This window comes from Excalfactoria chinensis, chromosome 2, assembly GCF_039878825.1.
Source record: "Excalfactoria chinensis isolate bCotChi1 chromosome 2, bCotChi1.hap2, whole genome shotgun sequence".
NCBI lineage: Eukaryota > Metazoa > Chordata > Aves > Galliformes > Phasianidae > Excalfactoria > Excalfactoria chinensis.
Window position 1 is genome coordinate 117,654,559 of NC_092826.1, and position 225,905 is coordinate 117,880,463.

Sequence of the window (225,905 nt, forward strand, 5' to 3'; positions counted from 1 at the left end):
ATCCGTTAAGAACCCAGACCGAAGCTTTTCTGTCTGTGAGACAGCAGCCAGAAGCCCTCCCCTTGGCGATTTTCTGGTATTGGCGCATCTTGCCTTCACACTGGTACTTTCTGCCAGGACACGGGCAGCACTCCTCCTTCCAGACTCGAGCAATACTCATTCGGAGCGCTTAACTCCCATTACGACCCCAACACCCGCCTCACTTGACCCGTCCCGCAGCACCCCCGGAGCGGGCGGGCTGCCCCTCCCCGCGGCAGGGCTGGGCCATGAGGTAATGGCCGCCGGGGGTTGCGCTGCGGCCGCCCCTCGGTGCCCGCCCACCGAGGACGCCGCGCGGCCCGGCTGCATGCCGCCGGCGGGAGGGGTTTGCGGCGGTCTGCGGGCGCCGTGCGAGAGCGGGCGGCTGGAGAGGCGGAGAGAGCCGGCAGCGGCGGAGGGCTCATGAGGCGCCGGCGGACGGAGGGCGAACCAGCAGCCGCAGCAGCGCGCCGGCCCCAGCAGCCCCCGCGCCCTGCCCGCGCCGCTGAGGGGCCGCGGGCCGCGGGCGGGCCGTGAGGGACGAAGCGGTCCGGCAGTGGCCGCCGCCGGCAGCCAGGCTCCCCCCGCCGGCGGGGGCGCCGCCGCCCGCGTCCCGCCGCCCAGGGGGCCCGCAGCGGGGTGAGTGCGCGGGGCGCGACGAGCGGCTGCGGCCGGTAGGGGGGTGGGGGGAGACGACGCAGTGACCGCAGGTGAGCGAGCGGGACCAGCTCCTTTGGCCGGGCGGCGAAGTGGGTCACCGAGCGGGACGACGCGGCTCCCGCTCCCCGCTGCACCGGCGACCTTCACAGCTGGCTGGAGGCGGGCGGGCGCCGGGCTGTGCCGACCGCGTGTGCTCTTTTGTCCCCTCTGGCCGCTGACAGGACGGGACGGCCGGGTCCGGCTGCTCACCGAGGGTCAGGGATCGCTTGTTAAACCGGACCTGTAAATTATTGACGGGTACGGTGCTGCCGTCGTCGGCCGGGAGGACCCCCCTAAGAGCTTTCCTAGCCGCTGGGGAGGACTTTAAATATTGACTTGGTTTCCTTAGTGTCGAGGATTACAGATAGCTTTCAGAGGTGGACTTCTATTTAAAATGACTAAAATATTCCATTATATTTTTAGCAAGGCTGAAGTCTCAGCGTCCGCTGATTTGCAGCTGGCTGCTTTGAACTTCATGTTTAGATAAGCTCATGTTTTGTGTAAAATTAGGAAGCAGGAGGAAATGTACAAGGAATGGAGCATCTGTCAGTGGGTGGAAGGCCAGACTTCTTCTCCTGTGCTCACAGTTCTTTGTGAGAAGCTGCCGCGCGGACGCTGCCTTGGCAGCTGTAGCCTTATTTGAAGTGTTCAGTCCACTGAGATTAAATCACAGGTGTAAAGACTTTCGGAGAGAAACAGTGACAAAAAGCAACAGTTCTGATGATGGGGTGCATACTTTACTGTTGTACGTTACACAGTTTCATGTGCTGTGAGTGAGGCCCTTGCTTCTGTCCATACTGGAGCTGTTTAATGGCTGTGTCTGGGGAGGGTTAGGTGGGGTTAGGGACAAGGTCTGCATGGAACAGGCTGCCCAGGTCAGTGGGCACAGCCCCAAGTGCTGGAGTTCAGGTTGTGTTTGGACAACGCTGTCAGACATGGGGTCTGAATTGTGGCTGGTGCTGTGTGGAGCCAGGGGTTGGACTCTGTGATCCGTCTTGGTCCCTTCCCTTTTGGGAATATTCTATGATCCTATGTTGCTTCTGTTAACAGCTCTTCTGGAGCTTCCACAAGAAGTGCGATGGAAAGCGTGTTCTTTCTCACCCCAGAAGGTGGATGCTCAAAGTTGTGCCTTCTCTTAGGCACTGTAACCTGTTATAATTGAGCCTGATGTCAACAGATAAGAATCATTTCAGCAGCACATATGAACATGATATTAAACCGTGATTACAGCTGTTTGTCTTCTGTTTTCCAGTGAACATCACTGTGAAGAAGCATAAACAGAAGTGTAAATATCCTAATGGAAAGCAGAGTTTTCAGTTTTTAGTGTGAGCCACTTTGTTAAGAGGAGCCCAGGCAGCTGAATACATGGATAGAGTTTGCATCTCTGTTGAAGTAAAACAGAAGTTTCTGTCAGTTGCATGCATGGGTTCTCACTTGACAGAAGAGTTAACCACATGGTGGATGACAGCAGTAGATCTAACTCTGGATGTAGGGCAAAAAGACTCAGGAAACCAATCAACAGAACTTTGTAAGAAGTTGGTTCTAGAGCAGGGGATGGTGCAGCAGTGTGTTGAGGAAGCGTTAACGTCATTTGGCACGTATGTAAACGTGTTTGGTGTTCCGTGTTTGTTATGTGTATGCCTAAAATCTCAGTGAAATGTGAAGCTATTGCTGCATTGTCCAGTCTGGCTTAATCCAGATTTCTAGCTAGTGAAGCAATACTGGCATGTCATCTGCAAGTTTTGCACTGTATTTTAATGGATGTTAACTTAGGACTTCATCAGCTTTTGGAATGCAGATGGGAGTTGGTGAAGTTGCCTGCGGCAGGGAGTGAGATCAGATGGAAGAGATTGTTGTCTGGAGTGGTTTGGATGTCCTACCTGCAGGTTCATTGTGGTCTTCTATGCTGCAGCCCCCAGCTGAGCTCATTGCTGCTTCACGTGTTCTCTGTCCTGTAGGAGTGCCAGTTGCTTTTATAGCAGTAACGTGATCATTGCTTTCCCATGTCCTCTAACAGTTTCCTTTTGCATTCTGAAATATCTAGCCAATCCATGTAGGAGTAGAAGAGTGAGACTAGAATTGGACTAATTAGTAAAGGTTAAATATTTTTGATTGAAACTAGCATTTTGTACTGTTTTCACTGTATGAGTTTGAAGCCATTACAAGGAAAAATGCTGAAGCTTCCCACTATATCTGCCATGGAAGTACATTAATGCAAGATTTGTTGATTTTTAATAGCTTAGTGGAAAGCATTCTCAGAACAAGTGCAGTATCTGCATTGTTTAAGGGCAAGAAGTTAAGAACAAAGCTTTCACTCTGATAGCTGTGCACAATGATTCCCTATGTTCTTTAAACCTTCCCTTGGGAGGGGGGAAGTAAAAACACAAGTTACACTTTTCTTCTTTCTTTGCTTTCTTGTTTTTTATAAATGCATTTCTTTGCTGATAATAAATATCTTTAACTTCCAAAAGTGAGGTGGTTTAGCAGTCCTGCTACTAGCGATTTGTATCACGCCTTTTGTTTAGTGTTACCTGGATGTTGTGCATTGTGCTACTCAGGGTTAGTGCAGCATTTCCTGTTGTTATAAAATGTTATTTGCTTCAGATTTTGGAGGAAGCATTTTTCTCTCTTCCCCAGTAATACTGTTCTGTTCACAATAACTGGTGCTTCCTCTAGCAAGTCTCCAGTTCTAGGCCACAGTGACGTCATTGGTATGACTTCTGGAATGACCCCCATTTTAATTCTTACAAAACTGGTCAGTAGCCTTTATGTGCTGTTTAGTTCCATAACACTTCCAGATGAATGCAAGAACAGATAGAGGAAGTCTCATTCCAGACCATGGAATTAGGAGCTGTATTTTAGCTTGTTGATCAGAGAACTATTGCCTTTTTGTAACCGATTCTGTTTCCTTTCTGAGCTGTTCATGTTTCCAAATGTGCAATAAGTTCTGCTGCTGTAGAAAGCTTAGTGATGCTACCGTGATCACAATTAAGGAATAAATAACTCTCAGACTGCTTGTAAAGTGACCGAAGGCATAGTGCCATGATGACTGTTCTGTTCCTCGTTTCTGCTTTGAATGAGACTCACTTCTGTGTAGTGTAAGGGCCATTAAGAGGAATAGACTCCAGTACCGTTTGCCAAGTGTCTTTCAGAGCCATCGTAAAAATGTAATAGATAGGATGCTTTCTAGCCTCTATACACATCCGAGTTGTAGGCAGTGCACCTAATGTAGTCAGCTTTGTAATTCTGGGACTGTAGAACTGGTTTGTGTTTTACCATGCCTGTGCAGTGAAGGTACGTGTTTCTGAGTCATGTTTGTGTCATTGAAATTCCATGAGCAATACCATTGCCTTCTTGGAATGCTGCACTTGTGTGGAGGGGTCAACTTTGTGGATTCAGTTGTGGGCTCAGGGTAACTGGGAGAGAGAAAAACATGGAAAACTAACTTTCTGTTAATGCAGGCCCTCTGAGTTGCCACATGCTGTCTGATTTGAAGCTTACCTGCTTGCCTGGTTTGATTGAGATAACTATGCAAGTTCCCAAGCACTCTTATTTTACTTTATTGTGAATAACGTGCTGTCAGCTAAACAAATTTCAGGCGTTCACCATTAATATTCTTTGTTTAAAACTGTCCTTTATTTGAACTTTGATTCATCATTTGCATTGATTACAGTGCAAAAAGTCATGCCCTATGGTCATCCTGCTTACGATTGTCTGGCTAAGAGGCTTATCGATGGCACAAACAGATTAGCTCAGAGACTTAGATTCTATTATGTTGGCAGATTTGCTTTAGTTAAATTAGTTAGTGACTGGAGTCGATTCTTTGCCCTTCTTACTGCTTCTCTGGACAGGACTGTTGTCTAACCTTGCAACTTGCAATCCATTAGATGCTGTAAACCTAAACAGTACTGTGGCTTGTAGCTGTCCTATTGCCTGGAGATCTCTTTTTTTCCTTTCTTTTCTTACCCCTGTCCATCCCCCCCCCCCCCCCCCCCCCCTTTTTGTTTTTCTTTTTAAAGTATTCTGATGTATACTAGAGCTCTTCTGAGTCCTAAAATCATAGAATAGCTTAGGTTGGAAGGGACCTTAAAGATCATCTTGTTCCAGCCTCCTCCTGTGGGCAGAGCTGCCGGTCCACCAGCTCAGGCTGCTCAGGGTCCCATCCAGCCTGACCTTGAACGCCTTCAGGGAAGAGGCATTCACAGTCTCTCTGGGCAGCCTGTTCCAATTGGTTTTGGCATTTACAGCAGAACTTCAGAGCACTGTAGGAGTCAGAGAAATAGAAGAAAATGTGTAAAAGCTCTTGCAAAGTTTTGTTACTGGCTTGTTGTGACACAAGACCATATTGCTGCCTATTGGGGCAATCTGACTGTGGATTCCCTTTCCCACCTCCTCCTTTGTCATGGTGCTGGGAAGCAACTCCATGGTTTAGTTGAGAGCTGGTGGTTATTTGGTTTTTTGTTGTTGTTGTTAAGGTTAGTTTTTAATAGGATTGTCTGTCTGATCTGACCCAATCCTTTGGGCAGCTGAGCACATCTTAGCAGTGAGGCAAAGGAAGCAATGAGAGTAAATGGCTGAGGCTTTGGTGTCAGGTGAGAAAGCCCTCTGAGCATAAGCTGATTGTGAAACTGCTACACCCTAAGCTCTAGTATAATCAAAACCAGTTACATATTGGTACGTGAGGTTTTACTTTTGATACTAAGACTGACTAACCAGCATGCATTTGTGTGCTTATGAAGTAATCTTAACTCCCAACGTCTATATGAACAGAAGGGGGAAATACTGAGCAGTCAAAGTTTTTAGGGTATACACATATATTTTCCTTTGTGATATGGAATGAGAGCAGGCTTAAAAATTAATTTGAGTATTTCCATTCCAGTAATTTTCAGTTCAGTCTGTGTTTCTGAGTACTTTTTTCTGAGCAAGGTGCCCACAAATTATATTCTCTATTGCAAGTAATATTATCCTCAAACTTAATGTGTAAAATGTTTTAAATGTATGTAGTACACGCAGACTAACTGAAAGACTGATTTCTTTATGCCTTCTTCATTGATTTGTTCTTAGCAAACTTCCCTGGAAAGACCTTAAAATTCAGACAAAATTGGCAGAGCATTTTTCTTTGATCTTATGAAGAATAGTACCAACCTGTGGATGTTACAAAGCCAGAAAGAACTAAGAGGTGACTATCGAAACTGTGTGTCTATGACTCTGTGCTGGAGTGTTTTGGCGTGAGTTAAGACTTCTATATGGTTGTTTAGCACTCTGAGGAAAAATTGTCCCAGTACTACTAATTAAACATGAAATATCCTAAGGAATCAGACATTCCTGCTGGCTCGCAGCATAGTTGAACATATTATTTGCCCCGTTGTTCATATCATTAACTGAGATGTTAAATGAACTTGGACTAGTATTGATCCTTGTAATACTGGCCTACCAGAAGCAGCTGTGTTCAGCCATTCTGAAGCTGAGGGAAGTTTTCCACTGATAGACTTCTGAGAAATATTGTAAAGTGAAAAGCAGTCCTGAAAATGCTCCTCAAACAATATGTGTAAACAATAGAGGGATGCAGAGAATGCCTAAGATTAGACTTCAGAAATGTTAGCATTGTTCATTTACTTTTATAGATAAACTTGTCATCTGGTTTCCTATCTGTGATACAGGAGAGGGACCACACCCCCCTCCTCCTCCAGTGAAATAATTGCGGTGTAATAATTGCAGTGCTTCAGCAGGGAAAAACTGCTTATCATCAGCATTCAGTGCAGTTCATAATAACACTACTTTGATTTATCTCATCCTTTAATAGAAACCAAATCTTAGGAGATGTTCAGAAAGTGGAATCATTTATAGATGGCAGGGGGGAAACAATGAAAACTGTGGATACGTTAAAGTAATTCTCTGCACCTCTTAGAGGCAGTCGGGTAGTTGCAGTAAGTTGTGATCACCCACTGAACATCTGCATGCTTTGCAAGGAGGGCACCTTCTGCTCTGCTGCAGTGAGCAGAAACATTGCAGTTCTGATTTGCAGCAATCAAACCCTAAAGCCCAAGAGATATAGAGCAGGTATGTTTATTCCGGTTCAAACCCCTAAAAAGCACACTGCCCCAGTAATACTTGGACAGTAAACAGAGCTGGAAAATGCCAAAGTACTGTCAAAATCCTCCAACTATTTTTGGTATTGTTTTGGATCTCTCTTGAATGGAATATCTTTCTGTGCGGCTCTGATTGTCTAGAGTAGCTGTATTTCTGAGGGTGCATAGACATAGATTTGAGGTGATGAGGAAGAAATCAGGTTTTCTGATATTGTCATTTCTTATTCGGAAACTTCTCCTGTAGCAGCGTAGCCACAGATTGCCCTGCATTCACCAAGTGATAGACTTTTCCTTTCATTCCTCCTGTGGTAATAAAACATTGATGATCATTTCCAGGAAGGAAAGGAATGATTACTACATGGAAGGGATGGTGATCAGTGTTTACCAAAACCATTGCTTTCTTTAAGGCCTTGGTCCTGTAAGAAATTCTGTGTGCCCGCAAGTGTGAAGGTCACAGCAAGAGCAGTGCTTTTATAGCTGCATTTCCTGAACGTTATGTAATCTCGTCAGGTGGTAGATAAGCACTTATGGTTTGACCTGGTGACTTGTGGCTGAGCTGAGAGCCATAAATTTCCAGTGTAAGGTGATCTGAACTGAAAATACTGCTTCTGACCATTTGAAATGTCTGTAACCTTTGATTATTTTCATATTCCTTCCTTGAATATTTGTCCATAGCGGCTGTCTCCATAATCATGTTTTGCAAGATAACTGTGCTAGAATAAAAAGCCTGAGAAAGGTTGGATGCTGCACTCACAAGGCAGAATGGAATTCCTTTGGACTTTGGGGTGGGACTGTATTTTTACTGTAATCCAGTTGGGTAATTGTTATGCTGTCATTTTCTTCTTTAGAGAACATGAACTTTTCTGTGGCAGTCGTGTGTACTGATTTCATCAAATAACCAGGATTTTGTTTAGAAACTGCTGCAACTTTCTTAAATGCTTGGTTCTTTTGCTTTGTGGAAGCTACAAAGTATTCAACTCAAAGTAAGTACTCGCAGGTCAACAAAGTTAGTCTTCTCTCACTTTGCAAGGGATGATGGGGTCAGCAAGATCAAAACACTTGACCAAGGTTCAGGAGTCAGTGCCAGTACTAGATCCGTTTCTTGTCACTTAGTTCAGTATGTTGGCATGTTCTTTCTGCTGTTGGTGCTTTTGGATCTGTCCTAGTGGAGTGTCTGAGCCAGGTGGCCTCAGCGGACAAGAGAAATGAACAAGACAGCTACACCTGGCTTTTCATTACACTAGTGAAATTGGTAGCATGTACTACTAATTTCTTCTACAACAGAAAAAACTCTAGGTAGTTTGTTCTCTTCTCTGAAGAGCATACGAGTTGTTCAGGCAATGGAAAGCATTTTACAGAAGCTTGAAACAACTTATGTTCTTTGGGATAAGGCAGTGCTTGTGTTATGGTAGTGATTTTAGTGAAATGTATATGGGAAGCTAACCTGGGGGCTGTATTGCTCTGAAAAAGACCAGTGTTCCAAATGAGAGGCTGAGATTTTCAGATGCTAAGAACGCAGCACATCCAGGACAGAGTGCCGTCTTGCTTTGCTTGCTGTTGGCTGTTCTGTGTAAGTCAGCCTCATAGCTTTTTTGACCTCATTACTTCTCCCTTCCAGAGGTAAACACAGCACCCATTCTGTTCCATTCTGTTTATTAGCTTCTGGGGGATACCTGCTACACGTTGACATTATAACAAAGCTTTCAATTTTATTTCATTTAGTGCCTCCCTGTGCTGATGTACTGCATAGGAGGAAAGAGAAGGGATTTTGTTTTTTACTTGAAGTGTCTGTAGCTAAACATCTGAGCCTTGGTGGGGCAGGCAGCTTGATGCCATTATGGGTGTGGATGCTGAATATACCTCCTGAAAATAGAGTGAATTTCTTAAATTCAACATTCATTATTTTATTATGATCTTAGCTCATTCACTGGGAGTTATTTGGATTCTCATTCTATTCCCAGGCTGTTGTTGATGATACTTGATGGCAGAAAATCTATACTAGTATACACTTAAATGTGTTTGGTTTTTTTAATTGAAAAATATAGTAGGGATGCAAATGTTCACGTGTTACTGTATGTGAACAGAGTAAGAATTAAGAACTGGAATGACTCCATCCCACCAGGGATTTCTATTCTCTCCTTAGTGAAGCATGGAAGAAAACTCTGCAGCAGCACCAATATGAAAATCCTCAAAGCTTCATATTAACTTTGGGAGGTGACTGTCAAGAAAAAGAAGCAAAGCCAAGAGTGGTTTAGGCGTTGGACTCTTTTAAGAATTGTGGTTTCCTGATAAGCTGTGGAAGCTGAAGAAGAGGGCAGGCCTTCCTTCTTTCCCATCCACACTACTTGTTTAAGCATTGGTTCTTTTATGGCCTTGCACAGTGGGCCAGCTCAGTTAGCTGAAAACTGCTTTAAACCAGCCTGGTTGAAACAGGAAGAGGGCAGAAAGCGTGGTTTGCTTTCTGCCCTCTTCCTGTTTCAACCAGATTTTTTTCATTCACAAGCACACCAGTGTTTGTATGAGGAAAAAGGAGTGATGGGAATGTAGAGCTTACTGGTTGGTGGTTGCTAAGACAGGGGTGTGCCTTCAGGACAGCCTGTGCTAACTCGAGCCCGAGATGGCTGGGGAAGTGTATGCCAGGAGGCTGGGCCTGTGCAGTTGGGTCTCACAGCTTGTTGCCTCTGCTGGAGATAGTCCTGCCCTCCTTTGTCCCTTTACTGCTTTGTCCTCTTGTATGCTTACATGCATGTGCATTTGTGTATATACACAGACACACACGTGTATAAGAATGCAGTAAACATCATTTAATAATCTTGATTAGGGGAATTCCTCAGGGAAAATTGAATACTTGGTCCTGTTTCTGTTATGTGAGATGGTAGACTAGCACTAATTACCTCATCAAGAAGGCTGAAGAGGAAATTCCTCAGTACACCTAGCAGCAGGCTTATTGTTTTGATCCTGTGACCAACGGGAAGGACTTGATGATAAAGACATGATATAATATCGTAGCAAGAGAAATGAGTAAGAGGAAATAGGAGGGGCTGCGTGGTCAGGATTGGCTCATGGCATAGTCTGTTATAGCAGATGGAGTACTGTGTTCTATTTGTTTCTCAGACTTTTATCTGAAAGAGAGAAGATAAGCAAGCAGTTGTTTCAATGTGGGTAGTAAAAGATTTTATTTATTTATTTATTTATTTTTGACTTAGCAAACTCAGACTGAACAGCTATAGAATACTTACTTCTAACTGCAGAAATCTGGAAGGTGTGAGATAAGAGGGCTTCAGCCTCTTCTGGTTCTGATTTGAATCAGAATTCTGCTGAATCCTGCAGCAGTTAATTCATTTTTTCTTCTGAATAGGACCTGGTTGTTATTGTCCTGATTTCTAACTGGGAACTGTTGTTTGTTTCATGGCAAAAAGCTAAGAATGCAGTGGTGTGGCAACTTGGAACTGGCTGTATGTGAAGCTGAAGAATAGCCTTGGGGGAACTGTTTTTGTCGCAGTTCTTTGGGTGGTTTAGTTATCACTGGAGATGCCAAAGGATTTTGAGATCTTACAGTGTCTAACTGAACATCAATTATGAGAAGCAGAGGACAGCCCTGTAACTCAGGAATGCTTCCTTGAGTAAATCCTAGATTGCTGTGTATTACCAGCTACGTTTATTTATTTGTTCTGCATTTTTAGTTTTCACACCTATCTTTTGGGAACTGACTGCAGGAGCCAACCAAGTGAGCCTGGCTGCAGAATTTGCACTCTAGAAGGGAAAAAGCAGGCTTTGAATCCCAGTGACTCATTCGGTTGTTACTTGCTTCTTTTTTGTGTGAGGATCAACCATAATGTGCCTGCTGTGAAAAGGCTGGAGAATGAAAAAGGAATGTAGTCAAAATCCTTCTCTGTGGTGGTGGGTTTTTATGTGGGATGGGGGAGGGGGAGCGGAGAGTGAAATTTAGGAAGATCAATTACATTGTAAAGTTGTGACATTTGTATCCGGATGGTTGGGGTTTTGTCTAGGGAACCTGTAATGTGTATCTGCACTGTTTTACTTTTTATATTCTTAAAAAACCAACTTCAGTTGCTATTGCTGGATACAGTAATGCATCTGGCTAAATATAGTTAGTATCTACAGTACCTCAGCTGTGGAGGCAGAAGAGTCTAGAATCCCTCATGCCTTGGATGTATCTCTAAATCACAGTGTCTTGGATCTTGCACCCTGCAATGCATGGACCCGATCAAAATGTCAGCAGCTGCTTGCACATTTATAGTGCTGACAATATGACCTTCAGGTTAAGAGATCTCCACTGACGTGAGCTTTGCCTGGGGTGTGTTTATTTTGCTGTGTATTGAGTTTTTGTAGTTGCATTCTTCCAAGTGACCACAAAGCAAATGGGAGTATGAAACAGCTCTGTTTTGTGCACTTGTGAATGGCTGTTGTAGGGCTCCTGTACTGACACTTGCACTTTTTCATGGTGCCCTGGGGTATGGTAATTTGTGGTAAAGTATGCGGACAACTTAAATGAGAAGAAAGCATGAAAAAAAGGAAATGCATTTCTTGGCAGCTCCAACACTAGTTGGATCAGCTTCTGCTTGCACCTAGATGGGTGAGTTTGCAAACGTGGGAGTTTGCTTAAGAGATGGCGTAGATAGGAGGGCAGAGTTGGTCTGTCATCCTGTCTCGTCTCATTGCTGGTAAACGCAATTGGGTATAGCAATGCTGTCTTGGATATTTTGTCCAAGTTTTTTCTTTTGTCTACAGAGCATGCCCTGCTCAGAAATCATTAGGAAGCTGTAACAATGCGGATGTGCTCACCGCTTCAGTTAAATATTATTTTGTTGGTTTTTCAAGATGATGCTGTCAGATGACATGGGACTCAGACACAGTGAAATAGCTGATTAATAACTCATAGGGTTTGTTACTCTGGGCTAAGTTTAGCCAAGTGACTTGAACTAGAGCCTATCGCCTCTTTATGTAAGTGCTCAGCTAATGTGAATCAAACTGCAGCAGCTCTGAATATTAAGGTTCTGTGAGGGGGAACTTTCCTGTTGCCAAGCTCAGTTGTGGCTTAGAAGGCCCCTGGACTACTCTGGCTGCACATGCTTGTGATCTTGTGTGATTTATGAGCTTTGTGATTACAGCTTTAAAACTGCTCCTGCATCTACCCTCAGTCATCCACGTGTGGAGGAAAAGACAACGTTTTGGCAGTACTGTTGGTGAGGTATGTTCACAAATATGGGAATTGTGCCAAGCCGGAATTATTACAGGTTACGGTAACTCTACCTATCAATGAGTGTACTCTGCAGTTATACAGTGTTTGCATTGTCTGTCTTTGTTCCTTTACGTATTTGACTTGCATGCCAGCCTTCTGATTTTTCAGTTTCTTAAGTAGCAAATGGCAAGTCCTATCAGGACAGCAGCTGAATAAGGTACATGTTAAGGTACTTTGGAAGGGAAGCTTTTTTGCTCAGAAAATTTAGAATCCTAGAGATGGTCAGGAATGTGGGCAGGTTAAGATTCCTGTTATCTTCCAGTCGTTGCCTTCATCCTGTAAGTGAAGTAAAGCTGAGTATTTGTAAATTGTATACAGATGCTGTTGTATTGAGTGAAATAATGTGAGTACAGTGTAGATGGTTAAGGGCAGTTGCAGTCTCTTTGAAATGTGGAAGTGCTAGACCACTTGCAAGAGCTCCTTGTTTTTGCCCACCTTCTCCCACACAGGTTTTGATGGAGCTGCTGCATGTGGCACCAGAGAGAAGGGAAAAGAGCTGGGACCTATTGGAAGCAAGAAAATAGTTGTGTCTGCTCTGAGCCAGTATGAGCTTAGTCCTTTTTTTTCTTCACACTGTGCTGGGGACATTACAGAATCATAAATTGTTTGAGTTGGGAGGGACCTTTAAGGGTCATCTGGTCCAACTCCCCTGTGTCTGCAGTAGGATCATATTGCTCAGATCCCCGTCCAGCCTGACCTTGAATGTTTCCAGGGATGGAGCACTCACCACCTCTCTAGGCAACCTGTTCCTGTGCCTCACCACCCATATTGTAAAAAACAAATAAACAAAAAAGCCAAACTCACTTATGTCCAATCTGTTTTTCTCCTCTTTTAGTTTAAAACTGTTTGCCCTTATCCTATCACAACAGATCCTGATAAAGAGTCTATTCCCTTCTTTCTTACAGCTGCCCCATGATATTAAAAGGCCACTTTGAGTTCACCCCGGAGCCTTTTCTTCTCCAGGCTGAACAACCCCATCTCTCTCAGCCTGTCCTCACAGGGGAAGTGTTCCATTTCTTAGGTCATTTTTGTGGCCCTCCTCTGGATGCACTCCAGGAGGTCCATGTCTCTCCTCTACTGAGGACTCCACATCTGGATGCAGTACTCCAGGCGACACCTCACCAGCACAGAGCAGAGGGGCAGGATCATCTCCCTTGCCCTGCTGGCCATGCTTCTTTGGATGCAGCCCAGGATACAGTTGGCTTTCTGGGCTGTGAGAGCACATTGCTGCCTCATGTCTAGTTTGCCATCCACCGGTACCCCCAGGTCCTTTCTGGCAGGACTGTGCTCCATCCTTTTGTTTGTCAGTCAGTATTGACATTGAGGTTGCTGCAAGCCAGGTGCAAGACCTTGCACTTGAGGAAACTATTCAGAAGCAGTTGCCCTTCACAAAACAAGCAAAGTTAAAGGGCAGCAGGTATCTTATTTATGGTTACTGTATCTGTTACACAAGCAGCAGCACAGCTACAGACTTCTTGCATGTGTCTGATGTCAAATTTATTTTTACAAAGCAGTGTTATTCTCTGGTGCCAACCTTTGCTACATCCAGACTCAGCACTTGTGAAGCAGCTTTTGCTGCTGTGGCTCCTAATTGTTTAAGACTGAGATGAAATGGTTTTCCTTCACTTGTTCTGTCACACCTCTACAGTGTGACACATTCAGTGTTCTATGAATGTCTAGAACTAGACAGTGGCGTTGTGCAACTGCCGGTATTGTAACAAATGTTAAATTTTGAATGAAAAGGTACAATAGTTTACTCAGTTCCTTAAAGTGCTTTTTTTTTTTTCTCCAATGTGAAGTCAGAAATAAGAGCGTGTGTAGTTTAATAAACTTACTTCTGAGACTTGAGGAAAAAATGCTACCTAAAATCCATCCTGATTGTCATGGCTCTGGGAATAATAACAAGTATGAGGTACAGGGCATGTGACTGTAAGTATGTATGTCACAGCCAAACTGATAGCTGCAATGGGACTCATCTTCTGTATAGCCTTGCTCAGGTCTCGGCACTTCATACAAACCAAAATATAACTTGTTCTGTGTTTTCAGTTCTTCTCTTTGTTGTGCAGCGATGTGATGAAAATAAGTCATCTGCCAAATGGCTCTTACTTTAGAATAAGCCAATATTGTTGGATAGTGTGGGAATGTATCTGCTTTTGTGTTCATCTCCTCTGTCCCTTGTGGGAAACAAGAATGAAAACATTCTTAAAGGAGGATGTTAGTGTCACATATGGGTGTTTTATAGCAAACTGATTAAATGAGTTAGACTTGGAATTTGGAGCTCAGTATTCAGCCTCTTGTTACTGTGGATACAGCAGTTTTCTTCTTTCTTTTTAACATTTTCCATATGTCACCATTGCTAAAGCTGCTGTTAGTTCCTAACTTACAACTCAGCATTATTTTATGAAACCAGCAGGGTAAACAGGGGTGGCTTTTTTTGTTTGTTTGGTAACTGGGAATGATCCGCACCTGCAGCTTCAGTCTCTGGTGGGGGGGAGGAAATGAAGTTACTGCAGTGCAATGGCAGCTTTGGGGTGTTTCTGTTGTCTGGGTTATGTTTCTTTCAGGTAAAAATAAATATTCCAATCATCCCAGCAGTAAGATCCTGTGCCTGTATGCAGTTAGAGAATTCAGGGGGATAAAAGAAGCTTGCATAGCAGTGTGCTCTGTAAAGCGTACTAACCTGTTAGTTTGTGATGCACGTTGTATGAAAAACTAGTTGCAAATTTTATGTGACTCCTCAGTAAGGAATCTAGGGCTTGATTCTTACAGAAAACCATGAAACTGATGTTAGAACTGTTGCTTCTACTTCTTTTTGAGGGACAAAATACAGATCCAATCTGAGATGTCACCATTAAATAAATGAGTGACTAAAAGGACATGACAACTGAAACAACTTATTATTCAAATATTTTATCTCCAGAACTAATAAATAGATAAATGGGTAAATATACCTGAGAACAGAGATATATTACTCAAACTTCTTTCCAGAGCTGTTTATGAGCTCTCAACTCACAAACCTGTAACTGGTGCTGCTGTCCCCTCTGCATGGGGTGCCAGCCCATCCCCTGCATGTGCCTGGTGAGAGCTGCAGGTGCCAATGGGGCAGGATGGGGCTGCCTGTCAGGTGGCACCAGCATGGTTGCTGCCAGCATGGCCTCTGCAGGGGTTGGAGAGGAGAGCCTGAGGAGCTGCTTCTCTGCTGCCTGGGGGTGCCAGGGGAGCTCCTGCTGTGCTGGGCTGGCTGTAAATTTAGGTCATGTGTGAGGTGGAGGAGCAGAAGCAGCAGCTGAGGGAAAGTGCCAGAGGCTGGCATGTTTCCCTCTGTGCTGCTGCAGCAGGTCTGGCAGGGTTGCAGCAGCACTGGCTTGGGTGGTAGCTTGAGTTGCTGGCTTTGCTCTCCGCAGAAGAAATGTGAGGGGAAACATTTGGTTTGTCCTTCATCAGAAAAATCTAGCAAATCCTTTTCTTCCTTCATCTCTGCTGGAAGAAGGAGAGCCTTGAGGACACAACCAGCTTCTCTAGCTCAGAGGCAGAAGACCTTTTGGATTCAGACATCTCCATTTTAATTTTTCTTGTCTCAGTTTGATGGAAGTTCTCAGATGGAGGCATTTCTGTGTTGAGCCAGTCTTTGCCCTGTTCTGTACATGGGAGTGGGGTGGGGAAATCCGTTTCCCAAACAACATTAAGAAAACGGCAATCTCTTCCCAGTTTGTCTGCATTTCTTGCAAATGCTCCATGGTTTCGTTAGCGTGGCTTCTGCAAGGCAGTAGCTGCATACCCAGGTGGTGCTCTGCCATGTCAGTGGTCTCCCAGAGGCTGCTCTGTAGGTCAGGTGGGCGTTAGGGAAAAATTCTGCACCAGAGAGCAGTGGGCATGGCACCAAGTGCTGGAATACAAGAAAGCATTCGGACAGTGCTCTCAGACATAGGGAGGTGCTGTGTGGAGTCAGGATTTTTCTTTTTCTTCGTAATACAGCTTTTATCCTCTGTAAAACAGCTTTCGAACATCCTTAAAAGAAGGCAGTTAGAAATATTGGTTTGGAAGTTTCCTAAATGTACAGGAACAGAGGGGCAATCCATGAGCTTAAAGGAATGGATGGAACAGATAATGGCTCTGTAATACAGTTAAGTGCAATTAAAGCATTTTGTTTCTCACCCTACGTCACTGAGATTGCAGTTGTTTTCTTGAGTAGCTTCATCTTTTGAAATATGGAATGTTCCATCAAACAGGGGCGTAATGAAAGGAGCATGGGAAAATCCCATGGAAATGGTGAGCGTTGTTAAGCCACTTGAAACGTCAGCATTTCAAGTGTTCATTGGTGAAATGCAAATTGAGTTGGGAATGAATGAAGGTGTCCAACTGTGGAGCAGTTCTGGGCTCAGGCTGGGCAGAGGGCAGTGTCAGGAATGTCACATGAGTCTGTGCTGAGGTCGTTAGGCTGGGGACACCAGCTGTGCTATTATTAGGGGTTTTAAAGTCTGTGGCAGATGTTCCTAGGCTCTCTTCCAGTCTCCAAATGTGGTGCAGTAGAATACATGGAAAAAGAAACATCTGACTAATTGTTTTTCCATGCAACAAACAGATTTTCTTCCCATGCCTCTGAGCAAGATATTCTACATTAAGTTGCGTGTATCAAAAATAGTTTGAAGTGTTTGAAGCAGAGGAATGAAAAAAGCGATCTGTCAAAATAAATCCAAGTGCTGTGTTTGGAGAGTATGAGTCAGGGGACCAGCCAGGACTCAAGGTCTTAGGTGCGCATGTTCTACCACTTGTGCTTGGTTTTGTTTTCTTTGATGCTCCTGTTTAGGTGGGGAACATTGTTGTGTTGCATTTTCTATTATGCATACACGATAAACTGTAACACTGTATTGTGCACAGGGAAAGAGGTATTCACAATGTTGTGATTAAAATATGTATACAGAACTGCTGTTATGGTGATAGAGCACAGAGCAATCAGAGAAACCTTTGTGTTTGTGTATGGTAGGAAAAGCATATGCATGTCTTGTTTCGTTTGTTCCCTCTGGAAGTCAGATAAGCAGTTTAAAAACCCTGGATATATAAATCCCAGGCTGCTTAGCATTGTATGGATTTCTGATGTGCTTGTGTGGTAGAGAATGCAAAAGGGAGGTATCTATCAAGACTGATTAAATGGCTAATTAAATGGCAAAATAAAGGTATGTGAAGATGAAAAATGCTACTTTTTTATGGTAGGTAACAAATATGTCCCCTCCATTTCTTGTAATATGGATTGCTTTGACCCTGTAAGCACATTGTTACTGAGCATGACAATGTATGTTTAGACAGTTCCCCAGCATCTTCTTTTCCTTTTTATCATTAGCGTTTGTGGGTCTTTTTGAGCAGAAGCAGCTCAGTGGTGTCCTGTGTTAAATGTGAAATCTTGTTTTCTTCTCTTTGTATGTCTTCTATCTCCTAACTCAAATCAGAATTCTTTCATGCAGAGTCTTTTTTCCTGTGATTAAAAATAGTGGTAGCCAAAGTAAGTGATGTAACATGGAATTCTTGTAGAGGCTCTCATGTGTTTTTCCATGTGGTTTTGGTAGGCACGTTCCTTTCTGTTTGTTACAGGTACAGATCATTCAGTTGATCATCTAAATAGAAAATCTATTCTAATTAAATAAAATAGATTAAATCTAGAAAATCTAAATAGCCATTTTCCATCTTTTATCTGATACTGAAAAAACAATGACGCAAAGCTGAAGTGTTTTTGCTGTTGTTTTCCTCTTTTTAAGACATTGAACTGGGCACTCAGTCAAGTGCCAGGACCATTTGTAGATACACGTTTCTGGCAGTAGGCTGGCTGTATAACTGCACCCAAAGTAAGTAAGCTGCTCTGTGCTGCAGCCTGGGTGCTGATTGCTTGGATGGGCAGCAGGGAGGAATCAGCTGCTAGTTCAGTAAGGCTGTGGGAGTCCACCCAGCCACTGTAGCTCCTGTGAAAAGAACAGTGCCTCTGGTGTTACTGAGATTATAATGCGGGACTCAGAGAAAATTTAAGAGGATTAGTCATGGCATATTGCGTTAAGCCTGACTGCTTAATCAGAAGGACTTTTTGGTTTTTTTTTTCCCCCTGAAAATTTTGTTGGCAAAACGGAGAAAATCAGGATCTTGATCTGCAGGGGCTTATTCTGAAGGCCTGGAGCAAGTGCAGTCACAATGTGCTAACACAGCTGGTTAGAACATGTCTTCCCAGGGAAGGGATGAGCTGTCAGCTCTGCACAATGGGAGGAGGCCCTGCTAAATGTGCTTGGGATTGCTGTACTTGAAAGCAATTCTTTGTTGGGAGTTAGTCCTTGTTTGACTGGAATCCAGTGTTTATGTATCCTCTTACAGTATCAACAACTTTCTGACTGGGAAATAATTGCTTGGATTAAAGTACTCAAGTCTTGCACTGAGAGTATTAAGCCCTAGACAGAGCCCCCCTTCCACCCTACCATGTTCTGAACTTAAGCAACCTATCCAGTTCCCTCCATGTGAGTAAGAGGGCCAGGGAGAAGAGGATTTGCTTATAGCAAGCTCTAGAAGTTTCAGAAGCATGTTTTCTCTCTAGTCCTTCACCTCACCCAAAGATGTACTAGAGGAAATGGTCATCCTTGCTAAACCCTAAATGCTGGGCTCTGTGCAGCTCCAGCGATGCCAGCAGTGGTGCAGCAGTTAGGTCTTCTGGCAAAAGATGCTTCTCCTGCAATTAGTCCAAGTTAAACAGCTGCCAGTTACATTCTGACTTGTCTGTAAATGTATCATGTTTAAAATGTGGAGATTCTCATGTGAGTGTGCATTTTCCTGGGAAGATGGATCAACCTTTCACAGATGAAGTTTCATCTTCTCACTGAGCATATGTCCTAAATCTCTTCTGGGAGAATGTATGGAATTCTGCTGGCCCATTTCTCTTCCTCTTCAGCCTTAATCAATACATTATAAATAGCTTAGGAAAAACCTCTTGGTGTGTATGTATTTAGTTATTGAAGGCTAATTTAGTTAACTGGCAGACGGATAGGTTAATACATGCTCCTTCTCCTTGGGAGTGTTGAAGGCAGGCTGTGATTTATTATTACTAATTTAATTTCTTTAAGCATGACTCTTTTGTTGATATCTTACAGTACAGCCCATGTTCTTGCTTCAGGTCAGCAATAAAAAGATAAGTTTAAGTTCTGAATGGAGCATATCTCTTGCTCTCTCCCTCCTAGGTTAAAATCAGGTCTGCTGGCCTCACAGAAGGGCCTTGAGTATCTTGCCTGCTTTCCAACTGCCAAGCAGAGGCTGTAGTCATGCTGAACAAAGCAGCAGCATTCCTGGATCCTTTTAATGATGTATTCAGAACTTTGTTGCCTCCTGATTTAATGAGTACAGTGAATGTATTCACGACTAACAAGAGCGTGCTCATTAAACAGCAGTAAGTTAACTGTCCTATTCTCTTCTTGCAATCTGGTTCATAATTAAACGGTGCCGTGTCTGAATATGACACTGGTTTGCCAAATGGAGAAGGTAGACGTTTTGAGAGCATGCATGGTTAGATAGGATTGTTATAGTCTAAGTAATTTGGCACAGCTTGCCTCACTGATAGGGCTAGTTTCCTTGGTGGGGGCCTTGTATTTTTCCAACCAACCGAAACATTTAGACTTAAGCAGTTAGCCAAAACATTAATTTCAGTAGCCTTCTAGTTGGTAAAGCTTTAAGTTCCGTATTCTACTGTGTTGTACTGTTGCTGCTGTGTAAATCCAAGGTAGCATGTCTGGAATTACTAGGGCGTGAGTGAGAGCAGAGCTGGACACTTGGTTTGCTTCAGACTGATGTATAAAGCCAGTCTTGGAGTCCTGATGGTAAAGCTGCAACATTTAAGAATAAAGAGACAGTCTTGATGTTTGTGGTTGATGGATGCATGCTGAGTGAAAGGCTGTGCTGCCCAGAAGCAAGGCGTGTGTTGGAATTGCCCTCAGTGGTGTTGAAATAGAAGGAATAAGTGCTTATAGAAGTCATCTTCCCCTCAAAAGTGTACTTATTTTGATTTTTTTCATGGAACTAAGGGTGAAAACATAAGTACAGACTATTTATCTTTGCTCTTATTCTGATGCCTGTTCTGAAATATTTTGACTTAAGTAATGGTAAGAATTACTGAAGAAGAAGTGTGGAGGCAGAAGGAATCTGAGGCTGTGAGAGAGACAATGTGTACGTTCTGCTTTTTTACTGGTCACCTCCTGACACTGTTTTGGGGGCTTTTAGCATAATCAGAATGACACCGAGAAAGTTCTCATTTTAGAAACAGCTTTCAATCTAGTCTGCTTGTGTTTTCTTTTATCCTTCACGTTGACTTCATAAGAAAGGCCTCTCAGGCTCTGGTACCTGTTTGCCATATGGAACAGCAGGCTCCCGTGAGGATGGGGGCAGATGTCTGATGCAGCCGGCTGCAGCTGCTGCCTCTTTCTGCAGGCAGTCTGTGCATGACTTGATCTGTACTCTCCATCCAGGGAACACAGATCCCTGCAGGTCGCTGCCTTGGGAACCCATCAAAGCCTAGCAAACATATGCTGAGTTTTCTAATAATCATTAGTTTTGTCTTTTCATTTTTCCTTAGAAGCTGTTTTCATTCAGATACACTGAGTAGGCAGCCTTGTTTCTCCTTTTTATCAGTCCTTTTACATTAACAAGAATGGTAGGGTTCCTTTTTAGATGCAGACTTAATGTTTTGTTCATGCTGGTATATGTCATACAATCAGTGTACAAAGTAATTCAAAGTAAAATGACTTCTGCACATTCAGGAGTATGGAAGAACATGTTCTTTCCATCATTAGATGAGAATGAGCCACAGTGATTGATTCAATCTGGAAACCACTTGTTTACATGGAGTTTCGTGTGGAGATACGCTCATAGCCACCGGTGGCTTGTGCAACTTGGGGAGGTGCAGTGAGTTACTACTGTGTGTACAGAAAGAGGCAGGTGGGGGCGAGATGTCAGGGTTTCTTTGGGTTGTTCTCAGTTCCCAGTAGAACTTCCCTGCTGCCGTGTGAAATGGGTGAGTTGGGTTATGGGGTGTCTCTTCTGTCTTGATGGTGGAGGTGAAGTGGGGTGTGTCGTGGGGATGTCATACAAAATGGAGCACGGAGTGATGTTTTGTGATTTGTGGTGCTCTACTTCTGGCCCCAGTGTGTCTGTCTATATTATGCAGATTGGCAAAAGGCCTGGGTGGTTTTTCCCTTGTGGTGTTGATGGCAAAAAAAGATTATTTCAGGAACAAGTTGCTTTTATTTTGTTCTTATTTTTGACCTTGAAAAGCTTGAACTTAATAAATACTGGACCACAAATGTACATTAGGGAAGCAGGAAGAAAGTGGAAGCAGTTCCTCCAACTATTTACAGTGCTCACTGCTACTTTTTGTAAGATCTTTCAAAAAGCATCCCCAACATTGCCTGCATTATGGCTTCTGATTTTCATACAACAGCATATCACTCACTTTATACCTCTGGTGTTAAGGCAGCCTGCTGCTCTGCCACCTTGCTCAGAGAATCTGTTTACTGACTGTGCCTGGGGATTGGAGAAGCTGGTAAACATTCTACATGTTCTAACTCTGAATAATAATTTCTCCTGCCTACATACAGAGCTTTCAGAGAAGCTGCATTGAATTCATTTTTGCTTGTGTGGGTGTGAAATGTCTGTGTAGGGGATATTCTTCTCTGGAAAATGATGCACCACTCTCTCTTTAAGCTTTCTTGCCACATCTGTTCAGTTTGGATCTTCATATCCACTGTATTTAATAATAGGACATAGAAGACACTGAAGTTACCTTGCATTAGTAATGGAGGCACCAAGTGTTACCACTGACAAGATATCCTCTTCTTCAACCTCTCATTAGGTTATTTTCAAAAGTCAAGGACCTTTTACTTCCTCACTACCCTACTGGTGGGCTGAAACAGTGCTGAAAGTGATATTAAAGCTTATCAAATGAAATAGTTTAGAAAGGTTGAGTTAAAATCCGCTTCAGGAAATCAGAAAAGCTTGTGCTTTGCATGTAGGGCTTCTTATGAGGACTGTATCATTATTGTTATTATTATTATTGCATTGCATTGCAAGTGGACTATGAAAGAATCCATGTGCCAGAGAATAGATGTGGTCACTGCAGAGGTATTCGAATAAACCCATGAAGAAGGTCTCGAGGATACGCAGTGAGTGTAGGTCAAGTAGTCCTGGATTGTTTCTTCTGTGGCAGCATAATGTATTATGGGTACACAAGAGACAACAAATGAATCATTTAAAGATGAATGGAACAGATTGTCTGTATGATGTGAGGTGTATAGTTCTGGCAATTCACATCCACTGTTGTGTAAGAGCTCCTTGTGCACAGAGCTGCTCAGAATACATAGGAAGCAATGGCTAGTATTTCAAAATAAACTCTTCCAAATCCTGCAGCTTCTGTAAGTTGCTTGGATTTGTTAGGCAGTCAGTTGCAGAGTTAAATCCTAATTTATCCTACTGAATATTTAACAATGTCACAGTCTGGCAAAGGATAAATAGTCTTATTGTCTGTTCATTTGTGATGATAGTGTCAGCAAATCTTCATGCTGTTAAAGATGCATGGGAAAGACAGATGGAAGATGGCAATTACACATATGTGTTGGAAAACTGGAAGAGCAAAAAGCGCTGGCTGGAAAAATCCTTATTCTCAGGGAAAAAAGTTACATAACTGAAAAATGAATGAGAATGAAAAATGGATTTTCATTAGATATTTTATCTGCTGGGCTTTCAGAGAGATGTGGAAATCCCAGCTCGCATGCAGAAGATATGAACAGGAAATCTTTCTTCTTAGTTTTGCATGGAGATAGAAAGAAAAACACTTTTCTCTTAAATGTGAGCCTTAAAAAGAATAGGAATGTTCCCTTCCCCTCTGTTCCCTGAGCACTGATGTGCTGCATTTATATAAATATTGCTGCATATAAATGGAGATAGGAAGATGTCTTCTTTGAAACTTGAAACAGCTGTATGAAATACTTTCACTCATGATTACTTTAAACCTTGTTGCTTCATTATTTGGCTTGAATTTTATTTCTCCTGTTTCAGGGATTTGCCTTCAAGCTTCTGATGGTGCATAGAAATACTCACAAGAACAAAGTTATATCTGCAATTCTAAATTACCTGATGAAATCTACCATTCACCATATGGTCGATTTCAGTCTCCTGTAATGTCAGTCTGATGCTCATAACAGCCCTTGCGCTTCAGTACAGCTGCATGAGTCAGGGTTGTCATGAAGCAGGAAGCAGTGGTGTGAAAAGGCACTGGGAATATCAGCAGCTCTGTGCTGATGAAGTAAGTGATGGCTTTCCTGTCTTAAAGGCTGGATTTTGTCCAGGCATGTGGTTATGTTCAGTCTTTAACAGAAGTATAATGGAATGATTGTAGATCAGCCTGAAAAACACGCGTGAGTGTGAAGGATTGATATGTTAAGAAGACAGTATAAAATGAGGATTTTTTTTGTTTAAACTGAAGTTGCATAGTCAGCATTCAAAGGCTGTTGTCATAGGAAGCACTGTAAATAACCACTGGTGTAGGTGTGAGCCTTTTTGAGTAATTACAGATGAATTTTACCAAAAATCTGGATAGCTAGACAAGATGGGAAGGAGAACTGTGCAGTGAGTAGGAGCAGTTGAGAAATGCTTCAAATCTGGGTTATGCTGGGAGGGAATTGCATTCCATATCTACAGTGATTTGAATGCCTGTTACTGGTGTGGACCTCCCCTAGGAACACCAAGTTTATGCATCCTTTGTTTAGAAGCAAAGAGCTGGATCAGGCCACCAGGAGAAATGCTGCTAGATGTGGCTGCAGACTTGTTCTGGATGTGAGCAGACAGGAGGTGGGCTGAGAGGAGCAGTCGCGATCCGTTTTTGTATGAGATCTGACCAAGTTAAATTTGTCATTCCTTTTGAAAATTACAAAGCGGTTATTTCCGAATTCTTCAAACTCAGAACTTGCAGTGGCACTGCTCACATATTATATACAAACAGCATTTTGAGAGGGGCAGAGCTGATGTTTCTCTGTCCTGTGGAGTGTAAACTCAGCGCACCAGGGCTTACTTTGTGGGAGTACTTGTGCAATTGCCAGATGAGCTCATGGCTCAGTTGGTCCACTGGTGTGTCTGGACTTGCAGCAGAAGCCGTTGTCTGTTGAACTGCGCGCAGTCCTGAAGTATTACTTTAGTCTGTAGTTAAATGTTACCAACTCTGTGAAGACACCGTGGAAACATTTTGTGGTGTATTCGTGATGGTATACATTACCTTGTTTTTGCTTACGGTGTTTATAAAGAGAAGACTGCTAACCTCTGTTCCATTCAGAGGGTGTTTGGCATACAGCTGCCTGTACTACTGCATGCTGAAACTAGACATTTTGGACATGATTAAGAACGTAGATATTGTAAAGATCACAGTTCTGGTGCAGCAGACTGAAGAGAGGAGTAGTCTGAGCCTTTCTCTTTGACTCAGTTTGGTAGTTCAAGTAACTGCTCAGCCAAGAGAGGGCGAGGAAACTTGTGCGGGAGCCAAAGTTACAATAGCATTCAAATGACCTTACAGCATCAAGAGCTCTTCGTGTGGGGAAAACGCAAATAGAACCGGCAGTTAAAGCAAGCGTGCTGGCCTAATGGTGAAGTTCCGGAAGGGGAAAGCAGACTCGGGGAAGGAGGAACGCTACGCAGATGATCAGGAGCACAAAGGGCAGGAGAGCAGGTACAGCAGTGGCTGTTGTGGAGTTGCAGTTATCTGATGCTGTTTGTGAGTTTCATAGAGCTCGACTTTGAGTGTAGTATGTATGCAATGTGTTTGCAGAAACATCGCTAGCTGTGTTTTCAATCAGCTCAGACAGAGAGGGCATGCAAGTGCTGCTTTTGTGCTTTTCAGATTCCCTTAGTCTGCAGTTCAGCTGAATATTGTTTTTTGGCTGTTGTGCTGGATTTTACTGCCTGGCCTCTTACTCCAGTAATGCTGAGCTGCTGTTGTACTGTCACACTCAGCTTTTGAACTGGGGGGGAAGGAGGAAAGGCTTATGCTTTGGTAGGCGAAAGCAGGGCATCAACAGTGCATGGGTGCTTGGAGGGGCCCAGGTTTGCTTTTTGTTCTGTGTTCTCCAAATTGAAGTTGTACTTCAGAGTCTGAAGTTAGCCCTAGGAAAATGCCACGCTATCTCAAATGCTGCCACCCTAAAGTTGGTTGATTTGTTTGTTTGCTGAGAATAAAACAGTAGAAATCTGAGTTACCTAGGACTTTAAGGTCTGCTAATGGAACTGCTTTGGGCATCAGTTATCTGAAGCCATGGTGTTATTATTAAACAATTGCTGTGACAGCAGCAGATAAATCCATGGAAATTTACAGTCTTTGGGTTTCAAAGAAGTTGCAGTTATTTGGGATACCCACAGGATAATTTGTTTGTCACCTTCCAGGATCAGCAACAGAAGAGAAGGACAGCAAACATGTTAGTGTGTGCGTGTGTGTATGTATGCGTATATATACTCTAACAGATATTTTGGTAACTTCAAGCCTCATGTCATGGTTTTGCATTATTAAAGTAATGCCTGCTGGACTTTGTTCTCCTATTAACATGGAATTAGATGACCTGTACTGGGGTTTGCATCATTTTATTAAGCTCCTTTGACTTTGATTTTCTTGTTTGTAGTTAAATTTGAAACCAGAACTATCAAAGAGGAAGGTAAAAAAAAGAAACCAAAAAAACCAAAATGGTTACAAATTACTGCATGAATTTCTAAGTTGTCAGTTATTTTTCATAGAGCTAAATTATTTGAAGAATAACAGCTTAAATCTTGATGGATCTGAAAAACTTAATTGCTGTTGGAGAGTTAAGTGCCTGCATTCTGGGGGGGAAAAATAGGTAGAATTATTTTCCCCCTAACAAGCATAGTTACTGTGAACTTAAATTTCACAGTAACTGCATTTAAAATGTAATAAATAGGGGAAAAGAATATATAGTACATAGTATAGTATATATAATACTATATAGTATAGTATGTAGTGTATATATAATTCCCTGTTTCTTTTTATTACTCCACAGTTTGGCCATCTGAACTCTGTTAAAAGAATGGGTGTACTTAGGGAATCTGTAAAAAATGGCAACTGCTTCTAGTCAAGTGAAGGCAGGAATTAAGTTTAACTTCTTTTTTTTTTCACATGTTCTTTGTTACAAAACCCATTTAATCTCTGTGCCAAAACAATTTAAAGGGCCTTTGCATGTCTGGGAGCTTTTTAGCTTTGGAACAGAGCTTTTTCACTCTGTGATTGGCTGACTTGAGGAAAGCTGAAATTCCTTCATCAAAAGCCTTATATTTACCAACTTCATAGAAATGCAGCCAGCCGGCATTACCTGCAGTGCTTAAAGTCCTTAACGCTTACAATATCTCAGTGCTGATCTTAGGCATCTGCAGGAGAGCAAAGGGAAGGAAATGAAGAATTTTTGTCAAGTTGTTAGCATCTGTAATACAACTTTGTAAGTTATGGGAGTGCGATGATAGTTGGATGGAGATAGAGTCTGTATCAGGCAGAAAGAATGCCTTTCTTCTTAGCTCCTTTTATACTCCTCTTTCCCAGTCCCTAATAGTTCAGGTAGAAATATGCAGCAACCAGAGCGCTTACATTCTTGTAGGAGCTCTTGTCTATAGGGAGTAGACTGAAAGAAAAAAGAAGGTATTATTGAGTGGAATACATTGGACAGATTTACCTGATCATTTTATGTGACTCACTTTCCTCTTGTAAATTCCTGTTTTGCTCTGATAATGTTTAGGCGTTGTTAATTCAGAGTTGCTATTTGCCCTGTGCACTTACCTTACCTGTGCTTACTGTTCCTTTCCACTGAGTGTACTTCCTGTGGGGCTTCTAATTCATCCCACAGCAGTTCACAGTTTGTTCTCTTTATGGAAGAGCACTTCTCTTGCACTGGTGTTGAATGCTAAAACAAGAGATTTTCAACAGATGTTGATATAAATCCCCTCCTCAACGTATTCTGGGTGTTGCGGTTTGATATATCTACATCTATACTGTGGACTACTATGGAAATATTTTTTTCTGGTGAACTGCATCCCAGAATGTGTCATTAACACAGACTGTAAGAAGGAGGCAGAGGAAACTACATGGAAGGTGCCATTAGGAACTGCCCAGAGAGTGGGCTTGAGGTTTTGTTTAATGAAACTGGTTCTGAATGCATGAAGGTGGCGTGGATAAAAGCAGAGGTCTGCAGCAAAACCTGCAGTCTTTGCGGCCTAGAAGGAGAGCTGAATAAATTCTAATGCAGTCTTTTAAAGAGAACTGGAAGTACTGGAACTAATTTATAATACATTTACTAGTCTTTCTAATGAGGATTTTAATGTGGATTATTCTGGGACAAGCAATATCTAAAATGAAATTGGAGATGGATATGTGGCCCTTTAGAGCATGTCTTTAGATTATTGCTAGTCATTATGGGGCTGTACAGCAATTACTGGGAAAATGTGAGGATTAGAAGGGAGAGGAGTGTATTTCACATTGTGGTTTGTGTTATGTTTTTAAACATCGAAACTCTACTTCATCTGTGCTGCTGTTCCCTCTGCTCACCTCTCATCCTGAAAACCTCTCACTCTAAAAGAGATGAAGTGTGGTTCCTGACGTCATTTGTTTTCACATGCACAAGGTTTCATCACAGACCTGAAACTGGAGTTGAAAAATGTAGTTGTCAAGGAAACTTTCAGGCAGAGGGAATCACTGCCTAGTTAGGCTCAGAAAATCATGTGAACTTGAAAGCCACTCAGGAGCTTAATTTAGTGGAAGTCTGGCCTGAGCAGCTTAATATAGATAGCTCAGATGTCATGTGGAAATTCTAATTTAGACGTGTATTGATATGAGAGACCTTAGGATTATTTTCACTCATTCCTGGCTGGATTGCTTGTGTGTTTCCTTCCCTTTACCCTACTCATTATTCTCAGGAAATACAATAAGTTGGCAACTGGTAATGCACAGCTACAGCAAACTGTGACAGGGAAAGTGAAGGGAAATGGGCCTTCCAGCACTGGTGATTTTTCTGTGTCAGCCAGTGCTCAGTGAATTCTTCAAGCTGTTTGGTCTTCAATAAACTTGTTTGGTACTGCTCCCAGTAACTTTGACATAGAAAGTAAAATGAGACATTTATCTGGTAAGGATGTCCTTCAGCATGATAAGAAGTATTGGTGACTTCTGATCTGGGCTTTTCCTTCTAGTAAGTAAAGCTCTTGAAGTGATGAAAGGGAACGTAGGTGGTAGGGATAACACCTAAAAGTTGGGAGGAAGGTAGGTATGTTTAGATGTACAACTCAGCCTCATCCTTCCAATGGAAAACAAAAGAAATTTGAAAGGTTTATCCTGAAGTGGTGGCTTGTTTGGTTTTTAATTGTAGGTAACTGGTGGTTTACTTGCATGTTTCCCAATGCTTTCACTTCACATCACAGCTATCAGCATCAAGAGCAAAGTACTTTTTAACCAGGCCCTGCAAATTTGGTTTCTGGCATGGTCGTTAACATAACATCAATAGGAAGGTCATAGTGCAGCTGATGAGACTTGCCCTCCAATGCAAATGTCATGGGAAAAACAAATGGATGAATGGGCTTCCTCTGTATCTCTTGCAGCCATGGAAAATTCTGCTTAAGAATGCTTAAGTCTGAGTCTTAAGAAGGAAAAAAAATGCACTTTACTTAAAAATAATGTTGATGTTTTGTTATGTTTTGAAGTATCACTTCAACTCTACACGGGAATTCATTTGGGATAAAACTGTCCTGTTGGTCTGGTAGCACTGGGGATTGTAGCCGCACAAGGAAAAATAGAGCACGTGTTCAGTGTGGAGTAACTGCTGGTATCACTGCCAGGCTTCTTAAAATTACAGCTCTTAATGCAATCGCAGCTTATGACACGTGGCTGTGCTGATGGATGTATAGCTTCTAAAAGGGTGAGTTACTCTGGGAGGTGACAGTGGGAAGGTTACTGTTCTTTTCCGCATGAAGAATTAAAATGCCTCAATGCTTCTGTCTGAAGTAAAACATCTCAAATACAGATGTTGTGAGTCGAGTTGATTTTGTTTTTACAGACACCTTGAACATTTTGGATGGCACTTGAGCATAGTTGTGCAGTGCGGAACATAATCTCATGCAGCGTCTGAAGATGAGCTGCTCACACACACAGAATCACACAGAATTTTCAGGTTGGAAAAGACCTAGAAGATCATCTAGTCCTACCATTACCAATACTTCCCAGCTAAACCATATTCCTCAACGCAACATCCAAACGTTTCTTGAACACTCCCATGGTCGGTGACTCTACCACCTCCCTGGGCAGTGAATTCCAATGCCTGACTACCCTTTCTGAGAAGTAATACTTCCTAATGTCCAGCCTGAACCTCCCCTGTCGCAGCTTGAAACCATTCCCTCTAGTTCTATCACTGTCTACACGAGAGAAAAGGCCAACCCCCAGCTCACCACAACCTCCCTTCAGGAAGTTATAGAGAGCTATAAGGTCTTCCTGAGCCTCCTCTTCTCCAGGCTGAACAATCCCAGTTCCCTCAGCCGCTCCTCATAAGGCTGTGCTCCAGACCCCTCACCAGCTTCGTAGCCCTCCTCTGAGCACGTTCCAGGGCCTCCATGCTCCTTAGCATGTCTCTTTTATTTGTGTTTACCATAAAATTGAACAGAATCTGTCAGTTAACGTAAAACTGACTTTTTGAAGGGGGAAACAGGGAAATAGTTATGTTACAGCTTTACTGAACAATATTGTGTTGATACTGATTAGAAATAGTTTCCTCAGATTTTTGAGAACATCTGTGTGGAGGACAGCCTCTGTTTCAGTCTGAAAGATTAGTGTGGAGGAAGGGCAATGCGGGAATGTAACACCAAAGGAACCAGCATGGATAGGATAGTATTTCACAGGAAAGTAAATGTGCTTACCTGTCTCCAACGATCTAGGCTCATAGAAAGGACTCCACAAGGGAGAGATCTCCAACCAGGCATCCTTCCCCAGAGGCAGTCAGCCCTTAAATGGGGTCTAGTAGAGGTGCAGCCAGGCTCCTTCCCTTCCAGTTGTGCAGCTGAATTACCTTCATCTGTGCTCCCAGGGCTGACCCGTCTTTTCCCCAGGTGCTCAATCAGTGATTCAGGTCGTGGCTCAACAGTTCCCATCCAGCTTCCATCTTTGATTCATTTGCATTAGAAATAGATTTGCTTAAAATACAAATGTCATTGTTCCGTTAAATACATGTTATTAAACAGAACTCTTTTTCCAAAGGTAGGAAGGAAAATAAGCAACTATTTTTTGATGCTAATGCATTCTTACATTTTATGCAGGGCTATCGAAATTCTCCCATCCTCAATTCAGACAGAAACGTGCCCCACGCTGCTTTCTCTTCTGTGGCTCAGAACTTTGGATGATGAAGGATCTCGTGGTTTTTCCTTGGAGTAGCGATCATAGCATGCAATGAAATAACACTTGTGGCACAGGTACCACACAGAAGTGACCTGGAGAAAGCTTTTAACCCCTGCTTGTTTTAGTACCATTTTATAGTGAGGAAAATAACTCTCGAAATGTTGAGTGTTTCCCCTGGTTTACCAAGTACTGTATACTTCATTACACAATACTTATATACATCCAGAGAGAGACTCATAGAGGGCTGCAGAATTGCCATCTAATGTATATGTGAAGTGTACTGGAAGCAGTTGGTGGGTTTGAATTCCAATTCAATTTGTTGAAGCTGCTTGTGAGGCATCCACCACCATGAGAAAAAATATATTTCTATTGTTCTGTCTGCAATATGCATACAGTAAAGGCTTCCTGACTCAACAAACAGTTCTTCACTGCCTCTTTGGTCTCTCCGTCATCACGCTGAGCTGAGGGGCTGCTGCAAGGCCTGTGTGAATGTTTTCAGCTGATAATGTGTATGTCTTGTAGCTGAGGCTGTTTTTAGCAGTCTGGTTAAATGCTCAGAGACGCTGAGGGACAGTCCTGCGGGGAGCTTTGAAAGGGAGCTGCCCATAGTTAGCAATGGGAAGGAGGAAAAAGGTTCCTTTCATTCCCAACTGTTTTGTCTATTTTTGACTCTTCATATTTCCTGATAACTTGCAAAGAAAATACAGGTTTCTCAGGTTTGTTAGCTCAAGAAAGAGAGCATATATTGAGCTAGGAATAATCTCCATGTTATTGAGGGAGAATTGCATGAAAAATTCCTTCTTGATTGTAGTGAGGGTTATAGATCTTATGAAATGCAGACCTTTTAGCTAGAGTGAATATCAGAGCTCTTCATGCTTTAGTGGAAAGGCTCTGACCTGAGGTGTTTTGGTTGAAGTGGGAGTGACAGTCATTTGTGTACTGCATTTGCTTATGCACAAGGCTTTTCTGGCTGTACACTTAACTAGAGAAGGATGGTACAGATCATGCCACAAAAAAAAGGAATCGGTTAGAAGTGGTGGAAATAATCAGCTATATGCAGTCTTTTAATGTTTAAAAATAGATACATTAAAAATTGATATTAAAAAAATAAAAGACACTAATGAACTTCAGTATGGTCTTTCATACTCACAGAACTACTGTACAAGATAGCACAGAGTGCAGGAGGGCCCAACGGTAAGCACATCTCTGTCCTCCATTCTGAACTTGAGTCAGGACAGCTGCTGATTTTTCCTGGTGGAGAAACAGTTAGATTCCCATGAATACATTGCCATGCTTTCCCTGCCTCCTGCCTTTCAACTTCTAATGTGTATTTTGATTTAGAACAGAGAGAATAAAGTCAAAGGTTCCCCCAGTGTTTTGATCTCCATGTGCGTGGCTGAGTGAATGTGCTTTTCTTGGCTTTCCTATTTATCTTTGCAAATAAAATGTGCAGGTAGGGAATTCAAAATAGAATTCCAGGCTGTTAGAGGCTTCTCTAAATGACATATCTGGGAACGCTGCCACATAGCAGAAACATTTTGGTGATGTGTATTTCATTGCTACGGGGACACAAAAGATAAAGTAAGCCATGTCAGTTGCTACCGTGCTTCATAAAGTTCCATGAAACTGAACATGTATATGTGTGCTGAAGTAAAAGATTGCCTGGCTCTCTTTCTCTGGTTTATTGATAAGTTTTCTATGTGCTGTTACACTGTCCCTTCACATCAGGGATACTATCATCTACCTGGTATGAAGTGCTTTTTTCCTTCTTTCTCTCAAGTGAAAATATCATTTCAAATGTATATCTTCTTGTCTCCCTAAACCAGTCTGGATGTGTTTGGGCTGTGTGTCATCTTCCTTCCTTTTGACTGGCAGGCACTGGCTATGCTCAGACTCCTGTGTGGGAGCTGACTTCTGTGCTATTTATGCTGTCTTGCTTGTTTTGTTGGGCCTAATCTAGTTGTGCAACTCTGCCTCTGCAACATGTTTAATTCTAGTAACTTGAGTTTTATTTTTACAGCTATTTGTAATGTGTCTGAAGAGCACAGACCATAGTTAAAACCCAGTGGCTACAGTGGTGCCTTATGCCTTGCAGCTAGAGGAACTGATGATAAATGCAAACTATACTATGGTAGCTAGGCATTAAACATCAGGTTGAAGGCTGCTGACATTCATATCTCTCACTGAGCTTAGTGACTGACCTTGGGAACAGACTTTCTTCCCGTCTCTGTAGGAGTGCTTTATCACTGTGCTCTGATGTGCATCTGAATTACTGGAACTGAGGTTTTTAAATAAATAAAGAGTGGAATTAAAAACACGGTAACCAAGAACTGAGCAGAACAGATCAGTGACATAGTTGAGATATATGACTGTAGAAAGAAGCTTCCTAATAAACAGGACTAAACTTGTGCAAGGGGAAAGAAGAAAAATATTGTCAGAATCTGGAAACCCTCTGCAGCAGCTAAATATGCCCTTAAATCATATGTGGGTTTCAATAGCAAGAAAATAGTCTTTTGTGATATCTATCTCCTTGGGTTTTATGTGGTTTCTTGATGGCACAGTAAGTTTGTGCCTCTCTATAAAGGCCTTTGAGAAGTTGATGAATGGCTCTGTTCTTCGCTTGTTCAGTACATGTAGGTCTGAACACAATGTAAAGCTCAAGGCAGAATGGAAACCTTTGAAATGACATATAATGCAAAAGTCAGGAGGAGAAAAGGTGCATGAATAACCCCCAAAATATGGTACCAGCTGTTAAGTGATCTCTTATCTGCTGTCAGATTTGTCCTGTGTTGCTGCTTCATGCCTCGCTGTAGATAGGCTTCGCCTTAGCTGAAATGAATGTAAGCTGTAAAAAAACTTTGTTTGTTATCAACATGTTAGCACTTGTTTCCCAATAGGACTCTGTGGGAGAGCTTACAGGTGCGTGCCGTATTGTTTCTTGCAATTTCATGGTGTGACTGGGGAAACTGTTCTTATCTCACCCTTTTGGCTCCTGTGCAAGTGATCTTAGCCTAGAAAACCACAGATACGAGTCAAATTGGTGACCTTTTCCTTCTGTTTACTAATAGACTTTCTTGTTTCTGTGATGGTGTAGACAGAGAGAGACAGAGGAAGGGGGCATTTCAGCAGTGGTTCATCTGTCAGAAAGCAGCAGCAGAGTGTCTCACTCGGATAGCAGGGGTTGTTTGTGCTGTGGGCAGGTACCAACACATCCAGCTCAGAGAGGCAGTGCTAGATTTAGTGCTGCTTAAAAGCTGGCTGCTCTCTTTAACCATAGGAGAGTGGCTGGTTTTGGCCTTGGCATGTCTGTTGTTGGAGATAGTGGGACTTTACACGGGAGTTATTGAATCAGTGAGTCACGGGAAACTGCTGCTGTTCTTCCTCTTCCTCCCAGGGAGAAGTTCACTAACCAAATGACCTACCCGTATTTTTATTCCAGAGAAGGGCAGTGAAGCTGTGAGGGGTCTGGAGCACAAGTCTTATGGGGAGCAGCTGAGGGAGCTGGGATTGTTCAGTCTGGAGAAGAAGATGCTCAGAGGAGACCTGATTGCTCTCTACAGCTGCCTGAAGGGAGGCTGTGCCAAGGTGGGGGTCGGCCTCTTCTCCCAGATAACAGTGATAGGATAGGAGGGAATGGCCTCCAGTTGTGCCGGGGGAGGTTCGTATTTGGATATTAGGGAAGGTTTATTCTCTGAAAGAGTGGTGATGCAGCGGCACAGGTCAGAGGTGGTGCAGTCACCATCCCTGGAGGTGTTAAGAACTGTGTGGATGTGGTCAGTAGGCATGGTGGGGGTGGGTTGGCAGATTGGACTTTGTGATCTTAGAGGGCTTTTCCAGCCTTTATGATTCTCCATTTAATAATATAAACAGGTACGCGCACTTTTTTCCCTCTTTCCTCAGTGAAGGACAGGCATGTGAAAACTGAGCTTTTCTATGGTTGCCGATGGTTCATTAGGGACAGAAGAGCCCATAGAAAAACACAGCACAATTCTGAATTGATGGCAGAATGCTCTGCTGAGAAAATCCAGAAGAATGAGGGAGGTAGGGGTGATCTAGTGTGCCAGGCTTCTACTTTGTAGTAGGAATAGCTATAATGTTTAACTTCCTGTATCTTGCTTGGGGGGGGGGGAAGGCAATTTTTATTTTGGAATACAGTCTCTACTTTTGCTGGAACTGGTGTATGATGGTTTGTACTCTGATATCTTTCTGACTGAAGGGATGCCCAGTAATTTGTTAAACAAATCCCTGGCTGCTAGTTGTTAGGGGGGAAGTGAGAGCCTGGAGATCTCTACTGCTATTGGACATGTTTTGTAATGGCAATTCAGTATTTCTTGTGGGGAATTCTTAGTTCTTAGACCTCAAAATCTCAGGTGGATGCTCAATAATACATCAACTCGCTTGTGCTTAATGCGTGGCTGTGTTTGGATTGAAAGATCTTTTTTCCATGTGAACTGTAGAAGGAGTTAAATGAGTTGACTTCATTTCAGGGAAGGCAGTGTCCATAGAGAATACAGAAGTATTCTTCTGGAAGTGCTGTTTCAGTGATATGATGTGCAGCTGTTTCCAATTGAGCTCATTCTTCCTGGTCCAGCCTAACCTGGTTAGGTTGCAGGGAGGTGCTCTCCAGGCCCTGTTCAATCATGTGGAAAGTTTCATATTCTCTCCTCTTAGTGGAAGTGAAGCAGTAAAGCCTTGATGTCTGTTTCTAGAATGCAGTAGACAGAGAACAGATGGAATTAATGAGGGCTAAGTAATGAAATTTGGGGTGCTCTCTCTCAAAGCACTTTTAAATGTGTTTGGCTTCAGCTGTAAATCTTGGCCACATTTCTACCTGTTTTCAATCAGTGAAGAGTTTGTATGCCAAATGAGCAACCTTCATGGAGAATTTACAGGGTAGGTGAAGTGATCTGTTCCTCTCAGGAAATCCTGTGTTTATCCTCAGGATTGGACATGCAGGCCTGGCTTTCCATTTTGCTTGTTGGTCTGGATTTTGTTTTGTTCCTTTCTGTCACCATGCAAAGATTGTTTGTGGTACTGTACTGAAAATGGCTTTTCAGAGGAATTTCAGTCTCCCAGTGGAGTTGTAAAGCACACATAGCAGAAGATGCTGAGCGCAGGAATAACGTGTCCATCAAAGAACTTCTCCTGGCTAAGAACTGGCTTGGTTGCTTGCCTGAGGCTATTGGTATACTCAGAATGCTTTCTGTCTGGGTGCTAAGATAAGTCATCAGGCATGCTGGTAAGTGAGAAACTGAATTGACTGACTGGTGAATAGTCAGCTTGCCTGTATTACAGCAGTTCAGTTCTTCCTCCATCAGCAGAGGTTTGCCATGGAGGTAAGTGGGAGGCAGTTGGGCTCAGTGCTTGCTTGCTGCCTGTACTGTGACTAGTGAGTAAGGAAAATCCCATGTCCAGAGCTACCCCTGGTGTACTCTGGAGAATATATATGTGTATATAGGAATGTACCCAAGGGTGTCTTCAAAAACAAAACATAAACAAAACCTCTCAAGTGCATTATTGCACTTACTTTCCGAAATCAGTTTCCAGACTTATGGAAAAATGTGATCCATCTCTATTTAGTGACTTCAGATTCTTGTCATTGTGATCCTTTGGGAAAACCACAGTGCTGGCTTTCAACGACATTACATAATTCAGAAAGACAGTATATTCTTGAAGTGAAGCAAAACTTACTACATTTAACTTGCATTTTTACCTCTTAGCTTGTGCTTTTGTGTTGTTCCCCCATCCCTCCGTAAGGAGATGTTGTGTATAAAGGCTATATTGCAGTGTTGCTATTGTCGTGTTCATTTAATGCCCCTGGAATTTTCTTAACATGCTGTTGGGAACTCTGCTAGCGTAACTTTGACTTTAATGGCACTAAGCCACAGATGCATTGGCCCAGTTTCCTAAAATTCCACAGCCTGTTGTTAAGATAAACAATTCTGGGTTCCCAAGAATACAGATGCATGTATATGGTAATACACTGGGTATACAGAGCAACCTTTAAACAACCATCTGTTATTTGCCTCTTTCATTTTTCCTATTTCATTTTTGGTGCTTGAGCACAAGCTTAGTAAGCAGGAAAACGACTTGAGAGAATAATTGTGCCGGTTTCTAAGTGATGTTTTGAGAACAGCTGTTGGGTTTCTCCCTTCTGCTGCTGACTTGTATGGAGGCTGAAGGAAGGCGGTCTCACAGAGATGGTTGTGCTGAGATGCACCCTGGTTAGTCAGCAGCTCGTGTCCCAGTGCCGGGAAATCCACATGACCAGAGCTCGGGTAGGAGGCCAAGGATTGCTGGTTGCTTAGGTTATTTGTGGTCTTGTTGTGTCTATCCTCAGCACTTGTACCTAAGATGCTTTAAGGCCTGTGCATCCACAAGGGTTGGAAGTCTGGCTTTGTACTCCTTCAAGAGGGCATCAATCTGCATTTCTTCCCAGCCCACAGCTTTGGAGATGGGCTGTAATTACAGAGCTTCTGCTGGAGCTGGGTTCAGTTCACACACGCCCTCTAAAACATGTTATCCTGTGTGGTTGAAAATACTGCTCTCATACCTAACTACATGAGAAAAGACAGCAAAAGAGGATGAATATGAGACGCTTTAACAGCCAGTTAGGAAGCTGTGGTGCAGCTTCCGAACAACTATTTGCATGTTTAGGGTTATAGGGAAACCTCAGAGAGTGCGGGAGGTTCTCAGTGCACAGTTCCAGTTGCTGGAGCACAGGGAGAGCCTTGCTGCCTGTGAATGTGGGTCTCTGAAGCTAGCAGATCTTCTTAGTGTCCTGTGCAGAGCAGGAGGAGTTGGTGGTATGGCCTGTCTTCTTGGTAAGCATCCAGATTGGCTTTGCCAAAATGGCTGCTGGCAGAAGTAAGAAACTTCTGGTGTAAAACAGTACCTTTCTTGTTGTCATGTTTTTAATTACATCAACACTACACAAACTCTTAAATTTTGCCACTTTCCACAATGATTTGAGGAAAAAAAAATACAAAAAAACCAACTCATTTAGTAGGAGAAGAACGATTGTAATGCAAAACCAGATTAAAATCCACCCCCTCTGGTTTTAAATCACAATAAATATCTGGTTTGAGTCAGTCTGTTCATTGTTTGGACTTACTCAACTAAAACTGTGCCTTTGACTAAAGCTGTTGGCAGTTGGGTTTGTGGTATCTTTGTTTAAATAGGATCTGCCTGGGGGAACCACCATTATAGTCGGGTCTTTCAGCTGTTTTCACTCTTTTCATTGGTGCTCTCACATCCTGAGGAAGAAGAGTTTTGTCTTGGAATGGTAATGTATTTTAATGTGAATACCTCTACATACAGTTTGCAGTCCTAGGCCCAGGTGTTGTTCAGTAGGGTTGCTGGTGGTTTGTGTTTGCTTTGCTTTCTCCTTTACTGTTAGCTAGTTGGTGTGTATTTGTGGCTCTCTTCTGGTCAAGTGCTCTTGCTCCTCCTTCCTGTGGGGAGGAAATGGGTCCAGGCAGTGTTTTGCTCTTCTGCTGTATTTTGGACTGGCCCTCTCTCCTTCTTGCCTTCTCCCAGCTAGTGGAAGAGGAGTAGTGAGTACTTCTGTGGTCTTTGAGGTTTGTGGAGCAGCAGGGAACTGGGAAATGTTATTCTCCTTTGGTGTATAAGCAGCGCTTTTTGGGCTTTTGTTGACACTATTCCTCTTATATTTTTTGAAGACCTGGTTTGCTGCTGGTGTAATAGTTTCCATTGTACACGAGCTGTTTGACAGGTCTTTGATACGTGTACTTTTTAAGTAGTATTGGGAGATGTGCTGTTGGGCAGAATGTGTTAATGCACTGAAGCATTGCAGTGGAGGTTGCATTTTTGTTGTGTGTGGGGCAGGAATTCATGCGTGCTAAATATGGCAGCAGCCTAATCCCAAATGATTCAGTGCTTTTGTGGATGGTGATGGTAGTGGATTTTTTTTGTCAGTCATTAGGTTCTTTTCCTTCAGCAAGCATTGTGTTGTGTCCCTTGAGCCATGCCCATCTTGCCTTATTCTAACTCAGTAAGGACACTGCGTATCCAGGAGTGTGAATAAAAAATACATGTCCGTGGTGTTGAAAGCTTGCAGTGTTGTGCCTCCAAGCTCTGTATTGTAACCTGATGGGTTCTTCCTCACTACAGACCAGGTGGGCAGCATGTCTGGCTAAGGTCTCCCAGCCAGCAACGTGACACATTGCAAGAAAGGAGGTGTATTGTTTTTTTGTTGTTGTTGTTTGTTTTTAAAACTGTTTTCAGTTTATTTGCTCACTAATCAGGAGGGGGAAAAGGGGAGGACAAGTTTGGTGGCCTACATGAAATAAAAAGAGACTGGGCCGTACAAAGCTCCTGATGTAACATGAGACTTAGACAAGGAAAAACTATTTATAGAGCCCTGCAGCATTTGCCTCGAGGAACTTTAGAGGGGGCAGCGTGTATGGAGAGGCTGAGCACAGGCGTGAGCACTCACAGCTGCCAAGGTCACAGAAGAGTTTGTCCTACAGAGCACTTCCACTTTCCCTTGCCCTGAGGGAAACAGGCTTATGGGCTCATTCTGAAGGCCGAGTCCTGGTGGTGAGAAACTGGTTTGTGGAGAACCGCGGGGGTTTTCAGTTATTTTTTTCCCCTTTTTCTAGCTTTTTATTTGCAGTATTTTAGCTTGTATTACTTTTTGAGAAAACATGACTCAGTCTTGGTGACTTCTTAGTCAACAAGGCCAAACAAGGTCACAGAAGCAGCTTTGAAGAGACAGAGATTAAGGTTTTATGCTTTACGTGTTTGTTTTCACTGAGGCATCTTTTTGGTTATTGTTGTTGGTATTCTGGCTTTTGCTTTAATGCTTACTTATTTTTAATTCTAAATGACACTGCCATATGATTGTTAATCAGATATCAATTTCCTTTTTTTTTTTTCTTTTTTATGCCTTCATATGCTTAATCCTTGCTGGTTATGAGACTTGTATTTAAAAAAGAAATAAAAGGACTCTAGATGCCTTCAAGGCTTCAGCTTTAAAAACGTTCTTTAGTGGTTTCGTATGAGTAGTCATGGTAGGCAGGTGAAGTCCCCGGTGACTGGAAGAAAGACAACATCGCACCCACTTCTAAGAATGATAGAAAGGGTGACCCAAAGAACTACTGACCTGTTTGCCCTGTTACCTCAGTGCTGGCGAAGATCATGGAGCAGGTCCTTCTGCAAGCTATGCTAATGCATATGGAATAGAGGGAGGTGTTATGGTATAACCAGATGGCTTCACCAAGGACTGGTTTTGCCTGACCAACCCTGTCCCATTTTATGATGGTGTAAACACGTCAGCGGACAAGAGAAGAGAAGAGTCACTGATGTGATCTGTCTGGATGTAAGCCTTTGACAGTCTCCTATAACATCCTTCTCTCCAGATTAGAAAGACATGAATTCGAACTGTTCTGTGGATGAGGAACTGGTTATGAGATCATACTCGGAGAGGTGGTAATCAATGGCTCAGTGTTTGGATGGAGATCAGTGATGAACAGTGTCTTTCAGGGGTTGGTTCTGGGACAGATGCTTTTCAGTATCTTCATCAGTGACAACGAGGTTGAGTGCGCACTCAGCAAGACTGCAGATGACATCAAGCTGTGGGGTGCACCTGACATGGCCAAGGGATGGGATGCCATCCAGAGGGACCTAGACAGGCTGGGGCAGTGGGCCCAGGAGAACCTCATGAGGTTTGACACAGTCTTGCACCTGGGTTATGGCAACACCAACTGTCAGTACAAGTTGGAGGATGTAAGGATGGAGCACAGCTCTGCGAAAAAGGACCTTGAGATACTGTTGGACTGTAAGCTGGACCTGAGGAAGCAATCTGTCTTTGCAACCCAGAAAGCCAACCGTATTCTGGGCTGCATCCAAAGACGCATGGCCAGCAGGGCAGGGGAGGTGATCCTACCCCTCTGCTCTGCACTGATGAGGCCTCACCTGGAGTACTGTGTCTGGATGAGGAGTCCTCAGCACAGGAGAGACATGAACCTGTTGGAGTGCATCCAGAGGAGGGCCACAAAAACAACATAAGAAATAGAATGCCTCCCCTGTGAGGACAGGCTGAGAGAGCTGGGGCCGTTCAGCTTGGAGAAGAGAAGGCTATTAAGGAGGGGGGGGGGGGGAGGAGGGGAAGGGAAGCGACATTATCTCCAGGGAAATATATGAAAGACTTTTCATTGAAAGGTTCTCAAGTGGCTTTGACACTTTGGATAATGGTATAGTCTAAAGTTTTCCAGGGTGGTTGTCCCTTTAATCTGCTGTAAAATTGATCAGTCTATTCTGACATCAGAAATGCAGAACTTCAGTTTTGTGCAGGTTGCTGGATGGTAAAAAAACTGCTTGTCTTTCTATCACTGACAAGTAACACTTTGACTGTTTGTGTCTCTCTGGTTGTGTCTGAGCAGTCAGCATTCTACATGCATACTTAAAAGCTTCTCAGTGGAAAATAAAACCTAACTTATTATATTAGCTTATATAATAAAGCACAAGACTAAATCAACTTATTCTCAACAAATTATTTGGGATCAAATTCAGTCTTTAACTAAAGTGAGTCTACATCTTAAAGTCAGTTCTATTGCAAATAGTTGAGTTTTTATGGTCTGGAAAAGTGCATTTAAATGGGTATAGGCATTTAAGCCCACCCACTCACTTAGGTAGGAAATAAGATAGGAAATACTACACACATGCAAAAAACAAAACAGCAAAAACTTCTGTAGGTGTTCCTTTATTTACTAACTTGTATCTTGCAAGCAGGTTGTTTGAATCTCATTAAGTTGCTTTGGTCAACACAACCATTATTTCTGAAGCACAGACCAAGGGGTTCATTCTGAATTACAGGGGGATGTGAGCATGTTAATCTATTTCACGATTGGAAGGACATCAAAACTGGCTTTGATTCACTCCAGTGTCTGGATGGGGTGTTTTGCATCAGAAGAAAGTTTTTCATGTAAATAAGAAGTTTGAGGGTTCTTCTTTAAAGATCTTAGTGAAACTTAGCAGGCTTAGTAAAATAAGTTATTTATTGAATTTACGAAACAGTGTACAAAACAGGGGAAAACCTTTCTGGTGGGACTCTTGCAAGTACATGAAAGGGAGAAATCTGCACAGCCCTAAGGCCTCTGAAGTACGCATTCATATACGCTGAATGCTCCCACTGTCTGTGCAGCCTGAAGCTTTCTGGAGGAGAGCAGTATTGTAGGTATGCGCTCAGATGGCCTAGCAATGATGTAGCCTGTATAGTTATTTGTAGCATCATCATGTTCCTGTTTGGTAGGAGGTTGTATATGAAACATGTGCTGTGGCTGAGTTTTCAGGTTCCACACATGAATGGAGTTCACGTGAACTGAAGTTGTTCTGAGAAACCAACTAGCTTGATAGTAAATGCTTCAAAACTTTGCTCTTGCTCTAAACTAACAGATGGAGTATGAGAGTATGTAGAGCAAGCGGATTACCTGGGAGAAGTGGGGACATTTTGTTAGAAACTCTAGAAAGATACTTCTCGCCTTTTTAAAGAGAGTATTTATCTGAATTTGCAGTTGTTTGATCAAGCTGACTAAAAAATGTTCCAAGCTGAATAATCAGCACAAAGGCAGTCAGTGGCTTTTGGACAGCACGTTGGTGGTAGGTGTTCCTGTTTTGTGGCTACAGTCAGTTGCTGTCATTGCAATCCAAGGCGGTAATGAGACTAATGTTACAAATTCTGCATGGCTGGCATTGCTGGTCTCTGGATAGTCACAGCACAGAATAATTTGATCTCTTTTGTGGCTCTTGGGGAAAGAACTACATTAACTCATTTGCGTCATTAGATTTGAAGCTTGGATATGTTCAATCCTGGCTGCAGGAAAACTTTAAGCCACTTGCTGTTCTGCACTCATTTGACATATTTCACTTATGTTTATATTAAATACATGCTGTATGAGGCTCCACCGCCTTCCCCTGAAACACTTTGCAAATGATCAAGGATTTTTTTCTAATAGCCGAAACCTGGGAACTGCTAACTGACATGGAGAATTGTTTTTTATTTTACACAGAACTGCTCAATTTTGGTTGTTCTCTGATGAAACTGTGTCTCAGCCTTGAACTGTTTTGCCCCAGTAGTTAGAGCTGGCTAACTTCTTCAATGCAGAGTGCAGTTCTGGCTAACCACAAGTCAGTTTGGATCTGTTTTTTCCCCTTTTGTATGCTACCACAAGTACACTGCAGTCTTCTTTTTGGTTAAGTCTTCGTTACCCTGCAGTCATGTAGAATTCAGGCATTTCATATAGCTAGTCTTGTGAACTTTGGATTTTAAGCATTTATTGGATTAGGCCGAAATCTGTATGTGATTCACAGGAGGTCTATACGAACAAGTCTTCATGCTTGTGTTGCTGTTCTTTTGAAGTGCAAGTTTTGCAGAGCCACAGAATTGCAGGAGCTGGAAGGGACCTATGAATGTGATTGATCCAATCCCAACCACCTACTACAGCAGATTCCCTACGCTAGATTACACAGGAAAGCATCCACGTGGATTCTGAATATCTCTAGAGAAGGAGTCTCTACAGCCTCCTTGTGCAGCTTGTTCCAGTGCTCTGCCGCCATCACAGCAATGAAGTTTTTCCTCATGTTCAGATGGAATTGTCTAGTAAAATGACACGGTTAAAAACATCCCAATATTAAACTTTGGAGAACTGCAGTCCTTCTGTAAACAAGTTTACAATGAAGAAATAAGTTAATGCATCCCAAATTTAAGTGTTCCTTGAGACCCAGGTCTGTTTATTGACCTCAAACTGTCATTTTGTTTAGACTGGTAGGAATGGTACAATACAAGCACTGAAGCAAAAATTGAGTTAAATCATACTAGGTAGAACAGAGGAGTTAAATTTAAATCCTGTATGCAAACACACATCTTATGCTGCGCTGCTTGCATGCAGAGTAGAAGGAGTTAAATGCATGGGCTTTTCATCAAGAAAATTCACAATTTGGCTTGTAAATTGTGTCCTTGTTTGGCTGTCAGAAGGAGTAAACAGGAAATACTGCAATGACAGTTTTGTTGTACTCTAGTTATGATTGCTGTATGTGCTGTTGGGACCAAATAAAAGAGTACTATTTTTACGTATTTCATGGGTATAGTAGTGTCTTGTCTCCCTTTATGGCTGACTTGGGAGTATGGTAAATAGTGCTAAGCTGTGACTTACCTTTTCTTTTCTGCAACAGGAAAATTTAAAGTTTAAAGGTGAGGTGATGGAGAGTATGCCCTTCATCCAGTAGCTAAGATCTGCCCCGCTGAGGGGGGCATGCAAACAGTGCCTCTATGGACTTCATAGATAAGAGTCCAAACAGCATTTTTCCCACTGTGTGTGGAAACAGAGAATATTCCATGGGATCTGAGAGGGAACAGGAATATGGTTGTACATTCCTGCTTTGTTCCCTTTGTGATATGAGGTCCTCACATCAAGGCAAATTCTCTTCCTTAATCTGGAACCTGACTTTCTCACATCGATTTTACGTGGGCTTCTGCAGCAGACTGGGCAAATGGGAGGGGAGGGATGTAATTTTTATTGTGTCTTTGTATTTGAAGCTCTGTTTGTTTATAGTTTCCGTAAGGACCAACAGTGAAACAAAACAGCTTGTGTGAAGGAAGAGCATGGATGGCTGTTTCTGAATGTCACTCTGTTTATTTGCTCATAACAGTGCAGTTATAAAAGGCAGAAGCTGAGTTGTTGGGGTGTAACCTACAACGGGGGAGGAAGAAGCAGAATCCCATGGCATTTCCACGATGTGGATGTTAACTTGGGTGACAAAACTCATCTGCTGCAAACTTCTGATGCAATTTGCAGTGTTACAATCTGGGTGAATGTTGTTCTAATCAGGACTGTATGGGATGTAGCATCATGAATCCACAGAGATGGTTGGGAATGTCGGGCATGGAACGTCAACATGTCCAGAAAAGTTTCAAGTGAGTTTTGAGAATCTGAGATCTTGTAGACTTCTACACACAGCTTGCACCTCAGTTTATCAGTGGTGTTTCATTTGGTGGTATTTTTATGATGCTGGCTCTCAGGAGTTGCCAAGGCAAGGCATGTGGAGGAGGGGAAAACATGGCAAGAAGAGCATGAACGCTCCTGTTGACATTGGGTTGCCAACTCCCAGCCACGTCCTTGTTCGTGTCAGACTTATCTTAACAATTTCTCAAAACAAATGTGAATCACAGCTGTGTGGTAGCAACAGTGACAAAATGGAGCTCATTTTGTTATTCGGTCCGTGTGTTTCTGGTGTGTTTTCTTGTTTATAGCTTAAACTGTTTCTATCATCAAGCAGAGATAACGAAGCTTTGCATTTTAATTCCAACTTAATTTATACAGCAGATTTTTAATATCTGTAATGGTTCCTCTGGCTCCTAGGGAGCCATTTGAATGGGGACCATTTAGCAGTAATCAGTACCAAGCGACCGCATTGTTCTTCCCAGCGTGTACTTGGGTGGTGCAGGGATAATGGATGCTCTGCAGGGGAACTGTAAGACTTCCTGGTAGAACACTCGAGTGAAGTTTTCCTTCCCACAGCAGCCGAGGTAGAGCGCCATTTGTATGAGTATGGATCATAAATCTATCGTTGGATTTAATCTCTTCCTGCAGCAATTATGATTGTTAGAAAATACAGGTATTGAGCCTCCGAGTATGAGACCCGTTTCCAAGCTATCCAGTGCCATGCAGAAATACATTAATATGTCACTGAGGAAAATCTTCCAGGGTGCCATTTTGTACGCGAGGTTTCATTTTTTTCCTATGGCTCATAGTACCTTCCAGTTTTCCAGTCGTCGTATTCAGATTTCAATGCAAACGAGTCATCACTGAGACTCTCCGAGAGAACAGAATTTTGCTTTGTTGTTCTTATTCTGGCAGTGAAAGGGAGGAAAAGAAAAAGGTTGAGAAAAGGGAGTGTGAAAATTGCTGTAATGATGTAACTTTAGTGCATGATTTCTTTGAAACTTTCCCCCAGAAGGTCTGGAATGCACAGGCTGCGTTGTGGCTGTTTACAGGGAGATGTTCCAGTCTTGCAGAGAGTTTCTAGAAATAGTCATAAATACTTTGGTGAAGCAATAACATTATTTACTGGGAATGCCTGAAAAATAAGATGCCAAACTCCTCAGCATAACTTCAGAAATACATCCAGACCGTGTTAGATGAGAGACTTACTCATATAATACCCCAGACGACTGTTTTATTCCTATTTCTCAGTGAAGCACTAAACAGAACGTATTATGTTGCTGCACATCCATATTGAATTGTATCCATACCATTTGCTTACTGACCACAGCACTTCTGTGATCTTAACTGACTTGCTCTCTGCTTTTCCACTGTAGTCTGAGTGTTCTTCTGTGCCTGTTCCTAAGACACCAATTAAGCTGAGGTTTTGGCAAGGAGTTGCTCCCCTTTTTTCTTTGTTGAATTTCATCTCATTGGGTGCATTGATATCCCTTTTTGAGGGACTTTGTTCCCAGTTTGAGGTGGATGCACTGAGGAGTAGACAGTGTTGTAATGCAGTGCACCTTTACTTCTGTTCCTTTTGTGTAAAGGGAAGAGCAGAGATGGGAACGGAGCAGACAGCTCCAGACTGTGCAAGGTGGCCCGGTGGAGAGAATAAGCCAAGGGGGATAATGAGTCTAAGAATCCTAATCCTTTCTGTATTGTTTGGTAACAACCAATTTTGAATGCTGATGTTTCTGAAATATCAGTAAAGGTATGGTCATGTGCAGCCTTTCTGCTGCATAGGGAGGCTCATGCAGGACGCTGACCTGTGGTTCACAGGGTTCTCTTTCAGCCTGAGTGAGAGAGAGGCAGGTGGTGAATGAGCCAAGATGGCTGGACCAAGTTTATGCCAAGTTGGGTTAGGCAAAATCAGCTGTTGGGAAATAACACTATACAAGGAATAGCACTTTTCTACTCTGTACAACCCTGCAAGGTGCAAAAATAGACAGCTGCTCTATATACTGTATTTCGCCTTCAGTATTTGCTGAATTTGTCAGGTTAAATTAGTGCTTAAGGAAAAGAAAATTATTCTGATTTATGCTGTTTGGAATGGCCTGAATTAAGCACTTGTCCCTTTTATGTTTTGCAGACTTTGTGAAGCCGACTCCAGCATAGAGAAGGAGTTCTATTTCTGCCAGCCAGACCCAGTCTCCAGTGCTGGTCCCCCTGATGGCAGTTTGTACAACCCTCTGAAACCTGCCAAGCTGGACGCCACAGATTTGCACGACTGCACTTTGGCCGCCACTGTGCCTCCCTCGGAGCTGTTGAACCATGCAGTCCCAGCCTGTGACACAGGCATTCATGAAGAGCACTATGTAAGCGAAGCAGTGGAAGATGATGTGCCAGACTGCAGAGAGTACAGAGATGCCTGCACCATTACTGGTAAGCAGTCGTATGTTTTATCATGAGAAGGCTGTGGAGATGCGTAGTTATGCTTCCGTTCTTAAGCTTGTATATGGTACGTGGATGTTGTTGGTGCTGCTGTCCTGCATGCTTTTACTTATTTAGTAGGGGGTTTCACTGGTACCTGAATTTTCAATGCCAACTATTTATAAAGCTTAGGGGTTCTGCAAACAGACTCAACTGATGTTAGCTGTGAAACTAGGGTACTATACTTGAATGCTTGGGAAGTTGAACCATTTAGAGCATGTCTGGAAAGCAAGCCAATAGAGTCAGGAATGAGAGGAAAAGAGGACTGCAGCTTAACATTATGTTCAGCGTAACTAAGATTTTTAGGTTGACATAAGAATTTATTTGTGGGAGAAGGGAATGGGAGAAACCAAATGGAGCATCCAGTGTTTTGACTGTATATCTTTTCACTTTTAAAAGCCATTCTGTTTTTTGTCACGTTAGTCCTGAAACTGTAAAAGTTTATGTATAAGATGGAGCTTCTTTTGCATGTTGTATGAAAAATTAAATGGCTTTTTATCGTACAGTTCCATACAAGTAAGTTTTTAAATACAGTATTTTAAAAGAATTGGCTTCTTAGTTCTTTGGTCAATTAATCCAATTCTTTTGTGCTTGAATAATCACTGTAGCTCAGTTTAGTTGTGAATATGGCCATGAAATAAATGACAGATTCATTCCAAATGCATGGGTTTTAGCTGAGCTGAACTCTGTTAGCTTCAAGTGACCTTGTCAGTTCCAGGGTCTTCTGGGAGCACTTGAGAAATCAGCTGAGTTTTCAAAAAGGAAGAAATATGAGCACTGAAATAAACAAAAGATAAGACCAGGGCCCTTCTAATTGGCTGCCGGATAGCTGTATCCCAGGTAACTTCCAGCCATTTCTAGAATCCTCTGAGGTCAGAGAGCTGGCTTATGAAGTCTCTTGGCAGATATTTCTGTAGTATACCTTAAATTTACTCCACCTATATGCTGTGTAGTTGTGAAGGGTTGATGTTCTCAAGAAAAGAAAGTTAGAAAAGGAGCAATGGTCTGAATACCTCTATTCTTTATGTTCCAGGATGCTGGAGTAGTAATGGCATAAATACCCATGCCATGTGGAGGGGTAAAGTGTGAGGAGATGACAGTTACTGCTTTGTAGGGATGGCTTTAGGGATAACTATCAACAGAACAGTGCAGGCAGCACTTCTATGAATAATAAAAGGAGGCTTGCAGTGCCTGTTAAGGTATAGCAGGTGAAATTCGTGATGACTAGTCCAGAATTTAAGGTGACATACTAATAATTTGGTTAGAATAGCTACTTGTGTTTGAGAAACCTTCTGCTTCATTCTTCAGGATGGTTGCTTTTTGCAGCTAGCCTACCCTCTGGAGTTGCTTGTTCCTGCCATTATAGCCTTTGTTTCCATCATCTTTAAAACACCATTACCGTTCTTTTTGCAGCACACATGCAGGATGTCACATTCAGTCAGATGTGCTTCTGTGTAAAATAAAGTTTTTGGTAAGAAAAGATAGCTCCTCAACCCTGGTTATTTCTCTATGCCATGTTTTCCAGGCTCCGTGTAGAGTTATCTTTTATTTGCAAGTTCTATTGGCCACGTCCTGAACCTCCAACTCTGTTTTACCTCTTTCTAACTTTTCTTTAGCTATTGTTAAATTGAGATCAGTGCGTGTCATCCTACCTCATGCTATTTCAAGCGTGATGTGCTTTCTGAATCTCATCTTTTTCAGTTATCAGCCAAATGTGGTTTGCTGATTGATCCTGTAATGTTTTTATATTGGTTACCTGTTCTGCAGCAGTAAACTTGTACCATTCGTGACCTGGAGAAGATCTGTTGTAGAAATAGTTTGCTGTATATTTTTTTCTTGATTTTTTTTTTTATTTATTATTATTATTATTATTATTATTGAGTTTCAACTCTTTGCTTTGTAAAGGTGTCAAAGGGCAAATACTGGGAGTTGGAAGTTATTCTCGTACTTGCTCTGCAAAATCTCTTCTTGGTCAGTAACACACGCTGGTGTATTTTGTATACATCTGACATTAGGATAGGAAGAATTGTCAGAGGCTTTAATGTGAACTTTTTGTGTAGGCCTGGCAGGTCAGCACCTCTTACATTTTCCCTAATGCTGAGCCTTCACTCAGCCAAGAGCAGACAGTTTCAAATGTAGCAGATGGGGTGATCTGTTTTCTTTTAATCTAAGGTTAACAGCTAGGTTTTATTGTAAAAGTTTTCTTCAAAAGTTCTTGCAAATAAAGGCAAGAACACAGCAAGAAAATCCTGGGGAAATGAGTGGCAGTGTTCTGTGTTGGTACTTTCTCACATGTATAGAATCATAGAATCACAAGGTTGGAAAGGACCTACAAGGTCATCTTGTCCAACCATCCTCCCATTACTCGAGCTACAGCAAACCACTAAACCGTATCTCATAGCTCCTCATTCAAGCACCTCTTGAGCACTGCCAAGGACAGCAACTCCACCACCTCCCTGGGCAGTCATTCCAGTGCCTGACCACTCTCTGAGAGAAGAAGTTCCTTCTTATGTCTAATCTAAACCTCTTCTGGTACAACTTGTGGCCATTTCCTCAGGACCTGTTTGTTGCCTGGGAGAAGAGGCCAAGCCCCTCCTTATCACAGCCTCCCTTCAGGAAGTTGTAAAGTGAAGTGAGATCTTCCCTGAGCCTCCTCTTCTCCAGACTAAACAATCCCAGTTCCCTGAGCTGCTCCTCATAAGACTTGTGCTCCAGACCCCTTACCAGTGAATGTAACCAGTGAATGGCAGGGAATTTGGAGTTGGCCATGATGTATCCTAAGCCTATGAACATGGTATGCTTTTTAATGATCAAGGAGGTTGTAGGTGCACAAAGAGCTTTATATTATTGTAGCTTTCTTTGAATCTGTTCTATCTTCTGGCAGCAGATAGGCAATCCAGTGCTCTGTCTACAGTGTAGTATTTGCTGCATGGGACTTATGGGAAGGTGTGTTGCAGCTGAAGGTACTGAGCATGCTATCTTGGGTACAGGTTTGGCTTAAACATTTCATGTCCTCAGCCTGCCCCAGCAGCATGTGTGCAGATTTTTGTGGGACTGTGATTTCTGAGGTATTTTAGACAGCTGGTTCAGATAGGATTTGTGGAAGAGGTGATGTGGATGTTCCTTACATCTCTGGGCTGCTTCACTCTGTGGCCTAGAAGCAGCTGTGTTGGCATAGCCAAGCAGTGAGAAGAAAAGTTTGTATAAGTTGTTGTCAGCAGTGGTTGGAGGCAACGCCCTCGAAGACTTCTTTCCCACCAGCAGTCCAAAGCTTGTAGTTACTGCAACTGAAGTGTTATGCCTGCACATGTGTATGGTCTGAATGTGTGCTGGTTTGAGCAGAGGCAAATGAAATAGTCCCATTGGTTCATTAAAAAAATTGTTTGTGAATGTTCTAATAGGCACTATTAAAAATATATATGTATTGGTGGATCACTCCCTAAACAGTAGTAGTATTAAACCTGTAAATGGATTCAGTATCTGCTACGTGTAATCAATATTTTGGAATTGTTATTTCTTTTTTTGTTGTTATCACGATGTAAATGAGAAGTTTCACGTTCTGAGGCTGATGGGCAGTGGGACAGCGCTGTATAACATGGAAACATTGCTTTGCTACTACACGTGTGAAGCACCTATCTTGTCCCAGTTGTTTTTTTCCTTTGAACTTTCCTTTTTCTTGCTGCTACCATTACAAAACATAAAGATGCGAACATGAATATAGCACCATCTAGCGTTCTTTTTCCGTAGAAAAGGAACAAAAGTGCTTCTGAAATTGTCTCCCTATAATTTCAGTGCAGGCCTAGAGGCCTCCAGTCAGGTGGGTGTTGACGGTAACTGTACCTTGGTGGTGGGACTTTCCCCTCCATCTAACACCTTTCACCTCTTTATAAAGAGAGGAGGGCTGCAGACTTGATAGGATAAAGCAGAGTGTCACTACTAAGTGTCAGTTGTTAAATAATCCAATTAGTACAGAAGCGTCTTAATCAGATTGCCTTTTCCATGTCCATCATCTGCTGTCAGACAAGTGCTGTCCTTTCAGAAGTGGAGAGTACAATGCAGATGGAAATCTGAAATATCATTGGAGTACAGAATTACTCTTTTGGTGTCTTGGCATCCATCACAATGGATTTCTGACTATTAATTTTTTGTTTGTTTGTTTCTCTTGGTACGTATTTAACACAGGATCATAAACTATCTTCAGTAAGTTAACTTTGGGAGCTTTTTATTATCTGAAGACTTTATTTGCAGTGGTTTGAGCACAGCATACTTTGTAATTCAAGAAGTAGCTATTTAATATGCTGCACAGGTTTTCTTCGTCCTTCTCTGAAAAAGAAGAGAATGAATGGACTGTGATTTAAATTGCCTAGCTCCCTCATTAGTTTGCAAAATTGAATTGTCCATTGTCGGAGTCGGTGGGAGAAATGCAAACGACCAGACCATTATGATCAGCAAATCTCATTTATTGCTTCAGCTACGTGTACATTTATAGTGCAGATAATTAACTCATACATAGTGCAAAAGCAGAGCTCATCATTGGCTCCCAATTACATGTCAGCCCCACCTATCTTTGTACCTTGCAGTTATCGTCCCGATAACTACTCCCATGCTGACTTCCCAAAACCATGGCCAACTTCTCATCACCATCACACATCCCTTTGTTCTCACTGTCCTTGCAGGTGGCACAGCTGATTGGTCAGCTGCACAGTGTCTACATGACCTTTCTCAGCTAGCCAGTTGTCAATAAAACTCTCCACAGCCCATTACACTAATTACTCTTTCTGAAAAGGTATGTGGGAGTATATTCTCTGGCTTTCAAGTTCTGGGCAATTCCCTGAGAGGTCTTGGGAAATGATTGATGGCGATAACCGCTTCTGTGACTTGTTTGTGTTCAGTGCTTCTCAGTAAGCTGTATTCTTACTGAAGAAAAAAAAAATACATCACTAGATAGATCAAACCATATAATCTCTATTTCTCTCATCAGAGAGAAACTTGACCTTGCAGGTCATGTAAGTTCCTCCTTACTCCAATGCTGGACACTCAGCATCCAGAGAAACCAACTTTCTCTTGCTCTCAAGCTCAGCACAAGCTTCTGCCAGCAAAGATTTTCCCTGGATTTTCATCCTTTTTCCTTAATAAGGCTTTAACTATGGTCTGCTATTAAACAAAACTAATGTTTCCTTCCATCAGATGTTGAAAAACTCTTCATGGTAATGACTTGGTCACCTGTCCTATGGTAAGTTGTGTAATTCATTTTTCTTCTGTAGTCATTTCATTCTAAAGGGCATCTCCAGGGACAGGATTTCTTTGCCTAGTTCCCCTGCCTCTGTGACAAAGTTGTGTCTGTCTCTTCCAGCAGCAATTGCAGATGTTGCTATGGAGAGCCCATGTGCAGCTCCTCTCAGTCATTTGTTCTCAGCACATGTATCCCCATCATGCAGAGCTGTTCTAGAGGGTACAGCCCTGACTGGTTCTCTTTGTGCCCACTGGCATTGGTCTCTGTCCATGATTCTTATTCTAAATCCCTTTTGAACCTGCTGATTGCATTACCATGTGAGTGCATGGATTTTACTGGCTATGTACAGTGATGCTCAGACTAATCTCCAACTGGTTTCTGTCTGTTTGTTCTTGTTGTGTAGGGTTTGAATTATCAGTTCTTCATTCAGCTCCTAAGGTTACTTACCAGATCCATGATATGAAAAACCTCTGTCACTTTCACTCGCCATCCTTCTCGTCTCCCATCTCTCAGTTTCTCCTTGAAATAAGAGTTTGGGAATGTGGCCTCTAAACTTCACACAGCTTCTCCTGCTCCTTATTTTACGTCTGCTTTGTATCAGCTGTTTGCCAGTGTTTGTTCCTTGCCAGAATGTAGTGTTCTTCCCGACTCCCTTCCTGTGTTAGGCTGTCACACTATCTCTTAACCTGTATCCCAGGTTTGCACTTTTTTCTTTCAAGTGTTACGCATTTTTTTTTCCAAGCAGTTTGCTGCTGCTGCTTATCCAGCTTCATGCTGGCTTGCATTCTACTAGGAAAAGGGAAGTGTTTTTTAGTATAAATTGTCAATTTTCCCTTTTGTGGTACACATAAATAGTATTGGAAGACTATTTATGTTTATTGAAGCATTTAAATATCAGAAAATACTCTTAATCCACTATTTTGTCTCACTGGCATTCAATCAGAGTGTATCCGTGCACTCCCTGGATACACATGTATGTATGCATCCTAAAGCAACATTTTTTCCTGTTAAAGGCAACATCTGTAAAGAGCAACTTACATAGGAATTAATCCTTGTATTTTTCCTTTGTGATTCCGAAGCATTATTGATAGCTGTTGTGCAGGGGCTGGCACATCTTGTAGCAGGGCTGAAAAACAAGCAAATGCAGTACAATTGCTTTTCGGCATTTTCCGTTCTCAGTGACTTATCAATGGGCTCCTTTGCCCTTTTGAGACATTCTCTGTCTGCCTTGGCGGGGAGGAGATCCTGGTGGTTAATGAATGTGTTTGTTCTTACTGCTGCTGAACAGTGTGCTGCCAGCATGTGTTTGATGCATGAATAGCTTTTGTTCTTGCTCTAGAAGAATGGCTGCCATAGTAGAATTTCCTTTTACGTTTTGTTAAACATGTGCCCTAATATGGCTGCATTTTGTAGGGACTGAAACATTCCCATACTGAAGTAAAATCCTTTTAAGTTGATTCCATTAATGTGCAGTAGAAGGGACCTAATAGTTGAATGGCCTTTCTTCACCGAGATCAGTTTCACTCTGTTACACTCAGCAGGAATGTGTGTGTGGGATGAAACCAAGCAGAGACATTCTAACCTAATAAACAATGATATTCATCACGATGAAACTACAGTTTTTAGAGGTTTTATCTTAGTTAGCTTTGGCATTCCCTGTTTTGTCTCTATTTTTAGCTGTTGTGTTTTGCTCAGCCAAGTTTTTCACAGCTTACCTCTTTAAGATGCTTTCAGTTGCTGGATTTAAGTAGAATTTCCCACCAAGGAAGCTGATGAGCAGGAAATACTAATGCTTTACCTGCACAAAAGTGCAGATACAGGTTGAGTCTGGGGACCTATATGGGAGGGCAATTCTTCAACTTGTCCACTCCACACATGGTCTTGGCCAATGCCTGGTAGGGCAGTGGGGGGGGGTCAATCTCTTCTCTCAGATAACTAGTGATAGCACAAGAGGTAATGGCCTCAAGTTGTACCGGCAGAGGTTGGATACTGGGAATAATTTCTTCACAGAAAGGGTGGTGAGGTACTGGCACAGGCTGCCCAGGGAGGTGGTGGAGTCTAAAGTCTTCCTCCCAAATTCCTGCTCTGTGATTCCAGATGCTCAGAGCTGCCACATAGGCTGCCTGCCCTGTCATTCCGCGGCACGTGCCCCACATGCATGTGGCCCAGTGGGAGCTCTGCATGCAGAGAAGGGGCTGTGCTGCCGTTGAGTTATGCAGGTCAGCTGGAGCATGGCTGTGGCAGCCTGGAAGGGGACTCCTAGAGCCTGGCATGATTTATTTTGGGGGTGATGGGGTGATTTATTTTCCCCTCAGAAATTGAATTTGATGCAGTATTTGCCATGGGTGGAGGAAGAAGAACCACTGTTTAACCAGCTCTGGTTGATGATGTATCAGCACTTGCAATTCTGAAATCCTGTCATGCCAATCAAGTTGCAGAAGCTGCTGGGGTTGCCCGAGGAGGCTGAGTTTTAAAGATATGAGACAGCTTTCTTGTTAAAAAGCTTTTCTTCATGCCGTTTGGCTCTGTGGTCTGCAGTGAAATCTATGATGCTTTGGGTGCTAAAACCATCTTTTTCGTTAGTGAGTTGAGTGGAAGGTGAATTATTAAGAATAAGTTGCTTTCTTTGCCTTAGGAGCTAATGACACCTTAGAAACACAGTATGTTACTTCAGCAGCAGCATTTGTAAGACTTCAGTATAATTAGCCTTATTCGTGTCATCCTTGAATTGAAGAAGAGTAGCCAAATGGTGGATTTGGATTTTTGACCTGTAACAGGTTAATGTGCAGAGTAATGTGTCAAAGACGTGCTTGTAGTTTGGATCCCAATTAGTATTTAATGCCTGTCTCTGAGTGGGCCTTGAGAGTTCAAATAGACAACTACAGGCTGTATTTCTTTCCTTAGCAGACTAGTAAGCAGCCTAACTGCAAGGTTCAAGTTTTTCTAGGCTCTTGCTTCCCATTTGTGTGGGTCTGTTCATGGTACTAATGAGTAGTTCATTCCCAGATGGTCTAAAGTAGTAGGAAGCACCTGAAAAACAATGGTCCCAGGTTGCTTCACACAGCCTGGAATTGGCGGCTGCATTTAGAGAGACCACTTTTCTTGTTTTTTATCCCGGGAATGTGATTAAACTTTAGGCTTGAGTCTTATGACAAAGGAGTATGCTGATGTAGCTACGGCCTCTTAGTTGGCACCCAAGTTAACCAATAAGTTTGATCATTGTGGGGCTGCATATTATTTTAACCTTTTGAAAACGGGGCAGTACAATGTGAACCATAAATGGAGCACTTTCTATTTAAAGAGTAGAAAATAGCATTCTGAGAGGATACACATGGTGTAGAGTTTTGTCATTTTACATATGAGGATACAGAATTCCCAAGTGCTTACTGATCTTTGGATTCTGAGAGCTGAAAACCAAATGGAGCCTGTGTTCCCTGCAAGCATATGTTATTTCAAAACTTGTGGTCAAGATTCACTAGTATTTAGCACGAGATAGGCTCAGGTTGATGGACTTTAATTTCTTGTGTTACATGTGGCTGGACTTTAGTCTCCATGCAGTAGCCCTGTTCTGCAGCGAAGCTTCCTTTTACCTAACTAGAAGGTAGCTGGCACTGGAGTTGACCCATTTTCAGGTATTGTGTGTTTTTAAAGAGAGAAAGAAAGAAAAATTGTTACTTATTGAGGAGCTGTTTTCATACAGTCTTTTAAGTTTGTCTGTTTGAAATGTTTGAGAGCTGTATGTCAAGGAGGAGAATAGCTGGGGGGGGGGTGGAGAATGGATCACAATTGTAGATCAGGAAGAGGAATGGGTAGTTCCAGGAAGTAAAGTGGTGACTTCTTCATGCTTTCTCCAGAGAATTTCCTTGTTTCTCTTATCAATTTTCTTTCTGTTTCTAATCTATTTCATTTTTCTGCAGCCATACAGAAAGGCTGTGACAAGTTAGGAAGTTCTAATTCTCTTGTGGGGAAATGCAAGAATTTGCCTAAGTGCAGCTACTGTATTCTTTATTCCAATTTTTGTATTATTATTTATTCTTCACATTTTGTTTGTTCATTTAGAATTTAGTTTTCCTTTATAAGGAGAGGAAGTTTGGAGTACCCATTCCTGCCTTTGGGCTGAGCATCAGCAGATGGGAGGTGCTGGGATGCAGTGGAATCTTTTGGAAGATGTTTGGGGCAGGTGAATTATACGACCTGCTAACCAAAACTTGTGCTTTGAAGGCTGCCAAGCAGCACAGCAGTTCCCCCAAGGCCAGACCTTGGTGTGGATCTGTTCAACATGCAGCTTCTACACAGCAATTCCTCACTGTTTCCAGAGGAGCCATTTCAGGGTAGCACAGTTGCTCTGAGCTGTTTGCATAGTTTCAACCTCTGTCAGGGCCGCAGATGAGGAGAATGGTGTTCCAGGAATGGTATGGTTTCTGTACAGTTTCTGAGCAGTTTTTTTTGTACTCTCAGAGCCTTTTATGAAGGAAAAAAAAAAAAAAAAAAAAAAAAAAAAAAAAGGTAATCCAGTGGGTACTGCACACAGTTAGTTCTGCAGAACAAATGGTTGTCCATGTGTGGTGAGATAGAACTCTAATGAGAAACAGCAGAACTGTCATCTGCGGTGTTGAGGTACTGGGTAATAAGGCCCTACTTGCACCAGGTGGCAGTATCCACTGCTCAGAGATGCCTTAGTGACCTGGAAGGCCCTTTCACCTTGACAGGAGAGGCTCTGCTTGAAAACAAACCAGTTAAACAGTAAAGACTGAGGACAGTTTGGACTAGAATTCAATAGATCCTAAACTGAACACTTCATATTCAGTCTGTATGGGATAGCTGTAGTGTACTGTTTCTAAAAACAAAGAAAACCAACCAGCAAGTACCAGGCTTTGAGAATCACAGAACTTCCTTTTCTGTGTGTGTATTCGTGTGCGGTTTGTTTGTCTTACTTATCCCTTCTGTTATTTTTCTTCTCTCATTTATCATTGCTTGTTTGTGAAATTGATATTAAATTGAAGAGATATTCCTTGTTCATAAGTCTAGCTAGCTGTTATTTTTACAGTATGATACGTAATTGCCTATTCAGACTAAACTTTGAACAAGTGAAACTCAAAAGCCTGGTAGGGAATGGAGAGTGACAGATCAGCTGCTTTAAAGGAACCATGTTGTTTATAATGAAATCTTTACGTCTGTCCATGTGTATTTCCACAGTCCCTCCACCACCTTTCTCACGTACTTCATCCTTTCTTTTTGTCTTTATATCTATAATTAGTGATAGAGAAGGTAGATATTAAAAGCTAACTCAAGCTGAGGCTGAATTGCCTGGTGACAAGGTGCTGGCATAGTTCTTCCAATCCAGGATGCTCTGAGAAGCAGAGATACCCTGTCAACCAAATGCCAACATCTAAGAAGATATGGAATGTGTTAAGAAAGAAAGAATACGTAAGATAGTTAAGCAGGAAGAAAATATGCAGAATCTAACTCAGCTGGAATGTTCTGTCTGATTTTGAGTCTTCTTTATTGAATGGAAAGATTAGAAACTAAAGCAACAAAACATCAGCAAAAAGTGAGGCCTCTGAAAGAAATTGGTTTAATCTGTTCTAGAAAATATGCAGAGAAAGGGGAGGAGTAATGTCAGAAAATCCTACAAAGCTCACTGGGCAGCTTCCTTGTCCTACAAATCAGATGTGGAGAAGTTAACTTTGTACTAAAAAGAGGTGAGATGGGGTGTTCCTGCATGTGCCACGTCTCAGCTATGAGGATAGCAAAGCAGTGGAGCATGCTACATGCAAAAATAAAACAAAATAGATTTTACAAATTCACAGATTTTCTTTGTTTTTGTATAATTATTCCTATGGAGTAGCATGAACAATAGCCTTCTGCAGTATGCAGGAGCCTTAGCAAATCTTTCTTCATAACTTTTTCCTTTCAAAAGCCAAACCTGCAATGACCCATGCTATGGGAGGCATCATGATTTTATAACTCCCAAGAGAAACATTCAGCTCTTCAGATGGCTTGTAATTTGCTTGTGGAAGTTTCTGTTAGCCAAGATTGTCCAGAACATGACAAATTGAAAGTCATTTAGACTACAGAAAAAATAAATCTGGACAGAGCAACTTCAACTGTGGTTTCTTGAATCATTTATATTAATGAACACTTAATTGGTTTAGGCTCATCGTGCTGTTTAGCTCAGTAGAATGAAGTAACCATGTAGGACAAGAGGAAAAGCTTGAGTATCATAAAGCTTGAATGATATCTCAGGTGCTGAGTGCTTATCTTACTTGTTTATCTTTGCAGTATTAATCAGAACTATTAAGAAAAAATGCCACAATAACAAAGCAATCTGGAAGCCTTTGTACCTACTTGTGACATCAAGTGCCAGCACCTCAAAAAAGCAAGGGGAAGAAGAAGAAAGACTGCATGACTGCGCCACTGAGTGTATTGCCATGATTTAGGCGATGAACTAATGTTTAGTCATACACAGCCTTAATTACTGTGTCCTGTTTTTCCTAAAGAAGCAATTATATCAGAGCCTGCACCTATTTCCTGCTGGTAGATGGATTTTAAAATCACAATAGAAGTTAATAACAGTAGCATCAGAACATGTTGCCTTTGAAGATCTATCTTTTTCAGTTGTTAGGCTTTGAGTTGGGTAGAAACACTCAGGATTTATGATATAGTAAAGCAGAAAAAGTGCCTTGCTTGACTTGTATTACATAATTGACTTGTATTAATTCTCTATTCTATGTCCTTCTGTGTTCACATGGATTTCTTTTCCATGATAAAGCTGTGTGGATTTCTTTTGTGTGTTCATGTGTGTTTTTCTCTCAGATTCGAATGAAAGCTTTTGCTTTTCCTATTTTGCTACATTTTATGACAGAGCAAACTAGTTTCTTCTCTGAACAGAACTACTTGCTTGAAACTGCAAGATCACTCAATTTCTTTTGAGTACCTAAAATTCAGACTTTTTATTATTTTTCTTTTTCATACACTTTTATTTTCCTGTTTGCACGAGGACCACGCTGGTCAGGCTGTGCAGACGTTAATACTTTTGTCAAGAAAAGTAACATTTCAGCAGGAAAAAAAAACAAAAACCAAACAAGAAGGAACAACCTTGTATTCTTGACAGAGAGAGCATTAGGTAATTCAAAGAGATGCAGAAGTCTATATGCACATAGGTTTTACGTATGTATTTGTAAAGATATGTAGAAAAGCATCTTCAGATTGTTTAGTTTACAACAGCAGATTTTTCTTACAATATCAGCTGGCTTCTCTGAACTTAGATGGTTGCAGGCACTAAAGTGGGACATGATCAGCATTTCAGAAGCAGACAGGCAGAAGAAAGGTTTGAACTAGTGCACAGCTGTGGGTGCAGGGGAATGAGTTCTTATTTCTCTGTGTGAATTGGTACTTTCTTAATCTGGTAAGTTGCTGCAGGACCTCTTGAAGTGATGTGTGTGGGCTGACTTGCTCTTTGCACAGAGCTCCACAAAAATAGCAGTGCTGCACATGAATGCTTACTTTTGCTGATCTCTCTCTACATATACTCCTGCAATGAGGCTTGGAGAATGCTTATATATGTCCAAAAGGTAGCAATGGAGTCTTGATGAAAAGCAAAGAGAACACAGATTGGTGGGGACCTCTGGACTTTCTATTCAAATACACCCTTTTAAACTGGGTTCTTAGGGCCTTGGCCAAGTAAGTTCTCATTCTCTCCAAAGATGGAGCTTTTATGGACTCTTCTTCCCATGTTTTACCATCCTCACTGTGGAAAGGTTTTATGTTGAAGTTTCCTACAGTAGAAAATAGTCTCTTTTCCTAAATTTAAATTGCCAGTGTAAATTGCATCATTTTTGCAGTTGTTGATGGCCCTCAGCTTTCATTTTTAATACTGAATGTGAAGTTGATTTTCTTGGGAATGTGAAGGGTTGATCTTACAGAATATATGTTGAGATAGTGTTGAAAGATGCTCTAGAAGTTCTTGCAGACTACCGTGAATCTTCAGTGTGAATTGTGACAGTTTGATATTGCAGCCCCAACTTTCTTCTTGGGAAAAATCTGACAGCAGTGAAGACAAAACTCAATAATACTCAACTGCAATCAAGGATGAAATTAAGGAGAATTATAGAACTTGCAAACTAAGAATAATCTGTCAAGTATAACTTAAAAACGTAAATTCCTGAATGCAGTATCCTTTTTTCCATACCCACAGTTTTACTACTCTCTTGCTCTCTATTTTTCCCCCTTCCCAAAACCATATTCTTCAGCGTATGATTCCCCGCTGAAGGGTTTTTTATCCCAAATAGCAAACCCTTCCATTCTGTGCTAGTAGACATCTAATTTGGGGTAGTCTTGTTTTCTAAATGACATCTAGCTGTTCATGAAGAAAAATCTTTTTGATATCAAATCAAACTGGCATATTTCCTAGCTTATACATATAATACTTGGTTTAAAGTAACTGACAGAAACTGTCTTCTCTTTTTATTTTTATCAGATGTGTGCAATAGTACCAATCTTCCTGAAGTTGAAATCATCAGTCTACTGGAAGAACAGCTGCCTCATTATAAGCTAAGAGCAGATACAATCTATGGTTATGACCACGACGACTGGCTTCATACTCCTCTCATTTCTCCTGATGCTAATATTGACTTAACAACTGAGCAAATAGAAGAGACCTTGAAATACTTCCGTAAGTCAAAAACTTATGAATTGTACTGAAGAATAAATGAAACTCTACTATTTTTGTTACTGCCTCTGAAATATCTGAAATTCTCTTACAGTTGTGAAAAGCAAGAGAAATGTTGGTTTTCAAGTTTTGTGGTGGTTAGTAAAGAAAGGAAATAATCAAAAACAAGAGTTGCATTTGTTAATGTGTCCTTGTGCTTTGTCACAGTACCAAATACTGTGAAACTTCAAGACTTCTTTTTGCTTGTTATCTCTCTGGCAAGAGGCTGAAATCTCTACATTTATACAGTGTAAAAGGCTTAGGCATGTTGCCTTACTTGCTTTTATGAGAATATTCCCTGACTCACTGTAATGCTGTCTGTGCTGCTGTGCGCCTGCATCACAAGATGATGTCAAATCATTTTTCTAGAGCTTGAATTTCTAAGAAAGGCTCGTGAAGAACCAAACACTGAGCATTTAGTGTGAAGACTGTTTGTCCCCTCGTTCTTTCTTTTGTTCATATTCATGCTATTATACAGAACGGTACTGTTTGTGCCCAGAGAGAAAGCTTGTAGTCTTGTGACCTTATGTGTTTTTCATTCTTCTGTTTGAGCTGGTAGATCCTTTTATCATGGTGAATGGATTCGTGTCTCTGTGTTCTTCTGCTGTGGATGTTGACTTAGCTGTACAAGAAGACCAGACAAGCGTGATTCATCCACTAGTTTCTCATTAATCATGTAGTCTATGATTAAATTATTCTTCTCCCCTCCTCCCAGCTTCATGCAAAAATGCAGTTTTGTTACACTTTTAAATGCGTGGCATGTTCAGATAGTCTGCAGAGCATCAAGCTAGTAGGTGACATACTAAAGCTTTAGTAGTTAGACTTGCATAGTGGTGGATTTACATAAATTGTAGAGGTAGGTCGTTTTAGGTAGTTATTGAGGTGCTGTGGAAATCAAAAGATTTGAGTTACAGGGCTTAAAAGAAGCCTTTGGAAATACAGCTTAATTGTATTGTCATTTACCTGGAGAATTTACTTTCTAGTTCTGTAAGCAATTATGAATACAAAGAACTGAGTTACTTCAGTGCCTCAATGAAAGATGTGAAATATAAAATGTCTGCCAGTCATTGAAACTCATTGAGATGTCATTGTGGCCTTCCAGTATTTAGTCTATAAATATGAGGGAAATCAAGTTGTTAAAGATAGGTAGTGATAGGGCAAATAGGAATGGTTTTAAACTAAAGGAGGGATTTCAATTAGGTGTTAGGAGGAAGTTTTTTTTACCAGGAGAGTGATGAGGTGCTGGAACAGGCTGCCCAGAGAGCTTAAGAAGTTGAAAATGGGTGAAGCTGAATTAATCCCTAGGCTGATATCCTGGCAGCTGGGATCAATTCTTTCACCCTTGTTCAGTTGTGAACGACTCATACAATGCTGGAGTGCAAGATCATAAAACTTTGGCATGTTTGGAAGTTACGGCACCGTGCATAAACATTGCTTTATGAAAAACGAACCATGAAAATAAAGATATTAAGTAGGTTGTCACAAAAGTGATTTGTACCATTATCACCCTGCGGTGTATTTTCCAGGGTGTGACTTCTAGCGCTGTGATTCATTTTCAGAGCTGCAATCAGGGCACTCCTTTTGTACACATTTACTTTGTTTTAAAAACCTTGATGGAGGAGCAGAGGGAAGGTGAATATATACTGTAACTTGGCTATGAGAAAATCTTAGGACAGTGTTACAGATTTCCACTTTATTCAGAGCATTAGTCTTAGGGTCTGAGTTCTATGAATGTAGTTACATATAAGGAATAAGGAAATTTATAATCTGTCAGACTTTCTTAAGTGAAGGAAGACTTAATTAATCTTATTGCACCAGAAAAGGATTTCCTGCAAAATAAAGACTATTACCAGAACTAAAGTGTCCTATATGTACAGCTTGTTATGTCTTCCTCAAGCTTTTCAGAAACACTTTGAAGATGAGCAAAATATAATTGATGTTGAGGTCTGAGCTCGTGCAGAATATTTTTAGGTATGAAATGAAATCTTTTCATTGCTTATGGTTCCTAGTATCACAGTATTGACCGGCTTTGAAACCACCAGTATTATGAATAGTTGAGAAGTCAGAATGAAGGGATATGTTGTGACTTTATTCAGGAAACGTTTGCAGACTGGGAAATATTGGACAGAGACAGGGAAGTCTGAACATGTTTTAGTATATGCAAATATTGTGCATAGTTAACATATGCAAATATGTATTTTGTAAGGCTTCCTGTTCTTTATGCAATGAGCTTATCAGGAAGAGCAACATTTTATTACCTGAACTCTCACCACACCAGTTAATTAATGTGTAACTACTTAGTCTGGAAATAATCTGAATAGTAACTTCACTGTTACATACTTCTTCATTCTCCAGTCCCCTGAACTTCTTCAACCTACTTTTCGAATGACATATGGTTAGAGCTGAGTCAAGATCTGACCCATTAAAATAAAAAAAGCATTAAGATTTTGAAGGGTGTTGAATGCGTTTATGCATATGGAGGTGGTGGCTGTCTTGCACCTCTCAATTCTTTACTGACTGTAGAAATCAGTCTCATTTTGTTGGGTGACATAGTACCAGTGTTCTAGGACTGGTTAAATTCAATAGGATTGAGAGAATACACTTCAGTACTTCCAGACTCCACAAAGGGATCTTACTGAAGATTATTCATTATCTGCTTCAGCTTGGTTAGTATTTTCAAAAACGATTTTTGTGTATTTATTGGCCGCTTGCTGAACCCTCAAATGTTTGGCATCTGGATTCTGTTTCCTCAGTGCAGTTTGATATATTAATCAAGTCTGCATGTTGCAAAACTCTCTTAACAGTAGGAAAAATGGACAATAGTTTTCATCTTAGCACTGGGTTTTGTCTGTGTGTTTTAATAAGCCCTAGCAGACTTTTGGACATCTAACAAGGTAGGATTAAGAGCATTCACATTGCCCCTTCTCTTTGTAAAGCTAGACAGGCAAATTCTTAAGCTTGATTTAAGTAGGTACTTGCTTCTTTATATTTGGAGACATCCAAGGCAAGAAAAAGGCAATTATCTGTTCCCCCCATTCTTCATCAATCTTTCTTTATTTAAAATGAATCTAGTAACTTCATTTCTGTGATGGTGCTGTTGTTGATTGAGATCTTAGGTGATACCTCATGTAATCCTCACTCACTGTTCATGGTGACTGCAGCTGTGCAAATCCCTGGCTGTGGGGGGTGCCTGCAGCCTCTCCCTGAGCCTCGGGAGAAATGACCTTCCCTGCAGGTTTACGCCCTTTGCTAAAGGGCTGTGTCACCAAGTGGAGACATTAAGAGGAAGGCAGTAGCATTAGAGAGGATGAAAGACACAGAATCTGAAGAACGGCTGAGGGTTGTGCTGCCATTCAGAAGGACCTTGACAAGCTGGAGCAATGGGGTCAAGAAGAGCCTCATGCAGTCCAACAGAGGGAAGTGCTACATTCTGCACCTGCAGAGGAACTGCTCCAGGCAGCAGGACATGCTGACTGACCAGCTGGAAGGCAGTCTTGCAGAAAAAGACCTTTACTTATTCTTGATAGGCGTATATACATTTGGGTATTCTTTTAAAAAGTGGCATCTTAATGGATAACAAAAACAGTTTTGCAGTTATGTGTTTGAAGATGGCATGAATTTTGACTGCATGCAGATGCAAGTGTATTACTCTTCAGGAATCACCAAACATACCACAGAAAGTAAAAAAGTTTACCTTGGTCCTTTTCGAGGGGAGGGGAGAAATAATCCTATTGTGTGGAAAATCAGTTTTTGTCCTTAAGTAGCTTAATCCGTCTGCTCCTGTTTCACATTAAATTGTCTTGTTTTAGTGAGAGAATACTGAAAAGATTCCTATGAAGCAGAGATTTAGTCTGTACTAGGTGAGGTCGTTGGGCCCTTATGGTGTTTGAATGGGAAGAGGTGTCACTAAGCTTTGTCCCATGTGTAGAAATTGCTTGTACCATTTTGAAGCCTTGGACAATAACTACATTTTGACTAAAGTAATCAAATCTGAAGCACTCATTTATTTTAAATACTGGTTCTGAAAGCTGCTGGTTCAAGGTGTACCAAAGTGTTCTGGTTCCACTCTTTTCAGATGAAGCAGGCCGCTGTGACTTCTTGCTTAAGGAAAATACTACACTGAAAGAGATCATTACCCTAAACTGCAGAGCTGTTTCTGTTATTACTACATGTGCAGTCATGGGAATACTCTTGCTCTCTGTAATTTTAGAAGGTGAAATCCAAGCAACAGTCCACTTCAGTAAATTCCAAAATAACCATATGCCAATCTGTCCTTGAAAATTAGTTGTACTTCTAAATATGCTCTGTTTTCCTTTTCAATGTTCTTTAATAACTTAAAAAAAGAAATAAAAAGAAAGGAAGTGGAAAAAACATCAGCTTGCAAATTTTGCAGCTATTGTGGCAAAGCGTGGTTAGTAGCAATACATGTTGCATAATGGTGGGCTGTACAGCAGTTCCTCTGGCAGAAAGGACTCCAGCTGATGTTAGTGGGATGGGTAGCTTTATCCTGTGTGTTGGTGGCTCTAGAAAATAATGAGAGGAAATTGTGTATCAGGACCTGATTTGATGCTAGAACCAATGGAATAAGTGTGTTCCAGAGGTCATTAAATGGCAGTTAATACACTATTTTACCCACCATGAGTCCGGCATGATGCATCCAGCTCTCATGTTCATTTCACAGGATCTTCCCAGAACTGGGAAAGGTTTGAATAAGAAGGCTGGGAATGACTAAGCATGGGGAGGCATGATTGGTGATGAGGTTTGAGATAAAGATATTATTTGTTTCTTTGCCAGCAGGGATGACTTTATGCGTCTTTGCTCCCTAGCAACATAGTTGTCCACCTTCCTGGGTGTGCTGCTACAGATTTCTTGAGAAGCAATATTTGTAAGTTGAGTAGTTGAAATTATCTTTGTCAAATATTCTCTTTAAAGACAGAAAAGGATTTGTATTGTTTTGTGACCTGGTTAATTTGGGAAGTTCAATTCAGTGTTGGGCTTACGGCATAGATTCGTAACAGCAAAAGGGAAGGAGGAAGAGAGCTCATGAACTTGGCAGTCCAGCTTTTCTGCCTAAATATATCCCTTTGCAACTGCAAAGTATTCAGTCTATTTAGCTTGTCAGTGTTGACTACCAGAATTCCTTGTTAGTCTGTATGTTTTGCTGTCTGGAAAACAAATAAGTTTCTTTGTTTTGTTTAAACACAGAAAAATTGCATAAAATCTAGTAGCTGGAAGGGAAGACAAAACGGATGTGAATAACCATATGTGGATTTGGAATATGAAAAATGTCATTGCTTGTAATCAAAATTTAGTATCTGAAATCTTTCCTAAGCTCAATTATATGATAAGTATTAGGCAAATCACAGTAATACTATAGTCAAATGCAGTGTTACAATACAGAGGTATGAATACAAGGAGGCTTAATGTTAATAGAAGCAGTCCAGCAGAAAATCATACTGTTCTGGTAGATACTTCTTATATAAAGACACTTATCTGTATGAAGTAAAACTGGGCTGCAGACGTTGAAAGATATTTCTGCTGCTATGTGGCTGCTTTGCTGACCTGGCCACACTTTCATTTCCAACCCAGCAGCCCTTCCAGGCTGCCCCTCCTACAACTACGATTTCTTACGTAGTTGAAGGGCTACTTGCATGTGGATACCTGGATTTATAGTATTCTGTCTGGGATGTCTGTCTTTAGGCTGGGAAGGTCACACCATCTTTCCACATATCTTTGAGTATTTCTGAAATCACTTGACTGCACAATTGGTTTTCTCCACAGAAAGATAATGCCTTTCTGGATTTCTAGTTAGCTTTGCAGAATAACACCAATAAAACTGAAAACAAACAAAACCCACCACCAAAACCAAAGAAAGATACAACAACAACAAAAAACAACACTGAAAACAGCATCCCACCTAGCACTACTTTTATCCCCACTGAGTGAAGTGTGTGTGTTGAGACAGGGAGGAAGGAGGAGTGAAAAGAAAATTCCAGCATGTTTAAAAAGATTTCCTTTGTTTAAATTGTCAGGAAATAGAAAGGAAAGAGGCCTTTCAGCAATTGTGATCTGGTAGCCAGCATCCACTCTTTATAAGCTGAATGCAGATTTAATAGCATTACCAACCTTAAATTACCTTTTAGACAAAAATAATACAAGTGGAACAAATTGCTTATGTGCAGAGCAATTGAGTTAATGTTACCACAGAAACCTTTATTTTGTTCTGACAGTTTTTTAACAGCATAGCCTTAACTGCACTTAACAGCAAATCCAGCTCTCACCTTGTGAGCATACAGAACTGAAACTAGAGCTAGAGGGCTGAGCTAGAGCTGAAGTGCCTCTTCACATTCCTCTATTTCAGGATGGCATGTCCAACATGAGGGCAGGTTAATCACATTTGGCAAAATTGCTCACAGCATTCAAAATGTTAATTATTTTTTCAGAGATGTGTGTAAACTTGCATGTCCAAATACTGTTAGTGACTTTTATATATAACCCTTCGCTATTTACTAACCTGAAATTAATACCCACTTATTTTGTTGCTTTCTTATCAGTATGGAGTGTAGAATGCTAAAAAAATAAAAATAAAAAAAAATAAATCAGCAGTATGAAGCCAAAAATAATACAATCCCTGTGAAAACAAAAGTAGGTTTTATTTTTCAGAGCCTTGTTGTCTCTTAATGTGCATCTTGATTTCAAGAGGGCAGAAATAATTTCTGGAGTGGCATCTGTTGGAAAAGAAGAATGATTTTTTTGTGCCTTTCCTGTTGTAAGGCTGGAAGCTATTGGGGCATGATGATTTCCTGGCTTCTGGTTGGTGTGGAGTGGCAGGAGCTGAAGGCAGCAGCTTGGGGGCAAGGTGTCAGTAAATTATTTGGTTAAAGCTCTGCTTCTTTGTTTGGAGGCAGCCTCCCAAGAATGGCAGTGTTTCCAACCTAGAGCAGCGTGGCTGACTTTGCTCAGGTATTACACCAGCTCAGCTGTCCATCAGCAGTATCTAGAATACAGATGTTAGATCTCATTGTCTGGAGCCTGGCTATTCCCCTGACTGAAGAGTGTAGGAGGGAGGATGAAGTACAGGACCATAGGAGTAATGTTACTCAAACCCAGTAATGAGTAACATTACTCCTGAATTGTCCCTGTCCCCCTGTCCCTGAATTGTCTTAGATGAACTCTCTCTAATTTGTCCACATCTCCTACTGAGGAGCCCAAAACTGGACTAAATCCTCACTGAGACTAGTTAGAATCCTATGCACATTGCCAAAAAGGCTACATTATTGTCTTCGTCTCCTACAGATTTATTTATTTATTTTCAGACTGAGAAACACTTTGTTTTCTGGTGAAATAATCTACTTGCACTCAAAGCTGTCTTTGAGTTTGGCCCTGGACTGAGACTTTGGTGATGAGTGAATAACATAATTCATTGCTGCTAGCTGCTGACAGTGTATGTGAACAAATATCTTAGTCTGTGATTCAGCAAACAATATGTAAAAGAATGTGATAATCTCCAAGCTTGAAGTTACTGTAGTGATAATTACTTACAGTAAAACTGAATTGTTAATATGGTCACAGTATTAGCAGTTTACGTTTGCCTCTGTATTGCTTGACAATTCCTTATTTTATTTATTTATTTTCACATTAAAGCTAAGTCGTAACACCTAAGGAGTAGAATAAACAGTAACGATCTGGAATGTAAATGAATGAGGGGAATTTAATAGAAATCTGCCATGAATGAATTAGAAAGGAGAGGGAAAAAGATTGTTTGGTTTACTCAGAGCAGTGAGGCCCTGGCACAGCTGCCCATAAGGAGCTGTGGGTGCCCCATCCTTGGAGGTGCTCAAGGTCAGGTTGGATGGGGCCCTGGGCAGATTGGAACCAGATGGACTTTGAGGTGTCCCTTCCAATCCAAGCTGTTCTGTGATGTCCAGAGCTTGAAGCATAAAATTCAGTAAGAGTGAATTTGAAATCAAAAGGTGTTAGTTACATGCCCTGTAAATAGAAGATATGTGGATCCTTGCAAGAGGATGTTGAAGATACTATAAACATCTCTAGGCTCAAGAACACACAAGGTAAGTCCTTTGAGATCTGCCAGGAGTAGAAATAGCATCTGTGAGAGACTGTCTTCAAAGCTGGAGCTTGGCAGGGCAGCTGAGGGGATGCATTGTCCAGGTTTCCCTTACCTGTTCATGGTTCTTCCTGTGGGTGAATGCAGTCTTTGCTTAGACAGACAATTCCAAGGCTGGACACCTGCATGGCTTACCTTGTGTTATTAACATGTATTGCAACTCAGTCTATCCCAGTGGTTCTACCAGTGTTCACAGTCCCTTAGAAAGAAGAAATGGTTTAAGAGCGAAGCAAAATGGATGAACTCCCTTGGCATCTGTACCTGTACAGGTTCAGGCATGCTCCTTGGATAGCAGTGCTTGATGATGATGATTTAGGGCAGTCTGTTCCTCAGATTGTCTCTTGTTAGCTTTAAGTGCATTAGGTGCTGTGTAAGTGAAGTCTTTTGTTTCATTTCCTAAACGTTCACACTATCCTGCTTGAAGACCTTATGTATTTTTAGAATGAGTGGTGAAAATTCATCCAAACCCCTTCATTTCAGCTTAGATTCTTAAAATGGGGGAAGGTGGAAGGGTCAGTAGTTCATGGAGAAGGCAGAAGCAGATTGGCTTTATTGCAAGAAGAAATGTGTTGCTCTGCCCATCTTTCTAGTTCCTTCGTTTTTTGTTTGCCAGTTTTTGCCATAGCAGTGTGCATGAGGGATTCTATTGTATCAGCCCGCAATAATGTAACGAAGCAATACTGTTTCATTTTCCATGGGGAAGGCAGGCTTTTATCAGTACATGTGGGAGAGAGTAGTAATGGACTGGCTTTTCATTATTAATGTACAACATGTACCCGGTGAATTACGATGGCAGGATGCTGTTCAGCAAGCAGTCAGCAGAGAACTGGATCCTTGTTCTGCACAAGGATTTTCATTTCCAGTATGGAGGGCCACTTCTAGTCTGCAAAGCCAGAAGCAACGAAATGCATTCTCTGCATCTCCTCATCTCTTCTGGAGCCGGCTCATCTCCATGGCAACTCGTTAGGCTGAAGGGGATGTGGAGCCTGGGGAGGGATGGGTTAGAGACATCCGGGCGGTGGTGTGTGCCCCCACGTCAGCGTATCCGCCTCTTGATAGGGCGAGCTCGGTAACACCCAGCTCCTGTACAGAGCTGCTTTATTACAGCAGCCGCCAGGGCATCTCCCTTCTGCATCCTTCTAGATATCTCTCCACATATATATTTCCCCTCCCTCCCCCAAAATTACACCCTATCCTCCCCCACCCCTTGGTTTAGTTGCAGCCTCATTGAAGATGTGCAGCTTATTTCTGGCTTCCCATGAGCTGCCTTGTGATGTGCCGTTTTGCACAGGCAGGAAGGCATGGCTGCATTTCACTTGACCTTAGCAGCGAAGTGCAGTCTCGTCTGTTGCTGAAGGATACTGACTATGCAGAAATTTATTGAAGCAGATTACTATGAACTGGACTGGTATTATGAAGAATGCACGGATGGTAAATCTTTTTGTTTTTTCTCCTCATTTCTTGGTACAGAATCTGAACCTTGTAAGACCTGAGCATTGTTATTAAATGTTTTAAAAATGAAGTACCTTGTAAAAGGCAGCACCTCAGTGTGGCAGAGATGCCTGCATCACTGTTGCACTTCAGCATCTCTTCTGAGCATACTGCAAGAGACTGCTGTAAGGCTTGCTCTATTTCTAAGGGAGTGGCAGAGGAACGTAGGCACTGTACGAGAGCTCCTTGGGCAAGGGGAGAAATATTTGAAATGCTTGCTCTGTGTTTCATAATTGAGCTGCATTTGTCTGTGCATAATATAAGATTCTGAATTGGTTTGTGGTTTAAGGCTTTATATTTTTCTGCAGTGCCAGTACGATGGAATATGCGTGTAGTTAATGTGTTAATAAGCAGCGTGTGTTTTCTCTCTGGTTATTTCTCTATGAAAGATGTTTGTAACATGACTTCTTAAAACTGGAGGAGGTTTACTTCTGGAACTGAAAAAATTACTAACAGTTTTGAAGGTGATTATCCGAGCCCATTGTGATCTGTCTGCTTTTCGCCTGGGTGATTAGTCTTTTATTGGAGCACTTAATATTTTTATCAGATTCCAGATAGAATGCATGTGAGGAAGATGAGGAGCACCCAGAATTGCACTGACTGCAGAGTGGAAAAAATCAAGATTTTTCATCAATGGCACGTGGTAGTTGTATTTAGATTTTATTCTGGCTGGGGAGCTTGGCTTAAAGAAGGCAAAACCAAGCTCACAATGAAACAAGTAACAGTAAGGAGTGTAGCTCTGGGGGGCTGCGGATTATATGTATGTAGTACAGAGAGATATTTTGTAGTGCTTTAACAAGTGCTAAGAGGGGCCAAAAATAGTAAAGGTGTGTGACAGAATTTGATTGGGTTATTGTGGTCTTGTGGGTGGCACATCATTCCCTTTGTGCCTATGTACTGGATTTCTGAGGTGAGTACGGTGTCAGAAGGTTGTTCAACTTGAATTTCACTGTTTCAGTGATTATTCCTGTCCAGATATTGAGGGAGTCAAAGAGCAAAGGTGCATATTTATTTGAAAGGTCCAACTACTTTTAGTAGGACTGAATCCATTATGTAACTTTTATCCTCTCGGTTTAACCCTAGTAAATACTGTAGCATCTGATTAATCTCTGTGATGTAACAGACTGGGTTGGCCTGCTTTTGGAAGCTTGAGAAATACGACAGCTGTACTGTCACTAAAAACAGTAGCATATTTCCAGGTTAAAGGCAGAAGGCCTTCTTTTCATCATTCTTTTTATGATCTTCTATTTGTCTGGTCTAAGTGTCATTATGCAGAAGTTTGACATGTCTGAATAACTGAGCTCCTCTTTTCATTAACTTGGTCATAAGGTGTGTTCTGCACTGGAGAAACCATGGGAGTTCCACAGCCATGGAATACGCAACAGGTATTGGGCAAGCACTGCAATACCTTGTGGGATCAGGGCCTCTAACACCAAGATGGTTGGTCTGATTCTGGGCGGGCAGACAAGTTCTCATGTGAGCACTGGGTCCCCACCCAGCATCTATCTTCAGGGAGCCAAGACCTCCTACAGAAAGTCAGCTAGAGCGTGTGCCAATGTGAGAGAGCACCGCTCTGAGACAGCAGGGCTGGATGTCTGATAGGGAGAAATCTCTCCTGTGGGTAAGGCATAATGCTGCTTTGTTTTCTGTTGTGTTTCTTTTTTTAATTGAAACATTCCTTCTGAAGTGGATGGAGTGATAGTGATAGTGCAGTCCTATCTCAGCCTCTTAGGTGAGTCTCAAGGTTTAATGGAATCTTATTGCTTTTAGCTGTCTTCTCCCTGTTAAATGTGTGAGAGAGTAGTAGAGGATTTGAGAGGTGCAGTGGAAGCTCTTTGGACTTTAGTATTTGTATTTTCATTTGTATTTAAAATAGCATCAGTATTTCCTATTGATGGAGTAAGGTATTCTGATGGTGGTGGGTGACAAAAGGCATTTAAAAAGCGTAGCAGAAAGCAGCTTTTTCAAAGAGCACGTGGTGTCTTATGAGATGCCTATCTCTTGGTGTGTGATTTTCTTGCCATGTATTTGTCGATGCCAGAGTCATCTGCTTGTGATTCCATTTGTATTCAGTAGAGTGACAGGCAGCTGCAGCTCAGCCAAACTGTTTTGAATATCTATTTTAAGACAAAATGAAGCATAGACAGCTTATGGCTCTTCTGTACGTGGACTCTCTGGAGCTCAAATTTGTATGATCCATGTATATCATGGATCCTACCCATTTTACAAGTTCTGGCAAATACATCATTGAAGGAGTCAGTGATACACTGAAAATAATAGAAGACCTTACAAGAGACCATCCTACAGTATTATTGTTTTCTGATGAAATTGTACATTTGCTTTGCAAAAGCTGGTGGGAGTTGGATTTCCATCTAAAAGGTGTGATTTCATGTTAACAATTGAGCTGTGAATTGGTTTCTTGTTCTTCCATAGTCATTCCATAATGATGTCAGCATATAAGGCTTCAGTGCTATTGTTTGACTCAATAGGAAAAGAAGTAATTCTCGCTGTTAGCTCAGATTTAATGAACTTCTGTATGGATTGATACAGTAATGATGTCTTCAACTTGCATTTGGTGGTAGTAACTTTTTTTTTAATGCCTTGCAGAGGCAAATGAACAGAGGCTCAAAATTGACAATTCACAAATCTTTCAGAAGTTCGTAAGGTTAAAATACTGAAATAATACCTTTTATGTAATATCCTTTACAGGGTTTATTTTTGGCAAGAGTAAATGGAATTAGGCAGTGTTAACTAGCATTGCAGTAAATTGAAGCCTATATTAATAAGAAATACTGCACCGTGCTTTTTAGATGCATTTTCCATTATAACATTTTTGTACGGTGTGGCAGTTGCCACCTTATTTGGAATTAATGAAATATGTGCATTGCTCCAAAAGTAATGACTTTTATTTATTTCCATGGAAACAACAACAAAGAGCGCAACAATAAAGCATAATAAAATAGGAGGCATTACTTTCAGAGCAGCCCTGGTAAAGAGTGGAAAGAGCCATGTGTGTAACAGTCGTTACTTTCATAGCAGGCTTTGAGATGGACAGCATTAATGATAAAAGAGGAAAAGGTGACCCCTTTGCAGGCTTGTATCATGAGGGAGAGCAGTATAACTCTCTAGCTTCATCTCAGTTTTTGTTTTGTTTTTGTTTATTGTCTTTTAAACATATGAAATAGATTCTTAAGGAACACAAAACTCAATTTAGGTGGGAAAAAAAATGCAAAAAACTCCCACAGACTCCCAAACAGAAAAGAAGTAGATAAATAGATACCTGTATAAATCTTTATGAATAGCCTTCTCCCGTGCTTCACTTTGGGGCCCGTCTCCTCCACCCTCTCAATGAACAATGCAAGAGAAATCCACATTGACTATGGAACAAGTAATTTTTTCATGTAGTTTCTCTCATTACTCATTTATTTCTAACTGCAAAACTTCTCTTTGGTGCCTGAGAGTTCTATTGCCTGTAATTCCTGGTGACTTTGTGTGTGTGTGTGTGTGTGTGTGTGAGAGAGAGACTGGAACTTTCATTCTCCCTTTGTTGTCCACGAGCTTCAGCAGTTGCTTGTGGAGAAAACAGCATCTTCACCCCTTTTTCCTCACAGCTCCTGTATGTCTCCCATTTGTCTCACACCAAAGCTTCTGTCCTCTTACATGTTTGCCCAATTGACCTCATCTCACTTTTGTGGTCATTCTGGCAATTCTTGCTCTGCTCCGTATCTTTTAACTCCCACCCATGCTTTCTTCCTGCTTGCACAGCAATGTTTTCATCTCTTGTTTTGTCTGCAGATACTGTTTGGTACTCCTCTCTTCTGTTTTTTATTCCATTGTAACTATTATCAACAAGTTCCTGAACTTTCTCTTTCAGCTGGACAATCATTAACAGTGCTAATGTTTGTTCCCCTTGACCTGCCAGCACAGTTACTTATTCCCGTCTTATTTGTAGCAGTATGCCTTTGCAAATGTGAGACGGCATCCTAGTTATCTTCCTTTGTGGCTGCTTCTTTCTTTTTGATCTCTCCTTAAAGGCAGCATTAGGAGAATATTCCCTATTCTGTGCGGCATTTCTAAGTGTTCTTGGATCTCCATGGTTCTTCCTCTGTGCATCTCAGCTACAGGTAACCTCACAAATATCTGCCAGCTCTGTGGTGGCACAGTCAACCTTTTAGCCTGAAATATGGCTTGACCCTTTCTCACTTACAATAGGAGTTCAGCTGATGCTTGAGCATTTCTGAGTACTTATATTGTTTCATAGGTTTGCTTCTTTTATCTTCGTGTCTATGTAACTCTAGTGTTGCTCTGGATGTCATCAGTGAGCATTCCGTCTGCATCTGTGAAAGCCTTACAGATGCTTGTGTTGAAGACTAATTCTAAACAAACTGAACAATCTTTGTGTTAGGTATCAGAAGAATGAATACGTAATATCCTTAACCAGGGCCATCCATCCCAAAGTGGGTAGACTGACTTATCATTGTATTAGATATCAGAAGAATAATTACTTAGTTTCCTTAGTCAGGGTCTCTTCAGTTCCAGTAGGCCTTGAAGGGAAAATTAATTGTCCGGCATACTGCCAGCTTGGCAAGAAAACCCCTAGATCTGTGAATCCTTATAATTGTATGAAAAATAACCAATCATCGTGAGGAGAAAGGTCTGGAAAAGTATTAACATGGCAACTTTTGTGTGTAAATACTGCGTGGTGAGTTTCACGTGTGTGCTTGATTTATGGGAAACCACCGAGCACCCAGGCTTATGCAATGCTGAGATAAATAAGCAGTGTCTCCCCTGGGTGTGTGATTATTGATTACTACACACTGGGCAACGAATCACTTTTCAGACAGTACAAGTAGCACGTAGTCTTGAAAGCAGCCCTTGTCCCCCAGGTATGTGGATAAAATTCTCCTTCAGGTATTTGCTACTTCACCCTCGATAAATGTGGTTCAACCTTGCTGATATGCGTGCAGTCATTGAAATAATTTTCCAATTTCCTTCTTTTGCTGTATTCCTTCCTTTTCTTTATTCTTCTGTTGACTCTATATCTAGTTAGACCTAGGCTACTGCTACTTGTATATCATCATTAAGTGGCTTATTTTTCAGCATAGAGATGTAATTTCCTCTGGAGTCTGCTCAACTGCTGTGTTTATAGATAAGCTCTTTCCTGCTTCATCCCAATTTATTCTTTCCAGAAACATAAGATGCTGCACTTCGGCTGAAGCAATTTAATTGGCTGTGTTTTTTAAGACTGAGAGATGTGCATTATACACAAATGTACATTTTGTAAACAAACATACAAATCTGTATACATTGGAACGATTTAATTTTCTTTGACTGTGTGTCCTAATAGAAAGTACATTTCAGTGGCCAATTTATGCTCACTCCTTGGAAAGCCCACCCCAGAACACCCGTGTTTCTTCATCAGTGTACTTTAGAACCTAGATGCTGCCATTTCAGCCATTGTTTTTTGGACTTGCTTGCCTACGGAGAAGCTTTTTGTTCTAAGTGCAGCATTGTTACTACTGGTTAATTGTGGTGATTATGTGCAAAAGCCTAGATATATTTTATTGATAAAAGAGGTTAGAATGTTTTGTGTGCACCAGAATGAGTCAGGATAAGAGAGTTATATGCATTGTGTCCTGCCTCACCCTTCTTAACTAACTCTGGGTTTGTTTCCTTTTCTGTTGTAAAGTCACCAAAAGTAAGGTCTGTACCTTAATGTAGGAACTGCATTAGAAGTGTGCACGTGTGTTTTAGGCATGCTTATGTAGCAAGCTTCCCAAAAGGAGAGGAATGTTTTCTGCTAACAGTGGGGCCTAAGTGCTAAGTTGATTACAGCTGGTATACTAAATTTACTTTGCAGCAGCAGCCCTTAAAAATGCATATTTGTCCTGGTATGCTATATAAGTCCCTTAAGTCTGTGTTTACAGGAAATATTAAAATCTCTTTTGAATCTTTCCTGATTAGAGTGTGTATTTTCAGAGCCGTGTACAGTTTGGCTTTTTTCTTCTGTCACTGCTTATTGTTTGGTACTTGCTGGAGACTTGGCTCTTAATCTTTGGCACATAAATATTCTTGCGCCAGTAAAAGGGCTTATTGCAAAGTACTGCTAAAAATGAGCTGATAGCCTAAGAGTGCAGTATGCATTACTTCCTCACCAACTACAAGTGTAGATCAGCATATGTAATGTGATTTAACAGTACTAACAGAGTAGATACTGCAACACTTGTTTTTCTTCTGGTTTCTGAAAGTCAGAGTCCATGTTGTTTATATTGTCAGCCACAGTTCAAAAGTCAGCACGTGAGAATATTAATTATATTGCTGTCTATATTGGGCAGCAACATGCATGTTTTTGGTCTGCCACGTGCTATCCTGTTCTCCTTGTGAGTTAACTGGTTAGCTGTGGCAGAACACTTGGCAGGAACAAAAAAGCCACAGAATAGCAGTAGAGTTGGAAAGGGTGGGAGCTTTTGTCCCTAAGATTTGAAAAGTGCTTCTTGTATTCATTCAAAAAGGTGTCTCAGTTTGGTTTACTATTTCCCTGAATTTCCATTCTCTACCTATTAAAGTAGTAAATCAATGCTAGATTGTGGATTATGTTTTATATATATATATATTATTATGTCCTATATATATATGTATATTATTATTTTTACTCCTGGTAATTACAATAGATGTGTTTCATGTCTTATTTAAGCCTTTGTAAATAATGTGTTTCTTAAACCACCCAGTCATGTAAGCCTGCAAAATGGGGCATTTGGCTAAAACCTAATGGCAGGTGGATGTTCAGCTCAGTTGGACACATGTGTAATTCCCATTTCTGAGCAGTGTTGCCGTGTGCAAAAACCCCCACCGTCTTTTCTAAGGAGCAAGTGAAATAGAGCAGCAAACTGTCTATAACGAAACATAACCAAAGGCAGCGTTGCAGAGAAAGGGCTTGGATTTGTTTGTTGCAGAATCTGATTCTGGAAAGATCTGGGGTCTGAATTGGAAAAGGTATTGTCAGCTTTCATATTTGTTACACACTGAGTGAAATTTGTGGATGATCACAAGCCCTGGAACTGATTTGAGGCCAAAGATGCTGGGGGCAAATGGGATTCTTAGTGGCTGGTGGTTGCTGTCGGTGGTGGTTTTAAATTTGATTTATTTTCAAGAGTTATGGTCCACCGTTACAGGAGAGAAATGGAGACAGTAAAGCTTTAAGAATTCAGAGATGGGAAAGAAACTGCATAATATTACTGATAAAATGATATCCTGCAGTCCCCCCACTTGGCTGCCTTTGCCCATGACGCAGGTTGAGGTGTTTTCTGTAGAAGGCAAAGGGCACTGGTCTGCCTCAGGTAATGAGGGAGGCGACTTGGCAAACACTGAGTATCCATAGCTGCAAGAAGTTTAAATAAGAAAGTTAATGCTCCCTGTGTGTGCCGTGAGGTTTAGCAAAAGGTTTTGTTTATTGTTCAAGCAGAGGAGAGACACGCGCGCCCTTGGATACACACCGGGGGTGCTGTACATGGGCTTGAGGTGTTTCATTTCCCATAACATACAGTCAAAATGTGTATGGAAAACCAAGATATTTTGATAGCCAGAGGCTGGGTGGGCTGTGGTGTGAGCAGATGGCCACCACTGCCTGAGAGGGCCAGGGCTGGAGAGATGGCAGTGCCAGGCCTATTGGGGAGGGGCTGTCAACATTGTCATTGCTGTGTCTGAAGCACACTGACAGCAGCCGAGTACAAACTGCCCGCCCTCTGGGCTGGTATAAGGAACAACCTCAGTCTCACGGTAATTATTAGACAGATGGTCTCGTCACTCCTCCACCCTGTCTTCACCAGGCAAAGCTGCTGTGCTGAGGGCACACGCAGTCACTCAGGATCTCCCTGGCTGAGCATGTGAGTGAAGAAAGATGGTACTCTGCTCTGTGGAGCCCTGCTACTGCTCTCCCCAGGGGTACCTCCGTAGGGGGAATGACATCCTGTCACCTGTCAGACTGAGACACTGCACTGCATCTATCTGGGACAGCTTCAGCAATGTCAGGAAACGAAGAGGAAAGCTTTGAATATGACTGCGAGGAGGAAAATGAGAGGGAAAGTGCATTTAACAAGCAGAACCTTGAGATCTTGGAAGAAGGTACTTTCTACCTTTTTGTTTTTAAATCTTTATGTTAGAAATGCATGGCAGTCTGCCGAAGACTTGAGAAATGTTAGTGGATTTAAACCTACTGCATTTTTCAATCCTTTTTAATGCGTACTCGCTGCCTTCAGGTGAAAGAGTGTGTTCTTATAAGAGTAAATAGGCATGTGGGAGTAGAATGTATCTTAACTTAGGTGCATTTCTTAAAGAATACATGCATGATCAACAGATGTCGGCTATGCAATAGATTTTTATATAATAAAACTGGATTAGAGAAATTGCTTTTCTTTAGATATGTAGTGCATTTTTTTTTCATATACGCAGCTCATACACGTATTGTGAGTCTGAGTATGTCAGTTTGTCATTCCCAGCAGGGACTTCTAAAAATGAGCAAAAAAACTAGGTAACTGTCTTGTACTTAACCATGCACTTGAAAGCATGTAGACAGAAATAACCCAAGTTTTGGGTCGTGTGGCTTTGCCTTTTGAGGAAACAAACGGTCCCAAATCTTCTCATATGTTGTGGAAATAATAGGTGTTCGTAGAGCTGCAGATAGGTGGTCTGTTAGGGTGGCAGTGTGAATGTATGCGCGTTGGATATTCTCTGGCTCACCCACTATGAGGACCACGTACCTTCTCATTCAGGGGCTGCTCCCAGCTGCTCTAGCCGTTTTTTCAGGGCATCGGACACTGAAAGCTAAATATACCATATATGTTATTTCATGTCTTGTGAATTTTACTCTAAAACAATGATTTTTGCAGTAGAGGAGTGATACTTCCAAGTATGCTACAGCTGACATAATGATACTTGAAAAAATTGACCCCACTGGAAGCCATGTCCAAAACTTGAAAGTGAAAAGGCTTTTCATGGATGTAACACTCTCATTGAACCTGTTACACAGGACTTGTCTCTAAAGAATTCCCCAGCATGGAGTATTGCACCTGAATTACAGTCATAAGCTGTGTTCCTTCCTTGTTGTGTCTCTGAAGGAATTTAAGACAACTTGCCAATGTGTGTGTAATAAAAGGGTGCTTGAGAGAATACTGGTGATAGAGCAGCTTTAAAATTGGGGTTTGGAATGGAGAGGAAACTATTATCTGATTAGGCAGAAATACTTTGTTTTGTATTTGATTCTTATTTTTTTGGCGGTGAAATGGCTTCTGAAGCATATAATGGTGTTCTTATCCTTCCTGTGTATTTTACCTTTCATGGAGATGTAAGTACATTCTGAGCCTATTCTTGCTGATTTCAAGTGAAAAAGGAACATCGAGTTCTATCTGGGATAAATTTAGTCCTGTGTCTCTTCAGTGCCTACCACTCAGAAGCTCTGTATGTATGTGAAATGTCTTTAAAAGATGCCTCACTCTTCCACCTATATGTTCAGGTCACCTACATGCTTAATGTAGTAGTGATATACATACACAAAAATGATGTCTGATACTTCTAGGTATCTTTTCACATGGCACACTTTTTAATGGCAGTATTTCTGTTGGGGGTGAGCCAATTCATCTGTAAGTAAAGTGGATAGAAACACTAGTTTGTATCCTTTCCCTGTTGAAGAGAAGAGAATCTGGCTGTAAGTCTAGTATAAGAAAAGGGAAAACCAGGGAACATGTTTCACTAATGATTTGCAGTTTTTCTGTTTACTCTGAGTTTCTTAATGTTCTCATGGAAAGGAGGTGGTAAAAATTGTGAACTTGAGACTTCTTAACTGTTGAGCCTATCCCCTGAAGAAGACTTCCTACTTGATTGCTCTATCCATGATCTTTTTGACATAGTGAGTTTTTTTCCTTTCACAGCATTTAAAACTTTTGAGATCAGTCCTGTTTTTAAAACCTCTGTCACAGAACTGGTGTTACATTGGGTGGCATTACAGAATCAGTGCTCCTGATAAGTGTGGGAGGCACCTTCAGATAGGTCTAGGCAGAACAGTCTCAGAGTTAGGGTGCTGCTTTTGAGTTGTAGTTTGCACAACAGCAATGTTTGCTCTTGAGTTGATGGTCTTTGAGCTGACTGTAGAGAAGGGATAATTGTTGACAGCATCTGTTCAGTTTTTGTTGGTTTAAAATAAAACCTTTTGGCTCTACTTGGTTCGTGCACTGCTGGGCCAGCTAATTCTGAAACTGGGTTGTGCTGTGAACCTTTCTTTTGCAGGTAGGACAGGAAGAGGCTATATTCCTTTTTTCAAGACCTGTGATGGTACCCATCATTACTGTTTCAGTTTCAGTAGATTAAAGCCCCTCTTTATCTACCCAAGTTTAATTTTGAGAACTCCTGTGATCACTTATAAAATCTCAACTTCAGGCCCACCTCAGGTCTTGGCTACAGAAAGTGTGAAATTTGTGTTTTATTTTACAAAGATCTTTACTAGAACTGAGGTTATAAAAGGATCTGGAATCTTTGAACGCTAGCAGCTGACAATACATGGTTTTAATCCTGCCTTGTGACTTCATTTCCTGATTTTGAAAAGGTTTTGAGTCCAGATTCTGGTTTAAGCCCTACGCACAAATTAGTCATTTACTGGTTGTAATGACTGCAGTCCAGATATTTCTTGACACGTGAATGAAGGAAGAGAATGTCAAGACAATAATTTAATGAATAGTACTAAAAAAATCCTGTTAGGGGGAAAAAAGAAGTTCACAGAAGAGCTGTGATGGATTCTATCAGTAAATGGTAGGCATTAAGGTGACACGATAAGTCATGGGGCCCAGGCATTGGGGCAGTTTCCTTACTTTTGCTTTATGGTTGTGTTTTCCAAGGTACCACCCTAGATGTGTGTTTAATAGATGGAACACTTATATTGTGTTCTTGTTGTGGGTGGAAATCTGTTGCTGCTGCCTACTGACGATGCTGTTTGTCACGTTGTTATTGCGTAGTTGCTGAGTGAGTCTGTATTGTTCACAACACTGTTCAATGCCCGGCTGCACAATAACCTCCCATCTTCCCTGAGTGCACCTTCCTCCTGCAGAAGGTCGCACTCCTGCCCTGGGAGAGGGAGGGCAAGGCCACAGGCCTGCAGGTGTGCTGTGTGTGAATTAAGGCTCCTGCAAGTCCTGCCTCAGGAGAACGTTTTCCAAGCTCCTGTGACAGAAGTCTCTTAAGATGTTAAGCTGCTCAGGTGAATGTATTCCCAGAAGCCCATCTGGGATGTGACAGACCTTACTGGCCAGAAGCCTTTGCCTTGATTTAGTCAGGGCTGCTAGTAACTTCTCTTTAGTATGGGAGAAGATAAACCTTTCTAGCTTGAGTGATAGCAGAGTTGGTGGAACATTTTATTTCTGAGTTCATTTGAAAGGAAATGCTCTGACACCATTCCAGAATGGCCCAATGCCCATTGCTTGATCAAGGTAGTGCTTGCAGTAACCTGCACATGAGAGTAATGATTAGTGGCTCTGGGGCTGAAACTGTGAGTTTTCATAATTGCACAGAATGCAAAAACTAAACCAGTGTGAGCTGAAGAGTCAGAGCCTGCCACAAGACTGTCTGTCAGACTGTGTTATTATACAGGTCAGTATTATCTGCCTTAAAAGTGGAACTTCACCATAATGTCTTATCTGCCTTCTGTTCGCAGTGATTACAATTGAATGGGAAGAGGAGCAATGAGTAGTGAGCTTCCCTGCTCAACCTTGCTCTCTTAGTTCTTCAGCACAAGAATTAGGAGGGGATGTGTCACAGGGAAGGAGTGCTGGTTCAGATCAGCCAGTGCAGCCAGGGCCAATGACACCTAAGACTGCTGGCTCCTGTGATGTTTTTCCCATTTGGAGAAGAATCATAGAATCATAGAACGGCTTGGGTTGGAAGGGACCTCAAGGATCATCAAGCTCCAACCCCCCTGCAAGGCGACTCAGTACAGCTGTTCCCGATAGTAGCAAGGTTGATCCCCTTCCCCTTCCTGGCTCTTTCCTGTTCCTGGAAAAAGACTTTTCTTTTAAACAGTGTGATGCATGGCTGTTTGGCTTTCAGGGCATCATCTAGGAGGGTATATACTTTCTTCCCTGGGCATCTTCAGCTTGGTAGCTGGTGCTTTAGGCAGTGCAGAAATCAGAGTCCAAAGGAAGCTTCTGGTCATACACTGCGTTAAACGAGTGATGAGAAATAAATGCAAAGTAAATCTTCTCAGTTGTAATCTGATTGGGAAGCACCACAGTGTGAATAACTGTAAATCTACAAGCCTTAAGAGAGAATGAAGATGGTGCTAGGTACTTTAGGGCAGAGGAGGTCTTTGATTTGTCCATTTATGTGCTTGACTTTAAGAAAAACAACACAACAAAGCCAAAAAAAAACTCCACAACTCCACTACCAGTGATCTGTGTTTCGTATGTTTAATACAGTCTTGAAAGTAACATGATAGAAGCGTTCTTTGTTCTTTGTTTTGTTTTGTATCGGTGGCATTAATTTCAAAGCTCAACAGAAATGAAATTCTTTGCTCTACTTTCTATGGATTATTATTTTTTTCTTTTATTTTAATGTTCTGTCTTTATTGCCTAATGGCTTTCTCCATAAACTGTGAGGTGCAAAGTACATTGGATTTGGATGTATGCGTGCATGCATTTAGATACTACAGTTCCTATTGTCCTCAGGCAAAAATAATACTAGTTTGCAAATGAGCAAAAAGAGGTCAGTGAATTGGCACTGCTGGTTTTACATTACAGAGCATTGTCCTTCATATGCTCTTGTTTTATCTACAGTTGTGTTATGAGGCTCTCCTATTCATCAGAAAGCAAAGCAGGCTAGAAGCCTGAGGTGTTTTTTTCCTCTGTGTTTCACTCATCAGAGCACAAAATAACGCATCTTTTTCACTTGGTAGATTTTTTGGACTAGTAAGGAAATAAAAAATCACAGCTCTAGCAGTTGGCCTAGTGTTAACTTAGGAAGATTGACTACATACTTAAGCAGTTTTGAATTTTTCATATACTGCTGCTGAATTGCTTGCTCTCTGTTCTTTCTACCTTCTCTTCCCCTGCTGCCTGTGTTTCAGAGGGGAGGGAACTGTACTTGTTTTTAAGCTTGCCCTCTCGCTTTCCTCTCCCCTAGTCAGTCTGCTGTTTCTGCAGGGTTGCACCTTGAGTGACTGTAGGATGCAGCTGACAGAGGGTTTTATTGTATGCAATCTTTTCCAATTTGTTTCCACTTGGATCCTGAGAAGGATGAATAATGTATCATTTTGGTTTTGAAGCCGTTTCACATTGTCAGTAGTATATGAAGACCTCTGTGTTAACTGTGACCAACAGAATTTCAATGTTAGCTCTGAAATACAACTACAGTTGGCGACCAGATTGCTTCTGCAATACCAGTAATACGTCTGTTGTGATAGCTTCTCTGGTTTGTTGGCAGAAACTGGAAAGGAATATTTGACTTTATCTGCATGTTGGAAGGTCACCTTTCCCTTGAAGCTCAGAAATGTCAATTATACACAAAAGTTAGTGTGAAACTCATTCTAATGTTCCACGTATTGAAATGGCTGTTTAATAACAGCAGGTTATCAGGGCAGCCTGATAAAGATTAAATGGTAAAATCAGAAGGAATAGCTATGTGAGCAGCTAACTGTGCGGTACCAACCTTGATTTCTCTTTTTCCACCCAAGTGACCTTATTCTGTCTGTGGGAGCACTGTCCTTCTATCAGTTAAGGTACACGTACACCTGAATTAAAATAGTGTGGAGTTGGCATAGTCATAATCACTGGTGATTATCAGTATTTATGTCTCAAACGCAACTTTATGGCAGTAAGGGAATGTTGTAACCAAGGGAGCTACTTACTGTGCCGTTGTTTTGGAAAATAAACCCTTGATGTCAAGGCTTCTGATAGGTGTTACTGCACAACCTTTGAACTTGTCATTTTTGTGGTGATGTAAATTAATAGGTATTTTATTCTGAATTGTTTTTTGTAAGCCTCTCCGTTTTCTTAAGGAGCTCTTATGGAAAACTTTTTACCTTCTTTGGTTAACACAGTTGATGTTCTCTTCAAGATACAACAGTTATTTTTTTTCCTGTGGCACCCTGTTTAGTCAAAAGCAGATCACAGAGCTTTTAGCTTACAGATGCTCTGTTATTGTCTGTTGTACAATGCCATAGGGTTTCTTTATATTGCTATGTAATTTTGGTCAGATTACTACTTTGAAGTGTAACCTTTTGTCCCATTTCCACTTTCAGTCATAGTCATTTGGATAAATGTAATTATTTTTTGTGTGTATTTGAATGATTTTTTATGGAATTCCCAGGCAATACTTACATCACTGAAATGTTTTCAGGATTTGTTAATCAAAACCTGAGTTTGAGAAACAGGAAAATAAACAAAATAAATGTAATTCTTGCTTTAGCTTGATTATCTTTCTAATGTTGAAATATGAAAAAACAAAATAAAACATTTCAACGGGTATGAAAGTACTGCTGTACTTGATATATTATTGATGTGCCTTAGTGCTGATAGACTGTATATTTATGTGCAGGTATCTTGTATACTTGTAATTGGGCAGGATTATTTCCTTATTGCTGCATCCAGAGCGCTTTATTTTTTAATCTTATTAGGCCTTGTTTTTGTTTCTCCCAACCCCGCTTGATGCATGCTGAAGTGGCATTAGCCGGATCTATCAGGCTGAGCTTTAACTGACATTGTCAAGGGTAAATCCCCTGAAGAACAATTTGCATTTCAGCAGTCTGCTAGCCAATAGCCAATACAATCAGTTCAACTTTATCGACATTCTGGTTGTGGCTTTTGTTCAGAAGTACAAGGTTTGAGCAGCTGAAAAATGAGAGTAATATGTAAGAATTATGAATGTATGTATATTTAGAAAACTTGCAGATCTCTGGGTAATTTTGTGCAGGTTCTTAAAGGGTAGACCAAGCTTCAGCATACATCCTTCAAGCTAACAAAACTCCCAGCTCCACCTTAGCGTTTTATCACCAACACCCTGTTTTAGTAGACATTATTATGAGTAATACTGTGGCTGTGGTGTTGTAGTCTGAGTGTTATAAAAATGGGCTGTTGTTTTGTATGCATTTTGTGTTGGCTTCGCTGTCTCATACAATAATGCTTAGTTCTTATCAATTTAATATGATGTAATATTGATGGTGAACAATGTTATTAAAGTTACTGGAGTTGCTTATTCATGGAACAGTTCTGCATACAATGCAGCGACTTGCTGACATCACAGAATCTTATTCTTTTGTCCAAGAACATGTATTCACTTCTTTCTTGACTTATTTATTTATTTATTTTTCATGAACTTGAGGCATATTCCTCTTTGGAGAAGAAAATATTAACGTTTCGGCGACTTACACTGCCACCAATGAAAACAAATTCCCATTGCAAAAGAGAAGCAACAGTGTTCTCAGTTTAACTTGGAACACTAACCCGAAAGTTGAATTAAGTAGCTTTAAGATGTAAACTTACATAAATCCATATTCTTTAAAGGATTTACTTTTCTTCAAGTGGTGTTACCAACATAATTAACGTTTTATCTTATTGTCTTACAGTTTTATGTGCTGAAAGAGTGGGCCAGATGACTAAAACATACAATGACATAGATGCTGTTACACGTCTGCTTGAAGAGGCAAGTATTGCATCTCATTAAAGGCCTATACACAGTATGAGAAAATAGTACAGAAATTATATGGTACTAATAGTGACTGCTGGTAGATGTTTTTCAAATGGGGAGGAATAAGTGTATGTAGACTTCATCTCATTGAGTAAGGTAAATAATCTTTTTAAGTAAAGGCCGTTTGTTTACCTCAGTCATATGGACTCATTACTTGTGCTTATTTCTCAAATTAGACCATTGAACTTATTCTTGGCCAAATATTTGCTCAAATGAATGAGAAGAGTACATGTAAAGCCAATATTATTATTATTGCTCGATTATTATTATAAAAAATACATTCACAATTATAACTGTGTTCAGAATTATTATCTCACGTAGTGTCTTTCCAGAGGAATGTATGGACAATTTATTTTATTTTTTAATTTCTAATGCTCTATTCATTGCCAGGCCTTTTTTTGGTAGCGTTACATTTGGTTTTGGTGTTGTTCTGCTGCTTTTACGTAAGTTATTATGACCATAGTCCTTGGTACTCAGAGAATGGCAAAAAGCAGTTGTTGAGACACCGGGATACTTATGTTCAAGAGTACCATGATAAATTGACTGTAATTATCTGTTTTTCTGGAGTAAACTCTAATAGTAGCTTTCCAAATATTGTTTAGGAAGATTTGTTTTGGGTGAGAACGTTTGGAAATGTATTAGTTGATATCTGGGCATAATTTAGTCTTTCAAAGCTATTTGCTTACTTATTGCATTTGCCATGTCAAAAATGGGGTCTGTCTCGCGACAGTACATTTCGTGGTCTCTTTTTCCAGTCCTTCAAGGGGATAAGCACAGGAATGCTCCCATCCCTCACCTACATTTGATAACTCCGATCACAGTGCAAGCCCTTCTTTTTGTGCTTTGAACTGAACTCTCTTAAACAACATTATATGAAATTTCAGTTAAAACTGATGCTTTTCCAGAAAAGCCTTGTTCAGGAATATTCTACTAACTTATAATAACAGACTGTTACCTTTCTGTGTCCTGCTCCTTTTTTCTTATTTGCCTTGGATTTACTTGCATTTGTTTCCATGGCTCCTTCCAGCCGTGATGCAGCAGTTCGACAAATTATTTCCTCCCCAGAGTCCACGTAGCCAAATGTCTATAGATCTAGAAATTACACTTGTGGGAACAATGCTAGGACTTGCTGAGCCAACGTTATGAAGCATTTGATTTACTTTTCCATCTGGATAATAGCAAAGGGAATGTGAAGGAACATGCAACAGGTGAACCTTAAATAAAAACTACATCTATTTTTTCAGTGAGGTTCTTGTTTTAATTGATCATTGTTTCTTTTTCAACCACTTTTCTAGGCAGATGTATACAACTTCCATCTCCTTTCCCTATTCTGTAAATGGCCAACATCACAAGTGACTACATTTGTTTGCAGAAGTTAAGGTTTAACTCTTTCTGCTGCCATGACACAAGCAAGAGAAAAACAAGCCCCAGAGCTACCCCTGTCTTTCTGTTCTTGTTGACAAGCTTCAAAAGAATTTATTATGGTGTTGGCAGGGTGGGAGCATTTTATTGGGGGGCAGACAGGAAAGAGAAGATATCAAAACAATGTGTGCATATAGTTATTCTGAAAACCTGTGTCTCTTGCCCTGAAAGTGAGCAAAAAGGGAGTGTCACCAGCTCTGTCTGGATATGGAGGAGCAGCGAGGGATTCCTCCATGAACCTGCTTTCTTATCTCTCTAATAACTGTTTAAATATCTCTGGCTTTAGTGTTTTTATTACTCATGTTGCTGTAATGCGTCAGTTCCTTAAAACAATAAGAGGCATGACTCCAAAATGAAATTTAGAGCTAAACTGCTAAAAATTGTGTAGGAAACCTAGGGAGGTTAATTAAGGAGCCTGGAAACACTTGCCTTCCTCCACTTCGAGGTCAACAACCCTATTGGTAGATAGTTTTGCCTCTGTAGAGTCAAATATTTTTGTTTTTTGCATTTATGAAGTGAGATAAATTACTGAATAGTAAGTTGTCCCAGCATGTAGACTAAACATTTTTAATAGCTTTGTGGGACCTACTGTTCTGAAAGATTGTCCATAAGATATCAAGAGTTTAGGACTAGGTAATACTAGTGAATTTAATGCACAGAGGAGACTGACCTTCCAAAATCATTTGAAAAATTCTATTTGTAGATACAGGAGCGATCACTAACCCATCTTTTTTATTATTACAAAACTTCCTTTTTTGTGTGTGTGTTATGAAAGCCTCTTCATTCAAATTCATTTACTTCACGTCAGCCACCCACGTTAGCAGCAGCTTTAGGTTTTGTCGACTTTGTCATGATTGTATGCATGTCACAGGGTGGATTTTAGTCATGTAATGTGTATGCCTGTCTCAGGTAGTATTTTCAGTATATATATCTGAAAGGGAAAAAGCTCTTCTTCAAATGATGTTGAAATAAAGGTAAGTTGTACTATTTGCTTTTCCCACTACTTTAGAGTTATAATAACTGAAGAAGAAAATAATCAGTGAAAATGCTTAATGAACATTTCTATGCAGGTTTCTGTTTTTTGTCATCTTGTCCTAGGCAGATTACAACCCAGGGTATAGGTACATGTCATCAATGCAACAGGTCTCTAATTTGTATTGGTACATTTGTATGCTATTTGTATTGGTGGTGTATGGATGGGTTATTTCCAGTTCCCTTGTAGAGATGGATAATGAGCGGGCAAACAGGGAATGAAAATAATCACTTCAGGCAAATTTGGGCCATGTGCAAAAGAGGAGGGGATAGGATTTGATTTTATGGGAAAGAGCTAATGCATGTGCCTGCACAAAGAGGGTTGGAGGCTGGATACTCATTGTGATGGAACTGGCTTCTGCTCCTGCACAGCCTTCTGTTTAAAGGTGAACCAAGTGAAAATGTAAGAGCTCATTGAAGCAACTGAGTTCTTTGGTATTTTTGCTCTGTTTCTGGAGTTCTTAAAATGTGACTTGGGAAGTTCTGTGATTATGTTCTGCAAATCATATACCAAAGTGGTTTCTCAAAGTCATAGTAGAAAACCAAATCTGGTTTAATTTGTGTTGCCTGACATTAGACCTCAAAGCTGTGCTTTCATGTGTATGGGTCAGTAACTCCGTGTGGGTCAGTCTTTTCTGAATATCTGTGTTAAGTAACAGAAAAAGAAAGTTAGCAAAAAACAAAACCCTTACAGAAATGAAAAAGGCTCTTTACTGTCTTAAATACTTGTTTTTTTCCTTCTGTTCCTTCAGAGCATAAAAACAATAATATATTTGCTTTCTTTTCTTAATGCTTCACAGAAAGAACGGGACTTAGAATTAGCTGCTCGGATTGGCCAGTCGCTTTTAAAGAAGAACAAATCACTGACAGAAAGAAATGAGTTCCTTGAGGAGCAAGTAGAACACATCAGGGAGGAGGTATGTTTTTCTTTTTACATCTGACTGATGTGTCTGCAGTGAAGGGAAGAAATTTTTTTTAATCTTTATCCATGCTTAAATTTCCCATGCATCCTAGCTGTAGCTGGTCAACCTGTATTGCAGCAGTTCAGTCGGCCATTTTTGTAGCAAGTACACTTTTAGAACCATGTCCAAAAATGTCATTTGACCCACTAAGTCAAATCAGATAATTGGGGGAAAAAAACACCCAAGACTGAAACTTACTTTGCCGTAGATTTTATTTTCCCCTAAATTCAGCTACTCTTTTGGTTTTGAGTCACTTTACCTACTGTTTTCTTCTACTGATTTTGTCCTTGTTCCCCTATGTGCACTTATATATAATTCCCCTTACTAATCTTCCTTCTTTCCTTTGTGTGCCGCTTCCTCTTTTACTTGTGTCTCTCCTGAATCTTTCTCTCAGTCCTCTGTTTTCCTCTCCGATGGATGTTTAATTTAATTTCTGATGAACGATTTTCTACTTATACTGAATTTTGACATTAGGGCCATAGCATTTGAGTTCTGCCAGTGCTTCCCTTCTCAAATGGAGTATGGCTGGTCTTTTTACTCATGGAGATTCCAGCAATGCACACTCACTGAAATGATGTGCATTCTGCCTTTTTCAAGCTTCTAACTGGGCCAGATCAGAGATAAATAGGCTGGGTTATATTTCAGTGATTGGTCATTATATTCAGTGCACTCTATATGAACTTAGTGGTTAGAAGCGTTGAGTTTTGTTGGGAGGCAAAGGGTGGAACTTATTACCTTGTCTAGATGGAGAAGGTCTTACAGCTTCTTGTCATTTTGCTGTTTCTCTTTTCGGGGAATTGTGGTAGAATCTCTTGAAACATGGATTGTTTGCCTGCTGCAGTACGTACCTTTGAGCTTTTGACTGCACTTGCCTTAGATTTTTGATGAACATGTTTAAAATGTAATGTCATGGAACATGTATTTCTGAATTAGTCTGATCTATAGAAACATAACAGAAAACTTTGACTGAAGTAATGACTTGGGTCTTGCACATATTGTTGTGTTTCTAAGGAAATGTTTATACAATTGACTTTTCTTACCATAGTCCTCTGAATGAGGAGTTGAATGTAATATGAACTGGAAGATAATGAATGAATCTTAGTTGAAACCATACAGGATGCTTTAAAAATGCTTTATCTATAACTCAGTATCACTGTTTAAACTCTGCTGTCTTACTGACTGTCTGTGCTAGAGGCAGATGTTTCTTGTGTTCAGGGACAGTGATCTTAGTGTATGAATCTTGTTCATGTGTAGTCATGAGCAACAGGAAGCAAAATTCCACAGTTGTATATTAGGGATGTATGGTGTTGAATTATACCCCGATTATGCTGATGAATAAAGTGTGGATGGAGAAATTCTGTGTATATAATGGTGCTGAAGTGTGTACAGAGAATTAGCATCTTTCATTGTGGCCATTCTTTTTGGTGAGGCAAATGAATTCTCTTCAGTCCCACACTGTCATTGCTTTTTGCCCAAGTCCCATAATGTGGCAGACATTTATCTGTGTGTTGGTTGATAGGCTTTTACTGAGTGTGCGCGTGACTGGGCAAGGTAGGGAAGGGCATTCACACTCCATACATCCAGAATGGAGAATTTCACAGAATCACAGAATCACAGAATTATAGGGGTTGGAAGGGACCTCTAGAGATCATCGAGTCCAACCCCCCTGCCAAAGCAGGCTCCCTACACCACGTCGCACAGGTAGGCGTCCAGGCGAGTCTTGAATATCTCCAGAGAAGGAGACTCCACCACCTCCCTGGGCAGCCTGTTCCAGTGCTCCGTCACCCTCACTGTAAAGAAGTTCTTGCGCACATTCGTGCGGAACTTCCTATGCTGGAGTTTCAGCCCATTGCCCCTAGTCCTGTCCCCACGCACTACTGAAAAGAGACCAGCCTCGCCACTATAGCTCCCACACCTCAGGTATTTATAAACCTGGATCAAGTCCCCTCTCAGCCTTCTTTTCTCAAGGCTAAACAGACCCAGTTCCCTAAGTCTCTCCTCGTAGGGGAGATGGTCCAGGCCCTTCACCATCTTTGTGGCCCTCCGCTGGACTCTTTCCAAGAGATCCCTGTCTTTTTTGTACTGGGGAGCCCAGAACTGGACACAGTATTCCAGATGAGGCCTCACCAGGGCAGAGTAGAGGGGGAGGATCACCTCCCTTGACCTGCTGGCTACGCTCTTTTTAATGCACCCCAGAATGCCATTGGCCTTTTTGGCTACAAGGGCACACTGCTGGCTCATGGCCAACCTGTCGTCCACCAGGACGCCCAGGTTGATTAAAGAAGATGGGGAGCAGGGAATGGCTTCCTCTGACAGGGCTGACTTAAAATTATTTAGAGGGACTCAGGAGCAGCATTAGAAAAAGGAGAACAAAAAACAACCTTCTTACCAGGTGGCTTGATGTATTCAGAGATATGTTTTATCAGCATCCATCTTTCACACTGTCATTTTGACTCCTTCAGAAATGGATGCTTTTGAGGAAGAGCTCATCAGGCTTTAAACTGATGACGTTCGTATGTTAAAAATCTTTTAGTAATTTCACATCTTCTATTAATGCTGAATTTTGAATATGTGGTAACTAAGGCAACTGTCTCTACAAACAAGGGAGAAGAGAATTGAATAGGAGCTTTTAAAATCCTATGAAAACTACTTAAAATGGTTTGTTTGAAGAATATGTGATTTTCGTTATACAGAGACAGTGATGTGTAATATACATTATTGGTGTGTATGTCATGGTATCAGTAACCTAGGTTGCCCAGGAAGGAGGCTCCACCAGCAATATGGGCAACTTGTGCTACTGCTCTGCCACCCACAGTGTAAAGAAATGCTTCTGGTATTCAGAGAGAGCTTCCTATGCATCATTCAGCTTGTGCCCGTTGTCTCTCGTCCTGCTCCTTTAACAGGACTGGCTCTTTGCCTTCTTTTGAAGAACTGAAATGTTTGAAAATAGAAGCAAAAATAGTGGGCTCAGTTGATTTGATTCATAGAGGAAGAGTATAGAAAAAGCTAGAGATGAGCTAGTGCCCACCCACTGCAATATCTAATTCCTTGCTACTTGAAGAAGCTGAGCTGGAAGGAGGTAGATCTGTTACTTTAGAATGCCTTTTAGCTGTCCCTGAAATAGAGAAAAATGAATCTCCCCAGATGAATATGCTCAATTTGTTTCCTGGCAGAAATGTGGGTTTGTGTTTTTAGAAATGTGCAATTCCTTTTAGAAGCCGTGTCTCAAGAGGACTTTGGTGCCTTCCACAGAGTGTAATTCTGCAGACTTAGTAAAGTAGATGACTTTAGTTAGCTTAAAATTCTGTACAGTTTAAGTGCTTTATTGTATTGTTTCATCTTTTTCTTTATGATAATGCAGCATAAATCTATTTTATTGACCATCTTTTTTTTGCTACTAATAACTAGAAGTATTAATGTGTCTGCGATACAAAAGTAGAAGTCCAATGAAAACAAACGTGCTTTGCAATTTGTGCACTGCAGAGTGGAAACTGAGGACCAAGTCTTGCAAGGAAAGTGGGAGGAGACATCTTTCTGTTTCTGTTACTTATACCTGTGTAAGGGAAAAAGGAAGAACCTCTTAACACTAGTGTCTTAAAATGCAACTTTGCAGTTGCATAAGTGTTACTGTTTAACTGAGCCTTTAAACCAAATCAAAATATGAATTAACCAAGGTTAAGTTTGTGGAATTACAGAAAATGCTAACCACTCAATTAAATTTTGTTCATTTTAATGTCGTGGATGAGACTGTCTCATACCGTTCTACCATGCTCATGTTTTGGAGTCACCAGTGACCCAAACTACACCCAGAAACTGGGTGACAGCCACCTCAGAAGGGCGCCTGCCACTGTGCGTTGTTGTGCAACTCAATAGGCAACTGAGTCCCTAAAGAACCTTACTGCATAAGCACTGTTAATTTTATCCAGTCTCTGTCTGGAAGGTCTGTATCCAGTCCAGATGTTGACAGTCAATATGTCAATTGGAAAGTAGTGATGCTTGGTTTGATTGTGTCACATTTGTTTCTTGCTGTTTCATTTCAGTAAATTTATTTCTTTGAATGTAGATCTGGACTAATGCATTAGTGATTCAGTCTGGACTAATGCATTAGTGATTCTGGATTGCTCGTCTTCCCTTCCTTATTAGCAGCAGGAAATTGTGTTTTTGTATATTTAAAAAAGAAAATGGCTATTTTCTATTTTAAGGGTGTTCTTTCTTTCCTATAAGTAAAGGACTGGTTTCCAATCTGTTCCATTTTAGGCTACTTGATTTAGTCTGAAGGTGGTGCTTGGAGGATGAATAACTAATTGACTGTGAGTTTACTTAACAACGTGTCTAGAAAAGCAAATTACTGATCTGCAAGCTATTTCTTTCTGCAGGTTTCTCAGTTACGGCATGAGCTTTCCATGAAAGATGAGCTGCTTCAGTTCTATACCAGTGCTGCTGAAGAAAGTGAACCAGAGTCCATCTGTTCCACCCCGTAAGTTACCAACCTGCAACACTGAACCTTTGTCTAGTACTAAGCAGAGGTAGTTTGGACATTTTTCATAGCTTTGAATGGTAGTACAATGATCTCTGTATGGCCTGGACCTGTAAATGGAACTCTGAACTTCCTGCATTGCACCAGCTGGAAAGATTTGCATTGCACTATAGCTGGCAATACTGTTGCAAACAAGAGATAGGAGGGGAAAGTAGATAGGAAGGCTGCTGATACAGCACTGTGACTTTCACAGGAACTGTATCACTGTGGATGTGATGCCAACATTGATTCTTTCCATCTATGATACCCCAGTGCTCCACAACCCTTTTGCACACTGTTCTAGAATGTTCCATGTGGGTGAACTTTGTGCTTCAGGAACCTGAGGCCACAGTGAAAAATGCCATGTGGTTTTCAGTAGCAGAAAGAAGAAATTAAGCATGACTTACATTACATGTTCCAGGCAATTAGCTGGCTGAACAACATTGAAGGCTTTGAGGGACTGTCTGCCCTTGCTTGCAGAGTTGTTGCTGCATTCTGGTGAAGCATGTGCAGCATTAATCATGGAGCTATTAAACTGCTATGATAAAGTTGTTTCTTTTCTCATAGTCTTGGTGTATTTAATGTGTTTCTGGCTGTTTCAGACTTCTGCTTAGCCTAATTTCTTGTGAAATGATACAGGTAAAAATGAGCTAAAACTTGCTGTTTTTTTTCTTTTTTCTTTTTAAATCAAGACTGAAGAGGAATGAATCTTCCTCCTCTGTCCAGAACTACTTTCACTTGGACTCTCTTCAGAAGAAACTCAAGGACCTGGAAGAAGAGAATGTTGTACTTAGATCTGAGGTGAAACTGCACACTATGTGTTTTGCTTAATACAATTGTTCATTAAATGCTGGAACACAGGTGGTGAGAAGCGTGTATTAAAAGTTTTGGAAACATCTAATTAAGAGTATGTAATTCCATGAATGGCAGTGATCTCCTTGTAGTTATTTAATCACTATCCTCTATTCTTCCTAAATGAAGGAAAGACTGACACATAGGAGTTCCATGAAGATACATACCTAGCATACTCTGTTGACAAGGAAACTGCTAGGGCGTACAGCATGGATGTCTCACTTTCTGTCTTGCCTGCGCTGCATTGAGTGAAGAGGAATTGTCTAGGGCTCTGTGTAGGAAAACTGCTCTAAAATTAGTGCCTCCTAACTATTTCCATGGAAACTACAACCAGCACAAAGAGCGCAGTAATACTTTTTGATAGAAAATTTTTGGCTGCAAAAGACTTTTTGCAGTATAGTCACCACTGTTATGTATGCATTTTGACCAGTGATGAACAAAAGCCTTTGTGCTGCGCTTGTAACAGTCTGCACCAGCGGAGGTGACCCACTGGTGAGATACACCACCCACTGCCTCACTGTGCTCACATCCACTGTTTAGTCTCCATAAACATTCAGCAAGTGTCAGTGAATGTCACTGGGTGCATTTTTTTTTTATGCATGGAGGAATTAATTTTCACACATTTGCTTCAGACATACTTCCATGTCAGACACCATTTATTTCTTCAGACTGCTCCTCTTGCTGCCATCAGTCACATGGCAACAGCATGTAATGGGGTATTGTTGGAAAGGTTCAGCTTTTACTGCCGTACCACCAACATCCACCTTTGACATCATGGGCCAATATCATAAAACAGGAGCAGTCCTCATAAAATAAATAATATACTTAATGTATATAAGTAAATGTGTATCTTCAATTGTCTTTCAAATCAGGCTGTTAATATTTTAAGATTGTGATTTTCTTGCCTTTTATGCATGATAGAACTGATATCCCTATTTATCAGAAATAACACTCCCTAATTGAATATCTAAACAAGAATTTTATATTAATTTTCAGTACAACCCTTAAACTTTGGGAGCATATTACCATTTTGCAAACATGTAGCGAAGTACAGCAGATAAAATACTTTTGGCCTAAGAACGAGTGTTTAAAAACGTAGTATCTTTACTGTTTTCTACTGCAAATGTAGGGCCCATTGAAAATAGGTAGGTGTCACACCTTTGGATAAGTCACTGCTTATGGAAGTGTGCTGTACTGGGTTGTCACACAAGGAAGATGAGCAGTAGATACAATAAAAGTAGAGTTAGAATTGAAAGGAACACTGCTTCAGGATGTAATAGGAGAGCCTTGTTGTAGAGTAACTTTCCTTATAGAGAAATGCAGTTTGTGCCAGTGAGGCACAGTGTGTGCCAAATCCAAAGTCTCCAAGTCTTTGCAGCTTTCACTGCCTTCTATGTGTCTGTCCATTGGATATACATTACAGGCTCATCAAGGTGGTGCCAGACAGAGCCAGCTGGCTGGAGGGGAAAAGACCAATCAAGAAAGGAGGCCACACTAAGGTTTTAGGTGGAATATACAGTTACAGTGTTGGGAATTTTCAAGTATGGTCTCATGGTTTTCTTATTAATTTCAAGTATTTAAATGGTGCATTTCATTGGATACCTACCTTTGTAAAGATGACCGGATAAAAGCCCTGCATATGTGGCTTTTGTAGGCTTAGGGCTTTTTATTTTTCAAATGTAAAGTACACAGGTGACATCTTGTGGAAATGAGGGGATACTGGTGCAATTTCATGCAGTAGTATCTCTGCAGAGTGTTCACCTGTTCTCTTTATCCATAACATAAAGGAGGACAGGCAAAAACTGTTATTTTTTTCACTGTCTTCTCAGAGGAGTGATTAGAAAAGCTTGTCTTTCTGAAGCAGATGGAAATGCATCAGCATGCTGGCAGAGAACAAACATGGTAATATCACATATTTCTTGTGGATTTCTTGAATAGGCCTGTCAACTGAAGACTGAAACAATAACTTATGAAGAAAAAGAACAACAGCTTGTCAACGACTGTGTCAAAGAGCTAAGTATGTCTTTTTTTTTTTCTTTTTTTCTTTTAAATCTTATTTGAGGTCGTTTGGTTTAAAAAAAAAACCAAACCAACTGTGTCAGATCAGTCAGTCATTTATTCCTGCAACACTGACTGTCATTATATAAATGGTTGTGGGAAGAAAATTTCATCTGATTTATTACAGCTAGAATTTTCTGCTGTAAGATAAATCTTTCTCAAGTGCAAAAGAGTTTTGCATAGAAAATGCTGGTGTTAGGGAAAGGACAGTCTCCTATGCAACGTGAGCACTTTGTGTCTTTCTGGTTTTGTGTCCTACGTTTCTGCATTCTGGGGCAGGATTCTGCTGAGTCAAGTGACATTCTGAAAGAACATCTTTCTTCTTACTTTTCTGCCTTTGCATATTGCAATTGTGATTGTAATCATTTATCTTTAAGGGGATGCAAACATACAGATTGCCAATATCTCCGAAGAGTTAGCAAAGAAAACTGAAGATGCTGCCCGGCAGCAGGAAGAAATCACCCACCTTCTCTCTCAGATCGTCGATCTGCAGAAAAAGGCAAAAGCTGTAAGCAATCCAGTTACAGGATCAATGCTGTGATTTGCTACCGTTGTTAACTGGAAGATAAGTTACAACTTATACATGCTAGAGCCTAAAGGGGATTTTGAACCTCTTTATCTGGATGTCATTGTTTGATATTTAGTATATATCAATCTTGACTAGAAAGCATGTGTATTTTAAAAATGCTTATGTTAAATACCAAATACATTAAGTACATTTATTTTCAGTATTAAATAAAATTCTGCACTGAACTTCAGTACAACAAGAGTATCAGTACATGTATCTCAGTGAGCAGGTAGTCATCAGTAGGTCTTAAGGGATTCATTTAGCAAATTGTACACTTATACTGGGTACACTTGTGTTAACATTTTGTTACACTATGTAAATTTTTTTTAATGAAGTGGTATGGGCTAATATTGCTGCAATGAGAGTCTTAAGAAAAGTTAGAATTTTCCTACTCACTAATTATATATGATATAAATATTAGAAACACTGAGATGTTTTGACCTGCAATAATGTTTCTTGACATATTTTAGTGTGCAGTTGAAAATGAAGAACTTGTTCAGCATTTGGGAGCAGCTAAAGATGCCCAGAGACAGCTCACAGCAGAGGCAAGTACACTGCTTAGTATTAGAATAATTTAGTAGCAGGGCACTGGGTGTTTGCTTTAACATGGGAGTTTTAATGTGAGCTGGATTAGAAGCATTAAAAAATGTTTTGTATATATATGCATATGAATGAAGTAATTTTCCTGTTTCCAGAAGATATCAGAACTTTTTCTTCCTGTTCTTTCCAGCTTAAATGACACATATTTTACAAAACTGAGGCTTATGGGCTGTTTAAGAACACCGCTTATAGTTCTTTTGTAGTTGCAGTGCTCCAGTGGAAAAGAATGAGCTCAATCTTTGTTGAGTCTCTGCTTCTAAGCCAAGTAGTTTATTTTTATGAAACTTGTAGGACTGCAGTATTTCAGGCTTCTGCCTCTTTGCCCAACTTTGTTGAAGTGGCTGGTGAACTGAAAAACCAACTTTGTTGAAGTGGCTGGTAAACTGAAAAACCACAAGGGTATACAGACATCTGCATCTGCACGCAGAGTGATTACATATGGTGTGTTTTCTGAGAAGGTCAAGCTATAAATAAGGCATGGTGTTAGGCTGTTGGAAGTTATATAAATATACATGTAAGTCTTGGTTTAAAAATCCTTTGGTCTTTTGGGTCACTGTGCACTATCTTGTTCTTTTTTCATGCTGTTTGCCACTGTGGTCATCCTGATGATAACCAGGCAAATAAGAACTGCTGCAGATGATCGGACTAAACACACATTTAGTTCCATATTATCTCTTTGACAATGACTTCATCTAGATAGAGAGGAATTGGAGCCACTAATTTCTTCTCCTCCGTTGTTAACCATCAGTCTAAAACTTTACATATTCCCTTTCTGTTACTAATCAATGTTATTCTTGATTTTCAATGATAGGAAATTCACCCTTTGGAGTTGTTTTCTTTTATAATGGGATATTCCTCCTTACACCATTATTCTTACTAGTGTTAAAACATTTTATGGTCTTCTCATGACTATAGTACAGATCACAAGGTCCTAGACTGTTTTCTCTATGTTGTAGTTGCGTGAGCTGGAAGACAAGTATGCAGAGTGCATGGAAATGCTTCATGAGGCTCAAGAAGAGCTGAAAAACCTTAGGAACAAGACTATGCCAAATGCTGTGTCACGTCGGTACCACTCCCTTGGCCTCTTCCCTATGGTAAGCAGATTTAAGGGGGAAAAAAAAACGTGTTTCAGAAAACAACCAAACATATGTGAATGTTTACATCTGAATTATAGCCCCAAGGATGAGATGCAGACAGGAGCATAGGTGAAATATGTATATGTAGTGTTAGAGGATTCCTGGGTGCATACATTCTGCATGCTTTGTTCTGAAACAGTGGTGCTGTACAGTTGGTAGTTTTCTCTGTGGTACTATATGCAGTCTTCAGCTGGCTGGGATATAAATAATGGGTGGTATTAATAGATTGTTTAACAGTATGCATCTTGTGTATGCTGGGGCCTGGTTTTCAGTAGGAGCTTCTTGGTTTTCTTATAAATCCTTGGAGATGTAACTTCTTGATAATGTAACTGGTTGCACATGGTTATGGTATCCTTCTCATCACTTATGCTGTACCCTCTAGTTCTCCAGTAATTGTATAAACTCATAGACATTCAGTTCATTAAAGGAATAGTTGTTGTTAATGTGTATTATGACAGTGTCAGTTATGGAGATCTCACTGGTTTTATCAACATTATTTAATTATTGCATTTGATTATGACAGTGTATGTTTTAAGCATGGAGAATATGCAGTACGCTTAACCAAATGAGAGAGTGGGTAAAAACATCTAGTAATGTTCAGTGCCTAGTTTTATTTGCCTGTTAATAGTTTAATTACTTCTTAAGGCATTGGTACCAATGAAATTTCTTTTGAGTTTCATTAATGTAATTTAACAACAGAATCTAGTCTGCCCTCGTCTTTAGCCATGCCTCATCTTAATCGCTGAGAAAGAACACATATAAATTGGTTTGTGCTCACAAGAAGGAAACTACCTTGCTTTTTCACTATCCTTTTTGAGGTAGAGTTCAAAGTGCAGACCTTTAATACTGCAACAAGTACAGTTGTAAGCTGAGAAAAGTATACTTGTGCTCAGATGTATTTGTGTGTTTTGTATAAAGATGTTTTTTAGATGTTGACTCAGGAAACCTGGCATTTAGACCCTGTACTTCACTACATTTAGGCAGTAATGCAAACTGACCAGCAGTGGAGAACTGATAACCTTTAACCCTGTGGGGGAAGTATATTAATATTTCATTCCAAGAGCGCTCTTTTGTGGTTCAGTGGGTAATGCTGTAAGAGGAAATAATATTTTCTGTTGGTTTTAAACAAAAAAGAAATAACCAAAACACTTTATGTAAAAGGAAGATGTCATTGTGAGGGGAATTTACTCTTAAAAGCTGGATGACCTGGGATCTATTGTTGCTTGTGTTGTTTTTTCAGGATTATTGTCAGATGTTATTATGTCTCCTCAGATGATGAGCACTGTAACAGTATGAAACTGAGCTGTAACTTGTCACCTGTAGAAGTATATTCATTAGTATATTCATTAGTCCTCAAGCTTTTCATTCTATTGTCATTTTTAAACCTTTTTCTTTTTTCTTGGAATGACAATTTACTATTTGTTAGGTATTTTATAGAACTAATCAGTTGTTTTCTGCAGTGGCAACCTGTTAATACTAAGATATTTATTTTACTTTTGTACGTGTCTTTACCAGGATTCCTTGGCAGCAGAGATAGAAGGGTCAATGAGGAAGGAGCTGCATCTAGATGAACCTGACTCTCCTGACTTGGCGTACGACTGAAAAGATCTGTTTCCTAAATGATTGTTTATATCTGGAGCTTAATTAGTTTTGTTATGAAAGGAAATGACAGGATATAGTTGAGTTGAAAGCTTAGAACTAAGTATTTCTGGAAAAACATCAGTGACAGAGGGAAAGAAAAACAAATTATCTGGTTACTAGGATGGTTTAGGATGGTTTTATATATATATATATATATATATATATATAGTTTTGTTTTGGGTTTTTTTTTGTTTTTTTTTGTTAAGCTACCATAAGAAAACCTCCACATAGAGGTTTTTCCTCGTCTCAGAAAATTTTTATATTCATTCTTGAGTGCTAAGATGTGGTTCTGAGAATGAAAAAAGATGGGTTTTTTTGTGTTTTACTGTGCTGGATTTTGTCACTTAATGTTCAGAGGACGAGTTCAGTTCCTTAAATTCTCTTTTCAGGTGTTAAAGCAGGAGCTACAAAGTAATTATTGGTCTAATCCAATTTTTAGAGAGGGAACATCAATGTAGACAGGGATTTGCAGTGGTTATGGCTCCACAGCCTGATCCCAATTACACCTGCGTAAATTAGTTAGCTTGCATTTTGCTAATGCTCTCTTGAATTAAACAAAAGTGGTTTGAAACAAGTTAAGTACTTATTAAGGTCCAAAAGCTAAAGTTAGCTACAGCTTGGCAGAAAAGGCTTTATTGACGTAAGTTGAATGAGTACTCCAACAGGTTTATCTTGCCTAATTGAACAAAGCATGGACTGGTTTATTTGAAACAATTTAATCCTAATCAGGAGGTGTTTTAAAGTTTTTACCTTTTTTGACCTGTCATTTTATGAAGAAAGGACTAGCCACTTCCAAGAAACCTTCCAAGTATATTTACAAGCAGTCTGGCATATACTTAATCATTTCAGAGGAAGAGTCAAGAACTGTAAATGAGGCATTGACAGGGAAATGTTGGTTAGAAAAGTGTAAGGTGGAAAAGATGTGAGCATGCTCAAACTCTGTGGGATCCTTTTGTCCTACCAGACTAATCTAACTTAAAAAGTTAAAAGAAGTTACTTAAATTTCTTTAGGAATTCTTTTATATTGCTATGGATCTACCAAAGAACAACACCTCTTTTAGGTATAATAGCTTTCTTGGGTTTCATTTATTTTCTCAGGAGTGAAAGCTTCATGGGACATTTTATAGATAGATTCTCTTGGGTTCATCCTCTTGCAGACAAACAGCTGTAGGCTTGAAGCCTGCACACGAAGGATGCAACTGTTGAGCAGTCCTGGACAGGATAGAAATTTGAATGACATTGAAAAGTGAAAGGTGTGATGTCGCTGTTATACCACTGCATTGTTACCTCTAAGCTGGAAGGGACGGTCTGTTCTGTTGTTCAACCATTGCTAAAATGTAAAACAAAGCAGTAGTACTTCTCAACCAGGACATAGAGAAAATTTATTTTGTCTGCTGAAGTGTCATCTGATCTTCATCTTGGAGCAGATAATCAGGACAATGGTGATAAAGAAAAAATTGTATAAGTAGGTCAAAAGTTATATTTTCAGCCTTGACAGCATCTAGACTCTTGCTGTGTTGTATTTCTGATTTGTTTTTTGGGTTTTTTTTAATGCTACTTAAGGAGGTGGGAAGGTCCATACAGAATGGAAAGATGCAAGACTTGTTTGTCATAGAATAAATCCAGATTCCCTTTAGAAATGGATTATCCAGCTCATAGTTGAGAATTGAATAAGTGTTAATTTTGGGGTTTTTTTTGAATCTTATTTCCATACAGTGACTTTAAGGGTTTTTTTAGGTACTAAAAATGCTCTTTCACTTAATCTATGCTAATATTTGAGAGTATCCATACACATAATTCTCCAGTAGTCTACCTAAAATATTCTAGCATGATGTTGATAGATTAAATGTGATGGCCAGACTGTAATGAAGATGGGACCCTACATGTACTCTTTTGCAGATCCTATAAATGAAAAGTAGTTAGTGGGGCTGTGGTAGGGTCATTAACAAATTGCTACGTGTTTATCTGGTTGTTTTTAAGGTATTAAGTGATTATTAACTTTGTATGTCTTACCAGTCATCAGAAGCGGGTCTTTGAGACAGTGAGAAATGTTAACCAAGTTGTCAAGCAAAGATCCATGACTCCATCGCCAATGAATATCCCAGGCTCCAACCAGTCTTCTGCGATGAACTCGCTCATTTCCAGCTGTGTCAGCACTCCACGTTCTAGTTTCTATGGGGGAGACATTTCTAACATTGTGATAGACAACAAGACCAACAGCATCATCCTAGAGACAGACGCTGAGAATGGGTCAGTACTGTAGCACTTGGCTTTGCGGGTGTATTTTTTTGTTTTGTTTTTGTTTTGTTCTTAATTCTGACAGAGGCAAGGAGTTTCTGATTTCCTCTTTTCACCTAATATATGCAGCTAGCTTGAATTGTTACTTCTTGCGCTTTTAGTTCTTCAACACTCCTTTTTGAAAGCACTGTGTATCAGTTTCTGCAATTTGCACCTCTTTGGAGATGCATCATCACTTGATGACATAAAACCTCATATTCTCTTTGCAGACGTGGATCAATACTTACATTTACTTACGTTTTCGTAGTTTTACATTAATGTTATGGAGTTCTGACCTAAGTTGCAGCTGCAGCTGACTCTTTTGATCTTAAGTAAAATGGTGGGATGTGTAGGTGGATGTTGGAAACCTACTATGAAAACTTACAAAGGAAACGAGTTAGTAAAGTTAGAACTTTACTTTCCAGCTACTTGTCTCTTCCCTCAGTGTAGCTCCAGGTTATGCTTCATATATGTTATAGAAAAAACTATTTGATTTCTCAAAACAAGCAGTGTTTATCATCATAGTATGCGTGTGTGACTTACTGATTTATTCTTGCAGCATTGTCTCTAAAAGACTTGGCCTTCTCTCTTGAGTTTATATAATTGTAAGAAAGAGACTAGTAAACATCTCTCAGTTCTTACTATGAGGAAGTTCTTAGCTAAAGCGCAGCTTTTCCAGTCAGGAACTGGGATTCAAAATAGTTTTAGTGTAAAAAGAGAGAAAATATTGGCATTTGCCTTACAGCAGCTCGCTTGAAGTGTGGTGAGTTGTTTCCAAGCATGGTAATCTAAAGTTTGAATGTCTTAAAACTATCACTTGATAATGGTTAAGTTTCTCAAATAATCTTTTCCCCATCCCTACCTTCCTTCTCTTTTCTTTTCCCTGTTCCATTATGCTTTAGGAATGAAGACAGAATGAAGAAGCCTGGAACTCCGGGGACACCAGGCTCCAGTGACCTAGAGACTGCCCTTCGCAGGCTGTCCCTTAGGCGGGAGAATTACCTCTCAGAGCGGAAGTTCTTTGAAGAAGAGCAGGAAAGGAAGTTGCGGGAACTGGCAGAAAAGGGTGAACTCCGTAGTGGTTCCATTACTCCCACAGAAAGCATCATGTCTCTGGGAACTCACTCCAGATTTTCAGAATTCACTGGATATTCAGGAATGTCTATCAGCAGTCGCTCCTACCTACCAGAAAAGCTTCAGATTGTGAAACCACTAGAAGGTGATAACAAAGGGCCTCGGCCTTTATCTGTTCTTCTAAGTGACTCTTTGTGGTCTCTTATCCATTATCAGAAAGCAGGAAATCTTTGCAATACGTATTCTTTTTACTTTAGAGACAGCAATCCACGCTGTTGGTTTGAAATCTTCTAGCGACTACATTTTTCTACAAGCCTTAAAAGTTAGGAAACAAATCCAGCCAAGAGAATAAAATATTACAGGCCATATATGCATAAGCAGTACACCCTTACATGTGAGCTAAATCTCAGTGTTGCTGCTTCAAACTTAGAAAAGGAAGATGTTTGTGTATCTGAAAATGAGTGACAGAATATTAGTTCATCCGCTCTCATTTCTGTAGATGTCTGAAAAGACCTTTGCTTTGAATAGACCAGTTGGTTTAATAGGACTACCTTTGTGATTAAAAATGACCTCTGCACTTTAATTGACTGAGTGGCTATACACGAGTCTCTATGGCTTTGGTTTCATGTGTGAAATAGGTTGTTTTAGCCAAATTTCCTCTGCATATTGTTGTCAGGACTAGAGTTTAATTTCAGAGCAAAGCGTGTGCATTTCTGTAGTCTGCCTAACAGAGCTCGTGGTACACAGGAGTAGTATAGTCAGCCTGGCTTTCTTCGGAACTCTCAGGTTGTTGCTGGCATTGAAAACTGAGTAAATTCCTCCAGATTTTAAACAAAAGCCTAAAACACTGCAGAAATAACATTATGTAATGTAGTTTTGGTTTCTTTTTGTTTTGGTCCTTCCCCTCCTCTCTCAGACAGAACTTGTGTGTTATGTTGTCTGCGTCATTTGTTCATCATTTTTGAATTATTTTTTTTTTTGTCTGTATGACATAATACATAAGCATAATACATATTCAGAAGCTTAAACCCACCCTTTTTGTGTCCTGAAGAAAGTATATGCTTTATCTCCTGTTCAAATGAAACTATAGCCATAGCATGAGTCCATGCTGCTTAGCAGATCGTAATAGTTTGTTTACATGATTGCTTTTCAGTGGTCATAAAAAGGCTGTTACATCATGAGAAAGGGGATGATCCAGTTTCATCTAAGTTACTGTTTTGGTACCGCTGTAATAGATTTCTGTCACCATCCCATTATATCTGCTTTTTTTTTCTTCCAATAAACTCTTTAATTCCTTATCATCTTTCTATCTGACTGTTTTGTTGGATTTTGTTTAAATCATTTTGTTTATTATTCACTCCCATGGGGTAATTTTTTTCCTAAAAATTATCTGCCGAAGTACTTCCATTTGGTTTTACATCTCATTGATGGTATGTTTGTCTGCCTGTTTCATAGGTTGATTATTTGTTGTCTTTTATTACACACATGTTAATTATTTTGTTCCTCACTTCAGCATGGTTTCTTTCCCATGTATTTTTCATGAAGTTTAATTCTGGATATTGGGTTTTATTTTTAAACTTCATGCTACTGTGGCAAAATAGCACCAGCAAACTGCTCCCAGTGGTTGTGTTTTTGTTTTGTTTTGTTTTCCTATGGATACTCATGCCCTAAAATGGGGTAAGAAAAACTTGGTTCTGTATTAGTTCAGGTTAGTGCCTTCTACTCCTTTAAAGCAGTTGAGTCCCACAGTAAAATAAATAGTGTGACAGAGGCCCTAGGCAATGAATTAATTTTTCTTTACATCTTTTAAGAATGGAATAGAATGTCCATTCAAATTGACTTGCTTTAGTGACACTCTGGTGAGGTTGTTTTTTGCTCTTTTAACTAAATAACTGTATTTGTAGCTTCTTGTACTTCAAGCACTAAATATCACTCCCTGTGTACTCTAAGAAAATTAATATAACTTGCGAAACTGTCTAGTGGGAGTCTGGGATTGAATACAGGACAAGGACTCCTCCCTTCATTTGGCTTTTTTTTTTTTTTATCTTTCTTTAAGTCAGTTTACAAATGAATGTTCACAACTATAAATTGCTTTTTTCATTAGTGTGAATTTTCTCTATGGAAAAGTTAAAGCTCGATTGCACACATTGTATGAGGTGTAAGTTAAAGTAATAGAGGCCTTTGTGACAATTCAGAAATAAACCAAATGATAGGGATGTTCTTTTCTGTTTTGGTTATTTATTCTGCTACAGTAAAGATCTCTGTCTCTCAAGCCTTAAGGGTACCAAGCAGTCTGAATCCTCCTTTGAATCACTCAAAACTTGCTAAAAAGAAACTGGACCATTATCCAAAGTAGCCCTTCAGGTCCAATTATTCTGTACTGTGGAATCTTTTCATGCTGAGCTAAAAATTGCAGACATCATTGCAACGCTACGCACTGAGCTCAGCTATTGCAAGGGAAGAAGTTTTCTCAGTTAGTTTCCTATTTACAATAAGCTTTCTGTAATGAAATATCCTTGTTGAGAAATTATTTTCATTCAATGGGATTTTTCTTTCAGATGCAAAATAATGGGCATAAGTGCCATTCCTCCCTCCCCTAGGCATTTAAGTGTGTTAGATTTTTACGTATACCATGTAACAAATTGAACATTCTTAGTCTGTTAATGGTGGTGAGATGTTCGTATGTCAGCTTATTGAATGAGTCACTGTTCTGTTTTGGGGAGAGAGGGCAGGAGCAACACAGCAAAGACTGCTCTGATTTGAGCTGACAGAGATGGAAATGAAGATGCTTTGTTAATAAGACATGGAAAGAATAGTTTTAAGCTACGTGTTATATGGTTGTGACTGATAGGCACACATGAGAAAATGCTGACTCTTATAAGTGATGTTTAGTTGGTGTTTGAGGAATCAACCAAGTCCTCCCTCGATCTTGGTATACACCAGTTTAATCTGTTTAATCTCATGTTGAACACTGTATGTTGAATGCTTTTCTCTGGAAAATGCACTCAAAACATTTTTTCTGCCAAGGATGAAGCTGCAGGTATGGTAGCATATAGTTACATAGTAGCTGACTGTGTGTAGTGTAGGGGCCCTGATAGGGTCCATACAAGTATTTGGACTGTATGTATAGCCCAGAAGTCTTACTTGCTTACACGTGCTTGGAGTTGGTGTGGCTTTCTAACACATTAGAATGCTGACGTTGCTGTATCCTCCTGTCAGTGACCAGTAGTAAATACTAGCATGTTCCTAGCACCTTTCTTAGTGTGAGCTTAATGCAGGAGTATATGGTTTATGTTCTTAGAGCTTTCAGTTCAACTCTTAACAATATGAATTTTTTCTGCTCCTGCTTAATCCCATGAATTTAAGGAGATGAGAATATTGATGGGGAGTAGATGTGCATGTGCACAAGTATGCCACGTTCTGCCACCAGGCTTTGCCTAAGTGCTGATGTGATCAATTTATTTCCTGCTTATCTGGAAATGCTGAAGCAGCTTTGCCTTGTAGCATGTCTTCCTAGAAGTATTAAGACTGGTTCTTGGAAGCTCCAAACTAATAATGAGTCTGAGGTTTGGACTTTCTGGATAAATCAAGTGAGATTTTTGGCCTTTTGTATTCTGGATCGATTACTGATTTATTTGTGGTTGTCTTTTGTTCCTTTTCAAGGTTCTGCCACTTTGCATCACTGGCAGCAGCTGGCTCAGCCTCACTTGGGTGGGATCCTGGACCCGAGGCCCGGGGTTGTCACTAAGGGCTTCAGGACCCTGGACCTTGACCTGGATGAAGTGTACTGCCTTAATGACTATGAGGAAGATGAGACAGGTGACATTTCTTACAAGGGCCTAACTACCTCGACGCCAGTTCAGCACACAGAGACCTCAGGTGAGAGGTCACAAGCACAAGTGACTGTTTCAGACAACAAGAATAACCCCCGCCAATCTCAGGCTTTCACAGAGGAGATGCAGGAGTCCACGGCTGACGATGATGAGGGGTCTGGTGAGGGAAACTCATTAAGTCCAGTAAAACTGACATCTTTACAGGATTTTGATTACTGGGCCATTCTCACATCTCTCCAGAACAGCATCCATAATATCGCTTTGTGTGTAGCATCTGCACGGTAATGTGTGCGGTGGTTAGAACATAACCATTCTAACATTGGCTCAAAAATCCTTTCTTTAATGATCCGTTAGTTTGACACTTCTTTTCAGTAACAGAATCCATGGTCAATATTTTACTTTATTTTGATAAGAGAAGGCTGCTAAAAGAAAATGATTTATTCACAAACCTCTTGTGTGGCACGTGTGGGACTTGTATGTGTACTGAGTGCACACTCTCACTTCATTGTGTATTATGTATAGACAATATATATTCTATATGCTTACAGTGTAGATATTATGCTAACTTTTCGTAAAGGGCGATTCCATGCTTTAGGTTTTATATTTGGGGGGGAAAAAGAAAGATGAAATGATGACAAAAGGTGCATCTGAGTTGCCCTCGCTGAAACAAATGGAAGTGCCTTAAAATCAAGCATTTACCTCAGATACAAGTGTCTGGTTTTAAATTTTGGGATAAAACTTAAATTGAGATAAATAACTAAGAGGATGTTTTGGTGCCAGAAATGATGTCTTCCTCACTTCCTGCCCATCATACTATTCTTAACTTCTATCCTTCAAATTTCTACCATATAAAGACATTTTCAAATGATTCAGAACAACGTGAATTATTAGGTACTCTGAACGGACATTCTCGTCCATTACTGTATGTAAAGTTACACATTCTCAGAGTACAGATGTGTTTTGAGTTTGCGTGATTTCTTTCACTGTTGGTTTTGTTTTGTTTTAATAAGCTTCATAGGATTGCTCATTCTTTAAGATTTGCCACTGGTAAAGAACTGTATGTAGTCCTGAAATAGAAAATTACCAGAACTCCCTTCAGACTTGTTTTTACATAACTTTAAACATATACATATACTTTAAATAAGGATGCTTCCTTCACCCTCTATTTTTTTTCTGGAGTAAACCATAACTTATCATTTGACCGATCTTTGAAAAATCAGATGATTTCTCAGGGCTAGACAGCAATATTTCTCTGCTCCTTTTGTGAAGGGTAGAGTATCCATTGCTCTCATCAATGGGGCAGTTCAGTGCTGCCAACCACTGAACATAAGCTATTTTCAGTCAGTTGTAATAAGGCGAAACCTCATCCAAACCCTTCAACTTCCCTTTCTGTTTGCAAAAAAAAAAATGGCTTTACTCTATGAAATTGTTCAAGAATAACAGTGTTCTTAAATTTTTATATTAATGTGGATATAAATAGTGCCTCCACAGATGTGTACAGTTTTCTCCAGATGTTTACCATTTGAAGAGCCTAAATCATAACGGTAGGAAATGCACAAGTTCTAGGAAACGTGGACTGAAATAATCAAAGATGGAAGTAACTGACTTTTTGTTTTGTTTAGAGAAAAAAATATTCAAGAAAAAAAATTGATTTAAAATGTGTTGCTGCAAGGAGGAAGGGGACAAGCAGTTTCTCATGTACTCAAAATAATAGCGTGAAAGTCTATTTGGGTTACACTTTGGGCAAAGAATCTTCCAATTCCAAGAACAGTCAACACAGTAATGTGTCAAAGGTTGTGAAACTTTATTGTTGTGGACTATAGAGAGAGAGGAGTATAGAGAACAGCTTTTTATTCTTATAAGATCAGAAAAACGTCAGTGGCTAAGGATTTGGAAAAGTTCTTTGGAGTACAGTTATAAATCTGGGCCTGTGTGATGGTTACAGATTGGCTGGAAGAGACTTGTATTCATCTCTGTTTCCTTTCTCAGTTACAATTTCAATACTGGTCACTGTAGAACAGGTTATTCCCTAAGGACTACTGATTTTTCCTGGAAAACTTCAGTTATCTCAGACAAGGCTTTTAAGCATATTCCCTACATTATAATTTGGCAAGTGAATAAGATCTTTGAAGTTATGCTTGTAACCTTATTTGAATTGTTTGAGTAATTTTGATACATTACAGAAGTTGATCAAAATGATTAACTTTTGTCTAGAACAAACAAATTGATTGGAAACTTACTTCCTGTTCTTTTTCCTTCATCCAAATTGCCTGGCTGCTTAGGATTTTGAAGTATCCATTCCTACCACATTATGTATTTCATTACTCAAGTGAAGAAAAGATACTGCTGTTTCTGCTTTTTGTTGAAGCAACTTGTCAGGTGGTATACAAGATACACTGGATGTTTTGAGAGTAGGCACTTATTAATGTGTCAGTGCTTTTCTGAATCCACAACCTGTCCACTGAAGAATAATTTATGGAAGCAGGAAGATATATTCCTAGCTTATGACTTGATTTTGCATTGATTTTGTATATTGAGCAACCACTCTCTTGAATAGCCTCCTCAGCATTCTTTGTGCCTATCCTAGTTAAGAATTGCAATACAGGCAAAGGTTTGTATGGGCATGTGTATGGTATCCCAGAAGTTAGCGCCTCATTGCTTGCCTGGTTCCGGGAGCTGTTCTAGGCTGTGGTGTACAGAATGTGTAAAGAATGTGAAAGTAAAATAAAACAAAAAAGGGAATGAGATAAATTTCTTGGATACAGCGCTTGATGGCTTATGATGCAAGATAGATCTGTTGTGGAAAAATCAGATTTAATTGATTCATGGATGGCAGAAAGGAATCTCTACGGATTGCTATTGGAAGACCACACAATGTGTCACTCCAGAGCTACAGCTCTTCTAACCTAGAAACAAAATGTCTTTGGAAATAAACTGCCTATCAGGACCATTTCTAGCAGCTGTAAATCATCTTAGCCTTTTGGGTAGGCACCTGCTCTGTTTGTTTGTTTGCTGTGAAGGTTATATGTTACCCTTTTATCTTCTCTGGTAGAGTACTGTGAGGTCCTGTTCCTTCTGTTAGGCTGTTAGTGTGTAGAGTGCTGCTCCGGGTGACTTGTGAGATGAGCCCAAAACAAAGTCCAGTGTCCAGAGAGAAGAAATTCCTGGTAGTGCCAAAGATGTCTTGCAGCCAAAGTAAACATCTTGGAACAGAAAACCAGTTGTGTCTTGTGGAGTGATAGAATCAGAAATCATTGTGACTAAGTAGGAAAAAGTTACAAAAGCCCTGTTTGGTTTTTTTTTTGTTGTTGTTGTTGTTTTGTCCGAATGTTTAGAAATATAGTATTAATTGACATGTCAAGTAACTTCCTTACCGCCATATACAGATTGTATCCTAATGATGGCACTTAGTATTTCAGAAGAAATTAATATGCATGCAGTGTATGATCTGAAACTACGTATTTTGTGTGGGCTCAGTAAATTGACAGAGGATTGATTATAAATCCTGAATTGCTGACTTTAAAGTTGTTTGAAATTTGGGTATCACTTGAATGGAGACTCTTCGGCATTTTTGGAATGGTAAAGAAGTTACAGGACAAGGAGGCTATAGTAACACCATCTAGGAGAGTTAACTTCTTCAGCACAAGTTTATTATTAACCTCAGAATATTTTTTTATTCTTTGAAACTATAGTATATTTTAAAACTGTGTGAAGTCTGTTTGATGTTTGTTAGTTTGTTGTTTTAATTTGCTGCCTTTCAGTCACGTGTTTCCCTTAAACAAAAAGAAAAACCAACAAAGCAAAACAAGCCATTCAAGCACTTAACATTCTTCAAGTTAAACTATTGTGAATGTTCTTATTTTGGAGTTGAAAGGACTACTTCATTAAAGTTTGGCATGTATGTAATTGAGTGTCAATCTTGGGTGCACAAACTGGTCTTCCAGTACTTTAGGTGCACTGATGGGTTGCTTTGCTTTCAACAGAGTATGAGTACATAACATTACAGGATCAGCCTCCTGTACTTCATTTTTAGACATAAATAATGACGTGGAGATCTTTTCAAATAGATGCCTGAAAATCACAAAAACACATCATGAGTGTCTTATGTTTTAGTTGTTACTATATATGCTAATAGTAAGAGGTTATCATTGTATAGAAAAGTGATAATTTTTGTTACTCTTAGAGCTAAGATATGGATGCATGTTTAAATATATGTATTTTTTCAAATAGCATGAATATGTCACAGATTTATTTTTTTTTTCTTAATCACCATTTGCTGTCTGTGCTGTTAGAAGTCTCTTTACATCTGTACTCCCTGGTTGTGTGAGAAGGAGGCCTGAGTCAAAAGAAAGCTAAAAAAATCCCATCAAAAGGATGTCTGCCTTTTCTGAGGTTTCAGTCTCTCTCTCTTTCCAAAGGCAGAATAATTAGAATGTTTAAAAGTTCAGGAAAAAAGTTCTTTAAGAAACATGACAGTACTAATGTTCTTGGTATAAACATATGTATTCTCAGAGGTTTAGTCAGACTTGTTCCCAAAGACAATGTTTACCAGAGTATATTGTTCTCAGGAGGCATCTAAACCACTTTAGGACAGCCCTATGCACATATCATAGAGCTTTTAGTCTACCACCTAATTCTGTTTTGTTTCTGTAGTTAACCCTGGTATCAGATTCAGCATATCCTATATGTGTGTTTATATATATGTATTTATATATCCTATCAGCCAGGAGGTTTTGGTGCAGGTGGCACTGGGCATCAGAACATTCACCTTCAATTGCCTGTGAGAAAGAACTCTTCAGAACTTACAGAGCACATGAAGCTGCTACCTTGTCCTGTGAATCCAGTTAGATGTTGGCACTCAAGGCCAGGTTGGATGAGGTCCTGGGCAGCCTGATCTGGTGGTGGCTTCCCTGCCCACAGCAGCAGGTTGGAACTGGGTGGGCTTTAAGGTCCCTTCCAAAGCAAGCCATTCTGTGATGTGTGACCTTTTGGAAATTTCAGGTTAGCTGTGGATGAAGTTGTTAGCATAGGCTGATAAAAGCAAAGTCTGTGCTTTTATCTCAAATGGTAACACTTGGAGGAAGGAGGTGCCCACCTAACAGTCCAGGTCTTTGGCTTCCTCCTTTTGCTAAAGCACAAAGAGGGAGAAGATAATTAGAATGGCTTGCTCCAAAGTTGATCTAAAACTTCAGTTCTGTGTCAGTCTGGATCAAATCGAGCTCTAGAGGTTCCTGGGTTTTTTAATTTATTATTTTGTTTTCTAAAAAAGTTCATTCTTGCATAACCCTGTATTAACCCAAACAGATCTTTGTGTGTAATGTAAATACTTAATGGCCACTGTCAGCTCTCTTTTCCTCACTATTCATTTATCACAACAGAGAACTTGAGGTTTAAACCAGCATTGCCAAAGTTAAAGCCATTTTACCGTAGCTCTCCCTTACACATCTCCCTCAAGTTCAATTTGTCTGACACCTTTTTGCGGGTGACAGGGGCCACTAGTTTACCTGTTACCTTTCTCTGCATAATCTAGTTTAAAATCCAGATTATACGGTCTTCTGAGGGATCCCTAAGCAGACGATTGTGTCCTAAAAGCGTTTTTTTTCTTTGCACTGAGCAGATGGCCCGTAATCCCTCAGTGTACTCAGAGTGGATATGAAACAGCCCTGAGTTACAGAAAAATCAACTTTGTGTTTTAAATAGGGAAAGCTGTATTTCACCAGAAGATGGAGCTCTTTACAGACAGGTTCTTGATTAGTATCTGGGTTTGTTTGTTTTTTCTTTGGTGTTTGAAAATGTGTCTTTACTGCAGCATTTGTGTGTACAGGAGAGTTTTTTGAGTTATAATGTTTTGCGTTTCTTCCCAAATGCCTAAGAATTTAGAGAAGAAAGCATAATAAGGTAAAGCATATTGAATTACTGCAAGCCAAAACACAATACAGCTGCAATCTAGGGGTTAGATTTTTAATTTAGGGGAGAACTGTATGTGGTGTTTAGTTTGGGAGTATTCCTAATGGACAAAGTTGCATGATTGTTCTGTAAATTGTGTTAAACATTTACTTACAGTTTGTTTTTTGTGCAGATATGGAACTCGTTAACTGTCTACTTTTTGGAAGAGGAGGGTATAAATAAAAACAGATCTGTTTTCAGCCACAGTCACGTGAAACAGATTTTCCTAGGATCAAACCTATGTAAAACAGATGGAGGAAGAGTTATTCAGATACAGTCTCTTTTAGCCATTGGAATTACAGATGTTTACTGGCAATGCTAGCTTTGTTTATTCTTAAGTCCCTACTTCTGTTATCTTTATCACTCAGTGTTACAGTTTTTGTTGTGTATGTGAAAATAGCCTCATTATAAAATTACATATTACTCAGAAGTTTATACCAATTCAGAATATGACCATTCTTATGAAAAATACTGGGTTAGGAATGAATCGTTTTGTTTCTATTTTATGAACTTCGTTCATTTACAGCAACAGGTTCTCACTCTGTTTGTATTGTGTCCAAAGGATGGAAAGTGCAACAGCAATATGATTCATCCCATTGTTGACTGATGGAGGATGAAGCTGGTACAGAACTTTCTTAGTGGTATTTGTGGATGGAATACATCCTTGGAAATTGATTTTTTGTTGATTGTTTTGATTTGCTTCCTCTTACTGGGGTCAAGTGATTTCTCTACTTTTAGCAGCCTTCTCCTATCTCTGACTCATTAATAACAATGAGTCTTGCTTTTGCTAATACAGCTACATACCTTCAATGCCTGTTTCCAATCTGAGGGAATACCCAATGGATATTATGAATGAGAATGATTCACTTACTGTATTACAGCTGTGTGCTTCTTTGGGTTGAGCTTGCGATCTAAATTGGCGTTGCTTTATTTTTTTCTCTATTCATCATCCAGGGATAACTTTGTTTCTACCTGATTTATGTCACAGTCCTTTGTTTCCTCTAAATAACTAATTTTCTTTCATGTCTAGTTATTTGGGCTCTTTCTCCAGACTTTCTTTTAACTCTCTACAGTATGGAGAGAATCATGATTGCTAGGCTGTGCTCCCTTGTAATAACTTTATAGTGCTCACACTAATCTCTAAAGCAACTGGATTCCTGAAGCGTCATAATTACCATCTCTGGAGGTGAAGTAGAGCTTGTTGTTATGTTATGCTGTGCTAACATTTGAGTGTATTAACCTGACACTCCAGTGGGTTTTTTTTGAGATATCCTTCTTTAATGTACAGCAGTACATCCTGGTACTTATAAGTTAGCTTGAGTCACACGTTGTCATATGCTTAGCCACTTCCGCTTCCACTGTTCACACTCCCCATGCTCTGCCCCTCACACACTGCTTGTGTGTTCCTAAGGAACTACCTAAGTGTGCACACTGTTTTGAGCTGTGATACTTTGTGTATAGAAAAGGGAACACAGCCACAATTTAGACTTGCCTTGCTTCTGCTAAGCATCTCTGGAAATTCAGAATGGTGTCTGATCTGGTTGGTCTGTCTGTTTGTCCTTTGCAGTGTGTTGGGTATTTGTGTACTGTGGTATTAAAATGTGGCTAACTTGGGGGTTCGGTAGAAACAAGAGGGAGGGAGCTCCACACAGTTTCTATTGTGCATGTCTTTTGACCACTGCTAAGTTTGGATATTAAGAGAACCTATGCAATCATGATATCTTTGATGTAATACTTAACTCTGGGTGTTCTTCAATCAGCTTTTCAGATGCATGGCTCTTAAATTTTCTAGTTATTTTGCAATGACCCTGGCTGCATTATACAGCAGATTAATGCATCCACAGAAATATCTCTACCAAGAAGAAGGCAATTGGCCAAAGTCCATTAGCTTTTAAACTATGAGCTTCTTTCCCCAGTTAATGATACTTTAACAGAGGGAAATCTTTACAGACAGTTATGGGGAAAGTACTATTCTGCTTACTATGCTGTTTTAAAACTGCTTTATCGTGCAGCTGAGGACATACATTCTTAAAGAACTTAAACACACGTACAGGGGAAATGTCGCAGATGCACAGTAGTGGATCCAAAAAATTACCACTTTCCTTACCATGGATGTGAGAAGAGAGAAACAGTGCTGTGTGTCCATCCCCTCACTGCCCCAACTTTTTGATCTGTTCCAGTAGCACTAGCAAGCCGGATCCATTACTGAAAAGTGATGGGGATACCTCTTTGTGGATCAATCTCAATGCAGAAGTGTATGAGCATTCAGCAAATCTTAGTGCTCCTTTGCTGCTGGTACTAGAGAATGTTTGTTGTTATTTCCTGTTATTTCCAATGAAAGCTGCTGGTTTAGATAAGGGCTAGCATTTCAAGTGTTGTCTTGTCTAAGTCTGTTTTCAGCAAGACTTTTCTGAAGTGGTATTGATCATGGGGAAACTTCAGAAGAACATTTTAGCACTGGTCTTAGATATGTTTGGAGAACAAGTGTGTTATGACACCATAGCACTTGTATATTTCACTTCTCTTGCATTGATCCTGTCTGAGGTATCTCATCACTTTTTGCATCTGTCTTCACACAGAAGTTCTGTTTTTTTTTGTTTTTATTTTTTTTTTCTGTGTAAAATGCAAAGAATTTGCTTTTTTTTAATTTAGTACCTCATCCTGGGAAGTGCATGTCACAAACCAACTCCACCTTCACCTTCACCACCTGCCGCATTCTGCACCCTTCTGATGAGCTCACACGAGTCACACCAAGGTAAGGGTTTCCCATGATGGCAAAGCCTTCAGCTGTGTCAGAGTTTCACTGTGAGGGAATGTAAAATAATGGCATGAGCAAAAGCATTAGCCACACTGATGAATTACAGTGCACCTCTGAAGTTGTTCCTCCTCTCTTCAGTTGCCTCAAGCTGATTTTATTTGAGAGGCACTTGTAATGTTTTAGACAGCCAGCCAAAACAGCTTAAATATTATTATCTGCAGCTAAAAATATGGAAGGTTCAGAAATAATGTAAGTTTGTTTTCAGCATCCAAAGCTAGTTATCCCAAACTAGTCACAGATGCTATGCACGAATGATCAGAATGTGATATTGACCCATGTGTGCATCTTCTGTCTTCTCTAAAACAAACAAACAACTTGAAGGAGATTTTTCTCTGAAGGACAAACTGAAATCTGTAGAGATTTAGGCCAATAAAAGAGAGATGGGCCAATAAAGAAACGTAGATGCTTCAGTGGTGCCCAGGAGGTACATGAGGAATGGAGGAGGAAACACAACTTAATCAAACCAGGGAGTTGACTACTCTGTTCCTTGGTTAATTGTTGGAAACAAGTTCTTAGCAGCCAGACTCAAAACAATGGACTGGCTTAATAGTAGTAGTTGGTATGTATGGGCAAGCGATTATGGAAGGCATAGAGTTGAGAATTGAGGAGTGGGAATGAATTTAATACCTAAGGAGGGCAGTTTCCTTCCTTAGCAAATCAGAAGTTAAAGTGTATTTTTCTGTTTAGAAGGACAATGCCTCATTGCTTTCTCTGTCCCTTTCAGCTCCTATGGGGGAGTGTACCCCTGTGTAGGTACCCATTCAGAGATGGTGTGTCTAGACTTGTTTAGACATCAGATGGGCACTGGCCACCTAAGGAACGCATGAGAAGTAAGGGTATTAAATATGAACACCTCTGAGGTGATAAATACGTGTAAAGGAAATAGGTGATGATTAACTGTAACTTTTCTGCTTCCCTTTCCAATTGTAGTGAGCTAATCGTGGCCTGGCTCATTTTTCTTTGTTCTCTCTTGTCTTTCTCTCTCCTCAACTCTGCTGCTGAAGAGAACCCCTTTATTTGGCTGCAATTCTATTTTATTCTTTTCATTGTTGAATTGCTGTTAACTGTGGCTGTAATAAACTCTCTGATCGTGCTGGTTACTAAATCTTAACAAATCAGCCATAGCTGACAGCTAAATTCAGTACATCATCAGGTCACGTGATTACTCCAAAATTCGTAACTGGTTCAGGAGGAAAAAGACCAAAATAAACACTGTGATGTGTTCACTGTGTGCGCTGAAGAAAGAGCTCCTCCTTACCAACTGTAAATGATTCTTCACAGGTCATGTGAGAAGAATGAGGAAACTGCATTATGTCACGTTATGCTGAGAGGAGATGTAGGGCAGACACTAGGACCCAGCGTGCAGGGGGTGAGCAACGCTGCCTGTGCTGGCGGGGCCACATGGAAGGAATGCCCATGTTTGTGGCACCAGCTAACCCCAAGAATTCAGATCTCCTGACTGGTTTCATTTGAACCTGGCCTCTAACCCAGGCTCTGCTCTAACCCGACTAAATTTCAGCAGCTCCATGAGGCGCTCGTTTGTTTCTTCTCAGTCTAACTCTGGCACTGTCCCTGGGCTCATTTGCTGAGCCCAGACTGAGCCTGTTTCTGTGTTGCTCTGCAGTGTTGGTCAGTTTGAAGGGTAAAGTAGTTCTTGTTTAAAGTAATACTGTAATGATCAACTAAACAAATAAACAAACAAAAAAATAGCACCTACATAATACCCACTTCCTTACAGGGATGTGTTTTTGTTTTTTTTTAACTGCACCGTAATGCGTACCAGTACTGACAAATTAGTATAAATGCTAATCTAACTACTTCTGAACTTACTGAAATCTGGGGCTGGAGCGGGGAAAAAGCAATTAAAGTGCTGTAGTTTTCACCTCATAGCTAGGACATCTTAGAAGCTTCTTGTCTTGAGTTTCCAAAATGCACTTCATCCTGTCCTGCAGGAAGTCAGTTCACAGAATAAGCTCCCTTCCTCTTTCTGCTCCCTCCCTTATGCTTTTCTTTTGTACTTGCATTAAGGAAGATGCATCACAACCTGCAAGTGCAGCTGTGAAGGTTTAACTCTAATCAGTGCTTATGAGAGGAGCCATGAGCTAACTCTTTGTTTCTGCTCAGCTTTACCTTCAGATAGTGTGTGTGTGGGTGCGTGTGATCTTCGCTTTGCTGGGAGTCCTCCCCTGCCACTGACAGTGAATGTTAAGAGAATTCCTAATTATACTTTCCTGTAGCCCAGCTGCTGTCTGTATGCCTGTACTGACTGCCACAGCCCACAGGGTGGTGTGAGACAACAGATTTTGGGGCAGCTCGGCAAGGCTGATTTTCAAATTACAAATTACCCTACATGTCAGTTCTCTCAAAAGTGTTTCACTGCATTTTACAGGTAGGAACATGTGGGATTCCTCCTGTTGAATTGTAAAAAACAGAACAAAAAGAAAAGAAACAAGCAAAAAAAAACCTTTACAATTGTACTGCTTTCAGTAGATGTTGTTGATGTCAGGCCAATGTTTCATCATTTATGGAGTACCATAGAGATGTTAGTGCTGTTGACTTTCAGGAGATCGGTGGACTAGAGTTCGTTGTATCAAGTCATGTCAGCTGATTGCTGTATGCAGTTAGACAAAGCTCTCGTCAAAAACTCAACAAAACCTCCTAGGATTTCCTATTTCAGCCATAGTAGTGTTGACGTAAGGTTAAATGAGTCTGTGATTACATAGGCCCTTTTGTCCTTGTGGACAAAAAAAGATGCAATTATTTGGCCTGAGACGTATCTACACCTGGAAATCCATCCAGATTGTTTCAATATGGCTATTTGATTCATTCCTTGGTGCAGAGAACCCAACTGCAGTTGAAGTTGCATGCCATGGCTGAACCAATACAACAGCTTGGCTCTTTGGAAAAGAGAAATCCCACCCTTACCCCTATTTCCCACTCCCACCTGCTTAGTTGATCTCTCTCTTGCTTTGGCTTTGGTGCTTGTCTGACTATTTGCTGAGTGTGTTCTACTTGCTAACCTGGCAAGGTAATGGGGAAGATTTCCATCTTTGAGCAGTGCTGAGCCCTCAAGTCAGTAAATTCTTGTTAGCATCAGCTTTTGCATTGTTAAAGACTTTGAGAATGTCACTAGAGGAATGAGTCAATGCTTAAAGTAAAGGAAAGAACTAGATTTGAGAGAAAATTTAGCCATGTTTCAAACTGCAGAAACCACTATTGTAACTGAATTAACAGTAGAATGGCTCTTTGTCATGCTCAGTTTGCTGCTGAGTTATCAGCTACCTGCTAGTCAGTTGATGACCAAGAGTTTGACTGTATTTTTCTGATTTTGTTTGTTTGTTCACACCACTGTGCATCACCATCAAAAGTCAGGTCCCACATCCCTTTCCCTGTAAACGTAAACAAATTCTACGTAAGGGAAGAAGGGCTAGACCTTGCAGAAGTGCATGTTGGTAGTAACAATTCCAAATTCCAGAAACATTGCTACAGATGGCTTCTGTAGCAAATATGTTCCCCTCTTCCCTTAGCTCTGCTGTGACCCAGCTGTACCAAAATGACCAGCAGTTAGGTGTGCTCAGAAGCCACACTAGAAGCCTATTTTACTGTTTCTTTGTCTTGTGGAAGCAAGTAAGAGCTAATAGATTGGGAGGAAAAACTGAAGAAGTTAACACAAACCTGTCAGTTTAATAGTTTACTGGAAGAAATGTTGGGGGTTGTCTGTTGAGAAATGCACTAATCCCTTGGCACTGCCTGCGTAGAGAAGAAATGCATTTTGTAAGAGGTGTTGCTGTATTGCTTACATTTGTGAGGGCCTGGGAAATTTACATCTTCCCATGCGCTCTCATAATGGATGAAAGTCCCTGCTCAAGGCTAAAAATTTTGCTTACAGTTTTAATTCCTTAATGAGAGAATAATTTGACTGCTCCTTTGCTTTCAGCCTTAACGCAGCACCTACTCCAGCTTGTGGCAGCGTTAGCAACTTGAAAGGCACCCCGGTGGCTACTCCCTGTACTCCTCGGCGTCTGAGTTTGGCCGAATCCTTCACAAACCTGCGGGAATCCACGACAACAATGAGCACATCTCTGGGGCTGGTGTGGCTGCTGAAGGAAAGGGGCATCTCAGCAGCAGTGTACAATCCGCAGAGCTGGGACAGAGCCAGCAAAGGCACCCTCCTGAACACATATTCCCCTAAGATGGCAATCATTCCTTCCACTCCACCAAACTCACCTATGCAGACACCTTCTTCTTCCCCTCCGTCTTTTGAGTTCAAGTGCACCAGCCCACCTTATGACAACTTCTTGGCTTCGAAGCCTGCTAGTTCCATCTTGAAGGAGGTGAGGAATAAAAAGAACATCAGGAACAGTGAGAGTCAGACTGACGTGTCTGTTTCCAACCTTAATCTTGTGGACAAGGTCAGGAGGTTTGGTATTGCCAAAGTTGTGAGTTCAGGGCAAGTGCCAGCTCCTCCTTTAACTGATGACCAGGGACCTCTTGTCTGTGGAGCACAAGGACCAGGGAGGGCACTTGTTCCCGGAGGCCTGGCACCAGACACTCTTCCGCTGGGCTGCCCTACTGTGACCAGTGCCATTGGGGGCATCCAGCTGAACACTGGCATCCGAAGGAACCGGAGCTTCCCCACCATGGTGGGTTCCAGCATGCAGATGAAAGGTCCGACATCCCTCACCTCCGGGATCCTCATGGGAACCAAGCTCCCAAAGCAAACTAGCTTACGATGAAGGACTTTTATTTTTACAGCTAGTCTTTTTAAATGGAAATACTTAGATTCTTTCTCCAGTCCTCTTTTCCTCTCCCCACCACCCCTTCATTGCCTCTTGAGTTTGACAAATCAACTTCGTGCCTAATGGGAGAAATGTGTAAACTTTGTATAAAGGTGTAAATATGTACTGGTTCCGTTGTAACTAATCGGATTATTTTACTGTTTGAGTGAGTGCAAAAGGCTCTATGTTATGATTGCTGTATTAGGGTTAACTTGCTAACCTTTTGAAAAGGTTTTTTTTTTTAAGATGCACTGAGGATAAAAGCAAGTACAAAAGAACATAACCAAGATAACTTGACTAGGAAAAACATGAATTCTGTAGCTAGCCTAATTTGAGTTGAAGGTGCATGGGAAGCTGTTGAGTATGTTATGTGAGAACTCGCATTTCATCACTTGAAGCATGGGAGCATTTATGCTTTGATAAAGCACTCGGTTTAACACTTGATAGTTTTGATTTTGCTTTTGTAAATGAGTTGAGCTGAGTTATTGGAGTGCCTGGCTGTTATGCCTGAATGGATGAAACTTTATTCTTTTTCTGTTCCGTATTCTCCTCCTCTTCGATACGATAAACTTGAACTAATACTGTGTAGAGGTCAGCAGGCCTACTGGGTACCTGGAATATTGACATATTTCTACCACTGCTGTCTCATTTGGCATGCTTACGTTCTGTGTGACTTAGTAGTTTTTGTTTTTCAGTGCTGCACTGGGTTGTGGAAGGGGAAAATGCTTTACTATGTGTTGCTGCCACTGAAACACGCCTTGTCAGTGTGCCCAAAGAACAGTTTTCACAACTCGTGAGGTAAACATGGCTCTGACTTCTTAGAAGTTGGAGTTGTGGAATAGATTGACAGATAAGAATGTTATATGAGAACATGTAGCAAAACCAGTGTTAGGAAAAGGTGCGTCCTTGGAACCTCAGCAGAGAACCACATAAACATTTAGTAATGGAATGGTGCAAGCTGGGAAATGCACCTTGCAGGCAATAAGCTGATCTTCAGGTTTTGTGCCCTCAGAGGACCATGGTCTTATAAACAGAGTGAGAACATTTCTTGCCCAGTTTCTGTTTTCTTTTTTCTTGAAGTGACCTTTTTATTCCAAATTTTGACCCTCGAAGAGGTAAAAGTATGTGAAACAATTGATTCTGCAGTGGATTTAAATTAGAAAAAAAATCAACCAACAAAACAACAACAATGAATACAAAAAAAAAAAACAACAAAAAAACAACAACAACAACAACAAAAAAACTTCCTAATGCCAAACCTGTAACTTCAGTTAAGAAACTAAAGACATCACCCACTATTGTGGCCAGACAGTCCTAATCTGACTCGCAGAATTCTTGCCTGTTTCTCCCAAACCTCTGCTGGGTGCTTGTAGAGGGAATTGAAAGGAATGGGAGCAGACTGGAGGGAGCTTGTTTCTACAGCTGAGCAGAGCCCCGGTGTTCTTTTTGAAACAGGTGGGGGGAAAGGAGCCCGTGGGGCTGTTAGCATCTGCTTTCTTCTCCTGGCAGTTCCGGTGCCATCTAAACCAAGCTCCCTGCTTGTTGCCACCGTAATCACACTTCATGTCATTGCCGTGAATTGAATTTGTACCAGACTGTTACTAAATTATTAGCACTGTTAATTTCTTGTATAAATGAAGCTCTTTTAGTCTTTGTGATGAGAGATAGGTGATTTTTTTGTTTTGTTTTTGTTTTTTGAATGAAATAGATATTGCAGTAGTGCTATGGACACTAAGGATATTTTTTTGAGAAAGAAAAAACACATCGGTCAGTTACTGCATGTGTTTGGAGACTTATATTTATTCTATGAACTAAAAATGTTTTAGTAAAATGTCATCAGCTCTCTTTGCTGTTGTATGTGTGCACTTATTGCAAGTAAATTTAAGTACCTTTTTATTTGAATGTATCTTAAAACAGTAGATAGAATAACAGTTGATTCTGGAGGATCACGAACTCAATGGACCATTTTATATACCCAGAGGAAGAGAGCAATACCGTTTGAGAACTTAAATTGTAGACACTAATCATGCAACTGGGAAGCATTATTCAGCCTTTAAATAAGCAGTCAGAGCTGTCGGCCCACCAGATAAAGGAATTGTACCACATCAGAAAGATGAAATTTAAATTTTCTTCACTAATATCAATAAAATAACAAAAAAATAATAATTGCATTGTTGTGCATTATTCAGCTCTTTGCTGTTCTCTTATAGCGATAAATATTCTACCTTCTTCTCCTGCTTTCATCTCACAGTCAAAGCAAAAGGAAGAGGCCATCACTATTTGGTTTTTAAGTTCCTCATTATAGAAATGGCTGAAAAGTTCTGAGACTGGGAGACTGCCAGAACTGATAAAGATCAGGTCAAAACAAAAGCCAGTGAACTAAGTGCTTTTTGTTTCTATTAGAATTCCAAGAAAGCGCAACTAGACATTATGTGGCTTGTGCATATTAACTGGGAGAAGGATGTGAAATCTTCTACTTAAGATGATGGAAAAAAAACCCACAGTGCTGGGTGGGGCTCTGGGCAGCCTGGTCTGGCGGTTGGTGACCCTGCACAAAGCATGGGGGTTGAAACCAGATGATCATTGTGGTCCTTTTCAACCCAGGTCATTCTGTGATGTGTGCAGTGATGGGTAAGGAGGACTTGGTCAGGTTCTGCTGTTAGCTGTGGCGCTGTCCTTGGTACTGAGAGAGAAGCGGCTCACTGAGCTAACTGCCAGGTGATGAGAAAGGAAGGGCTGCCTTGAGGTTGCATAGCTGCTTTCAAATGATTGATCAGAGCTCTTGCAGCATCCCCATCCGCACACAGCTCTCACTTTGCCTCCCTGCCTGATCCCCTTTCACATCCCTCTCAGGCACTGTTGCTTCTTGTGGGGCTGTGCAGGTGCTGTGGCTCCCTGGTGACAGCTGTGGCTCTTGCTGAGCCCTGTATCTCTATATAGCACAGAGAAGCATGTTTTGGGGGGCTACTGCCTTTTCTACATCTTGTCTCCCTCCAAAATTTATAGCTTTTATTTATTCATTTTTTCCCTAACTCGTGTCTACTGGCACAAATGACAGTTTCTGCAGTGACCTAAATCTCTGACTTTGGAAAGAACAAATACACGGGGTTGGCTGCTTGTGTCGTATCATTATTTCCTGACTTTTTACCTGGATACAGGACAGTTCTGCTTCGTGGATTTGTCCCCCAGTGGCTGCAGTGGATTTTGCAGGGTATGGGGCATGCAGAACACCACCCAGTTTCTGCTTCTGTAAACAGTGCTGGTAATGGGAAGGTTTCCTGGTTTCTCACCTCAGGACACCAAATTATGCCAAGGGGTAATGAAGACTGCATGAACCACCTGGAAGCTCAGCCCATCTATTTAATGTGCTTAGGTAATTTCAAAGCAGAACAGAACTACAGCATAAGCTAAGACTCCGAAAGCCAAATGGCTGAAGAATTGCTGCCTCTGCCCAACAGTTCCTTCTCTTTGCAATATTCAAATATCTCAGGAACTTCACTAGATACATCTTCGCTACACCACAGCTGAAAACATGATTGTCTACTTTGGGATGCTGGCTGGGAGGTAAGAGGAGGCTGTTTGCTGAGAACTGATGGAGACAGGGCTGTGGGCATGAATGGTGTTCTCTGGGGAACGTGAGTGATATTTCAGCCTTGTAGGGTTCATTTCTCCTTTCTTTTGCATGTTTCCAAAGCACTGGATACATAACACAGTGATGCACAGATTGAATGCTAGACCTCAGCTTCCTCAGTGCTTTTGTTATCAGCTCCCCACATTGTATCCAAAAATCCAGCACTGCAGTGAGCTGTAAGCTGCACCCTGCTGGTACAGGCAGGACATGATGGCTACAGCTGCATTTGTGCTGAGGGCTTACCTCTGCCCAGCTGTGTGTGCTCTGACATCTCACTGCCCTGCTCAGCCCTCTGGTTCCTCTCAACAAGACAAATGAGTGCACTCAGCAGCAAGAAAATAAGAGAAGAGCTGAAAGTTACCTGAGCTGTAACACAGGCAGTGAGCTTTTATGTGAGGATGGCGCACATTGAGGAAATTAACAATGTTTGTATTTAAAATATAGAGATTTTTGACCCACTAGTCTAAGCTTCAAGCTATGCTTCTGAATTCAACTGCTGCTCCATTGACACAAGCATTTAGGAAAGATTAAAGCTCTAACAAGCCAACAGCCAGATTTTTGCTCTTCAAGAGGAATGTAATGAACTCAGGGGATACAAAAATCAAAGAGGAAGAGAAGCCTTTCACCACTTTGCTAGCTAGTTGCATTTCTCCTGGCCTGTGAATTCCTGCATGGACAGGGAGAAGGAGTGTCTGTTTTTGGCTCAGGGCTGGAGCTGGGCCCTGCAGTGCTCCCCTTGCTGCAGTAAGGATGGAGGATGGGGGCTGCTGAACCTCACTTTGGCTGCCCCTTTCATCCAGCTTCTTTTCACCCCTGAGCAGGCAGGGCCCCAGGCTCTCCCCTGTTCATTTACATGGAGCTTGCAGTGAGCTGCTCTGCTCACAGCTACTTGCCTGGCACCTGTTTGGAAACGTAATTGATAAAGCTCCAGGAGAACCAATTAAATCAATCCCTGGAGAAGCCAAACTGACTTTAAATGCAAAAAGTTATTGGTTTGCTATTTAGCCAGTATTCATTTAGCTTCTATGCAAAGAGTGCTTTCCTTTGGATGTTATGTCTCAGTGCTCAGTGTGGGACCCCCCATTCACCTGCACTGAGTGTCTGAAGCCCTCAGCTGAGAGACAGGAAAAAGAAAGGAAATGACCACTCCAGCAAGGACCCAAAAACAGAAATACCACTGAGCACTCACAGGGGGATCCTAAGGATCTGGGCTAGGGCAGCACATTGAGGTCGAGGAGAGGAGGTGCAGCATTTTAGGAAGACTTTATGTCATTACCTCCTGTATGTCATTAGCCTCCATTTGGATGCCAGGTGAGTCACCACAGGTCCCTTTATTCCCCATGACTGTCCTACACCCTGATGCAGCATAACCATTCAAGCAGGACGGTGACTGAAAAATGAGATGGGGTTTCTCTGAAGCTGCCCAGCACCGAGGCAATGTGCTTCCTTACAGGCATCATGCTGCTGGTTGGCTGGTAAGAAAAATAGAACACTGCTCTCCTAACTGCTTACACAACCAAACTTGCAGTGGTCTAAGAGCAGGATGAGAGGCAATGTTGCTAATGCTTTGGCAGGGGGGGAAGCAGTGTTTTACACACAGAATTTGCTCACCTGCTGGGGATGCAAAAGGTGGTGTCTTTTGAAATGGAGAGGAATGGCATGAAATGTCTTTATTCCTCCATTCGGAGGAATTCCTATTGCCTGTAGGAAATGAGACAGAAAAAAAAGGGAGGAGGTGGGGTTTGTTTGTTTCCGAACGAGAGCATTCTCAGCAATAACATTAAATCCATACTTGCTCCCCACCCCTGGCACCTGGCAATATGACGGTCCTCAATGTGCAGGGACAGAAATGTTTCGAAATGTTGTTTGAATGTTCCTGTCAATAAGTTGAAAGACGGTAAGTTACTTTTAAAGAAACGATCCTTTGGGAAATGCTTTGTTCTATGTGTTTAATTTAGATTAATTTCTATTTTCCTCAGTTAAAAAAATATAAATAGAATTAATATCTTGCTTGGGGTAAAAGTGGCAGAACAGACTGTTTTCCACAGGCAGTGATGAAGACAGGGAGAGGATGCAGCTATTGAGACTCGAAGTATTTGGAGAAGAGCTGAGAAAAGCCAGATGAAGAAGCCTGCAAGGGGCTGTCTGGAAGGAGTATGAGAGAAGGAAAAATGTGTGTGAGAAAGCAGTTTTGTGCTTTCAAGATGAGATCCACAGAAAGGGGAGAATTCTCTGCTACCACTTGTTGAAGCGTCTCTTACACTGCAGGTCTTTGCAGTGCTGTCTGCTCCCTCAGCTTCTGCAAAGAGCAGCTCCTCAAAATGTGATTGCTTCTGCTGTGCTCAGTGCCTCTCACCAGCATCCCTTTCTAACAGTCTGTGATCTGATGGCTCCTGTACCTTGCCCCCTCTGTACAGCTGTCTGTGCCCCTCCCTGAATGAAGGCCTAGCTCACCACACAGCAGGGAATGTTCTCTTTATTCCATGATTCGCAGCCATCAGAACATTCACATTTAGTCCCCAACATAAAATAAATGTGCCAAGGAGGAGAAACACGTTGGTGTCATTCCTCTTTTCCTTCTCCCTTTAGCCCTGGTGGGTACGGACTACAACCACTCAATCCTGCACAGCTGGGGTCAGTGTGAGGATAGCAGGCCTTTTCTGGCAGTACTGTGCTGCTATTTTGGTATTCAGACAAATTCTCCTTAGAGTGTTCACAGCTATTGTGAGTATCACAATATCCCTAAACAGTGGCTCATTTGTCTGAGTACATCACACCTGGAATATAATATTCATTGCAGAATGAAGGTGTTCTCTTGCCTCTCTGTGTAGTGAGATACCCAGTGACACGTGGCGAGGAGGACGAGAAGGGGTAAGTGAAATCATTTTAATATAATATCGGTGTATGAGAAACCACAAAAGAAAGCTTTTTTTTTTTTTTTTTCCTGGAAAATTCTGCATGTGTATATATTGCATTGTCTTACAGACAAATTTACATCAAATACATGATATGTTTTAAAACACTGATTCGAAAGAGGACAACAGATTAATTTTTCTCTTTCTGTACAGACATGGGAGTGTGATTTCTTTCCTGTTGCAATCGTTTGCTGTTCTTTAGGAGGAGTACTCGTATTCTTCAGCACTGCGGCGGCCAAAATCCATCCAGCCCATGTAGTCTCTGTCATTTATCCTGTGCGTGGGATCAATGCTCTGTACCCTGTTTCCTAGGACAGAGAACCTCCCAGTGGAACCTACAGGAAAAGAGCATGTGAGAGGAGAAAGTAAGCAGACACATTTTCATCCATCTCCGATCAGTTTGTATTTGTTAGCAGATGCCTGCACGATGCAGCTGAAACTGCTTGACTTTATAAAGACCACGTAAATCAATCCACTGTCGTCTAACTGAGGAAAACATCTTAGAAACATTGTGGGATTGTCCTGAAAATGTCTTCAATGTTTTTAAATGTAAAATATACAGATTGATTTCTCTCTTCTTTGTCTCCTGGGAAGGAAGAGCCACAGATGCACACGTGGGAGCTCCTACAGTGCAGACTAAGTAACAAAAGGGGTAGAATTAAGAATAATGGTTTTGTAAAAAGTGGGAATAGCCCCCAAATTCATGAAGTTGTGTTTGGAATTCACAGCTAGAGATGTCTATTACTGCAATCGCACAGGGCTTCTCACTACGTCAGCAGCATTTCCACTGCTTTTCTAAATTTTCATAGTGCTTTTCACTGTGGGATGGGATGCTGATCTTTGACCTTGCTTCAGCCTCTCACCCATCCCTGTTTAGGGCATCAAGGAGATCTAAATTATTTGCAGGGAGAATTATTTTGATAATGATAGTAAGTTTGATATCACCACATTATGTAACTACCATTACAGGGGAAGGTAAATTATTTCTCCCTCTGCTCTGCGAAGAAAGCCAAAATGGATACATGCCAGTAATTAGACTAAGCCTGAGCCTTGAGTGAGGAAGAGGGACAAGTCTGACACAGTAACAGTTAATGAGGAGTGAGGCTTGAAGAATGCTTGAACGGAGCAAAAGGAAAAGGAGACCAAACCTCACAAATCCAAATCTACACAGGCCGTTAGTTTTAGAGGAACCCTTGGTGACAGTGTAATGATTTGTAACAACCGTGACTCATTTAAAAACAAAACCAATGGCATTATTTTGTTAATGGCTGTAAAAAGATACAGAGGTAAAAGTACCATAGAGCGAAACCAAACGTGCTTTAGGTATTTTAAATAAGGTAGTAGAAAAGAAAACAACAACAACAAAGCCCCACAAAACAAAAAACGATGATGAACTGTGAAAATATGTTTGTCCACCATTAAACTCTCAATACAGTTAAACCTCTGCAATTCACATACGTAGCTCAAAGTACAAAATTATGTTGATGAGAATGGTTTTCTGGTACCAGAGCTAGGACAGTGCAAAACCATCACTTGGATCTTGCAGCCTGCAGTCACCTGAGGGCTGTAAGCACTCCCCTGGTGCTATTCTGGTCTGGCCTAGCAAGGGCTCCTTAGAGGGTAGCAAATTGCTTGTGTCACTGACTTGTCAGCCACGTTTCTCAATGACATGGTGCCAGATTTATGCTGAAAGCCTGTAGATGAAGTTAATGAAAGCTAGGGGTTACAACTAGCCTAAGAAATTCCCTAGGAACACCTTAATTACTTTCCCTTAAATAACTAGAGATGTCCCTATGGATACTTCAGCATCAACATACACTGAACAGCTTCAGAACTGCAGCAGTCTGGCTACAAGGCTGCCGTCTAGCCCTACCCTCCTGGGAGAATTTAACTCTCACTGTCCAAAATAAGCCTTCCCATTAACCACAACAGCAAAGGCCATCACTGCTGACTGCTAGTGCTAGCAAATGCCCAGCCTCCCCGTCCTCTCAGATGGAATTTTCTAGTGTGCGTTCAGACAAGCTAAAATAGCAGATGTAAATGTCCTGCAGAGATTTCTGAAGCGCTGCCCTGAACTTTCATGTTAAATAAGATATATATATATAATATATAGATATATATCTATATATATCTATATCTATATATAGATATAGATATAGATATCTATATATATCTATATCTATATCTATATCTATTATATATAGATATATATATATATATAAATGGAAAAGCAGTTGATTGGCATTGATATAAATTAATACTGCTTTGTTGTACTGACTCTCTTCTGTACCAGCAAGTACATCTACACACTGGTACTCAGCTAGCTCAGTCATGCTACAAGAATTCCATCATCCTCTCAAGAGTCATTTTGTAGGGTTAAAAATACATACTTATGAACGTGTAGGCAGGCAATTCTCCTTCATAACAGTGCTTACCAAAAGTACATCCTAAGTCTAAACCCTTTTCCTCACCTCACCTGGTTAAGCTATTTGGAAACATCAGGTAGGTAATGGAAGGGAATGTTGTAGCTACACAGGAGAAAGGAAAGGAAGACCTTGTAGACTTTTGCCTGCCTTGTAGACTCTTCCAGCAAGATTCCTTAATGTAATGCTGTGAGGAGAAGTCCCTCCAAATACATCAGAAGTGTTTTTCTGTTGTTTCTGATTCGACCCTCCTCTGTGTACAGGGGTGAATGTGTGCGGCAGCATGTGTAAAGCATAAAATGCAGGTGGCATCTCTTTATTGCAACCACCACCAAAAATAAAGCTGGGACGCTGCCTAGCACAGAGCTCAGCAGTGAGGCTACGGAGAGAGGAGTAAATGTTGAGCACTGTGATTGTATGGAAAGACAGGAGAAGAGAAGGCTCTCAATTTTCAAGCGAATTTCATCCTAAACAAACTTCAGGGCTGGGAGTCAATTAATTTGTCACTCCCTGTATGCCCAAGTATATTCTATTGCAATCTCTTTCCCTGCAGTACAAGGGATAAATGAGAGAAGCCACTGCAAGCAAACAACATCTGCAGAACCCCAAAAGCTATAATGTGTTTTTTTCTTGAGGTTTGCAGTCACATTCCTCCCTTGGTGGCCAGAGCAATTACATTGCCCATGGTGTAACTCAATTCAAATAGGTAACAAGTGTTTCCTCAAGCAATGAATAAATCACACGATAACGGAGAAGCCTTGTGATTCCAGTACTCTACTGGAGCTTCAAGATCCCATTACTGAATGCTGGGAAGGTTCTAATTAATTGCAAGATTCTGTCCCAAGGCAACTGCTATGTAACGATAGGTTTGGGGGTGTTTTTTTTTTTCCCTTCAGTTTTACAGTAAGTGGGAAAGGAAATGGTCTCTACTTCGGGAATAGCCAGGCAAAATCTATTTCCTATCTCCTATAGGAATGCAGGAGTTAATGCTAGATGATGGCAGGGATAGTATGTGGAAACGCCGTGCCACAGGGGCGGCAGACGAGCAGTACCTTTCCGGGCTTGCTGCAGGTACTTGGCCAGCAGCGCACCGATAGCCGCCCTCTGCTCGAAGCTGCCATCCAGCCGCGGTGCGGGTTTCAGCGGCCCCGCCGAGGAGGGTGCACGGGAATGCCGGTGGGGTTCTGTCAGGCTCTGCTGGAGCTCAGCAGCCAGCGGGCTGCCATCGTGTGAGCCCGCGGGTTGCTGGCCGAGGGAGCTCACCGACAGCGCAGCGAGGAGCACGCAGATGCAGATACCGCCGTACATCGCTGGGGAGAGAAAAGGCACGTCAGGGGGTCGGAACGACCAGATGGAGCAAACTAAGCATCACCCCCCAGCCCCGTCTTCTTCGGAGGCTCTGAGTTCTGAGGAAACTTTGTTCTTTTAATGCAGATTAATGCTGCGGGATCTGTATTCATCTAGAAGGTACGTGTGACTATTAACTATCTGTTGGGAAGAGGAGGTAACACCACAGCGAACTGGTTTTATCCCTCCTCGAGTATGTGCTATGCCTCTCCCTTACGCGGTTCTTTTCTGTTTTGGAAGCTGCATTCCAGTAATAACTAAAGGAAACCTACGCAGCTCTGCAAAAACTCGCAGGATCCGGGCAGCCACGTGCTTTGCTGCTGTACCGCAATCTGCTGCTATCACAAATACCCAATTCTGACACGTCCAGCAAAGAGCGTTTACTCCCCCACCCCTCCTTGGTCTGGAATTCAGCACTGAAGAAGCTGTCTCGTACAAGAGAAGAAGGAACTCAGTTGGGCTTCCCCAAAAATCTCACACCACCCCATCACCTGATTTAAGAGCCTGAGCAATGATGTGCACCAGGACTGTGCCCTTCTTCGTGTAAACCACAATTCAAGCAAAACGATTTTTTTGCCACCTCCATAAAGAAACAACGATCGGATGAAACAACCCAGAGGGAAGCAGCACAGTTTGAGCACAGCATCTGAAATAGCACTACTGGAAACGGGGCTAAGAGGAAAAGCGACGCACCCGGCGCTGAACGGCAGGAGGGCAACTTCCCGTCATAAAGACGCGTGCATTATCCCGCGTATGCGAAACCCAGCACCGAGTATCACCTTTTCACTTCGGAAGAGGGGAAAACGAAGTTCGTCCGCTCGCTCGCAACGCACAGAAGCGAAGGGCGGCTTCTGTTCCCCCCCACGGCTGCTCCCGCACCGCCCAGGTGCCGCTCCCTACCTTTCTCCTTCCCTTCCTTCCCCGAGGCCGGAGTGAAGAGGACCACGGAAAGCCGCCGTGCGCCCAAGCGGGATGCTGGGGGCTGCTCCGCCGCGGTCCCTTAAATAGCGGCGGCGGTGTTTGCACAGCTTTGACGCAGCGGGTCCACGGCCGGGCCCCGCCTCGGGGGGAGCGGGGCTCCCTCTTTCCCTCCCGCCCCGCCTTCCTGCTGTATGCGAAGTTCGGACGGGGAGGGCGGCGCGCAGTCGGGCTTGCTTATAAGACTCCCCTGCTCTCCCGGGAGCCGCGTGTGCCGGGCTGGCGCTGCGGGGTCCGCGGGGAGAAAGGGCTCCCGCGGAGGGAACGGCCCTTCCGACCCACTTCGTCACCCCTGCGCGGTGTGCCGCCCGGCTGTGCTCCCTGCCCGTGCCCACTGCCCCGTCCCTGCCCGACGCCAGTCCCGGCTCGAGGGGGCTCCGCTGCTCTTCGAGCGGCGGTCGGCAGAGGGCGGCGGGGTTCCGCCTGGGGCCGCCCAGCACTGCTCCGCAGACCCGAGTATCCCACGGCCCCTTAAGGCGGCCCGACGGCTCCCGAGCTGAGTGATGGGGCGCAGGGAGTGCTGGAAGAGAGAGGGATGGAGCTGTGCAAGCGTTCTCGCCACGTTTCAGCCTCTAACCAGGGGCTCGGTCACTGAAAAGGAGGGCAGAACTGAGCAGCACGGCTGCTTGTCGTCACAGAATCACAGGTATCGGAAGATGCCTCTGGAGGTCGTTTAGTCCGACCCCCTGCTACAGCAGTCCCTCTGTGGTAGGCTGTGTAGGGGAGTGTCCAGGCAGGTCCTGAATATCTCTAGAGGAGAAGCTACACCCTCTCTGGGCAACCTGTTCAGTGCTCTGTCAGCTGCGCAGTAAAGATGTTCTTCCTCATGTCCTTGTGGGATTTCTGTGTTCCAGTTTGTGCCCATTGCTCCTTGTTCTGTTGCTTCATACCACTGAAAAAAAAGTCTGGCTTTATCCACTGACTCCAGCCCATCAGGTATTTATGAGTATTGATAAGATCCCCTCTCAGCCTTCTTTCCTCCATGCTGAACAACCCCTGGTTCCTCAGCCTTTCCTCATAAGGGTGATGCTCCAGACCCACAATCATCTCTGTGGCCCTCATCTCCCACATGAGATGGTATTGGGTGATGTTTCCATCCCGAGGCAGTTAGGAAAAAAAAGGGCGAATCCCAAATCTCCTTTGAGAGCAGGAAATTAAGTTGAAAGCACATTTCCCTGGGAAGGAACAACACTGAAACTGCTCCAGCAGTATCCATCCAAGAACCAGTTTAATGGCTGCCTCTCTCTGGGTAAAAAAAAAACACCCCAACCAAACAACCACACAAAACAAAGCAAAACAAAACAGCCTACAGAACCGGTATTTCTGATTACTCATTTTCACTCTTAGTGGAAAAGATGCTCACGGCTCTTAGACCATTAAATAGTCAACAGCGAATCGAGCCATAGGAGCCTGGGAAAAGTATCACCATCCTTCTGGGAAAGGTGCAGTTGCAATAACAGTTCTGGTAGAGTCACGTCAAGCCTTTGTGAAATGCACTGGAGATAATGAGTTCCCAAGGGGACAGCCCAGAGCTTAATAGAAGGGAAAGACAGAGCGCTTGCTAATGTATGCATATGCATAATTCATGTCAGAGAGGTATAAATATAAAAGCAGCCACTTAAGCCAACATACTTGTCTGGTTGAACGAACACATGCTATAGGAGTTCATTTATGTTCAGCTGATCTTGAATATCGGTTCTGTTATCAATATAACCAGGGCTGCACAAATGGGGTGAGAATTTGTCTGTGTTGATATGTATGTGACAGCCAAATTTACTGTATTTGCTCCCGTGAGCATACAGATGGGCAACAACATACAAAACCAAATAGAGAATGCAGGACTGTCTCTGGACTGTTAATTACATGTATTACCGTGAGAGCTCTGATCCACTTCCAACTTCTCCTTGTACTTCTGAACTGCTCAGATCACTGTGTTTGTAGTGACAAGGTCAGCACAACATGATGTTTTCTGCCTACTCAATCTCATACAATGACTACAAATGGTGTTTTCCTATCTAGCCAGCTTAGTGAATGAAGAAAACTAGTGAGGCTACAGCACGACATTATTAAAGTCAGCAGTAGTGCATTGTCTGTAAGTCTGAATGTACACTGATTTTTCCTCACCAAGTTCCTTAGCACTAATATGCACCGTCCTTGGAGATCCCTTTCTGATTTACTGGCATTTTCTTTGGTGAAAGACGTTTGTAGCTGTTTGACGTTGCCTGCATCATCCAGTCCTTACTGAATAGTTATTAATTATCGGCCTTTTAGTTCTACTTTGGGCAGAGATAGGAGAAGTGAAAGCCTGTTCATCTTCAGTAATAGATAGCAGGACTCTGGTGCAAGTTCCCTGCAGAAGCTTAGGCTGCGTATAACAATTCCAATAGGTAGCACTGGAGTTTCTTTATCCTTTGCTCCATTGCAGCCAAAGTCTCTCTGCTTTCCATTGTTTTCTATGTTTTCCTGCCAAAGTTTTTCTCCCTCGCAGCAGAGGTAGCTAAAGTGTGTGGCTGAACATTTGTTTTATGTTGTTCCAGCACAAAGCTCTGCGCTGGCCTTGAACCGAGAAGGCAGCATGAGGTATGAGGAGTACACACATCATTTCTTGTGTCTGTTCTGTGTGGAGGTGGCTGGTGCCCATAGCAGAGTGCAGCAGGGCATTGTGAGCACTGATACTTCATGCTTTCTCTGCTGTGAGATGAAGCAGAGCTGATCTGTGAGTGTCAGAGAGACAAGGTGCTTGGAGTCGCTCTGCTCTTTCCTACAGCAGTAAGCGTGCATGTGCTGTGCAGTACTTTGTTTCTATCAATGTCCATGGGACTTTTGTCTCTAATACCTTTTTTCTTGGCAATATCTCATGCGGTTTGCAACAGTGTGGTTATCATGTGGACAGCATGGCAACTTATGACATCTGCATTTGATGCCCTTTCTTCACAGCCAAAATTAAAACATACATATGGATTTTACTCACTTTGCATTGTTGTGTGGTTTTGGGTTCCATGCAATATTAAATGAGGAGATGCATACTGCCAAGAGTGAGTACACTGGGAATGTAGAGTAGCAACTGAAAGAACTGGGGCTGTTTAGTCTGGGGAAGAGGAGGCTGTGTGTAGATCTTATTGCTCTCTTCAAAAACCTGAAAGGTGCTTACAGCAAGAGTGGGGCTGGTCTCCTCACTGCTGAAGGTGACAGAATGAGGGGAAATGGCCTCAAGTTGCTCCAGGGGAGATTTAGGTTGGATATCAGGAAACACTTACGGAAAGGGTTGTTAAGCACTGGAATAGGCTCCCCAGAGAGTTGTTTGAGTCACCATCCCTGGATGTGTTTAAACTGTTTGGATGTAGTGCTCAGGGACATGACTGAGCAGAGGGTTGTTAGTTAGGATAGTATGGTTGGGTTGTGGTTGGACTTGATGACCTTTAAGGACTTTTCCAACCTGAGCAATTCTATGATTCAATGATAAAGCCAGGTGGCTGGCTGTCTTGTGGTACTATGGGGCATTGTGTCCAGGAGGGTAACAAGAAAGACACAGTTTTGTCTGTCAGAAGTGTGTTCCTGACATGAACTGTATGCACTAATGTCAATTCATCCATTATCTTGGGATTACACACTGCCTGCATTTGTGTGAAGAAGGAAGTAAGAGGAAAATCCTATTTCCCAGGAGTAGGGTTGGATTGATTAGGAAATCAGATTTCAACTTGTGTCCGATGCAATTCAGACACCTGATATGGAAGCTCCCTACAGATCAAATGGATAACTTACTTGTGTAACATTTCCAAAGATGGTTCCCTGAGGTTTCAAGAGTAAATGGTGATGTGGAACAGAGAAAACTGCAGAATTGCTTCTAGGAATCCACCTCATCCCAAACTGCTTGGTAAATATTTATTTTTTCCCTCTGAAAGACCAAATTGATCTTATGTGGAAGTTGAGCTACCATCTATTTCGTGTATCTGACCACAAGACGGAGGCTTTTGTGCAAGTAGAAGACCAGAAAAGGAAGTCAAATTAGTAGAGAGAGAGAGAGAAAAAAAAAAAATACAAGGTTATGTAACATATTTGTCCCTAATAAATTCTTTGTGATTCCAGCAATACTTTGAGAAGTTTGGTAGAGTTTGAAAAGATGAAGGAAGATGAAGATGATAACACTGACGAGCAGAGAATGCAAGTGCAGTAATTGGACACTTGTGAAGACTGACCATTCTGTTTAACCCTTGCTTTGTGGAATAATCTGCCATTTCATCCTCACCTTTCCTTTTCCTTATTGGCTGTCACATACTTTAGTTATTTTGCCATGTACATTTCAACTAGAAATGAGTGAAAATAAATGATGTGTAACATATTGACATAGAAAAAAGAGGAAAATTGTAACCTATGCTAGTTTAGCCTAAGGTAAATGAATTTATTCACTACGGTGTTCTTCTAATTCCTGCTCCTGTTAGGCATGTGCTCCAGCCCCTGAAAATACAGAAGTTATACAAACTTATGCAAATGTGGTTTGCTAGCTTGAGTGGGCCGACACAACTTGAAATACCTCCCTAACGCTCTCCTGTGACACTAATGAAAGCCTCTTGTTCTTTGAACTGTTTCTTTTGCTATTTTGAGACCTCAGGGCTGTGATCTCCCAGATTTCACGGCATTTTAATGTTTAAAATTCAAGATTTCATTCAGCTCCCCTCACTCACTTTTGCTTTAGATCTGTAGAAAGCATCTCAGGAGAATCCTTGCCCTTCTTCAGTGCAGCAGTTCTGAACAGACTTGTATTGTCTGCCATCAATGCAACTGTTGTTTGTGTTCAAGCTAAAATACGTGTTTACAAGTGCTGGAAACTGTTTGATATTATTGGGATTGTTTACTGTTTTAAACAGTTGTACTTTAATCCGTAACTAATATTTCTTTTTCTGTAGGAGAGACTGCAGTCCCACACATTTCAACATACATATTAATTCATTTAATATAAAAATAGAGCCTAGTACACAAAGGACATCAATGATACCTTTCAAAAGTCTTTTTATTTTTCAGATCTGCTCTCTGCTTTGCCATCTGGATCCAGAGGAAAAGCATCTTTCTTTTTCTCTGTGGTAACAAACAACAGAATACTGCAGGAGATACTGTTTTCCTCTCTTGTGAAAATGGAATGCCATTCTAAGCCACATTTGTCAAACCATCCAAATCCCCAGGAAGGGAGTTCTGTAGATGGCAGGTATGATGTATCAGCTTCTTGTCTTTCCAAACATCTGCGTGTTTCATCTCTGCTTTATCCAGCACCAGAATTTAAAAGGAGCAAACTGATTTGACACTAGTCAGCCAATGGGGTGTTTCTAGTGTCCTTCAGAAGAAAGGGAGGCTTTCTGCTGGAGTCGTAAGTGGATAGGATAGCTGGAGTCTTCTTATTCCACTTCTGCTTTGAAATTATACTTTGTCATGTGGGAAGAAACTGAATTAACCTGGATGCAAAGTATGAATTGTTACTCTGACAAATTCTATTTGAATGGAAATGCCAGAAATGTCCGTAGAAGGCATAGAAGTTACATAGCTATTTTCAGACGCTAGAATGGGGTGAAAAAATACTGTTAGTTTTTCAATAGTAAGCCTAACTGCATTGCAGTAAGCATGTGGAACTTGTTGTAAGAATGCTGTAAACAAGGTCCCAGGGATTTCCCAGAGGATGCAGTTTGACAAGGCTGCTCTTTTACTGATTGCTTGGGAAAATCTCTTAGAAATCTCTTAGAAAATCTCTTAGACTTAGAAGTACCAGAGGAGCATCACCTTCCATGCAGCAGAAAACAGGATGAGCAAAACCCATTAACCGGGCAGCTCCACAGTCTAACTTTTTTGTGGCCTGGTATTTCCATTCTCAGAATGGCTACTCTATGACCATAGCAACCGAATTACAGACTCTAGGAGATCACATTAATTAAATCTGCTCAGTTTATTCAAAAGCTGAGAAGAAAGAGACAGTTAATTCAGAGCTCCGCTTCAAATGCATCTCAGCTGCCCCTTGGTGACTGAGATTTCCCTTAAATGCAGAAGGAGGGTTTCTAAATTAAGCTAGTTTACTGAATCATTAGGTATAAATGCACTTTTAAAGCACTGGGGACCACGAACACACATGATAGAAATGAATTATCACCCAGATAGCATAGTTAAGTCTAAGGGGAATAATTATTTGGAAGCAAGCAAATCTTTCTATATTCTGCTCACTGTTAAAAAATGTTCCCAGCTGTTTGTGTCTAATCCGGGGTTTTCTAATAAAAACAAATATTTACTGTATTCAGAGTGGAGTCAGGAATTACTTTATATCAGCTGTTCTGCACACTGCTGTGCCTTCCGTGACACATTTAATGAGTCATTTAAATTAGTATGTTTTCAGGTTGACTTCCTAAAATTAACAAGACTAATTAGTGGAATTGTCCTGCATGTTAACAGTGTCACTGTTCAATAGTACCGATGTTTATGTTATTTATCAACTTACTAATGTATTATATTTAGCATGCTCTCAGGGGAAATAAGTAAGCTCTATCAAAAGACTTCTCAGGGTCAGAGCTAATGCAAGGTCCCTGTAGTACTGACCTATTATTCCTTACTAATGGAACCAGAATAAAAGCAGTTGGAATGGGATGGCTCTGAGGTCTCTGGCTCAACCTTTCTCTTTTCAGGTGGTAGAGCAAGATTGCTGGTGACTTCAGTGATGTAACATGGTAGCTCATTTACTTACAGTCTACTGTGAGAACCTCATGCAACAGTGAGATGTGAAGTATTTAAAATGAAGCAGGGGTTACAGAGTCTGCATCCTCTTCTTTTCTTCATAGTATTACGGAAGTGCACACTGCTTCCTTTTGTTTTCTATTATTTCTCTTCTCCGTGTACTTCATCTTAGCCTGAAATAAACCATCTAAACTGAAGGGTGTTGTCTGCCATTTGTGCAGTCAATTAAACAGCTCCATCACTGAGCAAGTGGTTTGTGCTTTCAATATAACTTAGTTCAGGGAGGAAAGCAGTAAATGTGGGCTGGTATGAAGTGGGCAGGATGGGTGAGAACTTGCATCTCAAAGCTTAAGCTGAGTGTAGTGGTAAAGGGGTGATAAGACTGGAGATGTAGCTTCAGGGAACAGGTAGGCTCTGTTGGGAACCAGTTGCTGGAAGTGTCCTGACATAAGAGGGTTAGGAACCTGCTGTGATTTGTTTAAAAAAAAAAGTGGACTTAGTGTCCTGTGGTAGAAACACAGAATCACCAGGGTTGGAAAAGATCTCTGAGGTCATCCAGTCCAACCATCGATATTTATATTTATAATACCGCCAATATTTTCCCAATAAACCACATCCCTTGGTACAGCATCTAAATATTTCTTGAACACCTCCAGGTGCATTGACTCTACCAGCTCCCTGGGCAGTCTGTGCCAGTGCCTGACCACTCTTTCAGAGAAGAAATATTTCCTAATGTCCAACCTGAATCTCTCCTGGCACAAATTGAGGCCATTCCCTCTCATCCTATCACTGTTACCTGGAGACAAGGCCGACTCCCAGTACCCACACCACCTTTGTCCTGTCCTTTCCCCACCTGACTGACAGTGGTGGTGGTTGCCTGCATGCTGACATATGTTCAGTACTCATTCACACTGTTCACAAGGATACCAGTGTTCCCTACATGATCTGTCTTAACTGTCTTAAATTTACTTGAAGACAATCAGTGCTTTCTGTTTAAAATAATACTTTAGAAGTTAATTACTGTAAGTACACAATTAATTGAAAACAAGTTTATGCGGATTTATTTTTATTTTGTATTTGGATGCTTTGCACTTCTATTTTTCTCCATGGAATATGCCATGGAATATTCCCTTGACAGGAAATCAAGGATCATCATGTGCGCCCCAACTGTATTTTGTCCTAATTGAGACCCTGAAGCTCACAGGGAGTGTGTAAGTATGAAACAACTAAACTACAGATGTAGTGAAAGTTCCGTTTGCAGTTTGCATGCTCTTTAAGTATTCATATTTCTAAACTGAAAGACCTTTGCTTTTGGTTGAATAAGTTTACAGACATTTGTATTTTTGGTCAGACTCGTTTATTTCAGCAGTTTGGGAGGTTTGGTTATCTTTTTATCCCCTCTGATGTATTAGTTAAGCACACTGGGACAACACACGAGTTGTTGTGGGTTGAATCCATTGATGAAAGCAGTGCCTGAATGCAGAATGCAGAGAGCCAGAATTTGCTCCTGAAGACAGAAGCAAATTGTATTTTTCTGTTTTTAGAGGCAATAGGATCAGCTTTCCATTGAGAGAGGAAAGTGAAACTGGAAACACTCTGTGTGGTGGTCCAAGATGAAGTTAACAGCAAAGTGGGATCTGATGCCTCCTCTACCTGGTTTGTCAGGATAGCAGCAACCACAGTTGTGCAGATCCTTCCTCAACCTGTCTTCATGGTTAGACACTTACGTACCATTTTAAGCTTGCTTTAAAAAGATATTTCTAAAATAAATTACATCTAAGATTTGACCATGCTTTTATTGAGGACCAAATTGTACTCCTTCAGAATACAGGCAAATACAAATATTCAATAACACTAAATAATGGTCTGCACAGATGTGTGGATTCAAAGAAAGGTTGCAACTCAAATTTGCTTGATGCTATGTTTTCTTTTCAGTCCATGAAATACTCATGGGGCTGAATCTGCCTCATCCTTTCTGTTTTTCATCTCAAGCAGGATATTGATAGATGTGTTTTTTCTTTGCCAAAGTGGATTTTCATTTTTACAGAGAGTACAAGATATTTCATATTCAAATGCACTGGAAATGTTTATGGAAATGAGAGCTTTGCAAGCAGGTTGCAGTTTTACAGTCTGCAGTGTTTGATATTAAATAACTTATTCAAAACAAAAGGATGAATCTTCAAGGGAACTTTACTGCTATCATTACTATTTTGACCCGTTGATGTCTGCTACTATATGGCTAAAATAAGTTAACTTTAAGAATGCTCCAGTGAAGTAGGGGCCTACAACCCATCTGCTCCAGTGATGTAAATGTTGGAGTTACGACGCTGATGGTTAAGTGAAAATGGATCTGAAGCTCCTAAATCTTCAAGTTTTTGATCATTTCTGCCTGATTTGGTTTGTCATACTGCTAAAAGCTTACAAGCAGACCTCATCTAAAACCCCACTGTAGGTGTTCTTTATCTTGGAGCTGTTTTTAGTGCTGATGAGGTTTTAGCATGGTTTCAAGAGGCTGCAAACAAACCTTGGATATGTGCAGCAGATATCCCAAAAGGGCATAAGATGTTTGTAACATGATCCCATTGTCTCTCAAGTTGTTGGAGTAACAGTTTTAGCACTGCAAATAGTGAAAAAGAGATGTTGGTTCTACTTTATGTCTTGTCAGGAATATACTATCGAAAGCTATAGTACTAGAAGTGTAGGTCAGCAATAGGTTTGTCGTATACTTTTGTACACTTTTAATTGTACCCGCTGTTCCATTTGCCTGAGGATGCTAATGGTTGAGGTGGGATTTTGGATGTTTTCTTCCAAGTGCAAGGAAAACAAAAAATGTTGTATTCCAAAGACAGACATATAGACAAGAGAGCATTCTCCTAAACAAAATAATTCCTCAGCAACATAGATGCAGTGTAAATAATGTCGTACATTCTGCATTTGGTTTAATATTTTTCTCAGTAGCAATGTAGGAAATCAATATGGCATTTCATTATGCCATTTCTGGAATAAACTAAAACATCTGTTCTGGTCAGCTAATTATCTCTAAGACCATACATTGTGAGGCATAACCACTCATATGCCTTCCTCATAATGTCGCTAAAAGCTGTGTGCTGCAGACACTGTAAAGTCATAGAATATCCCAAATTGGAAGGAACCCACAAGTGTCACTGAGTCCAACTCCTGGCTCCACACAGAAATAGTCAATATACAAACTATATTTCTTTCCCTGGAAAGATCTGAGCATCTCTGAACATGGGAGTTATGAGTCAATAGAAAACGTCAGTGTTTCTGAAGACATTATATTGACATTATATGAGGTCTGTTCTAAAAATAATGCCTCCTACTTTATTATGTTGCCCCATGATGTCAGAGGCAGATGTTGGTGGTATGGTAGTAGAAGTAGAACCTTCTTGCCAGTATTCCATGAAATTCTGTTGCTATGTAACAGGTGGCAGCAGAGAGGCAGTCTGACAATGATCTCTGTGCATATGAAACAAAGGTGTTGAATTGAATTCCTCCATGTGGAACCATCTAACGTCCATTGATGTTTATCAGTGCTTGCTGAACATTGATGGAAACTGGGCAGAGAATGTTAGAACAGTGAATGGCAGTCTATGCTGGCAACATATTCCTCGCAGTTATGCCATCATAGTAGCTGTGAAACAGTGGGTCACCTCCACAGATGCAGATTTTGACAAACATGGCATGCAGGCTCTTGTTCACAGCTTGTGAGAATTCACAGCTAATGGCGCTGGCTACCTTGCAAAATAGTGAAAAAAATCTCAGCTGTAGGTGACAATCTGTTCTACCAAACAGTGTTGTTGTGCTCTTTGTATCTATTGTAGTTTCCCTGGAAATAAATAGGGGGCATTACTTCTGAAGCAATCTATGTAGGTGTAGATAATTTAGTGTGTATCCCCACAGTTCTCTTCTGCAGAGTTCTCATTTTTTCCCTTGATTTATAACAGCTTGGGCTCTTACCCCCAAACCTCTTCTAAAGTCAAATGCCGTGTTTTTTCCACCTTTCTCTCACTTACTATTCAGCTTTATTAAAACCTGGCTAATTAGAGGTAGTTTGACCTCTAATTACCTAACTCTGTGAAGTGTACTAAGTGAGAGAGAATTGTGAGGAATATCTTCTTAGATCTGCTTGATTTTGCTTGTTAGCCCAAGGATTTTGAAGCTGGCTAGGGTTCATCTTCTACCGTAAAAGCAGTGAAGTGTCTCTTTTTAGTCTTGCATAGTTATCTCTCTGTCTAATTAGTAGTGTTTTGCTTTGCCCCTGGTATGGGCTAGAGAACATAATGTTTGACTGTGCTCTCCATTCTTAACTCAAGGAATCTGGATTTATTTGCTAGTAAAAGTTTAAGAGTAGGTATTACTGCCAAATCTAGGCTGTGTACAAACTCTGTGTATATAAAATTGTACATCTGCCTTTGGCATTTTCCCCCTTAGCTGTGCTTCAAAACATGAACTCAGGGCTTTGATAGAAAAAGTCTGGAAGTGGCATCTTTCAGGAGTGGGGTATGGACTCCAGATGATAAACTAAGGTAGATATTTGCCTACAGCCTCAGAAGGAGAAAATTTAAAATACACCCTTTTGTGTACTGACTTCAGATCATTTTCTCCACTTTCTGGTTGCTGGAGATCACTCTTTATGTAAGCTCTGTATGGAAGGTAGTTGTCACACTGAAAATTTAGGTTCTACCCCAGGAAGCAGTAAGCTTTTAGTCAAATTATATTATGAAGCATATTTTCTTTGTTAGCCAAGTCAGTTGTTTTTAGGTCAAGCCCACATTACTTGGCTGAAGACAACAAATGATTCAGGGCAAGTCTGAAGTATGGTTAATTTGAGATTTATCATTCTCCTGTCCTCTCAAGCAATTTGCTTTGCTTAGTTTTTGATAGGGCCTGAAGTAGACAGTAAAAATATCAATGTTTTTTCTGCAACAGGATACGAATGACTGAACATGATAAATAACGGAATTTCTTGTAATTGAATCTACATGAATATTTCATATACTTACAGCTATGAATTTATGCCATGTTTGAAAATCCTCTGAAGTATCTGACAGAGCTTAATTGTTTGATTTTGGTGCATCCCTCTCATACTATTGGCACAAGTTCATGGCTGCTTGAGATCAAATCGCATTTCAAGCCTTCAGCGTGCCCATGCAAGAATGGAAAACCAGGCTGAAGGCTGTGAATTTTCACCCTTTTGTGGCAAAGTATGTAACAGTGGAAGGGGGAGGAAGCAAATAAAATTACTCTTGTCTTTCTATGAAAGTCTGCTTTTTCTTATACAGCAGAGATACAATGGATTGGCTGCAAGTGTTAATTGTAAGTTTCAAAGAGCTCACAGAGGCCACTCATGAGTTCTACTTGGAAACCAACGATGCAGGAACATGCAAGGAATTTCTCAGTGCAGGCATACTCTGAGAGTGAGATATGTTTCAAAACCAAACTAGCTAAAAATATGTATTTTTAACAGTCACTTATTGAGTAGTTGGAAATTAACACAATATATCAAAGGTGTGGATCTGGTCATGAAATTTAAATATTTCTCATCCTCTAGGAAAGGATAAAGGGGAAACAGGAAAAGCAAAGCTGTAGTGTCAAACAGGTAGATTTCAAGAGACTTTGAGCATTTATGGGGTGTTTTGTGAGAGTGAGATCTGAAGGGAAAAAGAAATGAAGATGGCTCACAGCTCCTTGATTAACTAAATTAAGGCTAAAATGTCCTACTGCAATGGAAAGACAAGTGTGATAAGACATCAACTAGACTAAATCCTAAGTTCTTCACTGGCGTTTAGCACAGGAAAGAATATACAAGTTGGAGTGCAAATCAGGTGCCTGGGACAAGTCTGAAAATCCATGTAGTTCACATTTCTAGCCCCGTACATCTCAGAAGTCCCTGTAGTTACAGATGTATGGTTTATTGGCACATTAGCCAACAAGAATACCCAGATGGCACTCTAGAAGAGCTTTCTGGACTGTCTTGTGTAATCAGGTGAAAGTATTAATTTCTCACTGGAGAATTTCTTGCTTTCTTTGATTTTGTCCATGTTTCATGTTACATATTGCCAGTTCAGTTTTAAAAGCAGAGTTTGGTCAGTCACATGCAGTAGCATGTGTTCAGTTTTCCTTGGTGGTAGGCATCCAAAGAATACCAAAGTGTATGTAAAGGGGAAATCTGCATTATCTGATATTGAACAGATGTTATACCAAGCCTATAATGAATGTTTATTAAAGAGAGGAATAAATATTGCATGAGTTTCCTGTCTTATATATACCTATCTCATTCCATTTAATAAGCAGAGGAGCCTTATAGTGTTTTCCCAGCAGTTTCCCAAGATATGTTTTTTACTAGACTTTGTCATGATCATTACTTTATTGTTTCTTGTGTTAAGGTCCAATATTGTCTTGTCTGCTCTCCAGTAGAGATAAATTTGCCCGAAGACCAACTGCTATGAATCAGTGTAACAGTGAAACTGTTATAGCAACATAAATTAACAACAGCTGTAAAGTGGCTTTTGTTCCTCACAAATTGCTAATGTCATTAACTATTCAGAAGCCAAGTTTTAAAACAGAAATATTATTCATCACAGGCAGAAAAGAAGTTCGGCAACTGGATGTATATAAATGGAGGGAAACTGAATATTCTAGGAGAGAGAACATGTCAAATTATAAAGATGTTGAGTAATCTGATGATTAGGATGGCCATCTAAGATTTTAGTGCCCAATGTTTTCAGCCCGTGTTTTGAGCACAAGAGGGATGAGAGCCTCCTCACTGAATTAACTAGCTCTGGAGTTGCTCCAGGTTCCATCCTGTATCTGCTGTGTTTGAATTACAATCAGTAGGTTTGAAAGCTTTCAATTGTTTTGGCATTCATTTTTCTTTATATCGCACAGTCGGTATTTTTTGGGTGAGCTCTAATTTTACTCAGATTGCAGCTGGTATGAGAATGATGTCTTTTGCATGTTGAAGATAAATAAATAAAGGAAGCCAGCTCAGTATCACTTCAGAAGCACAAACGTGGATCCATGGAACATAATATAGATAATGTGCAAATGGCTACATTTAGAGGAGATGCTCTCTGGGCCTTTTTAACTGTACAGTTTATTTACAAGGAGCTCATATAGTTCTTGATGAATGCATCAAGGTCTCTCTATAGTACTATGGTCTCATAAATCCCAATTCCTATGCGATTTTGTCTGCACTGCATTGCAGCAATTGCTTAAACCATTTTTGAGTCTTGCTACTAACAACATCCCCGTGTTATTCTGATTGTTTGAGTCAGTTGTCTGAATGAGACGAAAATGCACTCACAGTTCACACAAAAAGAAAAAGAAAAAAAAAAAGGAATAAATTTCACATGTACATTGAATGAACAACCGGTGAAAACTGTTCTGAATAGAATCCTGGCATTAGACACCACTGAATTTCTAACAAGCCATATATGTTGTTATTTCTAGGCAGTAAATGACTAGCAGCACATCATTTATGTGATTATTCAGGTCTATAGAAATTGTTTTTAAACTGAGGGTGGAATAATATTGTGGAAATATAGCTGAGGTCTTGTTTAAACTAAGGACAGAACATTACTTTGCACATGTAGCTGAGAAAGTAAATTTTTTACCTCTTTTTTTTCTTTTCTTTTCTCCTGTGTGGCTCTTATCTTCCCACACATTAATTCTTCTCACCTTTAGATCTTTATCTTACATATGATTTTGTTACCTACGATTTCTAACCATGCTGGATATTTCAGAGCATTGCCATTTGCACCCAGGTGCCTGTACGAAGTCTGAGTTAATGGAATCTTAAGGCAAATCCATTCCTTGCTGTTGTGAATCTGTATGAGTGTGCTGTGCTGCAGTGCAACAGCCTTTCTCATTATAGTAAAGTCACGAAGGAAGTGTGGCAATCTTTTAGAGAGCTGTCATCTCCTGAATATGAAAAGACATTCCACAGGGTTGATGCAGGGCATGGGAATACAGAAAAGGGAAGCAATGTCACACACAGACCTGGGACTATGTGACTGTATCTTTTCAGTATCAATTTATGGGAAATGAGTACTTGAATATTTGTGTGAAGTGTGGGGAGAGAGAGTTCTTGATGAGCATGAATTTGATTCTGTGACCACGAAGGGCTGACGTAACACATAAGGAAATACATTAATATTAATTAATACATTAATGACAAGTGATAGGATGACGGGAAATGGCCTCAAGTTGTGCCAAGGTAAGCTTAGGTTGGACATTAGGAAACACTTCTTTACAGAAAGGGTAGTTAGGAACTGGAATAGGCTCCCCAGGGAGGTGTTTGAGTCACCATCCCTGGATGTGTTTGAGAGCCATTTGGATGTGGTGCTCAGGATATGATTTAGCAGAGGGTTGTTAGAGTTAGGGTACTATGGTTCAGCTGTGATTGGACTTGAAGATCTTTGAGGTCTTTTCCAACCTGGGTAATTCTATGATTCTAATAGAGGTTTAATTTGTATTGAAATTGCTATTATTACTTCAAGTGCTCACTGATACACTTTTAAAATAGATCATTTTTTGCTTTTGCATCAGGTATCCCAATCGTATGTAGTGGTTGGAAGTCTTTCCTCAAAAAATGTAGTGATCTTCTCATGTCAGCCAGGTGTGTGCTTTCTGCCTCATCTAACTTCACCCAAGAGATGACAGTGGAAGCGTGTGAGTTTTTGAGTTCTCTAGCTGTTATTTTTCATGTATTTGTATGTAATGTATTTATGTGTATTTGTATAAAACGTGGTTACATTCAAATAATCAGTACACGTATATAAATATGCTACTGTGTTTTATGCATATTAAGCATCCCCAGGTTTTGTCAGTTTGTCTAAACAAGCATGTCATCTAATCATGTACAGTCTGTTGTTGGAGAACACAGGCATAAGCTTATTGGTGTGAATCAGTCATTTATTAATATCAAAATTACAAAAATGAGTTCTATCTCTACCTCTGCAGAAGGACTTTGTCCTCCCAGTACTGCATTAATTATGTGATACTTTACACAACAGCATGAGATAGACAGTTTTGTCATCCAACAAGCAGATAATCATCACTTACTGTCATGCTATTATAGATTCAGAGAAATAAATAATGTTACAACATGAATATCTACAGATGCAGATCAGCTAATGCTTATTTTTTTTCTAGTTTGATTTTCAGCTTCCAATATTCTTCCCTCTTTTTCAAGGGAAACCGATGGCAATTTGAAGATTTAAATGCTGTGTTTTGTTAGTAGTGACAATGCCATTTGGGTAACAGGCAAGTGAATGATAATGAAAAGGAGGTATCTTGTATTCTGTAATGAATTCAGTTTGTGGGCATTTTTTATGCTACTGCAACTGCAGAACTGGAAGTGCATTTCCATTTACCTGTAATGAGAGGTAAGTGGCACTTGCTTTCTCAATCTGTCACAGAAAGTGGAAAGCTAATTAACTTATCACTCTAGATCTAAGAGTCAGGATTTACCTGCTGGCTTCATTTCTTTACTCTTCCATTCATTTGCTATCAAGATGAAAGTCACGTTTAGACAAAATGCGTGCTTTCTGTACTTTATAATAGTTTCGAATGTGCTGTGTGTACGTACACAATTTTAGACATTCTTTGCTGGACTGGTTATAAATTGATTCCTTTCTAGTTAGACAATCAGCAAAAGCACTCAGGACTTCATCTGAAATAAAATGAGATCACGAACAAGGAAAAGTTTTGAAACAGATAAGGTGTTCATGGCAGGGACTTTTTGATGAGGACAGTGAAGAATCACTTAGTGTGACCTTTAGCTGTTTTTTCCCAGTTTGGCAAATTTCCAATGCTTGTTAGGCCATAACATATCTACTTCAAAATACTGTCTAAGAGTAACAGAGATCATAAGAGAATCTTCTGCTAATTGTAAACCAAGGCTGAATTCTGTCTTTTGGCTAACTTCAGTTCTGAATCAAGACATTCCCAGGCTTTTTCTTTATAGGCTCACCCTATTTTACCAACTAAGAGTGTAATTTACTGCAGTTCTAATCCTGCACTCACCATTCCGGGAACACTGGAATAGATCCATTCTTCAAATTGCTCAGAGTATAATTAATTCCATTATGTGGTAAGTATAGTTGCTGTTACCATACTGCATAAAAGGAGAAAACGATATGAAAGTGCTTTTGAAATGTAGCATACTTTAAATGGAGAATATAAAATTGTTTTCTTTGTAAACTACGCTGCATGTGTGATATACTTAATCCTGTACTTTAAGTATAAAGGCATGGGAGTGAACAAGGTGCTGATTTCTTTAGCTATAGCCTGATTCAACACTTGATGAAATGCCAATCCAGTCATGTTGCCTTAGGTACTCACTGCATGCTTCTGTTGACCAAAGTGACAGACATCATGCAAAATCATTTCAAAGGACACCATCCTCATGAAGTGCTGCTCCCGGAGTTCCCCTTTTGTGGCTTTACTAAGCCTTGACCTTGAAGATCTTAGCTAGTAGTAGAGTTTGATTAGTATCCTGTGGTACTAAAAGGATCATTTACTTCTCATTGAAACTGATCCTTCCTTTTGTTTCATGAATTTTTGGAGCCATTGCTAATCCTCTACAATGGAAATCATCCTGGGTGATCTCCCTCACCACCACTTCTGGTACTGAAGTACAATGAAATAAATGTCTGCATTGACAGAGAATTATATGATACCATCATATGATATGATTCCATCAATTATCATCTCCTTGCACTCTGCATTAAACTAGCTTTTAAAGCAGTAAGAAGTTGAGTACATTTCAAAGTTAAACTTTTGTAAATACTTCCAGCAAAGAGATGCACAAAGTAACTTGTTTATGAGCTCTGCCAAAAAAATCAAAGCCTTTTCTTCCTTCCTCTGGAGTCAATGAAGAAAGAAGAGTTCTTTTAGAGATTTGCCTTCTGATGCTTCATTTCTGCTTGGGGAAAACTACAACCCCCATGGTGGTGCTCCTACAGCATGAAGCTGCGGATCTGACTTACATGCTCTATGAGGTAGTATGAAGGCTGAGGATGGTGGATAGTAGAATATCATTGGAGGACTGGATAGATGCAATGCTATCCTGGAGCAGCCTTGTCTGCTGTGCCTCCTGGGTGCAATCCCTGGAGTGAATGGTCTCAAGAACCACACACATGTACCAGGACACTTACAGCTAGATCAGGTTGCTCAGAGCCTGGTCTTATCTGACTTTGTATGTCTTCATGGATGGGGCATCCATCACCTCTCTGGGCAGCCTGTTTCTGCTTCACTATCATTATTGAATAAAAGCACTGTTCTTATATCTAGTCTAAATCTCCCCTCTTTAATCACAACATGCCATGCTAATGAATCTGTCCCCTTCCTTCTTACAGACCCCCTTTAGATATTGAAAGGCTGCACTCAGGTCTTCCTGGAGATTTCTCCAGTCTGAACAGCCCCAGTTCTCTCAGCCTGCCCTCACAGGGGAAGTGTTCCATCCTTTGGATCATTTCTGCAGCTGTTGTCTGGACGTGCTCCAGCAGGTCCATGTCTCTCCATATCTGACTCACTAGTGCAGAGCAGAGGGGCAGGGTCATCTCTCTTGTCCTGCTGGCTACACTTCTTGTGATGCAGCCCAGGATACATTTGGCTTTCTGGGCTGCAAGGACATGCTGCTGCCTCATGGCCAGCTTGCAATCCACCAGTACTCCAAAGTCTTTTCATCAGAGCTGTGCTCAATTCTTTCATCCCCCAGCTTGTACTGTTAGAGGGGGTTGCTGTGACCCAGGCACAAGACTTTGCACTTGGCTTTGTTGAACTTTGTGAGGTTTTTCTGGGCCCACTGCAATTAAGCAGGAAACCTTCCTTCCAACCTTCAGCTATTGTGTGATTATATGATTTATACTAGTAAATAAAATGAATCATGGCTAATTCAGTGTCTCTCAGGCAAGTGGTATGGCATAGTCACCTCCACACCAGCTAAATTTTTCCTCCTTTTGAGCACAGTGACATCATCTGAGTACTTGGAGCAATCTCTGCCTTATGCTCCCTTTCAAGAGTTGAAAGTGGCTGCTAGTTGGATGGCACAAGACCATACCTGGCAGTGAAATAATCAGCTATACTGCATCAATGACTCTGTGGGAGCTTGCTTGAGTCTATGGTCCGTATGTATTTCATTTACTAATAAGAATACGGTTTATATGTTAAAGGAAGTCAGCATAGTTACAGGCAGATTTTTAGTATATAGATTTTTTTTTTTCTCTCTTTATTTTCTTCATTCATAGAGATTAGAAGTATTCAACATACGTCTTAGCCTCACAAGTCTCATGGCTTCCCTGCATTAGCCTGACCTTCATGGAGTTTTCCTCATCATGTCCAGGTGGCTTACCTGTGTTTTCACAAATTATCACTTAGTTCAAGAGATTTTTATAGAAGGCTAGTGCTCAAACACTTGCTTTTCTTTCCTTAACAGTTTGCTGAGGCTATGTAGCAGTGCCCTGGGACATACCAGTTGGTTTCTGGTGTGTGGGGAATTGATTGCAAAGATACAAAGGAAGTCAATTACATTCCTAGTGGTGGCCCCATGTAGATGTTAACTGCACTGCTTTCCAGCTGCTGACTTGGCTACAGGAGGAGGAAGGGGAAAAATTGAGAAGAGCAATGAGAAGTAACCATGGGAAAAAGAAGATAAATACTAAAAACAGAAAGAACACATGAAAAAGAAAAAAAAAAAAAAAAAGGATATACTCCAGAAAGAAAACAGCTCTAGAAAGAAGTATAGTGCTAGCAGACTGGAGAATGGAAACTGAGAAATGTGATGGAACGAACATTTTAAAGGGACAAAGGAAACTATGTTTTGTACATTCTTTCTTTACATTAATTTGTCCACCAATACATACTCTGAGCAGTGTGCAAACAGCCGTATCTCTTGACTAGTATTCTGCAGTAGTTCTGCTCTGCACATTTTGTAGCTTTCAGCAGCATTCCAGTTGAATCACAAAAAGCTTGTAACATTTTTCTTCCTTTCTGTCCCCTTGTGCCCTCTCAACATTTCCTACATTCTGCTGACAGTGGGCAGAAGGCTTATTTGGCACCACTCACACTAGACTGAGTGGAAATGCATCTTGGCAGCGGTTCCTAGTAAACTGCGTATGTTTTGTACATGGTTCCTTCTCTGTAAAATTTTCAATAATACTCTGCTAGTTTTCTCTCTCATTTGTGTTTCCTTTCCTGCATGGCCAGACTTTGAGAGCGCACATTGGTATAATGCTTATCTTTTGCTAGTTGACCTTATGTTTAATGTACACCCTTGCTGACCAATGTTTTTGCCTCCCTCTTCTCCTTGTTTGCAGATTTTTTTCTGTTACATGCCACTAGGAGTTTCTGTGCAAGACAACAGATTTTTTACCAAGCACCAAAATAGCCATGACAAAATGGCAATAAATGTTTTCATAGAATCGTGGAATTGTGTGGGTTGGAAGGAATGGTTGCAAGCTACGGCAGGGGAGATTCAAGCTGGACATTAGGAAGTATTACTTCTCAGAAAGGGTGGTCAGGCAGTGGAATGGACTGCCCAGGGAGGTGGTGGAGTCACCGACCCTGGGGGTGTTCAAGGAAAGACTGGATGTTGTGTTGAGGGACATGGTTTAGTGGGAGTTATTGGTAATAGGTGAATGGTTGGACTGGATGATCTTTTAGGTCTTTTCCAACCTTGGTGATTCTATGATTCTATGAACCTTTAAAGATCATCTAGTTATTGGGTTATCCAGTATGAAATTTACAAACTCTGCAATATTTTCACCCTGTCTGTGCACACTTTTCTTCATTTATTTTTTTTCTTCAAGAGTGTACAAGGTTCTGTTTCTTTGAATAAAGGAGAAAACAAAGAGACAACATTTAGGGTTACAGTTCCCAACCTCTCAGCTGATATCCAAAAGCTCTTAGTGCTGATCCAGCCTATTTCTGAAGCTTGCTTCTCAATCTGTTTCTGTGGAATCCCTTTGCTTCTCTCTTGTTCACAGCTCACTTGACCAAAGAACAATCAGTGGAACCCTTTTTCCCATAGTTCAAATCACAGGGGATCCACAGATAAGCAGAGCCTTCAGGGAATCCTTCCTTGTATAATTTCAAACACTGTTACAGAGGTGAAGAACTGATGCTTACAGCTGCAGAGTGATGAACTTCAGTCATTCTGATTGATATTCTCTGTCCCCTAAGCAGCCAGTTCTCGATACACCTTACTTCTAGTGCAGAGAATTCAGAAATCTATGTTTCGATGAGCTACTTCAATCTTACCAGCTTTCTTGTTTATTTGAATTTCATTTAAGTGGTGCTACAGCCTAAAAAGTAATTAAACCTTCTCATTTCCAAGGGCAGCTATTCTTTATGTAACTTCTAAGAGTACTGAGTGAGTATCTGCTGGTAACTCATGGCTTTTGTTGAGAGAACTATTGCAATACTCCTGTAGTTCTAAGATAAATTGTTAGAACAGAACTTCTACGTGTTTAGGCTGTCTTCCCTACACTATCCTGAATAGTCTTCAGGTATCTAACTAGATTTTCTTGTGTGTGTGCGTGCTTTTTTAAAAGGATTGCCTGCTGAACAGGAGATGTGTTTACATCCAGTGTAGTTATTAGCAGCACAGAGAACCCTGCTGCTCTCCTAGTGTAATATTGTGACTTAAACAGATGTAGCAACAACAGAATTACAAGAACCCTGTGTCACTAGTCTGAGCTACAAAAGTGCTCACACTGGCCATGCCCTTAAAGAGTGCAAGGGATGACATTCACTTGTTGTAGTTGCTTTTGTCCAAGTAGCCTGAAGGGAATGAACCGGCCATGCCACTCCTGGTCTTCCATGGGTGACCACAGACACTGTGGCCCATTCTACCCACGTAGCCGAGGGCAATTTGGGAGTGAACTAGCATGAAAGAGAACACTCCAGACTTGCTGCAGTAGATGCTGAGGTGTAGTTAGATTGCCACAAATGCCACGGGGGACACTTGGTAGATGGTTTTTTCTTTTCAAAGAAAATTATACTTATTGGCTTTCTTATATAAATAATCGCACAATTGGGAAACACATATATTTGGCTGATTATCAAAAGCACATGAGTGTTCTGATTCCACTCCCTTTTTGTCAAAGTCCAATCACAACTTCTGCATTTTGTCTGTGCTTCATAAAACTCATTACCTTTTCTAAAGGTAAGGAAAACTCAGTAAATGAAAACTAAAATTCAGTACCTTTTCCTGCTGTGTTTAGATATGGGAAATGTGAATGGAAATTTATAAAGGGGACAGTCATTGATGCCAATAGTTTCCCTCAAATAAAGATTCACAGCAGGAATTCTACCAAGCCTTTGTTAGGCTCATAGGAGACTGCACTGCTCAGCAGTTTTGGTGTTTGAACTGGTTTTGTTTCTATCAGCTACTCCTGTTGCTGTAAAAAGCTATCTGGGATTTGTGTCCTTCCCAGAAAACTTCCTTCCTGGTTCCTATAAGGCACATAAATATCTTTTGTGCTGGATTACTTTCCAAGTCAACACCTTTACAGGAATAACAGCTTCTCTGAAGACTTACAGTAAATGACTGTTCTAGACAAGGTCTGAAGGCAATTAGGAATATGATTATGTGACCAGCCAAAAATGTGCTGTGGCTCAGTGGGAAAATTTGGTGCTACAGCCTGGCTACAGTACCTTATATCTCCTTGTTTTCATCAAGTGTCTCGCTTTGTACAGCTTTTTTTTTTTTTTTTTTAGATCATTACATTTTCTTCAGAAAAAATTGATAGCTGCAGTACTTAAAATGACTTGAAGTAACAAGAATTTTATGATTTCATATTTTTTTGTCTGTATTTATTTTCACAGCATTAACAATATAAGAACATGAGTGAATAATTCATGTGTGTTTTACTGAGGCATTCTCCCCAGCAACCAAAAGCTTTCCTAATGGTTTGCCTTGACAGAGATTCCAGTCTCTGCTTTAAGTGCTTGACGTGAAGTGTCCCACCACTGCATCAATGTGGCTGTCTTTCATAGCTATCTCAGTCATATGAAATTGTTTGCCTACATATTAACTGATGAATAGTTTCCCTTCTTTGGCTTTTTAGATTCATATGAATATTTTAGGCTGCTCTGAGTTGATCCAGATGTTCCCAACAGTGAACACACTTTTCTGACTCAACCACTCTGATATTTAGTCAGCCCTACCATTTTTTAAGAAAACCACAGGCCATTTTGCCTGCATTTTTCTGTTGCAGACAATCCATATATGTTCTTATTAGCTCCGCTGTCATCTACATTACATCACAGTCAACTCATGGTCTTTTAGGCAGATCATGGTTATGGATTTCCTTTACTGAGTATTTACCAACTGCAACCCAGTCTTGCTATTAAAGACCGAGGCAAAGAAGGCATTAAGTGCCTCAACCTTACCCTGATCATTGCCACCGTGTTGAGGTGGCAATGAGGTGAAATTGAGGGAAGGATTGGAAAAACGTAAAAAAGAAAATGAGGCTCACCAAAGTTGGTATGAATCCTGGTTTAATTACTCACCTTGGCTCACCACATTATTACCTCTGTTGTTGTTAATTATGGTGTTAACCTTTGGACAATGTATTTTCAATTGGGTAACCACGATAGTAAAGAACCGATCAGAAGCTCTAAATATAAGACCATAGAACAAGATGATGAAGATAATGAGATATATGCATTAAGCCGGCAGGCACTCCAAAGATTCAATGAACAAAATAAGTTAGTTTAAAGAAAAAGGAGGGATTGTAAAAAGTTGGTGAAAGTTTGTTCATTGTGTTGGGTATGTTGTTGTTGTTGTTGTTGGGGAGGGGGCTGCGCGGAACGGAGTCAAGCGGGCTTCCGGGTTTTGTAAGCGCCCCTGCGGCTCCTGCACTCGCCGCCCCTGTTTCTGCGGCTTCTGTCTACCCGCTCCGTTCGTGCCGCTTCGCCCCCCCCAGATCGGGCGAGCTGGATGAGGAGCGGAGGCACGTGGCAACGAGTGGCGGGAAAGCATGGCGGCGGGGAACAGAGTGGCGGGAAGAATGGGACCAATCAACAAGAAGAGAAAAAACCACTCGGAGCAATACTGCCCGGCAACAAGGGAGCGCAGGCGTAAAGGCCAACACGGCAGCCACTCAGAATACAAAAGAGACTATAAAAGCTGGAGCCAGCAGGGGGAGGGTGCGCCACACGTGCGGAGCTGTGACTCCCGTGGTAGCCCAGCGCGCTGATTTTGTTTGCGGTCGCTTACTCAAGTCAATAAATTATTCATGATTTGAAAACGGATTTGGTCCAATTCATGACACTTCACAATTAATTTAACGACTTTTCAATGAGTCCCGCCAATTCCTGCACTGGGATCCTTTGACCTCCGGAGTTTCCAGCCGCTGAGTCTCCAGCCGCAGCCATCACGCCAGGTGCTGAGCAAATCGCCCCAGGGTCTCGCCTCCCTTCTCCGGCACCATCAGACTCGGGCACTCGCTGCAGCCGCAGGCTTCAACTGCCGCTTCTTCGGGCAGAGACTCCGAGTCACCGCCGTACTTCTCACCGTGCCTTTCTGCCTGCCGCAGACCCCGCTGAGGCACGCCGTCTGGCAGGCGGCCGACAGTCCCACTAGCGGGCAGATTCCAGGCCCCGCGCCCACTGCCGTGCCGTTCCACATCCCGGCCCGGCCAACCGCCGCCCCGCGCCCCGGACGCTCGCCCTGCTCGCTGCGCTCCGCAACGGCTGCTTGGAGGCACGCACGGGGTGCTCCGTCGGACCAGCGCTGCCACGCGGAGGACAACGGCTCCCTGGCCGGGCTGACCGCTCCAGGCGAGGCGATTCCCTGCCGCGGTGCAGAGCGCGTCTGCTCCGTGCCGAGTGCCTCCCCCAAAAGAACGGGAACGGAGCTCGGAAGGACCGCCCAGGCCGCAGCCCTGCTGAAGCGGGTTCCCTGCAGTGGGCTGCCCCGGAAAACGTCCAGGCAGAGCTGCGGTAATTGTTGCCCAGGCTTTGAATTCCACGGAAGGGGACTCTGCGCCCCCTGCGAGCAGCCTGCTCCACTTCTCCGATACCTTCACAGTCAATAAATATTTCCTCCTGTTCGCAGGGCATTTCCAGCGATCCTGCGTGTGCCCGTTGCCCCTTAATGCTGTTACTGGGCAGCAGCGAAAAGAGCCCGGCCCCACCCACTCGACTGCTGCCTGTTCGATATTCATAAGCACTGATGAGATCCCCTATCAGCCTTCCAGGCCCAACGGGCCCAGCTCCCTCAGCCTTTCCCCATAAGGGAGATGCTCCACGCTCTCCTCATCCTTGTGGCCCCAGACTGTGCCCTCACTAGAAGTTCCCTTTTTCTTGAGCTGAGGAGCCCAGAATGGGACACGGTACTCCAGATGCGGCCTCACCAGGGCTAGAGGAGTGGGGAGGATCACCTCCCTCAAACTGCTGAAGGATGATGGAGAGCGGCTCGGCAACCACATCTGCCAACTCCCTCCGCACTGTAGGGTGCAGTCCATCTGGGCCTATGGACTTCTGCACATCCAGCTTTCGGAACAGGTCTTAATGCAAGACCTATTCTGTCCCCCCTCCCTATCTACCAGCACAAGGAGCTGTCTTCCCGGCAAGTAACAAGCCTTTCTATTAAAGACCGAGGCAAAGAAGGCGTTAAGTGCCTCAACTTCACCCTGATCCTTGCCACCGCGTTGCCCTCAGCATCATCCAACAGGGGATGGAGATTCTCCCTAGCCCTCCTCCTGCCGTTGACTTTTTTATAGAAATATTTACTGACGTCCTTCCCCTGAGTGGCCAAGTTCAGTTCTAGCTGGGCTTTTGCTTTTCTAATTTTCTCCCTGCAAAGCTTCACCATGTACTTGGAATAGTTGTAAGCAGCTTGCCCATTCTTCCAAATACATTAAACTTTCCTTTTCTCCCAGACTTCCAGTCAAAGATCTCTGTTCAGCCTGTTTGGCCTTCTTGCCTGTTGGTGCATCTTCTGTGGCTTGGTGATGGTCAGCTCCTGTACCTCTAAAAGAACTTCCTAAAAGTATTCCCAGCCTTCCTGGGCTCCCATGCCCTCCACCACTGCCTCCCAAGGGACCCTCTCAACCACCCTCTGAAAGAGGACAAGGTCTGCCCTCTGGAAGTCCAAGGGGGTACCAGTTCTGCTGAGTCCCACCCGATGGAAACAAACAGCATATGAAGATCACCCTGCGAACTCCCACCCAGCCACTCGCTTGCTCTTCCTACCCAGGAGGAAAGCAAGAGAAAAGGGGATGAAAAAGCACGAGGGTCGAGATAAAGACCGGGAGATCTCTTAACTGTTACTCAGACGCACAAAAGTGATTCAACATGGGAAAAGTTTAAGTAATTTATTTTGAGATAAGCCAATTAGATTTCCCCTAGCCAATTAGATTTCCCCTAGCCAAATAGATTTCCCCAAGCAAGATAGCTTTCCCCTAGCCAGACAGTCTTCCCCTGGCATCGTCGGCACGGGCTGGATCGCCGTGGAGCCTGAACTGATAGACACAGGTGTACTCCGGGTGGCCCCAGTTGCTCAGCACTTGCAGCCTCACGTAACTGATGAACCCAGAGAGCTTGTTCTGCAATGAGAAAAAGAAAAGAAATGCATTTTCCTCTCTTCTCTTTGACCACTGACAATGCGGGAGCGACACAGTCGCACAACATCTTACTTCACGCTGCCCTCCTAGGTCTTTGACACGCTGATGTGCTCCCGTAGCACAATCAAGACATTTCTTACCCTGCTCCACCTCTTTGGCCACATGAGTTTTAAGAAATAAACAGCTACCAAAAGCTGCAGCCAATACGCAGGCAAGTTCTTTGCACTTGCTATAAGTGTGTGTGCATGCACAAAGAATGCAGGGATATTACACTCATTAGCTTCTCTAACGAGTCACCCGGGTAGAATGGCCTCCCTCACGCTGCCTGTTACCAGCAACAACAAAACCCTTGGAAAGCCACACATCCCCAGTGTGAAAGCAGCACACCAACAGTATCGCATACTACAACAGGCAGCCACTTCTGTGCCACTGCAAGCCACTTGGTCCCGGTGGTTTCTGCTGCAAGTGCAACTGACGCTTAGCAGTGCTAAAAGCAGTAGCTCGCACGATTAAAAACCAGATGGAAGCAAAGACAGCACGGCACTCTGGGCATACGCAGGTAGGAAGGAAGTGGCAGCAGAAGAAATGCCAGAGGGCCCCCATACACCTCTGGTTTGGAAGCTTCTGCTCAGCCAACCTGGTTCTCCTCTCCCACACTTCACGTCCCTCTTTGACACCGTACCTTCAGTTGGAAGGTCTGACTGGGAGCCTGGCCTGGAACGAAGGTGAACTCTCCCAGGAAAATTCCTTCCTCGTCATCTTCTGACTTCAGGCCCTACGGGAAGACAGGGGTAGAGAAAACAGAACAATGGGATGTGCTGCCGGACAGGGATCACAGAGCCCCACAGGGACTGGAAGCAGAGGCAGTCTGGGACCATCCACTCTGCCACTTCCCTTTCCCTCCGCCCCTGAAACTACCGACTCGCCCCAAGAGTGGGAAACCTTCTTTGCTGCGCTACACTGGACAAAAAAGAAATGCTGTGGAAATGGAGCAACTCTGAGGAGCTTCTTTCTCTCCCAACGCAGGGAATGACTGCAAGCCACAGTGCTCTTGGAGCCGCAACCACCGTCCACCTCAAACGCTACGCAGAACCCCCACAGCCCAGGGGAATCACTTACATAGACAGCAAAGTCCTTGGGAGCACTGGAGATGCTGTCTGCACGGTACGCTGCTGCTGGAATTCCGTGGTTTATCGTAACCGCTGTGGGAAAGACGGCCATGGGCAGCTTGATGACAGCGTGCCCTTGGCTTCCTGGGAAGGGCCAGCAGTTTCCTGGATAATTGTCAGGCTAAAAAGAGAAGAAGCAACGGTGTTCATGTGCAAAAGAGATTCCTGGCTGGAATTCCTGCCCCAGCATCAGAGGCTCTAGAGGTCTACCAGCCCATCAGCTCTGCTCCGAAGCACAGGCATACGTGCATGGCAGTGAGCTGGGTGCACAACTCGCAGAAGCTCTCAGGCTCCTTCTTTGGAGGAGCAACTTGCCAAAAACAAGGAGGACCTGCAGCAGTTGAGGGGTGCCTGCCAGGGCAAAGAAGGGCTGACCTGCACGAGCCTATCCAGTCCCACCTCCTTCCACCAGCACCAGCCGGGGCTCTGGTTCAGGTAGCTCAGGAGCAGGGCCAGGATGGGCTGGCAAACACAACATGGGGCCCTCCTGCAGTGCACGCCCTCTGTGCCCACCTGGGTCCACTGAGAGCCCCAGCGATCTCGCAGCCCAGATTTCTTGTGGCACCTCATGGGCTCCCCTTCAGTGCCAGCCTGACAGTTCCACGATGGATGGGAAGATAAGCAAGCTAGCCCGGCAGAAGCTTGCACAAGGAGGACTGGGGGCAGTCTGGTGGAAGAAATTCTCAGCGGGGATACACAAGAGGGGACTGGGGCCTTGCAAGAAGACCATAGGTAAGGCAAGCTGGGATGTGAGGGGAAGTTTAAGGAAAGCTTCTAGCAGGGCTTTTGGCTCCCTCCGACCCGAACCATCCTTCTCCTGTTTCTCAGTGTTCATACCTCAAGAATAATCTCAGGAGACCTCATATAAGGTGTCACCAGCAACGACTGCCAAAAGACTTTCCCACTTCCAGTCCAGGAGGGTGAAGTCTTGGAATGAACGATAGCAGCTCCTGCAAATTAAAACACGGGCACAGTGGTCAAGCAAGGCCAGGAGGAATTGAGGCCTGCTGACCCTGTTTTCCACATAAACGGTTGCACAGAGATGCCGGCTGCCCTTGCACTGTCCTCCTGAAAAAAGCTTCTAAGCATAAACTGCCAGCCAGCTGAGCAATCACGTGAGAAACAACATCAAGCAGGAGTAGTGCTTTCCAGATGTGCTTCAGCCCACTGAAGACTCTCTCTGCAAGCACACTCTCAGGGCACAAAGCAGCCGTCCACTCCACCCCTTCTCCCCCACCGCTGCCCAAATGCCCATCCTGTCAAAGCAGACAAGAAGTGCGTTGGAATCCACTTCTGTGGTCTGTCTGTTTCTACAGTGTGATGGCACCTGAAGTCTTGCTGGCATAATTAGGCATCCGGAATGGGCTTTCCTCCAGATTCTCCAGGACTTGATTGATCATGCCTTGAACAGCCTGGGAAGGAAGACAAAAGAGAGAGCTCGTCAGAAGGATTAAGAGGAAAAGAGTTGCCTCCCAGCTTCCCCGCAAAGCCAGCCAAAGCAAACCTGGCTGCTCCACTTGCATGTAAGCAACGCTGGAGCTGCCTGGGAACCACCAGAACTCTACTATGAACATCTGGCACGGGAATGGAGAGGGGCTGCTCACTGCAGTGCTCTGGACACGGATGTGGCAGGAAAGGAAAGGCTTTTTCCTGTCGGGAAGCCCCGTGACAGACAGGCAGCACTGACAGGCAGTCCTCTTACCTCGCCGGTAAAGCCTGGGAGCTCAGTTCTCCTGAAGACCTCGTGGAGAGCACGCACAGTGATGTCCCTTGCTCCCCACTGCAGGAAATGAAGCTGCCGCTGGATCTTATTCCGCTCTTCTTCGCGGGTCGGCATTTCCGGCTTACCACGTGCCAGCCTGGAGACAGCAGGTAATGGAGAGAAGTGAACATGACTCTCTTCTCACAAGCCATGGGACAGTGAGGCAGCGAATGCACCTCACTGCACGTGACAACGGTGTAGCCAAGATTCCGTAGAGACTTGACTACACTGGTTGGCAAGCTCCAAGAGATCCCGACCAAGAAGTTGCTTCCTGAGCACCACGTTCCTGGGGAGCGTGGAGCTGTAGTGGTTTGAAAGAAAGCTGGGAGAGGAGAATGGGAAACGGGAGAAGCACGGGCACTGTGCCATGGAAGTGTGACTTGGGTAAGAAGTGGTCATGGAGAAGGGGCAGAGCTCCTCTAAAGACCGGCCTAGCCAAAGGGAGATGGTTTTGTTTTTTACCTCAGACTCTTTCCTGCCACCGTTCTGACCCCTTCAACAGCGCTTCCAACGCAGTAAACGCCTGTCAGGAATTCCACAAAGCTCTCAATCAACTGTCTGCATAAAGACTTGGCGTTCTGCCTTGGGCTGCCCACTCCCCTGTCCCCGGGCAGAACAAACCATGGGGGGCTTCCTAAAGAAGCATCCTCAAGTCAGAGCTTAACAGAGACTCACCGAAGGGCACCACAGCCACAGTGAACAGCACGAGGGCGACTGTTTGCCAAACCTTAGTTTGCCTACGAAGGAGGAGAAGCGTGGTAAAGAACAGTGAAGCAGGCAGTATCTGTCCAGCTCCAAAGACGGCAACAGAGCAACAGATGTTTTCTTAAAACTCATGAAGGAACCACATCCTTACCAGTCCCCACGCTCGCCTTCACCTTGGCGCTCCATTTCTCTGGAGCGCAGGATCGCAAAGGAGTAAAAAACGCAGCTCGCTAAGGAGTGAGCGAAACCCTCTCCAACAGTGAGCCAAACCCTCTCCAACAGCTACGCTGTCAGGACCGAGAGTGGCGAAGGCGTGGGGACAGGCTGCCTGGGTGCTGAGGGCCCTTTGTGACTTCACAGTGGTCACTGATGTCACCACAGAGGAGGTGGCGCCATGTTCTGAGGGACGGCCCAGCCTGACAGGGAACAGGTTCTCCACCTCCTGCCTGCAGGGGAAAGCTCCTGCATGGTCAGAACACCTCCTGCCAGCAGCCTGCTTGGTAGGATCCTGCTGAAGGGAGACAGGCTGGGAGCCACAAGCCACCTTTTTCGGTCCCTTCTTTTGATGCTCTGTACCTCAGATGTCGCACTCTGGGTACCCAGACTTTTCCAGTGCTTTCCTGTATCCGTCTTCCTTCTGTCAGCCAGCGTTTCATTACAGCCACGGTGCAAGCAGACGTTAAGGACTGCAAACGGCAGTTCATGTAGAAAAGACCATCAGGAAAACACTGCACGTAGTTCTTCCCGCTCGTGAGAATTTCCATGCACTTCAATAAATATATGTTGTTGCCCTGTACAAGATGTCAAGTCATGCCACTGCAAATTTAAAAGTAGCCCACAGGGGAATAGCACGGGGATCACAGAATCACGGCTTGGGTTGGAAGGGACCTGAAGGGTCCTCAGGCTCCAACCCCCCTGCCGCATGCACGGCTGCCAACCTCCTTATCTAACACTAGACCACGTAGCCCAGGGCCCCATCCAACCTGGCCTTGATCATCTCCAGGGATGGGGCATCCACAACATCTCTGGGCCGCCTCCTCCAGCACCTCACCGCTTTCTCTGAAAAGAACTTCCCTGCTATCCAACCCAAATCTCCCCCCTCTCAACTTAAAACCATTTTCTCTTAACCTGCTATTATCTTCCCTTGTAAAGAGCTGGCTGTCCTCCTGCTTATTGGCTCCCTTCAGGAAATGGAGCTTCCCAGGTTGATGTATTTCACACTACGGATAACCACATGAAGTGTTGGAAAGCTAATCCAGTAACAATTCCTGCACGGACTTTGTTGTTCAAAGGATGCCATTTGCAATTCAAGGAGTTAAAAAGGGACTCGTTTAATTTTAGTACTGATTTATCATCAGAAAGGATCATTGTGTAAACATTAAATAATTGATTTATGCATTAACATAAAGGTGATTCTGATGACAAACCAGTCAGACAAACTGAGTATTGTATCTCTTTCAGCCAAAAGTCTACTTTAGCAACACTTGGGACTAGTTATCTAAACTGAAATCTTTCCCTGTTACGATATATCTGTTTAATCCTCTGACTCAGGCACTGCATAAATGATGTTCTTTTCACTTTCTTTGACATAATTTTATACAGCAATGTGTGGTGATATTATGATACTTGCTAAACATTAACTGCTAACATTAACATCATTCTACTTCTAGCTGAGACAGCCATGTAATTTCTACGATGAGTTGAAAACCATATTTTAAAAGGAGATTACTTTCAGAGATCCCTTTAAGGAGTTTGCTGCAGTGGACAAATGAGCTACGTTTGATTGTAGCTATTAAAAAATAAGGTGATGAGTGAAAATGTCCGAAACAAGATATTCTGGTGTTTGCTGCAGGGGAGATCAGATATTCCAGGAACTGCTTATGTTGACTATCTTAGTCATGGTCTTTTCCTGCTGAAAAAGAAGCTTTGCAGATGTTTGTAACTATTGAGGCCTGCAAATCTGATTCTGCCCTTGAATGTATTGGATTGTGAGAATATCCAATGCCTTTCTCATATTCCCATTGGCTCAAATTGAATTTAGGATCTGTCAAGCTACAGATCTAAAGTCTGTCTATCTGCCAACCAAGTTACAGGGCATGAGATTCTATCCAGTGGACAGGCTAAGCCCCAGAGGTAAAGGAATCTTGGTGCATATATCCCTTTTTTGGTGTGAATTTCCAAATGCTTAACAAAGGCTGAGCCAAACAATGATTCAGATGGAAACAGCAACAAAATCAAACTGAACTGAGTCTGCAGAACAATTCTGTATCTTACTTACCTCCTTCTCAGTGAAAGCCAGTCCCTCAGTGACACATTTGTAAACTTGAAACATTACTGGGGCAGAATGAGGTGCCTTAGATGGGACTGCTTCATGCTGTGCTATGGTATGATAGCCAATTGTCCTTTCTGGAATGGAACTGCCTTACCATTGCTTACCAAAAGATACCCCCTGTACTGGCCAGAAAACAGCCAGAGAATGGTTGTCAGCGTTGGAAGCAGTTTGATTCAGTGTTCTGTCTGATTAACTTCACAACTACAATCAGGCATTAGATCTTAAATGCGGGGTTTGAAAATCATCAGAGAACAACTGCTTTTAATGTCTGTGTGAGATAATGGCTTCCTCTGCTTGAAATAGCATAGTTTGACAGCAAGCAAAGGACTAAGGGAAAGGTAAACCGAGCCTTCTTCATAAAAGCAATGCTCCTTGTAGCATTAATATGCTCTAGAAGTCATGGCAGAGGTTTTTAAATCTTCAGCTCACTTCCAAATTACTTCATTTTAATAGTCTGTCCAAACCGATTTGATATTCCTTTTGAGTCCTTCAGGGCATTCAGATTCCACAAGCATTTGTTGTTCTACCCAATTAGTTTGAAAGACTGTGCTTAATCCGAAGAGTAAGTTGATGAAGTTTTACAAAGATTGATCTATGATAACAAAGCTGAAGATTGCTTCAAGTACAGCAAGCATTGGAAGTCACGAATACATTACTTTTCTAAGAGAACTGGTACAAAGGAAATAAATAGGAGTGACCTTTGTTGGGATTGTACCAGATGACCTTTTATATCACAGCAGACTCTTACTTGTAGAAGAAGTTCAAGTTTACTCATTCTGAATATAGTGCAGCCATTAGCCTCCTATCTTACTCTCCTGGACAGATGTGTCAGATGGGGCAAGGGAGCTCTATTTCCTTTCCCAATTAATGTCACCTCATACAGACTAGGAAAGCTTCCAGCATCCCTACCTCACTGGTCTGGACTTCATTTTAGCTTTAACTATGTCTGGTGCCTTTCCCCTTAGCAGATCTTTGGGAATTTTATTAGCTGAATTAGCTTTGAGCTTTCACAGTGGACAGCCTCTGTGCTCACAACTCAGCTGTGACGCAGGTACATACCATGGTATTTGCTGGGGTGCTGTTCTTGTCAAACAGATGAGAGACGTGGTGAAGTGTGTCACATGGCTCCCTTCTGCGTGCCTGCCTCTGCACGCCTTGTGCCTGCCTTGGGCCTTATCTCATACAGGGCTTACTTGACTCCAGAAGGGGGCAAGCATGCACATGTCCTGAAATTTAGGTACGATCAGTGAGAGTTTCCAGCTGAGAACTCTCCAGGTCCTACAGCGCAATGTCCATGGCATCTTTTGGTAGACTCATTGCAACAGCTGAGAACTGAGCTGTCCTCTGCTCCCAAGACATGACATGGTAGATTGGGTTTCCTGTCCACAGATCTGCTCTGTGTTTGTGCAGGAGAACAGCTTGACCCTACTCCATGACAGAGAGGTGCAAACAGGAAGGGAGATAAACACCTCACTGGCTGGAGGCAGAGCCAGAGCAGAGCGATCTAGGCAGGTCTGAAAGCAATATACAAAGTCAGCCAACACCAACATTGCCAGAACAGCCCATAGTGATGAACTGGCTCCAAGATGAAGCTAGGAAGCCAATGCATAAGTCAGGGTTTAAGTGAGTAAGGTACAAGGCTCTGCACAGGCATGGTTGTATTGTGGCTGAGGCAAAGCTCTGTCAGGGCTGAGTGCAAGAATCCCAGCTCCTTCCCAGTGAAAGGGAGGGACCCCCTGCTGAGGCTTCTCAGAAGAGTTCTTTGCAATTAACCTCTGCTGAAACTTCTTGCAACTGAGCTCCAAGGCCACCCAAGGCTTCTCAAATAGCTTTTTGTTCTCAGGAAGCTGACCTTCTGAGCAGGCAGCTCAACTCCAAGGATGGATAGTGTGTGCTCCTGGCCTAGCACCATGCAAGTAGATACTCTCAGCCTTAGACTGGAGTAATATCAGTGCTCTGAGTGACTACTATACCTCAATTGCTCTGCAGAGATTTGCAGAGTCTTCATATTATGTTATTATTTACATTGGTAAAAATAGTGAATATTAATACTAGTGATATGCTGTTTCTTGCCACTCGGCAACCCAATGTTAAGACATTGATTATGGCTGGGTCAACAGAGCTCTAATAGCCCTTAATGACCCTGAGCAGCCTCACCTGGGGCCTCTGCCCATGCTTTTGACCACAGCTCCATTTAGACTTAATCTTAGGCATTCACTTCTAGTCTGATTTATATCACAGGTATGCATATCTATCTATGATTATCCCTGGCCTTGTGACTGTGGGGGGACCTTGGGCCTTTAGTAACTTGTTCCTGGTGCTGCCTCTTGGATGGCTCTTAGACTTATATAATAGTATTTTTTTCTAATCTATCTCTGGTTTTGTTTCCTGCTGCTCCTTCACAGGCCCCTAGTTTAGATGCTGGACTTGGTTCATTACTTTGTTTTAACTGGAGCTGTTAACAAGCTCTTTTATCACGACCATGCTATCTGCCATTGTCACACCCTGCTGTCATCATCTTCAGTTCCTGGCTTGTCACCCTTGAGGAGCAGCTGTGTTATTTTTTTCTCTTCCTCCCTCTTTTGTTTTGTTTTGTTTTTCTTTTTTAAAAATATATTTTACTAGGGTTTTTTTTTTGTTTGTTTGTTTGTTTTTGGGAGGGAGGGGGAGTGAAGGAGAGGGGTTGTTGATTTTTAAACAAAGCTGAAACAAATTAGGATGTTCTCTTATACTGAAAGGACAAGAAAAAAATCTATGGTGAGTATAAAGGAAGAATAATGCTAAAGAAAAAGCATAAACACTTCCAGTTGTTCAGTACTTACCACTCTGAATCTGACCTAGCTTTTATTTGCCTGTGCTAATTGTCTTTGGTGATAGCTTATTGACAACACTGTATCCAACAACCCTTTTCAAACACTATGGATTTTTTTTTGTTGTTGTTGTTGTTCTCTTCAGGTGTGAAGATTTCCCATAAGGAGCATTTCTGAAACCATCTATGGCAGGGATTGAGGGGAACAGAGGAACAAAAGAGCCTTGCAAGTATAAAATAAATGATGGGATACTTGAACCCACTTTCATGAGAGATAATAACACTTATGCTTAAAGGGGATTGCACTATATTGAATTCCTTTTTTTTCCCCAAAGGCTAAAGAGTTGAGTCCATGATAAATAACATCAGTGAACTCACAGCAGATCATAATATAAACATAAAACGCACCACACTCTCATGACTTTTTTATGTCTCAGTGCTGGTAAATTTGAAATGGAAATGGTTTCCTTGAAGCATTTTTTTTTGTCCATGCTGGACTTGCCTGTCTCTCTGTCTTTCAAAACTCAATCTGCATGCAGTTCTGGTACTTATGCCATCAGCTTCCCTTCTTTGACCTGGGGCCAACAGAAAAACAACAGTAGTAAAATCTTGTTTCTGAGTCTGGAGTAACCTCTACTCTTAGAGTGCTGAAAGATAGCTCAAAGATGCTTCATTGGTGTTTTTTGTGACATTGAGCATGAGCACAAATTAACTGAAAAAGAAAATGGTCAAATATCTTACAAAGTATATGCCTAGAAGGTCAACTACTTTGTACCAAAAACTACCCTGAGAGGTTTACAAAGATGCTTAGCATTAGCCTAATAATTGTTTCCAATATGCAAACACTGTTGTTCTCTACTGGCAAAGGGCCGTTACTGGACTCTGAGTTTTGACAGTGATTGTGATATGAAGATAGAAAAATCTCAGTTATTTACTGAATATTTTACTAGTAAAACTGGTGTTGTGTGAGGAAATTCTGCTGCACGTCCCAGTCTCTATGTTGATGTCTATATTAACTACTCTAATGCCAATCTTCAGGGTGATTTGTGTGCAGTGGCTTTACATAAAAGGGAAAAAAATAAGAGACAGAGAAGAACCAAAGGCTCTCCTATGCCTTCTTCTTTAGCAGCTTCAAAGCTGCTCTTAGTGAGAGATTTATTGAGTTGGCAACACTTGAAGTGTCCCAGCAAGGACACTAAAGTCTCCTGATGGACATGAGAAGAAGAGCCCTTGTATGGCGGGTAAAGTGAAAGTTTCTTTCCTATCCATAGTCACAGAGAGGAAATAAAGAACAGCTGATCTGTTTGAGGCATACTGTGTGGCTTTGATGAGAAGGGACAAAATCATGGGAGTGGTGAGCTGTGTGTGGGCAAGAATTAAGAGGTTGCTCAGAAAGACTAATGGGCATGACTGGGTGAATGAGAAGACAAAATGCAGTAAATGGAATCCAACAGAATCGCTGCAAGAGGAGAGGGGGGGGAAAGCAAGGGAACTTCTATAGAGATATATTGAGACCTGGTATGGGAGAAGACAGAGGCACAAACAATGATCCTTCTGAGGATGGTAGGAACAGCCTCAGTTTTTTGTCTGAGAGACCACCAAGGACTGTGATGGAGAGTGCATGAACACAGGGACTTTTCCTTTCAGAAACTGGATTTTAAAATTGGAATTTGGATAAATGTGGTTAATTGAGCACTGATTTTGTTATCTATCAGCTAGGCAATTATCAGTTTATATTTCAGAAGTACATATGGGCAGTTTCAGATCTACAAGTCTAACAATCCAGTTCTTTTATGCCATATCTATCTTAATTGTGTACACAAGAGACTCTTAATTTTGAGCTATTAGAAGCAAATTCATTTACTGTGGACTAAACAAAGAAACGTGCAGGTCAAGGCTTTGAGAGCACTTAAAAACACAGGACTTTGATTCCTAAAATAATCTATAACACTGAAATGATTTTGTTGTAGGGAATCAGCTTTCTGGAATTACCGTAATTTTGGAAGTAAACAAGCTATTGTGAGAGAAAGTAGATTGCTAGAGACTGTTTTGACCAGAAAGTTCATAAGAAGTTGCAATTCTAGGGCTCTGAATACACACCTAGACTTGCTCCAAGATTCAGCAATGGGAGCTGAGGCTGGTTATAGCAGTATTTCAGCTTTCTATATGGGAGAGCCAGAAATACAGAGCAGATCTTCCTTTGTATAGCACATGCTTTCTGTGCATGAACATGTCAAACACAAGGGCTCTGACACAATATTTATTTTCTAAAGTAAATATCTTTATATCTAGACATCTGTATTCTTAATTCTGTTCTCTAATTAAACATCTGCTACCAAATATGTCATGCCATCTTTTTTCTGTTTGTACAGATTCAGATGTTACAATGAAACGGGGAAATAAGAACCTGGATAACTAACTGTTTTGCTTTTATGTTTTGGTTAAATGCTGGAGCAGCTTCATCAGTGCCGGTGGTGCCTCCATGCTTAGAGGTTCACGTTGGAAATGAATGCTAGCTTCACTTGTCACAGGTGCACAAAACTGGAAACACTGATGTTCATTACCTGATCTGGTGAATCTACCTATGGCTAAAATTTCACATGTCTTTGTGTGTTCTGTCCTTGTGATCTGAGGTTAATGCCATATTGTATGTCAGTCAAAAAAGACTGACATTAACATTAGCCTTGTCTTCACAGGATCTCATATTTGCATTGTTCAGTTGACTAGTAACCAAACTGTATCGTGCTTCTTTTTTAAATGTGAAAACAGGATGAAGATCATCTGCCTCCTGTCAGTATGTTTTCTGTGTCATATTCCTTTAAAAGAATTAACTGTGGCTTAATAAATGTGCTCTCTGAATAAATTGTATGCTTGAACTATGCTCTCCTTTTGAACAAATAATGAATGCAAAAAAAGTTCTTGCTATGTAAGGTTATCAGTAGTATTACTGTTTGCTGAAGCATGAAGAGATTTTTCAGTTCTTCTCTCAATTAAATATTCTTCTCAACTGATTGGAACACTAACAGGTGGATGAAATGGAAGTGATAAAATAGAACAGTCAGCAGGAGTTATAAGAGACAGTTTGAAATGTAATGAGAGTGTACTTCGTTAAGCTCATCTTGCATCTCAGCTGCATCAAGGATAACAGTGACAAGAATCAGTCTTATTTCCAGTTTGTTTAAAGGTGGAATCTCTAGAGTCTTCTCATGTTATTCAGATATCGTCCTATTATCAAAGCAGTAGCACTGAGCACTCTGAGGCCACATTTCTCTGCTTCTGGTGTACCACTTAGGCAGCCTCTCCTTGAGGCCTCTTCTATTTCCACTGGTAGATTAGTCTTCTTGAGAACGAGAACGCATCTTCTTGTAGAGCCCCTTGAGCAATCTCTTTCTACAAGTAGGTGGCACTGTTCTCCGTTGACACGAGCATCATAGAAATGTTCTGTACCTGATGATCCCCTTGATTCTTCTGCTCTGGCTTGAATAGTCTTGCTTTGACTGTAAACCATTCCCCACACCAAAGATCACTACTTCCCTATGTTGAGAAATGGAAACTGATAACTGATTCTAATATTTTCTTGTCTTGTTCTGTAGAGAGATTTATATTCCCTAAGGTGTAGTACTTTGAGATATAGTAGAAGTAGCCTCTGAAACTCCACTCTGTCTTCTGGCTCCACTTGACACCAAAAGCCTTTCACCAGCTTGGCTGTGACGTAGCAAACCCCAAAGAATTTCCTTCTTTATGCACCCTGACCACACTCATGGTTGGTGGAACAATTCATTCTAGCTGTGAAAGAAGGAACAGAAGAAAGTTAACATCAAGCCATACTCTCTCTTCTTTCAAAGCGTCCTGTATGGAGAACAGGATATCACAGAATTTTTCTGTTTTTGACTGAAGTTTCCCACCTTTCCTGACAAGTTTCCAGTAGTAGCAGTAGATTTGATCAGTTGGATTTTATGTTCACTAAGAAATCAAAGCTGGACTCAGATGAGCAATTAAGATTCACTTTTGGAGAAAGCGAAGAAAATTTTGTATTAATTAAATTAAATTATTAATTATTAAAATTTTGTATTATCTGCACCACATTTATGAACATCCAAAAACTGCTGAAAATACAAGAATTGTGAGAGTTAATTCCAAGGTAGATCAGACTGTGGCTGAGGCCTTTCAATGAAGCAACTCCTTTGAGGGCATCACTGACAAAAGGACGATCTTTTAGTCAAATTTTAACTATGTACCAAGTAAAGTGTGGGCCCTAAGCATGTGTGATTGACTGCTTGCATGCTTGCTCTTTTTTCATTATTTTCTTCCGTAACTCTTCACCTGTCTACATATCCTTCATTCATATTTTACAACTATAAATGTGCACAGCGTGAATAAAGCAAGCTCTGGTTTACAAAGTCTGTATGCTTGCTGTTGCTTAAGAATTCTTATCAACTGTAGAAAGCCAGCTTTAGATGGATGTCAGTGAAAAAGAATGAAACAGAAAAAGAAATTATTTAGCAAAAGTATACAATGGCATTCAAAACTAACTTCCTGTGGGGATTTTTGTGTTTGTTTCTCTATGTGAAGACATAAACACTAAGGTTCTTCAAGAAACAAGTATTTCAGTGAGATTGTTTCTGATTATTCAAGGGATTTATTTTCTAGTTATTATTTGCTGTCTTCCTATAGAGGCTATTAAAACTCATGGTGAAATCTTGCAGAAACTCGAGGGGAAAAAAAGGTCAGATTTATCATCTCTTCTTTTACAAATGGTTGTTACTGCTTCATGGTATTTTCAACATGTTTAAATATCTGTAAATAGAGTATAGAATTACCACAGAGCCCTGTCCATGGCAGCTTAGTCTTTAGAAGTGGGACTTATTCTTTGAATGCACACAACTTTCAATGAGTCTCACTCTAAATAACATTACTATGCTCTCCTGGTCAAATTCTGTACCACTTTTTCTTCTTAGTGTATCATTCAGTGTAAATTAGACTTAAGACCCTCCTTTGATACTGTCAATTCAAAATGAAAATTGATATTTTATGCCTGTATGTAAAATAGTTATGAGTAAATGTAACCAGAAGTGATTGCCAACCACATTTAGCAGCAGTTAACTGGGAAAGTACCAGATAAGTGGAGGTTGATGCAGGTGACATCCATCTCGGTAATGGAGCAGATAATCCTGAGTACAAATAGCATGTCAAGGACAACCAGGTAATCAGACTCCACTCATCATGGCAGGTTCTGACAAACCGTATCTCATTCTATGAGAACATAACTGTTATAGTGGGTAAGGGAAAGACTGTAGGTGTTGTTAACATGGGCTTAAGAAAGACTGTTTCTTTAGAAAGATACTGTTTTCCATTGTGTTCTCCTCAAGAAACTGTCTGCTCATGTCTTGGATGGATTTTCTATTCACTGGGTAAAAAACTGTCTGGATGGCCAGGCTCAAAGGGTGGCTGTGAATGGAATTAAATCTACCCCGTGGTTGGTCACCAATGATGCTCCCCAGGTTTCAGTACTGGAGCCAGTTTTATTTAACATTTTTATCAGTGTTCTTGATGAGGGGATCAATTGTACCACTGGTAATTCTAGAGACCTTGCTGGGTGAATTCATTGATCTTCTTGAAGGTAGGAAGGTGCTGGAGGGGGACCCAGATGGGCTGGAACAATTGGTTATGTTTAGTTGTATGGCAGTCAACTCTGTTAAGAGCCAGGTACTGTACTTGAGTCATAACAACCATATGCAGTGGTATAGGCTTGGAGGAGAAAGGCTGGAAAGCTGTCTGCAAGAAAGGCCCTGGGGGTGCTGGTTGACAGACAGGTTGATATGAGCCAGCAGTGTGCCCAGGGGCCAAGAAGGCCCAAGGCTTGTATTAGAAATAGTGTGGCCAGCAGGATCAGGGAAGGGATTTCTTTCTCTGTACTTGGCACTAGCAGGACCACACTTTGAGTGCTGTATTCAGTTTTGAGCCTCTCACTACAAGAAGGATTTGCGCTGCTGGAATGTGTGCAGAGAAGAGCAGTTAAGTCAGTGGAGGGCACGAAAACAAGTAGCAGAGAGAGTGGGGGCTGTTCAGTCTGAAGAAGAAAAGGCTGAGAAGGGATCTCATCTCTACAGGTACCCAATGTGAGACTGCAGTGAGGTAGACACTTGTCTCTTGTCAGGTGATAAGTGACAGGATATAAGTGAAAGGCCTATGTCTGTCCAACTCTTTTGGTCTCCTGGTTAACCTATGCAGAGATTACTGTACAGTGCAAGAAAAGGAAAGAGTTTTCCTTCAGGGGTACTGGTTTTGCTCTCATCTGCTGTGCATACTTATCTCCCCTTTGTGCCAAAAACTGACCATAGTAACCCACAGTACATGAAGCGCCAGGATCTACAACAAAAAAAATATATTTACATCAACTCAATTACTATGGCAGCAGTTTTTCCCTGATGTTAGAAATACTTGCAGTAGGGCACAGTTTTCCTTTTCTTGGCATGCTTACCATATTTTACCAGTGCATCCTCTTCTAGCTACACTGACATGATGCTGATAGAGATACTTGGGTATATGACCCCAGTATAGCTGTTCTTTAGACAAATTATATTCAAGAGATGGTCTGGAAAAGCTACATGTCATGTTCCTCAACATGCTTGTCAAGAGAGCAGACAGATCATTGTATCTATTAGATACCTGGCCTTTTTCCAGTGTAGGTTGTGATTTTGCTTTCCATAGTGAATGGCATGGAGAGGATGAAGAGGACTCAGTTCTTCACTGTCTTCTCCAAAACAAAAATTAGAGAGTCAACAGATAAACTAGCCGTTACTAGAGTCAAAGCGAAAGGAGATAACTCTTTATCCAGAGTGAAGCTTAACTGGGAGACTGGAGAAGTCTACTGAACAAAAAGCCAGTAGCTGTAGCTGAATGTATAAAAAAACCACCTCTGTCACAGTAAATATTTAAGCTGCAGACTGTGAGAGAAATTATTCTGAAGAGAATTGCAGCAATATCATTGTCCTGTTATTATATTCTTTGGGCATCAAGTTTAGTCCACTGTCAGAATACTGACAAGATACTGGTCTATTTTTTGGCTAGAGTGGTTCTTAAGACCATGATTAAGATGTTTTACAACATGATCAAGAGACCTTCAGTGTGGCAAAGGTGCTCATAACTCCTAGCTTAATTAAAAAGAATAGAAGATGTTTGTGTGTTTATATATGTGATCTATATCATATGATTTTTATAGTTTATTATTGTTACTATTAATATATTGTTATTTTAAAGGATGATGATCCTTTAAAACTATGCATAGTCAGTAACATATCCACTGTATAACACTTTCTCATAAGCTTCCCAAATACTTAGTTTACATGAATATTACCCAAAGGTAAAGAGTAGTAAATATGAAGTCCAAACAATGTTTAGAACGATGAATCACTGCTAAGACTCCATTTTTTTTCCTGCTAAAACCTACCTAACTTTTGAATTGATTTATGAATCAGTGTGATTCTATGTTTTTCAGATCTGCAGCTCCTCAGAAAAACTCTATTTAGTCTTTGTACCGGTGATAGCTTTTGGCTTGATGAAAGAGATTGTGAATTTTAGGGTTCTGTGATCCTCACCATATGCGGCAGACTTTTGGCAGGGCATATAATGAACACAACAGTTGAACACATAGAGCAAAGCTCTAGAGCAGGAGAAGGGATGGCTTTCCAAAAACAGTTGTGTATCCATCTGGTTAAGGGCACTTCATTTTCTGTGAATGACTTTCATAACCCTCCTGGACTATTTTGCTAAAAAAATTTTAAGGAGAAAAGGCTGATTCTCACAACCTTGAGAGGTAATGCCTTTGTACAAAGTTACAAATACAGCAGAATCCCTGTAGGTTGTTCAAAGCATTGCTTTTATGCAAATTGTAGTCATTGTGTTGACTCCTGTGTGTTTAACTGTGATTTGTCTAAGAGTGAACCTATCACTCCCTAAAGAATCTCAATCTTTAAGCATTTTAACATTAATATTAATACAGTTTTGCTTCTGTGTGAATGAGATATGCAAAGGAAAGTAAGACCCTACTACTGTTTTAGGCTAAATTGGTTTCCATGGTTGGCTTATTGTTCCAACTAATTTTTACAAAGACTTATGTAAACATGGAGCTGACATCTGCCTGCATTCCAACCCACAAATACTCAGTCTCTCACAAAGGCTGAAGAGCAATAAAGCATTCACTAAAAGAATTTTTGGAAGGCTGGAAATCAGCAAATGTTTAAACCCAATTGTAGAGGACATCCTTAGGAATAATTAAATTACAATAATTAGATACAATAATCTTCAGACATATAAAGCAGCTAAGCAGAAACATTAGTACTTCATAATACTATAATACTTCAAAAATGTATTTTTTTTTTCAATATAAATCTATTTCCAATATAAATCTCTTATTTTGATATTTTTGATATTTCTATTTCTCCCTTGACACTTATATTGTTTTGTATTTTCTACACATCCAAAAAGGATTTCAAGATCAAATGTTGTTTCTAAGTTGCTTTTATGCTTCAGTGTGTTGCAACTAAGAAGATCTGGCAGCTTCAGTCACGTTCAGTCATGGATGTTTTGAACCATCTCTGAATGACTGTATGTGGCAGATAGACATGGAACTTATTTTGTTGTTCTCTGTTCCCTCAGAGGACACGCATGTGACCTGTGTGTATTTTACTTGGGTGTTCATGTAAATGCACAGCCTTAGGAAGCAAATGCTTCTTTCTTTGCTCTACTTCTGCATTTTTATAATATTTATAACTGAGTGACCTACCTTACAGGTATCATTATAGCAATATTTTGTGAGGGTCCATAATTGCAAATATCCTATTGCTTTAGGGAAAGGGAACCTCAATCTAGCCCTTATGGTACTTTTTTGTTGGATATATATTTAAAGTTCAGAATTGCTTTTATAAAGAAAGCAGTAACACTTACAGCAACTAAAGGAAAAGATCAATGTTCTAAGTAACTCGCTGAAGAGAGTAAGTGAACAATTACACTCTTAGTGAACCATCATTGCTTCTGACTTGTCAGAAACACTTGACGATCTGAGAGAGAAACCTGACATCATTGCAAACTAAACTGTGGTTCATTATGTGAGCACTGGGCTAAGTGCTTGTCTTAGGTGTTGTTTTGATCTAAAAGGAAACGTCTTCCTTTTACTGCCTTGCTTATTTGACAAAAGAGAGTGATTCTTTGCTTGTTTTCTGTAATTATAAGTGCCCGGGAAACATTCTCTTCAACATAGCATGGTGTTTTCAGTTCAAATTACTGTGCTCTAAATGGTAAGAAAACTCATATTGAAGAATGAAAAAAAAGTTCTAATAGTATCCCAGAATGTTTCTTCAACTCTATTCCAAGAATTTCAGAAAATCGGAACTTTGGAAAGCACTTTTGCTGAAATTTGGATATCCTAGCTTAGTCCTTAAGGTACAGGGCTGCACATCATACATCTTTCAGGGTTATGAGGGCCATTCAGTGTCTCACCACAGGGAGCTCCAGGAGTAGGGAGCCTTCATCAAGGGGTGTTTCTATTACTTGAGCCCAAATCCTCTCCTTCATTTTTGAAGAGAAGCTTAATGCTTTGTTTGACTTTCTCCATCCACTCTTGTATAAGAGGGAAATCAGAACATTTTCTTCCTTTTCTAATCTGCTCATAAGAAATTGTGGGCATGCATCTTTTCTTCTACCAGATAAAGATTTATTGCAGGTACGAGGAATTACAGATGGGGCTGTGTATCTTTTTACAGGCAAAATATGCTCTGTGTTGCTGTTGTCCATTGGTACTTTCATCTTTGAAACTATTCTTCTTTCCGTAAGGAAGAATGTATTCAAGGTGAAAAGAGACTGCTAGATAATTTATTCAGACCTCTTGAGTATATTAGTCCGTAAGTCATCACAAATTAAACTGACTTGAAGATCTTTGTAATAGCATATCCTCCAAACAGTCTCTAGTTGTTGTCAGAATGACTTCTGAAATATAGTCTGACTCCTCTAGGTTACTCTTGGTGTTAATACACTTCACAGACACAAATCTGAGCCTTAAGCTTGATTTTGTAGTCAACTATCTTCTGTCACAGGCAGCAACAATATAGTAGACAAGATATATACTACAGGTCTTTTGCTATGAGCTCTTTAATTTATGACTTTCAGAGATTGTTATGATTTTATTATCTTCTATGTCTTAAAAGAAAAAGAAATCACAATCCTTCATTGTTAATCACCTAACTGATATGTTATACAGAGATAAAACAATTTGCTTGGATCAGAAGGTGAACCTTAAGGTTCTTACAGATCTCCTTTGCCCCAAACATGGTAACAGCTCTGCTCAACTCCTTGTCCAGTTCTCTTCATTTTATTGACCACTATTAAACTTCAATTGGAGGCTGGCATTCCACTAATTTCTAGTTTGTTTCTCCACTATCCAGTTCATTCTTCATATAATACGTTATTTGTTTTTCAGCTTTAGAAACTGGCTGTTGCACAGCACTGTAATTGCTTCACAAGTAACCATTATATGTATGTAATATTCTTTTTATAACTTTTTCTTGCAATTTATGAGTGTTTAACTAATAGAGATGGAGCTTGACCAAAATCCTTTATCAAAATATCAGTGTTACCTATCTTTCTGTGAAGAGGAAGTTAATGGGAGTAAATTTATCACAGTTATTATTACAAATTCAGAATTGCCAGCTGTTTTAACTTGTATGTGGATATTAGTTTCCCAGTGGGAGCTGTATCTGCACATGTACTGCCAAGGATCATATAATGTTTGAGAACAGTGTTATGAGGCAACAGATCATATTGTTAAAGGACAGGGCTTTTACTCTGATACAAATTTATACAAAGGGAAAAAAGGTAAGGAACAGACTGAGTGGGAACCAATGCAAATCTTATATGATCTTTAGGATTTGCAGGATCAGAAGTGAATAAATTCCTATCAAAAACCAGAACACAGTTCTCTAAGGGGAGAGAAGGCACTGGCAGTAGAAGACCACAGACAGTGGGCACAAACAAACAAGGGGAGTTTCCTCTGAACATCAAGAAACACTTTTTCACTATGAGGGTGGCTAAACACTGGCACAGCTTGCCAAAGAGATTATGGAGTATTTTTCCTTGGAGGTCTTCAAAATCTGCCTAGACATGATGGTGGGCAAATGCCTTTGGGTGGTCTTGCTTGAACAGGGGGTTTGGAGCAAATAACCTCCAGAGGTCCTTTCTAACATCAGCTATACAGTGATTCTGTAATATGAGGCATGAAATGGTTGGACTTTGATATCAATGTAATGAAAATGTGATGAAGGATCTTCACTATAGTAGAATAAGTTCTCTTTTTAATATTATATTGAGGTTGCATTTCTAAATGATTTACCAATGACATGGACAAAAAAATAAAAATAAAAATAAAAATAGATATTTCAAACCTGAGCACTACATAATGCATCATTTTCAGGTACAGCAGAACAAATTTACGACAAAGCTGTTGACTTTCTGGACTTTAAAGTCTCTACAAATTGATTAATCATGAAGTTATATTTTAAAGATTTATTAATACTTGTAAAGTATTTATAATTAGGACATTAATATGAAACCAGTTTCCCCTAGCATACTTGGCTGTGGGAGAAGGTATATTGATTTAAGGAATGATTTATTCTATCAGTACATTCAATTAACCTAATATACTGGACTTCAAAAAGTGGAGGAATAGCATGCGATGGAGTGGATACAAAATCACTGCATTTGGGGATGTTCAAATCTAGAGGCAGATATAAATCAGCTTTTGATTGGCATAGGTGGGACTAAACTGGGTAGTGATGTGAAAGCAATGCTGTGAGTCAAGCCCAACTCTTTGTCATGGCAAAGTTGGAACTACATACAACTTCTGGAGCTTCATATGACTCTTCAGACTCATTTACAGGGAGCCCCAGAAGGACATTGTCCTCACTGTATATGGAAAAGAGGATGCGTGCAGCAGTACTAGTACCCAGTGATGACAGCCTTGTCCAGTGTATCCTCATTAGAATAAATTTCTGACAAAAATTAGCACCATCACTGAAATACAGCTTCTGCCTGGTATCATTTAATTCCTATACACCATGCTGGACATTCTAAGCATAAATGCTGCTTGCTGGTGGAGGTTCAAATGCAGAGAAAAATTCTAAGAGCAGAAGGATTGATGTGTTTTGAAGTGTCGGGATCCTTTTTTGCATTTTGCCTAGCTTGGGATGCTTTGCCCACGTAAGAAAAAAGCTGAAAACAAAAGCCCTAGAATATAGTTTTTAATGGTATGGCAGAACTGTTATGCTTTCACAATTGCTTTGTAATTGAAAACAAGGCAGATTTTATCATTAGACTATGGCAGTTTTCTAAATGGGAAATAGCACCAGTATTAACTGCTCAGCATCAATTCAGATAACATGGTGCGCTACAATTACATGCCTGTTTGCTGTGCTGTATCATCTCTTCATCTCAGCTATCTGTGGGTACTCTGGAGATGCCATAATCTGTCCTTTTATGCTGCTTTGACTTGTTTCCTATGCTATCTAGCCAATGTGATAACAGAAAGATGATGTTACATATTTCCAGTATCTGTGTTGTCTAATAAACAGAGTGGGAAAAGCAGCTAACGCAGATAGGTTCCTTGATGTTTTTACAATTCTTGGTTCCTGTAATGGTGAGCGAAGTCCTGATGCCCTGATCTGTTGTAATTCAGACTGTCCTATGAAATAGCTGGTAAAACTGAAGCTTAAAAGAACGATGCAACTAAAGAATCTTTATGCAGGGGCTACCATAAAATGCTCCCTCCTGTACTAGGAATGTAAGTATTAACATATTGAAGCATTCTTCATTGCACTGAAAGGAGCAGCAGGTGGAGAGAAGGCACCTTTGCCCTGGCCAGCTTTCTCATATAGATCTGTGTGCAAACTAGGTCGACAGTGATGCTACCAAAAGGGAAATGCAGTATATGATGCAGCCTTTTCTAATTCCTAAAAAAACCAAACCACCTAATATTCCTATTGTGAGATGTTGCACAGTCTTTTGATAAAGCTTCACATGAATGAACACTGTTGAATATGTTAAACGCTCCTCCTGCTTTTTCTGTGTGAACTTGAACTAAAGAAGACTAAAACCACCACCATTAAAACAGATGAAAAAGCCTCCAGGAGCCCATTTGCTGCTGCTGTAACAAACATTATTAACACTACATTGTGAACTAAGAACAAAGCTATTTTGTGGGTCTGAAAGACATAATGTGTATAGCTCTGAAGCACACTAGCAGCACACTCTGCAGAAACTATTGGTATTCAGGAAGTATCTTTGTTAATGCTTCACATTTATCCTTTTTCTGTCAGCACGGGGGAAATACTGACACTGAATGGAACTACTCAATTGTTAACATATGTGTGGCAAGAGCAACACGAACAATCAAACCTATTTATGAAGGACTTTATCTATTTCTGTGAATCCTTTTACTACTTCACGCGTAGTAGTGCACAGGAGTCTCCACTGTGTCCTTTTGTGGGTCTGAAAAGTACTTTCCTTTGATTCTGGAGACTCAAAAGCTGAGAACATTTTCTCTGTCTCTGTTAGCACTTAATGCCAGGTTCTTCTGTAATTTATCAGGAAAATGTCAACAAAATGGCCCGCTTACTGGAACTTAACAGTGCAGCAATATTGACTATCTAATGGATATGTCAAGTAGGTCTGTTAGTGGACTGTATTTAATCTCCACATCAGAGAAGAAATTCTGTGAGAAGGTCCTACAGGTCTCAGTGGACAACAAATTGAACATAAGCCAGAAATATTCACTGCCATCAATGAAGGCCAGCAGTGTAAGAAAGACATGGAGTTAATGGAGTGAGTTGAGCATAGGGCCATTGAGGTGATTAAAGTACAAGAGTACCTCTTGTATGGCAGAAAGACTGTCAGAGCTGGGATTATTCAGCCTGGAGAAAAGAAGACTTGGAGTGGGGAAATGTTATACCAGATACTTTGTAGTATCTGGTGGGAGGATGTAACAAAGACAGAGCATAACTCCTCCTGGTGCTGCCCAGTGTAAGGACAGTACGTAACAAGAACACAAGAAATACTTTTCTACACTAGGGATGTTTGAACACTGGATCAGATCTCATGGAAAGTTTGTAAAGCCTTCATATTCTCAATATTTTGAGATGCTGAAAAATCTACCTTGACACAGTCCTAGGCAACTTGCTCTTGGTGATCAATCATCGCACAGTGGAGGCTGGACTACATGATATCTAGAGATTCATTCCTACCTCAGCTATTCTATGGGTTTATATGCACCAAGCCCCTGAGGTAAGGCAATATTGGCTGCTTTCCTGACAAGGCGGTGTTTTTCTTCCAGCTTGTTCCAGACTGCCTCTTTCATTTCATCCAGGAAGACTGAATAAGAACATTGCTACAAAAGGCAAAGGGGTGAAATTTCCCCTTTTTGGGTGGAGGTGACATCAGACTGCTAAAGTGGCATACTTCTGTAGGTCTGCCTCTCATTCCCCTCATCTCTGCTGTAAACATTATCCCTAACGTCGCCCTCCTTCTTCCCACCTGTATTTTTCTACAACATTCCTAACTGATGAGCACCCTATGATGCTGAAGAGAGACGTCCAAAGTGTCTTAAAAGTTAAAGTAGTGAACAGAGTAATCAGTGTATTCTATTCATGGGTATTTCTATACTGCACATGTTATGAATCAGAATACCTACTTAAGCAACATATTTAATGATTTAGTACTTTTTAAATACGCGTTACAGTCAGATTGGCAGTGATTAGCGCATTACCTAAAAGATGGGACTACAGAGAAGAAACCTGACAGTCAGTTCTCTAATTTTCTCAGATGCTGCAGTGGTGTTCTAAAGAATAAGAACAACAACAACAACAACAAATGCAATAGTTTTAATGAAATTAAATGGGCTTGAATTTCACTTGGTATCTTTCCAGAATAAAAGACAAAGTAAAGTACCCTACATATGAATGTATGATAGAGCATTCAGGATGAACTGTGATTTACTCTTATTAGGCAGCAACATGAAGTTCTTTGAAATAAAATGAGGACAACATTGTTGGTTCTCTCAAGAGAGCTGTCCCATCACTAGCACTGTAAGTAGCTTCAACAATTTAAACTACTAAATGCAAGAGACTTGTCTTTTTCCTTTAATTAAATCTTGAGCATAAGGGTAGGCTGCCCAGCAAGGGCCTGTTCTTGTCCCAGTTTAACTAAAGTATCCTATTAGCAAGTTCTTTTGGAGAGTTCAGCAATTAAAAAGGACACTGAAATAAATTTTTCTAACATTCGGAAGAAATATTCTAAAAGTAAGAACATACTTGCTGCCTTTCTGCCTATTTCATTTCAAATGCATCAAAGAACTGGAACTTCATATCTGCATCTATTACTTTCAAAGGCGAAGTTTTGATACAGGACAGATGATGAACGGAGTTAAGAAATGGTTTCTCCTTGAAAGACTGTGTATTCTACCGGTCCATGATTAATTCTTCTCCTAGCCTTTTTAACACATTGCTTGTTGTAGAAGTATTTATTCCGGAAAGGGTAGAACTGCACAACCTCATTATCTGACTACATTGAGATAGCAGGCAAAGCTTTTCTACTTGTGTCTGTGATGATCAATATAGGAAAAGTTCATCCGGATAGAATTCTGGTCTAAAAGAGTGTCTTTGCTTTGAGTACCGGAGAGCTGAACTGATCTGTAACTATGTGTAGGTGTTTGAATAAAGCACAGTTTGGGTGTCTGACAGACTGTCTCACTAGGATGCCACGAGTTGCAATTGAATTTGCTATTTTATTGATCATGAATCAAGGCCACTTTCTCACTCAGAATGCCAAGGGCCAATTTTTCCTTCAGATTCATCATTGCTATTCCCACTTGCTTCCACAGAGGCTCCTATTTGTACCATCTTCTGATCAGACTCTTCCATTCCTCTTGTCTCTAAACACCTTTAATGTTAAAGCCTATGCCAGAAGCAATGGAAAATCACCCACTGAAAATACAATTGCAGTATTATTATGCCCTATTCCAAGCAGTGAAAGAGTTAACCAAGGCATAGATTTACATTTACTCAACAGATGCTTCTGATGGCTAAAGATTTAACAGTCATTTGTCCCCACCAAAACTTGTTTGCAGTTGTACTTTTGCTGGAATTTATCACCTCTTCTGTCTCACTGGAAGAAGGGAATTTGCAAGTCTTCCTCACTGATTCTGTGTAAATTTCACCAAATCAGTTTAAGCTGCTGAGAGAGATGGTTTGAGTTAAGCTGTGACGCAACCATTTGCTGATCAAATGTCTTCCTACTGCTGAATTGGGTGATGATTAAGAAGATGAATTGTGCCAATCACAAGCTCTTCTAAAGGGGCTCTGGGTTTAAATCTAACTAAGTTAGTCCTCAAGCCATCCTGAAAATGTATCTATCCTTCAAGAAACTTCAGCTAGGATTCTCTCTGTTGATCTAGTCATCTTAAATGTAACATTATCTTCCAGAATGTTGAAAAATTACTTTCTTAGATGTAGACCAGGTGAGAACAAAATGTCACATAGGATATAGATTGAGAGAAAAAAGGGAAACTTTGTATTCCACATGTTTAAACAAAAAGGATTTTAAAAGAGTCTGCTTCAGCAAGTTGGGAGATATTTGGTGCTTCAAGCGCTGTAAGTAGAGAAAGCTAAAAATTATGTAAGATTGAAAATATTTTTTGTTTCCTTTCTTTGAATAGATTTCTCTACATTATTGGGATAGAAAAGTGTTTATTCCAGCTGAATTTGTTTTACAGTAGTTAAACCAAGAACTGTCAAAAATGGGAGTGTGTAGCTGTATGAATTTTGTCAAGCATCCAGCAGCTTCTATAGAAGATAATGGAAGTTATGTTTTGAAAAAATAACTTATGTCAATGTCTATGTTTGTAGCAAACACTGCTTCAAAACTTCATGCTTTTAAAATTCTTGAACAAACTGGTGAAGTCCTGTTCCTGCCCATAACTAAATGTTTCTCTTACATGGATATCTTCACAAACTGTCTCTAGCTTTTCCCAGCAAATCACAGTCTGTATTTATTTTACATAGTTGATAGTAACCTGTAAGTGTGTGCACAAAGTCCAAATGAAGCTTAAAAACTGTCTGTATTCAAACTGTGAGTGTACGTGCCAGAGTGAAACCACATAGTAACTGATTGCTGGATGTTGATTCTAACACTCTTCCCACACAACGATTTACTGAGAAGAGCTTCCTTATCATGCTGTGTCACTATCAGTCTAGTCAAACTGTGGATAAGTAAGCAAGCAATTCAAAAGGGTCTATAGAGGAGTCATTTGTCATCGTCAGAACAAGCTAATGACATGCAAGGAGGCGTAGAAATTCCTAGTAAATCAAAATGTACAAAAATCCTTTGCCAGTATACAATGCAGTGAAATTTCAAGAGAAGAAGGAATCATCCTCACCCATACTGACAGTATGGAAGGTTAAGCAAGGAAATGATGAAGCTTTAATTGTAGCCATTTTTATCCAATATTATGTGTTGACTGGGCAAGCGAAGGCAAAGAGACTCTGTGTTTTAAGGAAATTAAAAAATATTAATCCATGTTGGCTAAATACTGGCCTTACCAGACCCAGTTTAAGTTGTTACATCAATTCCATGAGTAGAATTTAATGCTATGTGGCTTGCATTTTTTAGAAAATAAGGATAGCTGAAAAAGGCAATTCAACAATGACCTTAAAGGCAAAAAAGCCTCTTTGTAGCCATTGGTCTATGTAACTGTAGTCTTACAGGAACAAATGTTTTTTTCTTTAGTAATTGGCATGTCAGGAAGTTAATGGCAGTTTATGTCATGGTAAGATATAAGAGATGTTGAAATTTTCAAAAAATCTATATCATAATTGACTTCAGAAATGCTTCAAGTTGTCTTGTAAGTAAAAAACATAATATGCCCCAAAATTAAAAACAAAAACAAAAACAAACAAACTAGAGCTCAAAGAGAGCAACTGAATATTTCAGATGTTCTGCATCAGAATTTGTGGTTAATTAATAACAATAACCAGATTAATTAATTAATATTTTCTTTTGAGTCAGGATGATAAAAGCCTGTTAAACAGGATGATGGAAACACTGTAAAACAAAAAGTGTAACTAAGTGAAAATTCCTACCTGTTTTGTATTTCTAAGTGCTATAAGAGGAGCAAGGTCCCACCAAGGGCAGGAACACTATGTGAATGAGTTATGTCATTTGCTACCCCCAGGAAGCCTTTAAGAAGAACAAAGCCAAAATGATGAGCCATACAGTTTGATATCATCAGACCTGACCTGATTTCTGTTAGTAATGCTCTGACTACTGAAGAAAAAGTTGTTGTCCCTGTCTCCAATTAATCCAGAGGCTCGGGGAATTAAAGCACTATAGCTCAAGGGATGACCACAGTTAAAAGATGGAGTTCAGTCTCAGAATTAAGAAAGAATTAAGGTGAGAGAAATGAATAATTTCCATCTTCCAGTCCTGGAACAAAAAGCTGCAAGTAGTTCTTATGGAGCACTGAGAAAGCCTCTAAAGCTGGATTATTTTTAGTGTGAGGGTAAAAGGACTACACAACAGGTAGGTAGAAATAAGGAAATTGATAGAATCTTTTTCTTGTTGTTGTTGAGCAACCAAATAAAGTGGCTATCATGGACAGCTGATAAGCTGGTGACAGGGAAATGGTTTATAGGATGGATTTGGGAGAGGCAGAGTGCAAAGAAAATGAAAAAACAGCTGAACTTAAGGTGGCAGATGAGTCACTAATTTGAGGCTAAGGGGACTTCTGTGCACATTCAGCTACAAAATGTACAGGAGTTCAGAAGAGGCTGACACAAAAAGATGATATCACATCAGTGGATTAGAGTTCTGTCATATCAGTAGGGGGTTGAAAGATCAACTAGACAGAGAGAAAATGCTTAATCCTGAGTGAAAGTGAATGAAGGGAATGGTAATTCCTTGCTGTAGTCCTATGTGGTGTTGAATATAAAATAGTCTATTTTAGTCAAGTTTACTGAGGTTGTTTGTGTCAAAAATAATTGCTTTATTTAAGCCAGTGAAGTATTTGTAGAAACAGCTGCTTGTACTATGTTTTAGTGCTAAGCAAGATGTATGAATCAAGGGTTTATAACCTATTAAGACCAAGACAGTTTGCAGTTACCTTAGCTGTTCTTAAGACTGGGTCTTTATTTATTAGCATCAGCCATCATATTTGCTTCAAGTCCTCCTCAGTGCAGGTGCTTATCCTGGATGATATTTAAAGATTCTTTGAAAACCTACTATTCCTGAAGGAGTGAATAGAATGAAGAATAAAAGAGACTGTGTCACACCATTTTACATAATGTCCTTTTATAAAATTTTCAGAAATAGAAATAAAAATGAAGAAAGTGCAAACAAGGCAATTGTCCAACAGGAGGTACTAAAAATGTTAAAATATAGTCACCCCTGGTGTGAAAACTGTAAATAAATGGTGGTTACCATCATTCTATTTACTCTGAAATTATATCAGTGCAAATGCAAAATTATCCTAATGTGAGCGTGCATACAGAATCCCTCTCTTCTATTTTTTTTTTTTCTCAGAATTATGCAGATTTTCAGTGTATGATAAAATATAGTTCAAACTAAACACTTGCACTTACCTATCCTTTGCAAGAGTGAAAAGCATCAGATAAGCTTCTAAGTGTGCGATTTATTTTCTGGATTGTTAGTAGAGAAATAGGCAAAGTAGGTTCACTAGGCTGATTAAGAAGTGTTGGAGAAGTTTCTCATAATCATCACTAGCCATCTGTTAACTGACCTATATGCTCATGTAGTTCTGGGCCATGTGAGTTGTGAAGCCTTCCTGTTTTATCTTTGTGCTAACTGTTTTCTTGAAAGCCCAAGTGACATGAAAGTTGTAGCACCCTTGTTCATTGAAATGATGCACACAGCAAATGAGGTTTTTACTATTGCTGAAGACCTGCATTTCTCAGTAATAATGTTGCAACCATTAAAACTTTAGAAATAAATTGTTGTGACCCAGAGGAGAAACAGATCAATGCATCAGCTGGGGGAAATTTCCACTCATCATAAATAATTATTGAAGACTGGAAATAAGAAGCAAGACCAATGTAATCTCTTTGTTAGGCATCATCTTCTGGTCAGTGCTAGGCTTCATACAATGTCCTATATTTAGCAGAGCTTGTATCCTGAAGAGTTAAACTATTCTTTGTTTGCCGCATTCAGTGTATTTTCTTGTACTTTAAGACTGAACTGAAATGAAAACTTGTCCTAAAAATACTACATTGTGCTTCTGAAGGTTTCGCTGTGTTTTGACCCAGCAGCAGCAAAATTGAATTCAAGAGCTTTGTCTTGTTGTGAAGTAAACCTGGCATAAACTTACAAAGGAAACTGAATACAAATAAGATTTGCATCAGTTATTATTTTATCACATCATAATTATTTGTTAATGATATTGCAGCATCAGAAATCTCTTGACTTACCAGCCTCTCTGCTGTTCATCAGCACAAAATAATATATTCGTAAAACATACTATTATGGGAGAATTTGACCTTCAGTGGACATGACTCGTTCCATAGAAAGTGTCTGAGCAGAGGATAGCCCGTGAGTAACTCATGGATGTCTACTTTGGAACAGTGGACATCCACACTTTCTTGCAGTCTTTGCATTTTCGTAACAGATTGAAATTAATTTATTGTAGAACCAGGGGAGGATCAGCTTAATGTACATACCTACACGTTCAAGGGACATGAAATAGTTTTATGCTTTTCCAGCATTTTACCAGGAGCATGATACTGACTTCAAATGAAATTGCATAAGAGTCAGACTAAGAAACATTTAATGTCAAAATATTGGGGCAAGAGATGGTGAGTAATCATAGAATCATAGAATTGTAGAATGGCCTGGGTTGAAAAGAACCACAATGATCATCTAGTTTCAACCCCCCTGCTATGTGCAGGGTCACCAACCACCAGACCAGGCTGCCCAGAGCCACATCCAGCCTGGCCTTGAATGCCTCCAGGGATGGGGCATCCGCAGCCTCCTTGGGCAGCCTGTTCCAGTGCGTCACCACCCTCTGTGTGAAAAACTTCCTCCTAATATCTAACCGAAACCTCTCCTGTCTCAGTTTAAAACCATTCCCCCTTGTCCTTTCACTGTCCATCCTCGTAAACAGCCATTCCCCTTCCTTTTTATGTGCTCCCCTGAAGTACTGGAAGGACACAATGAGTTCCCCCTGGAGCCTTCTCTTCTCCAATCTGATCAATCCCAGTCCCTGAACCTTTCCTCATAGATGAAGTGCTCCTCCCATTGTAATGGAAGATGCTGTATAAATGTCACATTACTAGAGTTACACATCTCTTTATGAGAATCTTTTCTACATTAAGGTACAGCTCTGAGTAGGCAACTGTATTGCACTGTAGTTATTTATCTACCCACAGCAACAGAAATAGAACATAAGAGAAAAATTCAGCCAAGATTGTAGCCCTAGGAGTCAGAATCTGGAAATGTTCTGCACAGAATCTCCATCTTACGTATCATCTTGTGATTGTTTCCCATGCTGCATAGGTGAATAGTATTTGATGGATTATTGTTTGTGACAGCCAAAAAATTGTCAGAGAGATAATGAAATTTACTCTCAGTAAGAGTTTTTGACTGATTTTCATTAGAGATTCCAAATGATTGGATAGGTGGTTTTTTTTTTTTTTTTTTTTTTTTTTTTTTTTTTTTTTTTTTTTTTTTTTTTTTTTTTTTGTCTTGAATAATCACTTTCATTGAATGACAGGATCATTTATGTTGGAAAAGGCCCTTAAAATTAACAAGTCCAATCATCTACCTAACACTACAAGTTCATCTCTAAATCTCTAAATACAGGTCCACATATCTCCTGAGCATCTGCAGGGATGGAGGTTCTACCACATCCCTTGGTAGTCTGTTCCAGTGCCTCACCTCCCCTTCTGTGAAGAAATTCTTCCCAACATTCAATCAAAACATCCACTGGTGCAACTTGAGGCCATTGCCTTGCATCTTATCACTTGTCACCTGTGAGTCAATCACTTTAAAAGTTGAAAAGACAGAATAATGAGCCTTATTTAAAAAACAAAACAAAACAAAAAAAAAAACAGAAAGTTGAGACTTTTTCTTTTATCTTATTCTTGAAAATATCTACAACGTACTGCACATAATAAGAAAATGAATAAAGGTTGTTACTCTCAATAAATAAGCTGCTCATATTCATAGTCTATATTGAGAAATGCTCACCTCGGAAATTTTGCACTACCTCGGAGAGGATGATGTGCTATAGCCACATCTTGTATTTGTGTGTACTGCTTAAGCCTGCTGTAAAGTAATACCATTTTCTGTGTAAACAGTATAAATTCTGTTGTAGGCTAACCTGATGCAATGGCAATAGAGACACTTATGATGTTATGATACTACCTGAAATGGATGTGAAAGCTTCCTAGTACGAATGGTGTCTACGGGACTTCAAACTTGGTTTAAACTACTTGAGAACTGATTGTGATATACATTTTTATATTTCTATTAGCCAGACTGTTATCTTCTATGCCTTGCTCTACTGGTGCCATCAGAAAATTCGATCATACTGAAATCAGCAGGTGTATGCAATTAACTTAGGCAGAGTCAGAGGACAGGCAGTATATTGAATCTTTTTGGTTCTGGTTTTGCCTGAGTTTCAGACTCATCTTTGATCAAGAAATGTTCCAGTGTGTCCTGTTGTATTTCATCTGCTTTCCATTTCTCTTGTTACAAAATCTAAATCTGCTTTGATACCACTCTTGGTGTGGATATCAATTGAGCAAGAAAATAATTCATCCTCTAGGCAGCCTATTTGTCTCTGGAAGGCCCCAGCCTGCAGGGCTTTCCTTGGCCTACAATGACACTTTTCTAGTAACAGTCTCTCACATATAATAAGGAAACATCAGGAGTTTCTTAAACCTATGTGAGGTGGATATACTGTGATTCATTAATCTGAGTCCTCTATGACTGTAACATGGATTTACTGAGTACAGTAGAAACTATAATTGGCTAGCTTGTTTTAAGTTTACAGTTTGTTTTTTATTTGCTTGTTTGCAGGTTGTTTTTTATTTGCTTGGAATATAACTTTGAAACATACGCTGTTCTTGCTCTCTGCCTTTCATACACACACATATGCAATTGTTTGTCAGCCCATGTCATCCTTATCTTAACCAGTCTGAAGACTAAAACAGAGGCAAATTTGTAGTGGTAAAGGTCTGTCTCATTCCTTCTGGTAAAAGTGAGCTGTGAAAGGGAAAAAAAATGGTGAAGAAATACAACTGCCTTCTATCCTTCTATCAGATTCTGGCACAGTACTAGTGGGCTCTGTCTCACAGGGGAGGATTAAAGGGTGTTTGGTAATGAGGTAGTGATGAGCTTCAGAAGAAAATATCATCAACACTTTTGGCAGCTGATCAGTAGTACTGACTGGAAGGTGCTAAGTAAGCTGCATGGAGAAGGCACATCATGGATTTTCACCACATAATCATATACAAATTTGCCATTGCAATTTAAAAATTGAGACTAACTCAAAGTGCCTTTGGTTTTAAGTTGTGAGAGTACATTTGGCCTATTCACCTATTTTGACCTAAATTGTCTGTTGATGGTTGTTAGAATGGTTTGGTTTGGGAATTACCTTACAGACCATCTAGCTGTAGCCTGCCTGCCACGGGCAGGACTGCCACCCACCAGCTCAGGCTGCCCAGGGCCCCATCCAGCCTGGCTTTGAGCACCTCCAGGGATGGAGCACCACAGTTTCTCTGGGCAGCTGTGCCAGGGCCTCACCAACCTCTGATTAAAGAATTTCCTCCTGATATTTAACCTAAATCTCTCTTGAGTTTTAAATAATTCCCCTCTGTCCTATCATTATCAGACTGTGTGAAAAGTCAATCTCTTTCCTGTTTGCAAGCTCCATATATGTGCTGAAAAAAACAGAAGACATCTCCTATAGAATACTCTTTAGATGCAGAATGCATCCAAACCAGGTTACTAGGAACCTGCTGTGTGTAAATCGCTTCTTGGATTTAGAGTGAATACATCATCTTACTATAAATGGAGATCACCTCTACGTGGATTGTATAAATGTTCATATCAAATACACAGAAAACAAATAGATCCTTGCTGTTTGCACACCATGAATTCTGTTTGCTGTGGCTATTCTCCTTAATGGAAAGCTACAATTGCAGACATTTTCCATTAAGTATTTTACATAAAGCCCTCATGCTGACTTTGTAGGGCTTTGCACAGTGTGTTTGCCAATAAACAGCACAAGCAAATGTAACCATAATATGTTTCTTTTCCAGGGAACAGTATTTAAATTATTGATTAGAGAGCTAGTGATGAGTTAAAAGGCAAAGGTATTATATAGCAGGTCAAATTTAAGCACTACATAATCCACGTCTAAGTAATTACTTTCTAATTACTTTCATGTGCCTTTTAGTGTTAGATGCCACTTGTGCACTTCAGAATCTTTGAATATTGAAAGAATATCTCATTTTTCTTGGTAATATTCCTCATTACATCTTTTCTTTACTTTTCTTGATCTTATTTCATGCAAGGACTCTCAGAGCTGTTCTCTCTAACTGGTTTCTCATTCCTTTTCTGTCTCCCTTCCTTTGAAGCCTGATGCAGGGCTTTTGGATTGCATAGTCCAGGATCAGTATTCTCTCTGCATCTGTTTCTCATGCCTTCTCTCTCTTTGTTATTTTTATTCTCTTTTTTTCCCTTCTTTCCCCCAAACAGGTCTCTTTTCAGTCAGTCCTCCTCACCTCTTTGTTTCCTTTTTGCCTCCTTCCTTGTTCTCTCTAGCTAGTGAAAAAGGAAGGAGCTGTATGTTAGAAAAAAAGACCACAAGGGTGATGAAGACAGAAGGAGTGGGAATGGGAGAAGGGTTCAAGGCAACAGGCAAGCACTGGACTCACTGTGTAAATTCAGATACTATCTATGTAAGCATATTTACTGCTTTGTTACTATTTACTGGGATGTTCTGAATTCATTTCAATTATTTATTTTTTTAAAAAGGATTTTGCAGGGTGAATCATTGAGAAGTCTCAGAATCAGCCAAGCAGAGATTATGGCATTTTAAATTGGTATAGGTGGGAGTTCCTTTTTTTGAAGTACTGTGAGGTGAAAAAGAGGTGACCACTGTGGTTCTTCCCATAGACATTATTTGCATTTAAATCCATACTGTAGTTTCTGTGTTTTCTTATGGGAATGGTAAGTATAATGGTTTAAAGATGGAGAGCTGAACAGATAGGGCATAGTGATGAAAAAGGGGACAGTGATGTCGACAGCTGCTTGGAGAATACTGGCAGTAACATGCAGGTTTAAACAGATTTTCAGGGAGAAATAGACAAAAGCCTGGAAATTTACCCTTCTTTTGGGTTTTCACAGTGCAAACTCAGCCTCAGTCAGAAGGCCACAGGGTAATCATTTCTAACACCTACATCTTTCTACGATACTTACGTCTGATGGCAACTGCTTTTCTCACCACTTGGGGCAGCAAGCCCTGTACCATTTACTCTGTTTCCTGCAGTTCTAACTTTCTCCAGCTACTTGTCCTTGCAATCCATGGGAGTTTCAAATGGTTTGGGAAGAAATTCAAGCTCAAACAAATAAGGGAAACTTTATTAAGAGTAGGATGTCTGAGGTCATGGAACTATTTGCCCATAAAACAGTGAAAATAACTTCCCATGAATGTGTCTGGATAGATCAGAGCACTAGAAATCAGGGTAGAAAAAATGCTACAGTGAGTAGCACCCCATCACTGGCAGGATAAGTCATAAGTGAGAACAACACAATGTTACTTGATCTTCAAGGAGAGATAAGAGGTTCATTTATACAGTTTTCTATGCTTTCTTCAGTTTTGAAAGTAAGTTTTGACTTGCGTCAAGCAAAAGAGGTAATTGGCAAGTACTCGAATCACTGAAGTAGCCATTCTGTTCACAAACGTGGGCTGGACAAAAGGAACTGGGGCACCTGACAATTGCCTCTTGAAAAAAGATGCTTAAAAGACCTAAGTAGTGCTGAATGTGTGGAATTGAGTTTTAGCTTGTATTTCCCTACATAAAAACTTTTACTTATGTAAAAACTGACCAAAGGGTGATACAGTTTCTTCCATTTTTCCTCTACCTCCTTTCCACTTTCACTAACATTTTCCCTTCTCCAATCAGCTCTCTTCATGTTGCATGTATCTTCTTTCAGTTACAAAACAGGTGATTGACTGCAATCCTGGTTTCTTAACAAAAATTTTCGTGGGTGTATTTGTTTGATATGTTGCCAAATGTTAGAAAGCAACATGAAGAGTCTTATTCTTTACTATACAGGACAGAAAGATTAAGGTTTTTACTCCTCGTTAATAGTCTCCACTATGAAACAGATGAGTGATCAACTCAGCAACTTGAAGAGTTCCTCTTCATAAAACTAGTAAATCAAATTGATCTGATATCTATGGGAGCGCAGACCTTTGCATTCCTTATCTGGTTACCTGCGTGTCTAATTGACAGTACAATAATACAAGATCTTTGCAAAACTGCTATCTATGTGAAAAGCAAGTCCTTTGATGGTAACCAGATTACTCATTTCAATTTAGATGAAGATTGATAGCCTTGAAAGCTGAATCAAAATGAAGAGTTTTATGTAAGGGTAGTATTTTCTATATGATATCAATGCCCCAACTACATTAACATATTAACAACTAGTGGTTAAATTCTGACACTGGTATTAATCTCTGCTTACCATTCTCTTGGCATGCGTATGAAAGATCTTTTATACCAGCTGCTTTGAGTTCAAGAAAAGCATTTCCTTATTTATTTAATTTGCTTTTTGAATTTAAGTTAATATTACTTCCTTATTTAAACACTGTGTTTTTCATAAACCTCTAGGGCTGATGTATTTACTGGAGATTGAGTTCTTTGCTAACTCAGTCCTTCTTATGGCCAGAAGATAGAATTGTAAGGAAAATCAGGAAATGGCAATATTATCAAGTATTTGTTCTATGGGAGCACCTAGAAAAAATACTTTAAAATTCAAGGTCACAATACCAGAACAGTAAATGATGCTGTAATGACATGCATAATGAGAAGGTAGTCCTTCTCTTCACATCACAATGTTTTCACGCAAGGCAAAATCACAGCAGAAAACTGATGTAGGAACTCCTGAGAATTAACTCATATACGTGCCTAGATCTTGTATTTCCCTCTGGATGTCCCCAGTGGGGCAGCACTGGCGAGAGTACATAAGGCTCAGCCTTTGAGCTCACCTGCAGTTACTGTTGTTGAGATTTATTTCTTCTGGACAATTATTTTGTTGTGTGGTCAATCTTTCGGGTTACTTATGAAGTTCCCTTTGACCTATAAGTATTGAATCCTATAGTGCTGATGCTCATAATCGCTAATGAAGACAGAAATTCTACCAACTGTCAATTTACAATGCACGTGTAAATTATCCTTTTTTAACCTCATGAAGCAAGCTAGTGCCCAAAACTGTGGAGAATTTCCAAATATGGCAGCCAAATGTGGTATGCTACTAAAGAAAATCAGGCTTGAAGTAGAGATGGTGCACATATGGAGACGGAAGTGCTTCAGGTATAATCATTTCATTTCTATAAAATATGGAAAAGAAGAAAGGAAATATTTTTCAGATCTAATTAATCATAGAATCAGAGAATCACAGAATCGTGGAATTGTTGAATCATAGAATCATAGAATCATAGAATCATAGAATCATAGAATCATAGAATCATAGAATCATAGAATCATAGAATCATAGAATCATAGAATCATAGAATCATAGAATCATAGAATCATAGAATGGCCTGGGATGAAAAGGACCACAATGATCATCTGGTTTCAACCCCCTGCTATGTGCAGGGTCACCAACCACAAAACCAGGCTGCCCAGAGCCACATCCAGCTTGGCCTTGAATGCCTCCAGGGATGGGGCAACCACAACATCCTTGGGCAACCTGTTCCAGTGTGTTACCACCCTCTGAGTGAAAAACTTCCTCCTAATATCTCACCTAAACCTCTCTGTCTCAGTTTAAAACCATTCCCCCTTGTCCTATTACTGTTCAACCTGGTAAACAGTCATCCTTCCTGTTTATATGCTCCTTTCAAGTATTGGAAGGCCACAATGAGACCTCCCTGGAACTTTCTCTTTTCCAATCTAAACATTCCCAGTCCCTGAACCTTCTAGGAGGATCTGCTCCGTGATTTTCCCCGGCACAGAGGTGAGGCTCACCAGCCTGTATTTCCCTGGGTCTTCCTTTCTCCCTTTCTTAAAAATGGGATATTGTTTCACTTTTTGCAGTCACCAGGGACTTCACCAGACAGCCATGATTTTTCAGATATGATGGAGAGCAGCTCGGCAACCACATCAGCCATTTCTCTCAGAACCCTGGGATGGACATCACCTGGCCCCATGGACTTACATACATTAAATTGCTTGAGGAAGTCTTGGACTTGTTCCATCATTACAGTGGGACAGAATCCACTCCCCACACCCTCAACTAGAGGCTCAAGGTCCTTAGAGACATAGGAAGCCTGGCCACCCATGAAGACTGAAGCAAAGCACTCACTGAGTACCACAGTTTTTTCTATGTCTGAGGGAGCCAGAAAGAATGTTTCCTTCAAACTGTAAAATGGGTAGTGTTCTGAGACCGCAGAGAAACTTATATAGGAGAGTTTTAAAGAACAAAATAAAAATGATCCAAGAGGTTGTACAATGGTAAAGTTACCTTTATGGTTGGAAAGATATTAACGACTGAAATCAGGCACAGAATTCAAAGATAAAGAAGACAGTGATTAATTGAAACCTCCTAACTCAGACGTTAATGTCTTGCAATTTACAGGCTTCATTCTACCCCATCAAACCAGCAGAAAAGTTCAAGCTCCCATCCTTCCTCTATCATCCATCAGAGCAATGTGAAACTTTGTGCTTGTTCTGTGAATCAGCCTCTGCAGTGGTATTATTAATGGCAGTATGAAGGCACCTCATACATTTACTGCAATCCTGAGTTTCAGGCTATCTCCTTGTTGAGCTTAATTTCCCCATCCCTGTGTCTGCCAGTTTGGAAATCACCTGCAGTGTGGTAGGGTCATACATTTTCTTTTTCAGTCTTCCAGTTTTTTTCCTTATTGATATAACCACTGTGCCAAGTCGTTAAATACGGTCTTTTGTTTGATCTGGATGGAGACAAATCCTATAATGGCAGCAGTGAATACACATGCTTTTAGACAGATGTATAACTGTTATTATTATTGTTTTTTAAGAGCTAGTTTGGTATTAAGGATGGAAGGCTGAAACATTAAGACATCTGTGGCTGGGAAAATGCCTTAAGTGTGTAATACTCCATTACACTTTGATTTAGAGGAGCCATTTAGCAGATGGTATCACAACCATGTGATGAATTTCCTTCATGGCCTCCCTTGCTGCTTTTTCACTGATCAAGATGTCAGCTTTCCTGTGAGATCATGGCACTGTCCCTGACAATAATAATGGCTTGAGTTCTTTTCTGCTAGAAGTCACTTGCTTGTTTATTTATCTGCTCTTTGGTGTGGCTCTGATTGTTGCTATTTGTGTTAGACTCATGTAGTCTGAATGGGAATGAAACAGTTTGGCTTCTGTGATGTTAGGCTCAATTATTTAGGAAAATCATTTGCTTCCCTACATAGGAAGTGCCATAGAACCATGCCTCTGGTTTTGTTAACATGAATAATTTGTTTAGTCTTAAGACCCAATGAGTTTATGACCCAGTAAACTAAACAGCTACACTCTTGGTAACTAATGACCCAACTAGCTCTTTTAATATTGCAAGTGAACATTCAGCTTCATTAGCAGCACAAGATTATGTTCCAAAATCACAGGGATTACCTTTCTCTAAGAGGGTCAACAGGGGGCAAAGCAGTAGAAGAAAGTGACAAGAAAACTCAAAAAATACAGCGTTCAGATGGGATTATCCTGCCTAAGTTAAATTTACTTCTGAATAAGAGGTTGGTTTTTTTTTTTCAGTAACAAGAGACAAGAACTCATTTCTTACCCTGATGTTCATTAAAGCGTGGTAATTCAACTGTAGGCCACTTGGACTGCAACAGGAAGAGAGAAGGAAAAAATACAGTAGTGTTTTCCTGCTGCTGATACAGAACTGTTACAAAACAAAGAAACTACATTCGGTTTGGATTTAGAAGCCAGAGCTGAAAAACTTTCCTAAGTGAAATGTCATCAGTTATCACTTGTAGCAAGTTAAAAAAAAAGTAAAAAAATCCCAGCATGAAAATGTAATAAAGAAGGAGTGAAAACAACCTGTTATTTTTTCCTTTTTCTTTAAAGCAGCTCTTCAGCTTGTAAAATGAGAACCTACCACAGATAATACCTTGTTCTGCTTGTTTTGTAGTATCTAATATTCATAGATGTTTTACAGCTTGGTCAGCTGTAAAAATTATTATAAAATTATATTATTTTGAAGGATTGCGAGTAGACTCAAAGTTAACAAATCAGAAGAAGGAGTTTATAGTAAATTGCAGGGAAGTGATAAGATAAATAAAATATTGTACTTTCATAGCTTTAACAATGTTGAAAGGATTTCATAGAAACAACTACTAAAAGTGTTTAACACTTCCTATTTATTTCAGTATTTCTCCAGTACAGTTTTCACACCTTTATCCATTACAACATGATACCAGGATCATTAGGAAAGGTTTTGGAAATGTGAACATAACACCTGCCTTCAGTTAGTGTATGGGACTGTGAAATCCTAATCCATGCATCATGTCCGGAGAGTGAAAAGTATAGTAGCACAATGGCTTTTTAGTGAAGTTTGAGTTAGTAACTCTGATAACAACTTAGTTAAATGCATGTTGGTAACATGGTTCAAATAAGCATGATAGTCCTAAGCTATTCTTTTTGCGATGAGGAAACACATATTCACAACTGTTAGATGCACAGTTCCTGTTACCATTTCCATTTCTGGGATTCTGGGGTGACAAAGTAGAGCTGTTCTCTTAACAGCCTGATCCATTAGGGCTGACAGGCTAGCCCATCCTCTATAACAATCAATAGAAATGGGAGCATGTCCATCATTTTTCCAAAGAACTAAACCGGGCCTTGTAGAAAGATGCTGAACTCAACAAAACCCAAGAACAAGGAGCCATTATCAAAATGTACTCTTTTCTGGAAGAGGAAGAAAAGCTCAAAGTAATTAGATGAAATCACATGAAAAATAGAAACAAACTGAGCCATGAATTTTGCAGACATTTTTAGAAAGACAAGATGGCAAGCTCTCTGTCATGATGCTGTCAATGTGGAATGCAAATCAAAATTCAATGTCTCTTGTGGCAGGACAGTGCGACCTGACAAACCATTAGGCTGTTATTCAATTTACAATAAAGTATAGATGAGGGGGAAAAAAATAAAAAAAGGAAAAACTATTTCAGATAGGAATCCAGCCAGTATATTTCAGTTACCATCGTCAAGGATGCTAATTTGGGGCAAAATGGCCTGCCAATTTGCTGACGATGCTAATTGCAGTTCTATTAAATATAACATGACCCAAACAGAAAATTTTCAACTTCCCAGGTCACCAAATTATAGAACTTTTCTGGATGTAAAGTGTGATGAAAAGCAATGGGTCTTCTGCAATTGTTTTACTTTCTTCTTCTGGAATATGTGCTCCATGCAGCTCACTTCTTGATGGGACTGCTGGTGAATGAAGGACGACCTCTTTTTCCCCTTCTGCAGCAGCAGAACTTTGGTCAGACATGGAATCTTCACATTCTCTTTCTACTACACTCTAACGTGGGCTTCCCTCTGCATCACCGGACAGTAGCATCATGTGCATATGAACTAGGCACAGTAAGCAAGAGAACAGAAAGGAAGACACAGACAAAAATGTGTGCCTTTTTCAAGGCCAAACATGCAGATGACCTTCTGATTTATTAATATTCACACTGTTCGGTGTGACTATAATGTTTGCCTTGGGTTGGAGGCTTACAACATCAAGTGAATATATTTAGAGTGTCTTCATGATCAATTAATAAATATATATATGTATATTTTCTCCCTCCTTTAGAGATATCTGAATTTGCCTGCACAGATATATTCAAGAAGTTAAGTAAACAACAGGTTATATTGTGGGTGTCCAACTTTTTGTCTTCTCAGGGCCACACTGAGTTAAGAGGAAGAAGGCTGCATATTTTTCACTGTTCACAGGAGTGTGTTTAGCCAATGTATCAAGCTGCAGCACAATTATTTGCTATCACTTCATTTAGCACTGCCCTGCACACTCCCTATGCCCTGGTGCCAGCCCAGGCAGGGCAGATTGCACATTGCTGTGTGGATGTTGTGGGGCCAGGCTGGGCCAGGCTGCTTGATGGAGGAGAGATGCCGTCATGATGGCACAGGGCAGGGGGCAGCCACAGGGCAAGCTGGGATGGGCTGTGGGTAGGATGTGTCAGCTGTAATCACTTCTGACTGCCTCCCAGGGAGGGGATGTCAGTAATTTAAACCAAAATGTTTTGCTTTACTTATGTGTTTGTTCTGAAAAATGCCAGTTCTTGTTTTCAGTTCAGGTAGATACCTGCTCATTAACCAGTAAATTGTTGAGAGGATGTGAAATACTATGAGTTTTCTGATTCTGTAGTTCAAGAGTAAAAAGGGGCTCTATCACATGTTCTTGATGATGTGTGTGTGAAATATCCCCACCCCATACCATAGGGTGCTGAGACAAGGGGACAGCCTCAGCGCTGTGTGCAGTGTGGTGGTTGTTCCTCAGGCTGGCAAAGAGGGCAGCGTGTTCTGCTGTGGGGTATGTTCTGTGTGTGGGAGTCAAGGAGGGGACGTGGGAACCTATGTGCAAACTCAGAGGTTCCTAAAGCAGAGAGACAATCATTGCTTTCCTTTCTTAAAAATGAAAATGTGTTTATTTTGTTTTGTGGTTTTGACTCTTTTATTATTTTGTATTGATGTTTTAATTTGTTGATTATCCTATCTTGAAAAAGAAGGCCAAGCAAAGCATCTGGACTGGATCCTCTTGCTGCAGTTCAGCACTTCATGTCCAAACCAAAGTGTGGTTTTCCCCAGGAGCAGCTGCCTCTGTCCATTCTTTCATTTTATTCATTTACTGAGAAAAACAAGGAACTCTCTCATGCTGAGGGAAACCTGGGCTATTTTTATGCTGCCTTCTCACAGAGATTCTGCGTCTGGTTTGGGAAGGTGGTTGAGAACTGCTGAGAAAAGCCATTAAGAGAGAACATAGTGAAGGTGCGTAAGGCCTGGGCCTCAGTTATGCTTCTGCCATTCTTTAAATATGCCAAATCACCCTTGTAAGGAGCCTAGAATAAAGTAAGTACATGAAAAACAACTATATCCCAAGGTACCTTCCTGCAGAGCAGTCTGCTCTGCATGGCCCTCTAAAGAGGGAGGGTCATCAGCTGATAGTGTTGAGGTTGTGTCTTGCAGATTTTCCACTATCTAAACATCTCTGTCTTCCAAGCAGTGCTTTTTCAAATAGCCAGCTACCAAACTGAAATCAGGCCTTGCCTTCTCAAATGAAATAAGTTGCAAGTATTTTGACCTCTTCATTCTCTATCTAACTGCTATGACAAATGTTTGCTAGCAGAGAGATCAGATGTATTTGTATCCATAGTAAATGGCAGGGTGGACATTGAGATTTCCACTAAATTGTTTAGAATCCAGCAACCTTGGCTTCTGTCAGCAGGTGAAAGACAATGTATAGCATCCCTGATAGCAGCCAAATTTGGACCAAATATTTCAAAGGTAAGATCATGCTTTGTAGTTTTCATATGTACAAAGGTTTATATAACATTGAGTCCCAAAGTGAGCTGTTCAGAAAAGAACAGCAGAATTATTCCTCACTCTCTGAAAGTGAGAAAGTTCTGCTCAATCTATTTATGCAATCACTGTACATTATCAAAGTTCATTTTTAATTAACTGCAGTGGGAATTGTACATCTTTGGGCTGGAACCCATGGGTGAAGACATGTAGGAGGCACTTATTTGGAGTAACAAAATCAGATGCATTCCTATTATTCTGAGATTTTACATATTAATTAACATCTGAAGAAGAAAAGATACTCTTATTTTTCATGATGAGGGAGGAGAGATGAACTGCTCGGCTGTCCACACTACAGAATATATTGTTCCATGGACTTACTTCTCTTTTGACAGTTAATAAATATTCTAGGCTCAGTTCTGAGATGCACAGCTGCGTGTGTATCAGGTGAATGAGGAGTGCAAGGCTGACTCTCCCTGCACTGTTCAGTTCTAGGACAAGAAACCAGGAGTTACCTTGTTCAGATGGATGAACATCCATCCATGTGAACACATGTATATTTTGTATATATTCCTCTGCTCAACACAACTAAATCAAAAACACCTCTCAGGAAAATGTGTGACTGAAGATTTGTGGAAGTAGAATTGTAGAACTCTGCCCAAAGTACAGAGTTACTTTTCTCTAAATTGGAATAATCTCATAACATCTTTTTGATCCAGATATTTGGCCAGCTACTCCATGGCTCTTCTAACTGCTGCTTACTGTTAGGTGACAGTGTGAGTGGCAAGCCTGTCATCATTGTATTGAATGCTGCAGTTCCTCCTGCTTCTGAACCCTTCTGATATGTTTCTGCCTGAGGAATCTGTCTTTTCCTTTTGTTGTCAGGAAGAAATAGGTGCAGTTCTGCACGTCTGATTGGTGTCAGACCTGAGGTGTGCTCGGAAGATGGCTGGTGGTACTGGGTCCCCTTATCAAGGTATACGTTGCTCCCTTTTGTTCTTGAGTAGTTCAGAGTCTTAGTCTGTAGCCTCTGAAGGCTCATTTTGCCTTAACACTTCTGAGACTTCAGCCAGAGCTGCTGGTTTTGGAGCAATTCTTTAGCTACGCAGTAGAAATGTTTCTAAGAGCTGTCATAACAATAGTGTCTGTGGGGTAAACTTGGCCAGCTATCTCTGCTTAAATTTCTTTGAAAGATGACCATTGTAAGGGGAACTATTAATCACAGCCTGATCCTCTGATTAAAACCATCTGAAGCAAGTGTCGGTCAGCTGCGGGAGCACAGGTGAAGGTAATTCGGCTGTGCTCCTGGAAGGTCTGAAGCTTGACTCCATCTCCCCTGGATTTCATTTAAAGGCTGACCACCACTAAGGCAACATCTCTTTCTGGAGATCATTCCTTTGTGGAGTTCTGGTGGTAAGCCTCAACATTTTCCATCTTGACTGAAGGCCTCAGAGTTTGTGAATTTTTCCCATAGATACCCTCTGGCTATCGGTTTATTCTTGTATTATTCTAACCATTCATAACTATTCTTGCATTATTTTCATTAAGACTAGAATTCCAGTTCCTTTTACTTTGTTTTGAAGAATTTCAGAGGTGGTTTTATAGCTGATTATTCTAAATCCATCTAATTGGTCATATGGTTGCCAATTATGCTTCTGCTCCAGATGGCTATTTTCCATATATATTTGCAGGAAGATTAATGCTGAAGGGGCCTGTAAGCAATGCTAGTAATCACATATATGGAACTAGCCTAAAATTTTAATTAAAAAACAACATTTTTCTGTCAATAATTTGACAAATGATTGGAAGCTGAGCCTACATAAAAGGCTTCTTCAGATAATGTTAGCATCCTTCTGTAACTACCAAGTACATATGTACTGTAAATTTGAAGTAAGGCTTTGTATCACTGCTAGTACATTTCCTGCTGATTCTTACATGGACAAACATGAGAGAAAGGCTGTAAATTGTTCCCAACTGCTTTGTTGAAACTTCTGTGATACACAAAAGCACTTTGTTCCAGGAAAAACATGCTAAGAGGAAATCTATTACTTGTTATAGAAAATGTAAGGACTACATGGAACGTAAAGATCAACCTCAGCCTTCTACTTTTGGCTGGTTGCTTAGGGGAAAGTTTCATATTTAATGTGCAAACCAAACCTTTGCTGGTACTGAAAGCAATTAAAAGCACCCTAAAGTAAAAATAAATATTAGCCTGCCTAATTAAGATAGCATCACTAAATCAGTAGAAATATTGTGATTTTCTATAGCTCTAATTCTGTCCCTATGTGTTATCCATAACTGGGCTGTTGGTTCCCCTATGGGAGAGGAGAGATGGTGCAGCTGTGCTCCTCCTGTTGTGTCCTTAGGGATCCCTTTTGAAAAACTGCCAAGCCATTTGCCTTGATAAAATTGCATTATTATTAGTTATTACATATAACAAAATAAGTTTCCTTGTCACAAATATTTCTCAATTTTAAATGCAAATACCACCAAGTAAGTGCTTATTTATTTATGAATTTTGTTTTGCAGACACCTGGCATATTTCCTATTCTTGGCGTACTAGCCAAGAAATGTACATTTAATAGTAAATAAATGCTTTACAGTTCACAAATGACTTTACATTGAAGCCTTCTCAAGTTTTTCTTGGGTAGCAGGGGGTCCTCCAGGCACAGATTTTTCTGTATTTCCTCATGCACAGTTCCAATTCCAGGATTTTCCGATGTAGGAGACCTAGAATAAAGAAATGGAGAGAGAGAGCTTCCTTTTTGCAGAAGTGATATTATAGCATCTCAGTCCCTACTCCTGTTCTCCATTTCATGTTTCATGCTTGTTCATTTCTGAGTCTCAACTGCTGAAATAGAAAAATGAATCTTGCAGCACCTTTCTGATCTGTTGCTCCTCTGTACAGCTCAAAATAAAGTGATGCTAGTTTCACTCTATAATAACCTGCGGGACAGCTAAGGGTTGGCATGTCTAGACACATGGAGTCAGTGGCAGGTCTTAGGAAAGATGCCACAGCACCTAATTCTGAGGTTGCTGGCCTACACTGAGTCTTGTCATTTTACAGCCTAGTGCCTTCTGGATATGAAGCAGCATTAACTGACTGAAGTGTGAATTATGGGGTTTTATCATCTTTACCTTTCCTTTGCCTTTCTGCAGCAACTGAAAACATCATAGTAAGTAAGCAACTATCATACCAGGGACTGGATAAGTTGCTAATAGACCTGCAGTTTTTAATTAGAACTCAGTTTTTAATTATATGTCAGAAGAATTTCTTACCCTGTAGTAGGTGTCATGTTCCTTCTAATGCATATGGAGTAAAACGATTATGTAAACTGTTTCTCTTTTTGCATATAAGGCCAATACCCAGCTATACAGACCAGTTATTCTGAAGGCACACTATGGCCATATTGTGCTTTATGTTCTTTACGTATTCTTGTTAAACCTACCTTAATTTGCCCTCCACAGTGAATGAAGAACATACCTCTGTGACCATAACATTTTGCAGGCAATTCTGTCATGTAATTTAAAAGCCACATAATATTAAAAAAAAACTAAACTAAACTAAAAAGCACACAAAGTTTCTTGATTTACCATTAAATTCTGAATAATTGAAGTATATAAGCACATGCGTGTAAACAGTACTTACCTAATCCAAACTGTCTGATCTAGGGGCTCATTCTATTGACAGTGCTGATGCATCTGTCCAATAGTTTTCTGCTAGTTGTTTTACTGGTTTGACCTGTTCCTTGATGTGAAACCGTACCCATCTGCAGTGTAACATTTTCATTCTGTTTTTGTAATGTTGGACTGGTCTGCCTAGGTATAGAAAATAGTTGCCTGCTTGTAATATGCTTCAGTCTCAGCTTCAGCATTTATATATGAAAAGGGAATTTCTCTGCTCTGTGGGCTGGTACCTTGGAGAGTGAGACAAGCTGGTTACCCAGGGCAGTCTTACATCTTATGACTGAAGCTAACTAAATTGCTGCCAGCACTTTTGCTTTCATTCATAACCCTTGCTTTCTGTAGTATTTTTAGCTCATCTAATATCTGCATTTAGATGTGTCTGTGAAAATGGAAATTTAACATGATAAACCTTAGAAACTGTGCTGTCATCTGCCAGCTAGAAATTGGTTGCTAGCAAGTACCAAATCTGTTACTAACCATCAATCTACTTTCAGCTGTCAGGTTTCAAATCCATGTTTTTCTCCTGATCTTTGCTCAGTTTTGTCTTTTCCTGTAACTATCCCCAAAGTTTGTGAAAGTGGAAATGGGGATCTTGTGGGAGTGAATTTGGATATTATGAGGGCCAGTAGTGAAGAAAACTGATGTACTTTCTGTTTTCTTTAATCTGTAGTGACAAATATTTTCTGAGCAATTAAAGACATACATAATCCTAAAGAGGTCAAACAATGCAGCTTTGGGAAATGAACAGAGAAGGCCTGCTGCTTAGGCTGGGAAGTTTTGCACATCAACATCTGAACAAGGAGGGCATGCCTTTAGGGTGAGAGTGATTTATGGACGACATGAGAAGTTAGGATTAACCACCTCCAAGGCTGAAACTTGTGCAGTATGAAGAATGTCAGCAATACTTTCTGAATTCAGCCACTAGCTCCTGTTCCGTCTGCAGTACTTCTGTTAGAAAGACAGTTGCACACAGCTTAAGGAACCCCTCAGATCCACACATGAATGAATCCAATGGATAATTACCATTACTGCTGCTACTTGCCAATTTACTTAAGCTCCAGCATGACATAACTTTGCAACCATTGGACTGGAGCTTGTCATGGCTCTTTTTTCTTGAGTCTAATCTACTTGTCCATTCAAAAATCCCTTCTATAAGTAGATAGCTTACACCACATTCAAGTTATCTTCCAATAGAGATTCTAAAATTCTTGAGCTTTCAGGACTTCTTATTTGCCAGTCACTTAATTTAACACCACCTGTGCAGCTGCCATTGAATCTTTGGAAACATTAACACTCTAATGATATTTCACACTTCTAAATTGAAAAAGTCAAGTGCATAAAAAAATCACTTAGACTATACTATAGCTATCCAACTCTTCAACTGTTTCTAAGCCTGCAACTTCCAAAAAGACTGAGAGAGAAAAATATCTACTGCATGTTTTGTTCCCAGATTTTTTCAACTATGATTAAGGTTGCCAGATAGGTTCTTTACAGCAAATTATACAATATATCCTTCACGCTGTGGTGTCTGCTTTTACTTCTGCTGCTTGCAGCTTGCTTTCCTCTTTGCCTGACTGTGCAAGATCTATAGAAAATAAATAAGTTAAAAAAAATGTTTTGAAGCCATCTGCTCATACTGAAATGAGGTACTTCTCCTGACCAGAGATTTACAGAAATGACAATCAACTGCTCTTAGAAATCAAGGGGAAAATAACTGAGATGAAGTCAGTAAAGGCATATAGCAAATTATTCCGAGGAGGTGATGTAGAATACAAATGAGACTGAGTCTTCCTTATAGCCACAAAGATGAACAGGTGAGGTCACACTGGATGTGAATCTTTTACAATATGCTTATGACAAAATTTCTGGATAGTGCTCTTTTTATTCTAGTTCATCAGGAGGCCCCTGGCTATAGCAGAGGGTCAGACATGACTTTCTGGATAGGTCATTGTTGTAGTCTTGTTCAATAAAGACATTCTATCTCCAGAGATCAACATTAAGGGAAGGATGAAACTGAGTAATACATGGCTTTTGTACCCATATTGGGTGCAGTTTTCTTGTCCTGCAGCTGATGTTGTTGCTGGAAGACAGTGTTAAAAATTTAAATGTTGTCTTCTGGACCATGTTTAAGAGGTCCCTACAGTCCTTTCTGGACACAAATCTCTGTAATACATTTACTGACGGTTAATGTTTTCCATGCCCATAGCTGAAACACTTGATATCAAGCCTTGGAGCTCTCTGCCTCTTCTCACTTCCTCTCACCTACAGAAACTTTTAGGTCCCATTCAACAACCAGACAAACTGAAATATATATATTAAAGAAAAGGTTGGTTAATTGAGCTCAGAGGATAGTAATTATTGGGTCACACTCTGCTTGGTGTCTGGTAACAAGTGCCTCAGGCGTCTATGCATATCCTCCTTAATGTCTTTATCAGTGATGTAGAGAAAGCAACTGTCAGGTTTGTGCATGACACCAAATCAGGTTTTGAGGAAGGAATATGTTCATCCTTTTTTTAGTACTGCAGTAGCTCAGAAGAAATAAAAGTCTGACCATTTATTCACAATGCTGGAAAGTGTTATGATGGCTGTGGGGGAGAATAAATTCATGTGTGTCTCAATAACTTCCAAATCTAATTGGTGGGAATTTGGTAATATAATGTATGATGCACAGAAAAAAGTATAGTTATGACTACCATAGTAATACCATTACTACCATAGTAATTACCATTAGTGGTAATGCTGATCCAGAGATGTAGTGGGAATGCAAGCAGATTTTAATCCACTTTTAAGCATTGCTGATTTATATGCAGCAATGCAATTATGTGAAGAATACAGAGCAGATGGGCCATGGCCCAAAACAGTTATGCATTTGCTCAACTGCTTCATGAAAAATTGCACTTATCTGAGCTTTTGCGTAATCTGTTAGAATGAATGCAAGTAGCAATGGCAACGTTGCATCATCTAGTGAATTCGCTAAAAGAAACACAGGGAATTCTTTATTATTTTTCTCCCCAGGTAGAGAACTCATGGTTTCTTTCCTCTGGCTGTCATTCAGCACTATCAACTGAAGCCCACTGACTACAGGGGTCTTGAATTAGAACATCTTCTGCAGCTCATGCAATTCCACAGTAAAAATAAATAAATCCAGGGTGATTCTGAGTGTGTGAGTAGGCACACAGCACTTAGTTTCAGGGTAGAAAGGTAATATAAGATGTGCTTTTAATCTGCCTTCAGGTCTGCCAGAGAAAAGTTCTCAAAGCACATTCCTGCTGACAGTACTTTCCTGGAGGTGAGAAACAGCATGTTGTACCAGCATTTTAGCCATTAACTCAGATCTGATGAGGATTTCTGTGATGTTTTTGATGGTAAGATCTTTCAGAAGATCCTTCATATAGCATTTTCAAAAGAAAAGGACAGTCAGTCAGCCCTCAAGGTACAACTAGTTGCCTTTCTTTGTTCTGAAGAGAGCATCTACTGGTATAACTGAACTGAGAGATTCTAAGACAGTATGGATGAAAAAGCAAATAAGGACAACTAGGGTGGGGAGGGAGGGCAGGGAGAGGATGGGATTGGACACAACACAATGATAAAAGAAACAACAAAAAATACCCAGCAGGTTGCTAGAAGGTGGTGCTAGGTTGCCCCTGGCTAGTAGCCAAAATTCTACCCAGCCTCTCACTCATTCCCTGCCTCTCTCAGTGGGACAAGGGGAGAAAAGAAAGGAAAAATAAGGAAGGATGAAGATTGTTGGTTTTGATGAAGACAGGTCACTTAAAAATTACTGATATGGGCAAAATGGACTCAACTTGCAGAATTTAATTTGTTGATGATTAAAATAGGTATTTAATGTGTAGCAACTGGAAACAGATGAACATTAAAACATGCAACAGAATTACCTTTCCTCTCCCCTTCTCCCAGGCTTAGCTCCACTCCAGCATCCTCTCCTCCTGCCTTGTTACAGTTGCAGGCACACTCACCCTGTTCACGGCACTTCAGCTAAGCCATGAACCATGGAGAGTGGTATTTATTACATTCAGTACAAAACAGTTTTTCTCTGCTGTATCTTCATTACACTTTTTCTCTGCTCCTACCTTGGCTCTCCCATGAGACATGTTCCTGAAGGATCCTCCATAGGCTGCTCAGCAATATCTACTGAACCAGAGAGCACTTCTTCCTTCTCAGGCCTTGGTATTCCCTCTACTGTTTCTCACTCTTAAATACATTTTCACAAAGGTGCCACCAGCTTTGCTGATGTGCTGTGTCCTGTGGTGTGGCCACTGGAACCAGCTAGAAATTGTTATAACTAGCATGGAGCAGCCCTGGGCTTCTTCTCACAAAAGGCACCCCTGGTGTCATGTTATTTCCTACATCTGACTATTTATATCCAATACAAATGTAAAAAGGAAAAACATCAGTATGGCCTCTAAGTCCAGTGTTTGAACAGATATTTGTCAGTCTTTATTGTGACAAGGGTTGCAAAAGTCATCTTGACATCTGTTGAAGTTCTCACAGTAGTAAACAACATACAGCTCTGTTTGTAGCTTTGGCCCGTGGGTTATTCTGATTCACGGGTCCTCTTAGCCAAGATGTCGGGATGCTAAAACAAAAAAATTAGATGCACAACATACTGTTAAAAATCCTTTTATGTTATCTGTTATCAACATAACCTTCTAGTGTTCATCTGTTCAACTTCCCCAAGACATAATTTATTAGTGATACATAAAATGTATGTCCAGCTACGTGTAGTGCAGGAAGCTCCACCATCAAGTTGGCTGTTAGCTACTGTGGCTGCCTTTCTACTTTCACTCTTCAGGGTCTGGTGTAATAGTGCATGGGGAGAGGGGAAAGATCATTTATGAAGCATTGGACTACTTTGCCAGAATGTTTGGCAGCATATTTAGCTAAGAAGCATTCACCATCTGTTCAGTTTGGGAAGGAAGGCAGAGAAAAATAACTTCCTGAAGATTTAGCCTTTGCAAATATTTTCAAGTACTCTTCAAACAGTCTTCACTTAGATATCTATTAAATGTTTGATTGATAACAGCTACCCAGTAGTATCAAGGGTACATAAGAGATTGTCAGCACTTTCTGACCTCTCAGCTCATGTAGCTATTTGGATGCTCAATTAGGCTTACTAAATATGCCCTCCTTATCTGTCATTCGGGAACTGGGATCATGCCTTTGTTTCACAGTTTGAACTACTTTGTCACAAGTATACTTCTTTTGGGGTTCATTTGTGCGTAAGGGAACATACTGCATCAGTTACTAATTGTTTGGTATTTTCCAAGGGATTCTGTGTCTTTGAGTGTTGAGTATACTTTCTTCATAATTCTCTCCAATTTAATTTGTGTACGGAAAGTTAAAATGTTATCTTCTGTAGTTATTTCTTCTCTGGGTGAGAGAACTGAATATTCTATATCCAACTGTTGCTAGAAATATTTCATAGAATCATAGAACGGCCTGGGTTGAAAAAGGACCATAATGATCATCTGGTTTCAACCCCCCTGCTATGTGCAGGGTCACCAACCACCAGACCAGGCTGCCCAGAGCCACATCCAGCCTGGCCTTAAATGCCTCCAGGGATGGGGCATCCACAACCTCTTGGGCAACCTGTTCCAGTGCGTCCCCACCCTCTGTGTGAAAAACTTCCTCCTAATATCTCACCTAAACCTCTCTGTCTCAGTTTAAAACCATTCCCCCTTGTCCTTTCACTGTTTGACTTTGTAAACAGTCATTCTTCCTTCTGTTTATATGCTCCTTTCAAGTACTGGAACACCACAATGAGGCCTTCCCGGAACTTTCTCTTTTCCAAGCTAAACAATCCCAGTCCCTGAACCTTTCCTCATAGAAGAGGTGCTCCAGCCTTCTGATCATCTTAGTGGCCCTCCTCTGGACTTGTTCCAAGAGCTCTGCATCTTTCTTATACTGGGGGCTCCAGACCTGGACACAGCACTCCAGATGGGGTTATCACAAGGGTTTATTTATTTATTTTTTTTAAGATCTGTATTAGACCTGATTAGACCTTAAAGATAGTTCACTGTGTAGCATGACAAGAAGCACAAAGGCTCATTCAAAGAACACAGTCACAGTTCTCCTACACTAATAGTTATAATTTCATCATGATGAACACCAAACATTACGATTAAGCTAACACTGCTGTTTCCCTCTGCTTTTTTTTTTGCTTTTTTTTTTTTTTTTTTTTTTTTTTTCATTTTTAAAATCAAAATCGTATCTAATTTCATGTCACTATAGCAACATCCATAACAGATCAGTTTGTTACAATCACAATTTGGTAGAGCAAACTTTACCCCTAAAAGAAAAGTAAATTAAAAAACTTTTAAAACATTTTGAAGACTATTTTGTCATAGGAATACATAACATCGACAATATAAGTTAATAAATCTCAAGCTACTGTATAGAACTATGACACTAGAATGCACAATATTGTACCAATAGAGTAACGAAGCAGTAATTTATTTATCTCAGGTAGTTTCCCCTTGACTGCAGATAGAAGTGAAATTGGATTTACACCTTCTGCAGCTGTTTTTAGCACGGGAACCTTAAAAATGATCCATCTGTCTATTTCCATTTTAGCACTATTACTGTACTGTGCTCAGCAATCAGTTAGCTGTTGGGAAAGGATCTGCTTCTGTTTCTCTTTTTTTCTTAGAGCCACGCATAACAAACACTTTTCCATGGTACATGTAGGCAGCCTGAGAATGCATCTCACCTTTATCTACCCCCATAGGTAAGTCCATTAAGGGTCTGGTAGTTGCATCATTATGCATAAGGCAATTCTGTACATCCCTTTTTAGTGAAGGAAGAAATCGTTTATTAGAGGTGCTCATTTCTTTTCCAAATAGATTTCTCTCTTCTCATCTTTGAGAAGCTAAATCCAGAAGGGCACAAGCAACAGCTGCACGGCAGGTTGATAGCAGAATATGAAGGGAAAAGCAGAGAAGGCAAGAATGATAAAGGAGAGGCAGAATGGGGAAAAGAAATGAAATGACAAAGTGAGAACACCAGGAAAAAAGAAAGCAAACAAAAACCAAAGGATGATTCCATTCTTTATTTAGGAAAATATGAAAAAGCAAAATATTCCAAGGACAGAATTGAACAGTTTATTTCTTCTAGAAACTTCTGAGCTACAGCAATTGCTTTCAAACTACAGCACTTGAAGGAAAAAAAATATATAATTTAAACCACAGAACCTTAGAATCCTGGCTCTTAATTGTTAGCTTGCAGTGTGGCTGCTTTATAGGAACTTGTTCTTCAGTATAATTCAATGTAATGAGATTGCACCGAATATGACTTGAAATAGAATTTGGTTTATTATTTCCCTAGTTATTGGCTAAGAAAATTGAATGTGGGGAAAGAATCACATCTGTCATTATTCTTGTGACTTATACCACAATTGCCAATTAAAAGAGTGGCAGGGGAAGAAAACATGCTTCCTTTCATTCTCAAACATGTCCATTCCACTTAGATTCCGAGGACTTAAATTAAACAATACAAGGTAATTTCTTTTTGTTAGTGACACTTCATATCATGTAAATCAATATGGATTTTGGATTGTGCTAATCTTCAACTTCTTTCATTGGAGCTGTACAAACTAAACCTAGCATGGCTTAGTTGTACCTGGCTCAGTATAGATAGCTGTAAAGTTGTGACAGCACAAAGTTCTGTATAGACCAACCATACAAGTATTTACTCATCATCTCTAATGACTTCTGTGTGAGCTCTGTGCTGCTGCTATTAAACTGCTAGCAATTCTCCAAGCAGAAGTTAGCTAACACGTTAGGTGAAGTCACAGAAATGACTAGTCACCACTGACATTGCCTAGGGCAGAACAGAAAAGGAATCTGGTTAAAAGAGCCAGGGAAAAGCAAATGGTGATTTCACTTCAGAGTCTCTCTTATGAAGTTTATCTATTACTTCCACGATGAAATGTACCCTTTAATTGATTAAAATCCAGACTGATTGGATGCTTAACTCCAAAGAACAGAATCTGACACCTCAGTCATGAATACGTTTTTTTCTCTTATACTTCTGAGAGTTAACTCCGTACTGGCATTTGGAGAAATGGAGCAGAGAGACATTGTTTGCAAGGCCACACGATGACATTGCTTTTGATGGGGTTTTGAGCAACTTGACATAGTGGAAATTTCCCTGCCAGCAGCACGGGGGTTGTAACTAGTTGATCTTCAAAGATCCTTTTGAGCCTAAACTGTTCTATGATTCTACTGTGTGTAAATCACTTCAGCTTTCTTTGAAGAGTAATCCAGACTGGAGCAGAAATCCAAACTTGTTAGGACTGCTAGAAATGCGAAAGATGGCAAGGCTTACATACCTACAAGACACATAAGTCAGAAAACGTTTATTTTTACCCCACCTGGGTTCATGTTGAGCTAGCTTGAGTATCTTACATCCAGAACAGTATTGAACATGTTAGTTACTCCAATCGTCAGATAATTTTTCCTCAGGAGAAGAGTGGATTTAGTTAAGAGTCTTTTTGTCTGGACATCTCTTTTATATGAAGGTGAATCCATTTTGCACTTCCTTTTTGTTGTGAATTCTTCCAGCTGAAAGGAGACAAAACAGTTTTACTAGTGTTCTCCCTCTGTATGGCCGGACCACTTCCCACAGGTTCAACAATGTCCCCTGTTCAAAGGGGAACTTACTATGCAATGACAACCTATCATAGTTTACTGCAGAGATTTCCCCTTGTCAAGACCTGCTGGTAAGGGGCTTTCATCCCTACAAACATGAAAGAATTAGTAGATAAGGTGATTCTGATCCATTTCATCTTTCAGGAGTATCCCGCTAAGTAGTCAGCTTAAAGATCACAATATTAACACTGAAAGTATGGAAAGTTTTATGTTGTCGTTTGTTTCTCTTTCTAAATAAATATATGTAGCAGAATACTTACAGATTAAAGTCCGTCTGGTTTGGATTCAATTTACACCAGAAATAACAGTAAGGGGGATATTCTGGAACTGTTTCCTCCTGCCTCACAACAGAAATCTTTTCTTCGTCAAATGCCTGCACAAGTGATCAGCAAAATGGGAACTGTCTCTGTCACTTTTTCTACTCAGACTTGTTATATCAAAACATCACCAATATTCTGTGCTATATGTATCAATAGCGCTAGTCCTTAAAAGTCATAGTTTGGGCTGTAGTCCCCCTCTTTAAGGACCAGATTCCCAAATCCTGTATCTGAAAAATGTGTATTATAATCTCTTATCAAGACTCCCTCCTACAAACATAATATGTCTGTATACATCATTATCCAGGGATAGCTGAGCCTTACAGCTGAAGATGATCAAAAGGATTGCTTATGTATGTGGAATAAATTATGTTCAGTAAAATGATTTTGCATCCATCTGTTGCAGAGCGTAATGCAGGGCAGCAGAAATCTGTTTAAAACTGTTCTTTCTTTCTCAAACCAATCTGTCTGTAGGCGGGTGGCTGTTATCCTTGTTGGAAAGAGGGACAGAAGAGCCTTGTTTTCCAGAATCAGTGTGGTTATGGTAGCTAACAATCCCTTTACTATATAGCGTTACAGGTTACTGTAAATCAGCAGCTGAGAGCTAAGGTAAGGTTGACTGATCTCAAGAGCATCAAAAGTGAGTGTGCAGGCTCTGCTACCAATGCTTCTAAATATGCACTGTGAAAGAGCAATTTCTAAGAAGTCTGCTTTGCAAGCTTCTTCTCAAGATATTTGTTAGAGAAGCTACGAGGTCCCATTTTCCCTGTTTTTCACAGGAAGCCTTATACATTTAAGACCTTGGCACTTGAAGTATTTTGAGGTAAATCGGAATAATAGATTTAGCCACTTTCAAGCCTGTGGGATCCATACCTTCCTGCTGGGCTGCTTTACTGAACAGATTTTAATGGTTCACGCCACGAGAACTGAAATATTTGATATTACATCTGTATGGGACTGACATGATTATGATTGCTGTATGTCTCTGTAGGGGTGAGGACAAGCATAACCTCTTCACTAAGCCTTGTGAGTAGGGTTGTCTGTGTGCTCATCATGTTGCTCCTATACAGAAAACCAGGTGACTTATGAGCTGCTGACATTAAGTTTGTTTCACTCTTCAGTACTTTGTAATTTTCAAGCTCAAAAGAAAATAAAAATAAAGTAAAACAAACAAACAAACATACAAAATAAATAGAGAGGAGCAAATGCTTTGCTGCATCTGGACCTGACTGAACACAGCTGACAGGGATACTGTCTGAGAGTCGGTTATTGATTCCCGTTCCCAGCCCTGATCCTGTTATTGCCTCTTCTCCTTTTTTAAGCTCATTATAGAGACCAGATTTGTAACCTGAGTGTTGATTTCTGCTTGGCAACTTTCTGAAGGCATCTCTTGATCTCTAGAAGTTACTGGTGTAGAAGACTGTTTATTGAAAAGCCTTTTCTGAGTACCTAAAGTTTTTTCTTGGTATGCTCAAGAGAGGTGGGTTATGAAAAGCAGAGATTAAGAAAAAGGTCAAGAAGAAAATTATTCAGTCAGCTCAAACTGAAGTGGAAAACTTCTGGTGTTTCCAAACAAGGCAAGTGAGACAAAGCATGCTAGTTCTGTGTTCAGGTTACACAGCTTACCTGACAAAAGGGTAAGTGATTTTCTAGTGTTTAGGAGAACTTAGTAGAAAGTTGGGATGCATGCTGTAACGTGAAGCCCTGTATAACTGTCACATCTATTTGAAGAAGAAGCAAAAAACAATTCTGTGACTTAAACAGTATACCTGGCTACTTCACGGATTTACTTCTAGTGCACTTTTTAATTGATTTTATGTGTAATGCGCACTCTTTTCCTATTTACTAGTTACATAGCAAATTCTTTTTCTTGTGTTCTTTACAGAGTGGGAAATTCATGATGGAAGAAGCTCTTGTTTCTTCAGTTGTCCTTGAGGGATTTAAATGTCAATATAAAGAGCAGCAGGCTGTTGTTCTTAGACAGAAATATTTGGGATCTATCTTGGAGAAACAATTCTGAAAGCAGACAACTTTGCATGCTTTGTTCCAATCTCAATAGGTAAACATGGAAAAAAATAGTTTCCCCAGGGACTGGTACTGGGTCCAATCTTGTTCAACATCTTTAACAGTGACCTGGAAGAAGGGATAGAGCCAACCCTCAGCGAGTTTGCTGATGATAGAAAGCTGGGAGGAGTAGCTGACACACCATTGAGTGAGACCTGCATAGACTGGAGAGGTGACCCTAATGAGGTCCAAGAAGAACAGGTCCTGCACCTGAGGAGGAATGAGCACATGCATCAGTACAGGTTAGGAGCTGACCTGCTGGAAAGGAGCTCTGCAGAGAACCTCTGTAAATCAACTCAAAAAGAGTGTCTAGGAGCCCAGTGGGAAGCTTGGGTCATGTGTATGATGTCAAGGTATGTCTCTCTTTGTGTGAGGAATTGAGTAGAAGACTTTTGCAGAAGTTTGGCACTCAGGACTGACGTTTTTGAGAAGACAGCAGGATTAAGAGATACTTCTGCTTGTTATTACTACAGGGCATTGTGGAGCATGCCACAGCTCAGTATTCATAACAGGTTAGTGTTCCAGTTGAAAAGAGTTATGAATGCAGTGTGTGCCATCATGTTATTTTTTTTTTTTTTAAATACAAAAGTAGGTTTAGCAATTGAGTTAAATGTGATTGTATTGGTAGAAAGCTGTTTTATAGAACAACCTAGAAAAACAATCTTTAATGCATGAGGACTGTCATCATATTGATTTAAGGAAACCACAGCCCAGACCCTTCCACAGGAGTCAACATAGACACTGTCGTCTTTGAGAGAAAACCATTACACTCATCTGCAGACAACTTCAGGGAGGCTCGTTGTCTGCCATGCTTCAAGGCTGTAGGGCTGAAGCAAAGCAGGAGGGTAATACCTATAGAATGTTCACATCCCAACTCAACAATTTGCATGTTTGAGAATAGAGGTTGTTTTTTGGTTATAACTATTAAGTCTGCTATTTTCTGCAAGTGCTTAACTCACTTGGAAGTCATTTTTAAATTATAAGAGAAGGAGAAAGCACTAGTGACAGTTTAATGTAACTCTAATATCTTTAGCTCTCTTTTGTTTATTTATTTTTTGTGTGTAGTTAATCCATGGCAGCACTTCTTGGGAATAAGTGTTGAAATAGCTGTGTAGCATATGCCTGTTTATGTTATTTCACTTCCAAATTCTGACATATGCATTAGTGTTTGCTCTGGTGACCATGAGTGGATTGAATCACTTGTTGCTCTAAGTCAGTACAGCTGCTCTGAGTTCAGTGTGACTTTTTTCTTGCTAAGGCTCTGCATCCAAATTCCAGTACTATTCTCTTCTGTGTTAGTCCGTGTAATCTCATATAATCTTAATCTCTATCAGAATTCTAAGATGAAGCTGTCCTGTCATATTTGATCTTGTGCTGTTTGAAAAACTGGCTTTCTAGGGAACTTTCCTTATGAAGGAACGGAGGGGCTCAGCCCTCTGCATGGTGAACAGAAATAAAGAAATTGGTACAGGAGGAATTTTGGAGTTGGTGCTTTTGTTGTTGGGGTTTATTTATTGTTTTCCTTTTTTTCTTAAGAGGTACTCTGATTTTTGTAACTTGAGGTGAATCCCTAGGAAACTTTAAAAGAAAATGGAAGGATTCTGTCTAGTTGAGAACATATTAACTAACTTCCTCCATTAAGTATTCCCTCAAAAAAGAAAAACCCTCTTATTTTTTTTCCCTCATTCGTACTCTGAATGTCAAATGTTGTATGTAAAGTCCATCTGCTCTGGAATCAGTGCTATATTCTCTTTTCAGTTAATATCTAATGTTTACTTACAGATACTGAATTGCTAGCTTTGTGTGCTGTGCAATAGTTTCCATATGTGGGCATGAGCACAGCATGCATAAATATCACCAAGGTTTCTTCTTGAATGATTTTAATTTGCTGAGGAGTCACCAGCTACTCAGTTGAATGAGATACTTATTTTTGTAGTCAGTTTTACTCTACTGGATAACTTTGTCTCAGTACTAAATTACCCCATTTCACTGTTTACTCTGGGCCTGTTCATTAATACTTTGAACCACACAGATCAAAGCATGGATGCCATGGATGATCTCCTCTGTTTTGAAAACTGATCGTGTATGCCTATCCTTTCTCAAAGATTATGATAAAAAACATCTTATAAAATTTTAATCTCGGGAGGGCTATCTCACATATCCCTTGATAACCGAATGAATTTAAAGGCACTCAGTAAGACACCTTCTCAAGGCCTAACAGAAGTGCTTGCAAACCATACCAACCAAGCCATTCTTATTTAAATGCATGCTGATTCCCTCACAGAATGCATTATTTCTTATGTAAACCTACATCCCATGAAGGATTTTGCTTTTCCTCAGTGAATCAGCCTTGTGTCTACTGAAACGATCCTTTATTATCATTTCCATCAGCTTACCTTCTGTGGAATTTCCTGGGTGGACTGCTTCCCAGATCTCACATCAAGCTCTTTTTCAAGATGAGTGTTTACCTGTGAATAGTATTTTCCCTTAACTGAACTGGCTCATAGTTAACAAAGTGTGGTTAATCTTATCCACGTGACAGTTTGTCTACTATTGAGCAATGTCCTGAGAAACAAGAGCTTTGCAGGCTTATTAGTGTATGGGAAGGAACTTAGAATTATAATGTATTCTGGTTCAGTTCTGTAGTCTTGTCGTATTTCCCCCTTGGAATTAATCAGAAGTGTATATAGCCACTTTTGCCCAGATGCTGCCCTTTGTTATTAATTTGATTTGCAATCTGTTCTTCATTATTTTGGCAGAGATAAAGCACTGTTTTCAGCTGTCTATTTAGGAATCTTTCATGCAAGCCCTAACAAGTCTCTGGTGTATTTTTCTTTTAATCTGCCTCCTTACTGATCCCCGAGCTCTTACACTGTTTCAGTGGATTGTGTTCATTGTGACTGTATTCCCAGAGATGGAAAAACTCAAGTGATGCCCAAGAACATATGTATCTCCTTTGCCCTCTGCTCTTAGTTGTTTAGACCACAGAACAACTTGAAAACGAGTATATTTGAGAGCTACTACCTATCAGTCTGAGTCTTGATCCTAACAACTAAAATTAAGCTAAAGTGAAAAATCAGACTAGAACTTCCAAATGGATTTGTCATTGGGCCTAAGTACAGCAGCAACATAATCCTATCACAAGCAGGAGAAAGTTAAGGTGGAGACTTAACCATTGAGGATTTTTAAATGGATGTTCAAGGGAAGATACAGTGTATTACTGTGTTCTTCCAAATGTTGTGCACCTCAATCACTTTCACTGTTATCTTCTCATATTGCCTTATATATGTGGAAATTTTGTCGGGTTTTTCTTCTCATATCATGCTTACGGCAATTTAACTACCTGAGAGTGAGAAAGATTCATCTCCCTCTGATTCTGTGTACTAACTGGTCAGTGCAAAGCAGACATGGTCATTGCTGTTTGTTTCAGTACACTACGTACTGGCCTATGGCTAAAAGCATTAGCAAATGTCCAATTAGCCTCTGAGAATCTGATATAAATTGTCATCTTGAATGTTCAAGAGATTGTCTGCATTAGCCCCATTCATTTCCTTTCAGAAGTTAAACATTCTGACATAGACCACCACTGCTTTCAGTGGTTTGAGCGCTGGAAATTTTGCACAGAGACAGGAAACTGCATGTTTCATCCCACCAGCTGAGAAGTGAGAGTGTAAACACTCATCTGGGAAAGCTGAGTTGGGCTGAGCATCTGACAAAGCTGCTAATGGGATCAGCTGGTTTGAGGGTTGTCCAGCTCTGCCCTCAGATATATACTGTTCAAAGCTGGGATCATGGTTCTGTTCTCATTGCCACCTGTGGGAACTGTCAGAACTTTTCCTATGGCTGGTGCAAAAGTGGGAACAGCTTTCCCCGAGAAAGTGTGCACTGTGCACTGCAGCCTCCAAGGAGATCCAATCTCCTCTGGTCTGCTTCAGACCAAGAGCAGCAATCTTATTCAGCAGATAAAAGGATTAGAAGAAAAATAGGTGTGTTGGTAGGGTATACATTTTTTAGCTTGCTTAAATACAGAATGCACAGATGTAGAAAAACATCTTTTCCCATGCATTAGTGCTATTTAATGTATGCAGCTTTCATGACAGCAGTTCATCTATTTTATGCAATAAACTCTCCTCTTTATGTGATGCAATCAGTACTAATTACTTTTCCATGCGATGCAATCAATATTTGCAAGTCAGTACTGCTAAATCATTCCTCCCACAAATGGCAGCAGAGAAGCAGATCATAAAACACCAGAGAATCCTTCCTCAAGAGGAAATAAAACTTTGTGAAAAACAGAACTCTTTCTTCTGGGCTGCAGTGAATGATAATCATCTTGAAGTGAAAATACATTGTGCCTGCACCCCTACTAGTACATCCCCACACAGCTGGAAATCTCTTTCCTGACTTTTACCTTCTGGGGAAACAACTACAGGTACACTGAGGGGAGGAGGCATTAGGAGCACAGACTTTCAACAATGTCTTCAAAGAAAATGAAATTATTAATACAACTCCTGATAGGTGTAGTCCAGATATCATTGCCCATTGCCTGAGAGACTGAAACTTGATTCAGTATGGGCAGCTGTATTGCATCTGTACCTTCTGTCTCACAGAGAATGAGGTCTTACTCTGTAGCAGCTGAGAGAAACTCTTTCAAGTCCAGGTAACAGACACCATCGTCGTTTGACTCAAATATTCTGAATAGTGTTACCAGAAAAAAGCTAGATGGATCAATAAAAGCCCTTTGTTCTTTTAACTATTATAAAAGGCTACTGGAAGATTGTGAGATATTACTACATATAACTGCATATAATACTATTGTAAGGTATATGGCTCTCCATTCCCCTCTTGGGGAAAAAAAAAAAAAAAAAAAAAAAGCTTTTTTTTAATAGAAACCTTTCAGTTCAATCACTAAATTGCTTCAAATGCCACATCTTAATCCTGCAGTGAATGAAATCAATCAGAAAGCGTAGAGAAAACAAAGCCGTGCCAGCCTCTTTTAAAACAAACATACCCGTAACACTGTAACAATATTGTAAAAAAGTATTTCATTGAATGCTGAACTTCCCATATCAATAGGGACAGCTACAATGCAGCACGATTGATCAACCTGTAATCCAGAATGAGGAAGAAATGTACTATGTGGCTGTGTGTTCCTGGCCCATTAATTTCACTGACTATCATCACCTGTTTATGGCATCCTGATGTCAGCATGCATCTGTGCAAGAAAACAGAGCAAACAGTCAAATATCAATGATGATTAGAGAAAGGACATGTATTGCTTAGTGTTTACAAACATCAAGATGTCTTTCCAAAAGCAAGTAGACTCCTACATTTTCAAAGAACACCAGAACTGACATACAAAGCACCATGGCTCTTTTTATCACAGAATCACAGAATGGTAGGGGTTTGGAGGGACCTCAGGAGATCATTGAGTCCAACCTCCCTGTTAAAGCAGGTTCCCTACAGTAGGTCACACAGGCAGGTGTCCAGATGAGTGTTGAAAACCTCCATAGAAAAAGACTCCACAACCTCCCTGGGCAGCCTGTTCCAGCGCTCTGTCATCTGTACCGCAAAGAAGAGCTCTTCACAGTATGTTATTAAAATAAGGTCACAACACAGATTTGTGCTGCTATATATAATTATGTTTTCTATTTTCTTCTTGGTTCCTTGGTCCTATAACTCATAATATTGCATTTGCTATTTGAACAGCAAAGTGTGCTTTAACAGGACTAGCATTTATCCCAATTTTTCCAGAAGAGCTGGAGTTTGTCCAGTGGCATTATAAAAGTAGCAAATTTAAAACAAGTCAGAAGAAGCAGTTTTACAGTGAGCGTCAAGAAGTTACACTGTGTAACTCAGCGTTCCAAGATGTCATGGAAACTGTACTTACAAAGAGATTTTTGCAGAGAACAAAACTGGTGATTATTGCAGAATATAGGATTCAAATATCTCAGAAAGTTTGGGAACTACCTACCACTAGATACTAGGAGGGCATCGCAGGTGAAAGACTTGTACTATTTCCTAAGCAGATGCTACCAGTCATCTCCTTAACTGGGCAACATTGACTGAAACTTCTAGAGGTGTGCTAAACTATATGGATGGACTAGGAAGATATTAAAGTGTACTCAGGTAATTAAGAGCCAAGAATTAAACCTTCTCCAGTGATTTAGGTACAGGTTACAAGAATTAAAGAACGGGATCTGCATTTACTTACAGGTAAAAAGCGACAGGGTATCCCCAAGGGAAAAAGCCGTGGTACTGTGAACTTTCATTCCATGGGGAGGGACAGAAGCTGTTGTCCTGACTGAATTATTGATAGTGTTGTTCACACTGTACTGAAGTTAATGGAGGACTGAGTAAATACAACACATTTTTTTCAGCTGGTGCCACCACCTGTGTATTCACCAAACCTCACATGTTAGATATAGCAGTGGGAATTCATATGGAGATATGACAGCTGTGGGGTAAAATGCCCCGAAGAGGAGACAAGGTTAGCTGAGGACAAAGTACTTCTTTGTTCAAAGTTTAAGCTAGGATATCATTTATCTCTCTGGTTGGCTTGCTATTTTAAAAGTGCAAAAGGAAAACAAAATATCTTGATAAACAATTGTTTTCATGAAAAAAAGAAAAAAAAGAAAGGAGTGCCAAGAATTATTCCCCCAAGGGAAATAATGTCACCCTATGAATTCTTATGTCCGGCTGAGTTAGATCCTTTCTATTTCTTCCACTCAGATTTTCTGATAATAGGAGTTACCTTTGTACTGGCAAGGGATTTGCATGAGGTAAGATGATGTAGAAGAATAAAGCTTAGCTGCTGATAAGCATTTTCCATTTCATTCCACTTTGGGAGAAAGATATCTGTGAAATCTCCAGGTCAAGTCAAAATTAGAAGAGGTTTCTGAAATCAACACTAGGAGATATTTGCAGTCATCACTGCCTATCTGTCGTATGATCTAATTTAGCATGGACAGGTAGTAGAGATAGTGGAGAAAAAAAGTAAAAATACAGTACTAACAGTCAAATATATTGATAAAGTTCTTATAGCAGCTCTACAGGCATTTCACTGCTCTTATTTTTGAACAGCGTAACTTCCAGTAAGATCCTTCTTGGGCTAAGACTCACCTGAGGCAATGAGAACTGAACTGAGCCCTAAGCTACCAAACATGCACTGGGTACTGGCTGGTGCTAAGGTGTCCTCCAGCTGACAAAACATCCTGCAGCCTGGAGCAAGGAATGACAAGAGGATGCTGGTGGGGGAACAGCACAGGGACTGCAAGTGGCACAGGTTGGTTCATACCTGCGGTTCTATGCATCATGTTGTGTTTGTTTGGCCAGCAGCATGAGCTGATGCACAGAAGAGCTCAGAATGCCAATACCTACACATAGCAACTCAGGTTTTGTTGGACTTGGTCCCTTGCTGGGGTGAGCATCTCACTCACTGACCATGGAACACCTATCAAATACATGTTTACTATCTCAGGTACCTCAGTCAAGTGCTTCTCAGTAAATGAGTTGAATCTAGTTGTAAACAACTGATCAGAATAAACAATGAAAATCAGTAGCAAAATAAAGAGATTGTATTAAATGTACATAGGCCCTGTGGAAACTTCATATCAGCTTGGAAATCACTTCTATGTCAAAGCATATTCACAACCCATTCATTTTTTATTGTTTATTCCCATCTGCTTGGTTTGTTCAGTCTAAAATAATATTTAAAAGAAGCAGGAAGAAATAATGATAGCAACACAATGGATATTTCTGCTGGATAGGTCTAATAAGGATCATGTTTGCAGTTTTTTCCCAGAGCCAAAGCAATCTCTGTTTGACAGTGACATTATCAGCAGCTCAGGAGACTGATACCTCTGCTAAATATTTGATGGGTTTCTTTTGTTGTTATTTAAGAAGAGCGCTTCCAAAGAAATGAAACTGAACTGAATCTGTATCTGGAGCACATACACATGTACTGAGAGCAGCCTCTCTGGAGTGTCTTCACATTCAGAAAGATTTGGACTTGGGTACTAACATTGCTTGCTGGATGAATGGGTATCAATAAAAAAGGAAGGAGTTCTTTGTTCTGTTTGCAGCATCAGCATGGGATCTACTGCTGGAAACCTTTGTGTGTGTGAAGCTATTGTTTTTGGTAGTTGTTTCAGTATGTTTCCTGTCAAGAACCTGCTATCACAGAATCACAAAATGGTGTAGGTTGGAAGGGATGTTAAAGGTCATCCAGTTCCACTCCAGCTCTTGCAATGGGCAGGGCTGCCACCAACCAGATCAGGGTGCCCAGGGCTCTACCCAACCTGACCACAAACACCTCCTGGGATGGGGCACCACAGCTTCTCTGGGCAGCTGTGCCAGGGCCTCACTGCCCTCTGTGTAAAGAATATCTAACCCAAATCTCCCATCTTTTAATTTAAAGTTGTTTCCCCTTGTCCTGTCACTATGAGACCATGTAAAAAGCCAGTCTCCCTCCTGTATGTAAGCTCTCTTCAAGATCTGGAAGGCCACAGTAAAGTCTCCCCACAGCCTTCTTTCTCCAAGCTAAACAAGTCCAGTTCCCTCAACCTTGGGTGCTCCAGCCCCCTGATTTTCTTTTTGGCACTCCTCTTGTCCCAGTCCAACAGCCCCACATCTCTCTTGTAATGTGGGTCTCAGACTTGGATGCAGACCAGGAAGGAAGAGTTCTGTCCTGAGAAATTCAGATTTAAATAAGAATGTTAGTGCCTGTGCTTCCAGATGACAGGCCAGCAATTAAATTTATAGAGTTATTGAGGTTATAGACTGAATCCCTTACCAACTTTGTTTTCCTTATTCAGTTTGTTTGGCAGAAAAGCAAACACACAAACCGCTTCTTGTGACATTCAAAAAACACAAGACAGGGTTCAGAGGGACTTTTTGTTTTTTTCCAAAATGTCTGCCAAGGGTTTGGGCAATCCCTCAGCAAGATGATTTCATCACTAGTTGATTGCTGTTATTAATCTCTGTTAAAGTCAGCATTGCCAAAGTGATCAATTGATAAATGTCTACTGGCTTCAAAGAGAGCAGAGTGCTAGTGCTCTCGGAAGGCTTGACTTGACCTAACCTCAGAGATTAAAAATGATCTATTTAGCAATTTGATGCTGTCTTTTCTGCAAAGCTTATTTCGGTAAGATGACACTATTACTCTAGAGGAGACCTCCATTATGACAGGACATACTTTCACATACTGATATGTAT

The 225,905-nt window shown here is 40.8% G+C and overlaps 3 protein-coding genes across 7 annotated transcripts; 1 reads left to right on the top strand and 2 right to left on the bottom strand.

The window, feature by feature from the left end:
* The first annotated feature begins 473 nt into the window (after positions 1–473).
* TRAK1 (trafficking kinesin protein 1) lies at positions 474–122,899 on the top strand. 5 transcript variants are annotated; one of them, XM_072330566.1, is made up of 17 exons: positions 474–657; positions 46,586–46,878; positions 60,639–60,833; positions 86,084–86,160; positions 89,460–89,576; positions 93,998–94,098; positions 94,830–94,938; positions 96,928–97,006; positions 97,425–97,555; positions 98,086–98,160; positions 99,172–99,309; positions 100,867–100,943; positions 103,009–103,242; positions 104,172–104,488; positions 108,007–108,336; positions 116,775–116,877; positions 120,878–122,899. In XM_072330566.1, exons 4-17 carry the CDS (start codon positions 86,110–86,112, stop codon positions 121,674–121,676), a joined length of 2,661 nt encoding a protein of 886 aa, XP_072186667.1. In that variant the 5' UTR covers positions 474–657; positions 46,586–46,878; positions 60,639–60,833; positions 86,084–86,109; the 3' UTR covers positions 121,677–122,899. The 5 variants fall into 5 exon arrangements, with proteins under 5 accessions (XP_072186667.1, XP_072186665.1, XP_072186666.1 ...); XM_072330564.1 differs by lacking the exon at positions 474–657 and adding an exon at positions 24,649–24,796; XM_072330565.1 differs by lacking the exon at positions 474–657 and adding an exon at positions 24,649–24,796 and having other exon boundaries at positions 108,007–108,222.
* A 5,322-nt stretch (positions 122,900–128,221) lies between these two features.
* CCK (cholecystokinin) lies at positions 128,222–133,119 on the bottom strand. The gene is made up of 3 exons (XM_072328774.1): positions 132,935–133,119; positions 131,740–131,997; positions 128,222–128,599 (listed from the first exon to the last, which is right to left on the bottom strand). The coding sequence occupies exons 2-3, from the start codon at positions 131,993–131,995 to the stop codon at positions 128,463–128,465; spliced, it is 393 nt and encodes a 130-aa protein (XP_072184875.1). The 5' UTR covers positions 131,996–131,997; positions 132,935–133,119; the 3' UTR covers positions 128,222–128,462.
* A 26,037-nt stretch (positions 133,120–159,156) lies between these two features.
* Positions 159,157–163,140, bottom strand: LOC140247926 (SUN domain-containing protein 3-like). Its single transcript, XM_072328127.1, has 9 exons — positions 163,106–163,140; positions 162,925–162,986; positions 162,712–162,772; positions 162,190–162,346; positions 161,815–161,899; positions 161,325–161,437; positions 160,438–160,608; positions 160,001–160,093; positions 159,157–159,300 (listed from the first exon to the last, which is right to left on the bottom strand). The coding sequence occupies exons 1-9, from the start codon at positions 163,138–163,140 to the stop codon at positions 159,157–159,159; spliced, it is 921 nt and encodes a 306-aa protein (XP_072184228.1).
* Positions 163,141–225,905: the final 62,765 nt, after the last annotated feature.

Coding starts and splice junctions, on each gene's coding strand:
- TRAK1 (XM_072330564.1), top strand. CDS start 24,711: ATGGTGAAGTTCCGGAAGGGGAAAGCAGACTCGGGGAAGGAGGAACGC. Junction 97,556..98,085: donor TGCAGAAAAAGGCAAAAGCT/GTAAGCAATCCA, acceptor GACATATTTTAG/TGTGCAGTTGAAAATGAAGA. Junction 104,489..108,006: donor GATTGTGAAACCACTAGAAG/GTGATAACAAAG, acceptor TTCCTTTTCAAG/GTTCTGCCACTTTGCATCAC.
- CCK (XM_072328774.1), bottom strand. CDS start 131,995: ATGTACGGCGGTATCTGCATCTGCGTGCTCCTCGCTGCGCTGTCGGTG. Junction 128,600..131,739: donor CCTGCAGCAAGCCCGGAAAG/GTACTGCTCGTC, acceptor CTTTTCCTGTAG/GTTCCACTGGGAGGTTCTCT.
- LOC140247926 (XM_072328127.1), bottom strand. CDS start 163,140: ATGGAGCGCCAAGGTGAAGGCGAGCGTGGGGACTG. Junction 160,609..161,324: donor CTCCTGAGATTATTCTTGAG/GTATGAACACTG, acceptor TTCTCTTTTTAG/CCTGACAATTATCCAGGAAA. Junction 159,301..160,000: donor GTCAGACCTTCCAACTGAAG/GTACGGTGTCAA, acceptor TTCTCATTGCAG/AACAAGCTCTCTGGGTTCAT.